This window comes from Meles meles, chromosome 2, assembly GCF_922984935.1.
Source record: "Meles meles chromosome 2, mMelMel3.1 paternal haplotype, whole genome shotgun sequence".
NCBI lineage: Eukaryota > Metazoa > Chordata > Mammalia > Carnivora > Mustelidae > Meles > Meles meles.
Window position 1 is genome coordinate 68,977,029 of NC_060067.1, and position 239,338 is coordinate 69,216,366.

At 51.5% G+C, this 239,338-nt stretch overlaps 4 protein-coding genes and 1 non-coding gene across 22 annotated transcripts; 2 read left to right on the plus strand and 3 right to left on the minus strand.

Annotated features, from left to right (window-relative positions):
- Positions 1-20,454: 20,454 nt before the first annotated feature.
- NELFA (negative elongation factor complex member A) lies at positions 20,455-45,716 on the plus strand. 3 transcript variants are annotated; one of them, XM_045997268.1, is made up of 11 exons: positions 20,480-22,591; positions 37,843-38,014; positions 39,368-39,529; positions 40,597-40,686; positions 42,171-42,301; positions 42,387-42,456; positions 42,767-42,855; positions 43,559-43,670; positions 44,365-44,642; positions 44,751-44,850; positions 44,981-45,716. In XM_045997268.1, exons 1-11 carry the CDS (start codon positions 22,382-22,384, stop codon positions 45,163-45,165), a joined length of 1,599 nt encoding a protein of 532 aa, XP_045853224.1. In that variant the 5' UTR covers positions 20,480-22,381; the 3' UTR covers positions 45,166-45,716. The 3 variants fall into 3 exon arrangements, with proteins under 3 accessions (XP_045853223.1, XP_045853222.1, XP_045853224.1); XM_045997267.1 differs by lacking the exon at positions 37,843-38,014 and having other exon boundaries at positions 20,455-22,591; positions 44,383-44,642; XM_045997266.1 differs by lacking the exon at positions 37,843-38,014 and having other exon boundaries at positions 20,468-22,591.
- A 459-nt stretch (positions 45,717-46,175) lies between these two features.
- NSD2 (nuclear receptor binding SET domain protein 2) lies at positions 46,176-142,742 on the minus strand. 6 transcript variants are annotated; one of them, XM_045997584.1, is made up of 23 exons: positions 142,598-142,742; positions 129,216-129,288; positions 109,970-110,594; positions 106,748-106,910; positions 96,603-96,769; positions 95,621-96,103; positions 86,441-86,585; positions 83,701-83,819; positions 80,584-80,665; positions 78,970-79,091; positions 68,335-68,466; positions 67,711-67,834; positions 66,555-66,755; positions 65,039-65,218; positions 64,296-64,452; positions 63,954-64,159; positions 62,542-62,645; positions 60,701-60,970; positions 59,662-59,778; positions 52,093-52,234; positions 51,777-51,883; positions 50,670-50,874; positions 46,176-49,796 (listed from the first exon to the last, which is right to left on the minus strand). In XM_045997584.1, exons 3-23 carry the CDS (start codon positions 110,504-110,506, stop codon positions 49,525-49,527), a joined length of 4,035 nt encoding a protein of 1,344 aa, XP_045853540.1. In that variant the 5' UTR covers positions 110,507-110,594; positions 129,216-129,288; positions 142,598-142,742; the 3' UTR covers positions 46,176-49,524. The 6 variants fall into 6 exon arrangements, with proteins under 6 accessions (XP_045853540.1, XP_045853543.1, XP_045853542.1 ...); XM_045997587.1 differs by lacking the exon at positions 142,598-142,742 and adding an exon at positions 141,545-142,344; XM_045997586.1 differs by lacking the exon at positions 142,598-142,742 and adding an exon at positions 130,294-130,433.
- On the minus strand, positions 52,350-52,474 carry LOC123937840. Its single transcript, XR_006817622.1, has one exon. It is a non-coding gene; the product is annotated as a small Cajal body-specific RNA 23 (non-coding RNA).
- A 12,285-nt stretch (positions 142,743-155,027) lies between the features above and the next one.
- LETM1 (leucine zipper and EF-hand containing transmembrane protein 1) lies at positions 155,028-194,242 on the plus strand. Of its 2 annotated transcripts, XM_045993303.1 has the most exons (14): positions 155,033-155,346; positions 159,458-159,518; positions 167,693-168,143; positions 174,835-174,978; positions 175,589-175,726; positions 176,397-176,600; positions 182,536-182,655; positions 184,239-184,370; positions 184,634-184,777; positions 185,412-185,543; positions 188,535-188,669; positions 189,990-190,180; positions 191,172-191,310; positions 192,517-194,242. In XM_045993303.1, the coding sequence occupies exons 1-14, from the start codon at positions 155,268-155,270 to the stop codon at positions 192,664-192,666; spliced, it is 2,220 nt and encodes a 739-aa protein (XP_045849259.1). In that variant the 5' UTR covers positions 155,033-155,267; the 3' UTR covers positions 192,667-194,242. The 2 variants fall into 2 exon arrangements, with proteins under 2 accessions (XP_045849269.1, XP_045849259.1); XM_045993313.1 differs by lacking the exons at positions 189,990-190,180; positions 191,172-191,310; positions 192,517-194,242 and adding an exon at positions 188,707-188,845 and having other exon boundaries at positions 155,028-155,346; positions 188,535-188,676.
- Positions 194,243-199,080: 4,838 nt separating this feature from the next.
- FGFR3 (fibroblast growth factor receptor 3) lies at positions 199,081-215,269 on the minus strand. 10 transcript variants are annotated; one of them, XM_045994753.1, is made up of 18 exons: positions 215,064-215,269; positions 214,474-214,684; positions 208,674-208,943; positions 208,285-208,338; positions 206,400-206,569; positions 206,203-206,326; positions 205,930-206,120; positions 203,932-204,076; positions 203,267-203,457; positions 202,776-202,921; positions 202,253-202,374; positions 202,061-202,171; positions 201,797-201,987; positions 201,589-201,711; positions 201,414-201,484; positions 201,097-201,234; positions 200,883-200,988; positions 199,081-200,813 (listed from the first exon to the last, which is right to left on the minus strand). In XM_045994753.1, exons 2-18 carry the CDS (start codon positions 214,580-214,582, stop codon positions 200,667-200,669), a joined length of 2,409 nt encoding a protein of 802 aa, XP_045850709.1. In that variant the 5' UTR covers positions 214,583-214,684; positions 215,064-215,269; the 3' UTR covers positions 199,081-200,666. The 10 variants fall into 10 exon arrangements, with proteins under 10 accessions (XP_045850709.1, XP_045850703.1, XP_045850692.1 ...); XM_045994747.1 differs by having other exon boundaries at positions 202,776-202,924; XM_045994736.1 differs by lacking the exon at positions 203,932-204,076 and adding an exon at positions 204,831-204,981.
- Positions 215,270-239,338: the final 24,069 nt, after the last annotated feature.

The following is a 239,338-nucleotide window of genomic DNA, read 5'->3' on the forward strand; positions in this document are numbered from 1 at the left end:
TCCTCCGGGCCGGAGACTGGGAGGCCGCCATTTTCATTCCCGTCCTCCGGAACTCTACAGAAAGCGTTCAGGGAACAGAAGCTCCCAAAAGCGAACCCGAGCCGATTACTTAGTCCAGCCGCCAGTAAGGGCGGTGCAATCCCGCCTCGGGCAAAGACACTTGAGAGTCACTACAACAGGCCCCTCCCCCAGAAGATCAACAAAATATCCAGCCAGGACGAAGTTCATCTATCAAGGAGAAAGCAGGTTCAATTCCTAAGACAGCAGAGCAATTCCAGAGGAGGAGAAAGCAAAGCACGGAACTCATGGCTTTCTCCCCATGATTCTTTAGTCTTGCAGCTACTTCATTTTTTTTTCTTTTTTCAATTTTTTTTTCTTTTTTCTTTTTTCTTCTTCTGCTAAATTTTTTAAAACTTTTACCCTTTTCTTTTTTAACGTTTTTTGACTAGTTCATCTAAATATATATATTTTTTTCTTTTTTTTATATTTTTTTATTTGTTTTATTTTTTAAATTTTTTTTTCCTTTTTTTTTCTTTTTTTTTTCTTTTTTTTTTTTTTCAGAACCTGTTTTTATCCCCTTTCTCCCCCCCACAATTAGGGGTCTCTTCTGATTTGGTTACAGCGCATTTTTCTGGGGTCTTTGCCACCCTTTTAGTAGTTTATTTGCTCCTTCATATCCTCTTATCTGGACAAAATGACAAGGCGGAAAAAATCACCACAAACAAAAGAACAAGAGACAGTACCGAAGGCTAGGGACCTAATCAACACAGACATTGGTAATATGTCAGATCAAGAGTTCAGAATGACGATTCTGAACATCCTAGCCGGGCTCGAAAAAGGCATGGAAGATATTAGAGAAACCCTCTCTGGAGATATTAAAGCCCTTTCTGGAGAAATTAAAGAACTAAAATCTAACCAAGTTGAAATCAAAAAAGCTATTAATGAGGTGCAATAAAAAATGGAAGCTCTCACTGCTAGGATAAATGAGGCAGAAGAAAGAATTAGTGATATAGAAGACCAAATGACAGAGAAGAAAGAAGCCGAGCAAAAGAGGGACAAACAGCTACTGGACCATGAGGGGAGAATTCGAGAGATAAGTGACACCATAAGACGAAACAACATTAGAATAATTGGGATTCCAGAAGAAGAAGAAACAGAGAGGGGAGCAGAAGGTCTATTGGAGAGAATCATTGGAGAGAATTTCCCTAATATGGCAAAGGGAACAAGCATCAAAATCCAGGAGATGCAGAGAACCCCCCTCAAAGTCAACAAGAATAGGTCCACACCCCGCCACCTAATAGTAAAATTTACAAGTCTTAGTGACAAAGAGAAAATCCTGAAAGCAGCCCGAGAAAAGAAGTCTGTAACATACAATGGTAAAAATATTAGATTGGCGGCAGACTTATCCACAGAGACCTGGCAGGCCAGAAAGAGCTGGCATGATATATTCAGAGCACTCAATGAGAAAAACATGCAGCCAAGAATACTCTATCCAGCTAGGCTATCATTGAAAATAGAAGGAGAGATCAAAAGCTTCCAGGACAAACAAAAACTGAAAGAATTTGCAAACACCAAACCAGCTCTACAGGAAATATTGAAAGGGGTCCTCTAAGCAAAGAGAGAGCCTAAAAGTAGTAGATCAGAAAGGTACAGAGACAATATACAGTAACAGTCACCTTACAGGCTAATAATGGCACTAAATTCATATCTCTCAATAGTTACCCTGAATGTTAATGGGCTAAATGCCCCAATCAAAAGACACAGGGTATCAGAATGGATAAAAAAACAAAACCCATCAGTATGTTGCCTACAAGAAACTCATTTTAGACGCGAAGACACCTCCAGATTTAAAGTGAGGGGGTGGAAAACAATTTACCGTGCTAATGGGCATCAGAAGAAAGCTGGGGTGGCAATCCTTATATCAGATCAATTAGATTTCAAGCCAAAGACTATAATAAGAGATGAGGAAGGACACTATATCCTACTCAAAGGGTCTGTCCAACAAGAAGATCTAACAATTTTAAATATCTATGCCCCTAACGTGGGAGCAGCCAACTATATCAACCAATTAATAACAAAAATCAAAGAAACACATCAATAATAATACAATAATAGTAGGGGACTTTAACACTCCCCTCACTGAAATGGACAGATCATCCAAGCAAAAGATCAACAAGGAAATAAAGGCCTTAAATGACACACTGGACCAGATGGACATCACAGATATATTCAGAACATTTCATCCCAAAGCAACAGAATACACATTCTTCTCTAGTGCACATGGAACCTTCTCCAGAATAGATCACATCCTGGGTCACAAATCAGGTCTCAACCAGTATCAAAAGATTAGGATTGGGGCGCCTGGGTGGCTCAGTGGATTGAGCCGCTGCCTTCGGCTCAGGTCATGATCTCAGGGTCCTGGGATCGAGCCCCGCATCGGGCTCTCTGCTCTGCAGGGAGCCTGCTTCCTCCTCTCTCTCTGCCTGCCTCTCTGCCTACTTGTGACCTCTCTCTCTGTCAAATAAATAAATAAAATCTTAAAAAAAAAAAGATTAGGATTATTCCCTGCATATTTTCAGACCACAATGCTCTGAAGCTAGAACTCAATCACAAGAGGAAAGCTGGAAAGAACCCAAATACATGGAGACTAAACAGCATGCTTCTAAAGAATGAATGGGTTAACCAGGAAATTAAAGAAGAATTGAAAAAATTCATGGAAACAAATGATAATGAAAACACAACAGTTCAAAATCTGTGGGACACAGCAAAGGCAGTCCTGAGAGGAAAATATATAGTGGTACAAGCCTTTCTCAAGAAACAAGAAAGGTCTCAAGTACACAACCTAACCCTACACGTAAAGGAGCTGGAGAAAGAACAAGAAAGAAACCCTAAACCCAGCAGGAGAAGAGAAATCATAAAGATCAGAGCAGAAATCAATGAAATAGAAACCAAAAAAACAATAAAAAAATCAATGAAACTAGGAGCTGGTTCTTTGAAAGAATCAATAAGATTGATAAACCCCTGGCCAGACTCATCAAAAAGAAAAGAGAAAGGACCCAAATAAATAAAATCATGAATGAAAGAGGAGAGATCACAACTAACACCAAAGAAATACAGACAATTATAAGAACATACTATGAGCAACTCTACGCCAACAAATTTGACAATCTGGAAGAAATGGATGCATTCCTAGAGACATATAAACTACCACAACTGAACCAGGAAGAAATAGAAAACCTGAACAGGCCCATAACCAGTAAGGAGATTGAAACAGTCATCAAAAATCTCCAAACAAACAAAAGCCCAGGGCCAGATGGCTTCCCAGGGGAATTCTACCAAACATTTAAAGAAGAACTAATTCCTATTCTCCTGAAACTGTTCCAAAAAATAGAAATGGAAGGAAAACTTCCAAACTCATTTTATGAGGCCAGCATCACCTTGATCCCAAAACCAGACAAGGATCCCACCAAAAAAGAGAACTACAGACCAATATCCTTGATGAACACAGACGCAAAAATTCTCGCCAAAATACTAGCCAATAGGATTCAACAGTACATTAAAAGGATTATTCACCACGATCAAGTGGGATTTATTCCAGGGCTGCAGGGTTGGTTCAACATCCGCAAATCAATCAATGTGATAGAACACATTAATAAAAGAAAGAACAAGAACCATATGATACTCTCAATAGATGCTGAAAAAGCATTTGACAAAGTACAGCATCCCTTCCTGATCAAAACTCTTCAAAGTGTGGGGATAGAGGGCACATACCTCAATATTATCAAAGCCATCTATGAAAAACCCACCGCAAATATCATTCTCAATGGAGAAAAACTGAAAGCTTTTCCGTTAAGGTCAGGAACACGGCAGGGATGTCCATTATCACCACTGCTATTCAACATAGTACTAGAAGTCCTAGCCTCAGCAATCAGACAACAAAAAGAAATTAAAGGCATCTAAATTGGTAAAGAAGAAGTCAAACTATCACTCTTCGCAGATGATATGATACTATATGTGGAAAACCCAAAAGACTCCACTCCAAAACTGCTAGAACTTGTACAGGAATTCAGTAAAGTGTCAGGATATAAAATCAATGCACAGAAATCAGTTGCATTTCTGTACACCAACAACAAGACTGAAGAAAGAGAAATTAAGGAGTCAATCCCATTTACAATTGTACCCAAAACTATAAGATACCTAGGAATAAACCTAACCAAAGAGACTAAGAATCTATACACAGAAAATTATAAAGTACTCATGAAAGAAATTGAGGAAGACACAAAAAAATGGAAAAATGTTCCATGCTCCTGGATTGGAAGAATAAATATTGTGAAAATGTCTATGCTACCTAAAGCAATCTACACATTTAATGCAATCCCTATCAAAATACCATCCATTTTTTTCAAAGAAATGGAACAAATAATCCTAAAATTTATATGGAACCAGAAAAGACCTTGAATAGCCAAAGGAATATTGAAAAAGAAAGCCAAAGTTGGTGGCATCACAATTCCGGACTTCAAGCTCTATTACAAAGCTGTCATCATCAAGACAGCATGGTACTGGCACAAAAACAGACACATAGATCAGTGGAACAGAATAGAGAGCCCAGAAATCGACCCTCAACTCTATGGTCAACTAATCTTCGACAAAGCAGGAAAGAATGTCCAATGGAGAAAAGACAGCCTCTTCAATAAATGGTGCTGGGAGAATTGGACAGCCACATGCAGAAAAATGAAATTGGACCACTTCCTTACACCACACACGAAAATAGACTCCAAATGGATGAAGGACCTCAATGTGAGAAAGGAATCCATCAAAATCCTTGAGGAGAATGCAGGCAGCAACCTCTTCGACCTCAGCCGTAGCAACATCTTCCTAGGAACAACGGCAAAGGCAAGGGAAGCAAGGGCAAAAATGAACTATTGGGATTTCATCAAGATCAAAAGTTTTGCACAGCAAAGGAAACAGTTAACAAAACCAAAAGACAACTGACAGAATGGGAGAAGATATTTGCAAACGACATATCAGATAAAGGGCTAGTATCCAAAATCTATAAGGAACTTAGCAAACTCAACACCCAAAGAACAAACAATCCAATCAAGAAATGGGCAGAGGACATGAACAGACATTTCTGCAAAGAAGACATCCAGATGGCCAACAGACACATGAAAAAGTGCTCCACATCACTCGGCATCATTGAAATACAAATCAAAACCACAATGAGGTATCACCTCACACCAGTCAGAATGGCTAAAATTAACAAGTCAGGAAATGACAGATGCTGGCGAGGATGCGGAGAAAGGGGAACCCTCCTCCACTGTTGGTGGGAATGCAAGCTGGTGCAACCACTCTGGAAAACAGCATGGAGGTTCCTCAAAATGTTGAAAATAGAACTACCCTATGACCCAGCAATTGCACTACTGGGTATTTACCCTAAAGATACAAACATAGTGATCCGAAGGGGCACGTGTACCCGAATGTTTATAGCAGCAATGTCTACAATAGCCAAACTATGGAAAGAACCTAGATGTCCATCAACAGATGAATGGATAAAGAAGATGTGGTATATATACACAATGGAATACTATGCAGCCATCAAAAGAAATGAAATCATGCCATTTGCGACGACATGGATGGAACTAGAGCGTATCATGCTTAGTGAAATAAGTCAATCGGAGAAAGACAACTATCACATGATCTCCCTGATATGAGGACATGGAGAAGCAACATGGGGGGGTAGGGGGATAGGAGAAGAATAAATGAAACAAGATGGGATTGGGAGGGAGACAAACCATAAATGACCCTTAATCTCACAAAACAAACTGGGGGTTGCTGGGGGGAGGTGGGATTGGGAGAGGGGGAGAGGGCTATGGACATTGGGGAGGGTAAGTGCTATCGTGAGTGCTGTGAAGTGTGTAAACCTGGCGATTCACAGACCTGTACCCCTGGGGATAAAAATACATTATATGTTTATTAAAAAAAAAATTTTGGAAGGGGAGGCGAACCATAAGAGACTATGGACTCTGAAAAACAACCTGAGGGTTTTGAAGGGTCAGGGGTGGGAGGTTGGGGGAACAGGTGGTGGGTAATGGGGAGGGCACGTTTTGCATGGAGCACTGGGTGTTGTGCAAAAAGAATGAATACTGTTATGCTGAAAAAATAAATAAAATGAAAAAAAAAAGATTTATTTATTTGTCAGAGAGAAAGCAAACACAAGTAGGGGGAGTGTCAGGCAGAGGGAGAAGCAGGCTCTCTCCTGAGTGAGAAACCCCTTGTGGGGCTGGATCCCATGACCATCACGACCTGAGCCAAAGGCAGACGCTTACCGACTGAGCCACCCAGACGTCCCATAAAGAGAGAATCTTGAAAACTTGAATGAACTCACCACATACAAGGGATCCTCAATGAGGTCTGTGAGCACATTTCTTATCAGAAACTTTAGAGGCCATGGGGTGCCTGGGTGGTTCAATGGGTTGGGCCCCTGCCTTCAGCTCAGGTCATGATCTCAGGGTCCAGGGATCAAGCCCCACATCAGGCTCTCTGCTCAGCGGGGAGCTTACTCCCCCCCCCCCCCATCTGCCTCTCTGCCTACTTGTGATTTCTCTGTCAAATAAATAAATAAAACCTTTTAAAAAGAAAGAAAGAAAGAAAGAAAGAAAGAAACTTTAGAGGCGAGCAGATAGTGGGCCAATAGTTTCAAAGTGCTAAAAGAAAAAGGAAAAAAAAAAAAAAAACCTGTCAGCCAAGCATCCTGCATCCTGCAAAACCGTTCTTCAAGGGTGAAGAAGAGACTGAGATATTCCCAGATAAAGAAAAGCTGATGGAGATGTGATCACTACATCTGCCCTGGAGGAAATGCTCCAGGAGTCCTGCAGAGTGACATGAAAGGACACTAGACAGTGTCTCAAAACCATATGGAGAAATAAAGATCTCAGGAAAGTTTACTATGTGGGCACTTATATAAGCTATTTTTTTATTATGTTCAATTAGCCAACATATGATACTATATAAACTATTGTGACAATGATTTGTAACTCCACATTTTGTTTCTCCATAATTTAAGAGATTAATGCATTTAAGATAATTATTAGCTTATACTTGGCACACACAATGTATACAGATGTAATTTTGTGGCATCAACAACTGAAAAGCGGAGGACAGAGCTGTAACACAGCAGGTTTTGTATGTTGTTGAGGTTAAGCTGTTATAAAGCAAAGTGAGATCATTGTAACTTTATTTCCATGGTAACCATAAAGAAAATAGCTCTGGAATATACACAAAAGAAAATGAGAAAGGAATTTAAATGATTCACTACAAACAAGACAGTAGTGCCAGAAATGAGAGACGAAAAAGTTCTATAATGCACCCAGAAAACAGCACAATGACGGAAGAAAGTCCCTCCTTATCTGTAATTACTTACATGTAAATGGATTAAACTCTCCAATCAAAAGACAAGAGACTGGCAGAATCGATAAAAACACAAGATCCAACCATAGGTTGTCTACAAGATACTCACTTGAGATCCAAAGACACAGATAGACTGAAAGTGAAAGGATGGAAAAACATACTCCATGCAAATAGTGACCAGAGGAGAGCAGCGGTGGCCACACTAACATCAGACAAAATAGACTTAAATTCAAAAATGGTTACAAGAGACAAAGGACAGTATATATTAATAACATTTCAGTATAAGAAAACATAGCAATTATAAACACAAACCCAGTGACAGACCATCAAACTATATGAAGCAAAAACTGACAGAATTGAAAGGAGAAATTGCCAGCAGTACAGTAACAGTTGGAAATGTCAGTCCTCCGCTCTCAGTAGAGGATGAACAATCAGACTGAAGATAAGTAAGGGCACAGAAGACTTGCCGCATGCTGCCAGCCAAATGCAGCAGACACACAGAGCCCCTGACCAGCGACAACCCCACACCCATTCTCCTCACTCGCACTTGGGACAGTTTACAGGACAGACCACATGTGAGACCACGTGGTTAGTCTCAGTAGTATTTAAAAGGTAGATATCATACAAAGTGTCTTCTCTGGCCACAACAGGATGAAGGTAGAAATCAGGAACAGAAGGAAAATGCAACATTCACAAATTTGTGGAAATTAAGTAATATCTCTTAAATCAATTGATCAAAGAAGAAATCACAAGAAAATTAGAAAATATTTAGAAACAAATGAAGATGAAAAACCTTCAACACAACAGAATTATGGAATGCAGTGAAAGCAATTCTAAGAGTCAGGGGAAATTTGTAGCTACAAACACATTTAAAAACAGAAGAGATTTCAAATCAGCAATCTGAGTTTACTACTTAATGAACTTGGAAGAAAAGAATAGACTATACGCAAAACTAGCAGAAGGAAGGAAATGATAAAGATGAGAACGGAGATAAACAAAATGGAGAATGGGAAAGCAGTAGAGAAAATCCATAAACAAAAAGCTGCTTCCTTGAAAAAATCATCAAAGTTGACAAACCTTTAGCTAAATGGGCTAAGGAAAAAAAGAGAGACTCCGATTACTAAAATCAGAAATGATTTGGGAACATTATCACCGATTCTACAGAAATAAAAAGGATGTCAGAGAATGTCGTGAACCGTTGTACACCAGCAAATAGGAAAACTTAGATAAGTGGACAAATTCCTAGAAACGCAGAACCTAACCAAGATTGCATCACAGAGACGCAGAAAGTCTGAACAGACCTATGACTGGTAAGGAGACTGAACCAGTAATCAGAAATCCCCAAGAGAGCAAAGCCCAGGACTGGACAGCTTCATAGGTGAATTCTACCACTTAAAGAGGAATTAACACCAATCCTTCCCCAACTTTTCCAAAAAACTGAAGGGGAGAGAAACTTCCCAGCTCATTCTATGGGGCCAGTCCTACTCTGATATCAAAGTCGGACAGAGACACTGTAGGAAAAGAAAACTATAGACCAACATCTTTGATGAACACAGATGCAAAAATCCTCAACGAAATAGTAGCAAACAGAATTCAGCAGCATGTTACAAGGGTTACAGGGGGTGGGGGCAATGGCATGATTCCCGCAAGTGGGTAATACTCTAGTCCTTGATTCAGATGTTGGAGATGCAATGTATTTATTTTGCAAGTTCAACTGCACATTTATGATTTGTGCACATTTCTATATGTATTCACTAAAAAAAGTTGACTTATATTCTTAAAGAAAAAATGAAGCAAAATAAAGACATGTTCAGACACAGACCAAAGGTCTTCAGGAAGGAAACTCCAAAAGATGTGGTTTGGCTGAGATAAAAGAGATCCCAGATGAAGAGCTGCAGGTAAGTGAGGAGCAAGGCAAGAGGGACATCTGGTGGGAAAGATAAAGAAAATAGGACTAAGTTAAACCACAACAAAAAGAAAGACATCACAGATATCTGACAACATACACATCAGGAAAGGGTAAATGGAGTTAACTGTTCTAGATAAAGTACCCCCAAAGACCTGTCTTTATAGAAGGGTGAAGGTATTGAGTTTATCATTCAGGTCATTCGGGCGTGATGGACATACAATGACAATTTGATCAGTTTGGGCATATGTATACACCTATGACGTCATCACACTATCAAGGTCATGAACACACTCATCAGCCCCACCGGCTCCTCACCCGGCAGCTCTCCACAAGACAACCAGCAACCGATCTGCTTTCTGTTGCTATAGATTAATTTGCATTTTCTACAGTGTTATGTAGGTGGCCTCATATCTTCTATTTTTCTTGCCTGTCTACTTTGAGTTAGTATAATTATATTGAGTTTTATCTACATTGTTGGGTGTATCAATCAATACTCATTCCTTTTTACTAATGAGTAATGTTCCATTGTATGGGAAAACCACAGTTTGTTTCTGCATTCACCTGTTGGTGGACATTCTGGCAATTTCCAGTATTTGGCTATTGCAAATAAAGCTGCTCTGAATATTCACCTGTAAGTCTTTATATGGACGTGTGCTTTCATTTGGGTTTTTTTTTTCTTCCATCTCTACCTAATATTTTTTTCAATTCCAGCTTAATTAACATACAGTGTGATGTTGGTTTCAGGGGTCCACTACAGTGATTCAACAATTTTACACATCTACACAACATTTTTTTTTAAGATTTTATTTATTTACTTGACAGACAGAGATCACAAGTAGGCAGAGAGGCAGGCAGAGAGAGAGAGAGAGAGAGAGAGGAGGAAGCAGGCTCCCCGTGGAGCAGAGAGCCCAATGCAGGGCTCAATCCCAGGACCCTGGGATCATGACCCCAGCGTAAGGCAGAGGCTTTAACCCACTGAGCCACCCAGGCACCCCATCTACTCAACATTTTTAATCTTCCTTGTAGCTTCTGAAACATCCAGAATACAGTTATGACTTTAATGCCCTTGTCTACTGATTCTATCATCTGTGTCATTTCTGGTTCAGCTCTGAACAGCTAAGTTTTCCTGGTCATTATGAGTCATATTGACATGCTTCTTTGCATTATGGTAAGCCTTAGTGGATTCCAGATAGTGTAAATTTCACGATGTTGGGTCATGGGGATTTTCTAGTTCTCTCATTATACATTTGAGCTTCCTCTGGAATGTAGTGAAGTTATTAGGACACGATTGGATCCTTTCGGGTCTTCCTTTTGCATTTTGTTAGGTGGGCTCAGAACAAGCTTTAGGCCAATTTGATCTGCCGCTGAAGCAGTAGTTTTCCAGAGATTCTCCTCAAGGCGCATGGCTGGTGGCGCCACGATCCATTTCTGGTCCTAGACCAACTCTGAGAGATGGTCACGCTTACCCATTGCCAGGGTCCTTTCCGGAGCTGTTGTGGCTACTGCGCACGCACGCTTTGATTGGCGCTCGCGGAGCACTTGCGGCGAGCACCCTGCAGAACCCCAGAGCTCTTCTCTCTGCGGCCGTTCTCTCCGGCACTCTGCCCTAAAACTGCGAGTGCCCTTGGTACCCCCAAATTCTGAGCTCTGTCCCTTCAAGTCAGGGTAACTGCCTAGCTTTATCTGGGCTCCTCTTCCCACTCCCGCCGCCTGGAAAACTCTGCCAGGAGCAGCCCGGGACCTCGCAGGGCTTTCCTTGGTGTTTCCCTCTTCCCGGGACCACCGTTCTGCCCCGCTGGGTTACTACTGCCCGGAAAGCTGTGTTTCGTGTTCTGTGCAATTCTTCAGATGTTTGAAGGGGTAGACCAGCTAGGCATGAGAAGTTGGGACCGTTTGTTTTAGATGATAATAAGCTAAGCAGATCCACTTAGTCTACTAAAAAAAGCACAGTGAGGGGCACCTGGGTGGCTCAGTGGGTTAAAGCCTCTGCCTTGGGCTCAGGTCATGATCCCAGGCTCCTGGGATTGAGCCCCAGGTTGACTCCCTGTTCAGCGGGGAAACTGCTTCCCTTCCTCTCTCTCTGCCTGCCTCTCCGCCTACTTGTGATCTCTCTCTGTGTCAAATAAATAAATAAAATCTTAAAAAAAAAAGTAGAGTGAGTAACTTTTAAGCAAATGTGTGTGTTGATAAAATGAATGATAAGGAATCATCAGTCCAAAAGAAAGCTCAAAAGGAGAGAACAAACATATCAGTGAGTTTTATTCAGTGATAATGGACAAAATATTCTAGTTAATGAAGAATGCCACCTCGCATAAAAAAGCCAACCCAACACATTATATGCTGTTTGTATGAAATACAAGTACATCATAAGGACAAATAGAACAGCTGAAAATAAAAGACTGGATAAAAGGCATATTATGAAATTGTTGATTAAAAGTAAGACTGGTATGGGGCGCCTGGGTGGCTCAGTGGGTTAAGTCGCTGCCTTCGGCTCAGGTCATGATCTCAGGGTCCTGAGATCGAGTCCCACATCGGGCTCTCTGCTCTGCAGGGAGCCTGCTTCCCTCTCTCTTTCTCTCTGTCTGCCTCTCTGCCTACTTGTGATCTCTCTCTCTCACTGTCAAATAAATAAATAAATAAAATCTTTAAAAGAAATAAGACTGGTATCACTATGTTGATATTAGAGAAAATAGATCTCAAGGCAGGAACAATGGAGAACAGATGAATCCGCTAGGAGACTTCAACATCTCCCCACCCCTGTTAGAAGTGGGCAGACCCAGGAGGCAGAGAATCAGGAAGCGCCCTGTTGAGACCATCATCAACCAGATATATTGGACTAGAGGCCACATCAGCCAACAACAGAACACATACCCTTTGCAAACTCATATGGAACACTTGCCAAGACAGACCACATTCTGGGCCACACTGCTCTCCTTAACAAATTTAAAAGTATAGAAACTGTACAACAGAAAAAAAAAAAGAAAGAAAGAAACTGTACAACAGGGGCGCCTGGGTGGCTCAGTGGGTTAAGCCTCTGCCTTCGGCTCAGGTCATGGTCTCAGGGTCCTGGGATCGAGCCCCACATCGGGCTCTCTGCTCTTCAGGGAGCCTGCTTCCCCCTCTCTCTCTGCCTGCTGCTCTACTTGTGATCTCTCTCTCTCTATGTGTCAAATAAGTAAATAAAAAAATATTAAAAAAAAAACTGTACAACATCTGCTCTCGGACCACAATGGAATTAAATTAGGAGTCATAACAAAAAGAAAGCTGGAAAATCCCTCAAATTCTTGGAGATTAAACTGCATACTTCTAAATAATGTGAGTCGAAGGAGAAATTGCAAGAGAAACTTTAAAGTATTTTGAATTAAGTGAAAATGAAACACAACTTATGAAAATTCATAGGATGCAGTGAAAGCAATGCTTAGAGGGAAATTTAAAGCATTTAATGCATATACTAGAAATTAAGAGGGCCACTAGGGTGTCTCAGTTGGTTAAGTGTCTGCCTTCAGTTAAGGTCATAATCTCGGGGTCCTGGGATCAAGCCCTTCCTGGTGCTCCCTGCTCAGTGGGGAGGTCTGCTTCTCCCTCTCCCTCTGCCCCCTTCCCCTACTCATGCGCTCTCTCTCTCTCTAATAAGTAAATAAAATCTGAAAAAAAAAAAAAAACTATCTATAACCAATAATCCAAGGTTCCACCTTAGGAAACTAGAGAAAGGAGAGCAAATTAAATCCAAAGTAAGCAAAAGAAAAGAACCAATAAAAATTAGAGCAGAAATGAGTGAAATTGAAAAAAGGAAGTCAACAGAATCAATGAAACCAAAAGCTGATTCTTTGAAAAGATCAGAAGAATTGATAAGCCTCTACCCAGATTAATTAAGAAAAAGAGAATGACATTTATAAGTATCAAAGCATTATGTTGGATACTCAGCATTAATACGTGTCTGTTATACCTCATTTCTTTAAAAAAAATAGAGAGGACACAAATTACTAATAACGAAGTACAGGTGGGTTAACATTACATGAACATTAAGAAAGTTGCTAGTGAAACCATGTGAACAAGTCCGTACTCACATATTTGTCTTCTAGAAGTTGAAAAACGATTGCAAAATATATATGGAGATGCAAAGGAATGTGAAAAAGCCAAAATAACTTTGCAAACGAACAAAGTCGGAGAACAAACAGTACCTGATTTCAAGACTAATCACGAGCCTTAGTTATCAAGATGGTGTGGTACGATGTGACATGGGAAACAGAGGCAGAAGAGAAATTACTGAATTTCTTACTACCTACAGCCTATTGGCAAGTCCGTGCAACAGGCAGAGTGACCCTCCTCTAGGAGCTGGGCCGTCTTGATATTGATACTCTGCTGAGGGCAAAAGGCAATCTTAGCCTGACCTGTGCCCTCCCTCCCCAGGATCCTATAAGTCTGATTTAACATAAAAATTCATTTGGAAACTTCCTTTATCTCTGTTTCCTAAGATACATGCTGGCAATCATCTCCAAGCTTACGGCCCACTGACATGTCTCTGAAGGCTCTCATGACTAAGGTTTTATTAGACAGTGATAAGTGACCTTTCCTCAGCAGCAGCTAGCCCCCTCAAGGTCCTGGAATCCTTGCTTCCAAATTCCTTAGAGACTTACGCTCTCCCTGACCCCCTCCCGACTTGAAAGTATATAATGGGCCTCCTGACCCCAGTACAGCTCTTCCTGCCCTTGGATCCTGTCCCTGTGCTTTCAGAAAATCACCTTTTTGCACCAAAGATGGCTCAAGAACACCTTCTTGATCGTCGGCTTTGAACCCTAATGTTCTTTCCTGCATCATTTGGAGTCTGAACATGGGGCTTTGGGACCAGAGTCTCATTTGGACTCTGAGCCACAGTGCAAACTTGGTGAGTACTTTCTCTCCTATCAAATAAATAAATAAAATCTTTTTTTTAAGTACTAAATCATTGATTACTAAACATAGGTTTGGGCTTTTGAGTTCTTATTGCAAAGAAACTAAGAATATTTGGGTCTGTGGGTAAACATGCTTTCTGCTTAACTGATTCATAAATCTGCTGTCTGAAGAGTTCTGGTGTGACGGTTCATGACTGGTGACTACTTAGCCTTCACTGGAGACTAAGGTTGGTTTCTTTCTTTCTTTCTTTCATATTTTACTTATTTATTTGACAGAGACACAGCGAGAGAGGAAAGGGAGCACAAGGGCGGGGGAGTGGGAGAGGGAGAGGGAGAAGCAGGTTTCCCACTGAGCGGGGAGCCCGATGCAGGACTCAATCCAAGGACCCTGAGATCATGACCCGAGCCTAAGGCAGACACTTAATGACTGAGCCACCCAGGTGTCCGTAAAATGAATGGATTTTAAAGCACACTGGTATAAGATTGAAAGTCCGTTTTCTCTCTGTTAAAAAGACAATGTTTTCTTGAATTGTTGGTCAGTTCTTTTTTTTTTTTTAAAGATTTTATTTATTTGATATATAGAGATAGATCACAAGTAGATAGAGAGGCAAGTAGAGAGAGAGGGGGAAGCAGGCTCCCTGCTGAGCAGAGAGCTCGATGTGGGGCTCAATCCCAGGACCCTGAGATCATGACCTGAGCTGAAGGCAGAGGTTTAACCCACTGAGCCACCCAGGCGCCCCTGTTGGTCAGTTCTTGATAAGAAAATGTAAACAGGTTGTTTTTCTGTTTGCCTGCCCAGAAAAAACAGTGTCTATGTTTTGCCTTTATCGAGTCTTTGATGATCCCTAATCCTGTCTAGGCATGTGCTTTAAAACTTTCTAAGATTTTGGGGCGCCTGGGTGGCTCAGCGGGTTAAAGCCTCTGCCTTCGGCTCAGGTCATGATCCCGGGGTCCTGGGATCGAGCCCCGCATCGGGCTCTCTGCTTGGCTGGGAGCCTGCTTCCTCCTCTCTCTCTCTCTGCCTGCCTCTCTGCCTACTTGTGATCTCTGTCTGTCAAATAAATAAATCTTAAAAAAAAAAAAAAAAAAACTTTCTAAGATTTTAACAAACTTCCCCAAGATTTAAATCGTGAACAAAGTCTCGTTGACTAATTAGGCTTGTTTGTTTTGGTATGTTACATTCTGGTATAACTTTGTCATCACTAGATATTCTGGCTATGGAAGTGCTTTGTGTCCAGAAATAATCAAGCTTCCTTGTCAATTGCATCAGCATGAACTTTCAAATCAGATCATTAATCACCCCAATATACAGTTATTGTAGGCATGTCTGATGGCAAGTGGTTGGCTTGGCTTCTGGCCTGGAGAGGCTACTAAAAGTTCAACCTAGAAATTCCTTATAAAAGATCCAGCAAAGCAGATTCTCAAAGTCTATATGATCAGTCACTATTCTTGCTGAGCTTATGTAAACAATCAGGCCAAGTTTGTTAAAACCAGACTCGTTTTACAAATTAGTCTTGATTTGGCTATTTCTAGAAAGTAGAGTTATTTGAAGGAGAAAATTATGTTTCGATAACTCACCTTTATGGATGGTAAATAGTTCTAATTATCTTTGAATGATGTTTGCCTAAGCTAGACAACTTGAGAAATTTCAGAGAAATTGCCACAGTAGCTCATGCATAGACAACCTTCTTGCTTGTTTTTCTGTGGGGATAGTACTAGGACCCCATGGACATGTGATTATTTGAACAGCTGAAAATGGGACTGATTCCCCAACAACTGTATATCTCAGCAATCACCTTGACCAGTTCTGTGTGGCTCAGATGACAAAATCGCTCTGCAAAAGCCAGAGTGTATCCCACTCCATGGAGTTAGTCATGGACTTTGGAGATAACGGATGACCCCACTTTCCTTATGATTGGACCAGATGGTACACTTGGGGATGTCCTTATCTCCTGAGACAATCTTCTCCCACTTGCTGGTGATTCCTTATAATTAAGGCATTGTTAAGTCTGGACCTCAAATAAAGAGGTCTTCTTGATGGTTTTATTCCTTAATCATATTTATCCTAGAAGCCGCCTCTATTGAGATACAATTACAAACAAAGGCTTTAGCCAGGCACATGACAGTCCTCCTGGTGGGAGTCTTGAAGCTCACTCTGGGATGGTCCCTGCCTGTAATGACTTCCCATTAGGTCCAGAGTGTCTCAGAGACCAAAGGCCACCAAAGGATGATGGGAGGCTGACTTATCAAATACTGGGCTCTGCTTATAGGTATGCCTGAAATATACTTGACACCTGTCAGACTTTAAACCCAGCTACCTTTATGCCTGGACCTGACTGTCATCCTTCTGTAGAGCATAACTGTTCAGAGGCCATTGATCTTGTTTATTCCAGACAACCAGATTTAAAAGATCCCCTGTTGAAAAATGCCGGCAATAGTTGGTTTACTAATGGTAATAGTTTCATGAAAAAAAGGGAGTAAGAGAAGCTGGGTGTGCCCTAGTGCTCACTTGTGCTTTGCAATTGCCAAAGCCTTAAAAATGAATATTTGTACCAATTCCGAATATGCTTTCCTAGTCCTGCAGGCTCATGGAGCAATTTGGAAGAAAAGGGGATTGTTATAAAACCATGACTCCCTGGTCAAATATGGGCCTGAAATTACTTCAGTTCACCTCAAAGGACATCAAAGGATATGACCTTAGACTTTAAAAGAAACAATTCACTAGACCATGCAGCCAAGCAGTCTTCTACCAGCCTTAGCTCCAGTAAAGTCTGCAAGTCCAGCCTATTCAGACCAAGAAATGCACAGGACTGGCTTAATAATGAGAGAAAAATCTTTAAACCCCAAAATAACCAATGGAAGATAATATAGGGTTTATACCACACTACTGATTTGGATAAAAAGGCCACAGAGGTGGAAAAAAACTTTGTTAAGAGAAACTGTCCCTGGGCGCCTGGGTGGCTCAGTGGGTTAAGCCGCTGCCTTCGGCTCAGGTCATGATCTCGGGGTCCTGGGATCGAGTCCCGCATCGGGCTCTCTGCTCAGCAGGGAGCCTGCTTCCCTCTCTCTCTCTCTCTCTACCTGCCTCTCTATCTACTTGTGATCTCTCTCTGTCAAATAAATAAATAAAATCTTAAAAAAAAAAAAAAGAGAGAAACTGTCCCTAGATTTGGACTCCCTTGGTCTCTACAAAGTGACAATGGACTGTCTTTGATTTCACATTTAAAAGATGGCCCTCCAAAACAGAATAGCCCTGGGTATCTTGACTGAAGTTAAAGGGTCCAGAATTAGATGACTGTCTCCTAACAGGACCCAGCAGCTATGCAGCTCTAACTTGTGTCCATGGCTTCCCCCAAGCTGGGTAGGCCAGTGGACTCGGTTTTGCCTGGATCCATGGACACATTATTAAAACCATGACCAAGCCGGCCAACCTTCCAAATTTAAACAAATGGTGGACATGTTCTGTGTCTCATTGGTATGACCACCTAACGCCCGTTTTTGTTCCCTCTCTGGGATTGGAGGGTGTTGTCTGGCACCTGGAAGCTCTTAATAAGTACACTGTCAGAGCCCTAAGTGAAACTCTACAACATAGCTTGGTTTTAGGTGTTCTAACAGCTACATAAGATGGAACTCGTGTTGGCATAAAAACAGAATGCTGTGTACATGTTCCAGACTATCACAGTGTATTTCCGGATGTCTACCATGAGTACTCAAATTGGTGCTTTAAATGATCCCTCCTCTCTTTCCCTTAATGATGAGTTGAACTTCTGGACTAGAAGAGGATTTATGTCAACTGCCAAAAGATTCTTATTTGGGTTTTTTCTTTTTGCTACACTAGTCATGTTTGGGGTTTTCTCTCTCCACTTGGTACACCTTCGCTGCCACAACTTCCGACCAACAGATGATCTCAGGATTCAGCCACCTCTGCCTTTTGTAACTCCTAGATCTGTATAAGTCCCAGCCGACCAATGCTGACCTATAGGTAGGGACATCTCTACAACCCTATTCAGTAGCAAGAAGTTACAGAAGATGAGACCATCCTCCCCTCAGCAACTTTAGATTTAAGAGTCAAAATTGTTCAGGGGGAATAATGTGGGAAACAAAAGGCAGAAGAGAAATTAATTAAATTTTCTTACTACCTGCAGCCCATGGACAAGTCCTTGAAACAGGCAGAGTGACATTCCCCTAGGGACTCAACTGCCTCAATGTTAATACTTTGCTAAGGGTAAAAGGCAACCTTAGCCAGACCCTTAGGATCCCGGAAGTCTAATTATTTTTTTTAAAGATTTTATTTATTTGTCAGAGAGTGAGAGAGAAAGAGCACAAGCGGGGGAGCAGCAGGCAGAAGAAGCCCAATGTGGGGCCCAAACCCAGGACCTGGGCTCATGACTTAAGTCGAAGGCAGATGCTTAACCAACTGAGCCACCCAGGTGTCCCTGTAAGTCTACTTTAACATAGAAAAATTCCTTTAGAGACTTCATTTATCTCTAAACCCCCCAAAATATGTATTGGCAATCATCCCCCAAGCATATGGCCCAAAGATACGGTAATAAATGATATTTTCCTAATAATAGCGAACCCTCTCAAAGTCCTGGAAAACTTGCTTCCAAAATAACTTAGAGACTCACCCTCTCTCTAACCCACTCCAAAGTTGAAAATATACAATGGACCTCTCCTCACCACCCCCTTGCAGCTCTTCTCGCCCACGGGTCTTGTCCCCATGCTTTAATAAAATCACCTTTTTGCACCAAAGATGTCACAAGAATTCCTTCTTGGCTGTCAGCTTCGAAACTTTTCTTACCTGCATCATAGTGTAAAGATAGATGAATAAATTAGGCTAGAAAGGTATCCAGAAATAGACCCACACATATATGGACAACAGTTAAAAAAGTTTCAAAGGTGGTTCATTTGAGAAACAGTGTTTTCAGCAAATGTTGTCGGGACTACTGGATAGCCACATTTAAAAACACATTTAAAAACTTCTGGGCGCCTCCTGGGTGGCTCAGTGGGTTGAGCCGCTGCCTTCGGCTCGGGTCATGATCTCAGGATCCTGGGATCGGGTCCCACGTCGGGCTCTCTGCTCAGCGGAGAGCCTGCTTCCCTTCCTCTCTCTCTGCCTGCCTCTCTTGTGATTTCTCTCTGTCAAATAAATAAATAAAATCTTTAAAAAAAAAAAAAAAAAAAAAAACTTCTGGGCGCCTGCAGTGAACAAAGATTTTCATTTTGGTCAACCAGTAGTTACAATTCAGTCATTGCTTGACAAAGGAAGTTGCATACCACTCTGCTCTTTTCCCAATAAATGTGTTGTCATTAAATTTGATATGTAATGAACTGTGACACCCTCCGATTATCGTAATTAAGCCCCAGCACACTTACTTCAGAACCTCACCCATTAGTCAGGACTGGGAGGACTTTCTTTGCCAAATTAGACAATGATTTTTAAAAAGATTTTATTTATTTACTTTTCAGAGAGAGAGAGATCCAAAGTAGAGAGGCAGGCAGAAAGAAGGGGGGGAGAAGCAGGCTCCCCGCTGAGCAGAGAGCCTGATGCGGGGCTCAAACCCAGGACCCTGAGATCATGACCTGAGACAAAGGCAGAAGCTTTAACCCACTGAGCCACCTAGGCGCCCCTGATTTTTGAGTAGTAGAAGGGATGCTGCACCTGTGTGCGAGTGCGCTATTTACAGTGTAAGGACGACAGACATGACACACTTTTAATTTTGTCAGCACTACTTTCCTTGGCTAGTCTACACAATCAACGAAACTATCAGTCAAGCCCTGATTTGTAGAATCTGCGATATCCATAGTGTAAACAACCCCATCCTTGCTGCAGGCTGCCGTTATTAGGTCAAGGAAATGAGGCTGGGACAAGTCGGGGAGCAGGTCACACAGCATTTCCACCATTCCAAGAGGGCAGATGTGAATACGTCTACAGCATGGGTAATGTGAAAAGAAGGAAGATATCTCAGGGGTTTTTTGTTGTTGTTGTTGTTTTTAAGATTCTTTTTAAAAAGATTTTATTTCTTTGAGATTTGAGAGCAAGCGAGCAGGGGAGGGGCAGAGACAGAAGCAGACTTCCCAACGAGAAATGAGCCTGATGTGGGACTCGAATCCAGGACCCGAACCAAAAGCAGATGCTTAACCGAGTGAACCCCCCAGGCACCCCTAAGATTTTACTTTTTAAAGTAATCTCTACCCCCAATGTGGGGCTCGAACTCACAACCCCGAGATCAAGAGTCATGTGCTCCACCGACTGAGCCAGTTAGGCCCCCCTGAGGTAAGATATGTTGTAAAAGATAAAGTAGTAAAATGAATACAATAAAATGAAGTTTAATTTTTAATAATGCTGTGTTTGACACGAAGCTTGTACAATTCCTGAAAATTTAACAGTTGGGTCTTACAAGCATGTAAGCAAGTCAACAGCACATGGCTGGGGGGTGGGTAAGGAGTGCAGTCCCCTAGAGAACCTTTTGGCAGCCCTTTGTAACAGCACCTGGATGCCCTTTGGTCAATACCTCCACTCCTAGAAAGGCAGCTCCCAGACCCTTGCACATCGTCTTGGAGGGCCTTCTAGGAGGGTTGTCTGTAGGGTGGGTCTCTGGAAGCAGTGTAAGGGTTTAATGCTAGGGGAATGGATACACGATCTGGCATAATCTCCTCTCTGCCCATTGGAGGCACATATATACACAACATTTAAGGCTTGTCAATGATACATCAGTAGGTATCCTGAAAACACTAGAGTGGGTTGGGGGAGTTGCCTGGGGAGAGGTGAGCTACGAGATCTGATCTGAGGGGACTGGACTGCAGACCTCTCCACCGCCCAGGTGCAGAAGGGTAAGGCAGTGGGTGCATCCCATCCTTCCTCCCCATAGTGGTCTTGAACTGGAAAGACGGAGCCTATGGGTGTGGAGGGAGTAGGTCTGAAGGGGCGATATGGGCGCGGGCGCTTTGGAGATGATGGAGGAGGGGCACAAGTATGTGTTGGGGCGGGGAGGTGAGGACCCGGGAAGGGGGTACCGTCCTGAGGCACCGAGGTGCTCCCTATGCAGGTCGCCCTTGCTCCTGCTTACAGCCTGCGACCTCCTCTTCTCCGACAGATGCCCCAGCCCTGCCAGGCCATGGTAGACCAGTACCCACTCCTCCCAGTTTGTGACCATAACCAGAGCACCTCCTGGTCCACGGAGACCTCCCGAAGCAGGCGAGGTGGCGGGCCTATTGGGAAGCAGAGAGCTGGCCACAGCGGAGAGGAACCCCCACAGGCAAAGGGCCCCTCACTCCGTGCTGGCGCTTCCTTGATCATTCCCAAAGCGGAATTCTGGCCCGGGGAAACCGCCCCCACTAGTTCCCCCGGAAGGTAGGGCTGATTCTCCCGCACTCCAGGCATCTGCAAAGGGCAGGCTCAAGTCTGGCAGGCTGCCCGCACAGGGATTCCGTCTTCTCCCCGGGCAGCTGCGGGCACCGGCACACACAGCGGCACCGGGGACCGGAGGCCGGCCAAGCCCCCGCAGCCCAGTGGCCTCTGCGCACAACCCTCACTACCGTACAATGCTCACACCCTCTGAGCCGCAGAGCCCACTCAGGCCCCTGGGACGGCAGCGAGCACAGGGCAAGCCTCACCCGAGGGCATGCGAGAGCCCCGGGCCGCCCCCGGTGGACCGTCCTACGCGTGTTGTGGTCCTTGGAGACCTTCCTCCCGCACCGCCCGCGCGCAGGGTACTCCCTCGGCGGGGGGGGGGGGGGAGAGCGAGGAGGCCTGGGCCGTGCGCCTGGGAGCCTGCCTCCGGGCCACACTGGACGCCTGGTCCGCGCGGGGACAGGACAGCGCCGGCTGCCGGGCAGGCGTCTCGGGGAGCAGGCCAACCCCGCAAGCGCGCTCCACCTCGAAGCCGGGTCCCCAGACCACGCGCCCTTCCGCCACAGGCGCGCGACGCCCCACTCCTGACGTCATCTCCCCCGGCCGCCAAAGAGCCGGCCGCGGGCGCCGCCATGCTGCGTTACGGCAGCCGGCGAGCCCTCCTCGGCGCCGCCGCGGACCGCCTCGCCGAGGCCCCGCCCCCCGGAGACGTCACCGCGGCTGTCCCGCGGGCGCCGCCATGTTGGGGGTCCTCGCCGGGGCCGCGTAGGTGTCTTCATAAGATGCCGGCTCGGTGGCGCTCGGCTTTCTCCCCCCAAGATGGCGTCCATGCGGGAGAGCGACACGGGCCTGTGGCTGCACAACAAGCTGGGGGCCACGGACGAGCTGTGGGCGCCGCCCAGCATCGCGTCCCTGCTCACCGCCGCGGTCATCGACAACATCCGCCTCTGCTTCCACGGCCTCTCCTCGGCCGTGAAGCTCAAGCTGCTGCTCGGGACGCTGCACCTTCCGCGCCGCACCGTGGACGAGGTGAGGCGAGCGGCGGTGGGGGCGCGGGGCCGCCCCTTCCAGGGACCCGAGACCCGGGCCCTGCCCCCTTCTCTCCGACTTTCCTTGCTTACCCCTTCCAACCTTCCCCCGGACCTTCACGGTCACCCGGAGCCCCACGACCCTCACGCCCCCCTGCCCACGGACCCTTATTCCCGCCCGAGACCCTCGTCCCCGACCCTCACGCCCCCACCGACTCTCACGCTTCCCTGCCCACGGACCCTCATTCCCGCCCCGAGACCCTCGTGCCCGACTCTCAAGCTTCCCTGACCACCGACCCTCGTTCCCGCCCCGGGACCCTCGTGCCAGACCCTCACGCCCCCCTGGCTCACGGACCCTCATTCCCGCCCCGAGACCCTCGTCCCCGACCCTCACGCCCTCCAGCCCACGGACCCTCATGTCCTCCGACCCACGGACCCCCATTCCCGTCCCGGGACCCTCGTCCCCGACCCTCACGCCCCCTGCCCACGGACCCTCATTCCCGCCCCGAGACCCTCGTGCCCTACCCTTACGCCGCGCTGCCCACGGACCCGCATTCCCGCCCCGGGACCCTTGTTCCTCGACCCTCACGCCTCCCCCTCACTCCCTCCCTGGTCAGGCCTGTCTCCTGACCGCCGGCCCCACAGGCCCCGGCCTCCCGGCCCCGGGGGTACTGGAGGGGAGCAGCTGGAGCCCACTGGCCGGGAGAGGAGGCTGGGAAGCCGCCGGAGGGCGGCGGGCTCCGGGTTCTGTCCCGGGCACCTCACGGAATAGCCGCTTGTTCAGGCGCTTGTTCACGAATCTTAGGGTTCTTCCCGCGCACGGGTGCTCCACGTTGCTCAAGGGCGTGGGTGTGAGAGTGGTCTTGTTTTTCCGAAACGGCACACTGTGTCGGTTTTCGCGCGAGGCAAACTAGGTTTCAAAATACCGAAGCCGACGCCGGCTAACGTGGTGCCGCTGTGGTTGTCCGAAGGACGCGGCTGCGGTCTGTACCTTCGTGACTGCGGGTGGAGCCGGCGCACAGGTGTCGGTCTGCTGGGCTGGCGGGACTGGCGGGGCGGTGCCTGCTGCGCGCGTGCCCGAGGTGCGCGTCCACGCCGCGGGTTCGGCTCCGGGTGCCGCCCGTCCTGTCCTAGGGACAATGTGGCTTGTGGATTCGCATTAGGGGTCAATAAGCACGTACTTGTCTGGGGTCACGGCTCTGTGCCTGGTGTTTTCCAAACCCACCCCCCACTTGCCCGTCTCCTGGGTGCCTAAAGGTGTTTGGTGGGGTTCTCTTGTTCTTTCCCAGAGTAACTGCATCATTTTAAGATTTATTATTTTTTTAATTTTTTAAAAGATTTTTTATCTATTTATTTGACAGAGAAAGAGACAGCGAGAGAGGAAACACAAGCAGGGGGAGTGAGAGACGGAGAAGCAGGCCTCCCACCAAGCAGGGAGCCTGATGCGGGGCTGGAGCCCAGAACTCTGGGATCATGACCTGAGCCCAAGGCAGACGCTTAATGACTGAGCCACTTTTTTAAAGATTTACTTACTTCTTACAGAGCAAGCACGTGAGGAGGGGAAGGCGTAGAGGGAGAAGCAGACTCCCCGCTAAGCAGGAGGCCCCTCTTGGGGTTCCACCACAGGACCCTCAGATCAGGATCAGAGCAAAACCAAGAGTTGGTCGCACCTAGGTGCCCCTGCATTTTTTAAATTGAGAATTAATGAACATACAAATGTTATGTTAGCTTCAGGCAAGCAACATAACGATAATGGGGTTTGCATGTATTGCCTATGATCCGTGCAGTAAGTCCACCATACATGCAGGAATTTTTTTCCCTTGGCATGAGAACTTTCAAGACTTACTGTCTTTTTTTTTTTTTTTTGAGATTTCATTTATTTATTTGACAGAGAAAGACACAGCAAGAGAGGAAGCACAAGCAGGGGGAGTGAGAGATGGAGAAGCAGGCTCCCGCAGAGCAGGGAACCTGATTCGAGGCTCAATCCCAGGACCCTGGGATCATGACCATGAGCTGAAGGCAGACACTTAATGACTGAGCCACCCAGGTGCCCCAAGACTTACTTTCTTAGCAACTTTCATATGCAGTACAGTACTATTAAGTACTTTCTCCACGTTGGGTGATTTTGATTTCTATTTGCTTTAATACTAACATGGTTGAGCACCCTTTCATGTATTTATTCACTGATTTTCTTTTTCTGTGAGTTACCTCTTCACGTCTTTTGTGGGGTTTTTTTCTGACAGTCTTTTTTTTAACATACACACATATATCTGTATATATATAAACATCAGTTGGCAGTCCTTTTTCAGTTATATATTTTATAACGATTGTTAGTTTTAAGCCTCACGCAGGCTTTTTCACAGAACCTTTGGAGGTGCAGATGCTTTCAGCTGGGACCGGCTGCTGGCAGTCTTGCCGCCTTCTGTGAAGGGACTGAGCTTGTCTTGTTGAGGCCTAACGGGAGGGCGTTTCTGCTGGCTTCTTGGAGCAGCTCTGTTCATCTTTCACATTCTTCAGGCTGCCTGGCCTTGATAATTGTGTGAAGCTGGGAGTCCAGTTTCCTTTTCCACATGGATGTCCAGTTAGTTCAGCCCTATTTATTGAAACTGCTGTCACTTCTGTGGGTCTGTGCCTGGGCTCTGCTGGGTTCCTTCAAGCTCTCATGTCACTGTGCGGATAACCCACTAAGTCCTGTTGCTGCCACTGTATACTGAAGTCTGGGCAGCTCACAGCTGCCCCTCCCCCACTTCATTCTTCAGGAGTGTCTTTGGCTGTTCTGAGTTGTTTCTACTTGTGTATATATTTAACCTTCACTTCTCAGGTTACACATACATCGTGTTGGGATTTTGATTTAGACTGAGTTGAATTTATACTGCATTCTGGGGTGAAATCATCTTAATATTGTATCTGATAATTTGTGAATATAGGCATACCTCTCTATTTTCCTTTAATATTTGTTAGGAAGTTTTATGATTTTCTTTATAGAGGTCTTCCATCTTCTGTTAGATGCATTATTAGATACTTCATATTTTTCATGCTGTTGTAAATGGTATCTGTTCAAATTCATTTTTTTAGATGGATCTGTGACTAGCTTACTAATTGCAGTAATTTTTCTGTTGGCTGTTTTTCTGTGTACTTACTAATATCTTTCCCATTACTTTTTTTCCCAAGATTTTATTTATTTATTTATTTGACAGAGAGAGAGATCAAGAGAGATCAGAAGTAGGCAGAGAGGCAGGCAGAGAGAGGTGGGGGGAAGCAGGCTGCCCGCCAAGCAGAGAGCCCAATGCAGGGCTCAATCCCAGGACCCTGAGATCATGACCTGAGCCGAAGGCAGAGGCCTAACCTGCTGAGCCACCCAGGCGCCCCCTACTTTTTTTATTTTTTATTTAAAAAAATTTTTTAAAGATTTTATTTATTTGTTTGAGAGAGAGACAGTGAGAGACGGCATGAGTGAGGAGAAGGTCAGAGGGAGACATAGACTCCCCATGGAGCTGGGACGCTGATGCGGGACACGATCCCGGGACTCCAGGATCATGACCTCAGCTGAAGGCAGTTGCTTAACCAACTGAGCCACGCAGGTGCCCTGCCCTCTACTTTTTATTTCTTTTTCTTGCCTTACACTGCACTCACCAGGACCCCTCCAATATGTTGTCTTTTTTCTGATTGCACAATGAGAACTTTGACTATTTTGATGATAAATATTATGTTTACTATTATTTTTGGTAGATAGATTTATCTGGTTAAGGAAATTCTATTTCTAGATTTTTTATACATTATTTTTTAATCTTTTTCTTTTTTTTTTAGATTTTTTTTTTAATTCATTTGACACAGAGAGCACGAGCAGAGGGAGTGGCAGGGTAGAGGGAGAAGCAGACTCCCTGCAGAGAGGGGAGCTGGACTTGGGATTCCATCCCACGACCCTGGAATCGTAACCTGAGCTGAAGGCAGACACTTCACCAACTGAGCCACCCAGGCGCCCACCTCCTAAATTTTTTAAGTTGTAATCATGAATGAGTTTTCTTAAAAGTTCTATTGAGATATAATTTCACTCATTTGAAATGTAAATTGAGTGTTTTTTAGTATGTTCAGAGTTGTGTAACCATCATCTTAGTCAATCTTAGAACATTTTCATCAGCCCCAAAATAAGCCATTGGCAGTCTCCCCCTCCACTACTACCCCCACCTTCCCCAGCCTGAGGTGACCACTGATCTGCTTTCTGTGTCTGAGGATTTATCTATTTTAGACATTTCGTGTGAATGGAATCATACGATACGTGGTCCTTGTGACTGGCTTCTTTGACTTAGTGTAATACTTTTGGGGTTCACTGACATTGTAGTCTGCTTCTACTTCTTTTTTTTTTTTTAATATTTTATTTATTTATTTGACAGAGAGGTCACAAGTAGGCAGAGAGAGAGAAACAGGCTCCTCACTGAGCAGAGAGCCCGATGTGGGGCTCGATCCCAGGACCCTGAGATCATGACCTGAGCCAAAGGCAGAGGCTTAAACCACTGAGCCACCCAGGCGCCCCTGCTTCTACTTCTTTTTTTATAACTGACTGATATTCCACTGCATTGATAGGCCACATTTTATTCCTCAAGTATTTGTCAGTTAATAGATATTTGGGTTGTATACACTTTTTGACTCTTACGAATACTGCTGCTGTGAAAGTTCACGAGAAGTTTGTATAGACCTGTATTTCCAGTGTGGACACTGGGTTTTGGTTCTCAGGCATAGGCCTCAGGGAAGAACAGCTCGGCTTGTGTTATTACTGTCTTGAGGTCCTGCCAGCCTGTCTTCCACGGTGGCTTCAGCTTCTTCACAGCTGATACCAGCAGCGATGTCTGAGTGTTCTGGTTTCTCCCATCCTTCTCGTCCTTTGTTATCCTGTCTTTTTGATGTAGCCATCCTAGTAGTATGAACATGAATGGGTTTTGAATTTTAACAAATGGTTAAAATATCCCTTGATGTGTAATTCCCCATATTTATAGAAAGCATTAATTGTAAACCAACTTTGCATCCCTGAGGTATAGACCTAATTTAGTCATTTTATTTACTTACTTGGGAGAGAGTATGCGCGAGCACCACAGGGTGGAAGGGCCAGAGGGAGAGACAGTTTGAAGCCAACTCTGTGCTGAGTGTGGAACCCAACGTGGGACTTGATCCCAAGACCCCAAGATCATGACTTGAGCTGAAACTAAGAATTAGAGCCTCAATAAGCTGTGCCACCCAGGTGCCCCCAATTTAGCCATTTTATATTGTTGGATTATGTTGTCTTGATAGTTTGTGTAGGAATTTTGTATTTAGGTTCATAGGTGAGATTTACCTCTAATTTTACTTTTTTTTTTTTTTTAAGATTTCTTTATTTTAGAGAGAGAGGGAGCATGACCAGGAGGGGCAAAGAGGGAGAGAGAATCTCAAGCGGACTCTGTGCTGAGCACGGAGCCCATTGTGGGGGTCCATCTTGTGACCATGAGATCATGATCTGAGCCGAAACCAGGAGTAGGGTGCTTATCTGACTGTGCCACCGAGGGGTCCCTCTGATTTTACTTTTCCATATTGTCTTGTTAGATTTTTGGTATGAAATTACGCTACCCTTATACAAGGGATTGTAGTGTATCCTCTGTTTTCCTTTTCTTTGGAAAGTTTAATAATCAAATTATTACTTCCTAAATATTTGGTAGAATTTAGTAATAAAACCATATGGGGGACCTGGAATTTCTTTGTGGGAAGATTTTTGAGTTTTGATTTTTGGTTTTATAGTCTTTTTTTTTTTTTTTTTTTAAGATTTAGTTATTTGACAGAGAGAGACACAGCAAGAGAGGGAACACAAGCAGGGGGAGTGGGAGAGGGAGAAGCAGTCTTCCCACGGGTCTCCAAGTTCCTGGGATCATGATCTGAACCGAAGGCAGACACTTAACGACTGAGCCACCCAGGTTTTATAGTCTTTTCCCTTTTTTTAATTTTTTTTTTTAAGATTTTATTTATTTATTTGACAGAGAGATCACAAGTAGGCAGAGAGGCAGGCAGAGAGAGAGAGGGAAGCCAGCTCCCTACTGAGCAGGGAGCCCAGTGCGGGGCTCCATCCCAGGACCCTGAGATCATGACCTGAGCTGAAGGCAGAGGTTTAACCCACTGAGCCACCCAGGCGTCCCTATAGTCTTCTTAAGTAAAGGTTAAATGTTACATATTTTTTTAAAGGATCAGCCATTTCTACTAAAACTTCAAATTTATTAGTATAAAGTGGTTAATATCCCTTTATTTTTTTAATATCAGAAGCATATGCACTAATCTTCCCTTTTTCATTTTTCCCTCATTTTTCTTTTTCTTGATTCATCTAACCAGACATTTTCAATTTTCTAAGACTTCAAAGTACCAACTTTTGGCTTTATTGATACTCTGTGTTACGTTATGTGTTTGTTTTCTGTTTCACTACTTTTTCGGACTTTCATTTTTTTCTTCTTCTACTTTCTTTTTTATTTTGTTCTTTTTCTAATCTTGTAGGTTCATGCAGACCTCATTTTTCAGCTTTTTCCCCCTAAAATATATGTGTAAAGCCATACATTTTCTTCTAATCCCAGTATTAGCTGTATCCTGCAAGTTTTGATAAATAACATTTTCATTACTAAGTCATAGTATTTCCTAATTTCTATGATGATTTATTCACTGATCCTGTGTGGTTTAGAATTATTTCTTAGTTTTTGTACAGTGGAGAGGGAGAGATTTTAGTTACGTTTTTCTTAGTGAATTCTAGCTGTATTGAGTGCCTGTCAGAGAATACAGTCTACATTACTTCAGTTGTTTGAAATTTAAGATTTGCTTAATGGTGAAATAGTCAGTTTTTATAAACATTGTGATTAAACTTGAGAAGCATGTTTATTCTCTAGTTTTGAGGTCCACTACCGAAAATATGTTTATTAGGTCAGATTGTTTATTGTATAGGTCTACTATAGTCTTACTAATTTTTAAAAAATTGTTTTACCGATTAGAGAGGGGGTGTGTTGATCTCTATTATGATATAGATTTGTCTATTCCTCCTTACAGTTTTATCAACTTTTGCTTTATGTGATTTGAGCCTATGTTATTAGGTACATGCAAATTTAGAATTGGCTTTTATTAAAAGGAATTGGCTCACATGATTATGGAATCAAAGAAGTCCTGGGACCTGCAGCCAGCATGCTTGAGACCCGGAGAGCTGATGTGTGGTGCTAGTCAGAAAGCCAGCAAGCTGGGGACCCAAGAAGAGCCAATGTTCCTTCCAAGTCTGAAGACTGGGAAAGACCAGTGTTCCATCTCAGTCAAGCTGGAGTTCTGTCTTCAGTGGACTCAATGAGGCCCACCCACATTAGGAAGGGCAGTCTGTTTTACTGAGTCTACCAACTCAAATGTTAATCTCATCCAGAAACTTCTCATCCGGACACGCTTAGAACTCCTGTTTAAGCAGATGTCTGAGCACCCCTGGCCCAGTCAGATTAGCCATCCCGGACAGCAGCTGCTTGTGTTTCTTAATGGAATCCTGAAACCAGTTTACTTGTTTTGTGGTGTATCTGTTCCTCTCAAAAGCTAAGTAAACAACAGTTCTTAGCTAATACCTAGGAGGAGGAAGAGAGATTAGAATGGTCCATTGCTTTGGTTTATTTTGTGAGGGGTCCAGAAGTTGGTTAAGGCTCCTGCTCTGTAAGTATTTTTATCTGGTTAGGGGAACAAGAATGATGTCTTGAAAATGGAGGCTAATGGTTTCAGGAGACAATGTACACGAGGTGTTTTGCTAACTGCAAAGTGTCATAAAATGTAAATAGTGACTTGAGGTTTGGGCTGTTTTTGAAAGGGCATTAGGAAATAAGAAATGCTGGTACTGGATAAAACCAGCAATCACTTTGGTCTAAGACATTGACATTGGCACCAGTGGAAGTTCCAGGGAGAGCAGAGATGGCTGGGAAGTACTGTTTATTATGCAGAATTAACCAACTCTTGAGATGACCACGGGCAGTCCTAAGGATGCCAGTCCTCAGGGACTGGGAAGCTGCAGACTCCTCCCCGGGATTCTCAGAAAGATAAGGCCAGCTGCAAGGTGGACCAGAAGCAGTTTATCCCTAGGCCGCACTGGGCAGGTCGTCGTAGTATGTCCTTTACTCACTGCAGCTGTCTTCGTCCCGGAGAAACCACTGTCCAAAATTACAGCTCAGAAACTTTGCTGTTGGAAATATCTCCATGAGAATGAAATGTTCCACTTTTACTCTGAGGATCTGTCACTTGAACACAGAGAAACAGCCTCACTTTCCAAGCCGGGGGCAGAGGGTCAGAGAGGAGTATGTGAACATGACATCCACGTCTCTCACATGTGTGGTTTTCGAGGACATTAAACCCATGTCCACGTCACAGTTCTGACACAGACCTTGTGACACACAGACTCACCACTTCGTTGACATTTAACCTAAACTCTGCTGCCATGGTGCGCCCCCCCATTCCAGCACCTTTCTTGTTTCTTTTCTGCCTGTGGGGTGCAGCTCTGTCCCCACAGCGAGCAGGAGCCCCTCGCAAGGTTGTAGCCTTGCCCCTGATGGCCTCAGATCATCGGCCCAGGACGCTGGATCTCTCTGTAGTCTTGCACTTTCCTATGGCATGTTTTGGTGGGTTTTTTGAAATTACAGGCATCTTCCATCTGTTCTAGAAAATCTCAGTAGTTATCCCTTCACATATTGCCTTTACTTCCCTTAGTTTCTTTCCCTTACTCTCTGCTTCTCCAAGGAGGTGCATATGGGACTCCCCTCTGTCTCCTGACCCATATGTCTCCCCTCTGTAGCTTCTAGTGGTTTCCTTTCTTTGTTATGGTCTGCATAGTGTCTGACTTAGTTAGCATCCCATCCCTTCCTTCATCTGCCATTAAACTGTTTATTGACTCCCTTTTCCTTCCTATAGAGTCTGTCAAGTAAAGAAGTAAATCTTGTGGTACTCTTACCCCCACATCCTGCTCCCACATTCCTGCAGACACAAACCGTTCTATTCTCTTTATTTGTTTTAAAAGATTTCATTTATTTGAGAGAGAGCATGCATGTACAGGCGGGGGGTGGCAGAGACAGAGGGAGAAGCAGAAAGAGAGGGCAGAGAGAAGAGAGAGGGAACGAACACAAGCAGGGGGAGTGGTAGGCAGAGGGAAAGTAGACTCCCTGTTGAGCAAGGAGCCCCATGTGAAACTTGATCCCAGGACCCTGGGATCATGACCGGACCTAAAAGTAGCAGCTCTTAACTGACTAAGCCACCCAGGTATCCCAGCTCATAACTTTTTTTTTTTTTTTTAAGATTTTACTTCTTTATTTGACAGACAGAGATCACAGTAGGCAGAGAAGCAGGCAGAGAGGGAGGGAGAAGCAGGCTCCCTGCCAAGCAGAGAGCCCAATGCGGGGCTAGATCTCAAGACCCCGAGACCATGACCTGAACCAAAGGCAGAGGCTTAACCCACTGAGCCACCCAGGAGCCCCATAACTTTTTTTTTTTTTTTTTTAAGTTTATTTAAGTAATCTCTATATCCAGCCTGGGGCTCGAACTCACAACCCCAAGATCAAGAGCCAAGAGCCGCGTGCTCCAACAGATCCAGCTGGGAGCCCCTGTAGTTCTTTGTTGAGTAGGCTGCCTCTGTGTGGACATGCTTTAGAAACAGGTCTCTCCTTGTGTGGACTGTCGTGCCCGGGGAGACATGTAGGGGAGGGTGGCTAGGTGCTAGGTGTATGTATCACTTCCTTTTTTTTTTTTCTTTTTTTTTTAAGATTTATGTATTTATTTGAAAGAGAGCACATGGAGAGGGAAAGAGAGACTCTCAAGGGGACTCCCTGCTGAGCACAGAACCAGCCGTGGGGCTGGATCTCACGACTCTGAGATCATCACCTGAGCTGAACACGAGTTGGACTAAAGCTTAAATGACTGCGCAACCGCTGCCCCCACCTCCCCGCACCCTGTGTGTTTCACTTCTAAAGAAAGCCGCTGACTGCTCTCCAGGATGGCGGTCCCATGTCACCTCCCTTCAGCTGCTGTCTTCTACATCTGACAGTGTCTGTCCTCTCAGGCACTCTCCTAGTTTGTGTTTCCATAGTCACTAGTGACACTGAGCATCTCCTCTTGTCAGTCTCACATCGCAAATCTTTGGTAAAGTACCTGTTCCCATCTTTCAGAGCATGTTGTTTTTAATTGCTGTAAATTATATTGTCTTATGTACTTCAGTCAGAGTTCTTAATCAAAACATTATTTATTATTTTTTTTAAAGATTTTATTTATTTGACAGAGATCACAAGTAGGCAGAGAGGCAGGCAGAGAGAGAGAGGAGGAAGCAGGCTCCCCGCTGAGCAGAGAGCCCGATGCGGGGCTCAATGCCAGGACCCTGGGATCATGACCTAAGCCGAAGGCAGAGGCTTTAACCCACTGAGCCACCCAGGTGCCCCAACAAAACATTATTTTTAAGATTCATCCATGTCGCTCTTCATCTTCTCCAGGGGTTGGCAAACTGGCCGTGACCTATTCGTAAGGTATGTGAGCTAAGAACGCTTGCACGTTAGTAAAAGGATTGCTCAAAGTTGTGTCATTCTGGTTTTGGGGGGGGGGGGGGGTTTGTTTTTCTTTTTTTGATGTGGCGCACAAGCCCTGAAGTGGTCACTGTCAGGTCCTTCACAGAGAGCTGGGCAGACTCAGACCTGCCCCGCTGGCCCCCCATGCTTGGTGTCCCTGTGCACGGCCCCCTCCAGCTCAGGGTGACAGCTGCCTCCGGGCTGGGTATGACTAGCAGTGCCACAGCACGGAACTCCTTCCCCGTGGGCCACTGAGAGGATTTCTGTGGAATCTGAGCCCAGGGGTGGACGTGTTGGGTCATAGGACATATTTGCTTCAGTGGTGAGATTGTCTTGTCCACACCCCCACCTGCAGTGCCTGATGGCACTTATACTCTCCTTCCCCCTCGGTTTTTCCACTTTTCTGTTTTTGTGGATCAGATGGTTGAAAAGTGCTGCCTTGTGTTCATTTGAGGCATCTGTCCCTGTGTTCACTGCCTTCTCAAATTTCTGCCTTCTCCATTGCCTGTTAATAGCAAATGCCTTTGGGTCATCTGGGTGGCTCAGTCGGTGAAGCGTCTGCCTTTGGCTCAAGTCATGATCCCAGGGTCCTGGGATTGAGCCCCGCTTTGTGCTCTCTGCTCAGTGGGGAGCCTGTTTCCCCCTCTGCATACTGCCCCCCCCCACTTGTGCTCTCTCTCTCTCTCTCTGCCAAATAAATAAATAAAATCTTAAAATAGTATCTGTCTCTGTTTCCATTGGGGTTTCCATCTTGTTGATTTGAAGGGACTCTGTATATTTGGGATGGTAAACACTGCTGGTTTTGAACAAACACTACAGATTACATCTGCCATTCTGTTACCTGTCAACTTTTTCATTTGCCCTTCGCTGAACAGAAATCTTTCATTTTAACACACAGTAATAAATTTTTGATTTATGGTTTGTGCTTTTGAAGTTTTAAGAAGTCATTAGATGACTTTCTTTCTTTCATTTCTTTTCACTTTGTAGCCCTCCCATTCACTGATGGGTCCATCATGCATTTGGAGTACACCTTCAGACATGCTGTGAGATTGGAAGCCAGTTTTATTTTCCTCTGAGTCCCGGGTCTGTCCCCAGCCGTGCACTTAGATGCAGGCCAACTCTCTTTCTCCGGGGGGGGGGGGTATGCGCTCGTGCGTAAACGTGCACCTGCACGCGTGAGGGCATGCAATGTTCCAGCAGCCCGTGCCAGGATGCCCTCTTGGCAAGAACTGGAAGCTCCTTACTTCATCAGGCATCTGTCTCCCCCCAGAAGCCCTGTGAAAGCCTACCACGAGAATGTGGCTGGAGGTAGGGTTCTTGTCGAAGATTTTAATCTAAAAGTGTCCTGGACTGCTATTACAAAATATTGTCAGCCGGATTGTTTAAACAGCAGACATTTATTTTCTTAGAATTCAGATGCTGGGAAGTGCAAGGTCTAGGTGCTGGCTGATTCAGTGTCTCGTGGCTGTGTGCTCACAGGATCCCTCTTCTCCGCGGGCACCACCTCTGCTGTGGAGGTCCTGCCCTCAGGTCCTTTTCACCTCCCACTCCCACCACGTGGGGGTTAGGGTCTTAGCTTCTAGTTTGAGGGGGACACACATTCAGGTTGTAACAGTAGTCTTTCTGGTTTAACCTTCCTGCCTTTTTTCTTTTTTCTTTCTTTTTTTTAAACATTTTTATAAAATCTCATCCATTTGGGGGCACCTGGGTGGTTCAGTGGATTAAAGCCTCTGCCTTCAGCTCAGGTCGTGATCCCAGGGTCCTGGGATAGAGCCCCACATCGGGCTCTCTGCTCAGCCGGTAGCCTGGTTCCCCCCTCTCTCTGCCTGCTTCTCTGCCTACTTGTGATCTCTGTCTGTCAAATAAATAAATAAAATCTTAAAAAAAAAAATAATCTTGCGACGCCTGGGTGGCTCAGTTGGTTGGGTGGCTCAATTGGTTAGGCGACTGCCTTCGGCTCAGGTCATGATCCAGGAGTCCCGGATCAAGTCCTGCATTGGGCTCCCTGCTCAGCCGGAAGTCTGCTTCTCCCTCTGACCGTCCCACTTCTCATGCTCTCTCTCTCTCTCAAATAAATAAGTAAAATTTTAGAAATTAAAAAAAAAAAAATCTTGGGGCACCTGGGTGGCTCAGTGGGTTAAGCCTCTGCCTTCAGCTCAGGTCATGATACCAGGGTCCTGGGATCGAGCCCCGCATCGGGCTCTCTGCTCGGCAGGCAGCCTGCTTCCCCCTCCCCTGCCTACCTCTGCCTACTTGTGATCTCTCTGTCAAATAAATAAAAATCTAAAAAAATATATATATTTTTTTTAATCTCATCCATTTGGTCTCCTGGTTGTTGTACTAGTTTGCTGGCGCTGCTGGAACAGAGTGTCACAACTAGGTAGCCTAGGACAACTGAAACACTGTCACATGGCTCTGGGTGGCCTCTTCTAACCTGCCGTGGCTTCCACTGGTCTTTGGTGGCTGGTGGGGGCACCGCTCATCTTGTCTTTCTTCCGTGAGTGTCTGGTTCTGTGTCCAGATTTCCCTTCTTGGTAAGGACACCGGTCATGGTGGATGGGGCCTATCCCAACGGCTTCATCATAACTTGACCACCTGGAAAGGCCCTGTTTCCGAACACAGTCCTGTTGAGAGGTTCTTGCCTATCTTTTTGGAGGAGTACAGTTCAGCTGAAAGCACTAGGCTTTCATGAACACAGGTGGGTTCTCTGTTCATCTCGTGCTCACTTGAGAGCATTTTGAGACCAGGTTTTCTTTTGCTTGTGTCTCCCTGAAGCCCCACCTCACTTGGCTCTCCAGAGAGACTCGGGGTCTCTAGGAAGGGTAGGTTATTAGAGGGATCACGTCTGCTGTGCATCTCATTTTGGGAGGCTTCCGTTTAGGGACGTGTGTGGTGGTCTCGTTCTTTCCGTTGCCCCACGTGATCTGCCATAGCTGGCTGGTCTCCAGGCTCGTCTCCTCAAGGAAGCACCAGCCTGGCTTCTGGGGCCACGGGCCCAGCTGCATGTCCAGAGGGCTCCAGTCTCCTGGCTCCTGGGCCAGCGTTGACCGTCGCTCACGTTTTTGATCCTGGTCTTCTGGATGTGTGAGGTGTGGACATCACCTTTGCAGCCTCTCCCCTCCTGGTGTTGTCATCTGCAAGTGTGGGTGCTCAGGACTTTGCTCACACAGTGTGTTTCCTGTTCTCAGTGCTTTGGGGCTGATCGCTGATGGGGGAGCCCGCCATCTTGCTGAGCCACTGTAGACACGTTTAGATAGGAGTGATTGTTTTATATATAACTTCAGTTGCCTGAGATGTTTTGTTTTTTTTTTAAGATTTTATTTATTTATTTGACAGAGAGAGATCACAAGTAGATAGAGAGGCAGGCGGGGGGGGGGGGAGCAGGCTCCCTGCTGAGCAGAGAGCCCGATGCGGGACTTGATCCCAGGACCCTGAGATCATGACCTGAGCCGAAGGCAGCGGCTTAACCCACTGAACCACCCAGGTGCCCTGCCTGAGATGTTTTTATTCTTAATTTTTTGTGGTAAGGTACAGTTGATATTGTTTAAATTTTCATTTTGTGCCTTTTTGTTTTTGATGTAGAACAGAGCTTATAGCTCAGCTAAAGAAAAGAGGGAAGGTGGTGGATGGGGCCATTATCTCTTAACAAAAAGCACCCCACCACAGATGTTAAAAAATAAATGTTTACAGTTTTTGCCATGAAAAGAACATATTTCTGCATCTTTCAAGAGATGGCCTTTTAGAACCCCTTTGCTGGTGCCCAGTCCTGTGTGTGGCTGACAGGGGGCGCCCAGTGTCAGAATCGAACACCTAGGAGCTTTGACCTGGGTGAGGGGGCCAGGAGGCTGGGTGGGACCTGCGGCGTGCTTGGGTGAGGGGACTCCCATCAGGCCAGGAGTGCCAAGTCTCAACGGTCTCACGTCTGAGGGATGGAAAGGAGCTCCATCAGGGCCTCTGCCCTGGCCATTCCGGGGGCCAGCATAAAGGCAGGGGTAGGGGTCAGGCAGCAGGAGCCCCACACCACCTTCTGCCCCTTCCTGGGCCCTCGCTCTGCTGAGCATGGCGAGGCTGCCTCCATCCATACTGCCCCATTGGGACTGGGGGCTGGTCTCCCCATCACCATGGTGCCCAACCAGCTGGTCTCCTAAGCGGGGGTGTTGGTGGCCTGGCAGAGGTTCTGGGTAACGTGCACTCAAGGGAGGCAGGTGCTTGTCTTTGGAAAGCATTCCAGTCTCCTGCTGTGCGGATCGAGGAGCCTGAATGCCACTGGGAGCCACCTCGGAGGCTGCGGGGAGAGGCAGCGGCCCCAGGGCCCAGTGCGCGGGCAGCAGTGCGGGCGGGCATCGTGCTCTGGCAGAGGCAGTGGCTGCCTGGGTCAGGGGGATGGCCGTCGGCTGGAAGGCACAGAGGAGAGGGAGCCCGCAGACCCCCACAAGGATGGGACGGTCGTGGAGGCCATTGCTGTAGAGCGTGGACACTTGTGTGCCCACAGAAGCTACAGCGGGGTGCGAGTAAGGTCCCTCTGTTTAAAAGCAAAGGTGCACGCACACTGGCTTCTACCCAGCTCCGTCTTGAAGTCCTGAGCAAGGCGCTGGTGCATGTCAGTTGCGGGGGTGGGGAGGTCCCAGGAGGGGCGGGCAGGGATGGCATCTCTTGGGGGTCCCCCTCAGAACTACCGTCTCTCCTTTCTCGGCAGATGAGGGGCGCTCTGGCAGAGATTATCCAGCTGGCTACCCTGGACTCAGACCCTTGGGTTCTCATGGTAGCTGACATCCTGAAGTCCTTTCCCGACACAGGTTCGCTTAACCTTGACCTCGAAGAGCAGAATCCCAACGTTCAAGACATTTTAGGAGAACTTAGAGAAAAGGGTATGTGTGTGTGTGTTTCTGCTGGGAGGAGGGAGACAGGTCTTCCTTTAAACCTCTTTGCTGAAGTAAATTCAGTGTCTGGAGTGTTGCATTGTGTGCTAGCCTGCCGTGTACATGGTCCGCCCTGGACGCTGGCCCCCAGCTTTGTACCAGGACAGAGTCTGCAAAACAAGCTTGGGGCAGCCCGCAGGCTGCTGCTCACCATGCTTGCCGTATCTGAGATCCGCGACTGCTTTCATGGTCACGCGTGCTCTCTCCCTGCTCAGCTCCTTAAGGCCATGGGCTCTGCCCCTTCAGGTCGCAACTCCAGAGCCTAGATCATTCCCTGGCACAGAGTAGATGCTCAGAAACATGTGCTGAAGATATTACCAGTTCACTTGTTCTCAATGGGATCGGAAGCCATTTAGGAAATACTGGCCAGTGGTCAGGACTGTAGCGGAAGCGGCAGGCTGATCCTCCCCTGGTTCCTCTCGAGAGAGAGCTGGATCTGGTGTGCCCTTAGAGACGGGACCTGTGCTACTGCAAGGCCAGTGGCCAGCCCGCACCCTGCAGGTAGCCCCCCTCTCCCCTCCAAAATGACAGCTCTGTCAGTTTTGATCTCAATGGCCCACACATCCCTTGGATGCTGCAGGAGCACTGGGAAGCCAGCCCCATAGGTCTCTCTCCTGGTGCTTAGCTTGCCCAGGGTGCAGGTGAGGTCCGTGCCTACCTGGTGACTTCTCTGGGTGGGAAGGGCCTACTCTGTCTTCAGCTCCTGGTGGGGGGCGCTCCTTGGCCCCTGGGGGGCCTGGTCCTACAGGGGGTACCATGAGGGGATGGGTGCACAGGAAGAGTAGGGGCTGGGTTCAAGCTCCTTCCCCCAGGGTTTCTCCTGAGTTCTGACTGCTGGGTGAGCACCTAGAGCCAGTAGCTGCCTGGGTGCTGCTTCTGAGGGCCCAGCTTCAGCAGGGGCGGGGAGGCTGCTGGCTAGGACCACAGCACACTTTCCCTTCCTACTGTTGGGGGTGTGTCCTGGTACCTCCGATGCCCTCAGGATGCTCACAGCACCCTCCAGAAATGGTCGTGCTGCTGAGGCGCAGGTGGGCTGGGCTGGGCCAGGGCAGTTGGGCCATGTGTCTGACCCCTAGTTGTGCTGGTGACCTTGACTGCTGGGTGACGGGGGTGGGGGGGTGGGGGGGGAGCCTCGGGGGAGTCCACGCCCTTGTTTTCTGTTTTGAAAAGCAAGCGGAAGATCCAGGACCATAAACAGGAGACTGCCCGTGGGTTCACATTTTCACGTGAGCCGTGTGCCAGCTGTGGCGTGTGGGAGGGGATGCAGCTGCTAATGTGTTGTGTTGGTTCTGGAACGAGCAGTGAACGAGTGTGAGGCATCTGCCATGCTGCCTCTGGAGTGCCGGTACCTGAACAAAAGCGCCCTGACCACCCTCGCCGGCCCTCTCACACCCCCGGTGAAACACTTCCAGTTGAAGAGGAAGCCAAAGAGCGCCACGCTGAGGGCAGAGTTGCTGCAGAAATGTGAGTGCCCCCACCCTCAGAGGAACCCACTGGCTCGGTTCACACGGTGTCCTCCTCAGGGCTTGCTCACTGGAGCTCTTCCGGGCCCGACGACGCCCAAACTGTGCAAGACGGCTGCCCACGCAAAGTGCTGCGTTTGGGGGTTTTTTTGGAAATTTATTTATTGCTCTGCTAAACTGTGTTCTGAAGTCTGCTTTAGAAACTTGGTGGTTTTGGGGTTAAAGTGTCTGTAGTCTTTGTTACAAAAATGAAACCTACAAAGCGTTCCACGTGGGCAGCGGGAAAGGTGGCCTCATGAGGGCCTTTGGAAAGGCTGGGCCTCCCTCGTTTCTGGAGTTGCAGGTGATGCCCGTTTGGCCATTTTACTTAATGTTTCCTCAACTAGCAGCGTATAAAATGTGTGTCGAAGATATTTGCCAGAAAAAAGGCAAGAAAATGGATTCTTTCAGCCAAATTGCAAAACAGAGATTGCAGTTCACTTTTCTTCTGAGCAGTCAGGGACTTGGTATTAACCATGTACATAAATGCCCCGACTGCCAAGAACCTGGTGTCCTGGGTCCAGGGCTGCTCCGTGCCCTCACGGAGCCGGCAGGACGTGGCAGGGGTTCAGGCCCCGGTGCTCCCCCACAATCCCCCCCACACCACTGGCCCCGGCCTCGCATTTCACCTTCCCCTTCCCTGCCACGCCATCTCAGGAAAGTCTCGTTTCACGCATCTGTGAGGAGAAATGGCACACCTTGCCCGGTGTCCACCAGTGAGGACGCCCCGCCGTACCCATGGGGCCTCCCTCCACCCGTTGGGGAGACAGAAGGCCCCTCCCAGATCCTTGGGAGTGCAAGTCTTTCTGCCCCTGGCTCTACTTCCTCGACAGTAGGGTTTTCTCAGCAGAAAACAGGACATTGGAAGTGGGGCCGGGCTGCTCGGGGAATACGGGAATGCTTGTTTAGGAAGAGAAAGCCCTATGTCTGTAGGAACTCTTCCAGATCTGACTTCTTTGGGAGGTAGAGTCTTGGGGGGGCCTCCGCAGTCAAGGGCGCGGGCCTGATCTAACGCAACCTTCCTTACAGCCACTGAGACGGCCCAGCAGCTGAAGAGGAGTGCAGGGGTGCCTTTCCACGCCAAAGGCCGGGGCCTGCTCCGGAAGATGGACACCACCAGTAAGGCGGCGCTGCACCCCTGGGCTCGCCGTTGCTTGTCAGAAGGGGCTTGACCTCAGAGACATGCTCTCTCCTTGTCGCAGTGGCACTTAAGTGTCGAGATCTGCACAGGCCCTGAAGGTGCCTTGAGGCGTGGTGGTGACAGGACACAGGAGATGAGAGCACTCAGGCTTGAGTTAAGGTTTCCTGTTTGCAGAAGGACCTGGAAGGTTGCGTGTGAATGTTCCAAGAGCAGCCAGACTAGAATTTGAGGGAAATGCTGGCTTCTGGCCTGCTTTAGCAAGCCCAGCGCTGCTCTGTGTGGGAGGTGGGGATTGGGGGGGTGGGGAGGCCTGCAGGTGGAGAGTGAAGTGCCCAGGGTAGTGGGTGTCCCCAAGGCATGTTCTTAGGCTCCACCTCCCTCCTCGGGTAGAAACAGCCCTGCAGGCAAGTGGAACAGATGTTGTGAGGAGAAAACCAGTTGCTCTGGGGCTTGGCCCCCAGAAGGCACTGGACAGAAAACCCAAAGGGCAAGAGGGCACAACGGCCATTTTCCCGCGTCCTAGGACCCAGGGCCAACCGGACAGCTGGGAAGCTGGGTCACCTGAGAACAAAATGGCTGTGCACACCTGTTGGAGCCCAGACAGACGCCTCGGGGGTGGGGTCCCCTTCTGTAGGCCCCACCCCAATGAGGTATCCTGAGGCCAGTGGCATGGTCACTATGCCTTTGACACAGCATCCAGTTCAAGGTCCAGCATGCTTCTCTGGTCCTGCTCATGGTGCTGGGAGGGGGCCACGTGTCTCCTGGTCCTGCGTCACGATGTGAAATCTGAGCGTGGGTCTGGAGGCGGGAGTGGGGAGGCGCCAGATGCCCGGGGACGGGGACAGGTCCTGTTCGGGAGGCACCATCCCTGTGTGTCAGGCGACTTTGTTGTGATAGACTGGGGACCAGACTCGGTGGGGAGGGCGGGGCACGTGGGGGTCTAGCCGGGAACAGGTCTGATCGCCGAGAGGTGCAGGAGGGAAGCTAGGCTGAGAGTCCCACCTGTCTGGGCTGTCGAAAGGCTCGGTGTGTTCGGGCAGACGGCTGGAGGTGTGACAGCTTTGTTTCTTTTGGTGGTTTTGGCAGAAATGCCTAGATGCCGTCACTTCCTGTGGCCTGGCTCTTTGACTTGACATCTGAGTGCTTGAGTACCCGGAGGGGAAGCCTTCACTCCCTAAGGCCTGGGGTTGCAGGTGCCCTGTGGGGTCACCTCCACCCACCCTCAGAAACACAGCCAGTCTGTGGGAATTGGGGCTACACCTGCTGAGCATCTGACAGGCTCGCGGGGGGTGGGTAGGGCACCAGGCTGGCGAAATGGGCAGCCAAGCGCCTCCCTCCTGTATAGTGTGCAGGTTCTTGTAGAAAAGGGTGGAAGTGGCAGGAGACGAGCCAGCCCCCAGAGTTCAGCCTGTGGGGCAGCCCCAGCCCGGGCAGCCACTGATGGGTGCTGTCCTCTCTGCAGCCCCACTCAAAGGCATCCCGAAGCAGGCACCTTTCCGAAGCCCCACCACCCCCAGTGTCTTCAGCCCTGCGGGGAACCGGACCCCCATCCCACCTTCGAGGACTCCTCTGCGGAAGGAGAGGGGCGTGAAGGTAGGCACTTCCCCACGGGCCTCCATGGCCTCACCCGGCGGCCCTCCCGTGGCCATTAAGGGCGGGCTTCTGTCTGTCTTGGCAGCTGCTCGACATCTCTGAGCTAGATATGGTGGGTGCCGGCCGGGAGGCGAAGAGGAGGAGGAAGACGCTGGGTATGGACACGGGACTCCCTGCGGGTTCTGGGCGGATTGGGGCCACGCCTCCCGACCAGTCCCTCTTTGGTTTCTCCTGGAGGCCAGGGTCCCTGGTGTCCCTGGTGGCTTGTACAGCTCACCAAGGTTGTCTGTAACTGGGGTGCCATGACCACACCTGGCACCCGTGCCACAAATGGGCTTCTTGCATTCTTTGCCCGGAGACTGGGTGTGAAACGCATGCTTGGCTTGCACCCCGGGGGCCCACTAGGCTGGCTTGCAGGGTGCTGTGCCGGCAGGGACACTGGCAAGGATTCTGCTTTGTTGACAGATGCGGAGGTGGTGGAAAAGCCAGCCAAGGAGGAGACCGTCGTGGAGAATGCCACCCCGGATTACGCAGCTGGCCTGGTGTCCACACAGGTGGGGCTGCAGCGCCCTCCCCAGCTGCCCGCCTGTCCCCCGGTTCCTCCTGCGGCCACCATGTGTGCTCCCTTTTGTTCCGGTGGTTCCCCACACCACCTGTCCTGTGTGGAACGTGTGTGTGTGGGTGAGGGTGCAGGGGGGCGCGCTGGCCAGAGGCCCTGATGTGGGCATCACATGAGGGCTAAGTGCATGCACACTGCGTGTGCTCCTCGGCGAGTCTCCTCACTGCTGTGCCTTGGTTTCCCCTCTGCCCACTGGGGAGGGCAGTGCTGGCCTTGCAGGTGTGAGGGTGGGCGGGTGCTGGCCGTCAGGCCTGTGTGTGGGGCGTGAGGCCTACCTGCCATGGTGGAGATCAGAGGCTAAACACAGATTGTACACGTGCAGCTCCTGGGTTCAGGGCCACAGACGGGCTGGAGAAAGGCCCCGAGGCCAGGGTGGCTTCCGGATAATGGCTTAGTTTCTTCCTGTTGCGAGCTGTTTTCTCATTTCCTACGACCGAGGGAGTCTTCCCTCTATCGTTTGCTTTTCTGGTAAGAGGAGACCTCGAACAACCTCTCCTCAGAGGCAGCTGGTTTGGGAAGCTCCCTAAGCTGCAGGGGAGGCAGCCCAGGCTTGAGGAGAGTGGAACCCGTGGTACTGCCACAGGGTTGGGGGTGGAGGTGGAGCCGGTCCAGGAATGACTGTAAACTCTGTGTTCCAGAAACTTGGGTCCTTGAACAGCGAGCCCGCGCTGCCCTCCACAAGCTACCTGCCTGCCACACCCAGCGCGGTCCCAGCCTCATCCTACGTCCCCAGCTCCGAGACCCCGGCAGGTGAGCTCCCCACTGGGAGCGGCCCTCGCACCCTCACCCATTCAAATGTGACGTGGCAGCAGCTAGCACAGGGCTTCCAGAACATCCATGCTGTGTCGTCCTCGAGCTTTTGCTGGTGCTGACCTGCCAGCACGAGTTTCTGGGAATGAACCTGAAGTTTCTACCTGCTCTGCCCTTTCTGGGGGCACACAGGCAGTGGCCTCTCTGCACGGTACAGCAGGAGCGTTCTGCTGGGGGTGGGGGCGGGAAGGCCTGGCTGACTGCCTCAGGGCCCAGGGGTCCCCTCCTGGTCCCAGGATTTCAGAAGGAACGGTGTACCCAGGGTAATGGCCTCAACTCTGGAGTGCCTGCTCTGCTGGACTTGGCTTGGCCCGCCAGGAGTGTGGTCCCGGGAGCAGAAGTAGCCAGAAAGGGCTGCAGGGTCCAACAGGCTCATGGGACCCGAGGTGGCGGCCTGCCTGTCTTCCCAGGGCCCGCACTTCTCCCCCGCCGGTCTGGAAAAGCCAGAGACCTTTGGCTTCAAGGTGGGGGTCTCTGGCTTCCACTGTGGGGACCTGGAGCCGAGGTCTCAGGGTGAGCAGGGTCAAGCAGTTGGGGCCGGGGAGGTAGAAAAGAGTCTGACCCCCTTCCCGAGGTGAGGGGGTTCCCTGACTCTGCGCTGCCAGCCCTCCAGCATACCTCACTCTGCTCATAGCACCATCCTCTCGGGAAGCGGGTCTGCAGGCCAGCCGGCCGCCTGAGGAGCCCAGCACTCCCAGCCCTGCGCTGCCGGCACAGTTCAAGCAGAGAGCCCCCATGTATAACAGCGGCCCGAGCCCCGCCACCTCTGCGCCTTCAACGCCCACCTCCCCCCTGACACCCACCACACCCCCAGCTGTCACCCCGGCCGCCCAGACACCTCCGGTGGCCATGGTGGCCCCGCAGACCCAGCCCCCTGCCCAGCAGCAACCCAAGAAGAACCTGTCCCTCACGGTATGTGTGCTCTAGGTGCTGGGCAAGAGTCACTGGGAAGGTGGTGTGGATGCAGGTGGGGGTGCTGGGAGGGCCCGCGGACCCACAGCCCTCTCTCCCTGCTCGCAGAGGGAGCAGATGTTCGCCGCACAGGAGATGTTCAAAACAGCCAACAAAGTCACGCGGCCTGAGAAGGCCCTCATCCTGGGCTTCATGGCTGGCTCCCGAGGTGGGTGGGGGCCGCTGGCCCCATGGGATGGGGGAGGAGGGAGGAGGGCACCGCAGTGGGAGGGTGGACTCCCTCTTCCCTCTCCCCCCACCCCATGCCCCCCCCGCCCAGCAGCCCCTGCCCTCCACAGAGAACCCGTGCCAGGAGCAGGGCGACGTGATCCAGATCAAGCTGAGCGAGCACACAGAGGACCTGCCCAAGTCAGACGGCCAGGGGAGCACCACAATGCTGGTGGACACCGTGTTCGAGATGAACTATGCCACGGGCCAGTGGACACGCTTCAAGAAGTACAAGCCCATGGCCAACGTGTCCTAGAGGCCCCCCGCACACCCACCTTCAGTGTGGGGCTCTAAGGGATGGCCGGCAACTGCTGCCGAGCCCCAGCCCATGGAAGCTTTTAGGTTCATTTCTCGGGGGTGTTGTGGACTTATTTTTTAAATTTTAATATGGGTTACCTTTTGTGTGATTTCAGATACTTTTTTGGATTCAATATTACATTTTTGAATGTTAAAAGTTAACCAAAAAAGTTGTAACTTCCTAATTTTAGCAACAGCTCTGCCTGTTAGACTTTTATCTTTTTTTTAATTTTTTCTTAAATTCCATGGACCATGAGGGAGGGCTCTTACTTGCTAGCATGATGCTCTCTCCACCCTGCAAGGTTGAGGGGACCAAAATGAGGCCCAGTGCAGTTGAGAAGGAGGTGGGGATGGCCTGCCACATGCCCGGAGCAGGGGACGCCGGGCCACACGCCCTACGTGCAGGTTTTGTATTTGTCTTTTGTACAGTTGTGAGCATTGAGACCGGTCTTCTGGTTCCTGTTTTCATTGTACAAACAATCTGAGTAATTAAAGTATAGCTTTTCTAAAGAAAGCTCCGCAGCCGTGTTTCAGGCCAGCTTGTCCTCCCTGCTCCAGGGCTGCAGCCTGCTCTTGGGTGGGGGTTGGCAGGGGGAGGGGGCAGCAGGACGGTCAACCCCCACCACCCACCAACACAGCCACAGCCAGAGGCTCTCTGTCGGATAAAACGGAGGGCCAGGAGCTGAGAAGAGTCAGCAGCTCCTCTCCTGACCGTGTCACCTTTGATGGGGATTTGTGGTAATTTACCCCAAAAAAGGAGGAGGGCACTTTTCCAAAAGGAGAGCCCCGCTTATTGTGCTGTACCTCCGGAGGCCCCATCAGCCCCTCCCTGGCAAGTTGCGAGCCAGATGGCAGTTGGAGAATAGGGGGCACATGTCAGGGCCGTGCCAGATGCTAAAGGAACTAGAAAAGTGGGGAAAAGCCCCAAACTTCAAAATGCAATCCCATATAAAATAAGTTCAAGATAGAAAGCCTTTAAAAAAATTTTAATACAAAAATACTCATATACAATTTTTCAAACACAACGTGCCACTTTAAATGCTATTTTCCCCTGACTGGCGGTTCTCATGTCTACAGTTCAGTCTGTTACCCCCCAGAAGGAATTTCAAGTTTTTAAGTCTGTGCAGACCGGTGAGAGCGCCGAGTGTTCCTGAAAGGAGCATGACCTCATCCTGTAGGAACCAGCGAACACCGACAGGCACACTTCAGTTCGTGTGTAATTTCTGACAGGGCATTTCACATCTCAACAGGGTACGGCGGACACCATGACGCCCGTGACAGCAATTCACTCTAGTGACTAACGCCCAACACTGCTGTTCGGAGGATCAAGAATTTGGCAACAGTCTTTTGTGTTAATTTTCATCAAACAGGCTTATCTGTAATTCCTGGAAATTCGATAGTTCTGGAAGGTGGGCATTGCACCCCCTGTGGTTTGTACGTCAGGATCAGAACTTGAGAGGCATCTGAGGCGCGGCGCGGACCTGAGCATGTGGGAGGCCCGGGAGTTGGGGTGTCGTATGCGGTTCCTCACGGGACAGGGCAAACAGTCTCCCACGTGCTGTGGGCGCCACACTCGTATCCCCATAGTGGTTGCATGTCATGAGTGCCAGGGTGGACACGTCCCCGGGCCCCACACCGGGAAACGTGCTGGCACGGACGGGTGCGACCTCACCTGCCAGGGCTGTGGTGCTGGCCATTCCTGTTGCTGGGGAATCAGGAGATGTTGGGGCAATTTTCATTTTGTTTCTGCTTCACGTTCATGACAAAGGACTGAAGCGGACACTCAGAAAGACAAACTCCCCCCAGTTGAGCTCTCCCTCAGACTCAGTTGAGCGCATCAGCCCCCACAGGAAGCCTTGTACTCAGATTCATAAACCAGTTTTCCAGAGATTTTCAGTTAGTGTTATTTGCTCATTAGTTCAACAGTTTTTGGAAAGAGGATAACCATATTTAAAATTTTTCCAGTATTTCCTTCAGAAAGATTGTAGAAGAATTTGAAAATATCAAAGTGACTCAAAAATCACAAGATTTTACTCCATCAAATACAAAAATAAGTTAATCTGCTTCCCAAAGTGCACTGCAAGCCCAGTCTGATGGTCTGACTAACGCAGAAGCCCCTTCGCTGGTGGGAAAGGACAAGTGAGGCATGTGACCTGCACCCCAGGCCCCAGGCTCCGAAAAGAGGCCCCCACAGCCTCAGGCCCTGGCCCAGAACCCGTGAGTGGAGGAGCACCTCTGGGCCTGTCACTGGAACCTTCCAAGTTGTTCTGGGAGTGAGCATAAATCTATAATCAATCCAGTATTTTCTTAGGACGATTTGAGAAAAATTAGAGTTCCCCCCCACACACACTAGTCCCCGTGTCTTACCAAAGCAAGTGCATTTCCAGAGGCCACCTGAGCCACATGCAGGAGTCAACTGATGACCAAGCCCCCATGTCTCCTGGGTCACCATATATGGCTCCTTTCTCCAGGATGGCGGTAAGGAGAGGCGCCAAAGGGACGGCCACAGTTGGTAAAACTTTGCCCTTAATGGCGGGGGGACCTGCAGACACCAGGGAGCCTCACCAGAAGCAGATTCTTCCCTGTGCTCAGAGCCTGGCAGAGAGCATCACACCCAAGAGCTCGTGTCACAGAACCACGGAGCAGCAGTGAACAGGGATCTGGGTCCAAGGACATCCCACAACTGTGCAACGCAGAGACGACAAAAGGAAGGAGCAGGAGACCTCAGGAGCGGTTTTCAGGAAGGGCTGTGTGCATGTCTCTGCAGGATACATGCCCTCCTTAGGTTATCTTAAGAAGAAAGAGCCAGAAAAAGCATCTGCCGCTGAATATTCCCTTCCCTCCCATTGCGAGCAGCGCACAGATACTGCAGGCCCCCCGGAGAGCACATGGGTGCCTGGCAGGATCCCCGTCCTCAGGGTGCTCTGGACTCCCCACAGTCAAGAGGAACTTCAAAAGAAAAGCCAACTTTGTATTTCCAGCAGCTTCTCACTTTGCGGGGCTGGGCCTTCTACTGAGTGAGAATTAGTGGCCATCTTCCGGGGGAACTCAGGGCAGACGCCTGCCTGCTGCTGTGCTGGCCATGCAGGCCCGGAGCCCCAGCGCAATCTTACCAGGCTTTTTCCACAGTGTCCTGGCTGAGCACGTTTCCCATGAACGACCCACAAGTGTGACTCAACAGCAGTAACTAGGTGCACTAGCTCTAAACCCTGGGTCTCTCCTCAGACCCTGAAAGAACACTGTTTTGGAAATGCATGTCTCCCATGTGCACTGGGTCCCCGGGGTGGGGAGCACCTGCCCTGCTCCCAACGGTCACCTGCGGTGCCACAGGGCGGAACAGAGCTCCTACAGAGCCATCTCCACGAACTCCTCACTTTACACAAACTCACCACGGGGCCACACCCCTACCAAGTGACGTGCTTTTTGCTGGGACAACTTGGGACCGCACCAGTAAATACACATTTCAGCCGGTGGTAATTTGTGAAACAAGTTTAGCAAAAATATATTGAGAATAAAAGCAGAAACTGGTAAAGAAAAGCCAAATGAAAAAAATATACAAAGTCTTCCCCTAAACGTTGGTAAGAACCGAGTACGTTTAGGAGACAGGCCTGGTAGGGAGAGGCCGGGCGGCACAGATGCCACACTCAGTCCAGATGCGCATCGGAATGAACTACAGGGGTACCTGACACGCACACTATGTCACTATTACCGCTCCTGGGGCCAGCTTCTCACTAGGATGGAAAAGAAGCATTTTGAGGAAAAATTTCACATTAGTATTAAAAAAAAAAAAATCATACAGCTGTTTCGTGAGAGCAAAATAATGATCAAAGTCATGGTTTCCAGGGAATCCAGGGTCTGAGTCCTCGCCCAGGCCCCACCCTGGTCTCTCCTGAGTGATGAAGACAGGTAAGCAGGCCAAGTAACATTGTTAAGATCAAAGAGATAATAGTGATCCTTTAGAAAAATACTACTCTCTACATTTTAGGTGAGATAAAAACATTTCATATGCCAATTAATTTTCAATTATAACTTTAACCTACAAAAATAGAGTGGGAGGAGACCTTGGCATTCTCAGAAATTCAAGTGTAGCTGTAATGCTGTGTAGTAAGGCTTGTTTGTCCGGGAACCTTCTGAACCTCGTGGCTCAGATGGGTCATCAGTGCAGACGCAGCGGGCGCTGCTGAGGATGGCTCAGTGGTGGACAGGCGCTCCCCCCCTGGAGGCCTACGCGGCTGGCATAGCGGCTTCAAGTTGGGTCCTCTGGGCCAGTCCCCATGTGGCCCTCTACCCCTGGATCTGGCCAAGCCGCCGCCTGGCGCTATTTGCCTTCCGTGACCCTCCGCCAGCACCTCCTTTTCTTCCTTTTCCCCTTGGACTTGGTGGGTTCTGGAAAGGGTTTCTCAGTCTTGGCACTTCGAGCCGACTCTGCCCCCAAGTCGTGCTCACAGCAGCACGACCGCCCATCCTGGGTGGAGCTGAAGGCCGTCCCCTCCTGGTGTTCCTTGCAAAACGAATTGGGGCAGAAGTGGCAAAACAAAGTGGAAGGTTTGCCACACACGTCACAATGATGCCAAGGACATTCCCACTTTCCTGCAATGAAACACAACAAATTAGCAGAAGCACCAGAACCCTAACAATGTCTAATATCTTCATGGTTGGAAACCAATTTTTTAAAACTGTTTGGTGAGACAGACACAAACTAAGACAAGACACTGCTTCCTATGGAGCTGTGAAAATGTAAAGAGAACGGAAGGTGGGCACTCACAGGCCTGGCAGGCGGGCCTGACAGAGGGCACCCACATCCCCGAATCCCAGGCCGCTGCTCTGCACACGTGTGGCCAGCTTCTGTGACCTTGCCGTGGCCTGGACCCACGGTCCTTCTGGCACTCGTTTGTAGGGGTCACTATCACACCTCCAGCAAATAGGTTTCTCTCTCATTTGCCTATGAAATCATGCTTTTTTTTTTTTAATATTTTTTAAAGATTTTATTTATTTGTGATAGAGAAAGAGCATGAGAAGGGAGAGGGTCAGAGGGAGAAGCAGACTCCCTGCTGAGCAGGACCCTGGGATCATGACCTGAGCCAAAGGCAGTCCCTCAACCAACTGAGCCACCCGGGCATCCCCATGCTTTTCTTTTATACTTAAACATGTTGGACTTTTCCTTTTATAACTTCAGTTTCTCTGGCTAAGAACCTGTTTTTCTTCTAAGATCCCAGTGAATATTTTCACACGGGCACCTGTAATCTCTCTGAAACGAGGCTGAAAGTGCAAGGCAGAAGCCGCTGCTTGACCCTCCTGGCCCGTCCCCTCCTCCCACACCACCAGCTCCAGCGTGGCCTCTGCACTGGGCAGCTGCAAACCCGGGCTGGGCCTCGTGACCTGAGTCACCAACGAATCGGTGACTGGGAGAGAAGAGCCGTGGACAGGGACCCCCGAAGGCCACCAGGGGACCCGCTCACCCACCGAAGGGCCGCTTGCCCAGGCCCAGGCATGACAGGTGGTAGGCCTTGGTGCAGGACTTGCGGTCACACAGCACCAGCTGGCCACCGTCCCCACAGCGGAAACACTCGTCCTCGGATTCCTTCTTCCCTTCACCTCTGGTTCTCCGCCTCCTAGTTCTTTTCTTGGTCTTTTTGCCCTTTTCCTCTGAAGAGAGGGATGTTGATGTCTAGAAGAAGAAAGTGCAGTTTCCTTGAAAGAACTGCATGGACGGAGCCAGAATGAACTGCAAAGTGCAGGAGTGGACGTGCAGGAGCTCCAGAGGCCTTTGGAGACGCATTAACACCGAAAGGACAGAAAATGGGGACAGGACACATGCCCGGGAAGGCCACCCATCTTGCTAAATGGAAATACAGTTGAGCACAGAAAGTAAAAGCAGCTTTGCCGAAAGTCTCCCACTGCGGTACCTCATAGCGGCCATCCCGACCTGCTCCTGCCCCGATGGGGTGCATCCCTGGCTCTTTCTAGTAGTAACTGCATTATGAGTAAGAGGGAATCATTCCCCAGCTGAAGCAGCAGACACTGACACAGACGTCCAGCTCAGGGCCCCATGCCTGGGGTCGCCAGTACCTTAGGGGCCAGGTGCTGTGTGGCACAAGGCAGGGAATCGTGACCCTTCCTGGAATCTCAGAATGGGACCTTACTTGTACCTAAGTTAGGGTGAGGTCCCACTGGGGTAGGGGGTCCCGAGAGGAAGCAGAAGAGACCCAGAACAGGGAGCAGGCCCCGTGAAGAACACAGCAGAAGTGAGGAATGCCAAGGGCTGCTGGTAACCACCAGAAGCTGGGAGAGTGCTGGGAGGGAGTGTACACTCTGGTTTCAGGTTTCTGGCCTTGAGCACTCCATTCACACCCCAGCCTATGGGACTTTGCAGCCTTGGCACACTCCCCTGGTAGGCCCTTAGCCTCCCTGCAGCCCACGGCCATCTGTGCCCGTACCCTGTGGGGACCCTCTCCCACCTGTCAAAGCAACAAGCCAACTCAGAAGAAGCCACTTTTCACTAAGAGGGATGTGCTCACAGACATCAGAAATGCTGATGTCCACTGGGGACGATGGAAGCCATGCCTTTACCTTTGGTCTGTCCCCGAGGAACCCGCTGCAGTTGGAGGCTCCACACCGACAGACTGTTTTCTCATTACCCAAACAATCCAGGTTGTAGTTGAAGGTCAGCTCTGTCCCTACGTGGCAAGAGACACACAGCACTGGAAATACCGAGCTCTTTGGCAAGGCGAAAGCCTCTGCCAGATCCACAGAACACACTCTCGTGCCCTCACAGCTCTCCATGTTTGCTCGGTGCGACAGATGCTGGGAACAAAGCTACCCGCAGAGCCCCCGTCCCCCCACCCCCTGCCAGCCTCAGGGCTGCTCCAGGACTGCCACAACGTACCTGCCGGAATGTCACACACCGCAAACAGGCCCACACGAGTGTCACCGTTCACTGTCCACTTGAGGGTCTCGCAGTTGGGCTGGCAGCTGTGGTTCATAAACCGGGAATAGTTTCCTTTGGGGCCAGCGTCAATGATGCGGTCCTGTAAGGTACAACTGGAGAGTCAACAGCACTAGAACACGTAGGCACATGGCGCTCAGCCATCGTGGCCTCATTTGAAGGCAACTTTCACTGTCTTAACCCCTGCTGGACAGCAATGTTGTGCTGGAAACCGTGGTCTCCCATGTCCACTCGGACAGGACACCCCCAAACCAGTCCTGTTTCTCTCACTCACAGGGGGCAGGTCAGGACCACATGGAGAGGACCAAGCCCCAGTGAGTGCTGCCTCCCCAATACCACCCATCACATGACAGAGGAGGAGCCAGGAGACGCGTGAAGGTCAACACCCACAGACAACGGAAACTCACATTCACAGACAAGAAAAAGAGGAGCCAAGTTCCAAAATGGACAAAGGATATGAACAAGCAACACCCAAAGATCAAACCCACACAGACACAACCTAGAACGGTGTCCACTTCCTTAAGCAGCTGACGGAAGAGCAAACTCCACCACTACCTGATCTCAAGCTGCGACAGGACCCTTGGCCAAGACACAGGGCCCAGCTGCAGGCTGACAGTTTGGAGAAAGCAAGCCGACAACAGTGAAGACACAGGGGCCCACTGCGGCCCTGCCCTGGTGCCAAACCCGCCAGTGTGTCCATGCCCATGAGTACAAGGATGTGTTCATCACAAGCAACAGGGAGAGTGGAGCCTAACAGTCATTGGCTGGCTGCACAAGGGGTCCCCAGGCCACAGAGGGCAGTCGAGGTAAGAAATGTCTCACCAGGCAGGAGGGCACTTAAAACTAGGCACATCAAATACAACAGTCATGAGTTTGTGCAAAGTTGTGTCTGAACAGGGCACACAAACGTGTAAACACACACACACATCCATAGGCCCAGGAGCACTGTGCTGGGTCCCCCTGCCCAGTGACGCTGCCCCACGGGGTCCCCCTTGTCTGGGCCAGGCTGGCTCTGACACCTCCTGCCTCGGTTACACCCACGCTGCGTGGGCTTGCTATGCAGCCTGCTCTTTCCCACTGCTTAAGGGCCCTAGCTCACCGCTGCGTCCCATTACCTGCCACAGCTCCCCAGGACGACACTGGCGACTACACGCTCACAACATATACTGGCAATCCCCCAAACCCTTTCCAGAACACAGTCTGCATGCGATACCAGCCAGCAGCGGGGCAGCCCTATCCCCAAGGTCCTCCCCAGAGCGACAGGCCCCAGGGGATCCTGTGGGCACTTCAGCACCAGCTGACGGCACGTCCTAGGTGTGTGTGGGCACCCAGGGACAGCCTACCATGTCTTCGCTCTGTTCTCTGTGCCTATGTACCCTGGCTATCAGACCGTTGGTAACCACATGTCACAGTCTTTCTCCTAGGACAACACTCGATTTTTAACTTCATAGAACCTTCTCTGAGAACTTCCCCAGTTTTATACAGCTCTTTTGTTAATCTTTTGTTTTATGCACTCAGGGTTTCTGACATTGATTTGAAAACTGTGAATATGTGCATTCCCAGTATTTGTTAGTGTGCAGGTGTGGGTATGGGGGGGACGAGACACCAATGTGCATAGTCTCCCAGCACCCCCTCTAGGAACCGCAGCGGCAGCAAGTGTCTGGTCTCCCGCCTGCGCCTCGCTCAGGTCTTCATCAAGCAAGAGGAAGAGGACTTCTTGTCTGTCTCCTGAGCTGTCGTCAGGAGCAGGTCAACATTTTCTCAATTCCTTGGCACCCATTAAGCGACTTACCATAGGCGTGTCTTCCTCTCATCCGTCCTGGGCTGGGCCCATCGGGCCCGTTGGGTGCGCCACACCTGGTGTGCGGTCCCATGGGCCCCATCATGGTCGCATGTGGGCCTGCTCTGCTGGGCTGGGGAATCTAGCCTTGTGTGGGAGGGGGGTTTTTTGAAAAGTATGGGCCACCACCCAGGTGTTTGTAAAAAGTGACTCATGAGCTCTGCTGTTGTCTCAACTCTGAAGCTCTGCTTTGACTTGCACTCCCTCATTACCCATGCTGTGCTGCTCCTTTGAGGCAGAGCTTACCTATCTGTCCAGGGTCCTCTCTCTCAGCCCAGGAGACAGACACACAGCCGGCCAGTTTTCCCGGTCTCTGCCAGCCTCCCACATTGTGGCTGCAGGAAAGCTGCGGCTGGGCATCCCAGATGCGCTCAGGCCTTCCCCCGAACCCCAGGATGCGGAGGGCCAGAGTCCTCCCTTGTCTGAGGGTGCCCTCACCTGGCACCTCTGCCCACAGTTTTATGTTCTAGTTTTCAGAGTCTCCTCGTTCCTTACGAAATGCAGAGGGCTTAGCTTTGCTTGGAATGATACACCAGGCACAATTCTAACCCATCAATAGACTCTGTTTACAGAGGTTTTCAGGCTTTCACCATAAGTAATGGGGTTTTCATTTTAACTCTCATGTTGTGTTGAGAACTTTGTTTTTCTGGCCACGCTTTATAAACACCCTGGCATTTATATCCATGTGTGGCACCCTTCCTCTACTCCGTTCCCGTGGCATCCACGGGGCCACCACTATGGCCAGCGGGCACAGAGCTCCGTCCCTCCCCTCTTCTCCCAGCTTCAGTGCCATCACCTTACCGCTCGCCCACCTTCATTCTTAGATAAGCTTCAACTGCCATTACCTGAGTCATCAGCTCGAACCCCGGGGCCATCAGAGTTCATGACCTTGGCCGCCCTTGCCTGTCCCATCTTTGTTCCCGTCAGGAATGACATTCTAGGCACCCTTGGCTTCTTGTCCTCACACCGTCCCTTGACTAGAGCTTCCCCACACCTCGGCAGTGTCTTCCTGAGGGCCGGTTCCTGGGTGTCTTCCACTCAGGCACTGCTTACAAAGGTGCTGCTGGGCTGGCGGGTCTGTCTGTCCTCAGTTCTGCTCAAGATGTTCTCCGAATATACTTTCTGTTGTTGCCTTGGGAGTGAGCAGCCACGGTGTCCTTTCAGAACCCTACGTGTAGCTCTTTTATTACAATTCTTACAGTGTTGCTGCACTGTGGATCTCCTTCTCTCTCATATATTTTTTCATTGAATTGCTTTTATGATCTCTCCAAGCCTGCCCCCACTGCCGCCTCCCTGGGCCCTCCTGCACCCCTACAACTGCACCCAGTCAGGAGGCCCCCTCCCCTGCCACAGCAGGAGAGGCCTAAGGAGCTGTCCTTTGTCACCATGCATGGCCCATGCAGCTGCTCTATCCACAACACTCTCTCCAGAGTCTACCTTATCTGACAGAAGTGTACCAAGAGCAGCCTTCTCTCTCTCTGGGCTAACGACTGCCAAGTTTTTTCTTCCCTAGTACTCTTATGACTTTTCTGGTTCTTTTTTCTTTTACTTTAGATTTTTACTTATTTTACAGAGAGTGAGTACACAAGTGGGAGGGGCAGAGGAAGAGAGGGAAGCTCCAACAGACTCCCAACTGAGCACGAAGCCTGACAGAGGGCTCCATCTCATGACTGTGAAGTCACGAACTGAGCCAAAACCAAGAGTGGAACGTTCAACCGACTAAGCCACCCAGGTGCCCCTTTTAAAAGAAATACTTGAAGTAATCTCTACCCCCCAACGTGGGGCTTGAACTCACAACCCAGAGATTAAGAGCCTCGTGTTCTTCCGACTGAGCCAGCCAGGCGCCTCTCTGGTTCTTTTCTTTCTTTCTTTCTTTTTTTTTTTAAGATTTTATTTATTTATTTGACAGAGAGAGAGAGAGAGATCACAAGTAGGCAGAGAGGCAGGCAGAGAGAGAGGAGGAAGCAGGCTCCCCGCAGAGCAGAGAGCCCGATGCGGGGCTCGATCCTAGGACCCTGAGATCATGACCTGAGCCGAAGGCAGCGGCTTAATCCACTGAGCCACCCAGGCGCCCCTCTTTTTTTTTTTTAAGATTTATTTATTTGACAGAGAGAGAGAGATCACAAGTAGGCAGAGCAGCAGGCAGAGAGAGGAGGGGGAAGCAGGCTCCCCGCTGAGCAGAGAGCCTGATGCAGGGCTCGATCCCAGGACCTGAGATCATGACCTGGGCTCAAGACAGAGGCTTAACCCACTAAGCCACCCAGATGCCCTTGGTTCATTTTATTATACAAGTCACAGACCTTCAAACTGACTCCTGTATTTTAGCAATCTAAATCTTACTCTTATAAATTAAGCCATTTACATTTATTACTATCACTGCCATATGTGTATTTTTGTCTTTCTGTGCTAATTACTCTCTTTCCTTTTTCCCCTTCCCTCCACCTACTTTTCTACTCATCAATAACATGGAAGTCACACTTTCTGTTTGTATTCATTTAGTAACTTCCTGTGTACTTTTAACATGTACACTTACTCACCAAAGTACAAGGTCACGAAGTTCAGTTTTCTTCTTTCCGAAGTATGGCCGTTGGCAAGCTGACTGCTCCCAGCTTTGTCAGTGGGGCCAACTGAGGATCAAGGGTTACTGCCCCTGATACTATGAAGTGTCTTCTGGCTGCTGTCACATTTGGGACATCTTTTTTTTTTTTTTTTAAAAAGAGAGCAAGCAGAGGCGCCTGGGTGGCTCAGTGGATTAAGCCGTTGCCTTCGGCTCAGGTCATGATCTCAGGGTCCTAAGATCGAGCCCCGCATCGGGCTCTCTGCTCAGCAGGGAGTCTGTTTCCTCCTCTCTCTCTGCCTGATTCTCTGCCTGACTCTCTGCCTACCTGTGATCTCTCTTTCTCTGTCAAATAAATAAAATCTTAAAAAAATAAATAAATAAAGAGAGCAAGCAGGTGCATATGCGAGCAGAGAGAAGGGCAGAGGGAGAGACTGTCAGGCAGGCTCCATGCCCAGCATGGAACCCAACACCGGGCTCATGACCCTGACCCTGAGATCATGACCTCGGCCCAAATCCAGAGTCAGACGCTCAAGTGATGAGCCCCCTAGGCGCCACTGGAATGGTTGCCCCATGGAACGTGCTCTCCTTCCCTCTGGGGCTTTCTATCTTTACCATCCTTGCTACCCTACAGGTTTGGGTTTTTTTTTTTTTTTTTTTTTTTTTAACTAACTTATCAGGCATAGATTTATTTTTATTCATTCTGTTCGAAATTTGGTCAGTTCCATCAGCTTCCAGAAAATCCTTTTCTCGTGTGACCTTCCCTCCACTCCCATCTCTGCTTCTGGAGCATCCACTGAACATTGCTACTTTCCACATTTCCTGGCCGCTCTGACAAAGCTTTCACCTTTCATCCTCCTGCGCTGGGGTCCACAGCCTCTCTGGTGCCGGCTTCCCCTCCAGCCGCCTCCTGGGCTCATTCTCACGGCTGTGTGTCTATGTTCACGACTGTGTCCTGCTGTTCTTTCATGACGCCCACACCTCCTTCAATGGCTTCCACCACTCCTAACACTTCCTTTGTATTTCCTTTCAGATGGAAGTCCTACTCCTTCCAGTTCTCACCCAAAGCTAAGACTTTCTGAAGGTCTACTTAGGGAAACCTTGCTCCACTATGCTCTGCAAACACTTAGGTATGGCTTGTCTGTGTTGTTTTTATAGCAAGGACACGAGAATGAATGGTTTAAGTGTCTCTTGTTGTCACAGGCTTTACCTTTGCTCCAGTCGGGCACCCTCAGTGAATTATCATTTCAGAGACCAATTGTGTGTTACATGGTCAACTTGGCATTTCTTACAACACACAAGTAGTTTAAATTTAGACTCCAAAACATGGTAAGACACAGGCCTAGGGGTTGAGTTTCTAATAAAATGACCTCCCTTGCCACTCCCAAAGGGCAGGGGACAGCAGGGGGAAGCAACTATGGGCCCCTCCCCTGGGACTACAGCCCTCTGCGAGGTCCACACAGGCACCTTGGCTCCGGCTGCAGGCTCTGGCAGTGGTCTCACACAAGGGTTCAAATTTGAGCCACTGCCTGTTCCACGTCTCGTGGCCCCCAGGATGCTGCGTATGTGGACCCATGCCTCCACAGATCCGGCTCCGGCAGGGCCAAACTCTGCCCCTGACCTGCCATCTTGCACAAGTGGGAGAGCTTCAAGGGGGCTGGACAGATGGTCCACCTTCATCAACGGCTGGTTATTCTTGGTTTTCTGTTCATCTGCTGAATTCTTGTTTGCCAACCTCTGGGGTCTGTAGACCTGCCTCCTAGAGAAGCCTCATGGATGGAAGTGCTGGGCTCCTGACAGGCCCCAGAGAGGAAAAGCGGCCTCCCCTCTAGTCCAGGGCCCTCATCTTTCTAACAATTCTTTTAAGAAATTTCAAACTTACAGGGAAAAAAAATGGAATACTACCACAGTGACCATGAGGATACCCTTCACTTAGACACACCGACTACAGATCTTTCCCCACGCTTGCTCTGTCATCTGTTACACAGATGTGTGTGTGCTTACACTGATGTACATGTGCACTCACACTCCTTCCCTCTGCTCTCTGTTACCAACCTCAGACGCTTGAAACCAAAACATATCAGCGCAATTTTCTCACAAGGAGCCTGTCCAGGCCTCACCACCGCCCAAGAAACGTGACATCAGGAGCAACAGCGTGTCCACAGCAGGGTTTCTCCATCTCCATGACAGCCTATCCGGTGCCCCAGCCCCAAGATTTAGGTTCTCGGCAGCAAGCACACTCCTTGTTGCAGGGTCTTGGCCCCATGACTGGTCAAGTTGCAGTGAATGACCAGAACGCAGTGCTCCTGGGGCCACAGCCTCCCTGGGGACAACCCTGTGAGGTCTCTGGGGCCACCCAAATTACAACAGGCTGCTCTCCAGACCTCATCATATTGTTTTTTTTTTTTCTTCCATGAGTTATTCAAACCATTTGTTGTGTGATCATTTTCTACCATGTTTTCAAGTATTCTTTAAAAAATAGCCACAACTTCCTGCTAGCTTATGAGATTAAGGGCAAGGAGCAGCAGAAAAATGCATTGTGTCTGCCTTCCCCTCAACCAACATTCAGGCACCAAGCAGACTGCCCCAGAGTCAGACCAGCCTGCTGTGTCACTACCCTGGAAAGGGCCTCTCCCCATTGGGTGCAAGCTGCCAACCTGCACTTTATCTCACTCACCCTCACTCAGGAAAAAGCCATCTCATCCATCCTCCCTCTAGCACACGTGTGTTCCAGACTGTTTTTAAACATCTGGGCTTTAGACAAGCAACCAACAACCAGGAAGCCCCACCATGCAACTGAGAACATATGTAACTCTCCTAATCTGGGCTTTTCTCCTCTGTCCACTGACACTCCGCTGACTGTTCAGCACTCTTCACATACCCATGGGGCACATGAGGCTCCCAGGGCACACTCACGCAGATAGCCAGCTCCGGCCTTCAGGCTGCCAGAAGACACTGTGCGCTTCAGGAGAAAAGGTGCATACACTGGACAAAAGCAACACACTGACAAAATGATATTGTCACAAGACAAAGTCCGCCATGAGAGGCGCCAGTGCCAGGAACCGTGTTCAGCACACTGCAACGCAAGCTGTGAAGGTCTGGGCAGCACTACCTTGTCTATGGTGAGCATGTAGAAGTGGGTGATGTCGTTCTCGTGTGCATATTTGATTCTTGCCATGCATTCCTCCTCGTCAATCAGCTCGCCAACATACTCGTTCACAAATTCTCCCTGGAAACCAGAAGAGCATGATGATGAACAGATGAGCCAGATCTCAGTTCCAGAGAGCAGGAGCCCACCGCCAAAGCAACCAGAGCAGGGCGCCACACGCGCCCTCGTGCTGTCAGGGGCAGGCCCTCTCAAAGTCCCAGCTAACCTGAGCTGACGCAAGTGACTTCATACATGTTGTATACAGGCGGTCAAAAAAGAATTCATCCAAGCACCCCTCCAAAAGCAGCAACACCCTAACTCTTGCTTCCTGCAGTGACCTGCCTCTGGGGACACTAGAGTGGGACCCGGAGCTTCCACAAACTTCGAGCTGCAGTTCCTCCTCTTCCCCGGCAGAATCCACACACCAGGAGTCGAAGAACTGGCTACCAAGGCAGGCAGGAGAACAAGACCACAGGGATTCTGCATGTTTCAAACCAGGCTTTTTTGCTCAGGATCAGGCTGAGACCAGACTTCGGGCCTGAGGCTGCTGCCCCCAGGCCACAGCCTGGCTCGGCTAGACAGAAGCACAACAAGCAACTCCAGTTGTCCCCTACCTAATGCACGCACCTGGTCCCACGGTCTGAGGACAGAGGCAGGCAGACAGCCTGGCCCTGCACTGCCCCAGACAGCACAGCCTCCTCCCACCCATTCGTGACCCTGAGTGTCCTGTCTGCTTATCCAGCAAAGGGCTCCTTCCCAATCTTTCATATCCTAAAGCACCCACCAAAATGCCAACAAGAGACATGCTGTAAGGGGATTTATGACTTTTACTTGGAGAGGCAGCTTTCATGTAACATTTTACAATATTCAATTATAGTAACTCAAAACCTTTTTTAAAATATCATTCTTTCATGAGTACAAAAGCACAATAAGCAAATCCAAGTTTAAGGCACCAAATGAACCCGAATTTCTTCAAGGCAAGGGAAAGGGACATGACACTCACCTTTCTAATGTCCCGCTTGGCGACGAGGCCCCACCCTTTGCCGTCTGTTTTGATGATTTTAGTCTCCGGGTACTGGCGCTTGGTGAAACACTGGTTCTGGCAGTACTCGCCCGCAGGACACACCTGCGGGTGGCACTCGAACATCAGCATCCTGTTCAAACACTCGGAGTCAAAGCCACAGGGATTCTCATCTGTGGGCTTACAGTTGCACTTCGGGATTTCAGAAATATCAGCCGTATAGATCTGGACTTTCCCATAAGGCTTATTCACCTGCAGGAGAGAAAATTGGCATCTTATGAGCCGATATGTGAAAGAGAACAAACATCTGACGCCCCGGCCTACTCCTGTCCCCACCTGCCCAGCCTCCCAAAGGTCTGAGCTTCCAAGGCCCAGTAGGGATTGCAGGGATCACATCCCATTTCCCACAGGTGCAACTCGCAGCACAGGCCAACCTCTGACGTGGGACCTCTAGGAGGTGGGCTGGATGCAGCCCTCCTCCCACCCCCACAATTCCATGTTCCTCCTCTGCCAGAGAGAGCAAACACTTCTGCAGCCAGGCTGCCATGAGGAAGGACAAGCAGGGCACCTGGCCTTCTAGCACCCTGAACCCGAGGTCCCGCAGGCTGGGGACTGAGCATGAGGACACCGTCTCTGGCTTCGTGAATCCGCAGCTTGTCGTGATGGGACAAGAACAACCCAACAAAAAGCCAGAGAGAAGTGAAGAGAATCTAAAGCAGAAGCTAACAGTTCCAGAGGAAATGTAGTAGACCCCTCGCTGCTGTGGAGGTGACAATGGCACACCAAGGAGCAAGCTAGAAACACACCCCAGAACATAAAAGTCCCACAGGGTGCCTGGGCAGCTTTGGTGCTCGAGCCTCTGACTCTGGATTCTGGCTCAGGTCACAGTCTTGGGGATTGTGGGACGAAGCCCTATGTTGGGCTCTGTGCAAGAGTCTCCTTTTCCCTCTCCCCAATCCACTGCTCATACATGTGAGCACACTCTGTCTTGCCCTCTCTCAAATAAATAAATAAATCTTAAATTTAAAAACAGTATCTAAAAGTCCCAAGCTCTCTGACCCAGTAGCTCTGTTTCTACGAATTCGCCACAGAAAACACTAAGGACAGATCACTACAGAGAACGCTTCCTATCCACATACAGGGATGGACTGTGGGCCCCGGGCAGCCAGCAGGCAGCCAGCAGGCAGCCGGCACACATGCTGCAGGAGGGTGGCAGGGTACAGTGGCTCTGGCTTGCCAAGCATTACAGCTATGAGGAGCACCCTGATCTCTTCCAGAGCCCAGGCTCCCTGCACTCAACACAGGGGCCACCTTCAGGAACGCCCCCACCATCCTTCCTTGACGTCCACACCCTCCGAGATCAGAAGGTCGTGTTGTCTCCAGGGCTCCAGGTGACTGAGCCCCATCTCAGCTGAGCACTGGCCCGGGCTGACCACCTCTCATCTGAGCTTGTCCCCAACACCTGGTGATGTCATGCTCCCAGAGGTTGACCTGCCCTCTGCCCCTCCTGCTCCAGGCAGCCTGGCCGGGACTGGCTCTTGCTGGCTATCAGATTGAGACTCATACAAAGGCAAAAGTGAAACTTCCCATGCAGAGACCCCGGTCCCCCCAGCCCTGCACCCAGTCACCCTCCCATGAAAGGGCACACACTCAGCAATGACAGCATCTGCTCCTGCCTATGACTCCTCTGGCAGCCGTCCAGGCCAGGGCCACAGATGCCTACTTGAGGTGACCCCCTTAGCCGCCACAGCCAGAGGACCGAGACTGACACCTGACAGGCACCCGAAGGCCCCTTAGTGACACCTGAGCCATCTGCACGTTACCTTAATGTGCTTGTATGGTGGGGGCTTGCGCTCATTCTCCTGCGTCTCTCTGGCTTCCCTTTGAAGTTTGATTTCACGAAAACGAGCTTCAGCTTCCTGCAGTGCTGAAGAGCCAATGAAACGCGAGTATGAGTGAGAGGTTTCAAGAGTGAGTCAGTTCATCCCTTTACCCTCCCAGTTCTGCATCCCCATGGCTGACCATGGGCCCCCACCACCCTGCCAGGCTCAGTGTCCAGCATGCATGGGACTGTGGGCTATGGCAGACTGCTCGGGGCTGGCACTGCCAAAGCTGCGGATGCCATCAGGTAAAGGGTGCTCAGAGCACATCCGGCCCAAGAGCCCTGGGTGGTACTATTTTGTGCCACCTGGCCACAAGGCAGGCTCGAGGGCAGGTTTCTGCAGGCTGCTCCAGCTCCCCACCCTCCACTGGGATCTGATGCACCAAGACATCAATCCTGGGAACTCACTGTCCAAAGACAGAAAATGAAAACGGAATGTTGCTCCTCTCAAGGAGCACACATGCTCAGAGAAGTGAGCGCCAGGCTCAGGGAGCACAGAGGAAACGAAACACTGAGGTCTGCCTGGCAATCGCCGTGTGTGCTGGGGCCACCCCAACCCACAGGACCCCAGCACGAAGTCAGGAGATGGTGAGACCCTGACTTCATTGCTCGCCAGCTGCCTCTAACACTGGCCACATTGAGCTGCTTCTCAATTTCAACATCTCTCGTTTCATGGTGACTATGGATACACTTGCGATGCCTCCCCGTCCCCCCGTTTGTCAACAGACCTCTATGTGCCCATGGCGTGTAAGGATCTGCAGGCAAGGAGATGGCCCCCATTGCCAGGGCAGCCCACTGAGCCTCCCACAGACAGGCCTGCTTTCCCTGGACCAGCCATGCATGCAAGCTGAGTCTCTCTTCTGTCTCACTCGCTCCAGTCAAGTGGCCTCATTCCCATCCCATCTGTCACCTGAATGACACTCTGCTCTTGTCCCTGTCTCCCACTTTGGCTGTGGAATCAGAGGGCGGGCACCTGTTCACCTGCCCACACCTGGCCCTTCGGGGGCACCTGGTCTAGATGGCAGCCAAGTGTCCTCCACATCTCCATCTTATGCAAAGGCAAGCTATAAGAAGTCTCTGTAAATCATTACTAAAACTAACTTCTTAATAGTAGCTCCATGTATTTTAGTAAAATTCATCACTGAGCAATGTCATAATAAAAGTTACCAAACAACATATTTTATCCTGTGCCTCGACAAATCAGTCTGCAAACCTACTCTTTTCTAACTTAAAGTATAGCTAGAATGCTTAGCCCAGTGTTTTCTAAAGAAACCAAACTTTCCAAGAGCAGAAATCAGGATTAGCAAAAGGTACCCCAGAGTGTGGTTTCACTGCATCTGGAAATGTCCGTACCGTTTTTGAAGACTCTTCCGATCCCTCTGACCCCCTGGTAGCGGCTGCCCCGGTCCCCCTCCATGTACGGGAACACTCGCGCCTGATGCGTCCAGTAATAATCTTTAGACCCAAAGAAAAACACAGGGAATTCTCCAATCTCGTGCTTCAGTTTCTGAATATTTGGGGGGACATTTTTGGGATGGCAAACTTCTGCCGGCCACCATCTATTATAAATATTAAAAAGAGGATTCACAGACTCTTCAGACAGAGTGACAATCATTCAGTGCTTTCAGTCCTGCAAAGTGAAAAGAACACAGGTGAACGAGGAGGCGGGCAAGCACGGGGCTCTACTTCTCGCACCTGTAGTTGCCGAGCTTCACCCAGATGATGTCCTGGAAATGCAGCTTCTTCCCAGCCCGGCAGTCGTTGCAGAACCAGCTGCCATCAGGCATGTCGATGTTCAGGCAGTCGGGGTGGAAGGCAGCCGGGCAGGACTCGCAGCACAGGAGACTTCCCCCTGCAAGGCAGGGCAAGCTGGCTCAGACTGCCCCCACCCATCCACAGCAACCCCACTGCTCTCGCTAAGAGCAGCGTCATGGCAGCTGGCTGGCTACAAACTCAAAATCACATTTGAGGGGCGCCTGGCTGGCTCAGTAGGTTAAGTCTCTGACTCTGGATTTCAGCTCAGCTCAGGATCCCAGGGTCCTGGGGTCAAGCCCCAGGTCAGGCTCCCTGCTCGGGTGGGGAGGGGGTCTGCTTGAGATTCCCTCTCCCCCGCCCCTCTCCCCACTCATACATGCATGCACTCTCTTTCTAGTAAATTTTTTTTTTAAAGCATGTTTTATTACCACCATGAATAATGTCCCCTCAGTCTGTGCACTGGTCACAGTTAATTCAGAAACATCACAGTGTATGAGTGCACATGACAGGGACGTCATGAATAGTAACCCCCAGAGGTGGAGGAGCGCTGAAGCCCCCCTCTGCACACAGTCTCCCGGGATTGGCTGCAAGAGCCGTGTGCTGAGCAGCCAGGAGAAGCGCCCTTGGCATCCACGCTGAGCCCGCAGACCAAAGCTGCCAGCCGCTGGCAGCACAGCCCTCACCTTTGGAGCACACAAAACACCAGCTCACGTTGACATGAGCGTGATGCCTCTTCCCCTTGCGAGCCGTGAAGTGGCCCGTGCAGATGATACTGTTGGAAGCGATCACCGAGCAGCCAGCTGCCAGGCAAGCGTCTCCTCCATGATAGGCGACTGGGCAGCGCACACACCGCATCATTTTCCCTGAAGGCAGACACACGCACTGAAGACGCAGCCGTGAACAGGGCCCCTCGAAATGACCATGCCCCGACAGGTTAACAAAATTAATGCTGAAATAAGCTTGAAGCATTTAATGAAAAAAATAACTCGGATGGGGTGCCTGGGGGGCTCAGTCGGTGAAACGTCTGTCTTGGGCTCAGGTCATGATCCCAGGGTCCTGGGATTGAACCCCGCATTGGGCTCCCTGCTCAGCGGGGAGCCTGCTTCTCCCTATGCCTCTGCCACTCCCCCTGCTCGTGTGCTCACACGTGCTCTCTCTCAAAAAAAAAAAAAAAAAAATTAAAAAAATAAAATAACTACGATGGGAAGAGTATCTAATATGTGTCATAAAAACGCATTTCTTCAAGGCAAAGATGCATCGAAACGATGTTTAAGGAAACAGCCAAGCACTTAAAAGGCCATATTCTGAAATCAGGTCTTAACTAAGGATTCACGAAGCTGGGCGCTGCTGGCACATGGGTCCACAGGCAGCTACCCTGTGCACTGTGGCAAGTACAGCAGCATCTGGCTTCCGCCCACCAGATGCCCCAGACGCCACCAAATATCCCTCAAGGGCCAAGTCAGCCTTGCCCAAGACCCAGGGTGTCAGGAAGTATAGGTAAGCTGCCACCCTCAAACCTACACATTAACATGAAATGAGACAGATACGACTTGATTTTAAAATTTTTTCTTAGGGATGCCTAGGGGGCTCAGTTGGTGAGGCATCTGCCTTCAGCTCAGGTCATGATCCCAGGGTCCTGGGATGGAGTCCCACATCAGGCTCCCAGCTCAGGTGGGGGAGTCTGTTTCTCCCTCTGCCCCTCCCCCGTTCGTGCTCTCTCTCTCTCAAGTAAGTAAATACAATCTTAAAAAAAATTAAATAATTTTCTTACATATGAAAGAGCACTAAAACCAGAACAAATACAGTCTATCAAAATGGTTGAAAAAGGTCTCTCCCTCCTAAAATTAAGAATCTTTAAGGGGTGCCTGGGTGGCTCAGTGGGTTAAAGCCTCTGCCTTCAGCTCGGGTCATGATCTCAGGGTCCTGGGATCGAGCCCTGCATCGGGCTCTCAGCTCGGCAGGGAGCCTGCTTCCCTTCCTCTCTCTCTGCCTGCCTCTCTGCCTACTTGTGATCTCTGTCAAATAAATAAATAAAATTAAAAAAAAAAAAAAAGAATCTTTAAGATAACATTTAGGGCAAGAAGAAGGGAAAATGCAGGGCAAGGCAGAGACAGAAAGACAACTGCACCGGCCACCAGGCCCACCCCTTGCCCCCGTGAGCACCCTGAGCCCACCCCCACGCTCTGGGGTGCACTATACCTTTTGACGGTCTCGGGTTGGAAGGGTTGGAAGCATGGCAGCTCACACAGCTGTGCAGGGGGCAGCGGAAGCCTCGGCTCTCAAACACGGTTAAAGGGTACTTCCTCACACAAGCTTCATGGTAAAACTTCCCACACTGCGATACGACACAGCGCTTCACATCTGTCTTGCTCTCCTTACACACAAAACACGAGTGAATCCCTAACAAACGGTTAAAGAAAGGGGCAGAGAAAGAGGTGCAAAGAACAAGAATTAAATAGTCGTTCCTAAGCCACTAAACTCCAGCAGCTCTGTGCTGCCAAGGCCTCTGACTCTCTTTCTGACCTTGCTGACTAGTCCAAGCATGCTCCAAAAAAGTCTAGCCATCAAGGGTTACCTTGCTGTGAACTGGGCTCCAGCTTCCCCTGGAGGACAAGAAAGTGTGAGGAGAAGGCAGCCTAGGTAGGGACTCCCACTTGAATTAGCCAGAAGCTTGAAAGGAGGCACTCCTCTGAAGATAGGCTGTTACTCTCCTTTCTGAGAGTGGCTCCCCAAGTATAGTGAAGAATCACTTAAACTCACAGGCTGGCAGAGGCCTCCAGAAGCGGGGGGTACTGTTGTATCTGACAGCCTTGGAGGAACTCTATGGGAGAGTCTAGGTGTCTTCCTAATCGGGGACATGCTCCTGTGAGAGCCAGGAGACCTCAGGTCTGGCCACAGACAGAGGGGGCTACAACAAAGTGGCCCGTTTTCCCAGTAGCCCCCAGACTGTGCTGCTGAGGCCCGATGGCCGCTCAGGCAAGAGCCTGGAGCTATTCTTTCTGTTGAAACTGAAGCTCAGGTTCACGCTGTGTCTCTAAAGCAGCCCGTGTTCTGTGACGACTGGGTTACCTGTACGAGCAGTGCTGGCCCTCTGGTACCATGGCACCCCACGCCAGCCACCTCACAGACTAGCAGGCTCAGGCCAGCCCATGGGAAGGACAGGGATAGCACAGAGACCGGCAGAGAGGCAGCTGTCCCCCACCAGGCTCTCAGGTCCCACATCAGGACGCACCTGGGGGTGTGGCCCAATGCACTGTGCATAAGAGCCTCGGAGGAAGACTCCATGGCTGGGAGGGGACGCTCCCAGAACTGCCTGTCATGGGAAGTACAGTTGAAAGGCTACAACAGAACTTGCCTGAAGCACATTCACTGCAAGTGAACCTCCCTTCTGGCCTCCGGGAGAGTCCAAGGCAGGCGAGGTGGAAGGCTCCACAGCAGGGCCCTTCACAGAGCACCAGGCTGCCCGTCTTCTCACAAAGCTGTGGGGCAGAAAGGGGACAGCAATAAGGCCATGTCCAGCACCCAGACCTTGCAAGATACACTCGAGAGGTTTAGAATCACACGTGAGAATCAAGAAAACTCCCACACATTTCCATCACCATAAATCAAACTCCTCCAGGGGCTTCCCCACAGCCTCCATCTCACAGAGCAGGTAAGTGACCTGGCCCATGTCACCACGGGACACGGACCAGGCCCTGGCCAAGGTGCTGGCGGTGACACCCCCAACTTCACACATTTCAAAAAGCACGCATGTACAAATGTGTGTCTGTTACACAGGTCGGCTGTTAACTCAGTGACAGAAGCACAGAGCCTGCGTGTGGATGCAGGACCCTCCCGGGGGCACTTAATCTGGGACTCTGCTGGCAACTGCATGCCTTCAAAACCAAAGTCAGTGTCATGCTGGGTGGGGCTTGAGGAAGAGTGAAGATGTGGCCTGGGACCAAGTCAAGGGACAACTAAAAGACCGCCTTCCTCTCACCTGACACACGTACTCCTTTTTGGCGGTTACTCCTCGCTCAGACTTCTTGGATGAGACGGACACTTCGGTCTGAGTTTCATCTGCACTCTCATAAGGGGACTCCAAGGGCTCGTCTCCTGGGCCGTCGGAGACCTGGAGATAAAGGAGGTGGACGACAGTTCACTAGTCACGGAGAGCGGCGGCGGCGGCGGCACACGGCTCGCCCACGTCACCTCATGCACAGGCCTTCTTGGCGCCTATCCCCAACTGCCAGGTACTTGTTGCAAATGTAGTGTCAGCTGTTGCTTGTGATGGCAAAACCTGGCCACTGAACTGTATAGAAATTCAGAAATGGACTTTACCCTCCTTGACACTTAGTTAAATTTCTGTAGAAGAGGCACAAAATTTCACTTGTCTGCATTCCACAGGAAGGAACTCTGAAGAAAACCCAATGTGCTCCAGTAGGTGACCTAAGGTAGGCTCTGGAACTGAGAATCTTGACCTTTCTTACCCAACCTCTCAAGTTCCAACTAGTTTGAAATAAGAGAAACAGATTATGACCTAATGACTGTTTTAAAGGACCAAAGTGCAGCATCAAAGCATAAGACTTTGTGCTGTCATCTTGTGGTCTCACTGCCACTGTGGTGGAGGCCATTCTGGAAGCGTATCAGGGAACCAGAGTGCTGACCCAAGGTCAGCGCTCCAGAACACGCGTAACTAACAACTGACTGTCCTGTTCTCACACACCCCCCCATTGCCTATTCTCCCCAGAGGGTTCCAAGTGGGAAAAGGCAAGGTAAAACCTGCGACTCTGTTAATAGGTGAGTCTAAGAGAAAGGCCTGGGAGAAAAATGTGGAATCTTTGAGCAAACCAAAGGACCATCCTCCCGGATTGTGTTTCACCCATCTCCTTCATCAGAAATCACCCAGCCCGGGCTAACCCTCTCCCCTCCTCAGGGCACACATTTTGCCCGCATTTGAGCAGCAATAATAAATCTCCACATAGAAATCAGTAAATCTTTAGTAAGAAAATTTTCTCATATACCATATTCAAATTAAAAAAAAAACAAAACCCTAAAAACACATTAAGTGTTTGATGTTAGGTAAATGAATGTTGAAAACTGAATTTTTCAACACAAAAGTATAAAAACTACGTTTCCTATACACCTGGATAATCACAACAAGTAATCATGTTATAGGCCTGTTGTTTGCCAATGAACACAAAGCTAGAAACTAAAGTTGGGCCACATTGAAACAAAACAAAACAGAACAAACCCCACCAGCCAATCTGCCCAGTTCTGTCGTCTTATCAATGAACATTGCCCAGAGTTCGCTCCCTGACCTGAGGGGAGCAGGAGAAGGAAAACACCCAGTCAGCACGGACTTAGAGCCGGTATGAACCGGCAGATGTGTGCGGGTTGTGCTGGCTCTGACCGGCGTCTGCAGCCAGGCCAGCTGGTGCATCCGCCCACCGGCCTCACTGCTCTCCTGACACATCCCTTAACAACACAGTCTTTGGAGAAAGTAGGCTCTCAACCTTCATTTCCTCACCTTTTCCAGGAAGATGGAAATAGCGGTGTGAACATACACTACATTACAGGGATCCTTGCACAGCAAGGTGCCCCCCAGGCTGGCCAGAGGGAGCCCCTCCTATCGGCTCACCCCCTACTTCTTTAACATTTAACATTCAGAAAGAAGGTAACCTGGAAAAAAACTGCATTCAAACCCCAATTCTTATTAACATGTCCCTCAGATTCGGAGTCACAGACGGGCAGGGGACAGGAGTGAACGCTCTGAGGCAAGATGCCACTGGGCACTGGGGGGGGCCTGGGGGCATCAGGAAGAGCAGTCATGCCTCCTGGCCCAGCCCCACTCAAAGAGCAGCCCAAGGCTGACCCGTCTGACAGAGGAACCGAGGCCCAGAGGAAGAGCCTTCAACATGGGCTCAGGGGAGAGAGCCCCGGTTCCCTACCCACCAACCCATGTTCTTCCCTCAATGTGGCTGGAACAAATTGAAAGCTTTAAAAGAAAAAAAGAAAAAAAAAAAAAAAAAACTGCATGGAGAGAAAGACAGAAAACACAGACCAGTCCTGGGTCAAAGAAAGGAACAGCACCTTTTATTTAAGATTTACAGAAAAAGTTAGCACGTTTCCACTTGGAGATATTTCCTAAATTAACAAAGTCTGTTTTGAGGAAATCAACACTGAATACATATTTTGAATGGAAATATAAATGTTAAAGACACACATGAGGCTTGTTTCCTGCTCGGGGTCTAAGATACACATACAAAATACAGACCTTACAATATTACAGTCCATGACACAGGTTGCGGCAGATCGCGACTTTCGCCCCGCCCAACCCCTTCCCAGCGACCAGACAGACAACTAGCACACAGTCGGAGGGATCCAACGGCTCTGCGCTCAGCACACCACCCGCAAGAGGAGCAAAGTGCGCAGGGCACCACACCGGCACGCCTCACTCCAGCTGCAGGCTCCACGTGCACCAGGTGACAGTACTTACTCGGAGATGCCGTTTGTGAAAGCGACACATTCACCCGAATGGTCCCAACACAGTCCCAACTCTCAGTCTACGACATCTACGGTCTATTCCATATCCAGTAGGATGCATTTGGAAAAAGAACAATGGAGTAACTGAACGAACACAGACTCTGTCAAGAACTTTCCCGGCGCTTCCCGAATCCACCAAAGCCACGCTGGCAGCACAGATCTCCAAGCAGCTTAGTTCCTGACTTTTCAAAGTTTTCTTGAGTCTGAAAATACTTCCTCTACTCCCCACTTAATATGTGATAGTATCCAATTGCCTATTTGCCTTACAAATACATTACTTAATGGGCAGGGACTGCTGTCTCCTTAACATGTATCACAGGGAGTTTTCAAGATGATATTAATGAACATAAGGTAACCTAGTGAACACATTTGAACCAACTTCTAGCAACAATATAGCCATTGAGGGTGACTTATGTGGATCCCAGTCCTCTCTGCTGTGATGGGAAAGGGGCCCTAAGCCTCGGACAGTGGTATACACAGTGATTGTAAAAATTTTTTGACAAAACAAATCCCTTCACAAGTTGAATACCACATCATTTATGAAATACAATTACAGACCTTGAACAATAAATATTTCTATAAACCAACATTATTTTCATGTTTAAGTTACGCTTTTGTCAAGGAAGAAATAACTATAAGCACTTTCACACAGTATTTTGGATTTACACATGATCAATATCCTGTGCCCAACAGATTTAAGGAGCTTAAAATCAAGACTAAACTCAGACAGGTCCTCCAAGTTAACATCACAGTGAAATATTGAGTGGAATTAAAATAATTTTTAAATCAGTCATTCATCACCTAGAACACTACAGTTCAGAATAACGTTTATTAGAGAAACCCTTCTAGATGACATCATCTACAACCGTCCTAGCTGCCCCTAAATTCTAGGGCTAGGTCTGTGTCATTGAACACACAGACCTCCAGCTCACAGATCATCTTTGTGCTTCACCTTCTAACCTGGGTGCTTCTGTGTTGTCCGACAGCCCCAGAAGGTGCCCATGAGAGCCAAGTGGCTGGCCATAGCCACAGCATCAGGCCATATGGCTGCTGCTCCAGATTCAAGGCTGGCCCTGATCATGGGTAAAATGAGTCTCTGAAATATCCTATCAACCCAACTTTGCCCCAGCTATGTCCCTCAGCAGTGGCCGTCCCATAGAGAGTGGGCTGGGGAAGGGCCTGGGCTAGCCTGCTCCAAGAGACAAGTTGTGCCCTCCCTGTGGCCAAGTGAAAACAGGAATGAAGCCCCTGCCTCACAGCTGAGCAAATCCCAACCCCGCACCCCCACTGGGCTGGGCCACCCCACCCCTACACTTCAGTCATTCCTTAAAGGTACAACATGCCTGAACGCTTAGCACGCTTTGACATCGATATCAAAGAGTTTTATGCCCAAACTCAACAGCTACACGTAGGCCAGAAAAAGTTATAAAGTCGACTTAATATGTTAGTCACAAAGGTCTCTAACATGATGACGAGGCCTATCAGGTTCTTAAACTGACATTGTGGGACACCAGCCCTTGCTGGTGAAAATGCCTGGAAGGGAGCATGCCCCTCCCCCAGGCAGTATAAGGAGAATGATGAGTATGGTACACACCACCTTCTATCTGCTGAGGATGGCTGATCATCCATCAGTGGCAAGTAGATTAGTGGTAATTTCTAATTCTAGGTAAAACAGCAAAAACAGTACTTAAAGGGATAAAAATCAAGGTCACTGACCAAAAATTTCAATGCATAGAAGTCAGTATATTTCTTAAAAAGGAAAAGAAGAGAAAAAGGGAAAAGGAACCTTTAAGAGTCAATAAGAAGCCAGTAACAGATTGGGGAGCATTTTGTGAAACCTTTTCTAACCAAATTCAATTCTTTTAGCAAAAGAGTCTCATTCAGATTCAGATTCTGCAAGATAAACAGCAGGCTTCAGCAATCACTCTCTGTTTAGAGATTTTTGAAACCAGAGAGGGCGGTATGGACTGTAAAAAGCCTGTAGAACTACAGCCTGGCACCAAGTATAAAGAGCCCTCGCCAGGTCACATACAGGTCTACCTGGTCCAGAACCACCTTCAAAAGGAGTTAATCATCTAAAGGGCTAGACACGATGGAGAAACATTAGGTCAGAAATCAAGCGAAAAGGAATCCAGTCCACTGGCCGAAGTACAGGTGTCTGCCCTTTCAGACAGGAGCCCAGCCTCCTAGCCAGCTCGGCCCCACACGGGGCCGCTAAATTACCAAGGACACCCTCGCCGAGCCTCCCCTTTCTGCCAGGTTAAGTGAATGGAGGACTTCATGGAAGTGTGCTCACACTATCACTGAAATGACGCACAGAATCACAGCTCACCGTTGGCCACAGCAGGGCCCCACATCCACTCATGGCAGGCTTTGGCCAAGAACCCTCTTTGAGGGCATTTATCACTTCAATTTTACACCCATTAGTGGGTGCATTTTTGGTTTTGGGAACTAGAAGACGCTAATTTACAATCTTACTTTCATTCCTTTTCGGGGACACTGCTAAGACAGACCTTCGGTGGTATTCAAGTCACTGCCTCTGGGCAAATGCTGGCCCCACTTTGCCCTCAACTCTGGCCAAAGAGATCCCTCGGAACGCTGACCTTGCTGCTAAGTCAGTTCAGGTTCTGCATAGTCTCCTGCATCCTCTCCTCTAGTGCGAGCAGCAGGTAACGAACAAAAGAAACCTCCTGAAATGGCCACCGCCCTTATCACCACTCCTCAAACCCTAGACACTTCATTTTAAACCTTTCTGTGCTTCTGCATGAACTTCCAGAGAAACACTTGGGCTCAGACCCATCTAGAGCTGGGGGACCCTCACAGAGAACACCAATGGAGCAGCATGACCTTTCCTGGAGGAGGTGAGACAGACAAGACCCCTCAGCGCACACCGCACACACCCATGGCCTTAGTTCATGAAACTGCGCTTCCTTGCCATGAGAATTGGCCTCGATTTCTTGGTGGTTTTTGGGGGCAATCTCAAAAAACACGGGTTATTTTCCATTGGGAGACAGAGATAGAACAGATACATTGTATAAAGAGAGTACTGATGCTAGTACACCTAGATTCAACACCATCAGAGACAGACATTTAACTTCTGTACCAACTCCAAAGAAAGGCCCCACAGGGGACACAGAAGCCCACAGCAGGTGGGTAAACAGCACGGGACCCCCACTGCCAATAGGTGCACTTAATGTGCCCCCAACACAGTGTGGAATTTTGTTTTAGAACAGTTGAAATGTAGACTGTAGTATACTCGGACAAGTTTTCACCCCCTTGTGAATGCCTCATGTTTTATACTAGAGAGTTCCTTCTTGTACCTACCTCCCCTCACCAGACACAAATGCGGTGTATGGCAGACGGTTTGCAGCACATAAATGGAACCGCTACAGTGGTTCTATGTCTAAGCGAAAGTCACCTCAACAACAGGCGGTTCAAAGGACAAGACTAGAATGTATCAGTGTTATTCTGACCTCCCTAGGAAATGAGGGAATTCATGTTAAATTAGTAGCATAATGAATTTTTGTGCTCTTGGCAGACAAAACTTACTTGTCACTAAGCTCTTTCCAAACAGGAGCCCTTTCCACTCACCTTCAGGAAGCCATGGGTGGGCCCTCTCGGGAGCTCTGCTCATCCACCAGCATTCCCCAGCAAGACCACTGCTGGCATTTGGAGCAGGACAATTCTGCCACCTGTGGAACTGTCCCTCTCACTACACCTCACCACCTTCCCAATATATCCCCCAGCAGGTGAGGATGCCTCCCCCAGTTGAAAAACACTGCATACTCCCCCATCCTTGTCCCTACCACATGCCCTCCTATGTACTTCGCTGATGCTAATTTTAGGCTGCCTAGAGGATATACCATACAGCCATTTTGACAGTTCTTCCTACGGAGGAAAGCACCTGCTCTCTGGCTAACTTCTAAAGCACCTAACAACACATGTTGGTAGCTGGCCCGCCGCTCAAAATTCATCATGCTAGAGTTTCAAATGAATTCTTGCCAAAAGTCTTTCAGGCAAGTCTCTACTTAGGGTGATCGTTTCTTGAACTGGACCACTTACATGACCTTTTTCCACATTTTTAAATATAATAATTAGTTTTCTGTGAACCCTACATTTACTCCTGAGCTTTTTCAATGTCTTTTAGGAACAGCATGACTTGGGCCACCTCACAGGCCATATATCCCACCAGCTCCGAGAAGAGCCACCCAACTAGCCCTCAGCACAGGCCAGACCCTCAAGTGCTACTCAAACCAACCCAGTGTCTGCCACTTTAGGTTCAGTTTACCCCCCACGTGCATAATGCAGTCGAGAGGATCACTTTTCATGCCAAAGCAAAATTTATACTTTTGGATAAAAATGGAATGATGGTGATTTTATTATTTTTATTATTATAACCATTATTGTCACAACAGTGAACCACTGAGTCCTTGCAAGGCGCCAGGCACCCTATGTGTTTAACATGCGTTACATTACTTAACGGTTTAGAACACAAGTAGTAGTCAGAAACTTTCATTAAGGGTAGAACACAGCTGAAGAGTCTGCTGGGAATGAACCGGGTGCTGTTAACATGGTAACGTGAACAGCACTCCTTCTGCCTCCACGAGCTGAAGGGCAAGCGAGGCCTGGGTCTCACCATGCAAACATGCGGGCACCCAGGGGTAGGACACCAGGTGGTCACCCAAGACTTAGACATTTAATGGGATGGCTGATGTCCTATAAGAGCGACTGATGAAGTCGTTACTGTAAATAACCTGATCGCGGTGCCCCCAAGACACCAGTCACTGAACCAAAAGAGTGGAGTTAAATGGCTCATAATGATACTGTAAATGATATTTTTCCTAAAAATTTGCTGTAACTAGTGTCATAGTAAAACTGCTTAGTAAAAAAAAGACAGAATCAAAACTCCTCCTGCCTTTTATGTTGGAAATTAGTTTAATATGTACAGTACTGAGTACATTCCATTGGCAATGGGAATTAGCTGACGAGGACTCCTTTTAGTGTGTGCTGCTTGTTCTGTTTCTGAAGGTGCAGATGCCAGCATTTTTCAATAAAAACTCAGCAAGTCATGAACTAGGAGACAAGTGTGGCCTCTAGCAAGACCAGCCCCTTCGGCGCGGAGTCCTTGTCGCAGGCCCAGGGCAGCCCCTGGTGACGGGCGTCCCTTCAAAGTGAAATCTACATGGATCATTGCAATATGAGTGTGTTTCTATTATGAGATGAATGTGATCAGGTAAATGGCCTTGATTAGGTATCTTACCTTGGTCTTAAAATTTGTTATCTGTTTTCTTCATTGTATGTGTTAGTAATACCAGTAAAAACAGATTATCACACATCTTCCATAAAATGACTGTGATAGGAATGTCCCTTAGTGTGTACGACGATACACCACCTGGAGCAGACATCCTGGAATATTACATCATTTTAAGTGCAGTACAGGGCAGCTGAGTTCAAATCCAACTTGGCTGATGTGGGCTCCCATAAAAGCTGTTACCAGTGAAGGCGAAAAAAATAAGAATTTGCTCTACTAAGGGAATAAGAAATGAAGTTACAAAACACTTAAATCACATTAATTCCTTCACAGGCCTTTGTCATGCAAGTGTGTAATTTTAATCTATTCTCTTCATTAGGGTGCTATAGTACCAGGTAATACTTATTCCAACATCAATTTTATTTCTCATATATACCTTTTTTTGAGAAGAATTTAAACCACAAATGACCTAAAATGTCTTGAAATACAAACTCTGTGAAAATTCCTTATTTCAATCAAGGGTGATAAAAAGCAGGACACACAAACATGCAGTGGGCATGTGACCTAAGTAAGGGGCCAGTCTGAGGCCCAAACAGCAGCTCCCAGGGTCACCCAACTCCCACCAGAATGGGACACCAGTGGTTTACAGGACACTGTTTTAGAACCCTACACTCTGCCTCCCGTGCTAAAAGGCACTCAGCATGGTATACATTGTAAACACAGACTGTAGTTCAGTAGTGGTAACACAGAATAGACAAGGCTTTTCGCTCACCTGAAGTGGTTTAATGAACAATATAATTCTATAAAAATGAACGCTAATGAAAGATTTATATAAGCCACTCAAAAGTGGCCTGATGGAAAAGGCCTAGTAACTTGAATGTTTTTACATAAGCAATAGAATGCATACTATGGGATCTATGTATCACCTTCAAAATGCAGGACAGTATATGATTTTAATGTGTTTAATATATAATACGAACATATTTAGTAAACTATCCACTTCTGAAGTTCTAAAAAATTAAAAAATCAATGAAGTCTAATGATTATAAAATGTTTCACTGAAGTCTTCCCAAGTTCAGAACAAATGTCTAACCCAGGAAGACCCCAGTCACCCTGGTCTCAGTGAACATCAGACCACCAACCCTGACCCACCTGTTCTAACCCCACCCTGGCTGTGTCCACCCTGGGCTGTGCTGCCCAAAATCCAAACCTTTGACTGGCACGGTTTCTGACCAGGAATGACAGAAAAGATTTTTTTTCAGCCTCAGAGTTTTTCTTGCAACTGTATCTGACAACGGAGTAAGTAAAAACTCAACCGGAAAGTGGATCAAAGTGCAATGACAGAAAAACTCATTAAAAATCTTCTTTAAAAAGCCGACTTTAAGCGAAAGGGTTTATGGACCTCAAACTTTTTACACTTTTAGTATTCTTTAGAATTAGAATCTTCACTTTTCAGGATACTAATCATAATTCAGACAAGAAAAAAGGAAAAAGGAAAAAAAATTGTACAGAATTTGTCTTTTTCATGTTTCAATAAGCCCCTGAAAGTTCAGTGAAGAATTCATACTGCATTTTCTCGAATGTGCCCAAACTAAACAAAACAAACTAAACAAAAATATTTAGTCACTTACACACACCAAACTATAAGAAAGCCCCAGTTCCCACACATAAGCAGCTTCCCACCACCACTGGCATGAACCCCCAAAGAAGACCCCACTCAGAGCAGCTCTCTCTATATTTATACCACCTCAGATGGCCCAGGTCCCTGGAAGACACCTCATGCAGGAAGGCCCAGCCCTCATCTAGAGTGAGGAAGTAATTGAGGCTGAGATGGCAGAACGGCCAGGCCACACCAGTGACCATGGCAGAGACCAGGTCAAAAGTGCCACCTTCTTACCCAATAGAGTGAGGGGTATATCCACTCCCTGCCTTACTGTCTTGTTCAAAAAAAGCCCAAGGTTAGCATCTCCTCATACTCTAAATAAACAGGACTCATGTCTACAATGAGAAAAAGAGGATCACAGGGAACAAATTAGTAAGGAATTAAAATTTGATTATAAACTCTTTGGGTAGTCACTAAAATTGGGAATCCAAAACTCCCCAAAAAGTGTCATACTTGCATTCTGAGGCTGTTTTTTTGTTTTGTTTTTAGAATGGCCAAGACTTTGTATCTGGTGATGAAGTCCAGATGTCATGATACAATGAGGGGTATACCCTCAGGTAGCTATTATTCCACTATATACTGCATATTCTGCAAATGCAGAAAATAGAGGAGTGGTATTACCATGGTGGTTCTGACTCACCTCCACACTCAAGCGTCTAAGGGTATGCCAGGATTTAGAGGACTCAAACCATGGAATGCATGAGGACACGCCTCCATGAGCCTAGGAATCCAGAACAGCAGGCAAGCCACCCTCCACCCTGCCTGGGGTGAGTGCACAATGACCAGAGTCAGCTCAAGTGACAGTGTCATGTTAGGGCCAGAGCAGACTTGCTGGGATATGGAAAATTAATTACAGTGTGGGGCTAAATAGGACACATTTTAAACACAGATCTCAAGAACAGTTAAACTACATCCAGACTGAAGTATATGCACAGACATTTATACATACGCTGTGTGCATGTGTGTATACCTGTGGTGCTCAAATAGACTAAAATAGTGATTTTTTTCCCATTCCATGACTAATACATAGTTGAAAGAATCTGAAACTCACCTACATTTGTGGAGAGGACACCAGTGTTATGCTTGTTAAGTCTCACTTTTGCTCACACTTCAACTTGGGCAACTAAATGGCCTTCATATGAACACCACGGTCATCACTATCATTAGTATTTTACCTCATTCTCAGTTAAGGATGCAGAAGGAGACGAACTTTTGCTAAAAGGAGTGGAAGACGCAGCTGTGGATGCCCGATTTCGCTTCTTCAGTGGTTTGCATGCATCTGACAGATGTTTCGTTGCTGTAAAACAATTTTGGTTTATAAAGTAAAGTTTGAAATCTTAAACCCTCAATCTCTTAACTGCTTCAAAATTACCCCTATAATAAATGAAGTTAAGATAAATTTTCCGGGCTCCTCTGTCATAGTAAAGTCTTAACTTTTTACTGTGAAAAAATCTGAATGAAAACAAAGGCAAATTGTCCAGTGAACTCCAATGTTCCCCTGCCTGGCCAGCCCCCAAATCCATCACAACCTGGGGCCAACACGGCTCCATCCACATCTAGCTTCACATCCCCAGAAGCCACATTCTTCTGGAGCAAATTCCAAACATCATTTCACCTGTAAGACGTTCATACATGTCTCTGAAATATAAAGTTTTAAATACAATCACAAGACCACTATGCCATTCTTAAAAGTAACAATCCCTTCATATCCTCAAATGTCCACTCAATGTTTAAACTGCCAACACCGATGCAATCACACGAGGGTTTATTTAACAAGCTTAAGCTTGGGTCCAAGTCCCTATTCCACTGTCGGGTATACTTGGGCCCAAGCTTAAGCTTGTTAAATAAACCCTTGTGTGACTGCCTCGGTGTTGGCTCCTTGGTGGTCTCTCAGACGTGAAAACTCGGGCACAACATTGCTCACAAATGTCTTTCTTTTCATAGTCCATTTAATTGATTTTTGAAAACCAACATAGCACCTCATGCAAAATAAGGAAAGCAAATCCATTTCCAACTCTCACTCACTCCTTTCTCCTCTGAATGTTGTTTTCCTTTCTAATTAAGAGTTTGTGACAGGAGGGAGGCAAGATGGCATCTGCATGATTTCAGCTCAGGTCATGACCTCAGGGTCATGAGATCAAGCCCTGTGTTGGGCTCCTTGCTCAGGGGGGCGGGGGCAGGGGTGGGGTCTACTTGAGGTTCTCTCTCTCCCCCTTGCCCTCTGTTCCTCCCCCACCCTCTCTCTTAAGAAAAAACTCAAAACACAAAAAAGAGTTGGAGATGGTAAACTCTCTGTAACAAATTGTCAGACACTTCAAAAAGACAATGAGAAGGGAAAGGGAGCCTACTTCTTTCATTGCTTTGAGTTATTTTTCACAAACACTTAAAACCAGTTTCTTCAATATGTGAAAGAGAAATAACTAATCCTTACTTTTTACTTTTAGTGAAAATAGATGATCAGATACTCAAAAGTGGTGGAATTTATAGCAATTACTGGCACCATCAAGGAAGAAACCTGGATATTTCTGACTTAAATAACTTCTTTAGCGTAATTTTAAACTGAAAATAAATCCCATAGAAACCAATAGAAAAATAACTTCAATAAAATGTAGCTGGAGCACTGCAACCACTTACACATTCAGGTGCACAAGAACCTTCCTCCCCCCTTACTAGCCATCAGACCCCTCAGAGGGGATCTCGTGCCCTTCCCCGGCCCAGCTTCCTGTTCGCTGCCAGCCCAGTCCAGGTGCCTGGCAGAGCCGACAAGGAAGAAGCACTAACCACATTACCTGCCTGGCTCTTCAGCGAGGAGGCTGCCTCGATGGCCTTGCAAGAGCTTGTTCGGGCTGTCTTGTCACTGACCGTCTCTCTCTGTTATTACATAAAAAGAAAAAAGAGAAGAAAAGGAAGGGAAACAAAATCTAATGTGAACTAACACAGGTTGCTGAAACGTTGTCCAACAGAAATGTCTTCCTTGGAAATGTGCTCCACACACTCCATGAGCAGGGACCAGGCTCACGCCTCTTCCACAGCTCAAAGGCCCTCCCCGGCGCCTGCCCCACCATCTGCTGGGATAGAGGGGCTGGAGGGGTAGGAGAGCCAAACAAGCCATGCTGCTCAGACTCTTCATGTGAGCCGCATTTCATACGCTCCTCCAAGTTCCCCCTGAATTCAAAGCAGAGTGTGAAGGAGAAAAAAAAAAACAACCCTTCCGCTCCCGAGGTTGTCCCATCAACCTAAAGTGGCGTCTCAAGTCAATGCCAACATCACTGCTCTAACTCCCTAACTCCCTCCACAGAGGATTTCCAATTCAGAGACAAGGTCCAGACAAACCTCATAAAGATGATCAAGAAAGCACATTTCACAACTGAGAAAAACCACACACACACACACACACACATACACACACACACACACACAAGGAGGGATCAGGAACATTTTGTTCAGTGCTCAAAATCTGAAGGAGTTGAAAATAACCTCTCCTGGGTGCCTGTGTGGCTCAGTCAGTGAAGCATCTGCCCTCGGCTCTGGTCATGATCCCAGGGTCCTGGGACGGAGCCCCACATCGGGCTCCCTGCTTGACAGGGAGCCTGCTTCTCCCTCTGCCTGCTGTACCCCCTGCTTGTGCTCTCTCCCCCTCAAAACAAATACATAAATTTTTTAAAAAGAGAAAAAGAAAAGAACCTCTCCTGACAGCCCTGAAGCAGCATGGCCACACAGCCACCTGCGCCTTCCCGGTCCCCAGACCGGGCTGCTCCCTGCACACCAAGCTCACTCCCAGCCTGCCCAGGGCCGGTGTAAGAAGTCACAAGACTGTGGACAAGGTAACAGGGGCCCAGGAAGTGTACAGGATACAGCCTACCTGGATTATAAAAACTCAACCAGAGGGAGACACCACTACTCTTTTTATTATGTGCTACTGACCAAGCTTAAGTAATAAAACATTTCTATCTGGCTACTTAACGTGAATTTTGATATTTCAAATGTCCAGGGCCACACATTTTTAAGGTAAATATGAAATACAAGTATGTCAAGGCAGCCGAAGTGAGTCTGCCCACCAGCACGGGACTGCCTGACCAGCACGCGGCAGAGAGGATGCTCCTGGGGGCTGTAAGCCACCTGGTGACAATGACACAAGGTCCATTTTACCTCTCTCCGGGCTGGATACTTGACCACTAACCACTTCACCCGACAGGTGCCCTGGAAGAATGTTCTCTTGCCCAGAAAAATAGTGCAGGGCCTGCCTGCTGCCCTGACCCGCAATAATGGCCTTAAAGAAGCAAGATAGCCGATGCAGTGGCCACATGGTCACACTTCAGCAGCATGTGGAATGGGGTTTTCCATTCTTCCAAATAAAACAGTAAAGAAAGGAACTTCTAGGGGCATCTTGGCAGCTCAGTTGGCTAAGCATCTGCCTTCGGTTCAGGTCATGATCCCAGGATCCTGAGATCGAGCCCCGCATCGAGCTCCCCACTAAGCGGAAAGCCTGCTTCTCCCTCTCCCATTCCCTCTGCTTGTATTCCATCTCTCACTGTTTTTGTCAAATAAATAAACAAAATCTAAAAAAAAAAGAAAAAGGGGGGGCGCCTGGGTGGCTCAGTGGGTTAAAGCCTCTGCCTTCAGCTCAGGTCATGATCCCAGAGTCCTGGGATCGAGCCCCACATCAGGCTCTCTGCTCTGCAGGGAGCCTGCTTCCTCCTCTCTCTCTGCCTGCCTCTCTGCCTAGTTGTGATTTCTCTCTGTCAAATAAATAAAAAGTATTTAAAAAAAAAAAAAAAAAAGAAAAAGGAACTTCTTCATTTAGATTGGTAAAAGATAGGATGAAGCTTTTCTCAAAACCACAGATACAAGACTACTCTGTATAAACTCAAGCATAAGATAAAAACTCTCAGTCCGTGACCCAAGAGCACAGGGCCATAAAGCACACTAGAAAGCGCGCACGCTCTCCACATGCACAATCACCATAAGTGGGTAAGCGGGCTCACCCTCCTCTAGGTGCCAGGCAAACTTCGCCTCTTGATGCCTGCTGGACTGTGCTAGAACTAGATGGCCCTGGGGCTGGACCCTCATATCTATGCACACCTATACTCTTTTGTAAGAGTAGAAGAGTATAAGTATGTAAGTATATATATATAGAGAGAGAAAGAGTATTCTATGCATATCGTATCTATACTCTTGTTGCATCAAACAGGCCTGCTTAGTAGTCCCATTAGATGAATAATCATATGAAATCACTAATAAACTGAACGAATTCATAAAACCTATTTTCGGGGCGCCTGGGTGGCTCAGTGGTTTGGGTCTCTGCCTTCGGCTCAGGTCATGATCTCAGGGTCCTGGGATCGAGCCCCATGTTGGGCTCTCTGCTCAGTGGGGAGCCTGTTTCTCCCTCTCTCTCTGCCTGCCTCTCTGCCTACTTGTGACCTCTCTCTGTCAAATGAATAAATAAAATATTTAAAAAAACAAACAAACAAAAAAAAAACACCTATTTTCAACGCCTTTAATGGATTTTGAAAAACTTTCTTATTGAAGTATAACTTATCTCTAATTGATTTTGATGTTTTCATGCCAACTATTTACACACTGAATAATAGCCTATAGACAAGAGCAATCTTTGGTCTATACAATTTCATTAAATCTAAACATCAAGTATTATTCAAAGTGTTTGCATGTTTTTCTTTGACAGCCAAGTATGAGCAGTTTGTGGTAAAGTCCATGGCAGATAGGAACTGGCCTTCTGCAGCAGCCTTGTCAAAAGGGTTTCAGGAGAGAAGCGACCGTCTGCCTCTAAACCAGTACCCGCTGAGGAAGGCCCTCGGCCTCTGATTTGCTTCTGCCCAGGAAACTGGCCACTAAGGACTCAGACAGCACATGCTCCTCCAGCCCAGGCACACTTGGGGCATAATTACCTTCCGAAGACCATGCTTCTCGGTCCTGAGTCTTTTCCTGGGTGCATCTTCAACTTCAGCCTCTTCAGCAGGGTCCTGTGTCCTCTTTGTATGGTTTCTTTTTTTCCCATTTACATTGCCTTGGAATGGGGGATGGGGGAAACTTACATGAAAAACACTCCACAAGCCACCCTCCAAAGTAATGATGGCCCAGCCAGGGCATTCATGTGCAAATCCCGCCCCTGATGGGCTTCCAGTAATCAGGTCACTTTCCAGGCCCTAAGTATTATAGACCAAATCTCTTTGCATTTTGCAAATTGCACGGGACCATTTCCTATACCATCAAATACTAGAAAATCCTTATCTAATCTACAGATTATTATATTGGTATTTGTTATAATTACATTTTAATGTACTACAGCCCTAAATTTAAATATAACCCACTAGTTTCCTAACATTTAAAGAGTAGTGGAACTTAAGTGGAACTTTAAAAAGTACAAAGCATGCTACTTTTTATACATTTCCCGAAAGAAGCATGTTAAGCAGCAGCGCTGCTTAGGTATCTGCAAATTAAGGGTTTTCTACATGTTGTTTAAATATGTCAGTCATTAGTATTTCCAGGAATATCAACTAACCCAAGATTTAAGGTACTGACCTAGAAAACTAAGATGTAAGGTCAGAGTGCAAATTCTAGAGAGGTGATTAACTTGAACACACCAATGTTTATTCCAAGCACAGATCCAGTATTTCTACCTGCATGCCCGTTTTACTGAGGTTCAGGGTGTAGCACTGGACCGTTGGGCAAACATCTGGTGGGAGGGCAGGGTCATCCTCCAGCCTTACCACCCACAGGGACAGGGGTGCGCAGCCAGGAGTGCGGGATCCCATGGTGCTTCAGGAGGAGGTGCAGCTAGCCACACCCTGGTCACTCCATCCAGGGCCTCACCACAGGTGGAGGTCTGATTAACACCAGAGCCCTCAGCAGCTGCCTGCCCTATGACAGCATGAGCCGGCCCACAGGCAGTGGCATGGGCTGGCCATGAAGGCCCACCGGGAAGAGGCTTGCAGAGCAACGGGGTCTGTGCAGCACTGACCATGCACGGCCAGCAAAGGACACAGCCGGCCGGCCTGACCTGCCAGAAGACCCTCAACCCAGTTTGCCCATGTCCCTGAGCTACAAAGACCTGCAAGCAGCAACTGCTACCCTGCACCTCTCCACAAAAGTGAGATGATGTCACATTCCTTCACATAAGAACCTCCCCCTGTGCCCAAAATGAGACAGCAGGCATTCTGTACAGAGGTCAGCAATGTGGGCCTCTGTTTGAATTCCTCACACTGAGGCCATGGACAGCTGATGCCACCAACACAGCCCATCGTCTTAGTTATTGGCATTGGAGGCCCCAAAAGGGAGGCTCAAGGGCCTCCAGGACAGGAACACACCTGACATACACTGAAGGCGGAAACCAACTCTGTCCTCCTGTCAGTTAAGTAGTCGGTAGCAGTCCAAAATGACAAAATGTGACAGAGTCATAGTCACACTTACTCTTCAAGGGTAGTTCAATCAGGCTTCAGGAAAACCTAACTCATTCTTAAATAAGCCAGTCATTGAAAAGGACCACCCTTCCAGATTTAGTGTGCTGATGAAGAGTCAACCTCTGCCTTTTAAAGAAAATGCAAAAGTCCAGAACATCCTTGCTATTCTAAATTATATTATTTGCAACAAATGCTGAGCAAATTCAACAAAATATTAATATATGAGATTAATATTTAATGTTAATATTAAATTTAATATTTATATTAATTTTAATATTTAATATTAATATATGAGATAACTGATGTGGAGATCTAGAAAGCCCTAAAATCAAGAGCATCTGTGACCAAAGCAGGCAGGCTGTGTAGTGCACGTGTGGATAGAGTCAGTTGTGCACATTCTGGTCTAGAAGCATGTGCTCGTGTGCTCAAGACAAAATGCAACGACTTCTGGGTCTTGGTCTCCTTTTAGGTGAGTCTTGCAACACTGTATATTTGACAACTCCAAAACTCTTCAGTGATGAACCTTGAGAAATACAGAATTGTCTGTATTTTAAATGGATAACCAAAGATATTTTTTATGTTAGAAATGTCCGTTTTCCATGACATGTGTGTCCAAGCATGTACAGATGACAGATCTGACCACTGTCACAGGTTCTTTCCAAGCTTACAGTGTTAAGCCTCCCTTCTCTTAAGCAAAGTAGAAATTTTTGTTTTTTAAACTGAAGGCCTAAGAAGAACCAGTCCACAGTCACCTTCCTCACCCTATGAGCTCTCAAGCAAATGGGCCAGGAACGCCCTCCCTATTCCCAGGTCCAAAGCCCCCCCACCTGAAAAAGCAAGCCCCTCCTGAGGTGCAGGTCCAGCCCCTGCTGGAAGGGCAGCATCACGCCTGCAGTCCTAGCAAATGCCTGGGCTCCCTCCCTTCTGTGTCCCCCCACCCCCCCCCCCCGGCCACCCCATCGCTGTGAAGGCTAGAGCATCCACTCCACTTGGGCTCGCAGGCCAGAGAGAGGATCACACTAAGCAGCTTTCACAACAAGGGAGAAAAGGCAGACAGCAGAGATTGCTTTATTGTGACCACATGCGCTCTTGTTGCTGGCACAAGTGCACAGGTCAGAGATGGGGAAGAGTGGCCCCATGTCCCTGAAGTCCCCGAGAGGAGCTCAGCTGGCTACACGACACACATCTCACAACCAAGCAGAGCACACTAGCATAGCGTTACGTTTACCAGAGTCTTCTTCAGACTGGGAGGAAGCCACCAGGGCGAACTTGGTGTTATAGCGGGCTTTCTGTTTCTCGTTGAGCATGTCCCACTGCGATCCCAGCAGCTCCTCAATCTCCTCGCCTGAGGCATCCGGGTGCTCGGCAACCACCTGCAGACCCAGGAAGAGGGGTCAGAAGGCCTTACACCTACAATGCACTGGGGTTTTGCTTTGCACAAAATCCAATGCACAGCCCTTGGGAACTCAGTGTGTGGTGTATTTATTCCCACATCATGGAACGATGCTCCAGAAAAGCTTCAAAGAAAATTAGTGATTATCTGATGCTATAACCCATTCAAAGCTCATAAATAAGAACAGTGCTGGTGAAAACAACTCAACTGTATTTATGTCAAGGCAGGAAATGATAAATGGTAAGAGGAAAAAGTACATTTTTCCAAATCACTAAATTAGTTAGTAGTAAGTTATAATTTTCTAGGCATCTTTGGAAAATCAATGGTAGGACAAGTGTCATGGAAACACTACCTGTCAACACAGGGGTGAAGTCTTGGCCTGGCCTTCTCACTTGCTATAGCACACACCTTCCATCTCTCAGGTGCATGCTCTGGATGGTACAGATGGCATGCCAAGGCGGGTAGACAGCACACAGAAACACACCCCCTGCACGGCCTTCTAAGCCATGTTGGGGCTGCCAGCATCAGCACCCCAGAAGCATGCTGGAAATGAGGACCTCGGGCCCCATCCCAGACTTGCCAACCAGGACTGTGTATTTTCCTAAACTCTGCAGATGAGTCATGGGCCCACAGCCTTAACTGTACATTAACAACCAGAGAAGTTTTAAAACCTCTGCTGTTCAGGTCCCACCCAAGGCAGTTCCTTCTCTGGACTGGCATCAGTGTTTTCAAGATTCTCAGGGACTGGGGCGCCTGGGTGGCTCAGTGGATTAAGCCGCTGCCTTCGGCTCAGGTCATGATCTCAGAGTCCTGGGATCGAGCCCCGCATCGGGCTCTCTGCTCCGCAGGGAGCCTGCTTCCTCCTCTCTCTCTGCCTGCCTCTCTGCCTACTTGTGATCTCTCTCTCTGTCAAATAAATAAATAAAATCTTTAAAAAAAAAAAAAAAAAAAAAAAGATTCTCAGGGACTCTCATGGGCACCCAAGGTTGAGAGCCACCAACAGCAGGGGCACAGAGGTAGACGAATGACAGGCAAGCCAGACCTACCCCACTCCATTTTTATTCGGTCTACGAAGAAAGAACTGATTTTGCATTCTTAAATGGTTGGGGGAAAAAAGTCAGAGGAATATGTCCTGGCACATAAAAATGACAGGTAATTCAAGCATCAGCGTTCATATATCAAGTTTTACTGGAACCAGCCACTGTCGCCCCTTTACCTGTTCTACAGGGCAGCTCTCCTGCTACCACAGCAGAGCCAAGTAACAGACACAGGCCTCAACTGCCCAGGAGGCCCTTTCAAAAAACATTTGCTTCCTGATTCCAAGCACTGACCAGCATGCTCTGGAGCCAGACCCCAGGTTCGCGTGTGGCTCTCATATGGCAGCTTTGTGAACTCAGGCAAGTGAAGGGGTCTCCCCCTCTGTGATGTGGGGGAGGTAACTCTTCACCTGGCAGGGATAAAGAATCACCAAGTTAGTGCTGCTGGTCACTACTACCACTACTACCACCTGGACCCACCCTGGCCCAACCAACACGGGTAACCTCTGCACCAAAATGCAAAACCCTACTCACAACATGGTCACTGCAGACAGCTTCCTATGGCCTTCCGTGCCCCCTTCCCGCCACCTCATCATGTCCTCCCTGGCCCTGAGGGACACTGGCACACCGCCAACTTCCACCCACTCTCACATCTCAGAGCACATGCATTTTCAGATGTGGGTCAACAGCAGCCTACACAATCATGCAGCCCTTCCATGTCCTCACATCCCAAGGAGGCCTTCTGCAACTCAAAGAACAGGTCTAAGCTCCAGCGTTCTACTGGGTGTTCTCAGTGTCCCTTGTGAACTGTCACCGTTCCCACCGTGCCCCTGCAGTCCCGACCCCACATACACCTGCTTCCTCCTCTCATCTTGGGGCCCCCTCACCTCTCAGCCCAGCAGGTTCTATTCTCCCTGCCCATCCTTCATGAGGGTGAGCTCACCAGCCCCAACACTTCAAGCATCAAAGGTCTCAGACCTTCACTCAGCACAGGTTTCTGTACAGGGCTTCAAAGTCACAGGACAACTGCCTTCTGGAACTCTCCACTTCCAGATTCCTCATGATCAGCACATGCATTCATGGACCCACCACCTTCGGTCACCCAGCCCTGAATACGATGTCCTCACTCAGACGAATCCTAGCCGTGCGTGCCGTGCTCACAGCTGTGTTATCAAACAAGATTTGACTCCTTGAGGCCCCCTTCCTTTTGTACCTAAATCCCTTGCCAGGTTGGCCAGCTCCACTCCCGAACATTTGCATATCCACCCCATCTAGATGACTATGGTTTCAGGAACCAGTCTCCTGTCTTTCAGTCCTACCCATCTACCTGCTGACAATCCCATCCTAAAAGGGCTCCCTCCTTGCAACCAGAGGGACCACACCTGGCCCACATGTAGGACAGGGTCCTTGCCACTTGGCAATGTCTTCCACAGCCCCCCATAGCCTGGAGCCCATCCTTACCCCACTTTCGTCACTCCCTGAACAACTCTGCCCTCAGGGGCACAACAACAGGCTCTGCCTCTCCACAGGCCACACTCTCCTGAAACATTTTCTTCCACCAGGCTGACTTTGGCACACCCTTTTAATTTCAGCTACAATGTTGTATTCACTCATTCATTCAAGGAACATTCTGAGCTAGGTACAGGAAATAGAAAGGTCAAAGCAGCCACCATCCTACCCACAGTGCTCACCTTCTGGGGGGGCCACCTGCTTATTTTTCATCCCTAGTCATGTACTGTGAACTCCAGCGGGGACAAAGAAGTACGCCCCTCATCATTTCGGGTTAATGAGGCCCTGGCTTCTCCCTGAAGTCTATGGGCCTCATCACTGAAGCAGGGAGTACAAAGCCTACAAGTTCTGTGCATGCAGGTGCACACACAAACATGCACAGGTGTGATTTTTTGGGCCAAGTCCCTATCCTTGCTCCTGCCTGTGTCCTCCAACAGTACAGGAGAGTCACTTTACATCTCGGAGTTCAGGGTAGCTAGCTATACCACAGGGATAATTTACGCCAAACTCAAAAGGCCTTTATGAGAACTGAATAATCTTTTTTCACAGTAACATAAAGGCAATGTATCTTACAGATAGTAAGCACTCAGTAGTAGCTACCTCCATACTTTTTTAAAGATTTATTTATTTGTGGGGTGCCTGGTTGGCTCAGTCTGTGAAGCGTCTGCCTTTGGCTTAGGTCATGACTCCAGGGTCCTGAGATCAAGTCCCACATCCAGCTCCCTGCTCAGTGGGGAGGAGCCTGCTTCCACCTTTCCCTCTGTCCCTCCCCCCTAATTGTGTCCTCTCTCTGTCAAATAAATAAAATCTTAAAAAAAAAAAAAAAACTTATTTGAAAGAGAAAGAGAGCATGTGTGCAAGCAGGGGGAGGGACAGAGGGAGAAGGAGAGAGAATCCTCAAGCAGACTCCCCACTGAGTGCAGAGCCCACCATGGGACTCCATCTCAGGACCCTGAGATCCTGACCCAAGCCAAATTCAGTAATTGGATGCTCAACTGACTGAGCAACCCAGGCGCCCCAACCTTTTTTTTTTTTTTTTTTAAGATTTTATTTATTTGGGAAAGAGAAAGAGAGGGAGCATGAGCATAGAAGGAGAATGAGAAGCAGACTCTCGGCTGAGCAAGGAGCCCTATGCAGGACTCGATCCCAGGACCCTGAGATCACAACCTGAGCTGAAGGCAGACACTTAACCGACTGAGCCACCCAGATGCCCCAAGTTTTAATAAATTATATCTCAGACACACAAAAAAATATGGAAAACCAAATACCCACAAGCTCACACACTATGCTGATTGAACTGTTACCAGTACAAAGACTCTGTGTGCTCCTCAGAGATCGTACTCCCTGCTCTCAGCCCACCTGTCACCTCACACATCCTTTCAGAGCCTTGTGCCGCTTTTAGACTTCTGAGGCGGCTACAGTCCCCTACACCTCCACTCCTAGTACTCCTGCCTCCCTATTGAACAGCACTGGCCAGTGCAGCCAATGCACAGTGTAGAAACAGGGGCATACAATTTGTCAGGTCTAAGATTTATGTAAGACCTCACCTTGCCCTTTCCTGGATCAATTGCAGCCAGCCTCTGTGCTATGAGGACACCCCAGCCACCCAATGGAGAGGACCACACGTGAGGCCTCCTGCAGGCACTATCAGTACAGCACCTTGGAAGAAGATTCTCCAGTCCCAGTCAAACCTTCAGATGATGGAGCTCCAGCCAACATCTTAACTATGACTTCATGGGACATTTTGAGTCAGAACCACCCAGCTAAGCTGCTCCCAAGTTCCTGACCCACAGAAACTGTCTGAGAGTCCAAATGTGTTGTTGTTTTAAGCCACTAAGTTCTGAGGTCACGTGTCATGCAACACTACATAACTGACACGAACATATACACAAAGTATGGAGACATACAGCATGGGTCAACTCTAATGCTTCTGTAAAAATTAGGATCAGAGAAGGTGAAAAAGATTCTTCAAAAATGGGAAACTGGGGGCGCCTGGGTGGCTTAGTGTGTTAAGCCGCTGTCTTCAGCTCAGGTCATGATTCCAGGGTCCTGGGATTGAGCCCCGCGTCGGGCTCTCTGCTCAGCAGGGAGCCTGCTTCCTCCTCTTCTCTCTGCCTGCCCCTCTGCCTACTTGTGATCTCTGTCAAATAAATAAATAAAATCTTAAAAAAATAAAAATAGGAAACTGAGACCACACAACATCAGTAGTCAATGACATCACAACTGATGCTTAATTCTTCCTCACAGTAAATTCTTCCTCACAGTGGCTTCCTCACTGTGGATTTTCATCACAGTGGGGCTCCCCTAGCTGCTCTTGACTCCTTGCCTCCAAACAGAGAGTCTCCCCGACCCCTTACCGCACCCAGGTCCTCATCAGTGGGCCTATATCCCACTGTGGACTTTGTCTTCCAGTAAACTTATTGCCCCGCCTACAGCCCCTCTAACTGTATTCCAGGAACGCTACAGAACATACTCGTGAGCTACACATCTGAGCCAAGCCTGATGGACAAAGATGAACAAGCAAAACATGTTAACAATAACTGCATACATCTCACAAAGCATAACACTTTCCTTCATCTGCAAGAAGCTGGACCTCAAAAAAAGAGCCAAGTGGCAGCCAAGCATATTTGATAGTTACAGTCTTCTATCTAGTGACTCTAGAAAAGGGGGGTCCAGGAAGCAGAGGGAGGTCTCCACCCAAAGCTGTTCTTCAAAGGTTGGGCATTAATTAATCAATTAACAACCAAACAAAAACCATCCCTGGAGTCACCACCACCTCCCAAAAGGAAAACACAACCTTGAAAGACCCAGATCATTCTCAACTGGAATCTAAGATTACTTATTACAGAACCAGAACAAACACACTTGTAATCACAACAACATAACTGAACCAGTTAAAGAGCATCTTGCCATCATCACTCTTCTGACAACACAAAATCAACTAGCACCTGAGCCCAGCCGGGAGGGAAGGGACCCATGGGCCTCACACCACCCTCCGGCCCTATAGAGACCAGGTCCAAGCAGGGAAGAGCAAGGCAGACCGTTTGTCTCTAATGCAGAATTGAATTTTAATCGTGCACCCTTCCATCTGGTTGCTGCTTAGAGTAGGATGCCGACGGCAACACTGCACAGAATGAGCTCTGGAGGGGCACTCAGAGCCGGAGAGCTCCAGAGCAGAGCTACTGCTCCTTGAGGGCAGAGCAACTCACTAATGTGTCAGCCTTCAAGCCCCAGCTTGTCAGCAATGTCTGGACCGACAAGCTTCTGTTTGTTCTTGGCACATTTCTTAGTACTAGGAAGGCCATCTCAGAGCAATTTGGGTCCCCGAAAGCAAAAAGTCTTTGTGAAGTGGCTTGAATTCTCAGGCACACACTTTTCTCTCATAATTTCAGATGAGTGGAGACCATGGAGAAACAGACTAGGAACAACAGTCTGGAACACAGCTGGCTGGCTGCTTCCCAAGTCCCAGAGCATGCAGGTCTGCAGCAACTACAAGAGGAATCCGACCGTCCAAACAGTGGTACACATTCCAAGTCTGCCACAGGCGCCCCTGGCCTGCAGCAGTCTCAGTGTGCTCACTGTTCACACTGCTCAGTGCTCTGCACATTTCAAACCCAGCAGTGGCCACAGCTCCTCCACCTTCCCTAGGAAGACTTCTTAGCTCTGAGACCAAGGACACACACTCACAGCTACACATCTACTTTTGTGGGTGGAAGCAGGTACACAGGTGGGTGCTACACTTCTCACACTTCATAGGAACGTGATGGAATGTGCACACCCATCAGCACACTGCTTCTCCTCCTCCCCCAACTTCCAGCGGGTTCACTTCACTTGTGCCCAGAATCCTGCTGGAGGAACATACCACACCTGTTCACTCCTTTCACAGCCTCCCAGTTTTGAAAACTATGCCATTTCCTTGGGTGCACGGGCTAGTTTCTCTAGGGCAAATACCTGGGCATGACATTATAATACATAAAAACATGCATTTTCAATTCCACTATATCTTGCCAAATTTCTCTTGAAACCAAGTGGAAGAAATGATGGGGGTTCTCACTGCTGTTCCTCATTCCGGAGGTGCTGGCCTGTGCAGCTCACCTGGGCAGGGGAGCTCCACTCCCATGCAATCATCGCCTGCAGCACCCTGGCTGCCAGCAAGTGGGGCAGCATCTCTTCATGGACGCACTGGCTGTCCACACTTTTCTAGAAATTGCCATTTTCATAAGCTTCCAAATAGTCTGAGCTCTATACACACAGTTCATCCTTTCCCTGAGTTCATGGTGTCCTTGGCATATAAACTTTCACAGCTCCTCACCAACCTGTGGTCAGTTTGCCTTAACAAATCCTCCCCTCTCCCAAAGCATAAAACTGTTCCACAGTAACTGAGTTCTGACCAGATGTCTGCACCCCTTTCCCACCTGCTTCCACACCCTCAAGAGTGCTTTGGGGGGCGCCTGGGTGGCTCAGTGGGTTAAGCCACTGCCTTCGGCTCAGGTCATGATCTCAGGGTCCTGAGATCGAGTCCCACGTCGGGCTCTTTGTTCAGCGGGAGCCTGCTTCCTTCTCTCTCTCTCTGCCTGCCTCTCTGTCTATTTGTGATCTCGCTCTGTCAAATAAATAAATAAAATCTTTAAAAAAAAAAAAAAAAAAGAGTGCTTTGGGGCTCTACTCTGGGTAATGCCCCCGCTCTGAACGTCCATGGCACAAACGTCCCTGCGTCTAGTAACAGAACTTCCTGTGCGAAAGGACCAATGTTCAGGTGTGGCTATTTATCATCCACTCAGAAAGTGCAAAGAAATTCCTATTGGGAGTTTTATTAGGATTATACAGAATTTATAGTTTAAACAAGGAGAACTGACAACTACAACTTCAGAATACTAAACCTTCCTATTAACATATCTGTTTATTTAGGCCCACTAAAATACCAAGTGTTATTTTTCTCTAAAATTATACATATTTTATTTATTTCTTGATACCTTATATTTTTGTTGCAGTCATAAATGGTATCTTTTTTTTTTCCTTTAGAGATTTTATTTTCAGGGGTGCCTCAGTGACTCAGTCGTTCGTTAAGCATCTGACTTTGGCTCGGGTCATGATCCCAGTGTCCTCGAATTGAGCCCCGCGTCAGGCTTACTCAACGGGGAGCCTGCTTCTCCCTCTCCAACTCCCACATGTCTATATTCCCTCTCTCACTATCTCTGTCATAAATAAATAAAACCTTAAAAAAAAATTTTATTTTCAAGATTTTCAAGTAACCTCTACACCAAACATGGGACTCAAACTTACAACCCCCAGATCAAGAATCACATGCTCCACCAACTGAGCCAGTCAGGCGTCGCAATTTGTATCTGTCTTAATATTGTTTCCTCTTTGTTGCTGTTCTTGTATACTGATCTTACAACCACCAGTCCTAGTAAACTCATTAATTCTAAAGATTTTCTGTAGATTCTCTTAAGTTTTCCACACAGACCTCTGCAAACAATGGCAGCTTTATTTCTTCCTTTACAATTATGTCTTTCTCCTTTCTTTCCCTTATCTTACCATACTGGCGAGTATTTTCTTTACAACACTTAACATAAGTGGTTAAAGAAAGGCATCTAGTCTTGTTCACAATTTTATTTTGTTTAATATTTTATTATTTATTTTTAAATCAGAGAGAGAGTGAGTCCAAGCAGTGGGACTGGAAGGCAGAGGGAGAAGCAGGCTCCCCACTGAGCAAGGAGGCTGATGTGGGACTCAATCCCAGGACCCTGACCTGAGCTGAGGGCAGCTACTTAACTGGCTGAGCCACCCAGACATCCCTTGTTCACAATTTTAAAGAGAATGCTTCTAAAGTTTCACTAATAACTATGATGCTTATTGAAAGTTTCTGATTATTAACCAACAGATTAAGGAAGTCACCTTCTAATTCTGGCTTGCTAACTCTGTATCAAAGAGCAATGAATTTTATCAAATGCCTTTTCTCCATTTACTGAGAGGATCATTTGATGAGCAACACACAGAATCACATACCAGATTTTCTCACATTATACCACCTTTACATTACTGAAAAAAAGCCCTACTGACCTCTCACCTCGAATAATATTGAATATAACAAAAAAACAGGCACTTAATCCCTTTAGTTCTTCAAAATCAAGCTTTATAATGTACTAACAGATACCATTTTCTATGAAGACAATTAAGGAAAGTGTTCAAATGCTTTCATCGTTGATCTATTCCCATCCTGGTATCTTCTAGTCCACAATGGGAGAGACGTTTTCATAACCAACAGTGCAGAGGCAAGCATCTTTGCCCCAAGGATGGCTGTTCCCTAACAATACTTATTTATTAGAGCTAAAATCTCGGCAAGGCTCACTACAGACTGTGCTAATAATGCTCAGAAACAGAGGAACAGCACTAAAGGGATGTTCCTCCAATTCAGGAACTCCCCCGAATAAATACACAACACCTCAGAAACCATCACAGTACCCACCTCATCCCTGTGCTTCTGACAGAAGACCAAAAACTGGGACGCCGCATCTCCCTTCCTGTTTCGTGGAGTGGAGGCTGTGGTCTTCTTCCTTCCAGGAGGAGACCCTACTCCTCTCTTGGGGTCGGCCTCTGCCATCTTCTGAGGAGTACTCTTTACTCTCCCAGGGTCACTTTCTTGGTTTTCGGCAGAACCAGACAGCTTGGCTCTCCGCCTTCTCTTGATGGGAATGCTCTCTTCTCTCATGGACTTGGGGTTATCAGCAGCTTTTTCAGTGACCCCTGAGGATTCTACCATTTGTCCCGGAGACTCCACAGCAATGCTTGCCTCCTTAGCTACGTGGGGGTTGAGATGAAGCTGGTCCCCCACATAGAGGAAAGTGAACTTAGCTTTCCGCTCCTCTACTGACATGCTTGCGGCTTCTTCTGCTTGAACGATGCCCATTTCCCACTGGGCCCTCAATTTCCCTGAAATAGGTTTCAACAGCTAAAAGGAAAAACATAAGACATTATAAGTTTCATTATACAAACAAAAAGTTATTAACACACTTTAAAAAAAAGCACACTTTAATAATTCCAGATAAATTTAAAAATCAAAAACTATTAAAAACCAATTAACTTGAAGGTTTTAGGCAGAATTCACCCCAATATAGTAGCTACTATTTCTTTAAACTAGAAACGAATTCCAATCATATTTAACTAATGTAATAATGAGATTATATAATATATATAACACTGTACATACTTTTATATATATATAAAAAGAATAAAAATTATTTAAAAAATTAGCTCTATCATCAAATGAGTAAAACGAATATACCATCTCTAAGGAAACTTGTCTTGTTTTGCAACACAGTGTACTTGGGCAAAGTTAAAAAATGACAGACATAAGCCATTATAATAAATCAAGCCACCACAATTTCAAAATAAATAAGAATATAAATTAAAGTTTTGGTCTCAAATTGTACTTAAGGAACATCTATCACCTTAATTTTCTCAGCTTTCGTGGGTGCCTGCTTGGCACTTTCCTGGCATAATTTTTCAAACTGTCCTTCTCCTTCAAAAGCTACAAGGCTCTTCTCAAATATCCAAGCTCTTTCTGGGGCATCACCAAAGAACTGTACGTGATACTGGCGTGCACTCTTTTTCTGACCTAGTTTTTAAAATAAAATGTTAGAACTTGAAAGTTAGAATTTTGGATGAAATTAGGCAAGTCTATTAATAATTACTGATAGGAAGTTGGAAGCTGCTTTGAGGTCATTTTATTTGGTGCTGTTTGAGTCTGTTAACCTCCAAAAAAGTCCTACTCTTTTTATCCCCACCATACTCCATGTCAAAGAGAAAGGAAAAGCATTTATGAGGGACTCAGATAAAATTCAAATTAAACTAGGAAATAAAGTGGACATTTCCCTTCCAAGATCCACTTAAAAAGATTACCAAATAAAGAAGGCCAAGAGATGACATGAACAAAAGGGCCATTCAACAGAGAGGGGCCTATGCAGCAATGAAGGGATACAGACTGGTGTCAGACAGCCTGAGTTCAAATCCCAATCCCACCACCTACAGCTGGGCAACCTTGGGCTGGCTACTCATTCACAACACCTATAGGGGGAATCAGGGCACCAAGGATCTCTGAGGACACCCATGAGGCCACAGGGTAACCCCTCAGATGTCCACTGCTACTCCTCTGAGAATAAAGGAGGAAGCCACATCCTACAGTGCAGCCAGAAAGGAGGCAGGTGAGGAAAGAGACACTTGATCCCAAAATCCAAGAGAGGAGGTGCCATCCTCAGCTGAGGAAGAGTGAGGTTGAAAACAAGCAAGCTGGTTAAAAGGTCAGATTTCAGTATGCCTGGGTGGCTCAGTTAGTTAAGCATCCAACTCTTGATCTCACCTCAAGTCTTGATCTCAGGATTGTGAGTTCAAGTCCCACAGTGAACTTAAAAAAATAAGAGGTCACATCTTTGTGCCAAGTGGAGGGAGAAAGGGGGATCTCCATGGGAGAACTATCAGCCCCTGCTGCTTCATAGTGAATGCTGGTCACAAGAAATCCAAGAACACTTCCTAAAGAACAAACACACCCCAGAGGAAAAACCTCTCCATTGAGCATTTTGGAGATCCTCCCAACTAAGTGGTCAATAGCCAGCTGGACCCTCTAAAATAAGCTAACAGTCTCTCCACATACAGGTTGTAGCACCTCTGAGTGATACCCTCTCAAACACAAATGTAGCATCACGGACCCCCCAGGATCCAGGGAAGCCCCCAGCATAAACAAGTCCAACATACACAGAAATAAGCAGTCTCTGCAAGGCCACACACACAAACACCAGGAAGAAACACCTGACAAAGAAAAACTCTAGTTTGCTATGAAAAGAGAACAAAGAAAAAGAGCTACTGGAAACTTTAAAATACAATTACGAAAAAAACACCTTAAAATCTTGAAAAAACAAAAAACAAAAACAAGAAATCTTAGAAGGTCAGTTAAGAAATCTTCCAGAAAGAAGAAATATAAGGTGAAAAACATCTACTCCCATAAGAAATCTATAGGATCAAACCAAGAAGTACCATACCCAAATAACTGTTCTAGAGACAGAAAGAGAGAACGCTGTCTAAGAATTAACACAAGACCATGCCTCAGAACTAAAACAATCCTAAGTGCCTCATCCAATACCCATACCAATGCACATCTTTCTGACATTTAAGGTGCTGGGGGAGGGGACAAGGGCAGCTTCCACGTTAATGGAATGAAAAGTAGCATAACAAGGTACTTCAAGAGCAACCCTGGATGCTAGAAAGAAATGATGTAATACCTTCAAAATTCTGAAAAGAATTCCTTTCAATGTAAAATTCTACACTAAGCCAAACCATCAGCCAAGTGTGAAAACACAGAAGTAGCATTCTCCAAATGACAGGGAATCAAATTTATCTCTCATACACACTCTCTTAGAACCTAAAAATTACACTCCAGCAAAAAAGGAAACTGACCAAGAGTGAGCACAATGGGAAGCCACAGAAAATAATGCATGTAACTCAGGAAAGAATCTTTAAAAAGGTCTGAGATTACTACTATGCAAAGGTTAAGAATGCCAGCAATACAGATTGAAACAGGGAAAGGGAAGATTCTAGGAGGTCCAGGGGAAGAAAAGATAAAAGAACTCTTCCATACCAAAAGATAATCTGAGCAACAAGGAAAGAGGGTTAAAAATGAGATCCAAGGGGTGCCTCGGTGGCTCAGCTGGTTAAGTGTCTGATTCCTGATTTCAGCTCAGATCATGATCTTGGGGTCCTAGGATCAAGCTCCACAGCAAGCTCTGAGCTCTGGACTCAGTGGCTCAACAGGGTCTGCTTGAGATTCTCTCTCTCCCTCCCCCCCACCATTCCTCCTGCTCGCGCGCACACACACACCCGCTCTAAATAAATAAATAATCTTTAAAAAAAAAAAAAAAAAAAAAAAAGGTGAGATCCAAGGAGCAGAAAAGGAAAATGGCAATCAAACGCAGGTTTTCACTTTTTCCCCCAACAGCAAAAACTGTTGAATGAGTTTCAGGGACACAGAAATGAATATTTGAAAAACAAAAAAATAAAAAATAATGCTATATAGCCTTATATAGCAAAGTATATTAAAAAAAAAAAGAAGGGGTGCCTGCCTGGCTCATCAGTGGAGTATGTAACACTTGATCTCAGGGTTGTGGGTTCAAGCCCCACATTGGGTATAGAGCCTATTAAAGAAAAAGAAAGAAAGAAAGAAAGAAAGGCAATAATTAACTCCAAGAAAAACAAAAAGTTGTCCAAAAAAGAAAATACAATTACAGAACACAATTTGCTTTGCACTGAATGATATTTACATAGTCAAAATTATGTAAACATTTATGTTTGATGTAATAAAAACAGTGAGTTAATTTGCCCCCTGGAGTGGCCAACAGGCTAAAAATTAAAACAAACAAACAAAAAACACCAAAGAACACTGAGTTAATTATATGCAGAGAATGGAAAGGAAAGAAATAAATGATTGAAGAGATCAGTCTTCATTTTCCATAAAAGAAAATCAACAGAAAATATCTAAATGATAAATCAAAAGATACTATTTAAAACTAGAAGAAAATGTTAGAAGAGGTAAAAATAATTAGCTCTAAGGAGGAGAGTGAACTATTTTTCACAACTAGCCTCTCAATAGAATTTGGTCTGTTTATAAGTGTGTATACTTCTTTGATTTTATAATAGGTGAGATTCAAAAATATGTTAAGGGATTTGTGACTCCTTCCATTATTTTAATACTTTGAAAGAACTTTTCTTGGTCATGAAAAGGACTATATACATGTGTCACAGCATTTGCATAATGCAGAAAATCGGTTTATAGTGCATATGATAAAATAATATGAACTTATATTACTTTTTATAAATAGTTAACTACACAGAAAAATGCTCCTTACAGGTCAGGTGAAAAAAAGCAGAGAATGGGGCGCCTGGGTGGCTCAGTGGGTTAAAGCCTCTGCCTTCGGCTCAGGTCATGATCTCTGGGTCCTGGGATCAAGCCCCGCATCCTGCTCTCTGCTCAGCAGGGAGTCTGCTTTCTCCTCTCTCTCTCTCTCTCTGTCTGCCTCTCTGCCTACTTGTGATCTCTGTCAAATAAATAAAATTTTAAAAATGCAGTCTACTGATGGTAGAATCCAATGTGCATTAAAAAGACTGGATACTTTAAAAAAAAAAAAAGGCAGAGAAGAATACTATAGTCCAATCCCACGTTTGTAAAATAAATGTACTTAGTTTTGAAGTTCTTTCCTGCCTAGACATTTGGTAACAATATAACCTAAATTTCCCCTATTTTTATGGGTTTCTTTAATCCATATGAATTTCTTTGGTTCAAGCTGAGAGGTGAATATCTCACTGTTTTATTTTACCACATAATTAACCAGTTGTCCCACCATTTATTAGTAATTATTTCTTCCTTTGATTTCTGATGTTCATTAATCGTGGTTGGTATGAAAACAACTGTCATCAACTCTACCTACTTACAATTCCTGCTAAGAGAACCATCAATAGCCCAAGTACCTAATTTTGCATTACAATCCTTTCCTCCCCATCATGGCCCAGGGGACTTAAGGTGGTCCCTCACCCCTCTGGGCCAGACTGAGCCAGAGTCTCTCCAGATTCTATAGAATCCTCTGAGTTAACAGCAGTCACCCATGCATGCAAAATGGATTCCACAAAGAGACAAGGCTGCTTTGGAGCTGAAGCTCTAGGGAGGAACAGAAGCCATAAAAAATGCAGACAAGGTCCACAGAGGCAAGAATAGAGCACAGGGACAAAATCACAAGGACATGACAGCACAAAGTTCTACAGGAAATAAAGGACAAGCATCACCATGCCTGAATTTCCTGGTTTAGTCTCTGGGGGGCACTGGAGCATCAAAATAGGTAAAGCAGAAACTGACAAAATTGGAAAGGAAAAAAAGGTACATTCACTATCACAGTGGATGATTTAACACACCTTAGTAGTTAAGAGAACAAGCAAAAAAGAAAAAAATCAGTGAGATTATACTATTAAATAACCCAAGATATGAGAAAGCCAGATTACCTATAGTATTTTTAGAAAATGCCGGAATGTGGAAATAAACCAATGAGGGTTCCCTTCCGTAACAGAAAAAGTGACAACAAAATTTTCCACAACAGATAATTACTTGACTCCTGACCCCAGTTATCTTATGAGAACAGATGTGTCAAGAAGATCATGAAGCTCCCAGATCCAAAAGAATTCCATTTTCACAGTATAATATCTAAAACATACATTTATCTTCTGTTTCCAACTTAAAGAGTCAGGCCTCAAAGCTGCTCATCCACCTGGATGCCCTTATAAATAGTAGACAAGTTATGCTGCTATATATCACAAAAATGCTACTAAAACTTTTATTAACTTAGCTTTTCAAAGGAAATTTCTCAAAAGAGCCTGGATTGAGTTGTATTCTCTTCTGCATGTATATTATACTTCAATTCTTAAAATCTGAATGCATTACTAAGATCTAAATTCAAGCTTATCTATAAATCCTAGCATGATGAGTGGGGGGGGAGTACACATACACAAAAATAAAGGAAATAAAATTGGGAGTGGGGATACGGGATAGGGTGAGGGAGCTGCATCTCACAGGAAAAAAAAAATACCTGCTTCACAAGACCCGCATGCTCAGCCAGCTCCATGCCAGAAGCCACCCATTCTTCAGGTCCTTAGTCCTTCCCCAACAAGGATGTCTAAACCCCCAAAGTAGACCCATTACTCACCATATCACTCCCACCATGGAGTTGCTGCCTGCCAAGTGTTCAGGAATCATAAACAGACCCAGAGCTCCACTTGGAGCAAGTCTCAGTGCTGCCTGGAATGCTACCTCACACATCCCTGTAAAATCTCTGTCTCCCACAGCACTGAACACAACTGGTGCCCAGATCTGGGATTCTACACATCACTGTCTTCTAAAAAGACCCAAGTTTTCTCCAAGAAACTAGCTGATTCCATGACAAGGGCAAATTAAGTATAAAATGGGCATCTTACTGGGCCACATGTAAGACGTGGTCAAAGGCTGACTAAGACATGTCAAAAGGATACTGCTGAAAAGGACTTAGTGGGACTCCTGCTCATTAAATTTGGGACAATTTGAGGATTAGAAAGAGTAAGGACTGGGAAGCTTGGGTGGTTCAGTCGGTTAAGCATCTTCCTTCAGCTCAGGTCATGATCCCAGGGTCCTGGGATGGAGTCCTGCATCGGGCTCCCTGCTCAGCGGGGAGTCTCCTTCTCCCTCTGCCCCTCACCCCGCTCATGCTCTCTTCTCTCATAAATAAATGAAAACTTAAAAAAAAAAAAAAAAAGAAAGGACAGGGAAATGGGGTAACTGCGTGATGGGCATTAAGAAAGACACTTGAGGGGCGCCTGGGTGGCTCAGTGGTTTAAGCCTCTACCTTCGGCTCAGGTCATGATCTCAGGGTCCTGGGATCGAGCCCCGCATCGGGCTCTCTGCTCAGTGGGAAGCCTGTTTCTCCCTCTCTCTCTGCCTGCCTCTCTGCCTACTTGTGACCTCTCTCTGTCAAATAAAATAAAAAAAAAAAAAAAAAAAGAAAGACACTTGATGTAATGAGCACTGGGTGTTATATGCAACTGATGAATCACTAAATTCTACCTCTAAAACTAATAATACGCTATATGTTAATTAAATCAAATTTAATTTTTTTTTAAAAGATTAAGGACTGGGGTGCCTGGATGGCTCAGTCATTGGGCACCTGCCTCCAGTGATGATCCCAGGGTCCTGGGATGGAGCCCTGCGTCGGGTTCCTTGCTCAGTGGGAAGGCTGCTTCTCCCTCTCCCATTCCCCCTGCTTGTGTTCCCTCTCTCAATCAAATATATAAAATCCTTAAAAAAAAAAAAAGAGTAAGAACTATGTAACTAAATTTTTGTTTTGTTTTTTAAGATTTATTTATTTATCTATTTGACAGACAGAGATCACAAGTAGGCAGAGAGGCAGACAGAGAGAGAAGGGGAAGCAGGCTCCCTGCTGAGCAGAGAGCCTGATGCGGGGCTCGATTCCAGGACCCTGAGACCCTGAGATCATGACCTGAGCTGAAGGCAGACGCCTAACGACTGAGCCACCCAGGCACCCCACTATATTAAGAGGAAGCTCATTTTCACAGAAAAATGCCAGTTAAATACGAAAACATGATAAAAATGGACAGTTACCATTTTATAAGCCAATGGATTGTAAAGGAGTGCTAAAATCATGAGGAAAGACTGGCAGGGGAAACTAAGAAACTAATCTCCAAATGTAGCCACAGATTACTCACTAATAACAAAAAAGGACCGTATTTTCCATTGGAGTTTTGTTAGTCACCACCTACTGGGAAGTGGGACAGCCAACACCAAGAGCTCCTGATGAAATTCAACCGAGACATGTGTCCTTCTGTCACCCCTCCTCCCCCCATTCTCAGTGTCCTCTGACCCCTTTTTCTTTTAGAAGGTCCTGTGACTCTCCTGTCAGCTGGAGTATGCTCATCGTGGTTCCCTTCCTTCTGAACTACTTTTCAAATGCACATTACTAGTCCTCTGAAGTTGATTTGCTTGTGATTACCAGGTACTCCCTCCTCTGCATCCCCAAACAATTCCTAGAGAAACATACTGCAAGAAGGGAGGTATTCAGTGAACACCTACATGGTACTCCTAGCTGGTCTTATGGACCAGAGTCTGATCACAAGAGATGAGAGCAATGAGTGCTGGGGGCAAGTGCAGGTCTAGATTACAGGACCCTAAAAACACAAGACAGCAGACAGCTAAATGCAATGCAAACACCCTTTTCAACCCAGAGTGATAAAAAAACAGGCACAGGGAAAATACTGAAGATTGCTGGGGAAGTCTAAGCAAGAGCCCTGACGATGAGACAGTGTTTCCCTCATGAGTCTGGGTGCTGAGTTGGGCAGGAATCTGTCCTTGTTCTTAGAAGATCCCTGCTGACACATTTAGGGGTGAGGATTTGAAGCATGGGCTTGGAAGGTTTTTAAATAAACAACAAACAAGCAAACAATAAATAAAATCTTTCACAAAGCAAACAAACAAGCGATAAGATGGAACTCAAGTATGAACCCTTGGGACTGCGGGGAAAGCCGGGGCATGTCTGATGATATAAAGGCACTAAAAATGGGTACAAAATTAGCTAAATTAAATGATCCAACACCAGGCTCCTGCAGAGGAAATAAATGGTCAAACTGGAATGCTTTCAGGAAAGAACCCTAGAGGTGACCAGGGTAAAAGGGATAGATACAATAAAAATTCCGGTTTTAAAAGTGAAAAAAGAAAAGGACAGTAACGTGTGCTAACATTTGAATGCTCACTACTTACCACGGAAAGACCATTTCCAAACAAGTGTTATTATCATTACCTTCCTTTTTCAGATATAGGGAAATTGGGGCTTAAGGAAGTTAAGCAGTTCATGACTAGACCAACCAGCTGTGCTAGACCCTGGCAGGCTGACTCCAGAGCCCATGCCTCCACTGGGAGCATAATGCTCTGCTCCAACATTGTAAGCAAGAGTAAGGGCTGGAGAACAAAGGAGGAGGAAGTTAGAGAGAATAAAAATGGTGCTGTGTGTGCATGTCATTCGGACAGGCTGCTGTAGACTACAGGAATTATTTTGCTCTAAATCAAGAGAAAGATGTAATGAAACTGAAATTAATTAATCCCAGAAGCTGGAACCAAGAGACATTCAAAAGACCCCTTCAATCACATAGATCTGAGATACCAGGAGCGTCATATAAACAAAGTTGAAATCCCTACACATTCAAAATTGCTTGCAATGTGCTAGGCAGACCAGTGGCGTGTGGTCATAAACCCTCCCCCACCCCCACCTCCACCTCCCACCCCCACCCCCGCCCCCTGACTTCCAGTTTGCTTTGCTGTGTGGTTTTACAGAGCTGGGAAGGAACTAGCAACACCTCTGGTGCACACCTGTGTGCTTGCCCAGCCGGTCTCAACTGGTAACTTTTTTCATACACATGTATCTAGAGGCCTCTTGGGTGCATCCTGGGGTCCCTGAAGCCTCGTGGGAGGGACTCCCCAGTTCTGGCAAGCTGAGGATCCCAAAGGTCCTCCATGGAGTCAGAGCTGAAGCCAACCCAAAGGCTCTTCTAGCCACAACTCCTGTGCTTTCCTGAGCCTCATGCCAGAGTCCTACCACCCCGAGGCAGAAGGCTGGACGGGACTCAGAGGCATTCAGGACTCGAACATGGTCCTCTTCGTCCTGAACCCACCTCCTCTCAAGTCTGTTTACCAGGTGGGCACCCCCACGCCCCATCCCCGCAGCCATATGCTTCAACACAGCAAGCCAAGAGCACCCCAACCTGTAGTGAGAGCAGCAATGCTGCTCCTGTGAGAGCTCAGACCTCCAGCCAAGAACAGGAGGGGACATGCGCTCCCGTACCACTAAGATGCCAAAGAAGGCTGAATGATCAGCAGTACTAAGAGCCAGGAAGCCCGCCAGGCCCAGTCTGCAGGTCTAGTCACCACAGTTCTATAGGGTGCACATGTCAGTTGGGCACTACCCTGGCTCAGCTCCAACACTGTGTTCACCATTTATCACCTTCCTCAAGCTAAATTCAAACTTTATTCTGCAAGAAATTTCTAGAATAATCTCAAACCACCTGAACTCATTTTTTCCTCTAAAAACACACGAGCTTTTGTCTTATGAGCTCTCCAATTAATATTTAGGTTTGCATCTGCTCTAATCTGTATCAATAACATATTATATTCTTAATGTGTTCTTCAGTTGTTCCATGGACCAATTTATATTCTCATGTTTCATGATGCCAAAGATCATTTCTAGTTTTTTCCTTCTTCCCACAGGCCTAAAAAATAAACTGGGACATTTTTTTATAACTCAAACTTAATGTAAAATACAATTTCTGAAAATCATGCTGAAATAAGCAATCACTGTTTACCTAACAGTAATAAATTATCATAAAACCTAAAAAGCAATATAAGGCCAAGACCACTCCTATTAATACTAATTCAATCAGATAAAGTACATATCCAAGTTGGATATAAAAACAAATGGCAATGTGTTACATCTGAACCAATTATTAACTTTAAAATTGCAAAATGAACCACTGTAAATTTAACAACAAAAAAATCAAAATCTGATTCACGTATGAGCAAAGGCCTAGAATAGACATTTCTTCAGAGACACACAAATGGCCAATAAGCACAAGTAAAGATGCTCAGCATCACTAATCCTTAGGGAATTGCAAACCAAACTACAAAAAGTAGACAGACAATAGAACAGTGGGTGTCAGGTGCTGGAGGAGCAGGAATAGGGAATTATTACTGAATGGACACCGACGTTCAGATTCACAAGGTGAGTGAGTCCTGGGATGGATGGTGGTGACAGCCATTCAACAATGTGAACATGTTTACTACCACTGAGCTGTGCACTTAAAAATGGTCAAGATAGTGGAGTTTATGTTATGCATATTTTAACACAATTTTTTTAAATAGAAAAAACAAAGAACCATAGTAGGGCTATAGAAGAGTAAGAAAAAATTTTGGATATCAGAAAGATTAAGTACAGAATGAGAAAGATGAAAAAATAGTCCAAAAACACAATACCTTTAAGTTTGGTATAGTTGTGAAGGAGTGGATCAGCAGAAACCATGCATGGCCACCAGGGGTAACCGGACACTTTGGACCACACCAAATCACCAACATTATATTTCAATAGGTGGTCTTTGTCTCTGCCAGTATTTGGACAGGACTCTTTCTTAGGTGCAATCTGAAAATGAACAAAAAAAGACATACTAACACATCCAATGAGTACCCCTAAATCCAGCCTTTTATCCAAAGATTAATCAGGCTAGAGGTTTAAAATACACACACACAGACACTCACACACACACACACACACACACACACACCGGAAAAAGTAGTGCGGGGCACCTGGGTGGCTCAACTGATTAAGTATCTGCCTTCGGCTCAGGTCATGATCTCAGTGTCCTGAAATGGAGCCCCACATTGTGCTCCCTGCTCAGCAAGGAGCCTTCTTCTCCCTCTCCCTTTGCCCCTTCCTCTCAACTCATGCTCTCGGGTCTCTTTCCTCAAATAAATAAATAACATCTTTAAAAAGGCGGGGGGGGGGGGGTCTGGGTGGCTCAGTTGGTTAATCTGATCTGCATTCAGCTCAGGTCATGATCCCAAGGTCCTGGGATCGAGCCCCACATGGGACTCCCTGTGCAGTGAGGAGTCTGCTTCTCCCCCTCCTTCCTGCTCATGCTTTCTCTCAAACAAATAAATAAAAATTGTTTTTTAAAAAAGAGCATGCTTCCCCTGCTATTACTTCAGTAAAATTGTCCCTTGCCCTAACTAAAGAATCAGCATAGTGCCTGGCACACACAGTAGGTACTCAACATTATGATGGAGAGCCCTACGTAAATCTACTTCTTTGGTCTAGCTGATGGTCGTTAATGGTGCTTTATTCACCTGGTCAAAGAAGAATTTTCATGGATTGAATCCATATTCTGACACCCCCCCACCCCGCTCCCCAGCCACATATCTGTCAGTTCTCTGGAGCACGTGCATCACCCAACATGAGAGGACCCAGAGCACCAAGGACATCAGGAGGGCTTGGCAGCAAGTCTCGGCTCCATTCGTGATTTGAGTCCTGGGACTCTAAGCCTCAGTTTCTCCACCTCAGAACACATGTCACTTAGAAGGCTGGAGACCTGACCAGGGCCACTGCCACCACACACCCCTCTCAGTTCTGCCCTCCAGTGGGACAAGCAGAGTTGGCTTGACTCCTGGCCTCCTTGTGAGTATGAACTCCTGAGCTTTCCCCTAAGAGCTCTACATACATAGGCAAGTTGCTGAACTCGTCTGGGCTTCAGTTTCCTCGTCTGTAAACCAAGAACAGCAGCTCTGAAATCTCAGTAATTGTTAAAAAGTTCAGCGTGCATGCTGGGAAGGGCTGGCACAGAGCAGCCACGTTATGCTGATTCCTCCACAGCATCCCAGCTTTACGTTCTGTGCCATCTAAGCCACATGGCAGTCCCAAGAAGATGAGTGGTATCACCCCCACTCTGAAGATGGAGAGTCAAAATTCAGGTATCTTGCCCAAGTTTTCACAAAACCAGGCAGCAGAGCTAGGAATCACTTGCACTGGCCTCCTCCCCTATGAAAGAGTGAGGTCCCCCACAACCATGGGCACTTCAAAACCCACTGCATCAGCCCAGCTCACTAAATTGATCTTTCAAAAAATTCACTGTGGTAGGGACGCCTGGGTGGAAGTGTCTTGCCTTCAGCTCAGGTCATGATCCCAGGGTCCCAAGATGGAGTCCCAAATCAGGCTCCCTGCTCAGCAGGGAGCCTACTTCTCCCCCTCCCTCTCCCTGCCACTCCCCCTGCTTGTGTGTGCTCTCTCCCTCTCTCCCTCTCTTTCTGTCAAATAAATAAAAGCTTTTTTAAAAATAAAATAAATAATTCACTGTCGTAATTACATTAGCAAAAGCTAAACAGCTCCTGAGCACTTAAAGTACTTTTTTTAAAAAAAAGATTTTATTTATTTATTTGACAGACAGAGACCACAATTAGGCAGAGGCAGGCAGAGAGAGAAGGGGGGGAAGCGGGCTCCCTGCTGAGCAGAGGGCCCAATGCGGGGCTCGATCACAGGACCCCGAGATCATGACCCGAGCTGAAGGCAGATGCCCAACCCACTGAGCCACCCAGGTGCCCCTTAAAGCACTTTTTTTAAACCCTTAAAAATCTTCATTATTTTAACAATATTAAGGAAACTGTAGCCATTTCCTCTCTTATATGTGAAAACTGTAAATAAAATTCCTCAACTGTAAATTTAAACTAAATATCCCAACCTTGATGATGATTAAGTATTCCAACCCAAACTAGTTTCAGGTTCCCTTTGTCCTGCCTGCAAGGGAGCCTAGAGCTTCAACTAAAGACTAGTGGGCACCAGGCAACTTCCAGATTCTGTCATACAAACTGTATACAGACTATCAGTCCCTGGCACCCTCCCTACCTCCTTCTGCCAAGGCCAAAGCTCCGGCTGTATTCTCTGGCCAACATTGATTTAAGTAGCGGGCCATCCTGAGTGCCACTTTAAGATACAGAGACAAAAACCACTACCTTCCTTTATTTTAAGTCAAGAGGTTTCTACCCAGTGTTGGATAAGTGAACGCTTGCTCAGATGTGTTCAAGTGCTGGGCTCTGCACTGGGAACCTAGAATGTGAAAGTGTAGGACACAGCCCCAGCCGTCAAGGAGGTAGACCATGTGCCGGATGCCCTGGTAGAGGAGACAAGTAGACAGTGAGCCATGTGGAAGGACAAGAGCACTCCTGCACTACATAGCTCTGCTTCCCACTCCTCAGATGGTATAAACTGAAGAAGCCCCAAGCTAGGTCCCAACACAACTCCGCTATTAGGCTAAAGAATGTCTCTGGAGAGAAGATGCATGGAAACAGCACAGCCTAAAGGTCAAGAACTGTGGAATTGGCCAGACCCGGGTTTAGAAACTGGTTTTACCTCTCTTTAGTCATTCTAATCTTGAACACTTAGTTAACCTCCCCAGGCCTCACAACAGACTCAACAGGCTGCTGTGAGGCTTACAGGAGGCAATGTCAGGGTGTCCCGAAGTGGAGGCCCAAGCACGGCCCAGGCGCCATGGTCAGCCATGTGCAGACAGGGGAGTTGGAGAACAGATGCACAGTGGCCTCTCCTCTCCTCCAGCTGACACCGCATGCAAAAGCACCCTCCCATGGTTCCCACGTTCAGGGTAACAGGCTATTGCACTTGGCTGTACCCTGGCCACAGCACCTCATGAATACCTTTTTATCTGAGGGACTTGAGATCTTAGACACCAGTGCTGCTTCAACAAGACCCTGCTCCAGTAAGGAGTCATATTTTATGCTTCTCTTCCTGCTCCTTCTTGCCTTATTTTCTGGTTTTTGTCCATTTTCTTCTGACTGGGACACAGCAGCAGCACTGTCACCACAAATTGAAGATTCAAAGAGAGGTTTCCCATTCATATATGTTTTGGTGATCTTCAGCTTAATTTCCGGAGAGCCATTTTTGATAGGGGTGGTGTTAGGCGGTGTCCCAAGTCCTTTCCCTTCCTGGGACTCAAAACGTAATCTGGTATCATGAGCACCAGGTTCTCCATTAAATACACGTGAAGTTAGGTCTTTCAGCTTCTCAGATGGAATAAAGGGAAGTGCATCATGGCCATTAAACTTTTGCATGACCCCCTCCTGCAGACTGGTAGAGAGGTGGGCTTTGCTGAGGAACACAGAACATTCACGATTCACTTCACAGTTCTGAGTCTTTCCATTTGTATTGCCAAGGATTTCTGGTGCCTGCTTCATCTTTATGCACTTTACAACTTTCTGAACAGAAAGAGGACTTCTTTGATGCTAACTTCCATTCAGCCCAGATGCTTCCGTTCTTAGAACACTACAATATTAGAAAAACACAAATAAAAAGAAACATTATGTTTAAATCTCACACAAACATGCTGACGCTGCTACAACTTTGGGTAGTCGTTTGTTTGAGACAATTTACAATATTTCCATAACCATTTGGGTCACAGACGCAGTTCTAATTTCACAAAAATGAGATAATCACAAAACGATAAAGTTGCAAGGAAAGGAACAGGGATCATTTTTAAGGGGGAGAACACAAAAGAACACAAAAACAGGCATGGAGACACGAGTTATGCCACCACCACTACCCAGCACCGTGGCCGTGGACACTTGCTTCATTTGGCTCAATCACTGCTGAATGGGGAGATCACCATTGGTGCATGTGCCTGAGGCAGCTCACACAAAGCCAGGCCTTTGGGGGCGCCTTCGGGGCTCAGATGGTTCAGCGTCTGCTTTCGGCTCAGCGCATGGTCACAGTTCCTGGGATGGAGCCAGGAGTCTGGCTCCCTGCTCAGCAAGGTGCCTGTTTCTCTCTCTCCCTTGGCCTCTCCCCCCACTTGTGTACACCCTCTATCTCAAATAAATAAAATCTTTAAAAACAACAACAAAGAGGCACCTGGGTGGCTCAGTGGGTTAAGCCTCTGCCTTCGGCTCAGGTCATGATCTCAGGGTCCTGGGATCGAGCCCCGCATCGGGCTCTCTGCTCAGCGGGGAGCCTGCTTCCCCCTCTCTCTCTGCCTGCCTCTCTGCCTACTTGTGATCTCTGTCAAATAAATAAATAAAATCTTAAAAAAAAAATCAACAAAGACAGGCCTTTGTAAAAGGACAAGAGGGAAGAGCACAAAACAAAGTTCCTCTGGTCACAGCTGAGGACTTCCAGGCAGAGGGGTTCAGTGACACACCCAAGGTTACTAATCAGCACAGTTGATAACCAGATCTCCCAAAGGCTGGCACACCATTAGTTCCAGATTGATGTTGGGGTCGCGGGGCGGGGTGGGGGGGAGGTGGGGAGGGCAGTTACAAAGTGAGAAAACAGCCCAAGTCAGTTCTGATTTATGCTCAGGCTAACCTCCGTTGTCCACCCCCTTCCTGGCCCAGGTCCAAAATTAAATGCTATGACAAGAAGTACTGTAGTAATGGCAAATTTTATTTAGCTATCTTCTGAAGATTAACTAGCCAGGTCAACACTGCTGAGTTATAACGTGCACTACTTGCAATGTGCCCTGCTGGCCGCTTGAGGCCTAAGGGCAGAAGGAAGACCCCTCGGGCTACATGGGATAATCAGGGGCTTTACTGTATAACTTTAGTGCCTACTTGGGGACACCCAGTGAAGGCACCAAAACCCAAAGTTCAGCTAGGAACAAGGAACAGGCAGGCACCCATTCCAGCTGGAAATACATTCACCAACACTGTACTAGGATGGCCAAGGAGACCCCTCCCAGAAGGCAGCACCAGCAGCACTGGACACCAGCGAGAAGCTGAGAGTACAGAGCAGAGAGATGCACACATGTACAGCAGCACTTCTCAGCTGTGGAAGACTCTGCTCCCCAGGGACACTTAGCACTGTCTGGAAACATTTTCTGATTATTACTTCTGGGGAGCTGCTACTGACATCTACTGGAAGGGTCAAGAAGCCTGTTACACACAGGTCAGCCCCCACAACAACGAATTACCTGGCTGAAAATGCCAAGAGTGTGGAGGCGGAGAAAGCTCAAGTGCAGCAATGGGGGCCAGACTGTAGACCTGCAGTTTCCACACAGACCTCAGTGGAGACACAGGAAGAAAGAGCAAACTCAACAGCCCAAGTTCCGGTTTAGCTTCACACACACTAGACGCCTTCTAGCACCAGAACACGTAGAAGAGCACGTGCTTTCACTCACACAGTATTTTTTTAAAGTAAATTATTCCAGCTCATGTCAGATTAACTGGGCAAAAATATAAAAAATAACTACCTGAAGACACAAAGACCAAAAGCAGGAAGAAAAGAAATGGGAGGCAGTTCCTGGAAGAAAGGAGCAGTGCCAGAACATCCTGGCTTTCAGTTTTGTTCTTAAAGAAAGTTTGAGGCAATGGGAACAGTTGTACAAGAAGTAAAACTTCTAAGGGCGCCTGGGTGGTTCAGTCGGCTCAGAGTCTGCCTTTGGCTCAGGTCATGATCCTGGGGTCCTGAGACAGAGCCCCATGTCAGGCTCCCTCAGCGGGGAGCCTGCTTCTCCCTCCCCCTTTATATCCCTGCTCATGCTCTCTCTCCCTCTCTTTCTATCTCAAGTAAATAAATAAAATCTTTAACAACAAAAACAACAAAGAAGTACAACTTCTAAAAGAAGAGAGCCATTGAAGAGGAGCCCCAAATTCTGCATATAAACCATGTCCAAATTCCAGGCTGACACATATATGTGATAGAGTCCAAGTAGCCCAATTTATAAAATAACTGAAACAAGACTCCAGCTGCTGAACAAAAAAAACAAACTAAAACACCACTTTAAGATCAAAACCACAATGAGATCCTACCTCACATCCAGTAGGATGGCTACTCTCAAAAAAACCATGAAATAACCAGTGTTGGTGAGGATATGGAGAAATTAGAACCCTGTGCAGTGTTGGTGGGAGTGCAAAATGGTGCAGCCGCCGCGGAAAATAGAATGGAAGTCCCTCACAAAATTAAAAATAGAACTACCCTATGACCCAGCAATTCCACAGCTGGGTATGTACCCAAAGAACTGAAAGCAGGGTCTCCAAGAAGTGTTTGCACACCCATGTTCACTGTAGCATGATTCAGAGCAGCTAAGACAGGAAAGCACCCAAGTATCTATCAACCAATGAATGGAGAAGCAAAACGGCGTCCATCCACAGGATGGAATGTTGCTCAGCCTTAAACAGGAAGGGGACTCTGACATCAGCCACCACATGGAGGTACCTAGAAGACACTGTACTCAGTGGAGGAAGCCAGACACCAGGGCCAAATACTGATGATTCTACTTACATGAGGTCCCTAGAGGAGGCAGGTCTATGGAGACAGAAGGTAGATGGTGGGAACCAGTGGCCAGGGTTGGGGAACAAGGAGGAATAGGAAGTTAGTGTTTGAGAGGTGTAAGAGTTTCAGATTCACAAGACAAAGAGTTGTGGGGATAGATTGTGGGAACGGCAGCATAACAATGTGAATGTACTTACTACCACTTAACAATACACTTGAAAATACTTAAGACGGGAGCACCTGGGTGGCTCAGTGGGTTAAAGCCTCTGCCTTCGGCTCGGGTCATGATCTCAGGGTCCTGGGATCGAGCCCCGCATTGGGCTCTCTGCTCCGCGGGGGAGCCTGCTTCCCTTCCTCTCTCTCCCTCTGCGTGCCTCTCTGCCTACGTGTGATCTCTCTGTCAAATAAATAAATAAAATCTTTTAAAAATAAATAAATAAATAAATAAATAAAATCTAAAAAAAAAAAAAATACTTAAGACGGGGCACCTGGGTGGCTCAGTGGATTAAAGCCTCTGCCTTCGGCTCAGGTCATGACCCCAGGGTCCTGGAATCAAGCCCCGCGTCAGGCTTTCTGCTCAGCAGGAAGCCTGCTTCCTCCTCTCTCTCTGCCTGCCTCTCTCTGCCTACTTGTGATCTCTGTCTGTCAAATAAATAAATAATCTTAAAAAAAAAAAAGATTTATTTATTTGACACACAGAGAGAGAGAGCACAAGATGGGGAGTAGCAGGCAGGAGGGAGAAGCAGGCTCCCCACAGAGCAGGGGGAGCTCGATGTGGGACTCGATCCCAGGACCCCGGGATCATGACATGAGCCGAAGGCAGTCGTTTAACCAACTGAGCCACCCAGGTGCCCAAAATACATTTTTTTTTAAGATTTTACTTATTTGAGAGAGACAGAGAGGGCATGAGCAGGGGAAGAGGCCAAGAAAGAGGATGAAACAGACTCCCCGTTGAATGGGGAACCCAACATGGGGTTTTATCCTAGGACCCCAAGATCATGACCTGAGCCGAAGTCAGATGCTTAAATGACTGAGCCACCCAAGCACCCCAGCAAAATGCTATTTATTTTTTAAGATTTTATTTATTTATTTGACAGATGGAGATCACAAGTAGGCAGAGGCAGGCAGAGAGAAGAGGAAGGGAAGCAGGCTCCCTGCTGAGCAGAGAGCCCGATGCGGGGCTTGATCCCAGGACCCTGGGATCATGACCTGAGCCGAAGGCAGAGGCTTTAACACACTGAGCCACCCAGGCACCCCAAAATGCTATTTTAAAAGAAATACAAACTATTTAAAGTTAACAGCAGATCTATACAAGAGATACTAAAGGAATTTCTTCAGGGTGAAGAGAAATAAGATCAGACTGAAACCTGGATCTTTAAGAAGAAATGGAAGGTACCAGAAATGTTGAATATACTGGTAAACATAAAAGACTATTTGTTGGGGCACCTGGGTGGCTCAGTAGGTTAAGCCTCTGTCTTCAGTTCAGGTCATGATCTCAGGGTTCTGGGCTTGAGCCCCACACTGGGTTCTCTGCTCAGCAGGGAGACTGCTTCCCCCTCCCCCTCTGGCTGCCTCTCTGCCTACTTGTGATCTGTCAAATAAATAAATAAAATCTTTAAAAAAAAAAAAGTATTTGTTCTTAAGTTTAAAATTCACGTAACTAAAGCAAAATTTATAAGATTATGGGAACTATAACTTGTTACAATATATATGACAACTGTAGCATGGGAAAGGAAGTAAATAAATCTAGACAGTTGCAAGAATCTTACATTTCAGTGAATAGTGTAATAACTCTAAGTAGAGCATGATGAGTTACGTGTGCAAACTGCAATCTTAGTTAGGGTAGCTGCTAAGAAAATAATGCTAAGGGGCCTGGGTGGCTCAGTGGGTTAGGCCTCTGCCTTCGGCTCGGGTTGTGATCTCAGGGTCCTGGGATCGAGCCCCACATCGGGCTCTCTGCTCGGCAGGGAGCCTGCTTCCCCCTTCTCCCTGCCTGCCTCTCTGCCAGATACATAAATAAAATCTTAAAAAATAATAATAATAATGCTAAGAAGTAGAGCTAAGAGATAAGAGTTTAGCTGCCAAGAGTTAAAGCTTGGAACGTTTCACACAAAAATTCCGGTTTCTGGCTTCTCTTAGAATATACCCAGGGTCACAAGGCTATAAGTCATGGGGTCAGGATTTGATCCCAAGCCCAGGTTCATGTGAATCACAACCTGTGTGTGAACCACACTTTTCAAGATTGGTTGTTCCTGGGGAGCCTGGGTGGCTCAGTGGGTTAAGCCTCTGCCTTCGGTTCAGGTCATGATCTCAGGATCCTGGGATTGAGCTCCACATTGGGCACTCCGCTCAGCGGGGAGCCTGCTTCCCCTTCTCTCTCTGCCTGCCTCTCTATTTACTTGTGATCTCTCTCTCTGTCAAATAAATAAAAATAAAATCTTAACAACAACAAAAAAAGGTTGGTTGTTCCTGTTGGTACTTTCAAGTTTAAATCCTTAAATATATTAAATATAATTGTCTTAAATATGTAGACTTTGCAAGTCTGTTTTTACTACTAGGTTTTATTTTTTTTCATTTGTGGTGCTTTTTCTTTGTGTGTTTTGTCTCTTTTTCCTACTAATCTGACTGTGGGCTGCTTATTTCCCCGGATTCTACCTGGGAGAACTCTTTAAGGCACGGGGCCCTCCAGAGATGATTAGCCTCCATAGCCATGAAAGTCAATGACCACTTAGTTTTATCTTTCCCAAGAGTCTGTTACCAAAGTTACGCCAATCAATTAGAAAATCTTATACTTTGTCTAGCATTTCAAGAAAAACACAAAACCTAACCAAGGGGTAGAAAACCTGAAAAGCCCAATAACCACAGAAGAAAAGCCCAGAGAATTTCGCTGGCTACCCTTAGCAATTGTTCGTATGCTGGAGAAGGGAGTTAAGTTTTTCAGTGTAGAAAAGTACAAAGCACAACAGGATAAAATCCATCACTCCAAAATGACAGCATGCTAGCATTTTGCCACATTTGCTTCAAGTCTGTTTTATATGGGGGGTTGGGGGGGTAGAGAACTTCTGATAGCAGCAACTACGAATTAAGTATTTAATGTTTACTGTGTGGTCCTCAGACTGCCTACCACCAACAAAATGCCTTTGCCAGCTTGCCAGGGTTTTGTGTTCTCACAACACTGTGAGGCAGGCGCTGAGATTCCACTTCACAGGTGCAGGGACTATGACACCTAAGCCATAAAGCTGGAAGGCAGTGGGGCAGCAGCAGTCTAGCCCCACGTACTGTCTCCCAGAGATCTGGGTTTGAGGAGTGAACAAATAAAGATGAAGTCAGCCTGCTCTTGAAGCATAAGTTCCATTCAGTCTCCCTCAGAGACAATTCCCATCTCAAATTCACCATGCATCCCTCCAGCCTATGGTCTATATTCACTAACAGAATTGTTTCACAGGGTTTGTGTTTCTATAAATGCTATCATACTACACCTTCACTCTGCAACTTGATCAATGTATCTTTACTTTCCCATGTTGATATATATGAGTGGGGCTGTCCTTTCAATTGCCATGTATTATGCATCACACAAATATATCATTCCTGTTACTCCAAGAACACTGGGGCACCTGGCTGGCTCAGGTGGAGAAGCATGTGACTCTTGACCTTGGGGTCCCGCATTCAATTCCCACACTAAGTACAGATTACTTAAATTAAAAAACAAACAAACAACAACAAAAAAAAACCTTTACTCTAAGACAGAAATAATGAAAAGTTTCTGAAAACTTAGAAGGCTGGCATAACTCTTATACCAAAACCAGAAAAAATGAGTCCAAAAAAGAGCTATGGATCATAAGCACTAAAAAAAACTATAAATAATATTACAAAACAGAAGTAAATCAAACCCAGACATTACTACACTAAAATAAGATACCAAAGAGGGTCTACCCCAAAATTATGATTCAATATCAGGGCCTCTATTAATGTTACATCACCATGTTAACACATTACAGGAGATTTCTGATGAAGGTGGTCAAATTCTTTTAAAAGAATAAAGTTAGCTATATCACCTAATTCAAAGCAGTTCTCCAGGCCCAGAAATGAAAAGGAAACAGCAATTGGCCTCATAGGGCAGAGATTGCCAGGGGCAGAACTCCACACTTCCAGAGCTGGGCTTGGCAGATGGAATATAGAGCCAAAGTGCGAAGCAAGAGCCTCCTGGCTCCCCACACGGAGCCTACAGCAGGTAAGAAGGGCATGGAGAGTGGCTGGCTAGAGTGGCTTGAGGCACAACGTAGACACCACTGCCTCTGCTGTAATCTGGGCCCCAATGCTTACCAACTGTGCAGATGACAACACCCTCTCATCCACACTCCACGTGCTGCGGACAGAGGACCAACTGATTTCATAGGATAGTTCTAAACGTGGAAGAGGAAAAGCAGGCATCACCCAGAGCAGACCAGAATGTCTACTGTCACTGTGCCTTCATCATCTAAGCCAGTGGCAAGCACAAGGCAGGGTCCTCAGCAAATAGCCACCAGAAGACCGGTGAGACAGAATCACTCTTGAGAAATCTGCCTCGGAGGCTGTGATGCCTCAAATCCTGAGCCAAGAAATTGATGTAAAAATGGGTCCCGAATGAATGATGCTGATAGGGCCCTGCAAAGGCAAGCTGGAAACCACTCAGGGAGAGTGTCTACAGCCCAGAGTATGAGTGGAAGACCTCCCTGCTGAAGTGAACTATACGACAGAGATTACACAGCACACAAACCTGTCACCAATAGGGAAGAACACCCAAGGAGCTAGGCATAGCATAATATGGAAGAGTGTCCTTCCACAGAATAAGAAAATGAAATTAATTTTCTCATAATTTACAGGTTTGGAAAAGAAAAATGGGCAACGAAATTAAAATAGCTGAGTTGAATATAGCAGAATAACCACAGCTACATATAAGTTAATAAATTAGAAGATAAATGTGAACAAATTACCAAAGCATACAGCTGATAAAAAGATGAAAAATATTTAAGAGGGATTAAGAGATACAACATGTATGTTTCATTCTTTCAAAAATTTATAGAGTGCCTATGATGTGCCAAACACTGAAATCTTATGTGCTGGGGTTATAGCACTGAACAAAAGAGGATTAAAAACATTCTGCCATCATAGCTAATGCAAAAAGACAAGAAGAATAGGAAATACAAGTATACAGATTGGGAAGAAAGATATAAAACTTATGTTCACAGATGACATGATCATCTCTGCAGAAAATCTAAAAAAAATCAGAAAAGTTCCTGGAACTAATAAGTATTCATAGCGAGGTTATAGGATACCATGCTAATATACAAAAGCTAATCACTTCCCTACACACCAGCACTAAACAAGTAGAATTTGAAATTAAAGGGGCGCCTGGGTGGCTCAGTGGGTTAAGCCTCTGCCTTTCGCTCAGGTCATGATCCCAGCGTCCTGGGATCGAGCCCCGCATCGGGCTCTCTGCTTGGCGGGGAGCCTGCTTCCTCCTCTCTCTCTCTCTTTATGCCTGCCTCTCTCCCTACTTGTGATCTCTGTCCGTCAAATAAATAAATAAAATCTTAAAAAAAAAAAAAAGAAATTAAAACCACCACTCACATTAGCACTCCAAAAAATTACATACTCAGAAACAGATCTAACAAAATATGTACAAGACCTATAGAAGAAAAACTACAAAACTCTGATAAATAAAATTAAAGAACCAAATAAATCCACGCTCATGGATAGGAGGACTCAGTATTAGCAAGATATCAGTTCTTCCCAACTTGATCTATAGGTTAAATGCAATCCCACTCAAAATCCCAGGAAGTTCTTTTGTGGATATCAGCAAACTGATTCTCAAGTTTATATGGGGAAACAAAAGACTCAGAATAGCCAACAGAGTATTGAAGGAGAGTAACAAAGTTGAAGAACTGACACTACCTGACTTCTAGGTTTACTATGAAGAAGGTACTCTAACAAAGGTAGTGTCACATTGGCAAAATTAAAAGATAAATGTTCAACAGAATAGAAAGACCAGAAATAAACCCTTATAAATATAGTGAATCAATCTTTGACAAAAGAGGAAAGACAATACAAGAAGCCAAGACAGCCTTTCTACAAATGGGGCTGGAACAACAGGACATCCACATGCCAAAAAAATAAGTGAATCTAGGGACGCCTGGGTGGCTCAGTTTGTTGGGCATCCGACTCTTGATATCTGCTTAGGTCATGATCTCAGGGTCCTGGGATCAAGTCCCAGGTCAGGCTCCATGCTCTGGGAGGAGTCTGCTTGTCTCCCTCTCCCTCTGCTCTCCCCCAACGCCCTCTATCTCTTGCTCTCTCAAATAAATAAATCGTTTTAAAAAATGAATCTAGGGACACCTGGGTGACTCAGTTGATTAAGCTCCTGCCTAAGGCTCAGGTCAGGACCCCAGGGTCCCGGGATCGAGTCCTTTATCAGGCTCCTTGCTCAGCGGGGAGCCGGCTTCTCCCTCTGCCTGCTGCTCCCCGTTTGTGCTTTCTCTCTCTCTCTCTCCTTCTGACAAATAAATAAAATCTTTTTAAAAAATGAACCTAGACACAGACCTTACAACCTTCACAGAAATTAACCCCAAATGGATCATAGCCCTAAATATGAAACTAAAAAACTACAAAACTTCTAGAAGATAACACAAAAGAAAACCTAGATGACCATGAGTTTGGCAGTGACCTTTCATATATGACACTAAAGGCACAATCCATGAAAGAAATAATTGATAAGCTGTGCTTCATTTAAAAAAGTATCTTCTGGGGGGCGCCCCGGTGCTCAGTGGGTTAAAGCCTCTACCTTCGGCTCGGGTCTTGATCCCAGGGTCCTGGGATTGAGTCCTGTATTGGGCTCCTTGCTCAGTGGAGAACTCTGCTTCTCCCTCTACCCTTTCCCCATGCTCGTGATCTCATTCTTTCTCTCAAGTAAATAAATAAAATCTTTATTAAAAAAAAAAAAAAGAAAGAAAGGAAGGAAGGAAGAAAGGAGCTATCAAGCCATGAAAAGACATGGAAGAACTTTAAAAGCATATTATTTAAGAAAAAACTACACACTGCATGATTCCAACTCTACGACATTCTAGAAAAGGCAAAAAAACAATAGAAACAGTAAAAAGATCAATAGTTGCTAGGAGAGAGGGATGAAAAGGCAGAACAGAGGATTTTTATAGCAGAGGAACTACTCTGTATGTTACTGCAATGATGGATACCTGTCATTACACATTTGTCCAAAACCACAGAATGTACAACAAGTGAACCCTGATGTAAACTATGAGCTTTGGGGATTATGCCATACCTCGTAAGTTGTGCAAAGGTACCACTCTGGGGGAGAATGTTGAACAGAGGAGACACTAAGCTTATGTGGGGGCAGAGGATATACAGGAAATCTCTGAACCTTCCCCTCAGTCTTGCTGTGAATCTAAAACTTCTCCAAAAAAGTTAATCTTGCCCATCCAAAAGAATTTAAAGCAGAGACTCAAACATATTTGTACTCCAACAAAGACAGCAGCATTATTCATAATACCTAAAAGATGGAAGCAATCCAAGTGTCCATCAACAGAGGAATGGACCAACAAAATATGGTATATACATACAAAAGAAATTACAGCCTTAGAGAGTAATAAATTCCTACATGCTACAACATGGATGCACCTTGAAAACATTATGCTAGGTGAAAGAAGCCAGTTGCAAAAGGACAAAATACTATATGATTCCACCTATATGAAGTACCTAGAGTAATCAAGTTCATAGAAACAAAAAGTAGAATGCTGGTTGTAAGAGAACCGGAGGAGGAATGGAGAGTTAGTGTTTAATGAGGACAGAATTTCAGTTTGGGAAGATGAAAAGGTTCTGCAGATGGATGGTGGTAATGCTTACACAGTAGTGTAAATGTACTTAATACCACTGAACTGCACACCTAAAAATGGTTAAAATTGTAAATTTCATGTTATGTATATGTTGCCATCAAAAAAGAAATGATACTCTGCCCCCAGGGAGCTTTCATTCCAATGGAGTTCTGGGAGAGACTAAAGAAGATGGGGGAAAGGCAATTTCAAAGGCGTACTGATGGAAATTTTTCCAGAGATGAAAGGAAATCATGTATTCAGATTCAAAGAGCACCCAGGGTTCTGAGCAAGATAAATTTATTTAGATACATCATGTTGAAACCAAAGAACATGAAGGATAAAAAGAAAATCTTAAAACCCATAAAGAATAAGCTAACTGACAGACTTCAGCATGAGAAACAATAGCTCAGACCCTTGTTTGCCTCAACAGAGAGGTGTACATGGTGGAGTCTGTTAAGTGTTAAGGGAAAATAATTTTCCATTGAAATTATCGTTCAAGGGTGCCTGGGTGGCTTAGTCATCTGCCTTCAGCTCAGGTCACAATCCCAGAGTCCTGGGATCAAGCCCCGCATCTGGCTCCCCGCTTGGCAAGAAGCCTACTTCTCCCTTTCCCTCTGCCCCTGCTCATGTTCCCTCTATCCCTGTCTCTCTCTAATAAATAAATAAGTTATCTTTTTTTAAAAAAGGAAATTAGAGGGACACCTGGGTGGCTCAGTCATTAAGCGTCTGTCTTTGGCTCAGGTCATGATCCTGGGGTCCTGGGATCGAGCCCCACATCAGGCTCCCTGTTCCGCGGGAAACCTGCTTCTCCCTCTCCCTCTGCCCCTGCTTGGGTTCCCTCTCTAGCTGTGTTTCTGTCAACGAAATAAATAAAACCTTAAAAAAAATTATAATTAAAAAAAAGAAATTATCATTCAAATGTGAGGTCAAATATATTTTCAGACACACCAAGACAAAGGGAGTTTAATATACAGATCCCTTTAACAAAAGAAATGCTGAAAGCAGCACAGTAGCAGGAACATAAACCCAGAAGAACAGGATGCAAAAAGTAAGGAGAGAGTGGTCATTCTAAAAACAATTTTTAGGGGCGCCTGGGTGGCTTAGTGGGTTGAGCCTCTGCCTTCGGCTCAGGTCATTGTCTCGAGATCCTGGGATAGAGCCCCGCATCGGGCTCTCTGCTCAGCAGGGAGCCTGCTTCTCCCTCTCTCTCTCTGCCTGCCTCTCTGCCTACTTGTGATCTCTGTCAAATAAATAAATAAAATCTTTAAAGAATAAAAAATAAATAAATAAAAACAATTTTTATCAATTTTTTTTAAAGATTTTATTTATTTATTTGACAGAGAGAGATCACAAGTAGGCAGAGAGGCAAGCAGAGAGAGTGAGAGGGAAGCAGGCTCCCTGCCGAGCAGAGAGCCCGATGCGGGACTCGATCCCAGGACCCTGAGATCATGACCTGAGCCGAAGGCAGTGGCCTAAACCACTGAGCCACCCAGGCGCCCCTATCAATTTTTATATTTAAAAAGAACGTGAGGCTCCCTTTCTCACATTCATCTATACTCCTTCTAGAAATCCCAATTAAAATGACAGTAAAGGAATTACAAAACCAGTGTGAATCCACATGGACAAAGGCAACAGAGGAGCAGGAGCTGGAGTTGGGGAGCTCACAAGAGGAACCAAAGCAGCCTCAGAGGCATGCTGTGCTGAGAGGGAGCTTTCTTGGTCAAAAACATTCTCCCTGTCAAAATGTCTTTCAATAACGGAAAGTAGCATGTGATCACTGTAAGAAGGAAAGAAAACACCAAAACAGTGACAAATGAAAAAGATGGAGGGTAAAACAAAAATTAGCTGCTGAGAGCTACCGGTGGCTTTCCAAGGGGAGCAAGTGTGGAGAGTTTAAGCATTTGTAATCTCTGCTGTTTGTAATAAACTCTAAAGTATTATGTAATTAACTCTTTACATTTCACAGAATACATTTAACATGACCTGACAAACTGGACAGCTGGGACGGCTGGGCACCTCTTCAGGGACACATGGAATAGAGGAGGAGGGAAGGGGCACCGCTCTCAGAAAAAGGGGGAAGGTTACGCAGAAAACAACAATCACCATTCAAAACTATTTACTGAATACCAGACCAGCAGCAGCAAATAAAGCACATTTCTTATTCTTATGGAGCTAATATTCTAGCGGAGAGATTTCACAATACAGATATAGAAGTTAGGGAAAAGAGGAAGGAGAAAGATGGGGGGAAGGGCAGAAGATGGCAGGAAGAATGTCCTTCCTTGACCAGAGAGCTAAGCAGGTCACAATTCCAGAGTCCAAAGCTCATTTGCACCCCGCCCCCCCACCGCACCCACTCCCAATTGCTTGCATGTTCGGCTGCAGCCCGCTGGGTTTATTCTGTGAATCCAACTGAGCAGAGAGACACAGTGGAGAGGTCTTAATGCTGGGGCAACAATGAAGCCTCAGGACAGTCACCAGAACCAAGCCAGAAGAGGGACCAAGCTCTTGAGTCACTCGTCTAAGGGCAGAAGAGAGACTTAACTGGAAAACCCAAGTATATAAATAAGATTTTCATGGATATATGCACCTCCCTCAATGTTCCCTTGTCTTCTAACATGTCGCACTCACCCACCTGGAATGTATTTTGGTCCTGCCTTCACTGGATGACAAGACCTCCATTCAGCCTCCTATCAAAGAACTCTATGTGAAGAACAATGAAATCAGAATAGTTTACCATAAAGCAACAGTTGAGGGCACCAGCCACTCCATGACTCCATCATAAGAATTACCTTATGAAAGAGATTATACAGAATTCAGAATTTAGAATATACAGGAAAAGTTTCGTTTCTCCTGCAGAAATGCATGGAGGACAGTAAGGACTTTAAAACTGACCTGTTTCTCGTTTTGTTTTGGCTGCAAAGAAGCTTAGAGCCAGAGGCAGGTCTCTGTATTATCCTCAGGCCTACCTGTCGCTGCTGCTTCTCTCCCTATGGTATCTTCCTTGGTCCCATTACTGGTTTTTACTCTATATATTCTAAATGTAATAGGTCAAATCTTTGGGCCCCTCATACACTGCTAGTGGGGATGAAAAATGGCATAGCTGCTGTAGAAAACAGTCCAGCAGATCCTCAAAAAGTTAAACATACAGTTCCCATGACCCAGCAATTCCAATCCTAGGTATCTACCCAAGAGAGAATTGAAAACATGTATTCATACAAAAACTTGTACAAGAATCTTCATAGCAAGTGCGCCTGGGTGGCTCAGTTGGTGAAGCATCTTCCTTCAGCTCAGGTCATGATCCTGGGGTCCTGGGATCAAGTCCCGTGTTGGGCTCCCTGCTCAACAGAGAGCCTACTTCTCCCTCTCCCTCTGCCCCTCCTCCTGACTCATGCTCTAATAAATAAAATCTTTAAAAAAAAAAATCTTCACAGCAGCACTACTCATAAAAGCAAAAAACAACCCAAATATCCAGCAACTGATAAACTGATAAAAGAAATGTGCTCTGCCGATACATTGTTAATACTTAGCCACAAAAAGTAATGAACTCCTGAATGTGGAGTGAGAGAAGCCAGTCACAAAAGGCCACATATCATAGGATTCTGTTTCTATGAAATGTCCAGAACAGGCACATCTGCAGAGACATAAAAGTACACGGGGGCTGCCAGGAGCTGGGGGATGAGAGGGAACAGGGAGGGACTGCTAATGAGTATGGGCCTTCATAGTAGGATGATGAAAATATTCAAGAATTAGACAGTGGTGATGGTTGTGTAACACTGAGAACATACTGAGCAAACAAAAAAGCAAAAAAGCCCCACTGAAATATAAACCTTAAAATGGCTTAAATGCTGAATTTTATGGTATGTGAATTTTATCTCAATTTTCTAAATATCAAATTTTTGTTGAATGGTAAAGATATTAAACATTAAGTTGTACTGCTCACTTACCTGTAAAATATTTTCCTATTTTCCTTCTAAAATATACTTAAAGCATTAAGGATAATTCACTGAATAGAGCAGTGGCATCTGCTACAAAAACGGTAAGTGCAGATAACATGCAATACCAGCCCTGCCCCAGCCCTGCCCCAGCCCCACAAAGACTGGAGTTTAGATTAGGGACAGGGCACATCAGGGAGTCACAACCCACGGGGGAGGGGCGCTCAAAGCAGCTAGTTTCCATGGAAGTCCAGCAGTTAATTCTAAGAGGCAGCCAGACCTACCAGGACTCAGGGGGAGACCCCTACTGAGACTGACAGTGGGGTCCTGACCAATCAGCCTTCAATGAAGCCCCCCACCCACAGACCTTCTGTCAGCTTCTGGACCTCCATCTTAACAACAGGCCCTCGCTGAAGAGGGCAATCAGGCGTTGGAGAAACCTCACTGTGAAAAACAAGAATTTTATTTATTTATTTATGGGTTTTTGGGTTTTTTTGTTTTTTTTGTTTTTTTTTTTAGAAACAAGAATTTTAAAAAGAAAACTAGGAACTCAGAGGAACACATAACGCTGGGAAGGAGAGAAACCTCAACGTATATTCCCTTGGTAGTTAAATCAGACTCCCTCCTTCCCACTTAAGTACACTCTGTCTACCTCTCGCTACACTGTGGCCTCTAAGGAGGTGAGTGAGACAGCTCAGGAATGAAGTGGTAGAGAGATCTGTACACTCTACTTTTTAATTCTGAAGCATGAGAATATATTATCTAAGTTCTTCTTTAAATTTTAAAGGAACACTATGAAAATGTAAAAATATTTCCAAAATAGTTAAAAATTATAGCACTCTCTATAGTCGCATTCCACAACTGCTGAGGGTACAAAAAGAGACAAGACATCCTACAGTCTTGCCAAAAGGAGGAGGAAGGACAGAAGGAGGGAGACAGGAAGGGAGAAGGGAGGAGAAGAAAGGAGAGGGAGCAGGGAGGGAGTAGAAGAGGGGAAGGAGGAAAGCAGGCACAGGGAAGAGTAAGGATGAAAGAAAAGAGGCAGAGAAAGGAAAGAAGAAACATAGGAGAGAAAAAGAAAATCTGAAGATTATCCTGACAATACATCCACATGATAAGAGTTCCAAAAAGAAACAGAAGACTTTAAAATTATGAAAGAGCTCTGAACAGTTTCCCAAAGAAGACATGCAGATGGCCAATAGGTACTTAAAAAGATCCTCAACATCCATCATCATCAGGGAAATGCAAATCAAATCCAGTCACCTTACCACCCCCACCACCGTCAGGATGACCCTCATCAAAGAGACAAGAAACAGGTGTTGGCCAGGACCTGGAGAAAAGGGACCCTCGTGCCCTGTTGGTGGGAAGGTAAGTGGGTGCAGCCACTATGAAAACAGTACAGAGGTTCCTCAAAAAACTGGGCAGCTCAGTTGGTTGAGCATCTGACTCTTGGTTTCAGCTCAGGTCATGATCTCATAGGTTGTGAGTTCAAGTCCCATGTCAGGCTCTATGTTCAGTCAGGACTCTGCCTGGGGATGCTCTTCCTCTGCCCCACCCCCCACTCATACGCTCATGCACCCATGTTCTACCTCTCTAAGTAAATCTTTAAAAAAAAATTAAAAACAGGGGCGCCTGGGTGGCTCAGTGGGTTGAGCCTCTGCCTTCGGCTCGGGTCATAATCCCAGGGTCCTCGGATCGAGCCCCGCATCGGGCTCTCTGCTCCACGGGGAACCTGCTTCCTCCTCTCTCTCTGCCTGCCTCTCTGCCTAGTTGTGATTTCTCTCTGTCAAATAAATAAAAAATATATAAAAAAAATTAAAAACAGAAATACCATATGATCCACCAACCCCACTTCTAAGCATTTTTCTGAAAGAAACAAAATTGCTATCTCAAAGAAATATCTGCATCCCTTTGTTTTCTGCAGCATTATTTATGCCAAGGCATGAAGACAACCGCTGTGGGGCGCCTTGGTGGCTCAGTGGGTTAATACTAGGCCTTTGGCCCAGGTCATGATCTCATGGTCCTGGGATCAAGCCTTGCATCAGGCTCTCTGCTCAGCAGGAAGCCTGCTTCCCCCTCTCTCTCTGCCTGCCTCTCTGCTTACTTGTTATCTCTATCCATCAAATAAATAAAATCTTAAAAAAAAAAACAAAAAACAGACAACTACTGTGTCCACCAGTGGATGGGTGAAGAAAATACGGCAGATACGTGCAATGGAATATTACTCAACCAATTAAAAAAAAAAAAAAAAGAAAAGGAAATTCTGCCATTTGCAACCCAGAAGACATTATGTTAACTGAAATAAGCTAGACGACAAAGGCAAATACTGCATGGTCCCACCTATATATGGAATCTAAAGAGGAATAAAAGAAGACAAAGTCAAGCTCATAAAAAACGTAGAACAGTAGATGCCAGGGGCTGGGGGAAATGCAAGGACAATGGCCAAAGAACACAAACTTTCATTCATAAGTTCTAAAGATAAAATATACAGCATGGTGACTAGAGTTAATAATACTGTATCATACTTGAAATTTGCTAAGAAAGCAAATCTTTTTTTTTTAAGATTTTATTTATTTATTTGACACAGAGAGAGAGAGATCACAAGTAGACAGAGAGGCAGACAGAGAGAGACGGAGAATCAGGCTCCCTGCTGAGCAGAGAGCCCGATGCAGAACTCGATCCCAGGATCCTGGGATTATGACCTGAGCGAAGGCAAAGGCTTTAACCCACTGAGACACCCAGGCTCCTGCTAAGAAAGCAAATCTTAAGCATACTTACCACACAGAGTTTATACTATACACTTGAAATTAGTGTTAACACCGTATGTAAGCTACACCAGAATTAATTTTTTTTTTTTAAAAGGTTACTGAGGCATCTGGGAGGCTCAGTCATTAAGTATCTGTCTTCGGCTCAGGTCATGATCCCGAAGTCCTGGCATTGGGCCCTGTATTGGGCTCCCAGCTCAGCAGGAAGCCTGCTTCTCCCTCTCCCACTCCCCCTGCTTGTGTTCCCTCTCTTGCTCTCTATCAAATAAATAAAATATCTTTTAAAAAAATAAAAATAGGGGCGCCTGGGTGGCTCGGTGGGTTAAAGCCTCTGCCTTCGGCCCAGTCGTGATCTCAGGGTCCTGGAATCGAGCCCCGCTTTGGGCTCTCTGCTCAGAGGGGAGCCTGCTTCCCTTCCTCTCTCTCTGCCTGTCTCTCTGCCTACTCGTGATCTCTGTCAAATAAATAAACAAAATCTTTAAAAAATAAATAAATAAAAGGTTACTGGGGGAGTGCCTGGGTGGCTAAGTTGGTTAAGCATCTGCCTTCAACTCAGGTCATGATCCCAGGGTTCTGGGATCGAGACTGAGTTGGGCTCTCTGCTCCCCAGGGAGACTGCTTCTCCCTCTCCCACTTCCCCTGCTTGTGTTCTCTCTCTCTCTCTCTCATTCTGTCAAATAAATAAAACATTTTAAAAACATAAAAATAAAGATTTTATTTATTTATTGAGAGAGAGAGAGAGAGCAGCATGAAAGTGGGGGGAAAGTCAAGGGGAGAGAGAGAATCTCAAGCAGACTACACGCCAAGCACCAAGCCGGATTGGGAGCTCGATCCCAGGACCCTGAGATCATGACCTCAGCCAAAATCAAGAGTGAGACACTTAACTGACTGATCCACCCAGGCACCACCCCCATTTTTTTTTTTAATCTTGACAATAAGGGTGCCCACGTCCCTGCTCAGCAGGGAGTCTGCTTCTCTCTTTGTGTTCTCTCTCAAATGAAGAAAATCTTAAAAAGATTTTTTTTAATTATGAAAGAAATAACTCAAAATGTCCCAGAATCAGAAAGTCAAAAAGACCCATCAAGTGTCAGCATAAAAAATGCAAAGGAGACCCACCTGGTTTGGGGTGGGGGTGGGGAAACAACAGGTCACATGTGAAGACTGAGAGACCCAGAAAGCACCAGCTTCCCTAAAAGAGAAAATTCACATGGAAAACCCAAAAATACTGAAGCAATGCATTCATATTTTTGAGAAAATTATTTTGAATCCAAATTATATACCTTGCCAAGCTATCAACCAATATAAGAAAATGGTTTTGGCATGCTAAGTCTCAAAAAATGTTGCCTCCCACACATTCTAAGATAACCAACAGAAGATATATCACCAAAACATGAAAGTAAATCATAAAAGACACGATACCCAAGAAATGGGGGGGGGGGGGTCCACCTCAGAAGATAAGAATGGGCAGCTATGGGGCGCCTGGACGGTGCAGTCATTTAAGCATCCAACTCTTGGTTTCAGCTCAGGTCTCAACTCAGGGTCAGGGAGATCAATCCCGCCTCAAACTCCGTGCTCAACACAGAGTCTGCTTGAGTTTCTTTCTCTTTCTTCCTCTGCCCCTCCCTCCTCTGTCACTAAAATAAATAAACTAATCTTTTAAAAAAAGGAAAAAATAAAAAATAAAAAATAATGTGCAGCTGTGCCACAGGCCTATGGAGGAGTCCAGTCTGCAGCAGGAAGACAAACAGCTCCAAGGTCACCAAGAGAAAAACATGCAAGTGACAGAGTGTAACTGACCATCACAAAAGGCTTTTTAAACGGTTCATGTAGAAAACCTGGGACTGAATTACCAATAGATGCATGGAAAACTAAGAAAACAGAAAAACAACATGATTATTTCCACTAGGAAAACAACAAGTCATATAAGAAAATAAATATTATCACTCACAGTGTATGATTTAGCTGAACAATATAATAGCTGGTAAATATTCATTTAAACCAGAAATTGTTATAAAACTGTGGTGGATTAAAGACAGTCAAAAATTCTCTCTCACTCCACCCCAACAAAGAAATGTCTAGGTTTCCACACTCTTTCATCTGGCCTGGGCCTGTGACTGCTTTTCCTGAGAGAACATGACAAAAGCGATGCCACACCAGGGCCAGCCAATCCCTTGAAAGGACTGGCAGGGCTCACCTCCTTCCACCATGCTGTGAGGAAGCCCAAGCAGCTTCATGGCTTCTGGAGAGAACTGAGGCCTGCAGTCAGCCAACAGCCAATACCAGCGTGCCAGCCAAATGAATGAAACAGACCCTAGAGCAGAAACAAGATAACTGTGGCATACTATGTCCAGAATGCAAAACCAGTAAATGCTATGTTTTCAGCCACTGAGTTCTGTAATAGCTTATTACGTAGAAAGAGAGGACCAGGGGTGCCTGGGTGGCTCAGTGGGTTAAAGCCTCTGCCTTTGGCTCAGGTCATGATCCCAGGGTCCTGGGATCAAGCCCCACGTCGGGCTCTCTGCTCCGCAGGGAGCCTGCTTCCTCCTCTCTCTCTGCCTGCCTCTCTGCCTAGTTGTGATTTCTCTCTGTCAAATAAATAAAATATTAAAAAAAAAAAAAAAAGAAAGAGAGGACCAAAATACCACAATGTTGGGAGGAAGCAGGGAAGGTGAAGCAGGAGGACAGGGGAATAAGAAAGTTAAATCCTTATCTCCCAATGATGAACATGACACACAATATATATAAATCAGAAAGTTCTCGGGGCACCTGGGTGGCTCAGTGGGTTAAAGCCTCTGCCTTCAGCTCAGGTCATGATCTCAGGGCTCTGGGATCGAGCCCCACATGGGGCTCTCTGCTCAGCAAGGAGCCTGCTTCCTCCTCTCTCTCTGCCTACTTGTGATCTCTGTCAAATAAATAAATAAAATCTTTTTTTTTATAAATAAAATCTTAAAAAAAAAAGAAAGTTCTCAAGTCAGCAAAATAAGCAAGTCATTTTTCTAAAGTACAGATAGATACAAGAAATAGCTAAAAGAGTAGGTTGGGGCGCCTGGGTGGCTCAGTGGGTTAAAGCCTCTGCCTTTGGCTCAGGTCATGATCTCAAGATCCTGGGATCAAGCCCCGCATCGGGCTCTCTGCTCAGCAGGGAGCCTGCTTCCCTTCCTCTCTCTCTGCCTGCCTCTCTGCCTACTTGTGATCTCTTTCTCTGTCAAATAAATAAATAAAATCTTAAAAAAAAAAAAAAAAGTAGGGCAGCTGCCTCCTAGAATAGGGAAGCAGAGTGAGCAAAGCAGAGGACGGTTATCTTTTGTTACGACCCTCACAGAACATACTGTTTTTAGGGTAAATGGTTCAGTTTGATAAAGGAAAAGATAAATCAAAAATATCCATAAACATTTTGGTTGGTGAGGTTATGATTATGTTTCCATTATCTGTTATCAAACAAATTTTTCACAGAATGTATTTTTTGATAATTAAGCTTTCCATTTTGCCTTAACGATGTCAATAATTTGTACATCCTTGAAAATAAAGATTTCTATAGAATCTAGGCTGGGACTTACAACTCAGTTTCTGTACATCATACTCTGCCCATCACTCCTGTGCCTGAAACTCACAAAAGGAGGGGAGAGGTGAGGTGGTGCCAGGATTTGGGCAGCTACAAATAATCAGCTCCAAGATCTCAGCCAATAGCAGAGAACAAGAAAAGTAGTTGGTGAAGACTAAGGGAAGCAGCAATGGCCTCTACGAGTAAAGGACAGTCCACAAAGAGGCTCAACCAAGAACAGAAGCCAGGCTTGAGAGGCCACCAGCTCCACTCCAACACAAGGAGCACACTTGGTGTGTGAAACCAGTGTTCTTTATGCTTGGCCCCAAGGAGTCACCTTGAGAGTCCTGTAGAGGCAGAATGTAAAGAACAAGTTCCTATTAAAACATATGTTCATTTTTCAAATATCATATGATCTCCCTGATATGAGGACGTGGAGATGCAACATGGGGGGTTAGGGGGATAGGAGAAAAATAAATGAAACAAGATGGGATTGGGAGGAAGACAAACCATAAGTGACTCTTAATCTCACAAAACAAACTGGGGGTTGCTGGGGGGAGGTGGGGTTGGGAGAGGGGGAGGGCGGTTATGGACATTGGGGAGGGTATATGCTATGGTGAGTGCTGTGAAGTGTGTAAACCTGGCAATTCACAGACCTGTACCCCTGGGGATAAAAATACATTATATGTTTATAAAAAAATAAGAAATAAAAAAATAGGAATGATGCGCGAAAAAAAAAATACGCTCATTTTTAATGGGCCATCAAGACACAGATATCTTATATCTCAGAAGTTTTATCAACCAACAAAAATAATCAGGGGTCCTCTCCAAGGGAAGTAGAGAGGGTAATCATCAGTGAGGTCTTCTGTTACTCTCTGTTCAGAACCAGGAGGTCGCCTGCAATGACACTGCACTCAACCACAGCAGGGGCCTGAAAGTGGGGCACTGGGTGCGCCACCCTGCTTCGGCCTGTTACCAATATAATCTGCTAATTCACACAGATTCCTAAAGCAGCCAGGAGCATTCTGGTATCTGAGAAATGCACAGGAGCTTAGCCTCCAAAGGCAGGACAAACAAGAATCACTATATATATTTTTTTTTTCAAAGAAGTTGAATTTTAATTTTTAAGCAGTTGAATTTAAAAAAAACAAATACCCTTTTATACAAATTTCAGAACTAAACAGAAAGAACCCAATAAACTGTTAGAATGATGCATAATCCCAACTCATGTTCCACAGATAAAGTATATAATTTCGGGGCATCTGGGTGGCTCAGTGGGTTGGGCCTCTGCCTTCAGCCCAGGTCATGATCTCAGGGTCCTGGGATGGAGCCCCGCATCAGGCTCTCTGCTCAGCAGGGAGCCTGCTTCCCCCCTCTCTCTGCCTGCCGCTCTGCCTACTTGTGATCTCTCTCTCTGTCAAATAAATAAAAAGTTTTATTTAAAGTATATAATTTCAAATACAGAACAAGAGAGAAAGACCTAACATGCAACTTTCATTCTGGCTACTGCTGCTGCCAACGAAACACGCTTTTTCCTCCACCTAGGGAAGACCAGGCTGTCTGAAGTCAGACAGCTAGTCCGTGTTCTAGAGCCAGCTCATGCCTCCACCTCAGATCATTACATGGAAGAATCTGAAGAGATGAGAGTAAAGGGGCCTCATCACCAGACCCCAGACAGTGCTCAGCAACATCCCAGTCACACAGACCAAAACCGGAGCACTTCTAAGTCAGACGCAGGCTCTCCTTATCACCCATGTATCCAAAGTGTGCTGCAGCTCTCTGATCTGGCCACGGGGACAGCAGTCATACCTCAACAGGCAATAGTACGTTCAGCTCAAATACACTGGGCACTTATAGGTGCAACATGATTCTAGGGTTACAGAAGGGAACTAGAGACCAGTGTCCTGCCTCAAGAAGCTTCCACTCAAGAGGGGAGGCCAGGTGGGATACAATAAACAAGGTAATGACTATGGTGGATAAAAACAGTCAGAGGGGATCAGGGGAGCACACACGGAGCAAGTTCAAATGGGGGAGCAATGTGGGCTTCACTGAGAAACTGACATTTGAGCAAAGAAATTAAAAAAAATTTTTTAAGATTCCTTAATAGGCTTTTCTCTGTTTCTGAGCCCTGAAACTGAAGTAAATATAAATGCTTACAAAAGAATATTTTGTCTAGACAGTAAATTGTACTTCTAGCCATCCAGGGTTGTCAGACAAAAACACAGGGGCCATCCCTAACATCTCTCCCCTCACCATCTCCCACATCCCCAACAACAAGCCTTACCAGTTTTATTCCAGCCAGAATCCTTCCTACCTAAGCCTACCTACTTCCCTCCACACCCACAGTCTCAGTGTTAGCCCGCCACCACCATCCTTCACCAGACTAACACCACAAACTCCTAACTGGCTTATCAATCAGCAAACTCAGAGGCAGTTCTTCTCAAAGTAGAATGCGTCAGAATCACATGAAAAGCTCATTTGCACACAAACTGCTGGACCCCACTCCAGAGCTTATGACTCAGTAGGTCAAGGGCAGGCTTGCAAATCTGCATTTCTAACAAGTTCCCAGGTGATTGATGCTGCCAGTCTGGGGACCAGATGTTGAGACCCACTGGACTAGGCTGTGCGGCAGTAACAAGCCCCAAAGTAGTCACTTGTGCTTGGCTCCACCCAAAGGTTTCTTTCTTGTCTACAACATGTATCTGTCTGCTTCTACAGTTAGAATCAGGAAAAGAAAATGCAACAAAGCATGGGGCACCTGGGTGGCTCAGTGGGTTGGGCCTCTACCTTCGGCTTGGGTCATGATCTCAGAGTCCTGGGATCGAGCCCCATGTCAGGCTCTCTGCTTGGCAGGGAACCTGCTTCCCCCTCTCTCTCTCTCTGCCTCTCTGCCTACTTGTGATATCTCTCTCTCTCTCTCTCTCTCTCTGTTAAATAAAATCTTCAAAAAAAAAAAATCTTAAAAAAATTCTAAAAAAAAAAAAATAGAAAAAGAAAATGCAACAAAGCATACATCTCTCAGATCTTCTAGTCGAAGTGAAAGGTCACTTTTCATTGTCCAAAGCAAATTACATAGCTATACCACAATCCAGGGGGCAAAACTGCTCAATCCTACAAGGCCCCCAAACAAGGGTGACCGAAAGCTCCCAGTGCAGATAAACAGTAGTAACCTCAGGGTGGTCTCCTGTACCCAACTCTTCACTCTCTCCTAACCCTCTCATCACCAACTCTACAGAAAACTCTGAGAAAGGCACTTCCCAAAACAAATGGGTGCTTATCTCACACATACAGCCCACCTTTCCTTAAAACCTTTCAAGGGCTTCATATCTTAGGGTGAAAATCCTTAATACAGCCCCAAAACATCTGCACCCTCCCCTCTACAGCCTTGTTTGGCACACAGTTCCCTTCACCCTCTGCTCTAGCCAAACTGGTCCCCTTTCCGCTTCTATCCCAGGGTCTTTGCACAGACTGCCCTCTCCTCCAGAATACTCATGCCTACCTCTACCAAGTGTACCGAGTCACCAATTACATACAAACTCCCTGCAGATGCTACTAGATGCATTCAATCTTTCCTTCATGACTTTTTTTCCCCCTTTTTGTTATGGAACATTCCAAATACACATAAAGGTAGACAGAATAGGTACAGTCCCATGTACCCATCAACTTAGGCCAGTCCTGATCCAGCCACATACTCACTACCCTCTCTTCACAGAATGGTGAAGCAAATCCCAGATGTTGTATCATTTCATAGGTAAGTAGCTCTATGTGTCTCTAAAAGTTACAAATTCTTTTCTTTTTTCTTTTTTTAAGTAAGCTCTACTACACCCAACGTGGGGCTTGAACTTAGGATGCAGAGATCAAGAGCCCCATGCTCCACCGCCTGAGCCAGCCAGGCACCCCTCAAATTCTTTTAACATAACAGAACATTACGGCAGTCAAGAAAAAAAGAAATCCTGAGGTGCCTATTGGCTCAGTCGTTAAAACATCTGCCTTCAGCTCAGGTCATGATCCCTGGGTACTGAGACTGAGCCCCACATCAGGCTCCCTGATCAGCGGGAAGCCTGCTTCTCCTCTCCCACTCCCCCTGCTTGTATGCCCTGTCTCTCTCTCTCTCTCTCTCTGTCATATAAATAAATAAAATCTTAAAAAAAAATTCCTTAATGACAAATCTAGTCAGTGTTCCAATTCCTAAGTGTCGCAAATATCAAAGGTGATGTTTAGCCATGTCTCTAACTGGCCCGTCTGGGACACAACTAAGTCCTCCACAGTACACTTTTGTTCCCTGTTGAAGAGATCAGGTTACTGGACTTGTAGGTTTCCCAAGTTTTGAGTTCTGCTGATGACGATCCTGTGGTATAGTATAACGTGTTCCTTTCCCCTATTACTTCCCGTAAATTGGTTGTTGGACATAGAACCTTGATCAGAATGAGGTCCAATTATTTGGCAAGACTATTTCACAGGATTTTCAAAGACATGATCTTTGTCCACTGTCTCCCTGGTTTCATCCCCCTCACCACTCTGCAAACTCCATGGGATAAAGGACATAGACTCTGGCTCATCACTGGAACCCAGCCGACACTCAGTGAATGAAGAAATATTAGAAAGAAGTACACCACCATACCGACTAACAAAAACATAATAGCCCACCTTCCTAAACATGTGTAGACAGTCTTATGTTAAAATGTCCCCTGAGAGGCAGAAAAAGTAAGTTCCCAGAGTACAGAATCAAAGGTCAGGCCTTGCAGGAGTTCTAATCACTTACAGCCTGTGACTTTGGGTCATTACTTAATATCTTTGGGATTCAGTTTCCTGCTGTGAGGATTCAATAAGAGGTAAAGAATATTCAAGGCTCAAAGCCATACAGAGAAAAGCTTTACCCAGATAGCACCAATTCCAAATCTTTCAGGGGAAGCAAAGCAGAAACCTCTTATTTCTAACATATATTTGAATTCTTTAAATCTAGGAATTCACATTTTTATGGAACAAAACACTTTAGGAAAACAGAAGACTTAAAACCTATCTCTGCTTATTACAGAGTACTTCGGGGCACTATTCAAAGACCAGAAGACAAGTCAGAAGGCCCTCTCCTTGAACAACTCACAACCTGGAGCAGAGGGAGGGGCAAAACTCACATGATGTGCTATCATGACAGGGTCCAACACTCCTAAAAAAACGACAAACTTGGGAGGAAAAAAACAAAAAAACAAACCGAAAACCCCATATCTAGTGCTCTGAGTGCAGGGTGGGCAATAACAGTGGCAATGAAAGGCTGGGTCACGAGAGAAGCATAGCAGCGCCAAACCGGATAAGCGAGGAAGAAGCAACAGCACAAAGACCCATGGGATAGAGTCCGACTCATCACCAGAGCCGCAGCAGCCACACAATGAGATCTCAGAACATCCACAAAGGAATGACCAACAAAGATGCCAGAAAAACATGCAGGGGCCACACACTACACTCAAGAGATAGAACTTCCTCTATGGAGGGAACAGTAAGGCACCAAGAACACATTATTGACTGATAGATAAGATCAGAACTTCCATTTGGAAGAAACAGATAGATGAAAAACTGGGCCCACCTTCTCTTTCACTAGTTTACAGGGAGATAAAAATGGTGCCTGATCCACCCAATCTTTCAAATTATGAATACCAGAATCACCTGGGCCAAATCTGATCTGTCTTCTTATTTTGAGCCCTATGCTGTACCAGAGCCCATCAATGCCACTTCAGCCCCACTTCTTGCATCTACCCACTCTTCCAACTCCTATCTCCTGTGCCTTGGAGGGCCACCATTCTCAAGCATTGGGCCATGAGCTTCCTCTCTGACATGTGCTACCTGCCCACGGCCCTCCGCTTTTCCAACTTCACAGCAAGGCACATGCTCACATCACTCCCCTTCAGCCACACGCTTGAGACATATTATATCCCCGACATCAAAGAACTGAGGGTCCATTCACTCGAACAATCACTGATAGTCACTGTGGCACTGTTCTAGGCACTTGGGGGTACGACAGTAATCAAAGCCAAAAGGAAAAGAAGTCCTTACCCTTACAGACATCTCAGTGTAGTCAGGTAGATGAAAAAATAAGTAAAACACACAAAATGTCAAAGGAGAAGTACTATGGAGGAAAAGCTAAAACAGATGGGGAGTGCCAGGTGGCAACAGGGTCTTTTAAATCAGTGGTCAGGGAAAGTGCCTGGACAGAAGTTTGAGCAAAGCCCTAACAGCAGGCAAGGAGCAAGCAATACAGGTATCCAGGGAAGAACACTCCAGGCAGAAGAAACAGCAAGTGTAGCAGTCTGAGGCCTGAAGCATGGCTACGGTCCTTGAGATGGGCAAGAAGCCAGGGTGCCTGTAGCAGAGTGAGAATGGACAGTGGGCAAAGGTGGGTGAAGCAACCACAAATTGCTCAAGGCATAATTATGAGAACCTCTCAAAACAGGTAAAGACTTGGGTGGCTTTCTAGGAGTGAGGTCCAAGCTCAGAGTTGACTGAGAGGCAGTTAACAGGAAAAGCCAACTGGGCCCACATATACATAGCAGGGGTGATGAGTTGGGGGAAAGGGGTGGCAAACACTGATCATGCAAACGTCCAAAAGTACAGCAGCAAGAGAAGGGCTAAAGGGAGAAATAGGAAGTGCAGTGAGAGTTAGAAAGCCAGGGGACACTGGTCTTGAACCCCGAAGTGCAATGGAGATCCCTGAAGAGTGGGGCCTCACATGATCACATATGCATTTTGGAAAGTCCTGGCAGGATGTAGAGATCTGACTGAGGGTAGTAAAACTGGAGTCAGAAACACACTTTCTAATCTGTTGGCCGCCAGCATACAGCAGCAAAAACGTGAAAAATTAACTGAAACCTGAAGACACTGCTGCTATAAATACATCCTTTAACAGCATAACATACTTAATTCGTATCATCAACTCTTTCAAAGACAGCTTAAAAATGGAGTCCCAACTCCTTCCAGTAATAAACATTGTTTCTCTATATACCTGCCAGGGAAGTCTCACTACTAAGGTTTTTGTTTTTTTTTTAATATTTTATTTATTTGACAGAGAGAAATCACAACTAGACAGAGAAGCAGGCAGAGAGAGAGGAGGAAGCAGGCTCCCTACAGAGCAGAGAGCCAGACGTAGGGCTCGATCCCAGGACCCTGGGATCATGACCTGAGCCGAAGGCAGAGGCTTTAACCCACTGAGCCACCCAGGCGCCCCACTACTAAGGTTTTTGAGCTATAAGCCAGCACTCAGCTTAACCAACACTTTGTTTTTGTTTTGTTTTGTTTTTTTAAGATTTTATTTATTTGACAGACAGAAATCCCAAGTAGGCAGAGAGGCTGGCAGAGAGAGAGGAGGACGCAGGCTCCCTGCCAAGCAGAAAGCCCAATGCGGGACTCGATCCCAGGACCCTGAGATCATGACCTAAGCCGAAGGCAGAGACTTAACCCACTGAGCCACCCAGGCACCCTTACCCAACACTTTGCAAACTCTATACTTGTCTGTTTTGTTGAAACCATTTAAGAATTACAAAAATAAGATGGTTTGAGAATTATATGTAGCCATTTGCTTTTTGGAAGGCAGACTCAAGGACAAAACTACTTTGTGGTCCATCTTGATTCTTTTACCTAGCAATCCAAATTTCATCAAGTCAATCAGCTCCTTCAAAAGCTATATACTGCAACCAAGAGACAAATGCAAAATGCTGACAAGTCCCTGGGGTAGCCAATGTAAGTCTTTTTCTCCCCCAAGAGCTTAGTGTAAACAACCATTCCTGATAAAGAAATTAACAAATCATATAAAGACAGTGTATGAAGTACCAGCCTAACCCTCCTTTCACATCGCCTCTAGCTTTTGTATTTCATACACTTTATATTCTTTTTACCTTGCCCAGCAATACAGAGAGGTACAGTAAAAACATTGCTGCTTACTTCATTTTGGTGGTCAGTACATGTCTGTTCTATTACTTATTATACGTTTGCAGAGTTTCATCATTAACATTTTATTTAACATTTGAGTTAGCTATGATGAGGAAAGGAAAAGGGAACAGCCCTGTTTGGCAAACATGGTCTTGGCTCCCCAATTAAAGCAGGATGATTGGGACGCCTGCGTGGCCTCAGTCAGTTAAGCGTCTGCCTTCAACCGGGGTCATGATCCCAGAATCCTGGGATCAAGTCCTGCATCGGGCTCCTTGCTTGGCAGGGAGCCTGCTTGTCCCTCTGCCTTCCACTCCCCCTGCTTGTGTGCGAGCTCCTTCTGACAAATAAAATCTTAATAAAAAATAAAAATAAAGCAGGATGACCTTAGGCCAGCCCCTTATTATCCATACTCAGCTTCTTCCAGAGGATCCCTTTCTGCTCCAACATGACTTACAAAAAGGCAAACAGGCCAGACACTGACATTAAAATGGGTTGTTTGTTTATCCTAAGTCATATGCCCATTTATTCAGCATTTACTGAGTGTCTGCCATGAGGAGGCACCAACAGAGCTTGGGTTACCCAAGGCTATGGGAGTCCGATCTCCCGATGGCTCATCCAACAGCGAGAACAGTCACATATGGCCATTAAAAGGCTAGGTACTCTGTACTCCAAAACAAGGAGAAGCAGTGCTCCACATCCACCAACAGCCCACGCAAAAGGTCTGAAGTCAGGACAGGGCACCACATATTTGGGGACCAAAGACACAGTTACTGAAGTCCACCAGAAGAGAAGAGTGAGGCTCAGGAAACTAAGATACTTACCCAAAACTGCATACATTCTCAGGCAAGCGGGAGCAACAGTAACAATCGTGTATACCAGAAGATGGGAATGTAAAGCTCGTATTTTCAGTTCCCGCTGGTTAAAGTGTTAACTTAGAAAGGTTATTTGCCCAGACTGAAAAGGGGCAGAGTGATAAACTTCAGCATCATCTTAGCACATTCTTTTACATGGGCTTGGTGGCAAAAAAACCCTATCTCAGGCGGCTCACATTTTATTGGCGTCCATCCTCTCCCAGCACTCCTCAGGAAGTCTATCCCACCTACTCTTACATGTTTTACACTGAAGCATCAAGCCATAAAAAAGGAAGTAACTAATTAGTTTACATTCCGCTATAGGAGTAAACTTGTAAAAGCTGGGACTACTTAGGGGAGGAAAGGACATCCGAGTAGGTGGGAGGCCCAACCCACTCTTCTTCCTTCGCTACTGCCACAGAGCCTCTCCTTTCTGACATCTAGTTCCTGCAGTTCCAACTTACTCTTCATTGGGTTCCTCACAGTTCAGCAGGTACTCGCTGTTTTAACAGTTCCACATAAATTACTTGCCAAAAAAGTGTAAGCTGCTGCAGCGGGCGGCCTGCTCACCTTACTGTTGCACTCTAGTGTTTCCACGAATGGTGCGCGCAACACGAATACACAGCCCCTCATTCTTCAAAATGCAGTTATAAATTGAACACTCCCTGCTGCAATCCTGGGCCAGCCTAATTGAGGGTAATGCGGGGCGGGGGGGGGGGGGCACATTTTTACCGAACAGATCAGAGCTCTACACAAAAGCTCTCACAAACTCACAACCAAGCAGTAAGCCCTCACTTCACCAACCACCAGCCCCAAACTGAAGGCTGCTGGGCGTTTGAGAAAATGGAAGAAAAGGAAAGGAAATGACTCAAAGTAATCGTGCTTCAGGCATGAGTCCTGCTCACTTCCAGCGGATAGCTGAGATCTGAACTATGGCCGGCTATGGGGAGAAGAGCACACGCCAGGCACACGAGGGGAGGGCGGTGCGCGCAGGGCTCGCTCCCCGCGCCTTATTGTCTGGAGTCGAGCTTCTCCAGGAGTGTTGCTCTCTTCCCACCTCAATATGAAACTAGGACATTTCAAACATTTGAAGAAAGAAAAGCGAAGGTCCCAGCCGCATAAATGGGGCGGCTTCTTACCTAACATCTCCATAACCTTATTTAAAAATACAGAAAACGCAGTCAGGAGCGTGGGTGCTGTGGGTGCGCGGTGCCTCCGGGACGGATTTCAGCTGTTGGGCGATGAAGGCGCCTCGGTGTGTAACTCATTTAAAAGTCGGGCCCGGAAAACCCAAGCGTGGGCTGTCAGCGCCGCACAAGTTCGCTAACGGAGCCCCGAGTCCACGCCTTAGCGAGCCGGCCTCTCCCCCCAGGTGCGGTTAGCCCCGCACGCACCCCCCGGAGCCGACGGGCGGCGGAAGGGCGGCCGCGATACTAAGTTTCCACCCGAATGTCAAAGCCGGGGCCACTCCCGTCCTGAGCGCGGAGCGGGAGCCGGCCGACCCCGCGGCGGGCCCACAGCCGTTCCCCCGAAACTCAAGCCCCGCATTCTGAAAATGCCGAGGTTCCCAACCGCCCTTCTCGTGAGTGGGGCCGAGCCAGCCGTGCGGCGGGGGGGGACGCGTCTGTGCGCGTCCTGAGGCCTCGGGGCTCCGCGGCGGCGCCGGGGGCCGGGGCAGCGCGCGCCCACAGCCCCGGGTGGGGTCCCCACGCCCGGCCCGCGCCTCCACCTGCCAAGGCCCGGCCCGGCTCCTGGGCACCCGCGCTGACCAACGGCTCGCGTCCCTGAGTGTCACCCGCGGACCCCACCGGAGACAAAAAAGCGCCTCCGCGCGGACCCGGCGCGCCCCTCCCACCGCCGGCCCCGGCCCGGGCCCGCGCCTCACAAAGGCCGGCCCGGCTAGCTCGGCGCCGCAGCGAACAAAGGCCGCCCGGCCCGCAGGCCGGCACAGGTGCAGCCGCCGGCGGCCGGGCCCAACATGGCCGCGGCCGCCCGACGCCCGGCCCCGTTAGCCGCGGCCGCCCCCGCCCCGCCGGCCTCCCTGGTCCTCCTGCCCCCCCACCCCCACGCCCGGCCCCGCGAGCCCTCGGCCCGGAGGCCCCTCAACGCCTCAGCCCCTCGGGCCCCCCGGGCCCCCGGGCCCCTCAGCCCCTCAGGCCCGCGGCGGCGGTTGGGCCGGCGGCTCCAGTGACCTGTTGTGCGTCGCATCCTCCGGCGGCGGCTCTCCCGGCGCGGCGGCTCCGGCGGCGGCGGGCCGGGGAGGGGGCCGGGGCCGCGGGGGAGGGAGGGCCGAGGGAGGGGAGGGGGCGGCGGCGGCGGCGGGCGCAGCGCGGCCAGGCCGAGGCTCTCCGCGCGCGGCGCCGACCCCGCCCCCGCGCCTCCCGCCCGCCGCCGCCGCCGCCGGGCCGCCGCCGCCTCGCAGAAGCCGCGGGAAAGTGCGCGCCGCTGATTGGCTGCCGCGGTCGCGGGGCTGCGGCCGGGCTTTTCAAATCCGCGCCGGGCGGGGCGCGCGGGCGGGCGGGGCGCGGGACGGGCGGGGACCGGGTGGAGGGTGCGGGGGGGCCGACCGGGCGGGGTGGGGGGGGGTGGCGCGGGGCCGGGGCCGCGGGACCCCGCTAGCCGCCTCAGACCAGCGCGAGGCGCGCGTCCCGCTCCCGCTACTCAGCTGGGCGCGCGCCAGGCGGCGGCTAAACCCAAAGCCCGGAGCCGGGAGCCCGAGGCCGGAGCCGGCGGGAGCGAGGTGACGTCACGGCCGCGCGCCCAATCGGCGCCCGCGAGCCGGCCCCGCGCGATCGCGGCCCCAGCCGGGACGCGCGTCGGCGGATCGGGGACGTGGGATCCCGGCGCCGCTCGCTCCCCGCCCCCCGGCGTGTCTTGAGTTCGCACGTCGCCTTCGGACAGCCCTCCAGTGGCCAGTGGCCGGTGCGTGCGGCAGCGCGGGGTCAGCGCACGAGGGCCGCCAGCCCCGCACCCTGGGGTCACCCACGCCCCTACCTCGAGGGCAGGAAGAAGGCGCCCGGGACAGGAAGCGCAGTGGCGCGGGGAAGGCAGAGGTCCAGTTCCAACTGCCCCTGCACATGAAAAGCAAGCTGGACGCCCCAGAGGAGCCCCTCCACACACATATACACACACACACACACACACACACACACACACACGTCTGCGCTCCTGGAATCCACACACATATACACACACACACGCCTGCGCTCCTGGAATCTGCATTACAGACTTGGCTTAGAGGGTCCCGAACAATGAGAGGGAGCGCGGAAAACGGGCTGGAGGACGACTGGCCAGCACGATGGTGTTGGAGGCTTCCTGCAGAATATCTGCAGGGTGTGGATTCAGCCATCGCCCTCACCCCCCAGACTCAAGTCTGGCCTGGAGCTAGGTGGAGTTGGGGATCTGTTGTCAGCTAGGGGATGTGACATTCCAGCGAGGCTGCCGTGGGGCAAAGGGGCAGGGCAGAAAGGGCTACCAGGAGCCCCTCCAGGAATGCCAGCCTGTAGTCAGAGAACATCTTCCAGAAGATCTCTCTGATTGTGAGGAGGCTGGTAGGGTGACACAGAGATGGGCCACTCGGATCCCCTAACAGTCTTCCTGCTCAACCTCCAGCTACCACCTTCTATAGGCAGCCTCAGCTGCAAAGAGCCATCTCACCATTGGTCTCCCTTCCCAGGGCAGCCACATCCAGTGACTGAGGGGAGGGAGCAACAAAAGCATACTCAGTTCCTCTATAGGACTCTGAGAGGAGACACTACAGAGAAGGCGGCACTTCATACTCTGCATCTTGACCCAGCCACAAGCTGCTTCCCACCAGACCAGGAACTGGCATAGGGCAAGCCAGGGCAGGGATGAGATCCTCCCCAGTGTCTCAACTGAAAGGAATTATGGAACTGCTCAATTTCAGCCAAGAACACTACATGAGGTCCTAATGTGTGCTGTGCCCTAGAAGGGTGCTGGAGATCCTGAGAAACCAGAAGAGACCCTTCCCCTAGAAGTCACTGCAGAACTCACCGGGAACTCCTGGAAAGGTATTGCATTTTGCCATATTATCCCTCTGGCTGAGGGAAGAGGCTCCCAGACCTGGATCCTGCTGAGGCACAAACTTGGAAACGGCACTTTTTAAATCCTGCCGTACAGGACAAATACCACCGTATCTCCTCTAATCTCACAGATTTGAAATTAAATCTCCTCTTCTGAAAATAAAATGCATTTAGAATAGTGTGATTGGTATGCAAATTTATTCAAAACATTCAAATGTATGTTTAGATTTTCCTGAAGAAAGTTATTTGGGACTGGCTGGTCTTTTCCCGCCCAGTGCAAGCTTTGCCTGTCTGTGTCATAGAGGTCCAAAGCCCTTTTCAGCAAGTCTGGCCAGTAGGACAGCCCCCAGCCCTGCACACTCCAGGGGCCTTGCCCTGTGGGGACCGTATTTCCAATAACTGGGACCCCCACAGGTGCTCACATATGAGGCTCCCAAAGGTGGGCTGTTGTCCCCATGGCAATGATTTCAGTGCATACAGAGCTTGGAAATTCGTAGAGTCTGGCTAGTTCCCTGGCACTGCAGGCTGAGAAAGCATGTTCTTGAGAAACAGACCTCAGGCAGGTGTGCAACGGCCCTGAGAGGCAAAGCCCCAAGCCTGGTGGGCTCAGATGTCCAGGTGTCATCCTGGACACCCAAGGATGGCAGCAGCCAAGACTGAACCTTGCTTGGGTTTCTTTGAGATTCCTGTCATTTCTCTGGATGAAAATTCTGGACTCAAAGGCAGGTGATTACAGATGATGGACGGCTACCCTGCTCTGGCCTTTTGAGAGGTTCAGCTGCCCTCCGTATCAGCTCCCACAGCAGCAGCCCCCCCCCCCAGCTCTCTGGACAAGGCCAAGCTGGTCAAGGCCTTTAGGACCAGAGGACTCCAGCCTCGTTGCTGGACCTGGGCCAAGCCCCTCAACAACAGAACAAAAGATCAAGATTCATAGGGAGTCTCCTGGTCGCAAGGTTTGCAGTTGTGCCACCTCTGGGGCCTGTCTCGAATTAAACCACCCACTCTGGGCATACAGCTCTGGAAGGCACAATACAAGCTCCCCTCCTTATCCCCAGGGCGTGCTTGGCCCAAGCATGCTCTGCCTCCCTGCTCCTCCTTGCCACATGTACTGCAGCTCATGGCTTGACCTCCCTGTAAGAGCTCCTGCCAAAGGCAAGGCCCAGACCCCTTAGCCGAAGGAGCCCCATCCCCTGCCAGGGCCAGGGTCCCTGAGGGGCCAGGCTCATTGCTGTTTCCATGGGGATGCATGCACTCTGACCCCAGCCTTTCTCCATCCCTGGCCAAATAAAGAGGGCTTCCAAGTGGAAACTGGCAGTCTTAAGCCACCCCTCCTCCCATGCCCCAGGTGGCCCCTGCCTCCAAGGATGGGAAGGAATAAAGGCCCTTCCCCCAGCCCAGGCAGAGCAGTAGGAGTGGAGGGCCTCCCCCAACCCTCCTTCCCAGAAGCCCCTTCCCAGCCCGGCCCACTCTGCTCTCCAGACTGGAAACTTGCCTTTTCCAAGGCCTGGCTCTGCCTCATCTCCCAGGCCACTCCGGTCCACTGGGACAACCACAGGAGCAGGAGCTGCAGCCACCAGGAGCCAGCAGGCAGCACTGCAAGGGTCCTTAGGGTCACGTGGGCCAACTCTCCATGAAGTGGGAGTCCCTGTCAGGCAGGGAACATGGGCATGCAGACTGAAACCTGGCTGAGGAGACTCCACCCCACTTGCCCCCAAAAGCTGCTTCCTGGAAATCTCACCTGAGCTAGCCTACAACCCCCCCAACCTCCCAGGAATTCCACTTCCTAAATCCCCTCTAATCCAGCCTCTCTCCAGTAGGAGGCAGCTTTCTCCCCCTCCAGTCCATTCTCTACATCAACCAGAATTTTTCTAAACCACAAAACTGACCGTATCACCCAACTATTTAAATTCATGCTAAGGCTCCCCAGTGCCCCTCACACAAAACCCACTCCTCAACCAGCCTTGTGTTGGACGTCCAGCTCTGCCTCTCCAACCCAGCCCTCCCCCCAGAGCTCCTAGTCTGAAGCTGACTCCCCTCTGGATGGCAGCCCTTGGACAGCCATGCACATCCACCCTGTGCACTGAACTTCTCCCTGTGTCCCCATGCCAGATCTTACCTGGGATAGTACTTTCTCCAGAAGCCTTCTCTGACTCCTCCCAGGCTGGCCGCGTCCTCTTGGAGGGTATGCCCAGCCCTGTGTTTATCTCCAGGTGGCACTGCTGCCTGGGGCTGGACAGCCAGTCTTCTAGTCCTGGTCCCCCTTGAACAGGTTCCTTAGGACCCCACTAAAATACCACAGAACAACACAAAGTAATTGTTTCACAATTTTGAAGTCTGGAAGCCTGAAGCTGAGACCTATGCAAGGCCATGCTTCCTCTGAAGCTCTCAGGGAGCATCTTCCCAGGCTCTTCCCAGCTTCTGGTGATGGTGGGCAAGCCTTGGTGGTCCTGGGTTCCTATCAGTAACACTGCACTCCCAGACTCTGTCTCACATGGTCTCATTCCTTTATGTCCACCTATTTTCTCTTTAAAAAAAAACAACAACTTTATTTTTAAGTAATCTCTACACCTGAAGTGGGCCTCGATCTTACAATTTTGAGATCAAGCGTCCCTTGTTCCACCAACTGAGCCAGCCAGGGGCCCCTATTTTCCCTTCTCCTAAGGACGCCAGTCCTAAGTCCGCCTAAGGACTTCTTAATTTGACTACATCTGCAAAGACCCTGTTTCCAAAATAAGGTCGCATTCACAGTTAGGGGAGTTAGGGCTTGAACGTGTCTTTTGGGGGATACAGTCCAACCCACACCTCCCTTACTAGCTGCACGACCTTGGGCAGGGTGTGAGGCTTCCGTGTGCACAGTGTGGCAGTAGTGCTGTACCCCCTGCAGGAGCTGCTGGGAGATAGGAAAGGCCGCTTCCCTAAGGGCACGTGGTCCCATTTGCCCCGCTGCCCTCTCTCGAGAAAGCACGGGACACGCCTGGCCCTGGTGATGGCCCGGGCAGTCGCCGCGTGGGCGGCGGAACCGGAGCGGCGCGGGTGCAGCAGGGCAGAAAAGCTCGCACGTTACGGCCGAGGGATAAGGAGGCGGCGTCCCGGCTGCGGAGGTTAGGAACCTGCCTCAGCGGGGAACGCAGAGCTCCCGCCGTCCTGGCCCCGCCCCACAAATCCCGCCCGCCCCATTGGCCAGGCGCCGCGATGCCCCGCCCCCCGCCCTGCCCAGCCAGAGGCCCGCTACCCGACTCCTCTTCCTGCCTCTGACCCTCCGCCGCCCGGGTGCCGCCGGCGCCGGCTCGGTGAGTCTCGGGGCTTCCGCCAAGGGAACCGAGGGAACCGTGCCGCGTCCACCCCTGCACCGCCCTCCTCCGCGGGGACTGCCCCAGGTGGAGGACCACCAGTCAGGGTGCCCCAGGCAGCGCTGCCCACCCATTCAGGCTTTCGCTGAAGAAACATTGTTCTGTGCTAAAGTTGCGCTTCTTTTTCTAATTATGAAGACTGCAGAAAATTACAACCCAAAACATCTTAGGGCGTCTGCCTTCCGTTCAGGTCATGATCCCAAGGTCCTGGGATCAAGCCCCATATCAGGTTCCCTGCTCAGGAAGCCTGCTTCTCCCTTTCCCACTCCCCCAGCTTGTCTTCCCTCTTTCGCTGTCTCTGCGTGTCAAATAAATAGTCTTTAAAAAAAAAAAACAACCACCCAAAACATCAAAGAGAAGAAAATGAAAGTTCTTTGAGGCTCTGGGCCTGCCACTGGTGTAAGAACTGGTAAAATCTTGGGGAACTCTTTGGGGCACTTCTGTTCCGGACTAGTGACCAGCTTCCCCAGCCTGAGTTGGGGACTGCCTAGAGACAGCGGAAGCGGCCGCTCACAGCCAGCCTAGTGGGCAGCCACACAGACACAGAACGTGGCTTCTCTTTCCCTCACTCCTGCCCCCAGCTAGATGGACTTTTATTCTTTTTATTGTAATAAGTTTGCTTTTTTAAAGATTTTGTCAGAGAGAGAGAGCGCGCGCGTGCACAAGCAGGGGGGCAGCAACTAACCAAATTCTAGGCTTGATTCAGAGCTCACCAGTTTTCCCACAAATGTAGAAACATTTGTCTTTTTTTTTTAAAGATTTTATTTTATTTATTTGACAGAGAGAGATCACAAGTAGCCAGAGAGGCAGGCAGAGAGAGAGGAGGAAGCAGGCTCCTTGTGGAGCAGAGAGCCCGACGCGGGGCTCGATCTCAGGACCCTGAGATCATGACCTGAGCCGAAGGCAGCGGCTTAATCCACTGAGCCACCCAGGCGCCCCGAAACATTTGTCTTTTTAAAAAAGCAAATTGGATTGAGGCTAGAACAGAAAATCCTGTAGTAGATGGGCCCTCCCACTGCCAACAATTAACATGGGCAAAATAGATGAGGCAGCTGTTTTCAGGTGTGACAAAACAGGAAAGGCAGGACTGCAATCTCCAGGGAAGGGAAATTCACAAGGTACACCTTGCCCACCCAGCTCTGTACTTGTGGCAGTCCCCTACCATGGCACAGGGATATGGGGTCCAGCCAGGGCACACCGTATGACTGATCTCAGGGGCCAGTGCTGCTATTGAAATCTGTGGAGAGGGCACCGGAGGACAGGCAAGTGTGTCAAGGGGAGTCTAAGATGTCCCACTGTCCTTGGCTGAGAACGGGACTGCACATACTTGGGGTGAGGCCCCCATACTTCCCAGACAACTGTTGTGGTAGAGTGGACACCTCGTTCAAGCCCATGAATCCCCCTGACATGAAGCTGAGACACTAGGATACATCCCCTTGGAACTGGAGCTTCATCCTACAGAAAAACATTCTCTAGACACATCTTGTCTGTTATTTATTGCTGTGTATCATGTAACCCAAAAACTAAGTGGTTTAAAACAAACAGTAGGGGCGCCTGGGTGGCTCAGTGGATTAAGCCGCTGCCTTCGGCTCAGGTCATGATCTCAGGGTCCTGGGATCAAGCCCCGCATCGGGCTCTCTGCTCTGCGGGGAGCCTGCTTCCTCCTCTCTCTGCCTGCCTCTCTGCCTACTTGTGACCTCTCTCTCTATCAAATAAATAAATAAAATCTTTTTAAAAAAAATAAAACAAACAGTAAAGGGAGGGGCACCTGGGTGGCTCAGTGGGTTAAAGCCTCTGCCTTCGGCTCAGGTCATGATCCCAGAGTCCTGGGATCGAGCCTCGCATCGGGCTCTCTGCTCCACAGGGAGACTGCTTCCTCCTCTCTCTCTGCCTGCCTCTCTGCCTAGTTGTGATTTCTCTCTGTCAAATAAATAAAATATTAAAAAAAAAACTAAGACAAACAGTAAAGGGAGATGCAGACTCCCTGCTGAGCAAGAAGCCTGATGAGGGGCTCGATCCCAGTACCCTGGAACCATCACAAACAGTTGCTTTGGTCAGGAATTGGGAAAGAGTGAGACTGCTAGTCCTGTACTTGCGGACAAGATGATGCCCAGAGCTGCCATCATCCAAAACCTTGGCTGGGGCTGCAGATAGGCTACGGGGACAGCTTTACTTGGATGGTGCTGGCCATTGGCAGAAGGCTTCAGGTCCTCCCCACATGGGCCTTTTCTCAGACTGCTTGAATATCCTCCCAACACAGGGGCTGACTTTCCCAGAGTGGGAATCTGGAGGGAAGAAGGCAGAAGCCACAGAGTGTTTAGTGATCTGAAAGCACACATGGTCATTGTCAAAGGAAGATAACAGAATCTAGAGACTATAGCATATCATCCACAACAATCAGTGAGCAACAAAGTCACTCAACATACAAGGAAAAAAGGAGATGTGGCCATTATCAAGGTAAAAAAGCAATTAATAGAAACCAACCATTGGGGTGCCTAGGTGGCTCAATGGGTTAAAGCCTCTGTCTTCGGCTCAAGTAATGATCCCAGGGTTCTGGGATCAAGCTCCACATTGGGCTCTCTGCTCAACGGGGAGCCTGCTTCTTCCTCTCTCTCTGCCTGCCTGTGATCTCTGTCTGTCAAACAAAACAACAACAAAAAAATCAACCATAGCCCAGTTTTAGATATGGCGGAGAAAAACTTTAAGGCAGGTGTTTTGAAGATATTCAATAAAGGAAAATATGATCTAATGAATGAAGAGAAACCTCTATAGAAAAAATAGAAGCTGTTAAAAACCACCAAATGAGGGGCACCTGGGTGGCTCAGTTGGCTAAGCGTCTAACTTCAGCTCAGGTCATGATTCCAGGGTTCTGGGATAGAGTCCTATGTCAGGCTCCCCCTCCTTCTCCCCCTGCTTGCTCTCTCTCTCATGAATAAATACAATCTTAAAAAATAATAAAACCTTTAATTTTGGGGCGCCTGGGTGGCTCAGTGGATTAAGCCGCTGCCTTCGGCTCGGGTCATGATCTCAGGGTCCTGGGATCGAGCCCCGCATCGGGTTCTCTGCTCCGCAGCGAGCCTGCTTCCTCCTCTCTCTGCCTGCCTCTCTACCTACTTGTGATCTCTCTCTCTGTCAAATAAATAAATAAAATCTTAAAAAAAAAAAAAAGAAGAAGGGGCGCCTGGGTGGCTCAGTGGATTAAGCCGCTGCCTTCGGCTCAGGTCATGATCTCAGGGTCCTGGGATCGAGTCCCGCATCGGGCTCTCTGCTCGGCAGGGAGCCTGCTTCCCTCTCACTCTCTCTGCCTGCCTCTCTGCCTACTTGTGATCTCTCTCTGTCAAATAAATAAATAAGAAATCTTGAAAAAAAAACCTTTAATTTTAAAGGTTTAGGAAAATATACATTGGCAGTCACACTGACTCAGCAATCCAGCTTCTAGGGATCTGTCCTTGAGTTTGTTATAATAAAGTTCTGTTTTATATACAGAAACCCCTTCAAATAACAGTGGCTGAGAAAAGATGAATGTTTTCTCGATCTTAGGTAGAACAAGTCCAGGGTCGGCAGTCCAGGGTCCATCCTTTCCATCCCATCACCCACAGTGCTTGACAGGCAGAAGGAAGCAGAAGGGTCAAGGGAAGCTGCCCAATGGAGCATTTTCCAGGAAACCCAGAAACCTAAGAATGGATGTTGCTGTGGGTAGTGAGTAGGCTTAGTCTCAGCCCCATAGACACCATTCCTGTGTACTCAAGGACCCAAATGAATGTCTCTTCCATACTCTAGTCCGGACCATTACCTTGGTTGTGTATGTTGTGCCAACAACAAGATAGGGCTGGAGGCTAGTTACCTGCTCCTTCTGCTGTGTATGCCTGGCTAAGGCTGTTTTCAGTTGGGAGGAAGGCATGCCTTTCCCCATGGTGCTCAAAGGTGTCCTGGCTCTTCCACCCCAAAGCCCTTGCCCTTCAGCTTCACTTCAGGCCCTTCTCCTGGGCTCACATCCTTGCACTTGCCATAGCCAATAAATGCAAGCCACCCACCACCCACTGTGAACATCCCTCTTTTGCTAGCTCACTTGCTGTGGTACCTGACTCTCAACACTCTTCAGGACCCGCGGCCCCAAAGGCCAGTGGTCCTGCCACTTCCCACTATCCCAAGCTGCTTCCACCTTTTCCTCACTTCCCCTCATCCCCCATTTAAATTTCCCAGTCAAACCTTACGGCCACTCTTTTGCACACATCTTAAACTCCACAATCCCTCTCTTCCTTCATCACACTCTGGGCAAAACTCCAACCCTGTGCAATCCAGCTCTGAGCCTGATCCTGGCCACAGGAGGGCAAACAGCTGGGTCTTCCTCCGCTACCCTGATTCCTAACCTGATCCTCTAACCCAATATCTAACATGACCTCCCCCAACCAGATCCCTAACCTGACTCCTGACCTCACCCTCAACCGGATTCTCTAACCTCCCTAGCTGGGGCATTTCTGCTATGTATCCCACCTTGTTTCTTGGGACTTTTGTCACTTGTGTAAACATGGAGCGACTATGGAAGATTATGTTCAATTTGTGGGGAGCATAGAGAAAAGAAAAAGGCCTGTTAAAAAAAAAGAGAGAAGAAAGAAAAACAACAGAGTCCTGTGATACAAAAACAGACCCACTGCCAGGATTCTGTGCACTTGGACTGCTGCATGAGTAGGCGGGGAGCAAGAAGGCGGCCACTGACGTTGCATTAAGGGTATGGATGGCAAGCTGGCAAGATGCCAGGTTTCTACTTGTTTTTTAATTATTATTTTTACTATTAAGTAAGCTCTATGCCCAATGTAGAACTTGAACTTCTGACCCCAACATCAAGCCCTGTATGCTCTATGGATTGAGCCAGCCAGGTACCCCTGTACTTGTTTCTTTATATGCCTTTTATTTTTAAAGATTTAATTTATTTGAGAGAGAGTGAGCGAATGCACAAACAGGGACGAGAGGCAAAGGGAGAAGCAGACTCCCTACCAAGGAGGGAGCCCGAGAGGCTCCATCCCATGACCCTAGGACCATGACCTGAGCTGAAGGCAGCCGCTTAACCGACTGAGCCACCCAGGCGCCCCTTTATATTTATTTTTATAAACTTAAAATGCTTATAATAAGCGCATGTTCTTTAGCTAATAAGAAAAACCAATAATGGGGGCTGCCTGGGGAGTTCAGTCGGTTAAGCCTCTGCCTTCTAGGCTCAGGTCCTTATCTCAGGTTCCTGGGATGGAGGCCCGCATTGCGCTCCTTGCTCAACAGGGAGCCTCCTTCTCCCTCTCCCTCTCGCCTGGCTTGACTCTCTCAAATAAATAAAATCTTCAAAAAGGAAAGAAAGAAAGTCCAATAAAGGTATTATTAAAAATGACTTTCCCGGGCGCCTGGGTGGCTCAGTGGTTTAAGCCGCTGCCTTCCGCTCAGGTCATGATCTCGGGATCCTGGGATCGAGTCCCGCATCGGGCTCTCTGCTTGGCAGGGAGCCTGCTTCCTTCTCACTCTCTCTGCCTACCTCTCTGCCTACTTGTGATCTCTCTCTGTCAAATAAATAAATAAAATCTTTAAAAAAAAAAAAATGACTTTCCCTAAAACTCTCCCCTAGCAGTGGAGCTGCAGAAAGCATCCCAGGTGGGTGTTCACAAGCGCCCCCTCTATAGAGACTCTATTTTTACTTTTCTCTCTCATGCAACCTAGGTGGGCCACAGGAGAATCATGCCAAGGGCAAGTGAACATTGTTGCCGTATTTCCTCACACTTGGCCCCTTGGGCAGTACAGAGGCAGATTGGGCCTTCCCCCCATCCTCTGTCCTTCAAAGTCCTGCAGACACAGCATTGTTAGGGACCAGCTTTGATTCTCACCCACTTTGTGGGGCTCCCTACCTGCCCCTTGATGGCTTTGGAACACAGCCTTCAGGAGCTGAGGGCCAATGTCAGTTACTAGTATTAGCACATGCCTTCTCCTAGGCTTTGGACATTGAAGGCCAGTCCTATCTGATCCTAAGCACCTGTTTGCCCTGATTCAGACCTGACCCTGGGGTCCACGGACAAGAACTGTCCTTCCTTATCCCACCATTGCCTCCTGAGGGATGTATAGGATAGGGTCCTTGCTTTTTGGGCTTTTGACCTTGAGGCCTGTTTCAGGCATCAACATGCTTAGATTAACTCTGTGTATGATGTCTGTAGCGCTCACTGCCCAGTGCCAGTATAAGGACTTAGTCTGGTCTCCCAAATGCCCTGCACTAACTAGCTCCATTTTCTCCCACCTGAGATGGGGACGCCAGGCCCATCCCCGCCCAGCATCTGACAGTCCGGGAAAGGAAAACCACTGCAGGCAGGCAACTTCTTCCTATTTTAGTATATGTGCTGCCGAAGCGAGCACAGGCAACTTCTTCCTGATGGTGAGGGCCAAGCCCCCCAAAGAGACATGCAATTCAACCAAGTTCAGTCTCTCAAGAGCGGAGAGCCTGCTAAGATTAGGGCTTCCACACTCCTGCAGCCCAAAGAACAGTTCTGCACGGAGTAAGTACTGCCGGACCTTCCCTAAGCGGTACCCTGGGATTTACATCCGCGAACAAGAAACAGGAACGTGAGGCCAGAAGGAGGTAAAAGGCCTTCCAGGCTAAGCGTGGGACGGGGCAAGGAGGGGAGCGAGTCCCCAGGAGAAGCCTGTTGCCGCCGGGTTGGAGTGCAGGCTGGCAGGAAGTGGCCTGTTGGGGGGGGCACCACGTCCACTGAACCCCAGGAGCCGCCCACCCCATCTCTCCCTGCCTGCTTTCCCTGCATCACCTCCTCCGTCCCCGTACGACCGTGGCGAACAGAACCCCATCTTAGGAAAGGGGAGCGTGGGCTAAAAGGTCAGCTCTGGGTGGAAGGTCTTCTGGAGCAGGCATCTGAGCTCAGCTGGGAGGGTCAGCCCGCGAGTTGGGGGCGCCGCCCTAGGCCCGGACCCAGAGAGAACCCCTCGGGGCTACGCACGCCGGCCGGGGACGAAACCGACAGCGAGCACCGGCTCGGCCACCCAAACCCGGCGGACGGCTTCCCTCCACAGAGCCCTCCCCCGAGCACCCCTCCGCCTGCCCCGACCCGGAAGGGCCCAGCGCGCATGCGCGGCCGGCACGACGGGCCCCAGAATTCCGCGCGGTCTCGGGGTCTGGCCGTCGCGGGGCACGCCGGGACCCGCAGTCCGCGGCGGCGCGAGCCCGCCCTCCACCTGGCGGGCGGCGGGCGCCCGAAGGGCCCAATGGGAGCGGCGGCCCGGCCGCCCCGCCCCGCGCCGCCGGACGCTGTGCCGGGACATGGCTGCCGCCGGTGCCGGGTCCTTGAGCTGAGCGCCCGCCGCCGGGAGCCAACCGCCGCCTTCAACCGTCAGAGCCGAGGCGCCGGCGGGCGGGCGAACAGCCGCAGTCGCTGCGCAGGAGGAGGAGGCAGCAGCAGGAGGCCCGAGCGGCCGCCGCGGCCGGGCACATGGCGTCCATCTTATTGAGGAACTGCTGCGGCCGGGGGCCCTCTCGCCTCCCGCCGCCCCGCCCCGCCGCTCCGAGGGGTAAGAAGCCGGAGCTCCGCGGACAGCGCGGGGTCTGGAGCCGGGGCCGGCGGCGTCGGGTGGGCAGGGCGGCGGCGGGGCGGCGGGGCACCGGGGCTGGGGCCGGCGGCGTCGGGAGGACGGGAGCAGAGGGCCGGGAGTCCGGGCGGAGGGTCTCGGGCCTCGAGCCTCGGGCCTCGGCTGCCCCGCGGCAGCACAGCGCGGGCTGGCGCCCTGGTGGGTCGCTGGGTGGGGGCGCTCGGACCTTGGGCTGGGCTAGGGTCACGCGGGGCTGGGACCTTGCGCCGCCTCGCCCCTCTGCCCCGCCCTGGCTAGCCGGGTGTCGGGGTGTGGGAGCAGCGCGGGGAGCGGCGGCCTCTGACTCACTCGCGCTGTGACCTTAGCCGCCCGGCTGCTGGCGGCGGCGTCCTGAGTGGGGTTCAGAAAGTTTTTTGAAGGGAGCGCGCTGACGGCCAGCCCTAGGACGGTCTGGGCGCGCCTGTCGCGATTAAGCTTGGTGGAACGTGGTGTTCACTCTCGGGGAAAGTCGTGCCCGTGGGACACGTTTAGGACTCCTTGAGATGAGATGGCCAGGGTCTGCGGGCTTGTAGGACATCCGCAGCGCCGGTATCCTAGTACTGTTACGTGTTTGTAGAGGGGACCCCTGGCCTTGCACGTGATGGCCCCAGGCAGGTCCCCTGGTCTCCCCCAGCCTGTGATCCTGCTGTCCATATAGAGATCACACCTAACTCGGGGCTCTTAGGGGTCCATATATCAGTAGCCCAGATTCCCTTTCTGATTCTTTTTACATTAACCTGAGTTTGTTCCTTATCTGTTAAGATTAGGACTTCCCTTACAAATATTAGAGGCTCAAGTGAAATATATTTCAAAGTATTTTAGGATGCACAAAAGCACACCCAAGAAACATGATTCTTGTAATTTTTAACAGTAATGACTATTGGTTGCTTAGAACTTTGGAGCCATGGGAAGGGCACTGAGCAGCGGGAATTGACGGTGTAAATGGTCTGGGTGTCCAGGTCCCTCTGCTGTTAGAGTTCTCCTTGTATCTCTTCCCTGTTAAGCATGGTAATAAAAATACTTTGGCCACTTCAGGTTTCTGTAGCATGTTCACAGTTTAAAAGTGAGCAGAATTTGTTTTTGTGGTTGTCATTCTGGGAATACAGATGTTTCTTGTAGTTAGCACTGTTCTTTATTATACAGGAAGGGGCTGAGAGTGGCTTGGACATTAGGTTTGCTGTAGGACCAACAGGGAATCCAGAGCCCGGGAGACCCACAGCTGGACTCCGAATCCAGTCTTGAACCTTCCAAGATATTCTAAAACAGTGGCCCTTTTCTGCAGCAAGTTTCCCCAGTATTAACTTTTTCTGTCAGTGTGGCTCATTGTCACAATTAGTGAACCAACACTGGTACATTGTTATTAACTGAGCTCCATACTGTATTCAGATTTCGTTTATTCTGTCTCACCCTTTTAAAGATTTTGTTTTATTTTAAAGATTTTATTTATTTATTGGGGGAGAGACAGTGAGAGAGAGCATGAGTGAGGAGAGGTCAGAGGGAGAAGCAGACTCCCCATGGAGCTAGGAGCCGGATGCGGGACTCAATCCCTCGACTCTGGGATCATGACCTGAGCTGAAGGCAGTTGCTTAACCAGCTGAGCCACTCAGGTGCCCTCTGTCCCACACTTTATTCTGATTTTTTTACTTTGTTATTTACATACTCTCTATTCGACTTTGTTTTTTATTAGTACTTTTCCTTTATTGTGCACATATTTTATTTCTGATATCTTGCTGTACCCCAGGACCTTACCCAGGACACCACATTACAGGTTGTAGTTATTTCTCTTTAGTCTCGGCTGTGACACATTTCTCAGGGTTTTCTTGACAGTTTTGAGGACTGTTCAGCTCTATTGTAGAATCCCAACCTTCAGAGAGAGGAGAGGGCCTGGGGATTAACATTGATTGCCAGTGGCCTAGGGTGTGATCAGTCATGTCTAGGTAATGAAGAAAAGAACTCTTGACTAAGGGGGCTTGGGGAGCATTGGACTTAGTGGCATCTGTAGATGCCAAGCCCACAGGGACACAGAATCCTGCACTCAGAAGTCTTCTACACCATGCACTATGTCCCTCCCCATCTGGCTGGTCCTCATGTTCTTTATAATAAACTGTAACAGTAGAGAATTTTCCTGAGTTCTGTATTGTTGCAGAGAATTAATAAAACTCAAAGTGGTGGTGGGAACCCTCCTATTTGTAATTGGAAGAGGTGTGGGTGACCTGAGGACCCTATTTGCAACTGGTATCTGAAGCTGAGCCATGTTGTGGGACTGAAGCCTTAATAACCGTGGGTGCACACTAACTCCAGGTAGGGTCAGACAGAACTGACTAGTAGGCTGTCCAGCTAGGGCCAGAGAGTTGGAGAATTGGTTATGGGGACGGGGATTAAAGGGACTTATAGAAGGAGGAAATGACCCATCTATGGCCTGTATCCCCGAGTCCTCCCCCTGGATCCCTCAGGAGCAGGTTCCTTGGAGGGCTAGGGAAACCTTCAGAGTGCGGAGATTGTGGGAAGGGGCCAGGTAGGACAGGGGATGTGCAGTTCACATAATATAGTGACGGAAGGGCAGGCCAAGGAGCTCTGGAGCTGTGACAGTTTGTCTACTTGCTGGGGAGAGGCGGGTGCGAGGCTGGGAGCCATGGCTGAGCCATGTTCTTGAGGTGCGGGGCTGGCTCAGGTCTGGCACACTTCTGTTTGGTCCTCAGCTGGAGTAAGAAGGGCTTCGTGGGGCACTGGGTGGCTCAGTGGGTTAAGCCGCTGCCTTCGGCTCAGGTCATGATCTCAGGGTCCTGGGATCGAGTCCCGCATCGGGTTCTCTGCTCAGCGGGGAGCCTGCTTCCTCCTCTCTCTCTGCCTGCCTCTCTGCCTGCCTCTCTGTCTACTTGTGATCTCTCTCTGTCAAATAAATAAAAAAAATCTTAAAAAAAAAAAAGGGCTTCGTGTTACTAAAAATGTAGTGTTTGAAGTATAAAAGATTATGAATCGTGGTAACCACTTGGGAGCCCAGAGCCCAGCTTAAAACAAGACTGTCACCTGTACTACAAGGTCCCGAATTTGATGGGAATAGCCTTCTACACAGAAGTTGACTGTGATGACGCTGGGTTTCTCTTGGGATACATAAAGTGACAAGTAGATGTCTTTGTCTCCAGAGGGTCTGCCAGGAGCTGCTTGGGTCTCCCCTGCCTGGCCTGCTCGAAGGGTGTTTCAGGCTGTCACCTGTCCCCTTTCGTGCCCATCTTCTCTCCTCCCTTCTCACTCTGGTTCCCAGACTGAACCCTCAGCACCCCACACCTGCTCTGTGTACTCCTGCTGCCTCAGGGTCTTAGGGTGCCAGCCTGCCTTTCCAGCCTTGTGGCCTGGCACCCTGTCAGCATGGTGCCTCTGGCCCCGTGGCCCCCATATTTGTCACATTCCCTCCGCAGGTGGCCTCCACAGCACAGGGCTTGATCCCAGGTAAGCCCAGGCATTGGTCTTGAGAACGAACTCTGAATTTATGCTTACGAAAACCACACTGAGTTAGAAAAAGTGTCAAAAGTACACCAAAATCCTTAAAGTGTGCTATGCACTCACCAGTACTGTTTATCCAAGAAATAGCTTGCTCTTAGTGTCTGTTTTACCAATAATTCTCATAGCCCTCGCCCCCTCCTGTGGACAGAGAAGGTGTTGGGCTGTTTGCATGGGGTCCTTGTTGCTCTGTGGAGTGTCTGTGCGTTGGGGGTCCCATGTAGCCTGGCATCAGCTGGAGTGAGTAGGGAGTGGTGCTGCCTGGGGAGACCCCCAGGCCTGGGCTCTGTGGACCCTGTGCTGGTGAAACCTGGTATCCCTGGTTGGAGTGTTTGAAGCCAGGGGCTGTTTAAGATTCCCCTTCTTTCTAGGGCTACCCCAAGACCCTGTGTTCCTAACTGAACAGACCCTTCACTTAGCAGCACTTTGAAACCTTCCAACACTCAGTACAGACTTCAGGAGACTTACTCTGCAAAAGAGACTCTAAAAGGTGAAATCAGTCTGCAGCCCCTGGTTTGAGACTTACATTCTTGTTTTCTCCTTGTCTTTGTCGTAGGTACTCTGAGAGATCATGCCTGTCTCAGCTGTGCCAACACCGTGGGGCTGATAAGCCACTTGTAAGTCAACAATGTCACTGTGTGTCTCTTTAAAGTGGGAGCTTGGAAATGCTTGAGTGCTGTGCGACTCCTGATTTTGGGGGGATGGTATAGTCTACCCTCCTGTTCTTTAACGTCTTATGTTATTGGAACTTGGGAAAATAAACATTCATAATCCTAGTACCTGTGGTAAATATTATTACATTTTGGTGAATTTTATTCTGGCCTTTTTTTCATGTGTCTGTTTTTGAAAAGTGTGTACTTACTGTGCACCGTGTGCTTTTCCACATTCCCACGGCTGTTTGTCTATGGGTTTTCATGTGCTTGTGCAAGGAGACATAGGCTGCACCAAGACCCTCCCTTGAACCCCATTTGGTCCTTTGTAGAGCATTGTGTTGAGTGACTGCTGGCTGCAGGGCTCGCCCCCACCTGGTGGGGGATGTGTGGGATGTGGTGGACTTAGCCCTTCCCTGTGGTGGTACTTTGTGAGGCTGGAGGACTTCCTGGGGGGAGTGGCATCCATACTTCCCTGTCCACTGTCATACGTGGACTCGAATGTCCCTCAGGGTTCCTGTGCTCTCCCACCCATCATTCCCTCTGCCCGGCATCCCCAAGCATAGTTTCCTTCTGATTAGCTTCCCTACCTACGTGGTTGATTCCCAGACCTGTCTCTTGACTCCCAGGCCCTTGTCCACTTGCCCCAGATACCCAGAGTAGAGCCTGTCTCTCCCTTCGGACAGCCCAGATTCTTCCAATCTGGGATTATAGACATCTTTCCCAATTGCTGTCCAGCTGGCCCCTCACAACCACGGAGCTATAGGTTCTTCTGAGTTTTCTTATAATTTGAGCTTGTTCATTTATCACCCAATCTTGTCTTTAACACTTTCTGGATAACGCTTCCTGGAACAGATTTAATTCCCTAAAATAAAAACTATATAAGTCATACACAAAAACTTGGTTGATGGCGAAGCAAAATTGTGTTTAAACACAGGGGCTTGAGAGGCTTTTCTTGCACGTGTGCGTGTCTTTGTGGAATGAGGTTGGCACTCGTGCAGTGTATGGTGGGGACACAGAAGAGTCTGATTCAGAGCCCCTCCCAGCAGCAATCCTTGCTGGCCCCTGCATGTGGCAAGAGTACTCCCCCACCTGGCTCTTGGGTTTGATTTTTTTTTTTTTTTTTAAACAGGATTTTATTTATTAGAGAGAGAGAGAGAGAGAGAAAGAGTGTGTTCACAAGCAGGGGGAGCTGCAGGGAAAGGGAGAGGCAGACTCCCTGCTGAGCAGGGAGCCAGATGTGGGGCTCGATCCCAGGACCCCAGAATCATGACCTGAGCCAAAGGCAGATGCTTAACTGCCTGAGCCACCCAGGCACCCTGATTTTGGGTTTGATTTTAAAGCTTTTATTTATTTTAGAGTGGGTGTTGGGGGAAAGGCAATCCCGAGCTGACTCCCCACTGAGTTAGGAGCACAACATGGGGGCTCCCTTCCACATCCCCATGATCACGGCCTGAGCTGAAATCAAGAGTCGGCCACTCAACCGACAGAGCCACCCAGGTACCCCTGGGTTTGATTTTAATTAGATTTCTCTTTTGACCAGTGTAAGATGTTGTTGTCATGAGCTCTTTTTTTTTTTTTTTTTTAAGATTTTATTTATTTATTTGGCAGACTGAGATCACAAGTAGGCAGAGATGCAGACAGAGAAAGAGAGGGGGGGGGCGCCTGGGTGGCTCAGTGGTTTAAGCCGCTGCCTTCGGCTCAGGTCATGATCTCAGGGTCCTGGGATCGAGTCCCGCATCGGGCTCTCTGCTCGGCGGGGAGCCTGCTTCCCTCTCACTCTCTCTGCCTACTTGTGATCTCTCTCTGTCAAATAAATAAATAAAATCTTTAAAAAAAAAAAAAGAAAGAAAGAAAGAGAGAGGGGGAAGCAGGCTCCCTGCTGAACAGGGAGCCCGATGCGGGGCTCGATCCAAGGACCCTGGAATCATGACCCGAGGTAAAGTCAAAGGCTTTAACCCACTGAGCCACCCAGGCGCCCCTCATGAGCTCTTTCTTTTTATGGTACGGAGCTATTGATGAATGTTCATAGAACATCTTTACTCTTGCCAAAGTGTGCATTTCTAGATTTAATTCTAAAGCAAACTCTGTAATCCATGGGTAACCCTCTCAGGGGCATGGGGCCCAGCACGAGGCTGGAAGCAGGGGCTGCTGATCCCGGGGTGCAACTCCTGCTTGCCATAAAGCCTCGTAAGGCCAGCTCTTGGGTTTTTTCAAGACAACCTAGAAGTCTAGGTTTTTGTGTGAAGTGTCTGGTTTCTAGGTACCAGACCTCTAGGCAGGTTAGAGGACTGTGGTGGGGGCTGGTTCACCTGCATGAACCACTTGGCAGTGGTGGCGGGTGGTGGTGCTGCCAGTCAGTGACCCCAGCGGCCTGTAGAGCCTTCTGTGCCCTTTTCTCTTGCGTGGGACGCTTGTGTCTGAGTGGTCTGTGCCTGACATTTGCCCTGGTGAGGCCTCCTGCGGGCTTTTATCTGCAGGGGACCAGGCCTGGAACACTTCCTTTCTGGACAGTTCTTCTGGGTTTACTTCTGAATTATTTCAGTTCTAAAGTGGTCTTTTTGGGATTGTAACTGGAGTGTCCTCAAAACCATAAAATCAGGGCTCCTGGAGGGTCAGTCAGTTAAGTGTCTGCCTTCAGATCAGGTCATGGTCCTAGGGTCCTGGAATTGAGCCCCACATCGGGCTCCCTGCTCAGCGGGAAGTCTGCTTCTCCCTTGCCCTCTGCTGCTTCCCCTGCTAGTGCATGCACTCTCTCTCTCTCTTTCTCAAATGAATAAATAAAATCTTTTTAAAAACCCATAAAATTGGGCGCCTGGGTGGCTCAGTGGGTTAAGCCGCTGCCTTCAGCTCAGGTCATGATCTCAGGGTCCTGGGATCGAGTCCCGCATCGGGTTCTCTGCTCAGCAGGGAGCCTGCTTCTCTCTCTCTCTCTCTCTCTCTCTCTCTGCCTGCCTCTCTGTCTACTTGTGATCTCTCGCTGTCAAATAAATAAATAAAATCTTAAAAAAAAAACAACCCATAAAATTGTTTGGGAATATTAACTTAAAGGTGCCCACATTTTCCTAGGGGGTTAGCTGTTTTCTTTAGTAAGACCTTCTCTCTTATTTCAGGAAGAGGTCATTTTCTTTATCTGGGCCACACCCGGTGCCTCTAAGAGGATGCCCAGACGTGTTGGTTTTGGTGTCCATGGGTCTTCTTTTTCATTATTTTTCTACGTGATCATTGCTGGCATGTAAGTCACGAGTTTTCTTGTGTCCAGCCACTTCTCACAGCTCGTTTATCGTGTTCTAGCTCACAAGGTACCACCTGTCCTTGGAGGCGCGGTCTGCTGGGGCCTGGCACTCTGCGCATCTCTCCTGGTGCCCGTGCTTCTGCTTTCCCTCTTCCTCAGCCGCCGGGCTTGGTGTCTGAGCAGCTGCGTTGTCACTTCAGCAAACAGAGTGTCTAGGGTTTGGCCTGTGTCATGTTAGCTTTTGTTTTTAGTACTCTCTGCCCTGTATTTTTATTCCTGTTTTTGTTAGGGATGGATGTTGAATTTTTCAACCACCTTTTAAGAGTAAAATGTACCTGCATTTAAGATTCATATTAAAACATAAAAACTGGGGCACCTGGGTGGCTCAGTGGGTTAAAGCCTGCCTTCAGCTCAGGTCATGATCCCAGGGTCCTGGGATCTAGCCCCACATCGGGCTCTCTGCTCAGTGGGGGGCCTGTTTCCTCCCTCTCTCTCTGCCTGCCTCTCTGCCCACTTGTGATCTCTGTCTATCAAATAAATAAATTTAAAAATCTAAAAAAATAAAAATAAATAAAACATAAAAACTGGGGCACCTGGGTGGCTCAGTGGGTTAAGCCTCTGCCTTCGGTTTGGGTCATGGTCTCCAGGTCCCGGGATCGAGCCCCACGGTGGGCTCTTTGCTCAGCGGGGAGCCCTCTTCCCCCTCTCTCTGCCTGCCTCTCTGCCTACTTGTGGTCTCTCTATTTCTGTGAAATAAAAACCAAATAAATGAACATAAAAACTGCTTTATTAATACAAATTTTTTTTACAAGTTACAGTTTGTAGAGAGTTAAGTGCTTTCTTTAGAAAGTTAAGCAATGTGGGGCACCTGCTGGCTCAGTTGGTGGAGTGGGTGACTCTTGCTCTCAAGGTCATGAGTTCAAGCCCCATGTTGTGTGTAGAGCGTACTTAAAAAAAATTAAGATTATAGGGAAAAGAAAAAAAAAGAATGTTGAGCAGTGGGAACCAAAAAGCTGTTCAGATGAACAGCTACACTTCAAATGAGAGGTTACAGGTGAGAATTGAAGTCTTTATCAGTCTCAGCATCCCGGCCATGTTGCTTTCCTTTTGCTGGTTCAGTGTAAGAAATACTGAGCCACACGGTTAAGGACAGGTGACCCTTGAGCAAGGCAGGGAGGTGTCAGGGCCACCAACCCCTGTGCATTCGAAAGCGCACAAACGACTTGACTTCCACGAGGTGAACAACGGCTAGCCAGCTGTTGACTGGAAGCCTTGCTGAATTCAAACAGTCGATTCTCACTTGTCTCGTCTGTGTAGCACATGCTACATTCTTACAATAAAGCAGGCTAGACAAAAGAAATCGTAAGGAAAGTGCACTTAACAGGGCCATCCCGCATTTGTGGGAAGAGCTCCGCGTATAAGCCCAGCCGCAGAAGTCCACGCAGTCCTGAGGCCAGTGTGGTGGCCACTGTGCTCTCTCTGGTGGTTCTTTTGCAATCTCAGTCTTCAGCTAAAATGGTCCAGACCCCAAAGGGTGAGCGGGTGGGGAGTTTCTGATCCAGGACAATGTCATGGCCGTTGTCTAGCTGCTCTTGACCTCCTTTATCATAAAAATAAAGGCAGCGAGGGAGCCCCTAAAATTGGGAATAAGCAAACTAACTCATTAGTCCTGGAGCTCATTCAGTGGGAAGACTGGGGCTGCTGGGAGTCTCTTCCCAGAGTCTCATGAGTTCTCCTGAGATGGGCTGCAGAAATGCTAAAACACTAAAAGCTGCTTCCCCAGCCCCTGGAGTGCTCCTCCCATGGGGGACGCTGGGTGTCACAGGGCCTCCAGGGTTCTGATAGATGTTGAGATGTTGGCAGTGGTCTCTGGCTCCCTGGTGGAGGGGCCCCTTGTCCTGCAGGCAACCGTGGTTTCACCTCTTGTCTCTGGGCAGAGAGATGTCCTGTACTTCGGGAATCACTCCTCTAGGTCCTGGCACCTGTTGCTCTGTTGTCCATCTTTGCTTCCCTTCTTGCTGCTCGTATCACTTTGCCCTTGCTGGTATCATGTCTCTGAAGAATGGAAAGGGGCACGTGGAGCTTTGCGATTCTCCCTGTTCCAGCTCAGGCCATTGTCTGGGTGAGCTGTCCCCTCAGGAACAGGACATGATAGGAGTCTTGTGGCCACAGGAGTTATGCCGTTGACAAGAGTTAGGGAAGAGCCACAGGTAGAGCAGATGTGGGTCCCTTTGCCTGCCACGCTGCAGTTGTGTGGCTGGTGCCACGAGGCACAGGAAATGCTGACCCTGTGAATGTTGAATGTGTTCTTCTGTCAGGCACTACTTAGTTTTTCTCTTCATTTTTTTAAGATTTTTAAGTCCTCTCTCCACCCAACGTGGGTCTCAAACTCACAAGCCCGAGATTGAGAGTCACCTGTTCTTCTGACTGAACCAGCCAAGATATTCATAGTTTTTCTCTTCTTGAAGGTGGCAGCAGGGGGCGTGTGTTGAGGTGGATGTGGGCATCAGCACCCTAAAGTATAATGGGCACCTTCAGTAGGAGACCCCAAGTTTTTTATTGCCCACAGTCTGTCCTCTAGTGACTGCAAATTTTTCTTTTTTTTTTAAGATTTGATTGATTGATTGATTGATTGACAGACAGAGATCACAAGTAGGCAGAGAGGCAGGCAGAGAGAGAGGAAGGGAAGCAGGCTCCGCCAAGCAGAGAGCCCAACGTGGGGCTCGATCCCAGAACCCTGGGATTATGACCTGAGCTGAAGGCAGAGGCTTTAACCCACTGAGCTACCCAGGCGCCCCGACTGCGAATTTCTTGTTGACACGTTGCTTTTGCCTGGACTGGGTTTTCCCCATTTTGAAAGGAAAGAAAAGGAAAAGCAGGACTGGGGTCTGCCTGGTGGGAAGCTGGGCCCATGGACCCTGTGTGGGTGAGGCAGGCATGCACTTCTCAAGAGCAAGGCCAAGCCGTGGGCTCTCGTGAGCTGGGGCAGAGCAGAGCACCAGCTGCCCATGGGAAGGCAGCAGTGCCCAGATTAGTGTTACTCTAAGAAATATTTTTAAAATAACAGATTATGCAATTTTATGCTTTTGGAAAATAGCTAAACCTTTCTGGCTAGATTGTTAGTAATACTAGTCTCTAGTGTGTGTGAAGATAGCCAGATCTTGGAGGGTCACTGGCCCCAGCTGGATACACCAGGTGCTTTTCTGCATGCTCTGTTTTCACGAGTCTGTCTGCCTGTTGGCTGCCCCTGTAGCTGCTGACATCATGCCTTCTTGTGGCAGCCACTTGCTTCCTTGCTAATTGCGGGTTGGAAAATTGGATAATTAAGTTTGACGGAGATGGGAGGTAAGGTTCATTACTGTGTGTGGGCACTGTCATCGCCTACTTTAGGAGGTGAGGGTGAGGCACAGAGGGCCCAGGCTATGGCTGCAGTCCCACAGCCCCATGCGGCTGAGCAGCTCCGCTGTGCTCCGTGCAGCCTCTCTCTTGCCAGCTGTGATGCAGCGGGGTGGGCTCAAGGCCACCAACCTCCCTGCTCAAGCGTTGACTGTGGGCATCTGGGGGTCATGGCACAGGACTGACCCTGCCCTCTGCACACGGGAACGGGGGCTCCAAGCGGGCAGGAGGCCAGTGTGGGCTTGATCAGTGTGTGGCTGGCGGTGCCCTGTGCCAGCTTTGCCCACTTGATGCAGGCTGCGAACTGAGATGGGCATGTCTCTGTTTTTCCTTCGGTGTTCCCTGCCTATAAAAGGTGCATCTAGACTAGACATTCACAGAGCTTCCTTCCAGCCCTGACCGGCTGCTGCTCAGCTGCTTTGATGGGAGGGTAGTCATCACTGCCACCCTTCTGGTAGGTGTTGCTGTGTGCCAGGCACGGCTCTGGGGACTTTGTGTGTGTTACCACACCTGTTTGCAGAGGATGCTCCCGAAACACGGAGGGGTTCATTACATTGCCCAGGGTCTCACAGCAATGAGCAGTGGATTGGAATTTGAACTGGGACAGGCAGCTATAGAGCTCAAGTCCTCACTGCTGGCGCTGGGCCAGGTGCAGTGAGATGATCCGGCAGCTGGGAAGAGGCTGGGGCATGTTGGTTGTATGCACATGTCTCTGAGGTTAAGTTGAAGCCCGTGGCCTCCCAGAAGTGGGTCTCTGCACCAGGAAGGGAGGAGGTCTCCAGTGAGATGGGTGGGGTACATAGACAATTGTAGGGCTCTGAGAATCGTGCAGGTAAGTTGCTCCAGCACTGGACTATAATTGAGGCTCTGGGCTGAGCAGCGGGAGCAGCACGGGGAAGAGAGGGTAAGAGTAGGCTCCGGACGTGACTTGTTAAGTTTTTGGCATTTTGCACAAATGTCTTTGTTGGGCCACACACAGGGTTGGGGCCCCGTTGATTCAGGTGTCCTCACTGACTTCCAGGACTCACTCAAGAACTGCAGGTCTTTGTAGAAAGTCATCTGCTAGGGGAAAGGACACCCCCCCCCCCGCCCCTGTCCCACTCTGGACTCCTCAATTCTGGGAACCCATCTGGGAGACCTGCCCTGAGGTTGGGTCTGTCTAATCCAAGGGTCTGGCTTGTACTATTTGTGTCCAGCCTGTCCCTTCACCCCAGACCCTATCCCATGCCCAGGCTCCTTGGTGTCCTGGTGTCTTCCATGAGCTCATGGGGACTGGCTGCCTTTGGTCTCTCACACAAGCCCCTGGCAGGCAGCTATCTCCTCCTCTTCCTGCTGTGGTTTCCAGGCATCGGGAAGCAGTGGGGAGTCTGTTTCACGAGCCGGGAAGGCTGAGTAGTGTGAGCGGTTGTGACAGGGCTCTGGTCTGTGTCGCTCCCGTTGGCATGTGGTGTTGGGAGGTTGTGGACTGTGGCTGGCTCCTCATCACTGTTTTCCTTTTTTCCTTTTCAAGGATCGTGCCGTTTCGCTGCCGCACTCCTGTCCACCCCGTGCACCTTTGCTTCAAAGCCGATCCCCGTGGCTGCTGGACTCTGAGGCCTGAGCACACATGCTCAGCAGCTGGAGCACCGTGGGCCCTCCCCTCTGCCACTCTGGTCGTCCCAGGGCCACTTTTCCTTCCATTGCGCTGCTGGCACTCATCGGCCCCGCTGGGCGATGACTCCGTGGTGGAGAAGTCCCTCAAGTCCCTAAAGGACAAGAACAAGAAGCTGGAGGAGGGTGGCCCCGTGTATAGCCCCCCACCAGAGGTGGCCGTGCGGAAGTCCCTGGGGCAGAGGGTTGTGGACGAGCTAAAACACTATTACCACGGCTTCCGCCTGCTGTGGATCGACACCAAGATCGCGGCGCGTATGCTTTGGCGCATCCTGCATGGCCACAGCCTGACCCGCCGGGAGCGCAGACAGGTAAGGGGCACGCAGGCAGGTAAGGGGTGCGGGCAGGTAAGGGGCGCCAGTGCTCCCGGCAGCTTCCCCTTCTGGGTGCTTCAACGTATATTCCAGGCTTTTTTCTGCCACTTCTGGTGTTAAAAAAAAAAAAAAAAAAAAAAAAACACAGGACAAATAACCTGCGAACTTCTCCATAAGATGCTGCTGACAGCAGCACTTCTCCTCTGCCAGAGGCTTTTGTGTCTCCTTCATCTGCTCTGGAACCTGCCCGCTTTCCCGCTCCCTGGCCGTCTGGGTCGGCATTAGTGCACCGGCTTTCTCTGCCATCCACCAGTTCTTTCTTTGTTAAGATTTTATTTATTAGAGGGGCACCTGGGTGGCTCAGTGGGTTAAGGCTCTGCCTTCAGCTCAGGACATGATCTCAGGGTCCTGGGATCAAGCCCTGCATCAGGCTCTCTGCCTGCCTCTCTGCCTACTTGTGATCTCTCTCTGCCAAATAAATAAGTAAAATCTTAGGGGCGCCTAGCTGGCGCAGTGGGTTGAAGCCTCTGCCTTCGGCTTAGGTCATGATCCCAGGGTCCTGAGATCAAGCCCCACATCAGGCTCTCTGCTCAGCAGGGAGCCTGCTTCCCTTCCTCTCTCTCTGCCTGCCTTTCTGCCTGCTTGTGATATCTCTCTGTCAAATAAATAAATAAAATCTTTAAAAAAACCCCAACTAAATAAAATCTTAAAAAGATTTTACTAGAGAGCTAGACAGAGTATGAGCAGGGGGAGGGGCAGAGGACAGGGAAGAAGCAGATGCATGGGAATAACATGGGACTCCATCCCAGGCCTGGGATCCTGACCTGAGCTGGAAGGAAGATCCTTTGCTGACTGAGTCCCCCAGGCACCCCATGCCATCCCCTGGCTCTTAAAACAAGATTCTTCCTATTTTTCCAGGAGCCCAGACCTTCTAGATCTCTTATCTTATCTGAAATAACTGATGGTTACAGTGTTGATTTTTCTTTCTTCTTCCTCTCTTGCTTTTTTTTTTTTTTTTTTTTTTTTTGGTGAGTCCCCAGGGGGCAAGGGGCAGCTTTATGTTCTCTGCACCCTTAGATTCTCCAAGGAGAGGTGCAGCGATGGGTGATCCCTTGAAGTTGACCTTCAGAGGATCTTAGGAACTGGCTGTCATGTGTGAGAGTTACTTTGGCTTCGAACTTTATACTCGTTCTCAGGAACTTCATAGAGAACGTGGGTCATTTTAACGGGCTAGAGTGTCCCTTGGGACGCTGTTCTAGGAGGGGGCAGGTTGAGGACTGGAAGAAGGAGCAGTGGCATTGGTATTCCAGAATCATGCTGTTAGTGCTCGCTGGGTGTCAAGTACAGTGCACACGTTAATGCTTTCTCGGATTCCCTTCTGCTCCACCCCCATCCCATTCTGCCTTGAAAGGTGCATGTGTTTGCTATTTCATTGAAGACAGTGAAACTTTAAGAAAAAACAGAGTTGGGGGGCGCCTGGGTGGCTCAGTGGGTTAAAGCCTCTGCCTTTCGCTTGGGTCATGATCCCAGAGTCCTGGGATCGAGCCCCGCATCAGGCTCTCTGCTTGGCAGGGAGCCTGCTTCCTCCTCTCTCTCTCTCTCTGCCTGCCTCTCTGCCTACTTGTGATCTCTGTCTGTCGAATGTATAAATAAAATCTAAAAAAAAAAAAGAAAAAACAGAGTTGGAGTGCATGGGTAGCTCAGTGGGTTAGAGCCTCTGCCTTCAGATCAGGTTATGATCCCAGGGTCCTGGGATTGAACCCCACATTAGGCTCTCTGCTCAGTGGGGAGCCTGCTTCCTCTCACTCCTTACCTGCCTCTCTGCCTACTTGCTATCTCTGTCAAATAAATAAATAAAATCTTTTAAAAAAAGAAAAGAAAAAACAGTTGGAGCAGATGAGTACATCCCAGGGTGAGGTCCCTGTGTGGACATGGGCTTGGCCAAGGTGGAGTGTCTGTCCATTGCCAGTATTAAGGAGAGGGTCTGTGGAGCAAGGCTATTTTCCCTTGGTTTAGGGTCCTATAGATACTTTGAATTTGAACAGAACGTTGGCAGTTCTGATAATTAGAGAAAAGTGACTCTTAAATTATGTTTACAAAGGCAAAGAGATTGTAGAATAATTTGTGTAAGTGTTGTGTAAGCAGGAGGTACATTTGATCATTTTTTTTTTTTAAAGATTTTATTTATTTATTTGACAGAGAGAGATCACAAGTAGGCAGAGAGGCAGGCAGAGAGAGTGAGAGGGAAGCAGGCTCCCCGCCGAGCAGAGAGCCCGATGCGGGACTCGATCCCAGGACCCTGAGATCATGACCTGAGCCGAAGGCAGCGGCTTAATCCACTGAGCCACCCAGGCGCCCCAGGAGGTACATTTGAAATGTGAATTTAGGTCTACGGCCATACCACCCTGAACACGCCCGATCTCGTCTGAAATGTGAATTTAGGTCATGTAGCTGTTGAATGCTTGCTGATCATGTTAAACAGAGTGACAGACCTGTCTGGGGTTCCTGTGTGACACGATTCTCTGGGCCTGTGGGCCTGCGTGTTTGGTGGAAGGAGCGCTTCTGGCCCTGTCGCAGGAACTCTGGCTTACCCGTGGAAATGACTCTGAGTGGCAGTGTCAGCAGGAGGGACCACGAGGCAGCGCTGTGTGTTCAATCTCAGTGTGTGTCTGTTGACTGTGTGTTGAGCAGCTGTGTGGGCAGAGATGGTGCCGTCTTCGGCCTCCGTTCTTGCTCGAAGTAGCTGCGTGCTCTCTAGGTGCCCCGGGGTCCTGGTTTTCCAGCTGGGACCACGTGCGGCTGACATCTGGCAGAGCTCTCTGTGGAGAAGTGCAGCTAGGGCCTGGCTGGTGGGCTCTTGGGGGCTCTGGGGAGCTGGGGGCTGTCGGGCAGGCTTGGTTCTCTGCCTCTCCAGTGTGTTCACGGCTCCTCCTCCCAGAGCCTTCTCGCCAAGTGCTGGCTTCAGGTGGAGCACGTTGGAGCCGTGATGTTTACCATGTGGCAGTGCTCTTAGGCTAACAAAATTGCTGGTCTAGCCATTGATGGCAGACACGTGATCGAGAATTACTGCAGTTTCTCAGCTTTGTTAGACTCTTACCGGTTCCAGCCTCCTGCTCCCTTCAGCTGGTGACCAGATGTGGCAGGCAAGACAGCCTAATAGCAGTGAGCACACTTGGCGCCCAGCCCTTGGCTTCTAACGGGCCCACAAGGGGGAACTGGGGCTTCTCGGAGACAGAGCTCACCAACGGTGCTACGGGATGAGCCCATGTCAGAAAGTAAGGAAAAGGGACACCTGGGGGCTCAGTGGTTAAGCCTCTGCCTTCGGCTCAGGTCATGATCTCAGGGTCCTAGGATTGAGCTAGGGGCTCCCTGCTCAGCGGGAAGCCTGCTTGTGTTCCCTCTCTCTCTCTCTCTGTCTCTCTTCTCTGTCAAATAAATAAATTAAATCTTTAAAAAAAGAAAGTAAGGAAAGACTCGAAAATAAGCAAAGGGGGCACTTTCTGGGGTGGCCAGTGTGGAGTAAAACAGTTTTCTTCATTTCTCTTAGCAATATTGTACTATGTCATATTTTTTGGTGCTATTATAAATGGAATTTTTTATTGTGGTAAAATACACAATTTAAAAAATAGTTTCACGTTGCTGTAAACATCGCCATCCTTGTCTCCAGAGTTCTTCCATCTCACCAAACCGAAATTCTGCCCCTCATGAAACACTAACTCCCCACCCCCGACACCCACCCTCTACTTCCTGTCCCTGTGACCTGGCTCCTCTGAGGGCCTCGGGTAAGTGGGTCACACAGTGTCATCCCTTGGCGACCGGCTCACTTTACTCAGTACCGTGTCCTCGGGGTCCATCCCAGTGGGGGCAGATGTCAGAGTGTCCTTCCTGTTTAAGGCTGGATAACGATTCCATTGTGTGGATTGTGTGTCCATTTTGTTTATCCATCTGTCTGTCCATCCATTCACCCATCTGTCTGCCCATGGACACTTGGGTGCTTCCATCTTTTGGCTCTTGTAGGTAAAAGGACTTTTTGAAATTTCAGTTTCTAGTTGTCGATTGCTAGTACCGTTGACCCTTGAACAGCAGAAGTTTGAACTGTGCAGATCCACTTATGTGGATTTTTAAAATAAATATATAAACAAAAAAAATATATGCACTACTGCAGATGTACTTTCTTTTATCATTCTTAGTATTTTCTTTTGTCTGGCTTTATTGTAAGAATACAGCAGATGAAATCTATAGCATAGAAAATGCGTGTTCATCAACTGCTCTGTCCTCACTGAGACTTTCTGTCAACAGGAGGCTCCTAGCAGTTACATTTTTGGGGAGTCAAAACGTATACATGGATTTTTGACTGGGTGGGAGATTTGCTGCCCCTAACCTCTGTGTTGTTCAAGGGTCTACTATATATGGAAGTAAAACTGACTTTTTAAATATTTATTTATTTGAGAGAGAAAGTATGCATGTGCTCGAGTGTTGGGGGACACAGAGAGAAACCCAAGCTGACTCCACACCCCGTGCAGAGCCTGACGAGGGGCTCCATCTCACCACCCTGAGACCAGGACCTGAGCCAAAACCAAGAGTTGGACGCTTAACCGACTGTGCCACCCAGGCGCCCCCGGGGCTACAACCAATTTTTATGTATTGATCTCGTGTCTTGCAGATTTACCAAAGTCCGCTGTTCTGGTATCTTTTGTTGTAATGGAGTCTTTTGTTTTGGGGAGAGGTAGGATGGGCCTACCCATCCTACCCTTGAGAGAGAATCTCAAGCAGGCTCCTTGCACACTGTGGCACCCGACATGGGGCTTGATCTCACGGCCCTGAGATCACGACCTGAGCCGAGATCATGAGTCAGCTGCTAAACTGACTGTGTCACCCAGGCCCCTCTGCATCTGTTTAGATGATCCTACAGTTTTCCTTTTTTTTTTTTTTTCCAGTTTTATCAATTGAATGGTTGAGATTATGAGATTGGATAAAAAAATGAGACCCAACTCTGTGCAGTCTACAACACACACCCCTTAAGTGTAAGGACACAGATAAATTCCAGGTGACACAGTGGGGAAGGGAAGTGGTGCTGACAGCAGAAGAGAACCGGCACAGGCACGTGAGCACCGTTCTGCGGTAATTGCAGAGCAGAGATGACCAGGGATGGACAAAGTCTTCCTGGTGTCCGGCATTCACGATGCTGAAGAGGTGAAGTCACCAGAAGGACAGAACATTCCTAAATGTTCATGTACTTAATGACAGAAGTCAGACGCCAAAGAATATATTGTCCTGTTCCGCGTGTGGAAATTTCCAAATAAAGCAAATTTATAGAAACAAGTCAATTTACTAAGGGTAGAAACAGAGCTTGACTGCAGACGGACATGGGGAACTTTACGGCACAACAAGCATGTTCCAAATCTGTAAATTTACCCAAAAATCATTGAATGACACACTCAGTGGTGAATGTCGTGGAATGCAAATTAAACCTCAGTAGAACTACTAACAAAAAAATTAATGGACTAAGTAAAAAAACACTTTAACTGAAAGGGTCTTTCTGTGGTCTGATTTTGGACCATTTGAGTATAAAAATAATAACAGTATTGAATTGTAAACAAATGAAAAAATAGAGGAATCCATGAGTTGGTTTTGACAATAAATAGGAAAGTGAATATGCAAGGTTTATAAATGAGATAGGTTCAGGTTGGGGGGTCCCTGTTCTGTGACCCTCAGAGTAGAGACTGGTCTGGGAAGAGCCAGGAATGTGTGCTGTCTGGGGAGAAGAGCCTCTGCTGTGTCCTCCACATACGCAGGACCATCGAGAGGCAGGTGGCTCCTGACGGCCGGGAGGGGCTGCAGCCCTTGGGGAGCCATGCTCCATTGGGTATGTACCCCTGGAGCCCAGTTGGAAGTGTCAGATGAGGCCAAAACGACGCCATTTCTAGGAATGACGTTGCTCTTCACGAGCACAGAGCAAGTCATGACAGTGGAAGTGCGCACATGTGCACAGGGTGCCTTCGTTTCCTGGGAGGCTGGACAGTTATGGGTGTAGACCATCATTGGCTGGTCATGACTGAAGAGAAGGCTGAGCTGCCTAGGGGCCTGGCAGGGAGTGTCGTCTTGGGTTTTGGGGGATTTCAGCTTGTGCGTTTCTTTAATGGCTTCAGCGGTAGTTGATTTCTGTTGATGAAGCCCTTGGACGCTTGTCCGATCATTGCTGTGTAGTGCAGGCTCAAGTCAGGCTATCTGGAGAAACATACAACCTGCACTCTTCCTTGGGTGGCGTGGTGGGTGGCGTGGCCACAGCCTTCCCTGGTGGCCCTTGCTGGTGCCAGCAGTGGCAAGTTGTCAGCCTGCCACTCCTGTCCCATGGCGTTCAAGCCCGTGGGCAGTACCATGGCTGTGCCAAGCCATCTGTGCTGAGCAGGACCCCCCCTGCCCCCAGTGGGCAGGGCACGAAGGGATGGGGCGGCTCCTACGGCAAGCTTCCACCCCTCCTTTCTGAAGGCTGTCTTCCCATGGTTTGGACACAGGAGGAAGAGCTGGCTTTGGGAGCAGTTGGTAGAGCTGTTTGGAACTTAGCGCTCTCGCTGACCCCAGCAGGCGGTGCCTGCAGTCGCGCCTCCCTGTGCGCGCACACTGAAAGCATGTGCACGTGTGAGCAGTGGCGTTGCCTCACCCTCTGATCCATTCCGCCTTTGCCCAGTTTCTCCGGATATGCGCTGACCTCTTTCGCCTGGTCCCCTTCCTGGTCTTTGTGGTGGTGCCATTCATGGAGTTCCTGCTTCCTGTCGCTGTGAAGCTCTTCCCCAACATGTTGCCGTCTACGTTTGAGACCCAGTCCATCAAGGTGAGGGGCCACGGGGGTGGTGAACTCAGGGCAGGGCAGCTGCGAATGCAGTTACGATGTCTGCACTGTTCGTGGCTGATGCTCAGGTGTTGTGTGTTTCCTTCACTCAGCCAGGCTGTGCTGTGAGGGGTCAAGGATGGGTTTCAGAGGTGCTTCTCTTTAAACCTGTTTTACATACGGTTTCTCTAGCCCACCTCTTCAGGGCACAGGTTGAGGCTGTTGGTGGGGGTGATACCCCGTGGAGGGCAGGGCCAACCTGCTGTAGGCCAGGCTGGCAGCGGCTGCCCCCACAGCCAGGGACTGGTTTCGTGCCACATGGCCCATGAAGCTTTAAAGCGTCACTGGCCGACCCCTGCTCTAAGAGGCCACACAAAATATTTTCTAAAACTGTGAACTAGAAAAGAAAGTCTCAGAATGCATAGCGCCTGGGTGGGAGTGAGTGCTGTTCAGGGAAATGTGGGTGGCCCTGGGTTGAGGAGTAACGTGAACTCCATGCGGGGGTTTCCATTGGAGGAATGGAAGCAACTGGTCTGACTGGTGCTATCCAGGGAAGCTGTGGGAGTGCCGGGGTGCAGGCCAGAGGAGTGAAACACCCCTCTTCGACCCACAGGAGGAGAGGCTGAAGAAGGAGCTGCGGGTCAAGCTGGAGCTGGCCAAGTTCCTCCAGGACACCATTGAGGAGATGGCCCTGAAGAATAAGGCATCCAAGGGGAACGCCACCAAAGACTTCTCCGTGTTTTTCCAGAAGGTGCCGTGATGCTTCGGGGCCCTGGTGGCCTCAGCCCACCAGTCCCAAATGCTGGTTAGAGCCTCAGGGCCACTCCCGTCCTACGTGGGGGCACGCCTCACTTCCTTTCTTCCCTCTGCTCTACCACCCACGGCAAGAGTGGGTCTCCTAGTCAGGTGTGGGCTGGTGCCATAGGGGGTTTGACTGGGCGCCCCACCCCGACCCTGTACTCAGGTCAAGTCTGCTGTCCTGAGAACTTGAACCTCACTGACATTTGCCATGGTGTCTCCAGACTTTGGAGCAGCTCCAGGGGACGTAGAGTTTGGCAGATGAGAAACTAAGACCCTGCAGCAGTGATGTGCTGGAGGGCCAGGCTGGGGGGGCCAGCTACATCCACAGTGGGAGCCTCTTGCCAGTCAGCAGCCTTGGCTTGGCTGATCTGGGTAGGAGCAGGGTGGTCGGCAGCCGTGTGCTGCCTGGAGGCCTCATCAGCAGGGAGCTAGCACCGGCTGTGCCCAGGGGCTCCTCCCCAGTAGGAGTGTGATGACAGGATGGACCCAAGGGAGGGCATGCATGGTCTGGGACTATTCACCTTATCCTCCTTTGTTTCTTCACTTGAGGCTTGTGGCCCAAGTCTGTGGGTGGAGCACCCCCTCCACCACAGGGCTCACCCACATGATTGCTCCTGCAGATCCGAGAGACTGGCGAGAGACCCAGCAATGAGGAGATCCTGCGTTTCTCCAAGCTGTTTGAGGATGAGCTGACCCTGGATAACTTGACTCGGCCGCAACTGGTGGCCCTGTGCAAGCTGTTGGAGCTCCAGTCCATTGGCACCAACAACTTCCTGCGTTTCCAGCTCACCATGAGGCTGCGGTCCATCAAAGCTGACGACAAGGTGAGTGGCCTGAGGTTGCGGCTCTGCCTCTTCTGGCGCCTTCCATGTCCTCACTCTGAAGCTCAGGTGGCCCTGTCGTTCCCCAGTCGTGACTGTTTGTCCCCTGCCATGCCCTGTGCGCGCACACTGAAAGCATGTGCACGTCTGCTGGAATCACGCTGGAACCATCCCGCCAACAGCTAGCCACTTGGCAGGATGTTAGGAGACTTGCCCATGTCCTGAGTGTTTGCTAGAAGGATGAGTGGCAGCAATTGCCTAATGTTTCGTTATGTGGATGCATCAGAATTTATTAACCATCACTTTGCCAATATTTTGCTACCCGAGGCAGCACTTTAATAAACATATTTTAACATGGATTATTGTGCCAGATCTTTGATAGTTTTCATGAAAAGAGTGGCCTACAACCAGCTTGCTCCCAGGGCTGTGCTGACCACTGTATCCTCCTGGTTGGCCGGCCTGCAGCCCAGCAGCTGCCCTGCCCGTGGTTCCAGTGTACTGTTTTCGGCGTGAGCTCCTGAAACACCCTTCTTTTTCTCCAGCAGTGCTTCTCACTGTACGGTGTTTGGCGTCTGAGGTCTTTGTTTGTTTTGTTTCATCTTCTCGGGCTTGTGCGTTTGCAGTGTCTAGTTGTTCCTGAACGCAGACATGTGCGTGCGAAGTTTCCGAGCTTCCAGCTGTTGCTGTCATCCTCCCGGAGGGGCCCACCCAAATCTGTTGAGGGCTCGGTCATGTGGGGTCACTAACTGCAATCAGGGCTGGTTCAACAGCCCTGCCGCAGCCCTTCCCTATAGTGCCACCTGCACAGCAGGGCCCGGAGGCCCCTCTGCTTTGTGAAGAGTTTCTGACTAGCTCCTTGCCTTTGTGCTGCTCAGCTGGAGAGCCTGGTACCAGGGTTCTTTCCCACCCTTCCTCCTCCCTGGGCAGCGGCCCTCAAGGCCTGTCTACCAAGCAACCTCTTGCTTTCAGCTGTCATCTTAGCCTGGTGAGATGTCTCTGCCTCTTAGCCGTGGCCATGGGACTGGCCTCTCAGCCTGCCCTAAGAGTCAGCAGATGCTGCCGTGTCCCCAAGGGTTCACAGATGGAGGGCCCACACCTCCGTTGTTGCCTGGCCTTTCCAGGCACATCTTCTCGCTGTCCCTGAGCCCTTGTCATGTTAGCTTCCTCATGCCACCGGGTGTGTATTTTTGTGTTTCATCTGGCTTTTCTAGGAGTTCTCAGGAGGGGTGTGGGTCTGGTGACAGTTGGCTCTTCCTTGTAGCTAGAAGTAGCAGAGTATCTGCATTTTTGTGAGACTGAAAAGAAACCCTTTCTTTAGCATGGTGCAGATTGTCTGGGAGGGTGCTCTGGACGTCCACTCCGGCAGAGCGCGCTATGGCTGCCATGTGACTTGGGGGGACCTACACTATGGCTGCTGTGTGACTGGGGGCACTCGTGCTGTGGCTGCCATGTGACTGGGGGAGCCCTGCGCTGTGGCTGCCGTGTGGCTGCAGAGGAGCCCACACTGTGGCTGCCTTGTGGCTGTGGGACAGCCTACCATGTGGCTGCCGTGTGGCTGCGGGGGAACCTGCTGTGTGGTCATGGGGGAGCCTGCAGAGTGTGGCTGCTGTGTGGCTGTGGAGGAGCCCACAGTGTGGCCGTAGGACAGCCTGCGGTGTGGCTGCCCTCAGTCTCTGCCACCCCCCCTGGGGAGAGGCAACTCAAGGGTATGTGGCCTGGGGTTGAGTCCTGCCCACTTGCTTGCTCTGTGACCTTGGACAAGTCATCCCACTGCTCAGTGTCTGAGTCCTGTGACGTAGGACAGCGGCTGGACCTCCACCGTCAGGAAGATGGAATGGGGTTGCTTTCCCCTGGGTGTTGATGTTAAGTGACGAACACATGAGAAGTTTGTGAATACCCTGGGACCCCAGGACCAACCAGGTGGGTCTTTGTACCTCAGGGCTGAAGAGATGAAGAGGTGCTGATGCGTGTGGACCTCAGAGTCCTGACAGGGGCACTAGCCAGCTCTGTCGCTGGAGCGTGTCACTCTTGATCTCAGGGCTTCAGGTTGGAGCCCTATGTGGGGCGTAGAGATGACTTAAAATTAAAATCTTTTGAAAAAAAAGTAAACAAAAAAACCCTAACAGAAACATGCTCTGGGGGCGCCTGGGTGGCTCAGTGGGTTGAAGCCTCTGCCTTCGGCTCAGGTCGTGATCCCAGGGTCCTGGGATCGAGCCCCGCATCGGGCTCTCTGCTCAGCCAGAGCCTGCTTCCCGCTCTCTCTCTGCCTGCCTCTCTGCCTACTTGTGATCTCTCTCTCTCTCTGTCAAATAAATAAATAAAATCTTTAAAAAAAAAAAAAAAGAAAGAAAAAGAAACCTGCTCTGTCTGGCCAGAGGACAGGAAAGGAGCTGTTTCACAGGACAGGGGACTTGGGGCAGTAACTTCTGTACTTCAGCCAGACCTCAAGGGAGATGCTGTCATCCCCACCATGTGTACGGCTGGCTGAGGGCTGAGATCTCCGCCTTTGTGAGGATGTCACAGCCAGGATGATGCCCAGGAAGGCCGGCCGATGGTGCTGAGCTACCCTGCTCACCCGGGCACAGTGTCAGCAGGCCAGCAGGAGCCAGGACCTCCTCCTCCACCTGACTGTTCCCGAGGCTCCCCCTGCATCCCGCTGGGATGGTGTCCAGAGCCAGCTGGGCTGCCTGCTCCTCCTAGCCCAGGAGGCATGGTAGAAAACCGGAGCTCGAATCCCCATTACCCAGCGGAAACAGAGTCCCCTGGGACTCAGTGGAGGCTGAACGAAGCAGACTGTGCCTTGAGCGTGGAGCCCAATGTGGGACTCAGTCCCGTGACCACGAAATCGTGACCTGAGACGAAACTGAGTCAGATGCTGAACCTACTGAGCCACCCATGCATCCCACTAAATGGAAATTTAGAAGTGAAAAATAAAATCCAAAATAGGTCCCTTATATAGCAGAAGGGAAAGGACGGAAGACAGGGCCGGTGAACTTTTAAGATCAAACAATAGAAATCACCCATCTGAACATCTGAGAAAACAGTTGAAAAAAATGAGCACTGCGGGGCGTCAGAGTGGCTCACTTGGTCAAGCAACTGCCTTTGGCTCAGGTCATGATCTCAGGGTCCTGGGATCGAGTTCTGCGTCAGGCTCCCTTTTGGGCAGGAAGTCTCCTCCCTCTGCCCCTGCTGCTTCCCCTGCTTGTGTGCATCCTCTCTCTCTCACAAATGAATAAATATAATCTTAAAAACTAAATGAGCAGGGCTTCAGCCACCTGTGGAACTAAAGGGAAGCATCTTACATACTTGTCAGAGTTCTGGAAAGAGAGGAGGAAGGGCAGAGCAGGAAAGTGCTGGAAGATAGAACAGCTGAACTCTTTTCAGATTCAGTAAAATACCTGAATCAGCAAATTTTAGAAGCTGAGTGAACCTGAGGTGGGATCAACCCAAAGAAATCCACAGGAGGAAAGTCATTGTCAAACGGAATAACACTGAAGACCGCTGATTTCGACAGCAGCGTTAGAGTGGTGTCTGGCCCATAGGGAAGGTGCTCTGCGGAAACTAGGGGCCGGAAGGAAGTGGAACAATATTTTCACTTGCTGGAAAAAACCCTGCCAACTCAGAAGCCTGTTCCCAGTGAAAATATTCTGTAAGGGGGGAATTGACATTCTCAGAAGAAGGAAAACTAAGAGAACTTCACCACCAGCACCTCTGCCCTCAGCCTGGAGGAGGAGCTGTAATTGGAAGGGACATAGTCAGCCTTGAATGATGGGGGGTTAGGGACTCTGGACCCCGCATCCCCCCAACACAGGTGAAAATCCGTATGTAACTTTTCTTTTTAATTAGTCTCTTTATCCATATCTGCAGTGGTGTTACCGTACAGAAGTTATTTACAAGTGGTGGTAATGTGTTACGAAGTAAATTACGTAGAAGGCAGCAGAAACGCACTGTAAATGTGTGTAAAACTGTGTGATGTTTACAGATGCATCTTTTTTTTTTTTAAGATTTTATTTATTTATATGTCAGAAAGAGAGAGAGAACACACAAGTAGTCAGAGAGGCAGGCAGAGGCGGAGAGAAAAGCAGGCTCCTTTGCCAAGCAAGGAGCCCGATGTGGGACTCGATCCCAGGACCCTGGGATCATGACCTGAGCCGAAGGCAGCGGCGGCCTAACCCGCTGAGCCACCCAGGCGTCCCTACAGATGCATCCTTTATATGATCCTCAGCTCTGTAGTGTTTCAGGCTGTGTTCTCAGAGAAAGAAAACAAAATGTTCAAGATGGGATTTGACTCCATTAAAAACACAGCTGGAGGGGCAGTTGGCAACAGTTGGCAAAGACCTCTTTTGTGTGTAATACGTGTTATGTGCTGTATTAAAATAGAGTACGCTAGGGAAGCGCCTGGGTGGCTCAGTGGGTTAAGCCGCTGCCTTCGGCTCAGGTCATGATCTCAGGGTCCTGGGATCGAGTCCCGCATCGGGCTCTCTGCTCAGCAGGGAGCCTGCTTCCCCTCCCCCTCTCTCTACCTGCCTCTCTATCTACTTGTGATCTCTCTCTGTCAAATAAATAAATAAAAATCTTTAAAAAAAATAATAAAATAAAATAGAGTACGCTAAACAAAAGAAAATGTTACTAAAATTGTAAGGACGAGAAAGGACATTTCCAGGGCTGTCCTTTGTCGAGAAACCCCAAGTGTGAGTGGACCTGCACGATTTAAGCCCATGTTTGTTACGGGTCAGCTGTGACGGGAGAAGGCCTGGCCCATGAGGAAGAAAGAACATGGCAAGCAAACACAGGTAAACCCAGTAGACTTCCCTTCTTGTCTACCTTCTACACGAAGTGCAATGGTCACAGCGGAAACAATGGGGCTATGCAAGGTGGCTCTCCGTGGAAGGAGGAGTCATTGAGATGAGTGCATCGTGATTGGGAGAGGTCAGGGGTCGTCTGGGGGCTGAGGTTCCTACATGTTGCTGGGACTGGGACAAGGATATGGACAGAGTGACGTCTGGCGTGCCCTGTAGGGAGCTGGACTCAGAGGCATGGGACACAAGTCCACATGGAACAGTGGAACCCATGGGAAGACAGGAAAATGAAAACAGAGACTCAGCTTTTCCTTTATAACCCCAAACTGAAAGGACCCAGCTGCGCGTGAGTGGGAGAGCGGTTAAAGCAGGATGGTCGCCGGCACAGGGCTATCTGCTTACGGATGAGCAGGTTCTGCATCCTCCTGGGTGTCCCGGAAGTTGTGGCAAGCTGCACGTGTGCCAGAAACAAGGAGCAGGGGAGAGGTTGCCAGGGATTCAGGAGGTGGGAGTGTGTGAAAGCACGTGGTCCCCCTGGGGACAGGAGGCTTTCCTGCTTGGTGTGGTGATACCATGCCGGCTACGACTGTCAGCATTGTCTGTGCTGTCTTACTGTTGGCAGAAATCCTGCTGTCACATTTGCATGTTGGTCTCCAGTCCTCCCAGAATGGAAAGCTTACCTCAGAGAAGGGGAGTCACAGTGTTTTCCGTCTCACAGTCATTGGGAGACTCGAGAGGGGCGAGGACTCTGGTTTGCTTTTCTCACTTGGGTCCCCATGACCTTGGGCTGAGGCCAGGAGACCTCTTCAAAAGGTTGGGATCACTTTGCTCTCTATCCTTTCTCCCCTGGGGCTGGAGGGCCGTGGGGGATAGGGAGGAAAGCTGGGGTGACCCTGAGGAAGAGGAGGAAGAGGCTGTCAAATGTGGCAAGCAGGGCCTGGGCAGAGGTGGGGTCCTGGCCACTGTGTGCCTACCGAGTCCCCATCTTCTGTCAGTTCTGGTCCCTGCAGACCCCCAGCTGAGGCCCTGGTGGTGCTGGTGCATCTTGTGCTCGGCGAGGCATATCAGGAGCGCGTCTGACGGGACACATAACCCTGGAGTGACCTTTCCGCGTGGGCTCAGTTGACTTTCCATTACAGCTGATTGCTGAGGAAGGGGTGGACAGCCTGAACGTCAAGGAGTTGCAGTCGGCATGTCGGGCGCGAGGCATGCGGGCCCTCGGGGTCACGGAGGACCGTCTGAGAGACCAACTGAAGCAGGTATGTGGAAGGGCTTGCTTGTGTCTGGCCAGTGTAGACGGGCTTGTGGTGGAGAAACACCTCCAAACTCCAGGGGCGGCTGGGCTTGGACGAGGGTGCGCAGTGACCTGGCTCTGTCGCATGTGTGTTTGCTCCTGGCTGATATTCCCATCCTGACTGTCCCACTCTGGTCCTGTGTGGACAGATGAGGACTTGATTAACCTCCCTTAAAATCCCAGTCTGCCTTATAACTTATGAGGCCAGGGCCTTCTGGGTAACTAGGACCCAGGCCAGCCCAGCCTGAGTGTCTCTTTTGGCTGTGCTGTGCTTTCTCCTGCAGCTCAGAGGGCCCTTGGTCCGCATCTAGAGCCCAGGTCTGCAGCTGGCATCAGTTTGCATAGGTTAGAGGTTGGAAGGGGACATCCACGGCCCTTGAGCTGTCAAATCGGAAGACCTAATGCATGGCTGCGCCCCCTCCCCACCCCCGACTCAACTCCCTGTCTGGGGGTTGTCCTCCACGTGTAGACAGAGATGTGTCCACACCTGTTTCTCCTCTTTTAGCACATGCACTGTTGAGCATGTGGTCCCCTAGTGGAAGCTTCTCCACAGGCTGAGTCCCCCTGTGTCTTCCCCGGGCAGCCTTCCTTGAGCACAGCTGGCCATGTGTGCTTGCAAGCCACTGTTGCAAGTCTGAGTCTGTGGGGTTCCCTGGTCGTGGGTCCTCCTATTTTGTCTCAGCTTCTGTCCTGTGTACAGTTTGTGTGCAAACCTTGTGTTGATCTCCTGGTCAGTTTGAACATTGTCTTTCTGTCACTAACACCCCTCCCAACAGTGCCTAGCCCTCATGGGGCCAGCAGAGCCCTGAGAGCCTTCTGAGACCACAGCTGCTGACCCCGCAGCATCTGTGGTGCTTGGACATGAAGAGCTTCAGGGGCGGCTAGTGGCGCCATTGGCGGAGCGGCTGACACCTCAGCTCATGATCTCAGGGTCATGAGATGGAGTCCCATGTCGGGACTTTGCCCCACCCCATAAAAAAGTAAAATAAAATAAAAATTTAAAAATTAGTAAATGAGGGGTGCCTGGGTCGCTCAGTGGGTTAAAGCCTCTGCCTTCGGCTCAGGTCATGATCTCAGGGTCCTGGGATTGAGCCCTGCATTGGGCTTTCTGCTCGGCAGTGAGCCTGCTTCCCTTCCTTTCTCTCTGCCTACTTGTAATCTCTGTCTGTCAGATAATAAATAAAATAAAATTTAAAAAATATAAAAATAAAAAAAAAATTAGTAAATGAAGCAATTCATTAACAGAGTGTGTGGTCGCCACACTCCATGCTTTCTGAGCCTAGTGGCCAGGTCACGACCCTGGGGGCATCTTAGGCTTGGTTGGCTGAGGTGAGCATTAGGTCGTAAGAGGCAGGAGTAGGTGGGCCTTGTAGAAACTGAGGAGTCTTGTTTTTGGGGAGCCCTGCCTTGAGTGAGCTAGTGCGTCCATCTACTCCAGTCCCCCTCCGCCATGAAACTGGAAGAGAGAAGATCCCAGGGTCCAGGTCCCAGGAGAGGCCGGTGGGAGGCGGCCAGCAGGTGAGCCTGTGTCTTTTCCCCCAACTACAGTGGCTAGAGCTGCACCTGCACCAGGAGATCCCGACGTCCCTGCTCATCCTGTCCCGGGCCATGTACCTCCCGGACACCCTCTCGCCAGCCGACCAGCTCAAGTCCACACTGCAGACACTCCCAGAGATTGTGGTATGTGTGCCAGGAGACTGCATCTGGGGCTTGCTCTGGAAGGCGGGGGGCCTTCTCGCTTCTGGGGACGCTCCCCACACTGTCTCATCAGTCTGCTCTGATGCCGAGGGTTCCTGTGACAGCACAGAAGGTGCCCCTCAGCTGCCTCGAAGCATGTCCAGCAGACGGGGTTCCCAAGTGGGAGTCCAGGTGCAGGTGGTCTGGGAGTGCCATGGGGGCGTCTCAGGCCACAGACACCCCCTCACAGTCTCTCCTTTGTGCAGGCAAAGGAGGCCCAGGTGAAGGTGGCCGAAGTGGAGGGGGAGCAGGTGGACAACAAGGCCAAACTGGAGGCCACGCTGCAGGAGGAGGCAGCCATCCGGCGTGAACACTTGGAGAAGGAGCTGCAGCGGCGCCCCGATGCGGTGGTAAGCGGCCGTCGGGTCCCTGTGCCTGCCTGGGCAGTGCGGGAGCCACACGGAGCATTGGGACCGGCTAGCTGTAGCTTTTCTAGAAGCTGTTTGTGGAACCGCATCGAGAGGGTCCCTGTGGCCCGTCTCCTGTCTTCTGCCTGGAGTGCCCAGGGGATGGGATTGGCTGGCTCTCCTGTGGCCCAGGTGCCAGCGCCCAGTGTGTCCAGCTCCACCAATGGGCAGAGGAGCAGCACAATGCCCACGTTCTTTTTGGCGCCCCCCCCCCCCCCCGGCCCGGGAAGTGGGTGTGTTTGCTCTGGAGACCATGGGGCAGCTTTGTGCACTTGTCAGGGAAGGACTGAGGATGGATGTAGGTGCTGGTACCGTGTTAGACGGGGGCCTCCATGGACCTGGAGAGTGCTGGTGCACAGCTGCGTGAGTCGTGGAACGTGCCCATCAGAGCCTGGCAGGGACACCTTGCGGGAGACACTCCCCCTTCCAATGCTGGCTGCCGGGCTTTCATGAAAACCTCCACCTGCGCGTGGCTGGCCTGTTGACAACGCGCCCTCGGTCTGTGCTGGCGCCGACGCTCCAGGACAGCAGCTGGGGTGCCATTCGGTGCTGAGCCGGCAGTGGCCTTGCATTTCAGAAGGAAGTGGAGCCGGAAGTGGCGGCAGAGACTGCCCCTGGGAGGCCTGCAGCCGAGCTGCCCGGAATGCCTGAGGCGCCCCTGCCGTCAGAGGCCCTGAGAGACACGGCCCCTGTCCTAGAAGGCTTGAAGGTAACTGCGCACGCAGGCCTGGAAGGCAGGCCATGTTGGAGCCCAACAGGAGGTTGAAGAGGGGGCTGGCTTGTAGGGCGGGGGCTCCAGAGGCACTGTGGCCTGGCTCAGGGTGACAGCAGATGGTTGTGGGGGGGGGGCACAGGGGTGAGGCCACAGCTTGGAGGTGTTCTCAGGAGGCCTGGGTTGCTGTGCGAAGAGCAAGCTATGCTCCGAACTCTGGGCCTGAGTGGTTGGAAGGTGGAGGCGCCCGGTGCTTGGCCCCCTGGGCCCTCTGTCCTCCCAGTGGCTGCGCAGTGGGAAGAGGGGGGAGCTGGAGTGATCCCCACCAAGCCTGATGTGCTGGGCACCCTAGCGGGATACTTCTTTCCAGGGGGTCTGCCTGTCCAGGTGGTAGCCCACTTCCCACATGGGACCCTTTCTGTCTGGAACTGCCAGGTGTCGGGTATGGGAAGTCTCTGCAGACAGACGGCAATGTCGGTTTGGCAACTGGAGTAGGAGAAGAGACCAGGGCCGCAGATTTGTGTTGGTGGGGGGTGGGGGGAGTTCAAGTGAGGTCCCAGAGGGGCCGGGACACGGTGGCCTCCACGTTCAAAGGCCAGAGGAGAGACGAGGCTGTAGAGGGACCACTCGTGCTCCCAGCATGTCTACACCTAGTGGGGGGGCGGGTTGTGTCCATGGGAGGGTGGGTCTCATCAGGAGCATTTGAGGGCTGGGTGGAGGAGGCCTGAAGACAGACTCCTAATGGGAAGGGTGAGGTCGTCCGTGGCTCAGTAAGAGCAGTTGTGGGGCAGAACTGGAAGGAAAAGCTCCCCTGTGGGTGTCTCAGGGTGGAGCTTCCGGGAGGTAGGGGAATGCCAGCCTATTCCAGTCCTGTGGGGAAGGAAGGCCCCACTGCAGCAGGCAGGGAGAGCTGGTCTCAGGGAGGATCTAGACTGCTGTTGCAAGAAGACTGGGGTAGCAGATCCGAGCTGGTGCGGCTGCCTAAGAGGGTCTGTGGTCCTCAGAGGTCGTGTGTTCATGTGGAAGAAGGTGGGTGGGACAGGCCTGCGAGGTGGGAGGTTAGGGCCATTCTGGAAACAGATGTGCTGGTAAGGACACATCAAGGAGGCTGGGAGGAAGAGGGTCCCAGGAATCTGGGACCAAGCTGGGCTCAAAGGGTGACTCAGGGAGGGGTCAGGGTCATTTTTAAGGGGGCAGAAGGCTGGGCATTGGACAGCTGAGCAGAGTTGGAGCCCTGCTCGGCCCATGGAATGCAGCTCGGAAAGAAGGGGCACCTGTCATTAAATAGAGCTGGGACAGTGACTGTCTTCATGGAAACAGATGCATCCCATTTCCAACGGCTTATGTGAAAGGGCAGTTAGACTGGTCAGAAGAACTGAGGTTTGGTGAGGATTCCTTAGCAAGAAGCACAAACCTTTATAAAACTGACAGCTATGAGCCTTTGTTTCCTGGAGAGTTACTGTAAGGAGTGAGAAAAGCAAGTGCCTCCGTCCCCATTTGCAGTGCGACCTCATAGGTTTTACCTACGTATGGCCATCTGCTGGGGCTGCAAAGAGAGCCTGATTAGCTCTCCCTCGGGTAAGGACATTGAGCTTATGGCTGAAAGCCTAGGGAAAGCCAGACCCATGTGGCTTCACAGGCCAAGTTTCTGGGGAGATCCTTCAGTGCTCCACAGAGTGTTTGCAGAAAGCCGAAGAGGGGGGCTGTTTCCAGCTCCTCCTGAGATAGGCGTTAGCTGATGCCAGTACCAGATCACTGAGAGAGCACTGCACAGCCGTATCTTTTGGGACACAGACATACAAGTTCTGAACCAACTCTTAGCAAATTAGACGCAGCTATTCTGTGAAAAGGCTAATACATCGTGATCTCTTGGGGCTTGTCCGGGGAATACAAAACAACAGTCAGTATAACGAGCATATTGACAGAATGAAGAGAAAAACCACGTATGAGCATCTCGATAAATGCAGAAAAAGCACTTCACAGAATCCAGCATCTGTTCCTGATTAAAAAAAAAAAAAAAAAAATCCCAGCGAGCCAGTTGAGGAGAACGCCCTCACCCAACAGGGAGCATCTGTGGAAACAGCTGCAGCTCGCTCGGTCCCTGGCATCTGCGCTTGCTGCCCCATTCAGCAATGTGCCGAGGTTCTGGTTGGCATGGTTAGAGGAAGGGAATGAGAGCACACAGTCGGAAGGGGGGGCATGAAACTGCCTGTCTGCAGAGGGTGTGAGCAGCCGAAAATGATCGCTGCTTCTCTGAGCCGTTGATGGCAAGCGACCGGCAGTCTCAGTACGGCGGACGGTCCCTGCAGGGAGCCCCTGGGCTGAGTCTGTCAGTATCGCAGCTGCGCTGTACTGCCGAATGCTGAGGTGCCCCTGAGGTTCCTTACCTCCAACGGGTGTCCTGCGTTTGTGCTGGGGTCCTCGTGAGGTGTCCGTTCTGCCGCTGATGCCAACGTCTGGACCCATCAGCATCCCAGCAGGCTTGGTGTGGAAGTGGGCAGGCTTGTTGTAGAACATGCGTGCAGACTGAGAGGAGCTAGGATGGCCTGTGGTGGAGGAACAGGCTTGGTCTGTGCTCTGGCTGGGAAGCTGTCCGGCCCCTGGAGGCCCAGGACAAGAGGTGGAGTGGGGGGCTCCCAGTGAGGCAGGGGACGATGTCCTACATGCATGAGCTCACTGTCTGGGATGTGTTTGTCTGACCTGCCGGAGGGCAGCTCTGAGCCAGCCTGGGGACAGAAAGGTTTCAGGTGGCCGACAGGTCTCTGTCAGGTGGTGATGGTGTCCCGTGCTTGCGTGCATGGTGGCACAGTCACACCTGGGCACATGGGGGCGAGGACGGGGACTGTGCGTGTGTCTGCTGGCCTCTGCATGCACGGCAGGAGCAGACGGTGTGGATGGAAGAGCCGCTGAGTCTCTGGAGGTGAGGGGTCAGTAATGATTTTCCTCCAGCTGGGTTTCTATTAGGGCGCTTGTGTGTCCTCTTTGCAGGAAGAGGAAATAACGAAAGAGGAGATCGACATACTCAGCAATGCCTGCTCGAAGCTGAAAGAGCAGAAGTCATCCCTGACCAAGGAGAAGGAAGAGCTGGAGCTGCTCAAGGAGGACGTGCAGGACTACAGTGAGGTGGGCGGCAGTGTCCCGGGGATGTCCTCTGCCCCCTTCTGGGCCAGCCGGTGGTCTCTGTGCAGCTGAGTGCCCGGGCTCTTTGCTCCTGGCATGGGCTGCTTACCCTGGTCCATAGGCCCATGAAGGGACCAGGCCAGCAGTCTGGTCGCTTGATAAATGAAATCCTCGTTGCAGTCATGTTTCCCCGGAAGACATTTCTTTCTTACACACTAACTTTTCTCATTTATTGATTTATTTGTTGTTTTAAGATTTTTTATTTATTTATTGGACAGAGATCACAAGTAGGCAGAGGCAGGCAGCAAGGGGTGGGCGGGGTAGCAGGCTCCCTGCTGAGCAGAGAGCCCGATGTGGGGCTCAGTCCCTGGACCCTGGGATCATAACCTGAGCCAAAGGCAAAGGCTTAATCCACTGAGCTACCCAGGTGCCCTGTTTGTTTTTTTTGAAGGAAAACCTGTCTGTTTTATAAATGTTTCTTCCAAATCTGATTTGAAAGTGCTGTTTCAGGGCACCCAGCTGGCTCAGTTGGGTGTGTGATTCCATCTCAGGGTCGTGAGCTTAAGCCCCATGTGAGCTGTGGAGCCTACTTCATGAAAGAACTATGTTTTCATAGATCCATTGGGAAAAGATGACTAGTTTTGAGATTGGTGAAAATAATCAGCCATATTCATGGTAGGCCTGTTGACGCAGTGGTTCTCCGTTGGAAATCCGGGGTTCACCAGAAATGCTGAGCCCTTCGCCTCATTCCCAGCCCCATCTTCCATCCTTCCCTGTAGTGCCTACTTATGAGGATGGTCATGACTTGGGATTTAAGAAGGCACCTTCTATTCTCCAATTTTTTTATCCATCTATTTATTCTTTTAACAAATATAAAGAAAGTTGAGCTTCACATAGATACCATTTCCTTTGCAACACAGACCATATTTGAGTTTGCAAAAACAAGTGATTTGTACGAAAGGTGCAGACACGATTGTGCAGCTCCGTTTGTGACCTGGAATTTATTACCTTTGGGTTAATTGAACTACTTTTACGAGGTAAACAGAGTTGTATGGGTCCTTTTTATTTATTTATTTTTTAAGACAGTCTTTTATGGGGGCGCCTGGGTGGCTCAGCGGTTTAAAGCCTCTGCCTTCAGCTCAGGTCATGATCCCAGGGTCCTGGGATCAAGCCCTGCCTGGGGCTCTCTGCTCAGCAGGGAGTCTGTTTCCTCCTCTCTCTCTGCCTGCTTCTCTGCCTACTTATAATCTCCGTCTGCCAAATAAATAAATAAGATCTTTAAAAAAAAAAACACAGTCTTTTACGACTCCATAATTTCATTAGGATTTGCAAGAGATCCAGAAGGAGCTTTCGAAGACTGGCGAAGAAATCTACGTAGAGGAGTCGAAAGCCAGCAAGAGGCTGACGAAGAGGGTGCAGCAGATGATCGGGCAGATTGATAGCCTGCTCTCACAGCTGGAGGCGGGCCCGGAGGCCGGCAGGCTGGGTCCCGCCACCGAGCAGCCGCCGGCAGGGTGAGCATGGCCCGGATGCTGGGCACTGGGAGCTGAAGTTGCACTTGTTGGCCCTGGTGTCCAAGCCCTGAACTTTTACCCCATGGTTCCAGCCAGAAGCCTAGCCCCACCTCCATCTCCACTTGTCGCTGTTTTACTGAGGGAGCGCTTGGGGTCCTCTCTTCTGCTCACACACAGACACACACGCACACACGTACACATGCACACATGCACGCACACGCATACACACAGGCACACACGTGCACTTTGGCCAATGTCAGGACCACTATTCCCCGCCCCCAACCCTTACTCTCCCGGCACCATAGGCCACATCTGTCCCCAGACTGCCATCAAGCTGGTCCTTCCAGAATGTGCCTAGGATGCAGCTCCCTTGGACCATCCCCTGCCACCTCTCTTCCTGAAGCCCCTACACACAGGCGCTCAGTGTTGCTGCCACTCTGGAGGTCATCATGTGAGTGAGGAGCTGTTGGGCTGCTAACCAGTGCTCCTATGGGCCAGGCACTGTGCTCTGAGTGCCCGCATCTCTAAGAAGGAAGGAGGGCTGGCTGCAGACTTCCTGCTGTCCCCAGGTTGGGGGTTCTTCAAGACCCCCAGACGAGGTCTGTGTCCTTCCTGAGTTGACCTGCTGGGCTGTGTCATTGTGTCAGTCCACCTGCCCTCCTCGGTCAGAGGGCTGCACAGCCATACTCGGCCCCTGCCCCCCAGGCCACTACACACACAGGCCTGAGGACCACTGCCCAGGAACCATGAGGCTCTGTCCTCCACAGTGGAAAGGCTTCCTGGGGGGTGGCGCCCAGGCAGACCTGGGACCAAAGGAAGATTTCTGGGTTTGTGTCCAAGTTGGGTGGCAATTCCCAAAGGCAGGGTCTGGGGAGCTCCGGAGGGAGGGTTGCCTGGGTTAAGGCTGACCCTTAGGAGGACTGTTGGAGCTGTGGGGGGTGGCTGTGGGGGTGGCTGTGCCACAGGCAGGCTCTGTCCCCCCAACCCCCAGGGAGACTGTCATCAGCATCGCTGAGCTCATCAATGCCATGAAGCAGATCAAGCACATTCCAGAAAACAAGCTCATCAGCTTGGCCTCTGCGCTGGATGAAAACAAGGACGGCAAGATCAACATCGATGACCTTGTCAAGGTGAGTTGGTCCCAAGTCAGGGCTGCCTGGCCCAGCCAGTGGCTGGATCTGGGGGGGATATTTTCCACATGTACCCTGTCTCTGTCCTCAGTCTAAACCCTTGGCTTAGTCAGGATGTGCACCTAGAGCAGCCCGTCTGCATTTTGACTGGACACTAAGCCTCTTGCGTCCTCTGGTGGGGCTGTGACACAGTCAGGGGAGTGCGGTAGCTGTGGGGTGTCTAGGGCAGACTCGGAGGGGATGTGTCAGGCTGTCCTCCGGGCCAGACTTCAGCAGGTGCTGCCTGAACCCTGAGGGGGGCTCAGCGAAGCACTGGGGTCCCTGGGGCCAGGGGTTGGGCAGCTCAGGAGACTGGGAATGGGATTCCACCTTGATGAGAGGAACTCTGCAGAGGGTGTACCCTCCTGGCTGTTCGAATGGCTTCTGGTCTCTAGCTGGTTAGTGGTTATCCCCAGGTTTACTGAGCATAGCTGCTAAGTGACTGGGGTCCTGTTGAAGGACCAGGTGTTACCAGGAGCACATGCTGATGGCTTCACTTTGGCAGCAGCAGAGGCTGGAAGGCCTGCGCCCACGCCAGCCGCCCCTTCCCTGGGGCCCCTCCCATGCTGTGGATGGCAACTCAGATGCTCTCGCCCTACACACCCAGAGCCACGGGGGGTGAGAGATTCCTGAGGAGTCTCTGTCTAGGGCATGCCCTGATCCTGCGGCCTCATGGTGCTGCCCCCGCACTCCCTCCCCCACCCCTGTATCCTCACAGAGCCCGTGTCTCCTGCTCTCTCAGCCCCTCTCTCATAGCTTTAAAATATTTTATTATTTAAAGAAAAAAAAAAAGATTGTATTATTCATTTGACAATGCACAAATGAGGAAGGGCAGAGAGAGAAGCAGGGTCCCCACTGAGCAAGGAGCCCGGCATGGGGCTTGATCCCAGGACCCCAGGATCAGATCCTGATTTGAAGGCAGATGCTTAATCCCTGAGCTACCCAGGTGCCCTGCCTCAGCTTTAACCTGGCCTCGGGCTTTGGAGTCTGTTGGCCTCCGGGAGTGGGTAAGGGTCTGGTACTGCAGAACCAAGGCAGCAGAAGGACCCCGGTGGTCCTCTTGCTGGGACAGAGGAGCTGGGCTCTACCTCCCCTGCGTGCTCTGCTGGGAAGGCACTGCACGGCAGGGTCACCCCTGAGCCCCTCGTCCCTTTCTCGTGTGCGTAGGTGATCGAGCTGGTGGACAAAGAGGACATCCACATCTCCACCAGCCAGGTGGCCGAGATCGTGGCCATGTTGGAAAAGGAGGAGAAGGTGGAGGAGAAGGAGAAGGCCAAGGAAAAGGCTGAGAAGGAGGCCGCCGAAGTGAAGAATTAGGGCCTGCCCCTGTCCCGGGCACCTCGGGGCCCCTCCTGCATTGGCCTCCGTCCCACAGTGCCGGCTGCTGGGCCCTGCTGTGCTAGTGAAGGCTTTGAGGTGATTCTTAGTGACAAACCTAATATTTTGTCTGGAATAAATCAGAAACTTCCATAATCAAGTAATTTTTAATTTTCATCATTCCATGAAGATTCATTCAGTCTGGAATCCCAAACCCTTCCAGGGAATCATGTCTGGATTCACAGAGTGGCATGATGCTGCCCTGGCCCCAGCCGTGGTAGCTCCAGCCATGGTGGCCACATGTATAGCCCGCCGATGGTCGGGGAATCATGGCTGTACACAGGCTTCCTGGCTCCGGAGGTGGGTCCAGGGCAGGAAGGTGCCTTCCTCCCAGCGTGCGCTGTACCCTGCTGGTGCCTGTCCCAGGAGGAGAAAGGGTCTGCTGTGTGGACGCCCCATGCCTGTGGAGCTCAAGGCATACAGATGGGGAGGACAGAAGCGCAGCCCACTCCACTGTGGCTCAAGAGAAGACATGCCTGTTATCTGCGGACCTGGAGTCCTGACCGGCAGCCTATGTAGCAGTGATGGCTGCACATTTCCAGAGTCGTCTCTGGCACAACTGGGATGCTGTGGCCTCTGGACAAGCACAGATCTGCCACAGGGACGTGGTGCAGGCCTCCTGTGACGCCAGCTCTTGTTTGGTTTAATCTCTGGCATGGCCCTAACCCTTTAACCAGCTGACTAGTACCGAATGTTTGCAAACCACCGCGTGTCCGCCCTGTAACAGCGTATGCGAGTTATGCCAGGAGAGATGCTCATGAAGCCCTTAGGAATTAAGCCTTTCCACTCGACTGATCATGGTGTCGTGGCTTTCAGAAAGTGTCTCCCTTTGGGTGGTCTGCATGCCATCGCCCCCGTGGGTGACCAAGTGGATCGTGCTGAGCATCCAGGGACGGTGAGGGGTGCTCCGGGCACAGACGCCTGCCGTAGCATCGCTCTCAGTCTTTCCGGACCCACTGGCTGGTGGCTGCGCTCCTGCTCCCGGGGGTGGGGCATCCTGAGGGGCTTTCAGAAAGGCGGCACCCCTGCGGGGGGCCAGCCCAGCACTCGGGCTTCGGGATGTCCGGCTCACCTGGCGCACCCTGCAGCTGGACTGGGGCAGCATCCATGGGCTTGGTGTCTGGCCACCTCAGCACCCCCGGCAGCTCGGGTAGGGGTGCTCTATGGGGCCTGGGGCTGTGGTCTTAGCTCCGTCAGACCTGTCCTTCAGACACCAGGTCTGTTATGGACAAGAACATTTTCTTGGGGGAATGCAGGCATAGGCTTGGAAGACCTAGGAGCAGAGTGGCCAGGTGAGCCAGGACAGGAGCATGAAGGCCCAGGAAGGATGGCTTCTAAATTACTTGAAACGTTTTACTCAGCCATTAAAAAGGAAACTTGACAAAATAGGAATAAGATTCTGTATTCTCAAATGTAAACCTTTGTAAAGTAACTGTTGGGTTCTAAAGGGTTTTTATTTCGATTATTTGAGAAGTATATATATTCTAGATGCTTAATTAAAATATTTATGAATTACCTTACACTTCCTTTAGTGGTGTGATATTGAGCTGTAAGAAGTAGGTGCACGAGCTCGGGGCTACTTGTGAGCCCTGCAAACGGCGGTTGTCTTTCTAGCGAGCAGTTCTTCGGCACCCAGTCAGCTGTGCCCAAATTCTGTTTACACCCTCGCTGCCCTGGCCTGGTGTCCTGGGCAGCCCCACGGTGCAGTCACCACCACAGCGGGCCCCTTCGCTGTGCCCCCTGCTGTCTGCGTCTTCCAGGGGAGACACTCGTTGCTCCAAACTCCCCCTCCTCGCCCCGCCCCGTGCTGCCAGGCTTGCTGAGGGCCCCGGGCCCCTCCGGCATTGCCCCCCCCCCCCCATGCGGGGGATGTTCCTGTCCCGAACTGTTAGCTGCAGCAGAGAGTTGGGTCCCGGTGCAGGCACAGCTACGGTTAAGTCTAGAAAGCCATTCGGCACAGTGCGGCTTGCAGGGGTGGCTCCCGCGGCCTTCCTCTGCCTCCTCTAGAGGGGCCCGCGGTATCCACACCCCTTGAGAAGGAAGCAGGAGTTATCTTAGCACGGGCTTTATCCTCCACGTTTTAAACACCCGCTCTTGCAGTTGGGATTCAGGAAAACAGTCTGTGGCTTCTAGAGCCCTTTTGGACTATCAATATCCAGACTTTTTGAAAAATGAAGGGTAATTTGTAATTTTTAAAGAATAACCTCCAGGCAGTGGTTCTCACAGTGGGGCCCTGGGCCAGCTGCACATGAGAACCACCATCCCCCCCCCCACCCCCGGCTGTGTATAAATGTCTTTTTTTAGAAATAGTGTTTTTATTAAAATGCTAAGTTAATGTTCCCATAATAGCTCCAAGTAAGATTTTTGAACTGTGTGACATCAGAAGGCAAGGTGGAAGCCATCTGAATCATTGGAATGTCTGCCTTGGTGACCACTTGGGGGTCCGCTTCTACCTTTGCGGCAGAAGGGGGTGGTCCGTGGCCTGTGGGTGTGACTGGGAGGCCAGGTTCCAGATGGACGTCCGCCTGGCGGAACATGCCCGGGTGGCCTCCGCTGCACACTGGCTTCACGTCCTGTCTGACTGTGCCCCCAGTCGGACCCCGTGCGGCGGGTAGGCGCTCAGTGTGATGTCTGGAGGAGGGTTAATAAAGCACTGTCGCGATGACCTGCCCACTGTGCACTGCTTGCTTTGTCCAGACTGGGAAGGAGGTCCTTGCCTGGGGCTTCCCCCCGACCCCAGCCCTCAGCGGACGCTGTGGGACCTGGGGAGACAGGACTGGGATCCCGGCTGAAGGATCACCCAGGAGGGCCTAATTCCATTGGGAAAGACTCTGAGGACTCCTGAGAGTGGGGAAGGTGGTGCCCAAGGGTGTGCACTCCACCGAGGGGGTCCTTGATGGTGCAGGGGCCTATACCCCGCTCCTCAAGCCTGGACAGGGCCCAGAGAGCTGGCTTAGGGCTGCCTGTGCTCTACCCCCCAGTAGAGAGCTGAGAAGGCTGCCAGGCAGACAGGACAGACACAACGATGCCCCCCACCTCCCAGGTCCCTTCGGTAGACAGGCTGCCACACTCTGAGCTGTGGACCTCCACCGTCTCCAGTGGCCTCACCACGGGCACCAGGCTGCATGGGGCGCTGTGTGGGATCCCTCCACCTTTGCTGAATGCTGACACCCTGCCTGCACTCTGCCCGAGGGCCACCCTCACTACTCTCCCATTTGTCCCTGAGGCTGACTTTGGCTGTGTTTCCTCTGCCTTGTAGGTCTTGGGAGCTCCGACGCCACTCTAGAACCACGCGGGAGGGTTTATTTCTGTGGGTGCAGGTGTGAATGGGGGACTGGTAGGTCTCCGCTCTTGCCTGCCCCCTGGCCCGGGTCCTGGGCCAACAGCTCCATCCAGGTTCTTTAAAATGCCCCTGGCAGGCACCTACCTGCCCTCAGGGGAGTCAGGGGCCTGGTTGGGAGCCTGTTTCTCCTCTCCACAGTTCAGAAGGCCACGGAAAGGCACCAGGGTTCTGGGGATGCTGATAGCGGGTGCTGGGAGGTTGCTTAAGGAGGTGGCTCTAGAGTCCCAGGGACAGGGTGCTCCTGACGAGAACGAGGAAAGAGTGAGTGTGAAACATGGAGAATGGGTTGTAAACAAAGATCCCACCCCTGCAGTGGTCCTCTGTCTGGCCAGCCGGCTGGTGCTGGGGCCGGTGCCAACTCTCCCACCAGGAAGGACAAAGCCACTCTACCCCCCTCCACCCCCCACCCCCGTCTTCTCAGGAGGAGGTTCCATCCCTGCAAAGTGTTGAGGGAGAATTCCAGCTGGTGGGCCTGAAGAAATGCTGGAATTTAGCGTCGCAGCTTTCCAGCAGGGGCACCATTCCCTGGAACAACTGGGGGCGAGGGCTGCTACCCATGTGCCCCTTGCTGTGCCCCACCCCCCATAGCGCTCCTGCCCCAGGTGCCCACCCAGTAATGTCTGACGACCCCACAGGAGCACCAGCATATCCAGAAGGCAGGGCCTTCCAATACGACACCGTTGTGCCCCCAAAAACTCAGGGAAGAGGGGGACAGGCCAGGGGCTCTTCTGGGCTGAGGACAACCACATGAGGTCCAGATTTAAAACACCGCTCACTACATTGTGGTGGGGGCGACTGGAGCCGGCCTACGCGGGCAGGCTGCAAGTGTGCTCCGTGTGGGGCTGCGACCCTGCAGACCTTGGCAGCTGTGGCCGAGTGTGTGCGTCCACCCGCCCAGGAGGAGGATGCAGGGTGTACGGCTGGTGTCCAGCCTGGGTCAGGAATAAGATTGCGGGGTCCAAGAAGGGAGCCAACCCCGGCAGCGAGGGGGAAAAGTGAAGGGCGGGGCCTGGGGCTCCGAAAACTGGGGAGCTCTCCACCCTTCGAGGGCGGGTGGCGTGTGGACGCCTCTCTCCCTGAGCCGCCACGGAGGCCTGCCCGGGGCTGGGTCGGACCCCATCCGCCCGGGGATTCAGAAGACACTAGGAGACTGGCAGCCTGGCTTGCAGGAGGAGGCGAGCCCGGCCGGGGAGGGGCGGGGTCGCAGGTGCCGCAGCACAGGTGTAGCAGGACAGGGGCGGGGCCCTGGAGTGGGTGGGACCGGTAGATGAGGGGCGGGGAGGCTCCCTGGCCCCGCGGGCGTGCAGGGCTGCCCTTGCCTGCCTGTCCAGTGCTCCAACCTGCCGGCCTGGCCCGTTCGTCTGCCCTCCCGCGTCCCGCCCGGGGTCTCGGTCCGGCGTCCGCAAGACCCGCAGCTTCCCGGGAGGCCTAGCCCCTGTTCCCGAGCGCGCCCCCGGAGCCCCGCGGGGCCGCGCAGGCGAGGGGCCGGGGACTTGGCGGGGATGCCTGCGGGCGGCACTAGAGGGCGCTCCCGGCCCGCGCTTCGCCCGCCTCCCCGGTTCCTGCCCCCTTCCCGCCGCTCACCAGCTTCCCCTACCCCTACCGTCCCCCTTTGCCGGGCCCCCCTCCGCTGGGTCCCCTCTGGGCTCTCCCCACCTCCCCGCCAGCCTGGGGCCAGTAGCGCACACTTGCGCCACCATCGGCCCCCATCTCCCCAGAGTGCTGGGGACTCCAAGAACACCGGGTCTCTGGCAGGCTGGACCAGAGACAGGGAGAGCTTCCGAGTGGGGTCGCGGTATGGGGGCGGGGGATACCCACCGGGTTCAGATCCTCCCTTCCAGGGAAGCCCCAGACTTGGAAAGTGAGTTGGACACAGCTGCAGCAGGAGCGAATTTCTGAGAAGCCAGAGTTAAAAGTTGACATAGCCAGGGGCTGGTTAACCTGGAGCGGTCCTCTCCGTTGGGACCAGACCAGGGGGTCAGCAGAGGAAGGAGGGAGAGGGGCCCTAAACAGCACTGGGTGCCAGAGAGGACCTGGGCCCAAGTTTGTGCTTGGCTGCCCGTCCCTGAATCCTCTCTAGCCTTACCATCTAGCCTGGGCACTGCCACCTCCCTTAGGAAGGTTTCCCAGAGTTACCCCCACTGGTTTGGTGTGGGTGGGTGCCCTGATAGGTGTCCCCACTCCCTCAGACTGAGAACTCAAAAGCAGAGGGGACCAGGTCCTGTCACTGGGTCCTCAGTGCCCCAACTAGCTAAGGGTCAGCATGCAGCCTCTGCCTAAAGTCACAGGAATGGTGGAATACAGGGGTGCAGGTGAAGCCCAAAGGTGGGGTACCAGGCCTGGGATAGGGAAGGTAAGTGTCCAGGAGCTAGAGTGTGGCCCCCAGGTCAGACAGCACTCTCCTTAGGTCTGGCTGAATCAGGGACCACGTGAGAGCTTTGCTGACATGTGGCTCCATGAGGGGAACCCAGCTAGAAACCAGCTTCTCCTCCCCAGGTAACCACAGATGCCAGCAGGTGGGGTGTGCAGGGGGGAGGGAAGCCTCAGAAGCTGCTGCAGGTGTCTGCACAGGACCCCCAGAGCCTACCTAGATTCCAGGAGCTGGGGCAGCCAGGGGGCTTGGCGGGACCTGCCTTCCTCCTTGCTAAGCCACACCCCAGGATGCTCTCACTGTCAATCCCCTGGACACCTCCTTGCCACCATTCCCTGCCCTTGGGAACCTCAGACAGTGAAGACCATACATGGCCCTGAGGTTGGACCCCCATGCAGCTGCACACAGCGGACCATCCTTACCCGCACCCTGGCTTTGCCCAGGATCATCCAGTCCTAGCCGGGACCTGGACTTGTGACCCCAGGCAGCCAGCCCCAGTCTATGCCAGCAGCTGGGGACCCTACCTCCTCGGGGTGGGGAGGGCAGATGACAGGACCTGTCCCAGGTGGACATTAAGGACGCTGAACTGCCTGGGGTTCCAGAAGGGCCTGAAACAACAAGGCACAGAACCAGGACGGGAACTAGTTGTCTCCGTTTATTTTCTGGAAAGCACCTCTGCCAGTTTGGGCCAACACCTTTGGCTCCCATAAGGCAGGGGAGGGGGGGGGTCCCTGAGAACAAAGACCACCCTGAACCACTGCCCGGTTGGCCAGCTGATGAGCAAAAAACAGGCCCCCAAATTTGGGCCATTAACAGTACAAAAAGTAACAAAACTGAATTCACTGCTTTCTCTTGCAAGCTTTGAAAGGTGGCAGTCCCGGCTATAAAGTCTAGAAGCATTGCGCAAGAAGTGTTAAGTCTACAGCAAATACATCTTGTAAAAACTCAATAAATTATATATATAGATATATATAAACTCGTAACATCTAATAACATCGAAGCCTGCGTGCAGGGTTGGCCCGCACCGGAAGCCACCTCCCCACCCGGAGCACATGGCAATTAGAACTTGGAAGAAAATACCAGCTTGCTTTGAAGCCCCAAAAAATAAATCTCCTAAAGAAAAACCCTATAGAAATCTAATTCCCTTGCAAAAGAAGGCCAAAGGAAACAAAACACCTCACTAGAATCACCTCAAACTGTGAATAACCCTTGAGGGCGCAAGGGAACTGGCTGGGTTCGGGGGCAGCAGGCCATGCCCGGCAGGATCACAACCCCGCGGTCCCTTCTCCGCGGTTAATAAGTTAAAACTGAAACCTCTGTGCCATGCGGCTATCTCAACACTATGAGTGTAGGGCAGGGGGCAGGGGTTCTGGGGAATCGATAAATAGCTTTACAAATATACAGGTCCAGGTACAATTTTTAAAACAAAACTGTCAGAAAAGCCGCCCCGTGGTGTGCTGGTGTCTGCGCTTGTCTCCACAGCAAATCCCTCGGGGAGGCTCCCTGGGCCCCCGGGGTCCTGTGCCGGCCACACCAGCCTTTCTTCCATATAGATATGCATATATATAGGCATGTATGTATCCGACACACGGCTTCTATTTATACAAATGTACACTCATTTCTGGAATGAACCTCTCGGAGAGAAGGTAAAGGCTCCTGCCTTCAGGTACCCGTAATTTAGCCTCCAAGGAGCAGGGTGGGGCATGGGGCAGGCTAGGGCGGGGTCGGGGGGGGCTCACATGCAGCCCCTGGCACAAAGTGGCACGTGGTGGGGGCCTGCCGCATAGGGGCTACCCCGCAGGCTCAGCCCTGGGGCCTCGGTCCACACTGCATGCCAGAGCCTGGCCGGCTCCCCCCCAGCCCCTGGGAGGCAACGGATATGGGGGGAAGGAAGCCTGGGGAAGGGGCCCGGCTCCCGGTCCTGAGGAGCTCCTGGAGGAACCCCTTTACATTCTACATTTGTCCCCCTGGTGCTGCCGGCGCTGGTGGCCAGGAGGTCACTGTACAGCAGGGTGGGCACCCCAGGGATCCCTGTGCCGGGGGCCTCAAGACTCACACCCACACACACAAACACGTGTACACACACACACAAACTGTCTGTCCATTGCTCGGGCCCAGGAGAAGGGGTCCCAGTGGTCGACAGCATGCCACCAGCAGCAGGGGGAGGGGGGAGCTGGCATCCACTCTCAACAGTGGTGGGGGCTCGGCCTGCAGGCCGCTGGCCCTTTATGTCCGCAGGCCCCCACTGCTGGTGGGGGCCGGAGGCAGCAGGTCGTGGGCGAAGACAGAGTCGTCCCCCGAGGAGCTGGAGCTCGGGGTGTCCTGGCCGCCTGGCGAGTACTGCTCAAAAGGCACGGACAGGTCCAAGTATTCCTGTGGGAGGGTGGAGGTCAATGCCGCGTCCCCTACACAGCATGGCGGGGGGAAAGGGGCGGCACTCACGTCTGTGGACGTCACAGTAAGGATGCGGTCCAGGTCCTCCACCAACTGCTTGAAGGTGGGCCTCTGGGAGGGCACAGCATGCCAGCATTCCCGCATGATCATGTACCTGCAGGGGGTAGGGGTGGCAGCTGGGTAAGGCTCCTGGCCTGCCCCCAGCCCCGCCTGAGCCCCTCAAGAACCCTGCCAGCTGCAGAGAGTGAGCAAGGACACTCACAGGTCGTGTGTGCAGTTGGCCGGCTTGTCCATGCGGTGACCCTCCTTCAACAGCTTGAAGAGTTCCTCTACGGGGATGCCGGGGTATGGCGAGCCCCCCAGGGTGAAGATCTCCCAGAGAAGGACCCCAAAGGACCAGCTGGTGGGGAGCACAGGACGGTCAGCCCGCCTCCCTGAGCAGACCCCCAGCAGAGCGCAGGGGGGACGGGCCAGGGCCCAGGAGGCTCCCAATGGTGTCCTGCGTCCCCTTGACACGGCCCCATGTCCCCCGCAGCTCCTGATCCCTGGGCCCTCCCCGGGATCTAGGAGACTACATACACGTCACTCTGGTGGGTGTAGACCCGGTCAAACAAGGCCTCAGGTGCCATCCACTTCACAGGCAGCCGACCCTGGGTGGGGGAAGGGGGCATGCTGGGTCAGGGGCCCTCCTATGGGCAGGGGGAGCCCTCCCTAGCCCCCCACCCAACCGACCCCTGCTTTTAGCCCGGCTCACGTTGGTGGTCTTCTTGTAGTAGTCCAGGTTGTGCACATCGCGGGCCAGGCCAAAGTCCGCAATCTTCATTACATTGTCCTCAGTCACCAGCACATTACGGGCAGCCAGGTCCCTATGGATGCACTGGGGGAGGGTGGGGGGGGTTTGAGGCTCCCACGGGGCCCCCACTGGCTGAGGGGCCTGTGCCCGCCCTCCCGCCCCCGCTTACCTTCTGGGAGGCCAGGTACTCCATGCCCCTGGCCACCTGGTAGGCGCAGGACACCAGGTCCTTGCAGGTGAGCTGCTCGCCGGGCGGCCCGCAGGTGTCGAAGGAGTAGTCCAGGCCCGGGGGCCGCCGAGCCCGTAGGTACTCCCGCAAGTTGCCCTTGGCCGCGTACTCCACTAGCACGTACAGGGGCCCTGGGGGCACAGGAGCCTCAGAGAAGGCCCCCCCCACGGGCCGCAAGCCCCCTGCCCCTACCACGGCACCTACCGCCCTGGGTGCAGGCCCCCAGCAGGTTGATGATGTTCTTGTGGCGGCCGATCATCTTCATCATCTCCATCTCAGACACCAGATCCGATAGGTCCTTATCCGTGGCGTCATCTGTAAAGGAGGGAGGCCACCTTAGGGGCTGCTGCTCCAGCCCCACCAGGACCCTCCCACCACAGCTCACCCCTCCCTCACCTTTGAGCATCTTCACTGCCACAGTGACGGGCCGGGCAGCCCGGTCCTTGTCGATGCCGATGGCCTCCGCCATGACCACCTGGCCGAAGCATCCCTCCCCAAGTGGCTTGCCCAGGGTCAGCCTGGCAGCAGAGATGGGAAGCCATGAGCACTCTGCCTGCTCCAGGCTCTGTCCCAGGCCGTTTCGGAGGCTCAGTGCCACTGCCTCCAGGAAGCCCTCTATACATGCCCCTACAACCTTGCTCGTGAGGATGGAGAACATTGGCCCTCTAGCCTCTCACTGTGCGGGGCCCTCCAGATGGAGCACCGTGTAGGGGTGCCCCCCGCCTGCAGGGTCCCTGGCCCAGCCTTCTCTGGCCCCAGCCCCACGTCCAGTGGTGGCCACCCTATGCAGGGAGCCAATTCCCACCTGCCTCTGATTGGAATCCAGTTAGGTTTCTGAGGGATCCCTCCTCCCCCACCACAAGGCTGCACCCCATGTGCCCCCGGCCCCGGCACACAAGGTCCCATCACCACCACTGACCGGGCCCTGGACAGCTCCCACTTGGGGTCAGCAGGCAACTCCAGCTCGGAGACATTGGCCAGCGCGGGGCCTTCCCCTGAGGACAGCCTGGCGATGCGCACCAGGGGTGTGTTGGAGTTCATGGACGAGTTGGACTCCAAGGACACCTGCTTGGGTCGGCAGGGACAGGTTGGTGCCGCAGGGCCAAACCACGGCAGGGTTGGTGGGGGGCTGGGGATGGTGAAGCTACAGCTCTCTCTGCATGGGTAGGGCTGGCCAGGGCTTAGGGGGGCTATCCAAGCTCCACATAGTGCTACGTGAAGACAAAGTGACCTGGGGGATGGCCAAGACAAGGGTGGGGTTGCCTCAGCCGCCATACACACCCGCGTCCCCACGTGGGCCCCAGTCCCCAGACACTGCAGGGTGTCCCTGAGCTCAGCAGCCCAGGAGACGCGGCCATGGAGGGTCTGGGAGGCCAGGCAGCTCGGAACCTGGTATCTACTTTCTGTTACCTGTCGCTTGAGTGGGAAGCGGGAGACCTTGTGCACGGCGGGCGAGCCCAGGCCCTTCTTCGGGGGTGCGCGCAGGCGGCAGAGAGTGACGGCCGCCACCACCAGGATGAAGAGGAGGAAGCCCACCCCGTAGCTGAGGACGCCCGCGTACACGCTGCCAGCCTCACCAGCCTCCACCAGCTCCTCCTCAGCTGCAAAGACACGGGCGTTGCAGGCCTGGCCCAGCCACACGGGAGCCCCCACGAGCTGCCCTGGGCCTGAGCCAGAGACACAGTGGGCGTGGGGAAAGGGGCTCAGACCCCAGAGGGGGTGTACCAAGGGCCCTGTGGTCAGAGATGCTGGGTCAGCAGGGGGACGCCCAGGAGCGGAGGAGCCCAGCAGAGCCAGCAGCACATACGCCCACCACCCGGGGAAACACCAATGCTACCACCTAGGCTGCTGGGGACCTGGCTGAGAGCGGGGGGGCTCCAGGGGAGGGGCCCCGAGCCAAGGCACGGTGTGTCAGCTCCGTTCCCATGGCCACCATTGGGCCTGCATGAGCACTCCATGGAGTAAGCTGGCCACGGGCCGCAGGGTCCCCTGCCTGTCCCTGGCAGCCGTGGAGTGTCCCAAGCCAGCGAGCCCGAGAGGACAGGGACAGAGCAAGCAGCAGCAGGAGCCAGTACCTGGCAGCACCACCAGCCACGCAGAGTGATGGGAAAACCCGATAGAATTGCCCGCCAGACACGTGTATTCCCCAGCGTCCTCAAAGGTGACATTGCGCAAGGACAGAACCTCTAGCTCCTTGTCGGTGGTGTTAGCGCCCGCCGTCTACAAAGAGAGAACAGAGCGCGATAGGCGAGCGCCAGCACCTCCCACAGGCACCACAGCCAGAGTCCACGCGGTGACGATCCAGCCAGGCTGCAAGGAAAACGCCGCTGCCACCACCACCACGACCACGGCCACGGCGCCAGGGGTCTTCCGCCTCGTGCGTCCACACAGAGCCCGAAGCCAGTCCCTCCACCGGTGAGTCCTCTGTCCCAGGTGAGCGCCAGGCGTGCGGCCAGCAGCGAGCTGCACCCAGGCAGCATGCGAGGTTAGCGTGTACACAGGGGGCGCGGGCGGGGGGCGCGGGCGGGGAGCACGGGCGGGCAGCTGAGCGGATGGACTGACCGGTCAGATAGACCGACAGGAAGAGCGCAGGTGGGAGAGCCAGGGGCAGAGGTCACGAAAGCAGGAGAGAGAGCATGGGCAAGAGGGACACACACACACATGCACACGCACGCACACACATGGGGCAGGGACAGAGCAGAAGCTCACAGAGGGGCACAGCCTCTGCCGAGGCTGATGGCCTCCTAGGGGTGCGGTGGGAGCGCAGGCGGGGTCAGCACAGGCCACAGGGGCTTGAAAAGCACATGGTCACGTGGAGGCCAGTGGCACCCACATCGCAGACGTGGCTGTGTCAGGAGCACAGCGTGAGCCACGGGGCAGGGAGCGAGCAGGATGGGGGCGTGCAGGTGGGCGCATGGCCAGGGCGTCGGAGCTGGAGCTCGGCGTGCCAGACAGCGTGGGACAGAGTTGTTACCTGCTTGGGGCCCGTGAACACGCAGCCAAAAGGCCTTCTCAGCCACGCCTATGAAATTGGAGGCTCGACAGAGGTACTCGCCCCCATCATGCTCGGACACATTGGCCAGGCGGAGGCGTGCGTCGGCCTCCACACTCTCACTGATCCAGGACTGCGGGGATAAGAGACCCGGCTTAGGTGCGTCCTCGGCAGCCCGGCCGGGCACAGAGTGGCCATGCGGGCGCAGCCCAGAGCAGACCCCGCCACGGGGGTGGCACTCAAGGAACGGAGGGGGTGGGCCAGGCTATGCCAGGCAGGAAGGCTGCCTGGAGGAGGTCATGGAAGCACCTCCCAGTGGTGGGCTGTGGTTTCTCAGGATGTGCCTTCGGCCTGCCCCCCCACTTCAGCCCAGAGCTCGGCCCTCCAGGGCTGGCCCTCCGCCTGCCTACCCCAGGGTCCCGGCGGGGCCTGGCTCTGTTCCAGAGTGTGTTGAGATCTTTCCTGACGGGGCCACAGTGGCCTCTGCGTTTGGGCCTGCATCCCGCTCTCAGCCCAAGTGCCTGCTTTCCACCCTCACGAGCAACAGATGTTTCTCTCTGGGCTGACAGTGTCGCAACCATCCCAACTCGGGGCCGTGGGAACAAAGTGAGGGCCGAAGGAGGTAGGTGAACATGAGCTCTGCGCATGTGGATGGCGCCGAATCAGGTGCGAGGCGTGGTAGCCTGCACCTTGGGGCCCAGAGCGGGCTGTGCCCCGAGGGTTCAGGGGCCACCTGCCTGCCACAGGGCCTGGAGCTTGAGCCTGGCCCAGGGCGCTGTATGCATGCCCGCCTCCAGGGCTGAGGTCAGCCCGTAGAGCAGACAGGGAAACTGAGGACTCACCGCAGGGCCATGCACTGCCTGCCTCACGTGCCGAGACTGGGCCCAGACTCCCAAGCCAACCCCCACCCCCCCTACCGCTTCTCCCCCACTGGTCGATGCTGAGCCCCCCCCAACACCTGTGACCCAGCGGGCCTCCCTGCTGGGATGCCTTCCGGCCCCTGGCCATGGGGCGGGCCAGGCCCAGCGCCCTGAGCAAGAGCCTGAAGCTCTGCCAGCACCCAGCCTGGGGCGGCACCCACCTTGAGCACGGTGACATACGGGGTGCCGTCAGGCCCAACTTTGCTGCCGTTCACCTCCACGTGCTTGAGCCACTGGATGTGGGGCTGCGCGTCGCTGTACACCTTGCAGTGGAACTCCACGTCGCTGCCCAGCACAGCCGTCTGGTTGGCAGGCAGCCCGGCCTGCAGGATGGGCCGGTGCGGCGAGCGCTCTGGGGGGTCAGATGGGGCTCAGGGGCGGCTCGGCCCTGAACCCCCAGACCCCGCCCGCCCCCTGCCAGCCCAGAGCCTCACCCAGCACGTCCAGGGTGTAGGTCTGCTGGATGCTGCCGAACTTGTTCTGCACGACACACGTATAGTTCCCGCGGTCCGAGGGCACCACGCTCTCCATGACCAGGCTCCACTGCTGGTGTCGTAGCTGTGGGCAGGTGCGCAGGTGAGGAACGGTGGCCCAACCCCCACTGGCCAACACCACCTGCCAGCAGGCCCACCTTGATGCCCCCGATGCGGTGTTCGCCTCGGAACTCCTTGCCATTTTTCAGCCAGGAGATGGATGGCGTGGGGTTGCCGGCGGCCGGGCAGCGGAAGCGCACGGTGTTGGCGGCTGGCACTGCAAGCAGCTTCTTGTCCATCCGCTCGGGCCGCGTCCAGTAAGGAGCCCCTGCTGACAGAGGGGCACTTGCCAGCCATGCCCAGGGCGGGGGCAGAGGCCCGTCTGATCCCCCCCTTCGGAGGCCACCAGGCTGCTCATGCCTCCAGCCTCAGCGTCCCCTCCTGAGCACAGAGTGTCGGACTTCTGAGGCCTGCTGCCTCGGCTAGACAAGGCCGCCGACAGCCCCAATGTCACCTCCTGGCATTCTCAAAGCTGAGACACACGTCTCTTCCCTGCCCTGGCCACCTCCCCCAAGCACCTGCCCAGCCAAGGGGGCCCAAGGGTCTGGAACAATACACCCTGACCAAGGAGCCTTCAAGACACAGTGGTACCTTCTGAGGACCACCCACCCACCCGGGGAGGCACATTTGGAGCCAGTACACTGAGGCACAGACCCAGCAGGCCGCAGAACCAGGTCAGCCCAGGTCACAGAGCCCAGCCGGACCAAAGAGCAAGGCCTGGACCTGGAAGCCAGGAAGGTGCAGAGCCCAGAGTCTCACAGGTGGCCAGGTGCCTGCTAGAACCCCTGGGACCCGGAGTCACCCTCTAGAGCACGCTAGGGCCTGACGGGCAGGAGGAGCGGACATGGTGACACAGCATCTGGGAGGCCCTGCCCCTCTCTTGGTTTCCATCCTTCCTTGTTGCTGGGGTGCAGGCTGCCTTCCTGCCATGGGAGGTTGGACCAGCATCCCCTAGGACAGGGGAGAGACACCCCTTTCACCCGCACCTCTGCCCTGCTGCCTTCAACACAGCCACCTGGCAGAGGAGTGCCAAGGCCCAAGCAGGGAGCCCTCCAGGGACAGAGACCCCTGGGGTGACCAGCAGGCTGAGACCACGGTAGCTCAGCGCTGCTGGACAATGCCTGTGGAGAGCCGCCCTGCCAACAACCCTCAGAGCTGCCGAGCCCACTGGCTAATTGGGGAGGGGCGCCATCACGGCTGAGGGTGCTGGGGGTCCAGGTGGGCCTGGAGTTTGGCTCTGAACTACTGGCAGCCAAAGGAAAAAATGGAAAAGAGAGGAAACCTACCAGCTTCTTAGGAAGGGCCCTTTCATGCCTCTGCCCTCGTGCACACCCGTTGGCCTGGGGGGCCTGGCCCTCTGCCAGGACCACTCCCCTCCCACCTCCCCACCCAGGCCCGCATCCCTGGCTGGCTCCCCCTCACCTCTTCGCCCACTGGACCCCGCAGGGCCCCCCACCCCTGTTCCACATCTCTCAGCTTCTCAAACTTGGCTCCTCCAAAAAACAGACAGCCCACCGCCCCTAACCAGCCCCTCTGTGACCGACAAGCTTAAACCCCTGCATGTTGTCATCCGCCTGTTCCCTACACCTGCAGCACCCCCACCCAGCAGATGTGACAACCTCCCGTTTACACTGAGCACATGTCCAAAGCTTGGTCCCTGGAGCCCACAGCCACCCTCTGCTCCCACCTCCCATGCCCCTAACGCCCCAGGCCGACGGCCCCACGGCAGCCCTGCCATAGACACATCTGGCCTGGGCCATCACACCCAAGGCCTTACAGCCCCCACTGCTGCCACCCAGAGCTCAGGGCCGCCACACTGAGAGGACCCCACACTCGGCACAGCCCCAAGGAGGTGGCCCCCAGGCCTCGGTCTCCCACCTACCCAATGACAGTGCAGGGTTTGGCACCTAGGAAGCAGGCCCACCCCTGGGAAGGCAGATCCCCACCCCTGGCCAGCCCTGCATGCCTGCAATCTGGGCTCACCTGTATCCTCAGCCTCATCCTCCCCATCTTCATCATCTCCGGAGGACGGAGCATCTGAAATTCAGGCAATAGAGTGCACAGGAGTCAGCCCCCTGACAGGCAAGCACCCAGCGCCTACTCCCTGGTGCCTGCCACCCCTCCTGAGTCTCCGGGGGCCCCCTTGTCTACCAACAACCACCAAGACGCTCAATGTGGGACTCTGTGGAAGCACGGTCCCAACCCCTCACCTCACAGCCACTCACCCATCACACCCCCCACCCCACCCCACCATGGCCATAGGGTGAGCCTGGGGGAGCCCACGCGCCTCCACGGTCACGGGGTGAGCCCAGGAGAGCCCGCACCCTCCCAAGGCCATGCGGTGAGCCTGGGGGAGCCCGGCGGACACTCACCCGTCACTCGCACACTGAAGTGGGAGAGCACACGGTGCGTTAGCCGCTGCCGGCAGCTATAGGCCCCCGAGTCCTCGTGGGAGGCGTTGAGCACCTGCAGCCGCTGAGGTCCCAGCAGGACGCGGTCTGAAGGCACCAGCCCCACGCCGTCCTTGACCCAGACGCTGGGCCCTGTGAGACCGCCGGCAGGCGTGTGGCAGCTCAGCTCCACAGTGTCCCCGCTGCCAAAGACCAGCTGTTCCTGCTGGCTGGGCTCAGGCCCCAGGGCCTCTGCAGAGGAGATGGAGGACCCTAAGACAGATGCCCCCAAAACAGGAATCATGGGCACCCCCCGCTGAGGCACCACGGCAGGCCCACCGCCCAGACAAGCAGCGGAGGCTGTGGCGGGGGCATCTGGGGCCTAGAGGCTCTGCGTCCAGAGCCCACAATCCTGCAAAGTAACCTGCAGAGGGCTGGGGATGGTGACATCTAGCCCTGCCAATGGGGGATACGCCCCAAGGACCCCCAAACCGTGGGGGCACTGACGCAGATGACACATGATGAAGCAGGTTCTGCTGCATTCCCGCTGGACCATCCTGATGGATACCAAGAAGTCCCAGGGCAAAGCATCCTGAAGGGTTACTCTTCCTCTGCTTTTTCCCAACTACTCAGAAATGCAAACTCCACCCTGAGCTCACAGGCCATTCAAAACCAGGCAGTCGGCAGGCAGTCCTCTACAGACCTCTGCCTTCTAGCCTGAAATGAAGGCTCAAAGCAGGACAGAAGGGGTATGGGCAGGGGTCCCACTTAACACCCCCATCTCTCCCCTTGGTGGCAAAAGCACTTCTGGACCAGAGAACAGACCCTCCCCAGCTCGAGAAGGAAGCCGCCATGTCTGGGCAGCATGGGCCGAACCTCCCAGAGCAGCACTTGCTGTGGGCCGGTGACCTCAGGGGCCAGCCCGAGGTGGGGGCGCTCAGGGTCGTGGAACACCCGGACCCTGACGTAGGAGGGAGTGTCATGCGTGTGAGCCACAGGTCAGCACTACACTAAATACACAGCAAGAAAAAACTTATACAGAGAGGGTACTGCGTCTAGCCAGCGGTGTCTCATCCGCCAGCGGGTTAAGGGGACCTGGACCCCCCCCAATTTCATGGATAAGGACCCGAGCTGGGGGGAGTGGGAGACTGTCCAGACTCAGCCAGGAGCAGGTCAGAGTGGGAGCCCTGATGCCAGGGCTAAGGGGCCCTGGCCCATCTTACGTGCCAATGCTCTGTTGGGGGAGGGGATCCTCGCCAAGAGCGGATATCCACGGGTAGCCCAGAGGCCCTCCTCCCTCCCCAGCAGCTGCCCAGATCGCAAAGGGCTGAGGCCTGAGATCCAGGGACATACCACTGGCAGGGCTGACGATCACCCCCAGACCTCCCTGCCAGGGCCAGACAATGCCCAGTGCAGGCGGGAGGCCCGGGCTTGGGGCCCAGGACAGGGGTGGGTGGTCCCACCGCCCAGGCCTCCTTCCCCAGACCCAGCTGGGTCAGTTACACTGTCACTTGTCATTCTGCCGACGCGTGGCCTAGATTCGAGGGCCCAGCTGCCCACTCTGGCCACACCAGCCCCTGGCTCCCTGGACAGTCCCAAGTCTGCCCACTCACTACCGGCGGTCCCACCTGTCCCAGGCCCTCCAGGAGGGTCTCTGAAGTATCCTCAAGTCTGCATCCCTGGGGCCCACAGTCAGGGGACTCCTACTCTGACCTCCGACCCCCCAGTCCTGGCTACTATGTCCTGTGGGGACCACCCAGTGCTGGGAGCTGGCTGAGGCCCCCCAGAAGGCTAAGGACAGACTGGTCCCGGCAGCCTCAGCCCCAGGCCCCGGCCCAAGGGCAACAGTGTGCTTGGTTCCAGTTTGGTCTGGGCAGCGTTGGCAGGTCAACCATCCACACAGCATTCTCTTCAGCCTGGTCCAGCATGGGACTGGGGAGACATGGAGCAGCCCCTAGGCCAGCCATCCGCTGGTGGACAGACGCTGCCATCAACTGAGGCCCAGCCCCGGATGCGCCCGAGTGCCAAAGCTGGGGACCCCTGGACCTGGGTAGCCTCCAGGGGATCTGATCCACCAGGCCCATGCCAAGTCGTGACCGGCAGTGGCTGAGTGCATAGGGTCAGGCAGGGAGACAGAGAAGGATAGGCAGGGCCCAAAGCGATGGGCACGGGTGGGCACAAAACCAGTCACCGTCGGGCTCTACCTAGGGAGCAGCAGGGGCACATGGTGCTCAGTCCCTGCCCCCAGCTACCCCAGGAGGGAGTCTTTCTCCATTGACACAAAGGGGCCCTGCCCACACCCACGCCAGTGCTGGGGCCCACACACGCTGAAGGCCAAGTCCTGTGTGCCACGGCAGGTACCCACGTGCCAATGAGGGAAGTGGGCCCAGGTGGAATGTCTGCCCCCACCGGCACCCCCACCCCAATGAGGTCTGGGCTCCACCAGGCGCTGCGTGCCAAGGGCAGCCCAAGGGGTACTTTATCCTGGAAAAGCCCAGTTGTGCTTGCAGGCCTGTTTCCCCGTCACAGGGTCTTCCTGACTCTGCTAACTCACTGGCCTTGTGCCTCAACCACCCCCACCCCTCCCCAGGACACAGGGCAGAAATCCCACTGGAAGGCCAGGGCGGCCACCATAGTGGTCAAAGGGCTGGATCACATGACAGCAGGGGTGGGACACCAAAACCATCACTGCTGAGGTCACCAGGCCACGTCCACGGGGAGGAAACACTCCTGGATTCAGGTCGCTACAGTTGAGCCCCCCCAGTGCACAGGGACGGCACAGGGGCTGGACCACATTCCCTCAGAAGGGCCTTGGGGGCAACCCAAAGAACAAGCATCAAATTCAGACCTGATTCAAAGGAGCCATTGGAGCTGGCTGCACCCGAGCGATCTGGGGTTTGGGGTAGAATGAAGAACAAGGGTTCCGGTTCTGGACGTGTGCTGAAGGTTTCCAACTTCAGGGTATGGGACCTACATGCTTTCAAATAGCCCAAGAGAGACAGCTTATCTCAAAGGGAACCCGAAGTCAAGGGAGAAAATCTGATCTTCTCCCTTCCCCACCTGGAAACTTTCTGAAAAGTTTTATAACAAAGTTAGAAAAAAAGGGGGGGGGTGCCTGGGTGGCTCAGTGAGTTAAGCCTCTGCCTTCAGCTCAGGTCATGACCTCGGGGTCCTGGGATCGAGCTCCGCATCAGGCTCTCTGCTCGGCAGGGAGCCTGCTTCCCCCTCTCTCTCTGCCTGCCTCTCTGCCTACTTGTGATCTCTCTGTCAAATAAATAAATAAAATCTTTAAAAAAAAAAAGAAAAGAAAGGGGGAGAAGGAGGTCAGACAAGTGAATGTGGGCTTACAGGATGACCCAGCCTGCCCTTTCCAGAACTCTGCCATTACCTGTCCTCACAAATAGTGGAGGTGACTGGGGCTGGAGGAGGGCACCCAGAGCAGAGCCCCAGCAGGATCTGGAGTCAGGGAGCTCCCATCCTGCCCAGAAAAGACTCCCCTCATTGCTTACTTACTTCGAAGTCACTCAGGCCTGCTGGGGCTCCTGTTCCGCTTTAGTTTTAGTTATGAAATGGGGCACACCCAGCTCTAGAGTAGCCCCAAGCAGGAGCTGAGGCCCTGGGGGCAGGGGTGCTTCTCTGCTTGGGGCAGGGGCTGAGGTCAGAAGTCCAGCCTCTCACTGAACCAGGTTAATGAACCACCCAGAGGGCTGTGGGGCTCAAAGTCCAGCCCGGTGGGGTGGGGGGAGGGGGAGGGTACAACCAGGGCTTTTCTGGGAAATGCCCTGTACCCCCAAAGGACCCCTCCTGACTGGGTGGAGTCAGAGGGCAGGTGGAGTGCCCCCCAGGCCCCTCACAGAGAATACTGGGCCCCATTTGGAGATGAAGGCTGCCCAGGTCAGGCCAGAGGCCCCCACCTTCCCCACCTCCATCCCAGCTAACTCTGGCTTCCTGATTCATGTTTCCCAGTAAAATGTCAGCTGGAACTTCAACATTTCACGAGGTCTTTGAACGTTTACGGCCTGGTCCATCTACTTCACGAGCTGGATTAAGTTCGCTGACCAAGCCACTCACTACCTGTCCCACCAGCTCTCCCTCGGGGAGGGGCGCAGCTACCTCTAGTGGAGGAAAAAGACCCCGGGCCCGTGAGTCCCTCCTGCCACTGCGTCCCAGGCCCTGCCTCAAGGGTGCGTTCCCAGAGGTAGGACGGCGCGCCCCCTTCCTGCCCCCGAATGCCTCAGGGGGTCCCGGGAGGGTCTGGAGCCCCGCCCGCCGCCCCATCCTCGGGGCTAGTTGACATTCCTTGGCCGTAGGGAGTAATATCTTTATCTGAATGCGAATGCTAATTCGGGACTCCCCCCGCGACCGCCTATTCGGCGCCCCTGGACGCTGGGGCCGCCAGAGCAGGGCGCTAAAAGCGCGCGCTGACCTCGCGACGGCCTCTGTCACGTCGCTGAATGACACACACATTCAAGCGCCGGGACCATTTCATTCATAAAAAAATGACATTGTTCCGGGAGGCTGCAGCCGCCGCCGTAGAAAGGAGCGCGGGGGCGCGAGGAGGGGAGGGCCGCCATCTGCCTCCGTCCTGCCCACCGCCGCCGCCTCCCTGGCACGGCGCGCCCGCCGCCGCTCAGCTCACACCTCCCCTCGAGGCCGCCGCGGCCGCCATCAATGCGCGGTCTGTGGCCGCGCCGGGTACAAAGGAGCGGCTGTTTGGGTCCCGCCCGGGTGGGGCGTGAGCTCACCGGGCGAAGGCCTCCCTCCGCGCGGCCCCCGGGGTCGTCTGCGCCCCCGGGGTTCGCCTGTGCCCCTGGAGTCGGCTGTGCCCCCGGGATCGCCTGTGCGCCTGGGATCGGCTGTCCCCCCGGGATCGCCTGTACCCCCGGGCAGGCCCTCTCCTCCGGGCGCAGCCGGGAGCCTGCCGGCGCGTGTGCTGGGCGGCGCCGCCCGGAGCGCACGACGGGCTCGGCAGGGGGCCGCGCGCTGCACCTCGAGGGCCGTGGCGCGTGTGCGGGGCGGGGCCTGACGCACGGACGCGCTCCCTCCACTCCCCGGCGCTACGCGGACTGGCCCCTCGCGGACCCCCGACGTCCACCCGACCTTGACTGCCAGCTGGGGTCCGCGGCTCCACTGCCCTCGGACCCCCGACCTCTCCCCCCTCCCCCGCCGGCGCCCTGCCTGGCGTCGGGCGCGCGCCCTGGGCGGTCAGACACCTTCAGCCACGGGGCAGGAGAGCAGGGCTGGCGAGCAGAGGCACTAGACCGTGTTGCGTCGTCACGCAGGCCACTGAGGGCGGGGGGGGGGGGTGCGGGCGGGGATGGCAGGCTGACGCACTCACACCCTCCCTCCAAAGTGCGGTCTCGCGCTTTGGGCCGAAATCATGAACCGGGACGGAGGCGGGTTGGGACTGCAGCACCAACAATAGGAACTTTCCGTCAGGGAGGGCCCGCGGAATCGTGGAAACGCAACCCCGAGCTCTCCCGATGCTGCCGGGGTCAGGCTGCACCCCACTGGGGAACCGCGGGGGGCAGTGGCTGCGGACGCTGCAGTCGCGTCCCGCTCCCCGCCGGGGCTCCGCACTTGAGTAGTAGCCCCGAGGCTCCAAGAGCCCCACAAACTGCCGCGCCAGCTCTGGGAGGGCTGCAGAAACCCGGGCACCGGTTCCGCAGGGCCAGCCCAGGACGCACCCTCGGGCCCACCCCGATCCGGCGCCCCCACCCATCCAACAGCCCGATTCTGGGCCCCGACGCCCCTCTCCGGTACCCGTCGGGTGTTTCCTTACCTGCCGCTCTCCGCACGAGACGCGGCTCCATGCCCGGGGGCACCGAGGCGGCGCCGGTCATGACCGCCAGCACCACGCAGATCGCGAGGGCACAAGCCGGAGCGCCCATAGTGGGGGCGAGGGCGACGACGTCCTCAGGCGGCGCGCGCGGGCGTACTGCCCCCCATGGCCCCGCTCGGGCACCGGCGGGAGGAGGGCGCCCCTCGGGAGACTGCGGGAGGAGGCGGCAGTTCGTTACCCGGGAAGAGCCGGGACGCGCAGGGGCGGAAGCGGCGGTGGTTGGGCTCCTGCGCCCCGGCTCCGCCGACCCCCGGCCGCCCCGCCTGCCGCCACAGCCCTGGGCTCCCGGGCCGCCTGGCGCCGGGCGCCTCCTCCCCGCCGCGGTCCCTCCCTTCCTCCCCCTTCCCTCCCTGACTTCTGCGGAGCCCTCCCAGGGCGGCGGCGGCGGCGGCGGCGGCGGCAAACTTTCCAGAGCGGGAAGCCTGCGCCCCCGCCGAGCCCAGCCGCAGAGACAGCTCGGGACGTGAGCCCGCCGCGCGCTCTGGCCTCGCCGCGCGCCCGCCTCGACCCCTCCGCGCCCGCGCACCGACCTGGCGGCCGCTGGCGCCCACTCGGCGCGCGCGGCTCTTGCTCCGCTCGTTGCCCGGCGGCCCAGCGCCCGCGTCCCCTGCCTGCAGCGCTAGCTGACCGGTGCGTCCGTGCGCCCGGCGGAGCAGGACTGCGCGGCGCCAGGGAGCCGCACCACCACCACCACCGCCGCCGCCGCCGCCGCCGCCGCCACCGTGCACTGAGCCCGGGCGGCCTGGAGCGCGGCAGCCAGTGGGGGCCGGCCCCCGGGCGCCCCGCCCCCGTCCCCGCCCCCGACCCCACCCCGGCCCGGCCACGCCCGCCCCGACAAGCCAGGCGCGAGACACGCCCCTCCCCTGAGGCGGCCTGGAGGCGGGGCGGAGACTCGCCTGGACCCCGCCCGCGGAGGGGATTAGAGGGGGCGGGGCCGGGCGGGGGCGCCGGGCGGTCTCGGAGGGCGTGGGACCGGGGCTGGACGCGCGAGATACCCCGCGCCCCACCGCGTCGCCTCACCGGACCCGGCGGGCGCGCGGAGGGGCCGAGCGTGGTCCTCCAGTTGCGCGACTCGCAGTCCCAGTCGCCACCCCACCTCGGATCAGGGCCTCGGACCACCGAACGCGGGGACTTGGAAAGGGGGGTATCCCAGTTGGTGAAGCCTGTCAGACAGGCTTCACCGAGAAGGAGCTGCTCAAGCTCTAGCTTGAGGTGAGCAGCCCGTCCTCAGGTGGACAAGCCCCGGGGCACATGGAGGCCAGGGAAACTGTGTGTGCAAAGGCCCCGGGAGTGAGGGGCGCCTCTACCTGTCTGCCTGGGACTGGAATACTGGCGGACTGCATCTCAGAAGCTTGGGCCTCGCTGCTGCCTGTAGCTAAGCCGCCCAAGTTACTCCCAGTCCTCCAGGAGAAAACAAGTTTGGAGATGGGGCGCTGGCCAGACATCAGAATGGAGAGCAGAGGCTGGGGACTGCAGAGAGGGAACACCAACCCCAGGGCTCTGGGGAAGGATGAGGGTAGTTGATGGCAGAGCTCAACCTGGCGGAGTTGTGGCAAGTCCTGGGCCCTGCTGGGTGGGACAGGTTTGAACTGGATAGGACCCCACGTGACCAACGTGACCTTCGCAGGAGGGGGGGGAGGGCACTTCTCCCACTTCCAGGCACACCCCAAGGGGCACCAGAGAAGGGAGGGGAGACACTTGGGCAGGGCTCTGTCCCATCCAAGTGCCTCTGGACTGCCTGGCTTCTGGGACTCTGTGCTCATCAGGAAAATGGGCCATGAAAGTCCCTCTATGACTGGGCGCTGGCAGCCCCCCTGCAGATCCAGGGGGTGGCCTGTGTTTTGAAAATGCCTACCTGGAGAAACCCCAGCCCCTGAGGCCAGACTGCAGGGACCTAGAAGAGCCCCACCCCCAGGGAGCCCTCCTGCGACCCCAGGGCGCCCACCTGAGCAGTTGGCACCTGTGGGGCATGCTGTTCTTGTTACCTGCTCTCTTGAAGCCCGAGTGTACTGTACTGGCCCTGGGCCCTCTGTCTGTACCCTTCCAGTGCACAGCCCCAGGTTAGCCCCACCTGGGTCCCCTCCCGGGAGACCATCCCAGGGGCCACAGCAGCATATATGGCTCTAATATACTAGTCAGTTCCTTAACTAATTGGCTACTTTTTTAAAAAGGTATATATAGAGAGAGAGTGCTCGCGAGTGGGAGGAGGGGCAGAGAGAGAGAGAGACTCTCCAGAAAACAACGCCCCCACCGCTGATCGTGGAGCCCAACTCAAGGCTCGATGTCATGGCCCTGAGACCATGACCTGAACTAAAACCAAGAGTTGGACGCTTAAAGAACTGAGCTACCAGGTGCCCCTAACAAGTTACTTAATGAATCAGTCACTCAATATACAAGGATGGGTGTGGGTTGTGGCCCTGTTAACCCTCTTCGTCTGTGTGAACTGGATTGGGTTTGTCCTCCAGATTTGCTTGTGGACAGAGCAGGCAGGGGGTGCAGGAATCTGCTTAGAGTGCGGCAGAGGAGAAGGATTGGCTGCTGGCACCTGACGGATGGCTTCTCAGGGGACCCTTCTGAGGCCCAGGAAAGGCTCTGGTTGTCCCCTGCAGGTCCCCTCCCAGGATGGCACCCAGAGTTCCCACCTGGGCCCCTGAGAAAAGCGTCCTGCATCCCTTGGTCTCTGAGTGTGGGCATCCAGCCACCCTCCCATGAGTAACTTTCCTGCTTTTCGCCTCTTAGGACCATCTCCATGGCCGAAGTGCCCACAGGGTTTATGGGTCTGTGTTAGTGGTCTCTACGCGCTTCTGTCTGTCCCAATAAGCCTGAGCCCACACAGCATCAGGGGCCCCCTACTGTCCCGCTCCTGTGTGGCTTTGGCCACTGGGCAGCACTAGCTAGAGGAGAGGCTGTTGGGGGATGGGCCCTTGCACTTGGGGCCTGCGGGAGGGAGCGTGCCCCTCCTCTTGCTCCAACGCCAGGCCTGGGTACTTAATGCTCCATCTTCCTTTCCTAAGGCTGCTGTAACCAATGACCGCACACCAGTTGGCTGAAATGTGGTCTCTTGTAGTCTTGGAGGCCAGAAGTTGGAAATCAAGGTGTGGGCAGGATTCTGCTCCCCCTGAGGCTCCGGGGACTGGGGGGTCCTTCCTGCCTCTTCCTGCCTCTGAGGCTTCAGGTGCTCCTGGGCTGGTGGCCGGGTCACTGCTACCCACTCTGTGCCCCAGGTCACACGGCCTTTTCCTCTTTCCATCCTCTTCCATCCCTTATGGAGAGTCTCTCTCTCTTGCCATTGGAGGTAGGACCCACCCAGATCATCCAAGATCATCCCAAGAGCATAATTTAACAATACCACAAAGAATGAGGTCACATTCTTGGTCTCCAGGGGTCAGCAAGTGGACCTGTGTCTTATCCCGCTGTCTACACAGCTTGTGGTCGCTGGTTCCTCCCGTGGCACACAGTCTGAAGGGCTCCCTTCATTGTGACCTGTCCACTGGCCTCTCCTGAATGTCTGCCGGCCTCCAGGTCAGAGAACAGGAGGTCCTTGTGGCTCTTGGCAGATTCTGCCAAATTGCTTCCAAAAGGCCCCAGCACTGCCTGTTGCCAGCGCCGGGGGAGTCGTCCAGCCCATCCCACCCTCGCCACGGGGAGGGCATTGCTGGAAGGCCTTTTTTATTATCACTGAAAAAATAATTGTATTGGTCACAACTGTTATTTCCAAGTCAGCGTTTCACGGGGCCTTACCTTGACACCCGGCCTGGTACTCACAATGCCATCTGGGCTGTGTTTCCCAACATCTCAGCGACACTTTCTAAAAATGAGCCATTAGTGGCCACTGTGTCAGCATGGCTCTCCTGATGGAGACTTTCCCCTGGGACCCTTTGCAGGCCTCCTGGAGGGAGGCCCCCTTGGGGCACCTCAGGCTGGGAGCAGGTGCAGGGGCTTAGAGAGTCTGCAGAGGGTCAGAGTGGGAGTGTAGGAGTCCTAAGGCTGCCCCACTCCCTTCAGGCTTTATGCCTCCCTGTCCACTCCCCCCTCCAAGGCCACCCTTCTCCCAAACCCCACACTCATGGGGGTCCCCAGTAAAGGTGAGTATAGGAGGCCTCAGGCTGGAGTCGAGGGCTGTTGGGCAGCCTGGCCCAGCCCAGCCTGATTGGTGACTCAGAGCCAGGCGGCCCAGCTTGCTGGGGCCTGTACAGGTGCAAGTGGGGAGGGATGCTGTGGCGGGTGAGGGAGGGGTTGGCTGCACAGTGCCCTGGGCGTGGGGATCATGGCAGGCTGTCAGCCGGGGGCCCTGCAGCCACTCCTCCTCGCCTCTCCCTGCCTAATGCAGACTCCAATCCTGCCTGCTAACTCCTTAGGTGGCCATCGAGGCTGCTGCTGGAAACCAGGGCATGGAGAGCTCCCGGTCAGAGCCTTCTACTCCGCTACCCCTGGAACGGAGTGCTTGGCCCAGAGATGCGGCTGTTGCTGGAGTCTCTATTCTGCCCTGCCTCCGGGCTGAGTGCTTTGATGGAGGAAACAGGGCCCAAGGGAGCCTCACATCTTGGCCTAGTTCGTCTTCTCTGGGAGGCCCTGGGGGACCCCCGGGGTGCTGCTTGACCTCCCCCCGGGAGCTCTCCATCTCCCAACACACATCTCCACCTTCTTGGAAACCACTGCTGCTGGCCTGCCTACTGACAGGGTACCTGTGGTGTGGGACCCAGGGACAAGGGGAGTCACCACAGCATGGAGCAGGAGGTGCCTCTTCATAGCGAGCTGGGCTGAGCGGACCTCCTTCCCCTGAAGAAAGAACAGATTTTTTTTTTTTTTTTTTTTTTTTTTTTTAAAGATTTTATTTATTTATTTGACAGACAGAGATCACAAATAGGCAGAGAGGCAGACAGAGAGAGAGAGGAGGAAGCAGGCTCCCTGCGGAGCAGAGAGCCCAATGCGGGGCTCGATCCCAGGACCCTGAGATCATGACCTGAGCCAAAGGCAGCGGCTTAATCCACTGAGCCACTCAGGCGCCCCGAAAGAACAGATTTGAGAGAGGCCAGAGCTGCTATGGATTATGGGTAATCTCCACCTTTTAAATTTGTACTCAGAAAATTGGAGGAGGATTAAAATAAAAAGCATGATTGATTTGCCCGTTATAACAGAAATGGAATTTTAAAGAACGTAGAGAAGACAAAGTATTCCAAAATCTGTTGGCCAACACTAGCTACTGTACAAGAGCCTTAATTTGAGCTCTGAGCTCCCTGGCAGGCTGAGCAAAGAGGGCAACATCATAATGCCCCATGGGGAGGCTGTCTTCTGGCATGTGCTGTAACAGCCCCTGTCCAGACATTCTGGCCTCTTTTCCCCTTGGTTAGCTCCGACCACTAGTCCTGGAATCCCAAGTTCAGGTTTAGAAAATGTGGTTGTTCCCAGATGAGCAAGGAAAGGAGAACAGGGCTGCCTGTAGTTGCAGGAAAGTGGTGTCAGGGAGCAGGGGAGGGGGCAACGAAAGCTCAACCTTGTGCTGGGCTCCAACCAGGCTGGGGTGAGGGGCCCCCTGTTCCCTACACGGAACTTGGCATAGAGGGCTGCTCCAAGGAGCAGGGGGCCGGGAGAGAGCTGGTGTGGGCAGGGAGCCTGGTTGGTCCGGGGAGGGAGGGAAGGGCAGTGGAGAGAAGTGGCCGGAGCTGGTCCCGGAGGGGTTAAGGCCTCTGCAGCTCCTGGGGCTGCCGGGGGCCAGGCCGGTAGCCACTGAGAAGCTCAGAAATCTATTTTTCTAAGCACTTGGCATTTGCCTGAAACCTCAAGTGTATTTTCCCTAAGTTTTATTTTTTCTTTGACCCCAAACTCTGGTAAATTTAAGGGAAATTTAATTATGGTGTTTTGGGTCCATTTACACTTAAACCTTCTCAGCATTTTTTCCAAGACCCTTTTGGAGTTCAGCACGTCTTGGGAGCCTTCTAAATGAGCGTTTTTATTATTATTATTTTTTGAAAAGGCTTCACCACCACCTCCCCCCCAAGCCTTCCTGCCAAGAATAAACAAGCCCGCTCCGCAGGCTCCGGCTGAATTAGGAATCCAGGCCTCAGGGGCCTCTGGGCCAACCCCACGTCACACCCTCCTCCCTCCTGGGCAGCCTCCACCCTCCTCGGTGGAATGCCCCTTCCTCTGGGTCCTGTTGGCTCTTCCTGGTGAGTGTCTCCTGCTCTAGGAAGTCCCTTTGAGCTCTGACCTGAGCCTCAGCCGAAGTCCCTCCTCAGGGCCTCGATCTCTGGCCCTTTGCCCTTCCATAGGTCACCCATGGACAAACTTCAGCCGTGCTTCTAGCTGGAGCAGAGGAGCTCAGTGTGGGTCCAGTGGGCAGGGGAGGCCTCCATCTCTGCCCTCTGGAGGCTATAGACACTGGCCAGCCCAGCCCAGGTTGGGGCCAGAGGACTCCCAGAACTCTCACTGGGGCAACCTGCATCCTGAGGGACTGGGAACAGGAGGACTCATGGGTAGTGATGGTGGCTCCTGACTAAGAACCTCACGCCAGCCCCATCATCAGCTCCCCTTTGACAGGTGGGGAGACTGAGGTACAGACACTCAGATGGCACAGCCTGCACAAGCATGAAGTGGCGGGGTGCGCCTGCCCTGCCCTGGGGAGAGTTCCATCGAGCTGGGGAAGGGTGGGTGTTCTCTGCAGCATTCAGGGGGCCCACAGATCAGGCTGGACCCCCCCAGCCTCAGGCAAGTGCTCAGCCACTTGAGGGGGGCCACATCCCCAGGTCCTTCTCCTGGATGCCGGCCTGCAGGGCAGCAGGGAGCTAATTGGAGGAGGCAGCTGTTTGCAGAGTGAACTTGCCGAGGCCAGGCAGAGACTGCTGGCTCACCAAGCAGCTGTTGTCCGAAGCCCCGCGCTCCTCGTGCACCCCCAGCCAGACTCGGGCCCACCAGGAGCCGCCACCCCCGCCCCTGCCCCACCGGCCAGGCCCTCTGTCCAGGAGAATGAGGTGTGGGGGCACAACCCCTGCCCCAATCTTCCCCTATGGCCAGCTCAGAGCCCCAGCTGCCGCTGATGCTGTGGGCAGTGGGGCTGGAAGGTCACAGCCGGCATCTGAGGCAGAGTCCTAGAATGGCCACCGCCCGCGGCTGCCCAGCTCTGTGGGTCGCCCGGCCTCTGTCTCCCACCTGTGAAGGAGCTCTGACAGCATCTGGGGGGAGGCTGGTCAGGAGGAAGGAAGTGGCTCTGGGAAAGTGCTCAGGCAGGGCCTGGGGAGGAAGGAGCTGGTGGGGGTCCTGGGCTTCCTGGAGAAGAGGGCCTGGCTCTGGGGATACTAGGAGGAAAGGCCTAGCTGTGCTCTGCTGACCCAGAGCCTTGTGGCACCCCCAGAGCACCCCCACCCTCTGCAGCCTTGGGCAAGGAGAGGTGGGGAGCAGCTTGCCCCACAGGGTCTTTTCCCCCCAGCCATCTGCTGGGTCTTGAAGGTCAGAGGCTACAGTTCATGTGGGGTCTTGCTAGGCCCCCACAGGATAAGGGCTGCAGCCAGTACTCCTGCAGGAAACCTGCTCTGGTCCTATCCTCCCAGGAGACTGGGGCTTCTGTGGGTCTCCGGGCCCCGAGCTTCTGAAACTCTGCTCCTGGGGAAGACTGGGGGCAAAAGTGAGTGTGCTGTCCTGCGGCCCCAGCCTGGCCTGGGCACAGGCTGAGCACAGGCGGGAGGACTGTGTGTTAAAGCTAAAGGGTTGCCCAACGCAGTCGGCAATGCACCATCTTACAGATGGGGAAACTGAGGCACAGCGTCGCGAAGCACCTCACAAGGGGCCTATCTCAGCAACTATTTGCTCAGGGCACTCCCAATCGGGGGTGACCTAGGGTTCACGTTCTTCTGGGGTTCTCTCAGAGACAGGGTGCACACAGAACGCCACTCCCAGCCTCACTTTGCACCTCTGCCTATAGGCCTGCCCTCCCCGTGGGCCCTGATGGACAGCGAGTCCCCTGCCTGCCTCCAGCCCGAGGGCCAACTCTGCCCATGCTTACCCACTCCTCCCAGTCCTGGGAGGCCCTGGGGCTGGGCAGGGTTTGTGACCCCCTAATAGAGATGTCTTTGCAAGGCCTCCCAAGGCCTCCCTCCCCGGCCACGCCTGCCTGCCTTCCCCATGGCCCCAGGCTTCTGACAACTTTATTGTCCAGCTAGTCTGCCCAGCAGGCTGGCCGTATGGCTGGGATAGCCCTCTGGGCCTGGGGGACGCTGACCACCACCCAGGCGGAGGATAGCCATCATGGCAAGGCTGCCTGGGCAATGGGCAACTGTCACACTTGTGCTCACACAGGAATTGAACTCAGGCCAGACAGGGCTACTCAAGGGGCCACAGCCAGGGAGGGGCTTCATGGGGCCCCCAGGCTCCGGATGAAGGCGATGGGAGCCTCTCAGGGAGGTGGGAGAAGAGTCTGCTGCCAGGCCCGCGGGGCCAGAGAAGGCCGCAAGCAGCCAGGCTGGGGGACCGGGGGAGGAGCAAGCGCAGCTCCCCTCCCTGCTGCCAGGACTGCTTCGTGGGGCACCACCCCTATCCCAGCCTCTCACCTTCTGGGCTCAGTGGGTGGGGGCAGGGCGGCCGGGAGGACAGGGCTGGAGCCTGTGGCTCCAGGTCCAGGTTATCTGAGGACAGGGGTCTGTGCTGCCTCAGTGCAGATCAAAGGGGCTTATCAGGCCAGGGCTCCCTTCCCATGGCCACCTTCCTCTCCCACCTCCCCGCAGTCCTTGCCCCAGCTATGCTCTTGAGGCCTCTCTGCCCAGCAGGACCCTCCCTCTCACCCCTCCTCCAGGACATCTCCCAAGGCCTGCCCAGCTCCTGTGGCTCCGTGGGCTTAGCCCCAAACCCGTGGCCTCCCAGGACTCTGGTCTGCAGCTGGGACCCGCTGATTTCCAGGAAAGAGCAACAGGGAAGCCCTCTGCCAGGTCAGGAGTGGAGGGCCACAGGGTTTGGTCTTTGGATGACGTGCTGGTTCATCCTGAGAAAGAAGGTGAGGTGGGCAGGATATGGGGGGCCCAGAAGCAGCCTGCCTCCTGGGAGGCTTGCCCATCCCCAGCAAGTGAGGCCTAGAACCCTCGTGGGGGCTCATTGGGCACACCTCTGAGCCCAGCCAGTGCCTGCATGCATGTGTGTCCCCAGGGAGCAGGCCTGCCTCAGCCCAGAGCACTTGGAGCTAGCTGGCTCTTGCTGGCAGGAACCACGGGCCCAGGCACCCATGTTGCTGAGAAGTTCTCTGGGCCTCCACTGCCAGGGCAGCCTGCTGGGCCGGGCCCGGAAAACTGGGTCAGAGCAAGGCTGGGCAGGCTCCCCACACCCGTCCCAGCACGTACCCTGTGAAGGCAGGGGGTTCAGATCCCAGCACTCCCTGGGCCCAGGCCAAGTCTGGGTGCACACGTTTCCACGTGTGCATGGGCGCTCACGTGTGCATGCCCGGGGAACACAAGCAGGGCCAGAGGCTTCGGCAGACAGCTTCTGCTCAGGGCTCTGGTGGCCCCTGTCTGGCCCCCCTGGGGACATGACTTGGCTGAGGAAAACGTTGGGCCAGTGTGTACTCCACGCTAGTCCAAGTCCCAGGCTAGCCCACTAAAGTTGGGTCCCCTGGTGACCCTGGCCAACCCTGGCCAGCTGGGAAAGGGCTCCCTCTCCCAGCCCCTTGGGTCTTTGGGGTGAAGGAGATGACTGAGCTCAAGTAGACAGATGAGGAATCTGCTTTGATTCAGAAAAGTTAGCCACCTGCCCCGGGCCACACAGCAGATCTAGAACCGCTACTCCTCCTCGGCATGCCTCTGGCCATGACTTTCTGGGTCCTGGTTCCTCTTGGTTCACTGTCCTCCCAAGCACCCTACCCCAACTTGAACTGACCATGTCCCCACCTCCCCCTCGTGGCTTCTGAGAAACTGCCAGGGGTTCAGTAATGGGCTTCATTAGTGCTCAAGGTTTTTCCTTCCTGTGGTAGGGGCCTACAGGCCCAGCCCATAGAGAATGGGGATACAGAGGAGGAAAGCCTGTGGCAGTCCCTCCCCCCAGGCATCCAGTCCATTTCCCGGCCCATCCCTGGGCTGCTTTCTGCCTTCACAGTCAAGAGTGTCTGGGGGACAGAACTCTCCATGCAAGCAGAGGAGTGGGGCCATTCACAAGACACACCAGGCTGGGGGCCCATCCCCTAATTCCCGGTCTGGCCATGCTCTCACGCCCCCTTGGTGTGTCCATCCTGCTGGACAAGGGGAAGCCACCAGTCTCTGAAACCAGGAGCCGGGAGAGACTTTGCCATTTCTGTATTCCCACATCCCCATCCTGGCACGGGTGTGCATGCACATGAAGCCTGGTGTGTTCTCGTAAAGAGCTTACAGGTTCTGGGCCCCGCGCTGCCATGAGCTCACGGAACTGGTAGCACCAGAAACCCAGCTGGCTGGGCAGGTGGAGACTGGATGGGGGCCGGCCCACTCCCTGGAGGCCTGCCCACTTGGGCTCTCCCCAACCTGCCCGGCCCTCTACCCCTGAAGATGTCCCTCAGAAGTGAGGCGCAAGGCAAGTGAGCCCCCTTTCCTGGGATCCCTCTGCTCTCCTGACCTCTGAATGCGCCTGTGCCCTTGGGACTTCTGTGTCCACAGCCCTGGCCGCCCAGAGCCTTCACCTGGAAGCCGCCCATCATTCCCGCCCCAGGAGTGGGCTTAGCTCAGAAGGCACTGGGTGCAGGGGTCCCAGCTCAGCTGGTACTTGCTGAGTGGTCTCTGGCATGTTTGTAAGATGGGGACAGTAACGTTGCCTCCCCATGGATGAGGTGACTGGACTCTGGGTCTTTATCAGAGGGCCTGGGATGGGCAGGGGAGGGGCTGGCCGCAAACCTTCATACAGCTCTGTTCTCTCCAGTCCTGAAGGAGTCAGCCCCCTGAAGTCAGGCCCTGCCCACCGTCCTCCACCAAGACCCCGGAAGGGGTGGCCCCGAGGACCCTCAGCCGTGGGGGGGGAGTCACCCACCATCCCCAGCCTAACTGACGCACAGACACTGGACCAGTGAGACCAAGGGGAGGGGCTGCCTGGGGCGGGGTCTTGAGGTCTCAGGGGTGCTAGAGCTGGGTGGGGGTCACCCCTGTGGCCTGTGGGCCACCACGTGCGCTGCGTGGCAGACATCTCTGGTCAATCCCAGCCTTACCCTCCTGCTGTGGCCTGGGACGTGGTCCTCTCCACGCAGCTGGCCCCACCGCCAGCCAGCCAAGGGGACTCCCTGAGCCCCCTGAGCCCCGGGCCCAGGCCCACATTCATGGAGGGGCTCTGTTGTTAATGGAGGGAGTTTCAAGGTGGGATTAGGAGGATTCTGTCCCCTGAAAGTCAAGACCTGTATCCCCAGAAAAGGACTCTGGCTGCCCAGGCTGGAAGAGCTGTGTTGGACTGCACTGGGGGCTGTTGGGGCGGCGAGTGTGGTCTTGAGGACAGCTGGCTCAGGCAGGGTGAGCACAGGCTCACTCTCCGCTCAGGCGGGACTCCCACAGGCCCCCGGATGCACACTAGCCCCTGACCATGGCACTCCACATTTGGGCTGTGCACGGCGGCCAGCTGGGCCTGGGACCTGCCAGCGGGGACACATCTGTCCTGCCAGGTGGGCAGGTTTAGGGCCTCTCGAGGAGCACAGTGGCCCACTGACACTGGCCCAAACATAGCCATCTTCACCGGGGACGCCTGCCAGTCCCCAGGCCCACCGAGCCCCCCACCAATTCCCCCAAACCCAGGGCTCTGCCCTCTTGAAACATCTAGCAGACTGACCTTGGAGAGACACATGGGTGGCCAGGGGCTAGGGCTTATCCCTCTTCCCACTCCCCACTCAGGACGAGACTTGTCACAGAGCCCAGCGCCTGCCATCTCAACTCTGCTGCAGTCTGGACGTGGATGGCATTGGCTGGAACGCTTGGGAACAGGAAACTCACCCCTGCTCAGGATGCCCCTTCCACCTGGGAGGCGGCTTAAGACTCAAGTGAGTCCCCGGTCTTGGGCCAAGGAGGGGCAGGTGGGAAAGGCGTGTGTTTATGTGGGTATGGGACGGGCTCTGGGCCCTCCCGGAGGGGGGGCCTGAGAACTAGCTTTCCCTGACCACCTGGGCCCTATCCACCTCTCGGGCCGGTTTTGACCAGGGCCAGGGCTGTAGGTCCAGGAGGGGCTCTGGCGAGGCCCCTGCCCCATCTGGGCCCTGGCACAGAGATGGAAGGAAAGCACATCCTTGTCTCTGGGCAGTAGACCCAACCCACACACTTGTGCTGTGCGGGTTTGAGCTCTAAGCTGCTGAGAAAACACAGCGTTTTCACCCTAGACTTCCTTAGGCCGAGAAAACAGAAACACTCCAGAACCTAGGGATGGATGGTCATCCATCAGGATCATTGCTTGATCCTGAGCTCCCTGGAAGCCAGGGCAAAGAGAGAAAGCAGATACTGCTGCTCTCCATGTCCAGGAAAGACCAGCATAGGAAGGTTCAGTTCGGCATTCTATGCCCCCAGCCTGCAGCTATGTCCTGCTGAGGGCCTGGATTTCACTCCAGGCAAGGGAGAGCTGAGGGATGCCAAGGCAGGTCATTTGGGGCTCAAGGAGCTGGCCCAGGCCTGGGTGTAAGGTGGGGCCATGGCTGGGGTGGGACCTCTGGGATGGGCCCAGCCCTGCTGGCTACTGTATCTTCCCAGGGCCACCGACCTCAGACACCTACATGGCTGCTCGAGCCTGACCTTGGGCCCTGCCCCGGGTCCCACCCCCACAGGCCACCAGGGGTCCTGCCTAAGTCTGCACAGGACCACACCACTCTCTACTCAGGAGCCCTGTGCCTCTGGGGCCCCAGGGCCCCTGGCTGACTCTTGGCACAGCTGGGGACTCACAGAACAAGCTCTCTAACCACCCCTGTGCTGGCCAGTCCTTGGCCCCAGGGCTCATCTCTACCTCGGGGACTTTGCACAAGGCTCCCTCTCCGTGGAGCTCTGCCCCTCCCCCTCCGAGTGCCCCACCATAGCCACTCACTGCTCCTCGAGTGCCACTTGCTCTGCAAATCCATCCCTGTCCACTCGCGGCCACAGGCAAGGGCCTCTCAAGACAGTCTCCCCCCCAGGGGACCCGAAGCCCCAGATCCAGCCTGAACACAGGCTGGGACCTTGGGGACCTTGAGGCAGCTGGGCAGCGGGGGCTTAGGGTGTGCTGACCCTTGACAGCTGAGGCCCAGCCATCACCCCTGCCCCTGCTCTGCCCCAGGAGTGTGGAAGATGGGGACCCGCAGGGGACCCTGGGGGGGTGACTTCTTGGTGGCTCACCCCCTACTCTCTAGGCCAGCTGGCCCAGGGCTTCCCCTCCAAAGTGAAGGAGTGAGGGGTCCTTGCCCCTGCAAGGCCAGCAAGGAGCACCCTTCTCAAGGGGCTCAGGTGCCCCGCCAGACTGCCTGGGCAGGGTGAGGGTGGAGGGGTCCCACTGTGGGCCTGGGTTTCTCTGGACAGTGGGACAGGGTGGGGGGTAGGCCTGGGCCCCTAGCGGTCCCCTTTACTCCCCAACACTCTCTGCTGTGAAGCGGGCATGCATTCAGTCCACAAATGTCTTCCTAGCACCCCCAGTTGCCAGGTCGTTCTAAGGGCACCAGGGGCACCCACGTGCTCCACGCGCCGAGTCCTGCCCCCTGGGCCGCAGCCCTGTAAGCCCAGTAAGCCCAGACCTGGCCCTCAGCACTGCGACACCTCACTTGTCTGGGGTTCCCTGGGTCCTGCCTGGGGGAGGTGGGCCACCGTGCCTACTTGGGGGACATTGCCAGACCTGGCCAAGGCTGCCCCCCCCCACCGGCACTCTTTCTCCTCCCAGCCAGGTGCACCCAGGAGACAGGCGGGCGAGCTCATCTTCCCAAGCAGGATGGAAGGAGGTATCCTCATGGGGACACCCGCCGCCCACGGGCGCTGAGCCAGCCCCCGTTCTGTCCCCCAGTTCTCTCCTGAGTGGGGGCCCTGGCACCCAGGGCTTTATGTCTCCCAATCAGCTGCTACCCCCTGGGACTACCCTCCCTGGGCTCAGGTTCCCTGGCATCTTGCCCGACATCCTCCTATCCTGGCTTGAAACAGGGCCACTGACATGGCCACAGAGGGCCACGAAGCCTGGGGTTCTGTCCAGGTGATCCGTCTGGGTAAGGACAAATAACAGTGCACACAGTGTCAGCCAGTCGCTGGCCTGAGGCTGGCTCCATGAGCAGATAAGAAATCCAAGCAGAGGGTCAAGTTCTTGGGCAATGGGCTGCCTCATGGGATGGGCCTCTACCATTAGGGGCGCCGTGGGGCAGAACACACCTGCAACCAAATGTCCTTCATCCCTCCAATGGGGCTGCCGTGAAGGTACTGTGCCCTGTCTGGGGTGCGGGAGACCTGTCCTGGCCATGCTTGTGGGCATTAAAACCCTGATGGGTCCATCCATGTGGATCCCCCGAAGGCCAGGCCTGGGACACACGGGATCCTGACTCCGTGGGGCTGATGGTGTGGACGGTGAAGAGTGCATAGGGGGAAAGGTAAGGCTGGATGAGAGCTGGTGGCAGGGTGGGCGGGGGCCACCAGGCAGGGTTAGGGAGGTGGAGAGCAGGGGTGGATGAGGGGAGGGAGAGGTCAGCTGGCCCAGCTGTTGGAGGAGGGGCTCGCCTTCAGTTCCTACAGGCACTGGGCAGCGCCAAGGGCTATAGGCAGGAGCGCGACATGATCCGATTACAATTTGGCTGTGGCAAGAGGGGTAAGAGGAGAGAGGCTGTGTGGTCACTCGGTCCATCAAGAAGACCCAGGCCTGCCTGTGCCTGCTCTGGGCCCAGGAAGGCCTGCACAGGGTCCCCCTAACAGCTGACATTGGGAACACTGGGGAGCGGCTGGGACAGAGGAGGGGGGCTCCTGAGCAGAGGGGTAATGACGGCTCAATCCGGCCCGTCACCGCTCAATGGGCCCTTGTCCCTGGCCATTGAGTGCTGCATTCCCGGCCCCCTGGCGACGGCCTGGCCATGGCCATCTCCGGGGAGGCAGGAATGTGGCGGGCGGGGCTCAGGCTGGGGGTGGGGGCTCCTGTTCTCACGCCCGAGGCCACTCAGGCCGACTCAATTGGAATTTAAATGCTGGCCATTGTTGTCCCCAGAATAGCCAGGAGTCAGCACTGCCCTGGGGGCTGGACCAGGCCTGGACTGGAGCAGCGGCCAATCAAGCAGGCCAGCCCCTTCTCTCCTGTAGGCAATTTCCCAGTCCCTTCCTCCAGGCAGCCCTCCTGGACCCTTCCATTCCTCTCTACTTGAGTCTGACCAACACAGGCAGTTAGGGCAGGGGGTTTGCTGGCCTCTGTGGGCTCCTCAGGCCTCGGCTGGAGGGAGCACAGAACCCTCGGGGAGACCTGACTTGGGCAGAGGGAATTCCCAGAGCTGGGGGGGGGTCTCAGGATCAGGGGACCCTAGAAAGCAGCAGGTGGGGACCCCGCCTGCCTGCCTTTCAAGGAGCTCAGATCCTCCAGGGGGCTAAGAGTTGACTGTGGGTCCCAGCTGGGACCCCAGGAAGGTACACAGTGAAGGTGGGACTGGGCTCACAGGGCACAGGGGAACCCATGCAGGCCTGCCGCCCCCCATCACCCAGCCTTGGGCCCTCTGATCCTGTCCCCCCCCGGAGGGCCCATGATGCATCGTGGGATAAACCAAATGCCAGACTGAGCCAGCCCCAGTCTTCGTGGGAGCCCTTAGTGTGACACTTGATTCCTGGGCCTCATTGCCCTGAACCACCCCCACCCAGGGCAGCTCATGGCCCCCAGGCTGGGGAGGCCTGTCCCCTGGTCCCCCCGCTGTCCACTCTGGCCCTAGTCTGTGTGCCCTCCAAGGTACAGGACAGCTGATGGGAGGGTGCCTGTCTGCCCCCACCCCCAGCCCAGCCCCTTCCCACCACCTCTTCCTCTCCGAGACTTCATTCATTTATTTATTTGCTGAACCTCTGACGTCCCTGAAAGGGGCCTTTGTCCGCACAGACAATCAGTGTGGCACAAATGGAAATGGACTTGTGTTTGAGGAAAGTCTAGTGTGTGTTTCTGTGGGGGTGGGGACTGTGGCCTAGGCCGGAGGTGGGGGGGACAGCCAGCCAGGGGGACTCTGAGCATTCCTACCCCAGGCCTCAGACACCCATGGGTAAAGGACACAGACCCAGATCCCCAGCCCTAGAAGCCCTTCAGGGAAGTCAAGAACAAACTCAGCTCCCACAGCCAGCAGTCTTCCTCACAGAGGCAGAGCCAGGGGTGGGCAGAAGGGCACCAAGTAAACAGCCTGAGGCCACACGACCCTGATGCGCAGGGAATAGTGCCTCAGGCCCAGGGAACAGCCCCACAGGACCCCTGAGGCTGGGCCCTGCTGGCAAGTATGAGGGCCTAAGGGGACCGAGGGGGCAGAGGCCGGCCAGGGGGTTGCTGCGAAGCCTTACTAAGGTGAGCCCTGGGGGCCTGGCCAAGGGGGCATAGGCCAGGTTCTCCACAGGCGCGAGGGAGGAGGTGAATGCAGGGTCCCAGCGGGAGGGGCGAGGCCTTGGGGAGTGTGCAAGGGGTCAAGTGTGGTAGGTCCCCCTGACAGCAGCAGCGGTGTGGCTCTGTGGGAGGCTCCCCACACGAGTGACACCAAGGAGAGCAGGGTTAGAGGGTGGAGGATTCAGGGTTAGGCCACTGATCCCTCAGGGCGTGCGTGACGTCTGGCAAGGTCAGGACACTCTACCCCATCCCTGCCCTGTGCTGCTAATACGTGGCCCGGCCCATCCTAGAGGATCCACGCTGAGTGAGATGGTGGAGGCTGTCCTCTTCCCAGAGGGCTTCTTGGTGGAAGTGTTTGTGGCTAGAGGGAGAAAAAGGCAGAGCAGCACAGCTCATAGGCTGGATGGGCGCCTGTTCCCTGCCGAGCCCACTCGGCGAGCTCCCCTGCCCCAGCATGCACCACCTCATCTCAGGCGCTGCTCCAGCCGGTCCCAGCCTCCAACTGAACACGGCCCCTCAAGGGCAGGAGAGGCCAAGAGTCAACAGGCATTGGTGTGGCCAGCCGGCTTGGAGGAGTTGTGGGCCGTTGCGCTGGCCGGGCTGTCTGTCTGGCGGCCATTTGTCTGTCTTGCCCACTTGAGGTCGGCTGTGCTCACCTGGTTGAGGGAGGTGGGACCCTGGCAGCAGCTGCGGCCCGGGGACTGCTGTCTCCAAAGTGGGGGCAGGAAGGCCAGGCAGGAAGCCAAGGGAAGAACCTCTCTGTCCAGGGCCAGGCAGGCCACGCGCAGGGTCCCCAGATCCCTGTGGAGGGGCCGCCTCGTAAGGAGCACTGAGGGCCTGAGGCATGGGCACAGCTCAGGACTCAGGCCCCTGCAGGCATGCCAACTGGCGGCTGGGAGCCTGTAGGTAGCTCCCTCCGGGGACAAACTCTGAGGCCCATGTTGCCGGACCTCAGCTCTGGGGCTATGGGTGCCTCAGTCAGCCCCTCATGGACCAAGTCCCCCGGACCTGAGCGCTCAGCAGTCTGTCCTCCTGGGGAGCACCTGCTGACCTGACAAGTTGACACATGGGGCTGTTGGCCATGCTGACTGTTAGCGGGACCCTGCCAGCTGGTCTTAGGCCTCAGGCTGCAGAGGCCAGGGTAGAGGGCAGGCACCATCCCTTGGGTGACCTGCATGGGGCCCCAGGGAGCCCCTGGGATCCCACCATGAGCCTTCCCCTGCCCAGCCCCCACTGCTCCACCCAACAGCCCACAGCCACCCTCTGCAGTGGCCCTGAGAGCCTTCCTAAGAGCAAAGCCGTGTGGCTGGGATGTGCTCATACCAGCCCCTGGGGACAGTGTCCAGGTGGCATGGGGTCCTGGGGGATGTTGGAGCTGGACTCAGTGGCCAGGGGGGCTGCCCTGGGCCCAAGGGAGCAGGTCTGGAAAGCTGACGAGGTCCAGGAGTGGCCTTTGGTCAGCCCAGGGATGGTGTCCAGAAAGTGCCTACTGGGTGTGTGGCCCGGTTAGGGATATAGAAGACTAGCAGGGGCATGAATGGCCCAGGACTTGCAGGCAAATCCCCAAGATGTGGGGACGAAGCGGCGGCAAGGGACAGTCTCCCCAGGCAGAAGGCCTTGCTGGTGTCAAGACCCCAGGGAGAGGCCCGGCTGGGCCCACGGCCATAGGACAGCAGCTTCTGCAGAGACAGCAGTCTTCATCAGCTGGAGGAGGCAGGGAAGGAGGAGGCTGGGCAGCGAGGCCAGCCCTGCAGAGCTATGGAGGGCACCCGTGAGGTGGCAGGACCTGGTGGCCAGTGGGAGCGCTATAGGCACAGTGTGAATGGAAAGCTGTTCTAGAGGACAGGCAGAGAGCTGCAGGCTCTCTGGCCCAGGGAGGGCTGTGCTTAGGGCTAGAGAACAGGCTGAGCCCCCAGGGGGTTTAAAGCCCCAGAAACATGAGTCCCTCCCATGTCCACCTCACCCTCTTCCTAGAGCCCAACACCCCACTACCCATGTCAGCTCTGGGGGATCAGAGCAGATGGGCCCTCCAGGCAGAGATGCACACTGCTAGCCTCCATGGAACTCCCAGGAGGAGCCACCCTCCCTGGGAGCCCCCTCCCCAGCAGGGAGGGCTAGGAGGGGCAGGGTCTGGAGTCAGGTTTTCCCCAGAGCAGGCCCAGCAAGTCTGTGGCCTGAGAAAGGAGGATGTGTGTGCTTGGTGAGGAAGCCCAGCTGTTTGGGCAAGGGGGTGCACAGGACCCTGAAGGTCCACAGTGAGAACCCCAGGGGCGAGAGACCCCACAGGCTGCAAACGAGGAGCTGTCCTGTTGTGGTCACCCCCCGGGGACTGTGTGGGCCCAGGGTACCCAAGGGAGGGTGCTGTGAGAGCGGTAAGCCCACACCCCTGTGCACCACTCTTCCCAGCCCCCGACCTGACCTAGATCTCCTGGCCACCTGAGCAGGAAGGGAGTTGGGATGTGAGATTAAACCTCCCCCAGCTCAGGTCCTGAAAGACCAAGCCAGGAGGGCCCCCTCCTGTCCTGTTGTCCTGCGTCCTGCCCCCCCCCCCCACCTCACCCGCCCTGGAACCCACCTTATCTGGGGCAGATCGATCGGGGAGGGGCTGGGACAAGGGTCCTACTAATCTCTCTCTCTCTCATCTCAGGGGAAGGCCTGCCAGGTTTGCAGCGGGTGGGGGTGGGGGGTGGGTTGGGTTTCCAGTTGGCCCTGTCCCAGGCGCCGACACCTGCCCTGGGTGCGACAGGCTCATTCTGCTGCTGTCACAGATAGCACCTGTGGCGCTCACCGGCTGTCCCGGGAACAAGGGCTGGCACCAGCTCTGGCCCAGTAGGGGGGTAGACACGAAGGGGCAGGCCCCAAGGGAGCGGTGAGTGGAAGCAAGAAGCTGCCCCCCTTCCCATCAGCTTCTCTCAGGGGCTCAAACTGCCCCATGCTCCTGTGTGGCTGCCAGGCACCTCCCTGCCCCCAGAGAGCCAAAAGCCAGTGCCCCAAGGGGATGGCAGGGCGGGGGTACTCCTGGCAGGGGCGAGGCGCAAGCATGGAGCAGACTTGGGGGTCCAAGGGGACCCCCTTCCTCCAAGAACACAAACTGCCTCTGTACCCGACTGGCCTCAAGCCCTGGGTCAGCCAGAGCTGAGGAAGCAGAAGGAGGCCAAGGGGGGCTGCCAGCTGTAGTGCAGCCATCAGACCAACACAGGCTTGGCCCCGCCCACAGCCCAGCCCGGCCCAGCTCCCCAGTCCGGCTTCTGGGACCCCCCCAACCCGACCCTGCGGGCAGGGGACACGGGTGCCCTCCTCCAGCCTTTGTCTCCCACCCCGGGAGATGGGCTGGCCTGTCCTGGGGTCCCTTGCCTTCTCTGGGTCTCTGGGACCATGTGTTGGGGTGCCCACAGGTCTGCAGGGCCCGGAGCTGGCTTTGGCCAAACCCTCTGCTGGGCTCCGGCTTTTCCAGTAAACTGGGTCACCACACAGCCTCCAGATTTCTCTGTGCTGACCGTCAGCCTTTTCCCTGGGCTGCAACCACAAATATTCACGGAGCCCTAAGCCTGCAGGGGGCCGGTCCCAAGGCCTGTGCTTTTCCAGGGGCCCCATGTCCACACGCATGTGCACAGGCCAGTGGTTCACATCTGTGTGCACGAACAGTGTGCATGGGGGGTCAGGCTGGTCAGGCCCTAGACCCCCGGGCTCCCCTCAGGGAGCTGGCCTGAAAAGAAAGCTGGCCAGAAAGCCCCCTACACTCTTGCTCCCCTCTGGGCACCTGCCCACCAAGGCCCCTGCCCCCCTTCCCTGTCCTGGGCCCCACAGACACAGTCCGTGACTCGAGGGGCCTGTGGGAGCGGCAGTGGCAGCCAAGGCAGACCCAGAGGCCCCAGCAGACGCTCGAGGCCCTGGCACTAAAAGCCCCCCAATCTGGCGGACTGTGGTCCCAGCCTCTCAGAGGCCCCACACACCCAGCCTGGCCTCCGAAGCTGTGAAGGTAGCACAGGACAGGCAGACAGTGTGGGGTAAGCCCGTTCCTGGTAAGCCTGACACCAAACCACACAGCTGGCCATCTCAGCCTGCCAGTGCCCTGTCTCCCTCCACCGAGTCCTGTGTGCCCCACTCGGCCCCAAGCTCCCCAGTGTCTGGAAGCCCTGGGTTGGGGGAGGTCTGGACTGCTCCATCCAGTCTGACCTGGGCTCCCCTGGTCAACTTCAGAGGTTTCTGGAAGATTCCCCTGGTCCTGACACTCACCCTCCAGGGCTCCCTAGGTCCTGCCCCCCTCAGCCCCTCACTTCTCCCCCCCAGGGCCCTGGGCAGCTGCTCTGAATGGGGAGGGCTAAGAGGGATCCCCCTGTGTCTTTTTTTTTTTTTTTAATATTTTATTTATTTGACAGAAATCACAACCAGGCAGAGAGGCAGGCAGAGAGAGAGGAGGAAGCAGGCTCCCCGTGGAGCAGAGAGCCGATGTGGGGCTCGATCCCAGGACCCTGGGATCATGACCCAAGCCGAAAGCAGAGGCTTTAACCCACTGAGCCACCCAGGCGCCCCAGGATCCCCCTGTGTCTTAAGCCAGCTGCCAGGACAGGCACCCCAGCCCTCTGCCTCAGCCCCCACCCCTGCAGCGCCTGCCACTTGCCCTCCAGACCCTGACCCCTGCCTGGCTCCTGGCCCTGGGAAGGTGTCTTGACTTCTGAGTGTGGGCTGTCAGGGGGTTTTGTGCAGAGAGGGGGCCTTCCTGCATCAGGTGTCTCTCCGTCACAAGGGTGTCTCAGAGCTCCACTGGGCAGGTGGACACAGATAGGGGAAGGTCCGTGGGCTCCCCTCTGGAATGGTCCCAAGCCTCCCCTCCCCCCACCCTGCCGCTCCTGCGCCCCCCTGGCGCGGAGCCCAGCAGCCCACGGAGCTCATTAGTGCAGCGGCAGCCCCGCCGAGCTCTCTTTAATTGGGGCCGGCAGGACGTGAGAACCTGGGGACCCTGTGCCCGGGCTGCGGGGGGAGGGGGCAACTCCCTGCGCCGCCCGCAGCGGGCCCAGATTATCTCGGCTCAATGGGCCCAGCGAGTGGTAATTAAAGCTGCCTGCCTGGGCTTCAGCGACAGAGGGAGGCTCTGGTGCCCTGCCCGGCCAGACCCCGGCAGTGTGTGCCCTGCGCCCATGAGTCCTGGGAGGCCACCTGCGCTCCCCAGCTGGCTCCCCTGTCCCCCCTGCACTCACTGGCCTCCAGGACATGCCTCAGCTTCCCCTCGTGAGTGGGGGCATGGGTGAGTGGGCCGTTCCAGGACCCTCTGGCGACTCAGGACTGCCGCCGCCCCAGACCCCCCACAAGCTGCCTATAGCCCTGCCTCAGTGCCAGACACTGGACCCTTCCAGAGGGGCAGCCCTCACGGGGCTCTGGGAGGCTTGGGCTGAGCCCACGCGTGTACAGGGTTGGGTCCCCACAGGCACGTCCATAGGGCCTGGTAGCTGCAGGAGACCCATGGCCATTTGTAGCTCCTGACCACCCGAGCTCCCAGGCCATCCCTTCTGAGTCTCACAGCCTGGAAGGCCCCAGGCAGAGGGGCCAGACTGATCCAGGGAAGAGTGCAGGTGACAATGCAGGGCCACAGCCTCTCCGTGGCCTGACACCCTTCTTGCGGTTGCTTCCAGAAGAGCAGCTCCAGAAGCTCCAAAGGTCCTCAGGGCAGGGGAGGGCCTGGTATGGGCTAGCCGAGGGGGGTTGGGTGGCCAGGGTGAGTGAGAGGCTGGGGGTCCAACCAGGGCAAACACACACTGGGGGATGGTGTCAGAGGCCTTGAGGCCTGGCTTCTGGCATCTGTGGCCATGGGGACGTGGAGGGAATGGGGGTCCTCTGCTGCTGATAGGCCTGTGGTGGGGCCTCAGCCAGTCACCCCCACGCCAAACCTGTCATTAGTTGATCGGGTTTCCCGAGGCAAACCCCAGGCTCCGTGTGGTTTCTCCAGAGTCATAGGATCTGGCCTGGCCAGTCCTTGTCCTGGCTAGGCTGGTGGGGGCCCCTGGGCAGGGGAGGGTCTCGACTGCCCTTCTTCTGCCTTTTCAGAGGCAAAGAGGTGAGAGGCAGTCACATCCTCCCGAAGCCAACAAAGGCAAGACCCCTGGACTCATCATCCCAGTGAGGCCCAGGACCCAGGGAGCCTCTGTTCTGGGCCCCTGAAAGCCAGGGGCTCTCCCTTAAGGCCCAGAGGCCCTGTGCTTGTCTGCAGTTGGTCCTGACCCATCTGGGGCCCAGGGTGGTGTGGGGGGGGGGAGGGTGGGGAAGGCACAGGGAGACTCAGGTAGCAGAGTTGCAGGCCCACGAGCAAGGGAGCTTTGTCTCTTTTAGGCAAGATCCCCTGAGCAGATGGGGCAGCCCTGGGGGCCTTCCAGGCCGAGAGTCCCTTCTCATGGCAGAGGGCAGGGGTAGCTCCCAGGCCCTCCCACCCCCCGCGTATGCTCACAAGCACCAACACCTGCCGTGTCCTACCTGCCTGCCCGGCCCCATGCTCCCCCAAGGCACCTGCCCATGTGAGAACCAGGCCCGTGGAGGAGGGGGGCTGTCAATGTTTTACCACCAAACTTGAGAGGCCATCGTGACTCCAGGGTGGTAGCAGGAGAGGGGCCCACAGGCCTCCTGGGTCTGGTTTGGCCACATTTTTTCTCTCAGGAGACAGGCCTGTTGCTTCCTCTGGAGAAGATATTTACTCTTCCCAGGGCGGGGGCGCACTGCGGTGCCCCGGTAGGCATGTGCGTGCATGCACGTGTACACATGTGGGGCCTGGTGGCAGGTGGGCATCAACCGGACCCCCAGTCCTGGTGCTGGTCATGCTGGGTCGATGTTGAGGGCCCTTGGGCCAGCGGCCTCCCCCAACAGGCAGGTGGCTAGGTGAGAGTGAGAAGGGGGCCGTGGGTGTAGAGTGTGACCCCAAAGGCTGGCTCCTTCCCCACCCATCTCTCAGTTTCTCCAGTCAGTCGGGGTCAGGTGTCTGGGACAGGGTGCGGCAGGCGGGCTGCACTCAGCAACTGTGTCATCCCTGACTCCAGCTGGGGACAGAGGCTTCTCCCACCTGTAGTCTCCTCTCTGGACCCAGGGCTCACGGATTATTCTGAGAGAAAAGAGTGAGCCTCTAGCTGGGTACTGGGGGAGGGATGCTAACCCACTGGGGGACCTTTGAGCCAGGGCTTCCAGGAGAAGAAGAAAGTTTTGGAGACACAGAGGCCTGGAGCTCAGTTTGGGAAAATCCAGGCAGGCTGCTGGGAGGAAAAGATGTTTGGATCAGGGAGGTTAGAAGCTAGGACTGCAGGTGGGCGTGGGAACAGCGCTGCAGTAGTTCTGCGAGTCGCTGTGCGGTGCCTGAGAGACCCTGTGGCAGGCCAACCCCATTCCAGCAGGCGGCATCCTCGACGCCCATGCGGAGGCCACTTTGGAGAAGACAGCGGCTGGGGCTCTCCCCAGGTCACCCCCTGGAAGCCGTGGCAAAGGGGTTGGGGGCAGGGGGCATGGGCTTCCACCGGGTGGGGCTCGGGGGCAGGAGGCAGCTGCGCAGGCTGGCCATTCGGACCCCACGGGGCAGCGGTCCGCTCGCCGCCTGTGCTGGCCGCCCCTCGGCTCCAGGCGGGGCTAACGCCCTGACCCGAGGCCTGACAAGAGGGGGGGACTCTTGGCCTCCCCTCCCCCAGCCTCCCGCCCCGCGGTCCGGCCTGTGCGGGGCGGGGCAGGCGGAAGGGGCGCCCCGGGCGCCGCTCAAAGGGCCGCTAATGTGCGCTAATCCCGGCCTTTCAGGCGGCCGGCCGGGCTGTTGGCCCAACAACCCGCGTCTGAAAGGGGAGCGCTGGGCGCGGGGGGCCGCTGCCCCCGGCCGCCACGCCCCCGACCCCGGCGGCCCCCCGCCCCCAGGACCCCGAGCTCGCAGGACCCGGTGCAGGTGCGCGGGCGCCGGCCGTCCCAGCTGGGGAGACTGAGGGGAGACTGAGGGGAGACTGAGACCCAGGGTGAAGCCGCTGGGTGGGGCTGGGGTCCAGCCACCCCGTCGGGAGTGGGTGGGGGGGGGCGGGCAGGGCTGGCGAGAGGAGGGCCGGGCGGGCCACCCCCTCCGGCTGCGCGGAGGTTCCCAGGCCTGGGAGGGGCACGGGGGGGCCCTCACGTCGCAGACGGGCCGGGCCCCTCCGGAGCGTGACCCCGGCTTTCAGCGCCGCCTCTGGCCCGGCCCCAGCGCCTCGTTAGGGATTTAATTAAGGAGCCGCCGGGGATTTGCATAATCTCCGAGCCGGGCTGGGAAGCCCCGGGACCCGGAGGGCTGGGCGGGGGAGGAGCTGGTTGAGCAACTATTTGGGCTGGGGTCTCAGGGTCCAGGGTCCCTGAGGAGGTGAGG

Coding starts and splice junctions, on each gene's coding strand:
- NELFA (XM_045997266.1), top strand. CDS start 21,754: ATGCTCACACCCTCTGAGCCGCAGAGCCCACTCAGGCCCCTGGGACGG. Junction 40,687..42,170: donor CCGGAAGATGGACACCACCA/GTAAGGCGGCGC, acceptor TCCTCTCTGCAG/CCCCACTCAAAGGCATCCCG. Junction 42,457..42,766: donor GAGGAGGAGGAAGACGCTGG/GTATGGACACGG, acceptor CTTTGTTGACAG/ATGCGGAGGTGGTGGAAAAG.
- NSD2 (XM_045997585.1), bottom strand. CDS start 110,506: ATGAAGCAGGCACCAGAAATCCTTGGCAATACAAATGGAAAGACTCAG. Junction 96,770..106,747: donor CAACTATACCAAACTTAAAG/GTATTGTGTTTT, acceptor TTTAAAAACTAG/GTCAGAAAAAGAGTGCACGC. Junction 86,586..95,620: donor GTCAGAAGCACAGGGATGAG/GTGGGTACTGTG, acceptor CTGGGTCTGCAG/GTGGTTGCCGAGCACCCGGA.
- LETM1 (XM_045993303.1), top strand. CDS start 155,268: ATGGCGTCCATCTTATTGAGGAACTGCTGCGGCCGGGGGCCCTCTCGC. Junction 184,778..185,411: donor AGCGGCGCCCCGATGCGGTG/GTAAGCGGCCGT, acceptor CTTGCATTTCAG/AAGGAAGTGGAGCCGGAAGT. Junction 185,544..188,534: donor CTGTCCTAGAAGGCTTGAAG/GTAACTGCGCAC, acceptor TCCTCTTTGCAG/GAAGAGGAAATAACGAAAGA.
- FGFR3 (XM_045994710.1), bottom strand. CDS start 214,582: ATGGGCGCTCCGGCTTGTGCCCTCGCGATCTGCGTGGTGCTGGCGGTC. Junction 206,121..206,202: donor CTACACCCTGGACGTGCTGG/GTGAGGCTCTGG, acceptor CTGACCCCCCAG/AGCGCTCGCCGCACCGGCCC. Junction 200,814..200,882: donor TTACTGTGACGTCCACAGAC/GTGAGTGCCGCC, acceptor ACCCTCCCACAG/GAATACTTGGACCTGTCCGT.